The sequence below is a fragment of the Carcharodon carcharias genome, chromosome 4, assembly GCF_017639515.1.
Source record: "Carcharodon carcharias isolate sCarCar2 chromosome 4, sCarCar2.pri, whole genome shotgun sequence".
Lineage (NCBI taxonomy): Eukaryota > Metazoa > Chordata > Chondrichthyes > Lamniformes > Lamnidae > Carcharodon > Carcharodon carcharias.
Genome location: NC_054470.1, coordinates 111,811,994 through 112,033,017, shown reverse-complemented (window position 1 = coordinate 112,033,017; position 221,024 = coordinate 111,811,994). Strand labels below are relative to the sequence as shown.

The window sequence follows — 221,024 nt, the reverse complement described above, 5'->3', positions numbered from 1 at the left end:
TAGTGAAGTTGTTCTGGAAAGAGCAGGTACAAAGAATAACTGAAAGGGTGCGACAGGGTAGGCGTAGGAGGATGTTTCTCCCTGGCTGGGAGGTCTAAGCCATGTGGTTCATGGTGTCAGGATAAAGAGTCGAGCATTTAGGGCTGAGAAGAGGAGAAATTTCTTCCCTCAGAGGGTTGTGAATCTCCGGAATTCTCTACCCCGCAGGGAGGACAGATGGATTGGGGGCAGAGAGACATACAGAGTGGATCGGGAGAAACTATTCCCACTGGTGAATGGATTGAGAACAGAGGGGCACAGATTTAAAGTACTTAGTAAAAGAAGCAATAGTGATATGAGGAGGAAATTTTTCACACAGCGAGTGGCTAGGGTCTAGAATGCACTGCCTGAGAATGTGGCAGGGGCAGGTTCAAAAGCATTCAAAAGGGAATTTGACTGTTATCTGAAAAGGAAGAATATGCAGGGTTACAGGGAGAAGAATGGGACTAGGTGAGTTGCTCATTCGGAGACCCTGCACAGACATGACAGGCCGAATGGCCTTCTTCTGCGCTGTAAGAAATTGTGATTCTGTGCTATCTTGTTGAACGATAGAACACATTCAAAGGGCCAAATGGCCTACTCCTGTTCACATCTTTTATGATAACTGCACAGTCACTTTTCTATTTCATTAAAGCTGTTGGCATTTGCAACCATAGGTTTTCCAACACCCACCAAAAGCTTGGTCAAACAGGTAGGTTTTTTGGAATGTCTTAAAGGAGGAGAGAGAGGTTCAGGGAGAGAATTTCAGAGCTTAGCTCCCAAGCAACGGAAAGCAGGGCCATCAATGGCAAGGCAAAGGAAACCAAGGGTACTCAAGCAGTTACAATTGGAGGAATGCAGAGATCGCGGAGGATTATAGGGTTGACAGAAGCTATAGATAGGGAGGGGAGAGCACTAGGCATAAAGGGGTTTGAAAGTAAGGATGAGAATTTTTACATTGAAGAGTTGCCAGACAAATGTTGTTGCCACTGTCAGTCCCTCGAAATGAGGATGATGCCTTTTAGGCACATGTGATTCATGTGTCCTCAGATGATGCAGCAAGCTGACCCTGGAGCCACAAAATTGCAGCCCATACAGTATTCCAGTTATAATTATGACCAGTCGAGCACAGTATTCCCAGTTATGATTATGGCCAGTACAGTAGAGTTAGTATATCCAGTTATTATTATATCTATTACAATACAGTATTCCTAGTTATAATTAAGACCAGCACAATATTCCCAGTTATAATTGCAGCCAGTACAGTACAATATAGTATTTCCAGTTATAATTTCACCCAGTACAGTACAGTTTTCCCAGTTATAATTACAGCTATTACAATGCAGTATTCCCCATTATAATTACGGACAGTGCAATACAATATTCCCAGTTATAGTTGCAGCCCATGCCATAGAGTATTCCCAGGTATAAATGGCATACTGTACAGTATTCCCAATTATAATTACAGCCAGTACATGACAGCACACTATTCCCAGTTATAATTACAGCCAGTACAGTATTCCCAATTACAGTTGCAGAAAGTGCAGTATAGTACTCCCAGTTATAATAGGGATGGGCAATAAATGCTGGCCCAGCCAGCGAAGCCCACATCCCGTGAATTAATTTAAAAGATTGCAGCCAGTATTGTACAGTGTTTCCTGTTATAATTGCAGCCAGTACAGTATTCCCAGTTATAATTCCAGCCAGTATTGTACAGTATTCCCAGTTATAATTGCAGTGTGTTGTACAGTATTCCCAGTTATTATTGCAGCCAGTATTGTACAGTATTCCCAGTTATAATTGCAGCCAGTACAGCATTCCCAGTGCTGCTATGTTTTGGTTGGGAGCGCTGCAGTGAGTCCTCCCCAGCTCCAGGAGGCGGCTATTGGGGGAGGAGCGGGGTTGATGTTGTTGGTGGTGGGGTCAGAGGTCAGCCGGGCTTGGCATGGCCGCTGAAGTAGGGAAACGAGAGGAACGTTTGCTGCAGGACTGAAAGAGGGAAAATTGCCGGGATTTCAGCGTATTGAGACCGAAGAGAAAGCGGTGGGGGGAGAGTCTCCATCAGTTGCTCGGTGTGTTTGTGGCTCAAAGTGGCGGCCGGTGCGTGTGTGTGAGGGAGAGACTGGGTTCCCCTCCCCCAGCCAGAGCATGGGGAGGTGCTGCTGCCTCTCATTCTGTGGTATTTCGATTAATTTAGTGTTTAGTTTCTGCGTATGTTGTGCGGTGAGACTGGTGCACCAGAACTGGTATCGGCGCCATCACTTGTGACAGTCCTGTATCTCTGAATGAGTTACTGACTCCTGGCCAAACTCTGTGCCAGCAAGTGAGCAGATAAGTCCAGGCAGAGTCTGTGCCATTGGGTGGGGGGGAGAAACCCTCCTCCACTGCTGGATAAAAATATAGAATATGCCTCCTTCTTCTCAGGTAGTCCCTCAGGATCCACTCCGGTTCGATGGGCTTTGAGATGGTCGATAAGGCCAATGCATGATCTGCGGACTCTGCCACATACGGGGCAGGTGGTGCTAGAAGGGTTGGGTAGAGGGGATGTGTTTGGGGGTTTGTGCCCTTTCTTAGAAGCCTCTGTGCATTTCTGATGGAGTCTCTTGATGTGAAAACAGAAAATGCTGGAAAAACTCAGCAGGTCTGACAGCATCTGTGGAGAGAGAAACCGAGTTCAGGTTTCGGGTCTGTATGATCCTTCCTCAGATGTGTTTGGTGGCTTCCCAAAACATCATCTCCACTTCGGTTGGTCACAAGCTACAGTCTCCCATGAGTCAGTGGGGATATTTGATCTCTTCAGGGATGCTTTGAGGATAAAGTGTTTCCACTGCCCTCTTGGGAGTCTCCTGCAATGACCAAGTTCCATATAGAACAGTTGCTTCAGGAGTCCAGTGTCAGGTGTAAAAATAACATGCCCTGCCCAGTGGAGCTGTGTTTGAGTAATTAGCACTGTCTTGGGAGAGGACGCTGCTGTTGGACCGCCAATATTGAGACCAGATTTGGAGGATGTTTAAAAGGCACCATTGGTGGTACTTCTCCAGTGCTTTGAGATGCCTGTTGTTGGTTGTCTGAGTCTCCGAAGCACATAGGTACACAGGGATCACTGCTGCCTGGAAAACCATGACCCTATTCACAGCTTTGAGATCCTGGCCCTCAAATACTCTTTTCCACAGTCGGCCAAAGGCTGAGCTGGCATATTGGGGGTGGTGGTGTGGGAACATGTACAGCAAGGATAGCGTCATACCACCGTGTACAGCCTTCAGCTCTTGAATACAGTTACTTGCTTCCAGCTTTCATTTCCCTCTTCCCCCACCACAATTTTCTCTCTTTTCTACACCCCCCCCCTGCCAAGCTGATTCACATGGCTATTTACTTATGAGATTTGATCTGATAGTTGGAAAGTTGCCAATCATGGCAATACTGATCCCCACACATAGAACAGGAAGGGAGGCAATTTTGCTGAATACCAGTATGTACGAGCCCAGATTTTTTAATATCACCTATCTACTCCAGTGGCACTGAGGCCAATTGCAGCAATCTAAATTATCTTAAGTAGAGATAATGGACTGCGCATCAAACTTGGGGGCTGCACCCTGCCAGGAAGAAGAAGCACTTTTGCATTTATGCAGCACCTTGCATGACCTGTATTCAATGGAGCTTATAAGAATGAGAGGGGACCTCATTGAAACGTATAAAATTCTGACAGGGCTGGACAGACTGGATGCAGGGATGACGTTTCCTCTGGCTGGGAACAAGGGACTGGGTGTAGAACAAAGGGTCACAGTCTCAGGATACGGGGTAGGCCAGTTAGGACTGAAATGAGGAGAAACTTCTCCACCACAGAAGGCTGTGGAGGCCAAATCACTGAATATATTTAAGAAGGAAATAGATTTCTAGACTCTAAAGGTGTCAAGAGGTATGGGGAGAGAGCGTGAGTATGGCATTGAGGTAGAGGATCAGCCATGATCATATCGAATGGCAGAGCAGGCTCGAGGGGCCACATGTCCTAATCCTCCTATTTTCTATATTTCAACTACCTCAGGACATCCCAGTTCACTTCATAGACAATGAAGTACTATTTTGAAGTACAATCGCTGTTGTAGGAGATGTGGCAGTCAATTTGCATGCAGCAAGCTCCCACAAACCCAGCAATGGTATGACTGGATTAAACTGTTATATGAGGTTGTTTAAGAGGTGAATGTTGGTCCAGGGCACTGAAGTTCTACGTCCTGAGTACTTTTATGCATTCGGCCATCGGAATTTTTGTTTTCCGTTTAGTATTTTAACAATCATGGGAACTTCTAGCATGGAAGAGGTCCATTCAGGCCATAATGCCAAAGCTGGCTCTTTGATACAGCAGATGTGCCTAGTTCCACACCCCTGCCTTTTGTCAGTATTATGTTAGTTCTGTGATTCTATGAATTGTTTGTTGGGTATGCATTCTACTGTGTTTGAATCATATCACTGATTTGTTGTGTGAGTTCACATTTCTCTCTGCTTGTTTTGAAAAGCCTTCACAGCACCAGCCATGCGGAATCTGAAGTTGCTGCACAGCCTGCACTGCAGCGGGTGGCAGGGTCTGGGGAAACCTCAGTGTTTGACTGTACGTACAGAAACAGGGACAGTGCTTGTGGGATCAGACCTAGGAATCACAGAACTCGACCCTCACACTGAGCAGGTATGGACTTGTTTTAATACTCTTAGATTTTTGTGTGAGATTCGCAACCTTTTAATATTGATTCTTATGAGATCAAGACACTTGGGACAGAATTTTACAGCCCCCTCACGGCTGGGGTGGGGCTGTAAAATGCAGTGAGCCTTTCAAATGTCCATTGACTTCGGCAGGACTGTAAAATCTCCCCAGCGTAAAGTTCCGCCCTTGGGACAGTGTATGTTGCAAAGGGTGATTACCGTCTGTCAGCTGTAGACCTCTCACCCATGGATACATGTTAATGAATTGATGGTAACCCTTTTCCAAGTTTAAAATGAGCCCGAAGGTTAAAGATTGGCATTGATGCCAATAATTGAGCAGTTCAGTTGTATGAATGTTGGGAGATTTAAGGTGGCTTATTCTGTTTTAAGGCACATCACCTGGACAGTGGAATAAGGGCCAGTATGATACACATCATTTATATTAAAGAAAAGAAAGACTCCTATTTATAGTGTCTTTCACAACCTCAGGACATCTCCAAGAGCTTTATAGCCAGTGAAGAACTTTTGAAGTGTTGTCTTATTATAATGTAGGAAACGTGACAGCCAATTTGTGTACAGCGCAGAATGAGCTTGTTTGGCCCATCGTGCCTGTGCCAGCTCTTTGAAAGGGCTATCCAATTAGTCCCACTCCCTGTAAGGGGGTGCCCCCTTTCATCCTCAGAGACCCTCCCCACACTCAGGGTCATGATACGAGGTTCACAAGTGTGTGGCTTGAACAGAATGATCAGCAAAACAAATTTCTTCTGATAATTAACAATAGCTTTATTGAATTACCCACAGCCCTCAGAGGAGGGCTGCATTCAGCAATCACAAAATACAATTACCCAGAACCCTGTCCCATCAGAGGCTAAACTCCCACCTTGTTCTTAACTTAATACTTAAATCTATATCCTGACTTAATACTTACAATCACCCCTCAGTTGGTTTTCCAATGGTGTTGTTGTACCCTTGATGGAGTTGACCAAACTTTACCAACTGCCAACAGAAAACAGTGTCCTACAGTTTCTGTCCCCAATTATACCATTTCTACTGCTGACCTGACCAATTCATTTCAATGTCCAGTAGTTAGCACTCTTAGTTTATTCTGCGCATAGCCTAGACCAATTTGATCAGCTTATGCTATTTGAAACAATAGTCTTTCCACGGAACATATATCCCAGACGAATATGATCAGCTTTCACATTGGTTAAACAATTCTCGTGGTGTTTTGAGGCAATACAGCACCTGGCTCCAAGGCCAATGAAAGTTTAAGTATTAATGGGCTGTTCCTTATGCCATTGTATCAGGTAATCAGTCTCTTAATTGCGTTAGTCAATGGAAGGTAATGGCATTTCGCTGGTACCATTGTTCCATTATAACAATCAATGTCCAAACCTCTTTGATGAGGTACTGTCTTTTACCAAATGTCAGAATTAACCCCTTGCTACACAGCCCTGTGCTGTTGGCTGTAGCTTGGTTTCTGTATTATGATTTAAAAAAGCGAGGTCAAAACATGTCCATGGGTTTGGGTTTTACACTCCATAAATTTCCCAGTTGGAGGGGATTCTGATCCTACATTCCACCCTGCTCTTTCCTTGCAGCCCCTGCAGTTTTAGATCCCCTTTCAAGTCTGTATCTATTTCCATTTTAAAAATGACTATTGAAGAGAAATATTTTCACTCAAGAGGGTTGTGACCTTTTGGAATGCTGCACCCCAGAGAGCTGAGGATGCTCAGTTGTTGAGTGTATTCAAAGCCGTGGTCCATAGAATTTCTGGGTACTGAGGGAATTAAGGGACATGGGGGTAGTGCAGGAAGGGGAAATTGAGATGGAAGATCAGCCATGATCTTGTTGAATAGCGGAGCAGGGTTGAAGGGCCAAATGGCCTGCTCCTATTTCTCCTGTTCTTACATTGTCAGCATATGTTGTACAATGCAAGGCGAGGGCTTGTGAAAGAAATAGCTTTTGTGACATTGGGAGCTCTTTACCTAGTACATGGAGCAGCAGGAAAAGGGCCCTATCTCCAGGATCGAATGTTTGCATGGTTTGGTCCCAGAGGTAACCTGGTTTCTGTGCCGTAATGGTTATTTAGTAAAGAACTTCTCATCCTGCCAATTTTTTTTTTACAGTATCCACAATGACCTGCAAAAAAAGGGCAACTAATGTCCATGCATAAGGGCTCTGTATTTTATAGGCTTCACTGTACTGGCCTTTGGCTCTGAATAAGTGAATCATCTTAATGCAATATAATATTCAATTGACAAGTTTATTCAAGAAGACCTTGATTCAGACTCTTTCCTCTCTCTCCTCACAGGTGCTCCGAAAGGTGTCCCTGGTTGAAGAAGCATTTCTCCCTGAAGATGGCACCGGCTGTATAGTTGGTATTGAGGACCTGCCAGATCAGGAATCTGTGTGTGTCGCTATTGCAGCTGGGGATGTTCTACTTTATAATCTAAACTCAAATCAGGTATGTGGTGGTCTTATTTTATGAATATTACCTGAAGAATTTGAAGGACAAGGGCAGCAGACACAGAACACCACCACCTGCAAGTTCCTGCCCCAAGCCACTCACCATCCTGACTCGGAATGATATCGCCGTTCCTTCAATGTCGCTGGGTCAAAATCCTGCAGCTCCCTCCCTAACAGCACTGTGGGTGTACCTACTCCACAGGGACTACAGCGGTTCAAGAAGACAGCTCACCACCACCTTCTCAAGGGCAATTAGGGATGTGCAATAAATGCTGGCCTGACCTGGTCAACAACATCCACATCCCATGAAAGAATAAAAAAAAATACATTTTATTGACTAAACATGCTTTTCAGATGTACCATGATACCGGTCAGATGGTGGCTTGCTTTTTTTAAAAAAGAAAGCCTAGGTGCTTCCAGTAGCAAGCAAGCATGAAGGATTAACAACAGCTTGCATTTATGTAGCACCTTTAACATAGTAAATTGTCCCAAGACATTCCACAGGAGTGTTAGCAAACAAAATTTGACACTGAACCTGTGATGAGGTGACGGACAAGAGATCAATAGAATGGACAAAAAGGCTGGTTTTAAGGATCAATTCAAAGGAGGAGGGAGGGTGGTGGAGGGGGTGGAGCGAAGAGGCTTAGGCCGGAAATACCAGAGCTAGGGGCCTGGATGCTGAAGACATGGTTGCCATTGGTGGAGCGATTAAAATTAGGGATGCGCAAGGGGTCAGAATTGGCGGAGCACAGAGATCTCAGAGGGTTGTAGGACTGGAGAGAGTTCCAGAGATAGGGAGGGGTGAGGCCTTGGAGGGATTTGAAAGGAGGATAACAATTTTTAAAACTAGGCATTGCCAGACTGAGTATTAGCGTGTGCCATTGTGCACATGGGTGTTGGGCGAACAGGACCTGATGCAAGTTAGGATGAAGGAACAGAGTTTTGTACAAACTCATCAAGGAGCAGGTAGCTCACCATGCTCAGGGCTTTGAGTTGATTGGTAGCAGGGATCGTAAAGAGAGCAGGAAATGCTCATAATGATGTAGTTAACAATGTATTAACAAAAGTGCTTCTGTTAATTGTAAGTTTCTGTAATTTCAGCTGGAATGTGTTGGCAGTGTTGACAGTGGACTGACTGGAATGAGCTGGAGCCCAGACCAGGAACTACTTGTGCTCACCACAGGTATGTGTAAATCTGAAAGGGAATGGGGCTAAGCAAATAGCTTCTTCGGACATGGTGCAGATGCATAGGCTGAATGACCCCATGCTTATACTGTAAAAACCTATGAAAGCTACCTCTCTTTTCTCTCTCTGTAGGGATAGTTTAGTAAATTTTCAGCCTGTGTGTGGAGCCTCCCCTCCACCCGAGAACCAGTTTCATGGCTAGTGTCTTGCACCAAATTGTCTATGAATAATCAATTTTGTTATTCTTTCTTTGGATATGGGCATAGTTGGCAAGGCCAGCATTTGTTGCCCATCCTTAATTAGCTTTGAACTGAGTGGCTTGCGAGGCCATTTCACAGGGCAGTTAAGAGTCAACCACATTGCTGTGGGCCTGGAGTCACATGTAGGCCAGACCAGGTAAGGGAGGCAGATTTCCTCCTCTAAAGGACATTAGTGAATCAGATGGGTTCTTATAACAACCAATGGCAGTTTCCTGGTCACCATCACTGTGACTAGCTTTCAATTCCAGAATTGTTAATTGAGTTTAAATTCTGCCAGCTACCATGGTGAGATTTGAATCCATGTCCCTCGAACATTAACCTGGGCCTCTGGATGTCCAATGACATTATCACTATGCCACCATTTGCCTAAATTTAATTCCTTTATCTAAATTTTAATGGATCAAGCCATGGTTTTTGCAATGAATGCGCTGCATTCATTTTTCCTTTAAAATTTCAAAGAGCAAACGTTTGCACTTGCTCTCTCATGAGGGCCACTTTTATCTATCTCTGCCCATCTACAGCTTGACCCAGTTTCCTAAGCAACACAATAACAACTTGTATTTGCAAAACGTCCCAAGGCACTTCGCAGGAGCGATCATCAAACAAATTTAACACCAAATCACATAAGGAGATATTAGGACAAGTGACCAAAATGTTCGTCAAAGATGTAGGTTTTATGCAGTGTCTAAAAGGAGGAGAGAGAGGTGGAGAGGTTTAGGGAGGGAATTCCAGAACATGGGGCCCAAGCAGCTGAGGTGGAATAATTAAAATGGAGGATGTGCTCAAGGCCAGAATTGGAGAAATGCAGATATGCAGAGGGTTGTAGTACTAAACGGGTTGACTTGAGATAGAGAGGAGATGAGGCATGAAGGGACCAACACAAAAGGCTTGAGCCCACACCCATTACTCTTACTCAGAGCAGGTGTTGGCTGCATTACATTAACTGATTTTTAACACCTATCTGCACTATGAAAAGTTTTGTAACTGTAAGAATATAGAGTTCCTCCAGCATTGCTTGCTTGTCCACACTAACCGTTGTCTTATTACTTAGCTATGTGACTGGCATGGATTTCAGAAAAAACAGAAATCACTCAACTTTATCCCAAAGTCAATCCCACAAGCTAAAATTACCACATTTGCTAGTTCTGGATGCAGCATCCCTTGCAGCTGTGACCGTCTGGTCTCACCACTTCCTCACTCTTGCAAGCTTAACCCCCGTTTCTGCTTTGTGGCCAGCAGAGCATTCCCAGCCGCTTGACTCCACAGCAACTCACTGCCGGAGTTTGAGAGCGGAGGCTATGAGCACCTTTAACTGGCTCCCACAGTATATCAAGAGCATTGGAGACTGACCCTTAACCTCCTCAACCACTCCCAATGTCAAGAAGATGTACCAGTTGTTTCCAAAAAAAATTCTTGTACTCTAATTAACTTCACCCTCTCTCAGGCTAAGGAAAGGTTCAACCAGGTTTCCGACCCTGCGGCCCTTCTGGAAATTGTGTGCGTGTGCGAGGAATGTCGGGCAAGGATAAAATTGGTCTTGGTTACAATGCCTTTCATAGTTGAACAGTCTCTCAGGGTTAGCATCACTCACTTTGTGTTTTAGAAGGATTAGGCTCTAAAGGGATGCTGGAGAATTATGGAGTCCTATTCCTGAGTGAGGAAAGAAGGGGGAGAAAATTGCTGAGGGGGAAATTTTGAGAGTAAGTTTTAGTTGGGCGCTTTGTTTTAAACATAAATTTAATGGCAGATGCATCCTGTTTGAAACAAAGATGGCACCCTTTAGCAAGCACTCATTTTTAATACACTTAAAAATGTTTTGCAATTGAAAACTCTGGCATGTGCTGTGTGAAATAGTGATCCTAGAGTGAAATACTTTCAATGGTAGCAAGAGCACAAACACATCAAAGCAGCTTTTTCAAACCTAGCTCAGCCAGTTCTGTAGAAACTAAAACTGTCTTCAGAAGGCACCACTGTGTTGCATATTTCCGCTACGATGCAGCTTGTGAAGCGAGAACATTACTTTAATCGTCCAGCGTCTTACTTTGGCAAAAGACCCATGTCACAAGTTAATTATATTGCTTTGTAGGGCAGGAGACTATCATAATGATGACCAAGGACTTTGATCCAGTTACTGAAGTTGGAATCCACCAGGATGACTTTGGTGAAGGTGAGTGTGCTGTCTTGTTTCATAAATAGATTTTAAGACCTGTCTTTCTATTCTGTAAAACTCCAGCATAAGTTCCCAGTCGTTTGTAAGTCCCTCTGCTAGGATTTAGTGAACAATTCAACACATTTCTGTCAGAAATCACTTTTAAACTGTTTTGTTAAAAGAATGTTTGCAACAACTTGTCCAGATTATACTCTACATCCTGTCAAAAACCTACTGTAATTTGTAAAATAACATTCCTACATTAGTGTTTTCCAGTTACGTTTATACACAGTAGTGGTTTTGGTGCAGTATCGTTCTCTGTAGGATGGGGAAAGGTCACCAGGCCAATATGAACCTGCCCTGCTTCTTACTGAACTTATCCCTAATACACCCACCCTTAGGAGAGGCAAGAAGGAGACCCATAACCAATTCAGGGAATGTGTCAATAATTATCTTCTGATCCCTTAAAAGCCATCAGGCAAGCTCCCAATCCATTGGCTATTTCCCAGTATCCTGGCTTCTGTCATGGTCCCACTTTTCTCAAATGCTTCAAACCCCTTCTTGAAGAGATTACCGGGAGTCAGTCTTCGCCACCGCCTCCGGGATGCCATCCCACAGGCCGTTCAGAGAAAATGCCCGCACATCCAGCTTCCAGATCAGTTTTAAATAGATGGCCCCTGATTTTCCTTAGTTCTATTATGCAAGAACATTTTCTCCATTTGCCTGTATTCAATGTCCTTAATAATATTAAAGACCTGAAACAGATTCTCTATAATTGTATGCCTCTCCAACAAACCAAATCCAAGAAAGAATAAGCATCTCCATAGTTTTTTCTGGCAGAACCTTTATGACTCAAATGTTCTCCTCCTGTGCTGTTCAGTGGCACTAATGCCGAGAGTCATCCTCGTTGCACATTTTTGTATATTCTGTACAGCCAAAGTCTGGAGGAGTGGGGAATCATCCTAGATTACTGTGCTGTGCTTCCATGAGGCTCTTGTGAGAGTAGCAGAGGCTCAATAGCCCACTCTGTGCCTTGGCCTTCTGAAAAAAAGATGGTGCCTGGCACAAGGATGCGAGAAGAAAGTAATGGAAGAGACAATCAATACCACACCTTGATTTTCTTTTTGAAAAACCTTTACGGAAAAAATAAAAATGTAATGTCTTATTTGCAACAAGCAGTCTTATCTGTGATGTGCCTGTAAATTGTGTCTTTCCCTTCAGGAAAATTCATCACTGTCGGTTGGGGTAAGAAGGAGACACAGTTCCATGGAACAGAGGGTAAAGAAGCAGCTCGTCGTAAGCCAGCAGTGAGTGTTCGATTGAACTCTTATATCCAGTTTTTGTCCCTGGTATGGTTCGTGGTCAATTACTGTGAACTAATTCTTTTATGTAGCTGGTGGTTCAACAATTTTTGCTGCCTTATGGTATGAAATTCCTTATGAAATGTAACCTCACAGCTAAGCAAAACAAATGTCAGGGCTACGTGGTGCAGTACATTAACACAGAATATAAAATGGTTAGAGCACAGAAGGAGGCCATTTGACCCATCGAGCCCATGCCAGCTCTCTTTAGCTAGTCCCACTCTCCCACCCTTTCCCCGTCACCTTGCAAACTTTTTTCCCTTAAGGTACTTAGCCAATTCCCTTTTGAAAGTCACGATTGAATCTGCCACCATGACCCTTCCAGGTAGTGCGTTCCTAACCACTTGCTGTGTAAAAATATTTTTCCTCACTTTGCCTTTATCTGGGGGGGTGACGGCGGGCGGCAGGCAGGAAAGTGGAGCTAAGGCCACAGTCAGATCAGCCATGATGGCCACTCCTGCCCATTTCTTACGATCTTATGTTCTTTTGCTATTCACCTTAACTCTGTGCCTTCTGGTTCTTGACCCTTCTGCTAACAGGAACTGTTGCTATTTATTCTGTCCAGTATCCTCATGGTTTTGAACACCTATCTATGCAACCTCCTCCAGCCCTACAACTTCTCCAAGATCTCTGCACTGCTCTAATTCTGGCATCTTGCTTATCCCTGATTTTAATTGCTCCACTATTAGCTGCAGTGCCTTCAGTTGCCTAGGCCCTAAACTCAGGAATTCCCTTTGTAACTATCTCTCTCTCTACGTCCTTTTCCTCCTTTAAGGTGCCCCTTGTTAATACCGACCCTTGGGCAAGGTTCCCCAATATTATTATGCTCCCAGGTGAGGAGGAATGAACTGGCCTCCCTTCTTTATTCAACCCCCTTGGTTGGTCGCAGCAAGGTTTATTTAAAAAGGATTCCTTCCCTCGTGGATGCCTTTTCCCAGTCCAAATGTATTTATATTTTAAAAGGAGCCATCTTAATCAGACCTTTTTGAGTCAGAAAAAGGGTGAGTTTATTTGTTACTAGAACACGAGCAAAAAATTAATAAAAATGCATTATACATATACATAGATTAGAAATGAGAAGTGAGTCCAGAAACAAAAGTTTAAATGATATATGAATCAGTCTTTGGCTCTCTATGAGGAGTAGATAGTGAAACGCTGCAGCCATTAAGTTGGATGGCTCCGCTGGAGCTGACTTTGGCAGTTGAGCAGCTGGTTTGGAGATTCTTGGTTCTGCAGGTTAGCTGAAAGAGTTGTCCTGTTTCCTTTTCGACTGTAACCTTGCGGACTTTTGACCTGCTTCCAACAATCAGAGAGAGAGACTTTTTTACCTGCAAGCACAGAGGTGTCTAGTTGATGTACTTCAGCTATGATCTTCACAGCACACACTAACGCAGCACACACAGACCAGGGTTACAGTGGCTTTTATCCCCTTGTGTGTTCCTGGGAAGGAAAAACAAACCTGTCTTTCACCCAGAAACTGCTTTCTTTCAACTCAGTTCATGTCCACAGTCTGGGATATAACTCAACAGGAGATGGTTTCTGCTAAGATGGTACTCAACCTTCATTACCTCTGCAGCGACAGGAGATTACAGTTCAGCTTTTGCATTGCATCTTTTCCTTTGAGATGTCTCTGTCTGAAGTAGGCCTTGACACCTTTTAGGTGTGATGTTCTGTTCTCTCTGGACTAGTTGGTCAAGTGTAATCCACATAGGAATTTTCCAGCATGTGGTTGCTTTACAGTCTTAGCCAGCTTTTGTATGTATGTCCTTTCTTAAAAAACGCATGTCTTACTTAAAAGTTCAACATATCCATAAGTAATTCGGGGCTGTGATCCGTGGTCATGACAGCCTTAGGACCTATCTTTTTGACCAAGCTACCTTATGTAGCTCGATGTCCAATTTTGCTTTATAATGCTCCTTTGGATGTTTTGTTACAGGCACTACCTAAATAAAAGTTGTTGGCCGATCATATGACTGCAAAGGTTTCATGGTTGGGTTTGATTCTGTTCTTCCCCCATTGTCCACACCTGCCATTCTGAACAGGATTGTCTTTTTCTTCTTCCTCCTTATCCTGGGGGGCACAGTGGTGCCCCCTGCAATGCTGCCCTCACCTTTCCCCACCCTGAGCTCAACTCAAGACTGACTAGAAATAAACCCTTGGATCTTTACTGCTCTGTACGTCTCAACTACTCACTCTCTTAAACAACTAACTTGTGGGACTCTATCCAAGTTCAATCCCTGTGGAGTTCTGACATAGTATTTACTTTATTGCCTTCCCAAATATATTAAAGTTCCAACCATGAAATTTCTTATTTCCTTGATAGGAAATTCAGCCAGCATTTCCTTGGGATGATCGGAGGTCACGAGTGACCTGGCGAGAGGATGGGCAACTGTTTGCAATCAGTGCCATTTGCCCTGTGACAGGTATGTATCTGACTTTGACTTGATATTTTGGACATTTTCTTAAAGGGGAAGTGTATCACACACACTTTTTCTGGACTAAACCAACAATTCGATATACGTTATTAGGCTGCACTAATATTGAATTCCATGATGTTACTTGGTTCTTCCAACCCATTTGTGAGATTCAGGACCAAACTCTGAGATGGATTTGTGTACAAAAAGGAGAAATGATTGCAGATGGAGTGGGTTTTGATTTACACCAACCTATCAGTTTCTTGGAGGGAAAGTGGCCTGGCAACAGCTACTGATATTTTGCACCTCCTACTTTTTCATTACACACAGAAGCATCAAGCATTTTCATAATTTATACTTACCTGAGGTCAGCTCAAAAGTGCTCAAGAGGATGGATTATCTGATTGGTGCTGGTTGAGCTTAGAACATGACATTGGACTTGGATGGTTAGAACATCAAGCTGGCCGATACAACATAAACTTCCCATGTAGGCCCTCCACCATTCTGAAGGTATCCTATTGCTGATAATGAAACTCTGAAGCCCAGGACAGCTGCTGGACAATGTTACCTAAAAGTCAGGGATGGGAAAGGGGCCTGATACAACCTAGGGATTGGTGTCTGCCATGATTGCAGAGAAGCTCACTGTTGTTGCTTTTCTGTATCTCTTATTGAGTGGAATCATCATTCAGTGCGATGTGAAATGTGTCCGTGCTGTGATACTGCATGCACCTTTTACTGTTACTGTTACGTATTATATCTGCTGTTCACCTAACGCAGGCTCAAACCCTCACTGATCGCCTGAAGGGAAACTATTGCCTGACCTACTGGGATGGGGTGGTAGGCAGAGCCTCTGGGTTGTGTTGTATCCAAGGTTACACACCCAACGATGGAAATTCAGGACCAAGTCACCCCAGCTTAACAGATTGGGTGATCCAATTCTGCGACAAAGAGATTGGCAGTGCTTTGAGCCTCTGTTGATAATTGACTAACCAGCCTGGTTCACTAATGGAAGCTGGAGGCTGTCTCTGGGGGCAGAATGCCTGTGAACTAATATCGGTTTCTTCCCATTACTTGTCATAAAGTCATGACGGCACAGAAGGAAACCATTTGGCCCACCAAGTCTTGTGCAAGGTATGGGCGTCTTCCAGCCCTTTGTGAGATTTAAAGACCAAGTTGTGAGATTGATCATGAAAGATGGAATCCTTTCCCATGCAACCCCAGGTAACCCTTCACTGTGATGCTGCGATAGGTATAGTAATCCTAGCTGGACAAAAAATGGGAAACCGATTGGTGGTTTTTCTGGCATGGTGGGAGCTGAATAAGCTGCACCTGTACCTCTACGCACACCTGCATCTTGCATCAGTACTCTCTGGTATTGGGTAAGTGGGATTTGTGCCAACAAGGAAAGAACATGCCACCCTGTCGGGCAAATAGAATTGGCAACTCTTCAAGATAATATGCGAGAAACAACCAGCTGGTCAAACAAAAACATTTTATACTTGAAAATTGTTTCCAGAGTCACGCTGGGAGCTGAAGATTTGCAGCATTGGGAATCTGTGTGCTGTGTGTGGCATATTGCTGCTTCAGTGCCCCTGGAGACAAATTTCAGAACTTAGGATTGTGGTGCAATATTTGAGTTAGTACACTTGTCCTTTTAAATAATTAGCTCATTGTGAATTTCAGCAAGCCTTTGCAAAAGTGCAGTATTTAAGCAGATTTTGCCTCTCTTGTTTGGGTAGAAGGAAAAATGACTTTAACGTAAACCTGTCTAAGTTTTTGCTGCGCCTCACTCAATAGAAGGTGATGCTAATCAGCTTTGACCAATCTTCTGAAAGCAAATCCTTTTTGCCTTTAATGTTTTTCAACTTCTCGTTTTTCATAAATTAAATGTGTACACATTTTTTATTTTCATAACTTATACATGTCTGATGTCAGTCCAAATTAAATTTCCTCATGTAGGATCCAGAAAGCTGAGAATATGGAATAAAGAATGCGTGCTTCAATCAACCAGTGAGTCTGTTAATGGACTTGAACAGGCCCTGTGCTGGAAGTGAGTAACTTAAATTTCACCCTGATGTTCCTCTGGAAGTTTATAGGTATTAATTTTTGTGGGTATACTTGCCACCACTTGACTAATGCAATTTGGGCTGAAACTTGCTGTAAAATTAACTGGGTGCTAACAATGCACTGTCATTACTACCCAAATCATCCAGCAAGTCCAGGTAAGGAAGAGATATGCTCTGAGTTGTGAATCTCCAAAATTTGTTGGTTGATTATTGCAGCGCCTCCACTTGCTTCACACAAATGGCATTTCTGTTGTGTATAGCAGCTCGCTGGATTTGCACATTTCAGTTGCCCATAACTTCCCTACCATTGTTAAGAACTTTGCGCATTTAGCACACCCCAGAAAGTTAACTCTAGTATTTAACAGTGCAAGTATTTGTTTTTAACAATGTGATAACTTGCAATGATTGCCAATCAGCCTTGCCCGGAAAGTGAGCATCTTAAATCGTAGTGTTTCATTCCTTAAGGTAGCAAGTTCTTGTTGGAGATTTTAAAGATGCTGAATTTTTAAAAAAATCTTATCTTGCTCTTAATCCAATTTTTCTTTCCCTCAGTTTATTTCTCTTTCCGTATCTGAATGGACTGTAATTCAATCCATTTCCTCCTTCATCATTGCTCTGTTTATTTCTTCATAAATCTCATTTAGTTAAGGGGATGGAATGTTGGTCCCATTATTCTTTCAAATCCTGGATTCCCCATTGTCCTTACCACGCCTTTATCAGTTTGCATTTCTAGCAAATTACTGGACAAAATCATTTTTTGAATTGAAGATGCAGGAGAAGTCTAAGGAGGCTCGCCATGAGAGCCAGCAAATTCAGGCTCATTAAATTTACCAAGTTGCTATCTTATAGGAGATAGCCCTCTTCTGCAGGGTTCCTTGGTAGAACATTGATATTTTGATGAAGGGGTTGCACATGGGAAATTCACACAGTGATGTCCTGTAGCTGCCAGGATATTGTGCCTGTATTCTCCAAAAGGTATCTGTCCCATATTTTTACCCCTGGCATTTACTGTCTTTAAATCATTGGCCTGCCGAAACGATTGTTCACCAACTTTCTCCCAGGTTTGTGTCAATATTTCTCTGTAGTGGGCTGACAGAAGATGCACCAGAGATGCTGAGATGGCTTCTCCACTCTCTTCTTCTCTTTGTCCAACCCCACTCCCAAGCTCAGTATGGGTACGTGGCTTCCCCTGATACTAGAGTGTCAGCCGTGGCTTAATTGGTAGCATCCTCACTGCTGAGTCAGAAATTGTGGACTCAAGTCCCGGTCCAGAGACTCAAGCACATATCCAGGTTGACATTCATGGTGCAGTGCTGAGGAAGTGTCGCACATTTAGCTGAGATGTTAAGCTAAGGCCCACCAGCCTTCTCAGATGGATGTAAAATATTGCATAGCACAACTTCAAAGAAGACCATTGTCCTGGCAAATATTTATCTATCATCCAACATTTCTTTTATTTGGCTGTTATCACACTGCTGTTCTTGGGAGCTTGCCATACATAACTTGGCTGCTGCATTTCCTACATTACAACAGTGACCATATTTCCAAAGAAGCGCTTCATTGGCTGTAAAGTGCTTTGGGCCATCCTGAGGTTGTGAAAGGTGCCAGATAAAGATAGTTCTTTTTACTGAGGTCAGAAACTAGACTTGTGTGAAGATAGTTAGGTGAATAACCCTGTAATCTACCTTCAGGATACAATGACTTGTCTCTCCTGAGCATTATACCACCATGTATTTTTCAAATCTTTTGCTTTTAACCCTTCTGAACTTTGAAGTGAACTATGATTGCTGCAATTGAGTAACTTAAAAACAATTTTTTTTTTTTGCATTCCCATCAGCAGGTGTCAGATATAGTTCAGTGAGTCAAAAGTTTATGGATTGAAGCCTCAAATATTGGTGCATTATTGGACTGGCATTGGTAGAAGGCTGAGAGCAATCTTATATATTTGAGAAGAAAATAGATAGATAGATTTCTGGACTCTAAAGGCATCAAGGGGCATGGGGAGAGCATAGGACTATAATGTTGAGGTAGAGAATCAGCCATGATCATATCGAATGGAGCAGGCTCAAAGGGGCTGGATGATCTACTCCAGCTCCTGTTTTCTTTGTTTCCATGTATTCTTGGTGAGCAGTAACCTCCACATTCTGAATTATGTATGAGTCTGACATGTCTAGCCTAGTACACTCAACATCCATTCTTTACAGACATCCCAGCTGTTGATCAGAGTCACACAATTTCCACACTTAGAGTTGCACACTGCTATCACACTGTGATTGGATTGAAAGGATGCTTTGTTTAGGATGTATACTCTACTTTTGATGGAAATAAGAAGTTATTTGTCCACAAACAGGAACCTAAATTTTCCCTGGTCATGATACTTATGCTGAATGGAAATGTGGAACGTATGAGAATCCATTGTAACCTGCCTATCTTTTTTGCCACATTGCTAGACCGTCAGGGAACTTGATTGCATCCATACAGCGAAAGCTTAACAAGCACAATGTTGTGTTCTTCGAACGGAATGGTTTGCTACATGGAGAGTTTTCGCTTCCTTTTGACAAAGACCAAGTTAAGGCAAGTACTTAAGGTTCCTTTCTCCCCTTTGAACCCCTTTCCATGGATACTTTGCCCAGATGGCCATTCTTTAGATTTGACCTTGGGCATCATGGCCACGGTTGGCTCTATCCTTATCTGAAACTTCTGTCTTCCCTCCTCCACCCATGCAGTGAGGGTAACCCAACTATCAATACTGTGAACCCTAACCAGTGTTTCCTACCCTAACCAAAAGATAAGAACAGTAATTGCATTTTCCCCAACACTACCAAAATTGGTAAACTAAGCACACAGTGTCTATTGGTGTCATTATGTTAGCCTGTGAATTGGAAGTAGGTTTGATTCACAGCAAGACTCACAGAAAATGATCAATTGTGTGACAAATATTCAGCATACAGCCTATTTAAACAGTGCACTACAGCAAACAGTCTACAAAGCTTATTTAAAAAAGGATTGTTACAAACTACAGCAACATCTCCTGATGAGAGCAAGGTGAGTTCTCCAATAAAGTGCAATGAGTGGAGGATAATAACACAAATTATGTGTATAAAGTCAATCCCAGTCCCCTACAGCAATGTGGTCTCCAGGGATGATTAATGGGGAATTACCCAATTATTTCCATTCTGGACAAGAACAATGATATCAATGTATGCAGCCAACGGAGCACACAACAAATTATCATGTCTCGGTAGTACAGCATGTGGTGAACTAGCCCACTGAGCCATGTTTGTGTTCTAAAGCCATGTAATACGGTATTTCAAATATTCTATAAGATTTTATGTAATTAGATTTTTAACTTTTTCAGGTATCTGAAATAGAATATCTTTGGTGTCTGGTTAATTTGCGGGTGCTAAAATGTAAAGAGTAGATTTGGAATTGCATTTTTAATGTGAAGATTTAAGAACCTTAAGATGTTTGAGAAATTAGCTTAGGAATGAAAATACCCATTTACCCTGATTAATCTTTAATTATGGGACATTTTTGATTGCTTCTTTTCATTTAACAAACTGCAATTGGGTTGTTAACTCAATGGCTACATCTATTTAGATTTGTTCACTGGTGTTCTTCATTTGTATTACTGATTTCTTACGTTTGTTTTGTGAAATTCTTCACATGATCGTTGACCCTTTTGCCTTTTTTCTGTTTATTGGAATACCAAAGCTTCACCCCCTAGTTACCCCTCGTTAATATTTTTGGATGTGCTTATGAAACAATATATGTTACAACATTTTGGTTTATACTGGATAGAGGTTACAATAAGATACAACTTGTACATCATCTCAGATCAGATGATATATTGAAATTCAAGTTTATGCTGAATGCCACTCTTAAAGCACAATGAGGTAAGTAAAATGGTGTAGATTGGATTATATTATGTTGTTGGATTATATTATGTTTCATCATATGACAAAGCACTAACAAGGAATACATTATTCTTTGTAAGCATATAGTTAAAATTGAGGAAGACTGCAGTAAAATACAAGACGGCATTAACAAACTTGTCAAATGGATGTGTAAATGCAAAGGAATTTCTTTATAAAAATACATTTTTGTAGGAAGAGTAAGGAGGTTACCTCCTGTTGGAAAATAAGAGTCTAAATGAAAATAAAGAGTCTAAAGGGGTAGAAGCACAGATGATCTAAATCACTAAAAGTAGCAACACAGGCTAACTAATCCAGAAAAAGTGCAAACAAAGCACTTGAGTTCATTTATAGAGGACTCGAACTCAAAACCATAAGTTTTTTTAAACTTTTTAGACCACTGTATGAGTACTGTGTAGAATTCTGGTCTGTACATTACAGAAAACTGTAGAAACACTGGAGAAAATACAAAAACATTTATAATGATGAACTGGAACTGCGCGGGTACAACAACCTGGAAAGATTGACTATGTTTTGGGGGGTGGGTGTAAGTCGTCTTTCTCCAGAGAGGTGACCAAATAGAGATCTCTAAAGTTATGAAAGGGTTCTATAGAGTAGACATGGAGATGATGTTTCCACTTGTTGGGGTATGTAAAACTTGGGGCTAATGCAACATGGCCACTAATAAATCCAATAGGCAGTTCAGGAGAAATGTCTTTACCCAGAGAGTGGTGAAAATGTGGAACTCGGTACCGTAGGGAGTAGTAACGGGATATAGCAGAGATGCATTTAAGGAGAAGCTAAATAAGTGCAGGACGGAGAAAGGAATAGTAGGATCTGCCCGCAGCCTCGTGTGGAGCATAATGGTTCTGTTTCTGTGCTGTACGTTCCATATAATATTTACAAAAACCATTGAAACTTTATAATTGACATATTTGAGATTTCTTCGTTGACTTTTTGAAAAATTGCTTTGTGTAGCAGGCTTTTCATCAGTGGTTGACACATTATCTAATCTGCCCTCAAGTTTCTAACTGGATCGGGCAGTGTACGTAGTCAGATTGGAAGTGAGTGGATTGAAAGTGTAGTTATATTCCCAACCTATAGATTTTCTGCACTTTGTTGGAAATAATCTACCTGCAGTGCTCTGTATTTTACTGACTGGCTTGGTTTTTACTGTTAATTAGGTAAATGAGATACTCTGGAACAGTGACTCCACTGTACTGGCAGTTTGGCTCAAGGATTTGCGATCAGCAGATGAAAGGATCAAAGATGTCCAACAAAGTACATATGGTAATAAGTTATCTTCCAGATGGTCTGGAGTTTGCTCTTCTTTTGCCACCTATCTAACATCCTGCATCTAAACAAAATGTTAACTTGATTTTAATAAATACTTTTGTTCTTGGTGTGCTTTGCAATGTATCTGAAGATTGACTGCCTGAATATCACTTAAACTGCCAAGCCAGACCAAAATTCTGACATCGAAATAAATATGGCTTAGAATCATACAACACAGGAAGAGGCCATTGGGCCTGTCGTGTTATGCTAGCTCTTTGAAAGAGCTATCCAATTAGCTTTTCACACGGCCCTGCAAATTCTTTCCTTTTCAAGTATGAATCCAATTCTGTTTGGAAAGTTACTGTTAAATCTACCTCCATCCCATTCTTTGAGGCAGCGCATTCCAAATCATCATAACTGCTGTATAAGAAAGAAAATATCTCTTCACCTCCCCTCCAGTTCTGCCCGTTGTCTTAAATTTGGGTCCTCCAGTTACCAAGCAGGGAAACAGTGCCTCTACATGTATCAAAATCCCTCATAATTTTGAATGCTTCAAGTTTGTGAGAGGTTGTGTTATCAGTGGATCAACCCCTGGTTGAATGCTGCTGGCTTTCATCAAACAAAAAAAAAGAAGTAATGGTTTTGGATCCGTAGATATGATCCCATTTGCGGTGTTAACCCGTCTGAGAATTATTGATCATGTTGCTGGGATCATGTTGTGGAGTGACCGTTGAGGCTGTCACAAGTCTGTAATCTGGTCAACCCTGTCTCCTCAGTCAAGTGGAGTGATAGTGAGCCTACTTAGTGCATCACCCTGTCTCTAGATGCCCGCTTCCAAGTGCCCATGTGGAACAGTTGTCACTGTTTTAAGAATAAGGAATGGCATGCTTTCTGATTGGGCATAATTTGCAGCTTTAAACTGGGCCTCAGCAATTATTCAATACTTGGCTGTTTTAATTCTTATTGTCTTGCAGTTCAGTTGTGGACAGTGGAAAACTACCACTGGTACCTGAAGCAGACCCTGCATTTTGGTTGTGATCAGACAGGACAGATTGTATCCCTAAAGTGGGATCCTGAGAGTCCCTTTCGACTGCACGTGCTCTGCAGTGGGTGGCTTTACCTGTCCTTCAACTGGCATTGGACCACCGATCGAAGTACAGGAGAAGACAGCAGTGACTTGGCTAACGTAGCTGTGATCGATGGAGGTAAAAATTTTCTTTGAGCCTGAAAATTATTGCTTGTATAAATCCATGGCCAGTAAATTTTAGCATTGAAGTTTGTAAACATCTGTAATGCCCTTACAGCTTTTAATTGTGGAGCCATTTGAACTGATAACGCCTACCCCCACAACCCCAACACTCCGCCCTCCACGCTGTCATAAGAGAATCAGTTCCACTTAAAAGCATACTGCTAACTGCATGTTGTTACCTAGTGCTTCAAATTGGAATGAATTAAGTTATTCCCTTGAAAACTATTTATTTGTTTTTGTTTTGAAGTGAGGAAAGTAAGGCTGAGCAGCCAAGTGGATAATACAGCTCAGAGGGGGGTCACTTGGCCCATTGTGCCTGTGCCAGCTCTTTGAAAAGAGCTCTCCAATTGGATCACCACCCCATAGTCTTTCAACTTGTTCCTTTTTAAGTATTTATCCAGTTCTCTTTTTGAAAATTACTGTTGAATCTGCTTCCACTGCCTTTTCAGGCAGCGCATTGCAAATCACAACTCGTTGTATAAAAATGTTTCTCCTTCTCTGTGTCCTCCCAGCTCCAGCTCCCTTCCCAGAATGATTCTTTCAATCAAAATGTTGGAGGTTCACTCTGAAAATTAGCTGAATTAGTGCTTATATGGCAGCAGTTGCTTCAGCAACTCCAGAACAAAGAAGGATAAAATCTCTATTTCTGATTGCTAACCCACCATCCTGTTCTAGAAAATGCTGTGCGTCGACATAAGGCACAAACAGCATTCAAGCATAACTGTGATGCCGTATATAGCTAAATAACCAATTAATGATCACTGCATTTACTTACACATGAGGAATAATCATTTGGGTAAGGTCTCAGATGCTAAGGCCTGTGGAACCATGTCCCAGTCCGAAACATTGGCACCTTCAGGAAAAGAGAGGAGAAAACAGGATTGAGGAAGTTTAATGACTAGGGAATCCATGATCATCTCCTGAGATGCTATCTCCTGTCTTAATATCTCATTGCTGTTTGTGGGAGCTTGCAGTGTGTAAATTGTTTGCTGTGTTTCCTACATTACACAACTAGACTTCAAAAGTACTTGGACTCCTGAGGTCTTGAACAGCACTGTATAAATGCAAGTCTTTTTCCATTTTACTTTGTTTTATGTGTTGTGTTTCAGAAGGTACTGCAGAGTGATTTATAGGTTCCTCCATGTTCCCCAACATATATTTTAGAAGCAATTTAAACCAATGAATTACTTCTAGCATTAACCAGTAAAGCAAGATTTGATGAATCGAGAGATATTTATTTTCTTGACGAACTAAACCCCTTGACAGGATTCGGGTTAAAATTTGAAAGTACTTGCACTTTTACGTTAGTGAGCAACAATGTTAGCGTTTCAAGTCAATAACCACTTGTCTGATGCTGCCTAACCTGCTGAGCATTTCCAGCATTTTCTGTTTCCATTTCAGATTTCCAACATCTGCAGCACTTTGACTTTGCACTTGCCTAATTGCATGGCAAAACATTATTTTAAGCAGTGGATTGCTGATGAACTGTAGTAACTGTTGTCATGGGTGCAAGTATATTTAACCAAAGAATATTTAGCAATTTTTGTTTTCTGACACATCAGCTGAGATTCCTTAGAATTAATTTTCCTGTTTGAAACGTGCAAAATATCAGGGCTCATCAGTGACATAACATCTAGAACTTTTTAATTTTACTTGTTTCATTTAAATAATACTTGTTTTCTTTTTCTTGGCACTGGCAGATAAAGTACTAGTGACACCTTTTCGCCAGACAGTGGTACCTCCGCCAATGTGTGCATATCAGCTGCAGTTGCCTTGTGCTGTGAATCAGGTTATATTCTCTTCAGATCCACAGAGGAGCAATGACATTGCAGTCTTGACAGCAGATAGCCAGATTTCAGTCTACCAGGCTGGTGAGTGCATAGTTAATGACCAACTGCTTCATTACAACAGTTTTTAAACAAGTGGAAAAAAGGTCACGATTTTGTGGTTAAAAGCAAACTGACAATGCATAAAAGGCCACTCAATCTATCGCCCCATTGCTTACACACGTTATGTGCAGTCCACTCTGCCTCGGAAAATAACATAATTCATTTAATCTTTTGAGGAAAGGCTGTCCAAGATTCTGTCCTCTCCAACTAAATTGAGCACAAATTCAGAATGCTACATATAATCTACAGCACAGAAACACAACATTCACTGTTTATGCTCCACACAAGCTTCTTCCCACTTTATTTCATCTCACTCTATAAACATATCCTTCTATTAATTTTCCCTCAAGCAGTTTTCTAGCTTCCCCTTAAAGGCACCTATGCCAGGGGTGACCAAACCACAGCTTACGAGCCACACACGGCACTTTGAAACGCAAAGTGCAGCTCATTTCTTGTGCTGTGAAACTGGTTAAATCGCGCATTGGAGGGAGGTAAATAGTCAGGTGCAGCCTCAGCTTTGAAGAAGAAGAGAACTGAAGAGCAGGCAGCAACACTGGGAGGATAGAGAGCGGAGGTTTAAGATCAACGATTTGTTCTAGCACTGTTGTGAGATTTCTTTTGTTGTTTCCCACTGGTCTTATGTGGGACTGCTTGACTCTCAGTACCTTCTTCTCTGGCTCCCTAGCCCACCCTCTCACTGCTGACCCAACACCTTGTGGCTTCTGTGGAAAATAAGAGAGGATAAGGCTGTGTCAAGGAAGCCTGGAAGGTTAGAGAGGAAAAAGCTGAAACCGAAGGTTTCCTCACAGAAGTGTATGCAATAGCAGTAGGAATGTGTCTGTAAAGGTTGTCTGTGTCTTGTAGCTCTCTAATATCTGAAGATTATTGTATGCAGCTCGAAGATTCATTATGTTTGGCCACCCCTGATCTATGCAATTCGCCTCAACCACACCCTGCAATTGTGAGTTCCATGTTCCCACTGCACTCCGGGTAAAGAAGAATATGCTGAATTCCTCAATTGATTTATTAATGGAAGTTTTATATTCTACATATCCTAATTGTAAGATATAGTTTTTAAAGTTACGGTAAATGGTTAAGGTGCATTCTGTTCCTAAGGTTTAAAAAGAATACCAATTGGTGATAAGGTTAATAAAATAGATAAAAGGAAAATAAATAAGTGAATAATATAATTAAGTAGTTAGTTAAAACGCATTAAGGTTGACAAGCCAGATGATGTGTCAAGGCTGCAGCATATGGGAACTCCTAAATGCCAATGTGACCCAGGGCAAACACATCTGCAGTAATTGTTTGCTGCTGGAGGGGCTTCAGCTCAGAGTCGTTGAGCTGGAGGCTGAGCTGCAGACACCGTGACACATCAGGGATGTTTTGTACCAGGAGGCAGCCACACAGGCTAGGGTCTTCTGATTTGGTCAGGGACAGGAGGGTGTGGCTGCAAGTGAGGCAGGTAAGGGGACCCAGAGGGCAGGAGTGCAGGAGCCTCAGCCTTTACCATTGTCCAATTGATTTGAAGCCCTCTCAGCTTTTTTGGGTGAGAGCATGGGCTGCAAGATAGATGAGAAAACTGACCATGGCACCGTGGTACAGGAAGCCGTTCAGGTCGAGGGAGGAAAAAGGAATGTAGTGGTAGTAGGGGATAGTATAGTGAGGGGGATTGACACTGTGCTCTGCAGCAAAGGGTAAGAGTCCAGAAGGCTGTGTCATCTGCCTTCTGCCAGGGTTCAGGACATCTGCTCAAGGCTAGAGAGGAACTTGGAGGGAGAGGATCCAGTTGTCATGGTCCACGTAGGTACCATCAAAAAGGTAGAACTAGAAAAGAGATTCTGCAGAGTGTGAGGAGCTAGGCACTAAATTGAAAGTGGAACCTCAAAGGTAATAATCTCTGGGTTATTACCTGAGCCACGTGCAAATGGGCATAGGGCAAATAAGATTAGAGACATGAATGCATGGCTCAAAGGCTGGTGTGGAAGAAGTGGGTTCCAGTTTGTTGGGCACTGGCCTCAGTATTGGGGAAAGTTAGGGTGGTACTATTGGGACAGTCTACACCTGAACCATTTTGGGACTGGTGTTCTAGCAAGCCACAAAACTAGGGAAGTAGAGAGGGGTTTAAACTAATCAGTAGGCACAAGGGACCAATTTTGGGAAGATGTGGTAAAAAAGTAGTGAAAAGGCAGCAGAGAAAAGCATTCATAATTCAGAACTTGAACAAGGCAACCAGGCAGAGTCAACATGGCTTTGTAAAAGGAAAATCATTTTAATCAATTTATTGGAGTTCTTTGAAGGTGTACTGTACTGATCTTTTACATCCACCTGAGAGGGTGAATGCAGCTTAATATCTCATTCAAAAGGCAGAACCTCCAACAGTGCAGCACCCTCTCAGCATGGCACTGAAATGTCAGCCTCAATTATGTGCTCAAGAAGTCTTGAGTAGGGCTTGAACTCAAAATCTTTTGACTCAAAGGTGACAGTACTACCCACCTAGCCACAGCTAATACATATCAACTATAGTCAGTTTTGATTAAGTTATGGATAGAAATAATTATAAAATGTTTTAGACCATAAGACATAGGAGCAGAAATTAGGCCATTCGGCCCATCGAGTCTGCTCCGCCATTCAATCATGGCTGATAAGTTTCTCAACCCCATTCTCCCACCTTCTCTCTGTAACCTTTGATCACCTTACCAATCAAGAACCTGTCTATCTCGGTGTTAAATACACTCAATGACCTGGCCTCCACAGCCTTCTGTGGCAATGAATTCCATAGATTCACCACTCTCTGGCTAAAGAAGTTTCTCCTCATCTCTGTTCTAAAAGGTCTTCCCTTTACTCTGAGGCTGTGCCCTCAGGTCCGGGTCTCTTCTATTAATGAAAATATCTTCCCCACGTCCGCTCTATCCAGGCTTTCAGTATTCTGTAAGTTTCAATCAGATCCCCCTCTCATCTTTCTAAACTCCATCGAGTATAGACCCAGAATCCTCAAACGTTCCTCATATGTTAAGCCTTTCATTCTTCGGATCATTCTCGTGAACCTCCTCTGGACCCTCTCCAGGGCCAGAACATCCTTCCTGAGATATGGGGCCCAAAATTGCTCACAATATTCTAAATGTGGCCTGACCAGAGTCTTATAAAGCCTTAGCAGCACATCCCTGCTTTTATATTCTGGTCCTTTAGAAATAAATGCCAACATTGCATTTGCCTTCCTAACTACCGCCTCAACCTGCAAGTTAACCTTAAGAGAATCCTGGACTAGGACTCCCAAGTCCCTTTGCACTCCAGATTTCTGAATTTTCTCCCCATTTAGAAATTAGTCCATGCCTCTATTCTCCCTATCAAAGTGCATGACCTCACACTTCCCCACATTGTATTCCATCTGCCACTTCTTTGCCCATTCTCTTAACCTGTCCAAGTCCTTCTGCAGCCTCCCCGCCTCCTCAATACTACCTGTCCCTCCACCCATCTTTATATCATCTGCAAACTTAGCCAGAATGCCCTCAGTTCCTTCATCTAGATCATTAATGTATAAAGTGAAAAGTTGCGGTCCCAACACTGACCCCTGCAGAACTCCACTAGTCACCGGCCACCATCCTGAGAAAGACCCCCTTATCCCCACTCTCTGCCTCCTGCCAGACAGCCAATCTTCTATCCATGCTAATACCGTGCCTCTAACACCATGGGCTCTTATCTTACTGAGCAGCCTCCTCTGCGGCACCTTGTCAAAGGCCTTCTGGAAGTCCAAATAAGTAACATCCATTGGCTCTCCTTTGTCTAACCTGCTCGTTACCTCCTCAAAGAATTCTAACAGATTTGTCAGGCATGACCTTCCCTTGATGAAACCATGCTGACTTTGCCCTATTTTACCATGCACTTCCAAGTATTCTGAAATCTCATCCTTAATAATGGACTTTAAAATCTTATCAACGACCGAGGTCAAGCTAATCGGCCTGTAATTTCCCTTCTTTGCCTCATTCCCTTCTTAAACATGGGGGTTGCATTAGCGATTTTCCAGTCCTCTGGGACCCTCCCTGACTCCAGTGATTCCTGAAAGATCACCACTAATGCCTCCACTATCTCTTCAGCTATCTCATTCAGAACTCTGGGGTGTAATCCATCTGGTCCAGGTGATTTATCCACCTTCAGACCTTTCAGTTTTCCTAGCACCTTCTCCTTGGTAATGGCCACCATACTCGCCTCTGCCCCCTGACTCTCTTGAACTTTGGGGATGTTACTCATGTCTTCCACCATGAAGACTGACGCAAAGTACCTATTCAGTTCCTCCGCCATTTCTTTGTTCCCCACTACTACTTCTCCAGCGTCATTTTCCAGTGGCCCAAAGGCCACTTTTGCCTCTCTTTATATATCTAAAAAAACTCTTGCAATCTTCTTTTATATTACTGGTTAGTTTACCCTCATATTTAACCTTCTCCCTCCTTATTTCATTTTTAGGTGTCCTCTGTTGGTCTTTGTGGGCTTCCCAATCCCCTGGTTTCCCACTGCTCTTTGCCGCTTGAATGCTTTCTCTTTAGCTTTTATGCTATCCCTGACTTCCCTTGTCAGCCATGGTTGCCTCGTCCTCCCTTTAGTAGGCTTCTTCCTAGGGATGAATTTTTGCTGTGTCTCCCAAATTACTCCCAGAAACTCCTGCCATTGCTGTTCCACTGTCTTTCCTGCTAGGCTCATCTCCCAGTCAATTCTGGCCAGCTCCTCCCTCATGCCTCTGTAGTTGCCTTTATTCAACTGTAATACCATTACATCTGATTCCAGCTTTTTCCTCTCAAATTGCAGGGTAAATTCTATCATATTATGGTCACTTCCTCCTAAGGGTTCCTTTACCTTAAGCTCCCTTATCAAATCTGCCTCATTACACATCACTAAATCTAGAATTGCCTGTTCACTAGTGGGCTCCACCACAAGCTGCTCCAAAAAGCCATCTCGTAGATATTCCACAAATTTCTTTTCTTGGGATCCACTACCAACTAGATTTTCCCAGTCTACTTGCATATTGAAATCCCTCATGATCACTGTAACCTTGCCTTTCTTACACGCCTTTTTTATCTCCTGGTGTATCGTGTGCCCCACAGCCTGACTACTGTTCGGAGGCCTGTACATAATCCCATTATAATTTCTTTACCTTTGCGGTTTCTCAGCTCTACCCACACAGATTCTACATCATCTGACCTTACGTCGTTTCTTAATATCGATTTAATTTCATTTCTTACTAACAAAGCAACCCCACCCCCTCTACCAACCTGCCTATCTTTTCAATAGGATGTATATCCTTGGATATTTAGCTCCCAGTCCTGATCCCCTTGCAGCCATGTCTCCATGATGCCCACCACATCATACCTGCCAATTTCAATCTGCGCCACAAGCTCATTTACCTTATTTCGTATACTGAGTGCATTCAGATACAACACCTTCAGTCCTTTATTTCCTGTCCCCTTTCACTTTGTGGTTAATGAGCTCCTGCAGCTAACAAGAAGAAACTATAAGTAACGTAGAGTTGAAGGAATAGTAGATATAGAAGTACTGAAGAAAGCACAAAAAAGATTTACAAGGAAGATACTGTAAAAGATCGCATGGCACTATTCAAACAAGGATGCCAGAATTGTTCTAGTGATCTTTATCCCTCATCCAACAACACTGAAACAGACTGCCTGATCATTAACATATTGCTGTTTATGGGAGCTTGCTGAGTATAAATTGGCTGCTGTATTTCTCTACATTATAACAGTGACAACAATTCAGAAGTATCTTATTGACTGAAGTGATTTGTGAAGTTGCGGAACATGTTTTGGAATTGTACGTTATTTTTGATTGAAAAAATAAATTATTTTGTATTATCAAAATAACTTTCAATTAGATTTGTATTTTCGCTTTTCTTGAGCAGGTGATGGTGGGAATCAAGAGTCTGCAGCTAAAATTGGTGCCATTGGTGGAAGTGGATCGAAGATACGCATCACAACTCCCAAACTGGTGAAAACATACAGGTTGGTTTATTTTGGTAGCATTCCTCTTCCCTGCTCTTTCATGAACTTATGCTGTACACAACCCATGGCTAGATGGTTTGATACCATCTAGACTTTGCAAACGTGACTGAAAATCACCATTAGTAGATCACAAAGGCGGCTTGCCTTCAGCGCATGTCGAATATCAAGGACATTGATTTTAAATTCCCCCTGTTTGTTCTTCAGATGCCCATTGACAATGCAGATTCCTGATTTTAATCACTCCACCGTTGGCAGCTGTGCTTTCAGCTTCCTAAGCTCTGGAATTCCCTCCCTAAACCCCTCTGCCTCTCTGGCTTGCAGATGCTCCTTAACCTAGTTTAATATCCCCTTGTGTGACTCAGTTTCAAGATTTTTTTGATAATGTTCTTTTGAAAAGCCTTTTGATTTTTTACTATATTAAAGGTGCTATATAAATGTTATTGTTATCTATAAGCTAGGCAAGTGCCTTCTAAACTGCAATTCCTTCAGAAACCCTTCCTGCCAGAATGATACTGGTGTTAAAATGGTTAAATTATGAGGGTGGGTTGCATAGAAGAGGCTTCTATTCCCTTGACTATAGAAGATTAAGGATGATCTAACTGAGGTCTATAAGATAGGATTTGTTAGGGTAGCAGGGTAGCTAGAGAGAAACAGTTTCCTCTGGTGGGGAGCCCAAAACAAGGGGGCTTCACTTTAAAACTCGAGCTAGGTCATTCAGAGGTGAAGCACATTTTTGCACAGAGTGAAGCTCCCTCAACCAAAAAGCTGTTGAGGCTGGGGGGTCAATTGAAAATCTTAGAACTAGGATTGGTAGATTTTTGTTAAGCAAGGGAACGTAGGAACAGGAGTATGCAATTTGGCTCATCAAGCCTGCCCCACCATTTGTTTAGATCACGGCTGATCATCTACCTTAATGCCACTTTCCTGCACTATCTCAAGGAATACCCTTGATTTCTATCTTGAACATGCTCAGTGATTGTGCTTTCACAGCCCTCTGGGGTAGAGAATTCCAAAGATTCACCATCTCTGAGTGAAGAAATTCCTCCTCATCTCAGTCCTAAATGGCTTACCCCTTATCCTGCGATTGTGCCTCCTGGTTTTAGACTCACCAGGCAGGGAAAACATCTTATCTATGTTCAACCTGTCACGCCGTATAAGAATTTTGTAAGTTTCAATGAGGTCATCCCTCATTCTTCAAAGCTCTAGGGAATATAGACCCAGTCTCCTGAATCACTCCTCATATGACAATTCCACCATCCCAGGGATTCATTTGGTACACCTGCATTGCATGGAGGTTATTAAGGGTATTAAGGGTCGTGGAACCAAGACGGGTGAATGGATAGGAAACAGACCTGCCGTGATTTAATTGAATGGCGGAACACGCTGGTGGGGCCAAATGGTTTACTCCTGTTCTTATGTTCCTGAACTTGCTGGCACAGACACAATGGGCTGAATGGCCTTCAGTGCTGTATCATTCTATGATTGTAACATCTGTTGCCTAAATAGTGGCAATAGGACTAAATAACTTGATTCTCTACCTGCTGCAACGAATACCAAACTTCTAACAGCTGTTAGCACATTATAGGACCATTTGGGAGCCCACCACTCCCAAATATAGGAATTCAGAAACCAGACCCCACCAAGTAATGATTCTTGCAGGCAAATGCAGAAGTGACCTTAAGGCTTCCAATGCATTCCAGCACTATTCCACAAGACAAACACACTGCAATTTCACTATTTTGGAGTATGTATGTTACAAATTACGCACTATACTTTGCATTAAGAATATCACCAAACAATCACATGGTAGTGCAGAACTTGCATATTGCTGAAAAGAGACATGCTGCCAAAGCTTTTTGTCTTGCACTCATCAAGACAAACTCAAGAATGCCAAATTTCAAATGACGATAACAGTGTATACTATGGGAGAAAAGGGTGCTGGTTGGTTGGCAAGTTGATTCTGATGAGCTGAAATGTTGCAATGAAGAACACAACAGGAAACTAAAGATAAAACTAAAACCTTACTGAACCAGCCCACACTTGCAAAACCCAAAACAAAACATCTACTGTTAGATGTGATTCCGTGATTGGGCAGCACTTGCTAAAAAGAGTCATACGGACTCGAAACGTTAACTCTGTTTCTCTCTCCACAGATGCTGCCAGACATGCTGAGTTTTTCCAGCATTTTCTGTTTTTATTTTAGATTTCCAGCATCTGCAGTGTTTTGTTTTACCTGAGTGCACTAATAGCTACACTAACAACCAATTCAAGATAATCAGTCAAGCTCGTAACATGTCTCATTTACGCTTGCTAGAAGTGACATACATTCATAAACAGGGTCCCATTCTCAGTAAACAAAAGGAATATGTTCAAACCTTGTGCCTCTTTTGAATTACCCAAGAGCTTGGGGAGCCTGTATTTCTCCATGGCAATGTCTTGCCCAATCAGAGTCAACTTGCCAACCAATCAGCACCCTTTCCTCCTGTAGTATACATTGTTGTGATCATTTGAAATTTGGCATTCTTGTGTTTGTCCTGATGTGTGCAAGACAGAAAGCTTCGGCGACATGTTCTCTTTCCATCAACACTCGATGTGAACATGACAATGTATTATAACCCAGCAAGTAATAGAAATAGGAAGTATAGATTAAAGTATTAACATCGCTGAAGTTTTCCCAACTAACTATTCACAAAAGTTAAATTTTGCAAACATCGTTTGTACCCAAGGGATTAATTTTGAATGAATTCTTTTAAAAAAGGATGATTGAACTCTGATCAATTTTTGTTCTAACTTTTTGTTTTTGTGGAAATTACAGGATTAAGTTTGAAGAAGGAGTTACTGAATCCCTGAACCCGTTGAAGTTGCGAATGATTACCTGGGTAAAGGAAAATACATTTCTAGCTCTGTGTCAAGGTCCCAGGACTTCACAGTCTGTTGTCTGTCAGCTGGTAACTTCATCAGAAGAGTTTCAGGAGGAAGAGATTCGGATCAGGTATGGAACCTGACCCATTTTGGAAGGATCATCCTTTTATAGAGTCAGAGATCTCGAACAACTTATCAAGGCTCCTTCGATAGCACCTTCCAAGCCCACGACCTCTACACCTAGAAGGACAAGGGCAGCAGGTGCCCCACCTGAAAGTTTCACTCCAAGTCACACCCTACCCTGACTTGCAACTATGTTGCCGTTCCATCACTGTCAAAATCCTGGAACTCCCTCCCTATCAGAAATGTGGGTGTTCCTGCAGCACATGGGCTGCAGCAGTTCAAGCAGGCAGCACACCACCACCTAAAGGGTAATTACAGTTGGGCAATAAATGCTGGCCTAGCCAGTGACGCCTACATCCATGAACTAATAAAAAAAACAAACAATCCTAATCATACTTGCATTTTCAAAATGCAGAATTTGTGGTTTTGCAGCATTCCAGGAATACAGTATTTGCAGCTCGTGGAAATGCTACGGTAATGATATTTAAAAGGCTTTAATCTCAGGGTGCTAGGATAGCTGGGATAGGGCAACTTACTTTTTAAGTATTGTGAGTGAAGTGATTATTGGTTGGGGCTGAAGTAATGGAATTCGGGGAATATCAAAATGCATGCCATTTTAAGTTAGTCTCCATTGTTTCTCTCCTGATTTCCCACCCGCACTGTGACCTGAAATGCCACCATGCTATGCATCAGAATTAAATCTCTGCTGTCAAGTTAAATCCACTTAATTAGAATATATCTTTGACTCTTTTAACTCAATAAATGCTCCTTTCCTACATGCACAGCAAAATGTCTTAAAACCCTGTATAAACAGATAAATTAATGTACAAATATAAACTGAAAATGCTGGAAATGCACAGCAAGTCAGACAGCATCTCGTTGCCTGACCTGCTGAGTATTTCCAGCATATTCTGTCTATATTTCAGAGTTCCGGCATGCGCAGTGTTTTGCCTTTTGTATTGCTGTATCAAATGCTGTCCTTAGATTCTAACCCTGTTCCCTGCTTGTTTGTTGCTTTCTGCTATATTTTTGCAATAATGTTGTTGTTAATTTTTCCAGGTCTCCTGTAACTGTGGATGGTCACGTGATCAACCTGTGTCACAGCCAGAAGACGCATACTGTTGCCTTAGAGCTTTCCAGTGGGCAGATTCTAAGATACCACTGGGGTTTGTGTATTTCTAATCAAACACGTAAATAGAATTTGACCAATGTTTTATCATCATTCTCCAGCTATTGATTTTAGTGAGCTGAAAATTCATAAGGGGAAAATACTTCCTGTGGGCAAGACACTCCATCACAAACAGAGTGATTTCTTTGCATCAGCCAGGGATGTGCAGGCTGGACCCCTTTTCTTTTGAAAAGTGGCCTAATAGAGGTCTTTAAAACTGTGAAAGCTTTTGATAGAACAGACACGGAATGAGAGTGTCCACTTGTGGGAAAGAGCAAAACTAAAGGTCATCAATATAAGATTGCAAAATCTAATAGTGACTTCAGGATAAACTTATTTACCCAGAGAGTGGTGAGAATGTGGATGTCACTACCACAGGGAGTAGTTGAGGCAAATAGTATAGATGCATTCGAGGGGAAACTCGATAATCATATTAGGGAGAAAGAAATAAAGCATTAATGCTAACGGAGTTAAATGTGAAAGAATGGGAGGAAGCTCTGTGATGTATATTCTTTGTAATTGTTACCTTTACAGACATATGAAAACAATTTTAAAAGTCTTTGTTTACTGCCTCTCCCACTCCTGCCAAGCTTCCATCTTTAGTTCATTTTGTGACCAGGACACTTCATTATGCCCCTGTGTCTACACATCAAGCTTAATTGGGTAATGCTTTGAGATGCAGTTTTGTCTGACCAAACAAAACAGGTTTCATCACCTTATCATTGGCCAGTTATCACTGTCAATTCCAAGGTTACTGTGTTGAGGAGATGACTAAACCTACTTTTTAAAACAATATATAGATGAGCTTGTTTTGTAGTACTGTTCTTGGCACCAATTGCATCCAAATAATAATGGTCAGTAAGGCTCTTAATAGGATGCTAACTTTTTGTTTTGTCATTAAGTCAGTGATGTAATGAGTAACTTCCCGCTACTTGCCTTTTTCTCTAGCTTAGAGAATTACAAATTTGCAGATGTGGGGACAGAGGGAATGGTGCTAAACACCTAAGAGTGTTTATTTTGTAAACAATAGGTTTACTCCACCGTTGGCAGCATGCCTTCAGTTACCTGGGCCTTAAGGTCTAGAAATCTGACCCTAAACCCCTTTGACCAAGCGTTTGCCCACCTGCAAAATGTGGCCTGGTGTCAAATTTTGATAACACTCCTATGAAGCATCTTGGGACAAGGTTGAAGATGCTGTGCAAATGTAAGTTGTTGTTGTATATAATAAGATTTCAATGTCTCTTTCAGCCACAGGTTCCTCTGAGCCATGTGTGAAACAGTGGAAGTCGACTACCGGATGTTTAATACAATTTCCTCAGCCTTGTATAGAGACAGCTCTATGTACTGTTGATGGAGAGGTAAGCTGGTTTATCTTCCTCTGGCAGTTTTTTTTCATCTTCCGTCTGAAAGCATCGGCTGCTTGCTACAGCGCTGTCCCACAGGCACCAGATGCAATCTGGATCATTTTGCTGAAAGCCATTCTTAATAGGCATGCCTAAACACTGAGTGTCAGCAGGCTCTTTGGCATGGCCGGGAGGGATACCTGATCCTATCTCCATCCGACATCCACCCTGTGCTTCCAACTATAGGTGCTGAACAGCATTGGCAAGAGCAAACCTTGGGCAATCTATCCCTCCTTAATTGAAAGTTAATTGAAAATAGCACCCTTTTGCCAAATGTCGGAGATTAGCTAACTGACCAAATCTCAGACCTTCCTGATTTTCATGGTCTAGCCACTTATTCCCGTTACTCTTCACCTGGACAGTCCCTCGGGATTGAGGGTGACTTGCTTTCACTCCAGTTTGTCGGGTTCTAAGATGGCTGATGAGGCCAATGCGCGATCTGCAGACTCTGCCACATGCGGGGCAGGTGGCATTTGAAGGATTGGATAGGTGGGTTGTTTGGAGATTGTGCATGTTCCCGACAAAGTCTCATGATATACTCAGCGCCTTCCTGAATGAGCCTTCTCCATTGTGGTCAGTCATAAACCAAGGACTCCCATGACTCTTGTATGTTTGACCTCTTTGGGGTGCTTTGAGGCATTTCCACTCAGTTCATTAACAAATGTGTGCGATGAATGGGTTATTTTATTGCTTCAAGCATCTGCACCTAAAATTAAGGTTAAAATTTTCTACATGTTCTCGCCCCTAGGAAATGGTCTTGGGTCTGACAGAAAGATCTCGATTTTTCATTAATGACTTAGAGGTAAGTTGCGTTTTCTTACAAATCATTTTTTTTTTCTTTGCAAACTTAAAGCAGTGAGTGCCGTTGTAAAAATTATTTTGGGGGTGTTTATGTCCTGAACAGATAGCCTCCAACACCACTTCATTTGTAGTATGTGATGAGTTCCTGCTATTCACAACCCATTCACACATCTGTCGCTGTCTCAATCTTAGGACTACTTCATTAAAAGGTGAGTGTGTAAAGTATACGCAGTAAACTGGATTAAGTTGTTCAAAGGTCAGCATTGTTAGACTTCTTGGAGTGTTGTTTGTTATAAGAAGGAAATTTCTCTTGCCACTCACCGTCCTGTGTAGAATAACTTTCTTGCCACCTATCCTGATGCAAGTTTAAGTATCTGCTTGATTTGAGCAATCTTGATATCTGGTACAAAATCACTAAACGGACCCTCCTTCTTAACCAGGACATTGTAGGTCTTTGCTGCTTTTGCCTGCATTTGTTGGCAACTTGCTGTAACTTTTTAATTAAAACTTTGACTGTCTAAGATTGATTGAATTTGCTGTCTCCACACACAGCTTTGTCGCACCTTACAAGTAGCGATTACCAGCCAAATGATGAAACAGTTCGTAGAGTGGAGAGAGGATCTCGCATCGTGACTGTTGTACCCCAGGACACTAAACTCCTCCTTCAGGTTAGTAATGGTATTACTGAGATGAATTGCTGTCCATTCTCTCATCTACAGTGCAGTAGCTAGGAGAAGGGGTATAATAATTGGGAACAAAACCGAAACACCAATCGTTTTTTTTTAAGAAACAACTTCCCTTTGAAGTTGTGATTCAGCTTTAATGCCAAATAACTGGTGATTTTTAGATTTGTTAGTAATCGACTTAATGCTACACAAGTGGGCACAATCCACACCTGCGAACATCACAGCAAATTTAACTTTTAGTTTCTAGATTTACATACAAAGGGCAGTGGAAATCTGGAACTCTCTTCCTCACAAAGCTCTTGAGGCTGGTGGGGGGGTGGAGGGTATCAATTGAAACATTTCAAAACTGTGATTGTTAGATTTTTGTTAGGTGAGGATATTAAGAGTTACAGAACCAAGGCCGGCCGATGGAGTTAAGATACAAATCAGCCATGATTTAATTGAACGGCAGAACAGATTCAAGGGGTTGAATGATCTACTTTTATCTATATTTGTAAACTTGCTGGCACAGCCATAATGAGCTGTATCATTCTATGATTCCAAATTGTGATGCCTATCTAGTGGTACTATGTCTAATGCTTGATTCTGAGTGAACAAAATACCAATCATCTGCCAACTATTAACCAGTATATCAGTAAGACTTGGTAGATAATTGAATGGCATAACAAGTTCGAGGGACTGAATGGCCTACTCCTGTTTCTATGATCACTTCAGGGCTGTTGGTGCCCGCAGGGTTTTGCCTCAACGTGTCACAACATTCAAGAGTAAGGATGGAAAGCTTCAAAGAATCATAGAATCTTACAGCATAGAAAGGGTGTGTGGCCCATCACAGCTTTCTGAAACAACTAATTCGTTATCTTTCCCTGCTCTTCCCTCATAACCATGCAAATGCATCCCTTCAAGTACTTATCCAAGGAAAGATGTAAAAAGCTTTTTAAAGCTGGGGGTGAGAAATCTACCAGTGCTGCAGCTACAAATTGCTTAGATCAGGGTCTTTAGCCAGAGCTGCAGCGAATAGCTAGAAACCATTCTTCACTTCGTCAACTTCAAATAAACCAGGCAATCGGGATTGCCTTAAAGTAAAAGAATTGAGAGTGCAATATAAGAAGCTGACCTTAATCTTCATGATCCTGTGCTACTTTTCACTGACCACATGTACAGCGATGCAGTGGAAACCCATGTGTTTTAGTGTGGTATTGTCTTCAGGGTGCCTGGATGGCCAGAATCAATGACCGAGACCATAGGAGAGCCCATGAACATGCAATTTAGGAGCAGGAGTAGGCTGTCGGGCCTCTCGAGCCTTCTCCGCCATTCAGTAAGATCATGGCTGATCGGATTGTAACCTAAACTCCACATTCTGCCTACCCCCAATAACCTTGGCCTCCCTTGTTAGTCAAGACTCTATCTTAGAAAAATATTCAGTGACCCTGCCTCCAAGGAAGAGAGTTTCAAAGATTCACGACCCTAGTACCACTAGATAGGCATCACAATTTGGAATCACAGAATGATGATTCTTTTGAGAGAAAAAATACCTTCTCGTCTCCCATCTTAAATGGGAGAGCCCTTATTTTTCAATTGAGCAGTGACATGGAGGTGGGCTGAGGAGAGTGCTCAGCTCTCATACTGCCTCTAGTCCTGATTCTCATTTGAGGAGTACTGAATTTAATTTTGTGAAGCATGTTTGTAATCACCACAGCCAATGTTAATTGCTGTGCAAACCAAATCCCAGAGGGAAACTTGGCTTACGGGCCATAGCCTTTTTTTAATACTCTGTAAGCGAGAAGCCGACATACCGATCTCAGAAGTAAGAGGTCCAGTATCACTTCTGGGGTTTAAAAAAATTATAAGAAAAGGTTTTATTAGCAAGAATAAAAGAAAACTTAAGTGCACAAGATTACAGCTGCACAATTAAGGTTAGTCCAACAAAACATTCCCCAAAAGGACTCTCTTTTTGGTTAGACCACCAAATAAACATCTCCAGGCAACACTCCCTTATAGATGTTAACTATAAAAAAATCCATTGATATTGCACAAGGCAAACTGCTGTACTTCAATAAAGGCATACCGCATGACCCCTTCCCTCTTCCACTCTGTGGTGGAATCCACCACAAAATAAAACTGCTTGTTTCAAGCTAGAAAAGGTTTGGGCTACATGGATGGCTGGTTTAAATGGCATCCTCTCCCAGCCCAGAGCTCCAGCTATAGCTCAAACAGCTCCAGCTATCTCTATCCTAACCTCTCCACAGTAACTCTAAAATACCTTTTTTCCCCCTTTGTTCTCACACCTCTTTAAAAACTCAAATTCTTCCAATTATAAAATCTTTTATGTCTCTACCTTAACTTTGCTTTTGGGTCAATAAAATATAATATCCCCACTACTGTTTACCTAGGGAACTCCCACAAGATGCAAGCATGTTTCTTGTACCCTCTGACTCCCCTTTGATATTCAACTTATCTAAAAATGTAAATGTTAAATCTAACCTATTTACTTGTACCTCAACCTAACACCTCTACCCTTTTCATGTTTTAACCCCCCCCCCCCACCAGACAACCTGACTCCTATTAATCTCTGCCCATCTTAATTAAATCTCTCACACACAAACAGCCTTCTTTATAGAATAGCACAATATTCCCCGTAAAATTTTAAAAATAACATCCATTCTCTCATCTCCCTGCTTAGCAAAAAATGAACCATCATAATTCCAGAAAGATGGTTTCATTTTTCAACCAATTTCCTACTCCTTACTACATTTAACTATACAAACAAAATGATTATGCTGTAATGTACATGTATTAACCATGGAAACATATACACAAGTCGTTTGTAAAAATAGAGTTCATTCCAGTCCATTCTCCACTTGCCAATATCCAAGTTCTTTTGAATTTTAAACTCTTGACAATGCACCTGCAATCAAATTTTCTCATCCAGCCACATGTATCATTTGTAAATTGAATGGTTGCAATAATAAACTCCACCGAAACAGTCTTGAGTTTCTGTTCTGAAACTTTTCCAGAAACTTCAAAGGATTGTGGTCAGTATGTATAACTGTCTCTGAAGAAGTGTTTGGAACAAACACTTCAAAATGCTGCAAAGTTAACACCAAATTTAATTTCTTTTTCTTTATAGTTGAATATTTCTTCTGGTGTACATTCAACTTCCATGACAAATATCCCACCAGCTTCTCAATTCCTAGTTCATCTCCTTGCAGCAAAACTGCACCAACACCAACATCACTGGCATCAATAGCCAACTTAAGCTGCTTTGTATAATCAGGTGCTGATAGAACAGATGTGGCTGTTAGTACAGCTTTCAGTCTCTTCTTGGCCTCCACCTATCACTAGCCCCCTATCGAGCCCTACCTGTTCCCCCACAACCCACCAGCTTATATTTCATCTCATTTCTATATTTCTTAGTTCTGATGAAGGATCATACGAACTCGAAACGTCAACTATATTCCTCTCTGCAGATGCTGTCAGACCTGCTGAGTTTTTCCAGGTATTTTTGTTTTTGTTCTAGATTTCCAACATCCGCAGCGTTTTGCTTTTATCATGTCTAGCTAAATCTGTTTTCCCCAGTTTATTTCCACAAATTGCTTTGTGTGACTGCTATAGCTCTTTTAAATCACTGTCACTTTTCTGAAAGGTAATCTAACATTGCACCTAGATTCTTAATCACTTCCTCATTGTCCAGTTTATTCAGAGGAAGATCAATTTCAAAATCCTTAATTTCTACCCCCATTTCCTTACTTATAACTACCAGTACCACCCCCTGTTTATCCTCTCTGTTGAAGCATTTTTTGAGCATATTTACATGGCATACTCGCTGACTCTTCCTTCTATATGAGGTATTTACTACGTAGTTTACATCACTCAGTTTGTTTTCAGTCTGGTAAGGTCCACTAAACCCTGACGTCAATGGTTCGCCTGACACTGGCAACAATGCTAACACTTTTTCCCCGGCCACAAAACCACGAGCCTTTGCCCTTTTGTCTGCCATTGCTTTCATCATTTGTTGAGATATCTTTAAATGTTTTCTAGCTAGCTCACATGTCTTACTCAATCTCTCTCTGAATTTCATCACATAATCCTGGAGAGTTGTTTCAGCACTTTGATTCGCTAATTTCTCCTGAATCAGTTTGAGTGGTCCCCTTACTTAATGACCATAAATTAACTTGAAAGGACTGAATCCTGTTGACTCATTAGGGGCGTCCCCAATAGCAAGCAACAAGAATGGAATCCCTCGATCCCAATCAAGTGGATAATATTGACTATATGCTTTAATATCTTTAAAGTCTGATGCCACCTTTCTAAGGCACCTTGGTATTCAGGGTGATGGCTGATGACCTAAATTGCTTCATCCCTAGGCTGTTCATTATTTCTTTAAACAGCTATGACATGAAACTTGATCCCTGATCCAATTGTATTTCTTTTGGTGATCCATTTCTTGTAAAGAATTTGGTTAACTCCTCTACAATCACCTTTGCTGTAATTTTCCTTAAAGGTATTGTTTCTGGAAATCTTGTGGATACATCCATGATTGTCATTAAGTACTGATTTCCACTTTTAGTCTCAGCGAGGGGTCCTACACAATTAATTAGAACCCTGTTATAAGGTTCCTCAAATATTGGAATTAAAGGTGCAGGCTTACCCACTGCTTGAAGTTTTCCTATCACCTGACATGTTTGACAGAATTTGACACATTTTTATGTAGTCCAGGCCAGTAGAAATGTTTTTGTATCTTAGTTTGAGTTTTCCTAATTCCCAAATGTCCAGCCATTGGAATTTCATGAGCCACTCTCAAAAATTTCATTCCGGCACCCAGATGGTATCACTACTTGGTGCACTGTCACCCACTTTTCATCTGCCGGAATATGAGACGGTCTCCATTCCCTCATTAACATATTGTTCTTAATGTAATAACATCCTGGAATGTATTCTGCTTCTGTTTCAGAATAAGCTTCAAACCTGAATCAATTCAGCAGCAATTCCACTAACTTTACTAACTAAACACTTCAACCTCATCCTCTTTAATTTTCTGCTCCTGAGTAATATTTTCAAAGATTGATCCAGCCAACTGAATTTTAGCATCCTCCCCCTCTCTTTTAGATTCTTCCTCTTCTTGTTTAAACTTGTGTGTTTGTGACCTCATCACTACACCATCTGGAAGCATTCCGGGATGCTCTTTCTGTAAAACCTCTGTTGATTGTGTCTCAACAGGCTGCTCTACTGCAGCAGGCATAGTCAATATCTCTGATCCAGCTATATCATTCCCTAGAATAAACTGAACCCCTGTAATGGGAAATTTCTCTACTACCCCAACAATCACCTCTTCTGTTTTCAACTCATTTTTTAAGTTTACCTTACACAATGAAATGGGGTTGACTTCACTATGGATTCCCATAATTAATATTTTATCCTGCAGTAACCCTTTTGGACAACAGATGGCACTATAACATTAAGGACTGGCTAGCCCCAGTATCCCTTAAAATGTTGACATCCTTTCCTGCTCTTCCCTGTACACATTGATATATTTTCCCTTCTTAAGGAGCCCTAGCACAACTGGAGTCAATGATAATTAGGAGGAAAACTCTCTGCTGGTTGGAGTCATATGTAGCACAAAGGAGAATGGTTGTGGTTGTTGGAGGTCAGTCATCTCAGCTCCAGGACATCACTGCAGAAGTTCCTCAGGGTAGTGTCCTCAACCCAACCATCTTCAGCTGCTTCATCAATGACCTTCCTTCCATCATAAGGTTCCATTGTTTGCACACCTCTTTGAAACTCAAATCCTTCCAATTATAAAATCTTTTATGTCTCTACCTTGTCTTTGCTTTTGGGTTAATAGAACATAATGCCCCCACTACTATTTACCTGTGGATCTCCTGCAAGATACAAACATGTTTCTCCATCTAACCTATTTACTTGTACCTCAACCCAACACCTCTATCCTTTACATGTTTTAAAGCCCCCCCCCGCCCCAGACAACCTGATTCCTATTAATCTCTGCCCAGCTTAATTCAATCATTCACACACATGCCCAACCTTCTTTACATAATAACAATAATCCCCAAAAAATATATTTTTTAAAATAACATCCATTCTCTCATGTTCATCACATATAAGCTCCAGGTGTTCATGAAAAATACGTGAGCTGGCTCAAATGTTCAAATTTTGTTATCCTCATTTGCAACAGTTTTAAGTGTGGAGTGGAAGAAAAATTAAGAGTATTATGCTGAAGAAACCTGTAATGAAGAATGTCATTTCCCCTCTGTCACTGCTTCATGGGCTGTTTTATATATTTTTTTCTACAACAACATGCATTTATGTAACACCTTTAATGTAGGAAAATGTTCAAAGATGTTTCCCTGGAGTGTTATCAAACAAAATTTGTCACTGAGCCATGTATTAGAACTGGTGACCAAAAGCTTGGTCAAAGAGATAAGCTTGAAGGCATGTCTTAAAGGAGAAAAGAGAAGTAGAGAGGCAGAGAAGTTTATGAAGGGAATTCCAGAGCTAAGGGTCTCAGCAGCTGAAGGCATGCCCGCCACTGGTAGAGCGATGAAAATTTGGGGTGTGCATGAGCCCAAAACTGGAGGAGCATAGAGACCTTGTAAGGGCTGGAGGACCATCTTTAGGTGAATTGTCAGATTTCTGTTCTCTGTGCAGATGCCGCGTGGAAATCTGGAAGTCGTTCATCACCGTGCATTGGTACTGGCCCAGGTGCGAAAATATCTGGACAGGTCTGTAGATCATTAACCCCAACTAAAATCAGAATTGAAATTGTGAACAATTTTCAAATACTACAATAGTTGACTCTGCTGCAGTTTATTAATCCTTCTGGAAAGCTATATTTGGGTTCTTTTTAGAACAGAGATGTAACAGAGGTGCTCTAAACTATGAAGGGTTTTGATAGAGTAAACATGGAGAAACTGTATTCACTGGCAGAGGGATCAGCAACCAAAGACCACAAAATTAAGATGAGTGACAGAGGAACTGAGGGGACATGAGAATTTCATTTACTCAGCCTGTTGTTATGATCTGGGCTGCCAGTGTGCTGCCCTAAAGGTTAGAAGAAGAAGATTGAACAGTAACTTACAAAAGGGAATTGGATAAATACTTGGAAAAGAAATATTTGCAGGGCTGTAGGGAAACTAGGGAGTGGGCGACGAGTTCAACAGCTCTTCCAGATAGCCAGCCGGGGCTTGATGGGCCAAATGGCCTTCTGTGTTGTTAAGATTCTATTTTTGGAGCAACAGATGAGTAAGAAAAGTGTCAGTGCTGAGTGCATTATATTAAAGGCCTAATCCGCTTGAGAACGTTTGTGAGAAAATTAGAGAAGCTGTAGAATGGTAAAGATCTTATCACGCTACTGTAAGAAGGCACTAAGAAGGGGAGAGGGTCACCGAGCTCTGCTCACACCAGTTGATGTCAGTTGAGAAATGGTCTGGGAATAACCTCCCAGGAATAGTGTCTGGCACAGAGACCTGGAGAAGGAGAAACCAGTACATTACGGACACTCCAGGGACTGACATCAACTGTTCTTTTTGTTCTGCAGGTGTCTTTAGCTCAAAATGGTCATTATGTGCATTGTAAAAATTTTCAGTAGAATGGAGAGATTTTTTTTAATCCAATATCCACAGAAGCCAAGAAACTGCTCTGACCCAGGGACAGAACTGTTCAAGCACCCATTCCCAGAGATAGAGGACTTTCTTCGCTGCTCTGCATGTTGAGTAATGAGCTTGCCATTCCTCAAGAACTGTTTCTTTCAGAAAACCCACTGCCTCCTTGTGCTCACCTGTCAGCACTGACATCATGAGAATTAGGGAGCAGAAAGGGAGCAAGCTGCAAGATAAAGTGCCAATGATCCCAACACACTGAAAGTTCTAGATATCGCAGCTTTGCCACAGGCTAAGACCCATTTTAAGTTGTAAAAGGGCTTGGTGCATCGAAGATTGTCTGTAGTTTTTAATTTGCGAGTATCCATGAATTTAGAGTGCCTGTTCTGTACCTCACTACATAAATTATTTCAGGGTCTCAGTAGTGGCTATTTTCTTGCAAATATCCTTTTATATAGGTTTCAATAAGTGGCCACTTTTTTCAAATGTCCTTTTATGTAGATTTCACTGTCTTTATTAAAATAAAAAGGAAAACATTGTAAGTTCTCGTAAAGCAATTATTGCTGTATGAAACAGTGGCTATGGATTCAACTTGTTCATTACCTTTTCCTTAGGCTTAAGTACAAGGAAGCCTTTGAATGTATGAGAAAGTTGAGAATAAATCTCAATCTCATCCATGATCACAACCCGAAGGTGAGTATTTTTATCAAATTTTGCAAAACATCTTTTACCATGTTTACCCTGATGCCATGTCTTCTGCTGAGGGGAGGAGATTGATCCCCAGGCTATTGCACAGTACTTTCCGCATAGTAACTGACAAATAGAAGATGTGTTTTGGCAGTTCGGCTCCTTTGGTCCTTCACTTTATCATAGAAAGCACCAATACCTGTGCATTTGTAAGCTAAGTAAAAGCCCCTCTAGCACAGTGAAGCAGGGCCTCTTTGTAGTTGAAGTGTTGGTCTTTAGTGATGTGATCCTCAGAGTTATAAACACACTATATAGCTCCTTTCATGATCTCGGGACAAACCAAAGCGCTTTACAGCCAATGAATTATTTTTGAAGTATAGTCACTGTTGAAATGTGGAAGTCATTGTGCACAGCAAGGTTACTCAGAAAAAAACATGATAGAATCTACAGCATGGAAACAGACAATGTAGGCTTACTGGTCTATGCTAGTCTCTTATGCTCCACACGAGCTTCCTTCCACCCTTCTTCATTTCACCTTATCAGCATATCCTTCTATTCTTTTCTCCCTCATCCAGTTTCCCCTTCAAGCATCCATGCTGTTCACCTCAACCACTCCTTATGGTTGCATCTTTCACATTCTGGGTAAAGAATTTTGTCCTGAATTCCCTATTGGATTTGTTAGTGACTGATATTTTTGAGTCCTAGTTTTGGACTCCCCAAACAAGTGGAAACATCTCTATGCCTACTGTATCAAACCCTTCCATCATCTTTAAGACCTATTAATTCATCCCTTAAGCATCTCTAGAGAATAGAGCCCCAACCTGTTTAGCCTTTCCTGTAAGGTATAACCTCTCAGTTCTGGTATCATCCCTGTTAATTTTTTTTCATCTTCACCACAGCCTCTTTTATCCTTATAATATGGTATCTGGAACTGTGCACAGTAGTCTTAAGTGTGGTCTAACCTAGTTTCAAGACAAGTTTACAGACTTCCATAATGACTAAGTAATCTATTTTAGTGATGTTGGTCGAAGGGTGAATATTGGCCAGGACACTGGAGAGAACTCCCCTGCTCTTCACAATATTGCCATGAGATCTTTTACACCCAGCAGAGAGAGCCGGCAAGACCTTGGTTTAACGTATCGTCCGAAAGACAGCCACCACAACAGTGCAGTACTCCCTCAGTATTGCACTGGTAGTAGGAATAGATTCTGCAGATTCCAAGTGTCAGATCAGGCTAAACCACTGAATGTTCAGACACCTTCACCCACTATCAAATCATCGTATCACCTTATTTAAGGAACTGGAAGCAGTTCAGAGAAGGTTTACTAGATTAATATCTGAAATGGGCGGGTTGCCTTATGAGGAAAGGTTGGACAGGCTAGGCTTGTATCCGCTGGAATTTAGAAGAGTAAGAGGTGACTTGATTGAAATATGTAAGATCCTGAGGGATCTTGACAAGGTGGATGTGGAAAAGATGTTTCCTCTTGTAGGAGAATCTAGAACTAAGGGTCAACGTTTAAAAGTAAATCAGAGATGAGGAAAAATTTTTTCTCTGAGAGTCTTTGGACTCTTTTCCTCAAAAGGGGGTGGGAACAGAGTCTTTAAATATTTTTAAGGCAGAGCTAGATAGATTCTTGAAAAGCAAGGGAGTGAAAGGTTATCAGGGTAGGCAGGAACGTGGAGCTGAGGTTGCAATCAGATAAGCCATGATCTTATTAAATGGAGGTGCAGGCTTGAGGGGCTGAATGACCTACTCCTCTTAATTCATATTTTCGTATCTGGAAACTTAATAATGACTGGCTGAAGACTCAGTTTGCAGTTTTAACCAGAATAACCCATTTTCAGAATGTAAAAAGAGAACCTTATTCATTATGCACTAAGTTACAGCAGAGAAAAATGTTGAATTGATCCAGAACATGATTAAATGCACTGCATTGCTCCAAGGATAAAAATGGAATCATCCAAGTGACATACATTGATTGCAAGTTTGTCCAGAGTTGCATTTATTTGTCGTGTTAATGTATATTTGCCAATACATCTGTTTGTCCTCAGGTATTTTTGGAAAATTTGGAGAATTTCGTGAAGCAGGTCGATTCTATAAATTACATCAATTTGTTCCTTACTGAATTGAAGTAAGTGTTCTTAAAAAAATCTTTAATTTATGTAGCGCCATTGATTACAAAAGAACAGTCTAAAGAGCTTTACAGTAATTTTGAAGTGTAGTCACTGTTATAATGTAGGGATTGCAGCAGTCAATTTGCACACAGCAAGCTCCCATGAACAGCAATGTGATAATGATCAGAATTGTTTTTAGTGATGATGTTCTAGGGATAAATATTGGCCAGGATGCTGAGGTGAACTCTCTTGCTCTTCTTCAAAATAGTGGCATGGGACCTTTTGTGTCCATCTGAGAGGCCAGATGAGGAGTGAATCAAAAGGCGGCACCTCTGACAGTGCTAAATTTCTTCAGCACTGCATTGGGAATTTTTTGTGCTTAAGTCTCTGATTTTCTGATTCAGAAGCAAGACTGTTACCCAGTGAGCCATGGCTGACGAGGAACGTTTGTCATTGTCTCAAAGGTTTTTTTTTAAGTCATGCCTTCGACGGTACAGTACTCCATTGTGTCTTTATCAGGTTTGTGGTGGAACCGAATCAAGAGTGCTCCAAGCGCCATGTTGAAAATGCAGGTCAATGTTAGCCACTGATCTCCCTCCCCCAGGAGTCAGCGTTGCTTCTTTCATGGGACATGGGTGTTGCTGGCTAGGCCAGCATTTTTATTGCCTATCCCTAATTGACTTTGAGAAGGTGATGGCGAACTGCCTTCTTGAACAGCTGTAATCTGTGGTGTAGGAACACCCACAGTGCTGTTTGGGAGGGAGTTCCAAGATTTTGACCCAGTGACAGTAAAGTAACGGCCGATATATTTCCAAGTCAGGATGGTGTATGGCTTGGAGGGGAACTTGCAGGTGATGGTCTTCCCATGCATCTGCTGCCCTTCTCCTTCTAAGTGGTAGAAGTTGCAGGTTTGAAAGGTGTTGTTGAAGGAACCTTGATGAGTTGCCACAATGCATCTCCTAGATGGTACACACTGCTGCTACTGTGCGTCAGTGGGGGAAGGGAGTGTATATTTAAGGTGGCGGATGGGGTGCTAATCAAGTGGGCTGCTTTGCATTTCCTCCTCTTTGTCGCAGACACACTGCATCCTGGGGTGTCAGAAGAACTTCCAGGTCTGCCCTGATGACATGTGAGGATCAGGTTTGCTTAGTCCTCAAATGCATCATTTAGGCGTTTGTTCCCATCAGAGGGTTATTTGGGGAAAACCAATTTCTTACGGAATATTTTTTTAAAAATCTGAATTAAAGACAGAGCATCCTTAAAACCAATGACACCATTTTGTTCCACATACATCTCTCTTCTTTTCCAGAGAGGAAGATGTCACAAAAACAATGTACCCACATCTCCCCAGCTCATCAACTTCAGCACCTGAGATTGGGACTAAAGTGAACACAGTCTGTGATGCACTGCGAACTACTATGGAGAGAATCAACCCTCACAAGTAAGAAAGATTTGCATTATGTAGCACCTTAGATGATCCATGATGGCCAAAGCTCTTTGCAACCAATGAACTGTTGTAACGTAGGAAATCCGGCAGCCAATTTGTGCACAGCAAGCTCCCACAATTAACAATGTAACAATGACCATTTAATCAGTTATTTATTATTGTTGGTTGAGGGGTAAATTTTAGCCTAGGACATGAGGGAGGAGTCTCCTGCTCTTCTTTGAAACACTGGATGGGACCTTTTACTTTCACCTGAGAGAGCAGAGAGGAGCTTGGTTTAACATTTTATCCAAGAGGTAGCAATGCCAACAGTGTGGCACTCCCTCAGTTATGCACTGGGGCTGTCAGCCTGGATTTTGTCCTCAAGTCTGGAGTGATACTTGAATCCACAACTTACTGACTCCTCAGCAAGAGTGCTTTGCACTGAGCCACTGCTGACACTAACAGTAATGGTTGTATTTGCTGAAAATGGGATGAATTCTGTGACTCTGCCAACCCAACAAAGTATCTAAAAGGAACAGGGGGCCAAAGAATCAGCAGTATGTTGTTTTATCCCTATTGCCCTTTGCCCTTAGGCCCTCAGTGAGATTGCAAGACCATTCAATACTTGAAATCAGTAACTTGTGAACAATAGCAAACCAACATTCAAATCCTTGTGGAACACACCAAGATTCTTGTCTTCCTTTTGAATCTTCAAAAATTATTATACTTTAGAATGACCGTTTCATCGTAACCATTTTTGATTTTAAAAGAAATATATATATATATATATATATTTAGCTAAACTCAAAACTGTAAATTATTCCTTGCAAAATGTCCTTCACTTACTTGTTATTTTCCACAGATACAGTTTGTCAATCCTGACCTGCCACGTGCGGAAACGTAATCCAGAACTTGAAACTGCTCTTCAAAAAGTCCATGAGCTGAGAGGTAACATTTAAGTGTTCAGGCAAAAATTCGGTTGTATCCCACTGCTTTCCTGATGCAACTCTGAGAGTTGGTAATATCATTATGCCCAAAGGGGCCAGTCCATTGAAATCAATAACAGAAGGGTTTCAGATGCAGATCCCATTGACTGGCCACCTCCTGTTGCTATGCTCCTAAATGTCTGTCGTCTTCATATCTATGGACTTTATTACAAACGCAGAATTCAACAGACCTTTCATTTATATCCTGTAAATAAAGGGAGATCTGCATTTTACATATTTGCATACTGAAATGTTCATAATTGTGCAATCCTTTTATTATTTTATAATTTATTTTTATATTACTAGTCTATAGCTATGTTATGAATTATAATTACTTTTATTTGTATCGTCATTACTATTTGGCACCTGCCACCACGATCTTTCAATAAACTAATTATTTATCTATTTCTGTAGCATGGCTGTTATCTTCCAGAAATAACTAGAATTTTGCTCTTCTTGCCTATTCCAGAAGTGTGATGCTGTAAACTGTGAACCGTTACTGTATCATTTCTTCCCAAATACCTAAGCAACCTTTGAGTGTTTCAGTAGAACATATACAATATCTCGCTGAGTTTTTAATGGATTAACGTCAACACTAGCTATTCTTACTTCCTTCACAGAATGATATAGAATTTACAGCACAGAAACAGCTATTCAGCCCAACTGGTCATGCTGGTGTTTATTCTCCTCACAAGCACCCTACTTCATCTAAGTCTATAAATATATCCTTCTATACCTTTCTCCCTCATGTACCTGTCCAGCTTCCACTTAAAGACATCCATACTATTCACCAGAACTACATGTGATAGAGGAATTCCATTTTTTGGGTGAAGCAATTTCTCCTGAATTCCCTATTGGATTCTTCAGTTATTATTGTATATTGATGGCACTGATATTTCTAAAGTAGGGTAGCTAGAACTCTTCTTTTTAAATTGGGCTGATAAAATGGCCCCTCTCTGCCTCTTTTAACAAATACAGCTAGCACAAGCATGATGGGTCGAATGGTCTCCTGTGCTATAAAATTCTCTGATTGTATGCAACCATACCATCTCTTAACTAATCATGAGAAAAGCCACAGGGGATTCGCATGTAACTTAAAATGAGTGCTGCTCTCTCCCTCATTTCTTACTATCACTTGTTATTACATATTGCAGCGGATCCTCCATCTGATCCTGAGGCAGTCGGTGCCGAGGAAGCATTGAAATACCTCCTCTTCCTGGTGGATGTTAATGAACTATACGACTATGCAGTGGGCACGTATGACTTTGATCTAGTGATGATGGTGGCAGAGAAATCGCAAAAGGTTGGCATGCTTTGTTGCTTTTTTTCAAAACTTAATTTTGTTTTAGGACAGGTTTTGCTAGGCTCTATAGGGCAACAGTGAACAAGATGGGCAAGACAGCAAAATCAATCAAAATGTTAAATTAGAAAGGCTGAAGACTGTTCGAAGAAGGTCCACACTAAAGGTTCAAAGGGCTAAATGGTCTACCCTTGTTCCTATGTTCCCACTGATATCAAATAAAATGAGGCTCTGAAGCTGATCTTGAGCATGCTTTGGTTGATGGGCACTTGAATGTTATTCTCTTGTTTCAGGACCCTAAGGAATATCTACCGTTTTTGAACAGCTTGAAGAAAATGGAGACCAATTACCAGCGATACTCCATAGATAAATATTTGAAACGATACAAAAAAGCTCTCAGCCACCTCAGTAAATGTGGTAGGTGCAACTTCAGAACGGCAAATACATTGGGATTTCGCATTTAGGCAACTCGATTGAGCAATTAAAGTTTTCAAAGGCTGAGTGTGCTGATTTATTTACAGGGAATTTATCACTCAGTATAACATCCTGTGTATACGTTTGTACATGTGTAGAGGTGAAGGGTAATATTGACTTGGAAAACTTTTTTTTGACATGTGACCATGTGATGTTGCAAGGAAATTCTTTTGAACCTTGTCCTATAGATTGGATTTTTTTTAAATGAGAATCTACGTGGGCTTGACTTACACGAGATCAGTCTTGATAATTGAAACCTGATTTCATTAAACTTATATAATTAGTTTAATGAATTCCACATGAACTAATTCTGCTGCAAGTTACCAATACTATGAATCATTATCAGGCTAGTTAACATAGTTTGTATTGTTTGGAATAATGGGAACCTGTAACGTAACAACAACAAGTTGTATTTAAATAGTCATTTGGTAGCGCAGAACTTGAGTAATGGTGAGAAAAAGAGACACGTTGTATAAGCTTTTTGTCCTGCACTCATCAGGACAGATTGCAAGATTGCCAACAGTAAAGGGAACAACAATTATACTGCATGAGAAAAGAGTGCTGATTGGTTGGCAAGTTGACTCTGATTGGTAGGGGCATTGCCATGGCAAGTGCAGCAAGGGACAGTTAACTGCTGAGCTTTTGTTCAAATTCAAATAGGCAGGTTGAGTCTGATTGGGCAAGGCATTGCAATAGGAAATGAACAAGGGAATGGCTGTCCCCCAAGCTTTTGTTTAGTTGAAAAAGTTGCAATGTGTGGATATGCTCCATCTATCTGCAAAGGACAGGCTGCTTCACACACAGGGCCCTCTCCTTTGCAGATAATATGCTTTTATTCTTCCTGCCAAAATGGACAATTTCACATTTTTCCACATTATACTTCAATTGCCAGATCTTTGCTCACTCACTGAACCTATCAATATCCTTTTGTCGCCTTCTTATGTCCTCTTCACAACTTACTTTCCTACCTATCTTTGTGTCATCAGCAAATTTAGCAACCACACCATCGGTCCCTTCATCCAAGTTGTTTATATAAATTGTAAGAAATTGAGGTCCCAGCAATGGCACACCACTCATCACATCCGGCCAACCAGGAAATGACCCTGCTCTGAATAAGTCATATGGACCCAAAATGTTAACTCTGTTTCTCTCCCCAAAGATGCTGCCAGACCTGTTGAGTTTGTCCAGCATTTTGTTTTTATTTCAGATTTCCAGCATTTGCTTTCATCAGAAAATGACCCATTTGTGCCAACTCTGTTTCCTGTTTTCTAGCCAATCTTCAATCCATGCCAATATGTTGCTCCCTACATCATGAGCTCTTATTTTCCACAATAATCTTTGATGAGGCGCCTTATCAAATGCCTTCTGAAAACCTGAATACAGTACGATTCCCCTTTATCCACAGCACCTGTTACTTCTTCAAAAAAACGCCAATAAATTGGTTAAACATGATTTCCCTTTCACAAAACCATGTTGACTCTGCCTGATTGCCTTGAATTTATCTAAGTGCCCTATTATAATGCCTTTAATAATACTTAGTAATAGCTCCTAATATTTTCCCTATGACGAATGTTAAAGCTAACTGACCTGTAGTTTCCTGCTTGCTGTCTGTCTCCCTTTTTGAATAAAGGAGTTACATTCACTGTTTTCCAATCCAATGGAAACTTCCCCAAATCTAGTGAGTCCTGGAAAATTAAGTTAGAAGTGAAAGGGAGGTTGGAGATAGGGTTGTAGTTTGCAAGGATAGAGTGTTCAAGGCTGGATTTTTTGACAACAGTTTTGAAGGGCTGGGGCAGTATCTGAGCAGGCAGAGTGTTTCAGTTGTGAGTAAAACAAAAGCAGTTCATAATTGTCTATGGACTGCTGAAATCAGTTCATAGTCTCATCTGTATGTTAATGTTTTTAACGCACAGCACTTCTTATTTCATGTGGGGTCCTTTATACCATCTGTGTGTCAGATACTGTGAGTGCACTCTATCAGTGGCATCTGCAAAACAGGAATAGCCATTTTAATGTCTGCAATGAGCACTTATTGCAAAGTTCTGTATCCAGTATGTGCTTTGATGATTACTGAATGGGATTGAGATAGCTGAAACAAAAACGGAATTACCTGGAAAAACTCAGCAGGTCTGGCAGCATCGGCGGAGAAGAGTTGACGTTTCGAGTCCTCATGACCCTTCGACAGAACTTTCTGTCGAAGGGTCATGAGGACTCGAAACGTCAACTCTTCTCCGCCGATGCTGCCAGACCTGCTGAGTTTTTCCAGGTAATTCTGTTTTTGTTTTGGATTTCCAGCATCCGCAGTTTTTTGTTTTTATCTTTGAGATAGCTGAGTCTCGCATGCTGCATGCGATGGTGTTGTGGGGGGGCTACCCTTGAGTACCATGTAAAAATTAAAAGTAGTGCTGGTTTTCTTTTCCTTCCATCCCCATAGAAACACAATTAGCACCTTTATTTGATGTCTTATGAGTCAGAAATTGCATTGAGGACATAACCCACATTTTATTCCTCCTCTGAGTCCTTTTGTATGGTCTGATATGCAAATGTTGCACAGTATTGCCTCCACTAGGCTGATGTTGCTTTCTTTCAGGTCCTCAGCATTTCACTGAGCTTCTTAACTTCATAAAAGACCAACAGATGTACAGTGAAGCTTTGAAGTTATTCCCAGTAAACAGCCAGGAATACAAGGTATGATGAAAATTTTGTGTCTGAACAGCAATCACTGAGGGTTATTGAAGTTCAGGGAATTGTCAAAGAAACAAAACCTGAGCCAAACTAATCCAAGTTTACTGAGGAGTCATTAGCTTCAGCCCTTGGGATCAATTGCATCCTTTTTCTCAGCCTGACTGAATGCAACTATTCATAACTTGGGTAACCTGATCGACCCTAAGCTGAGCTTTCACATCTCTCTACCACAAAAACCACCAACTTCCACTTCCATGACGTCATCTTAGCCTATCAGCCTGCTGCCTATATCTTCTCCGACTTATCCATTATTTCCTGTCATTGCTGACCTACATTGGCTCCCAGTCCCTTCATGGTTCTCCCTCTTGCTCTGTAACCTCTTCTAGTTCTACAACCCTGCCCCTAACCCTTTATGTTTGTCAGATTCTGGTTTCTTGTGCGTTGTACTTTTTTAACACCATGCCATTTGCAGCCATGCTTTCAGCCACCTTGGCCCCAGTTATTGTCCTTATCACCGCCACCGCCTCCCTGTCCATCTCTAGGAATCTCTTTTAAAGCCTACCTGTTTGACCAGACTTGTGTAGTGTACAATCTGTTGCTTAATATCCTGCAATGGATTAATTAGAAGGCAGAGGTCAGAGCCTGACAGTGAAGCAAGGGCAAGAATGTTACAGAAGTTGGAGCCAATTGTAAGAGGAATATGATTTTTTCCAAATTTAGATTAACCTTATATAAAGGTTTTCTGAGTAAATGTATAGCAGTATACAGCAGTGAGAGTGTGATTCTGAGATGCAAAAGTAATTAATTATGGATGGAGAATAGGCGATTAATTTTTCGCATTGATGTGTTTACAATGAGGACCATGTGATATTCTGGATCTTTCTGTGAAAACTCACTAAGGAATCATTAACGTGATACAAGACATGAGCGATTACAGCTATGAAGAAAGATTGACCAGGCTGAGGCATTTTCTTTAGAAAAGAGAACATTTGGAGGAGGCCTGATGGTCTTTAAAATTTGTATTGGTTGGACAGGCAAGATGTGGGAGAGAATGCTTCCACATCTCTAGGAGAATCCAAAGCTAGGAACCATAAGTAGAAGATGGCTGCTAATAAACCAAATAGGGAAATAAGGCCATATTACTTTACTCAGAGAGCAATTAGAATGTGGAACTCGCAACCATAGCGAGTGGGTGAGGTGAGTAGCTTGGATGCTATCGGCAGAAAACTAGAGTCCATGAAAGGAAAGTGGGTAGAATGGTATTCTGAAAGGCTGAGATTAAGATGATGGAATGGGAGATTTATGCAGAGCATAAACAACAGTGCAGACCAGTTGAGGTGAACAGGCAATTTCTGTGCTGTATACTCTTTGTGATGCTGTGTAACACTTGATTAATGAAAATGGAGAGAGTGCCTCAAATTTTGGTTGCCTTCTCATTGCAGGATATCAGTGTCGCATATGGCGAGTATCTCAGCGAAAAGCAGTACTATGAGCAGGCGGGGCTAATCTTTGCACGAAGCGGGGAATGCGAAAAGGCATTGGGAGCTTTCTTGCTATGCAACAGCTGGCAGCAGGCTTTCTGTATGGTTGCTCAGCTCCATTACACCAAGGACAAAGTGGTTAGCATGGCACGGTCTGTCGCAGGTAAGGACTGTCACGGTTAAGGACTGCTATAACTCTGAAGCTTGTCTTAAAGATTGCAGTGAGTCTGAATTTTGTCTCTGGAACCTGGATTGGACTGATGGGATGGAACTCTCTGCACCTTATGTGAAGTGAGTTTAGAGTGCTTTAGAGGAACAGAAGGAGGCAATTCCAGCTTCCAAACATGTTTAGTCATTGAATTAGACCAGGGCTGATCTGTGCCTTAATTCCATTTACCCACCTCCGTTCCATAACCCTTAGGTTCCTGTTAGGCAAAGGTATTATCAATCTCAATTTTTCAACTGACCTCCCCAGCCCTCTCTCCACCACCAGTCTCAACAGCTTTGTGTGGACAGTGTTCCTGATTTCAACTACCCTTTAAGTGAAATTTTTAAGTGTCAGCCACTTCCCTATAATGTCAGTGCAGGTGAAGGCCCAGGAAATCCTGCTCACCTGTTACAGGTGGGCGCAATGCAAAATGCGAATGTCACACTGGTGCAGCTCTGAGACTGCATTAAGGGACTTATACTCTGAGACTAGCTTAACCAAGATTTCAGAAATGATTATAAAAACATGGGACAATGGTCTATCAAACAGCATTGACGACTTTCACCTTGATGAGCTCAAATGTAATTTTTTTTTAATTAAAATATCACTAGCCATGTGAGGTAAGATGTCTGTCTATTGTTTTCCAGGGAGATTGATGGAGCAGCGGAGATATTCTGAAGCAGCCTTAGTACTGGAACAGTATGCTAAGGTAAACTTGCTTTGGGCTTCTTTGGCAAAAAGGTGGCCTTGATTTCAGAAGTTGCTAGCAAAGTAATGTTGCTGTAGAGTTACTGTGGAATTGCTGAACCTTAACTGTTAAATTGCCTATCAAGTGGTCCTGACATGTAGTATTGTTCTACAGCTACCATTTTGACTAGATAATGTTTCCCAAGGAAATATAGAAAGCCAAGGGTTTGGCATGATGTACAGGAGCTTTATAATTTATTAGGTATAATGCATTTTATTTAAACTTTTGAAAAATGGAGTCAGAACTGTGGAGGTGTGTGTGTGGGTCACTGTGTCTCCTGCCAACGCAAGATTGATGTACAAGATGGCTGCCGATACCCGCTTGCACATGCGCAGAAATGACGTCGCAGTGCTAGCAAAACCCGTCTTTCAAAAAGCTTCTGTGGAGATGGCCAGAGCAGGAGTTATCTTCCAACTCAACAGCCCTGGCAAAATGTAGTCAAGGTAAATAGGGTAAATAGCTGTCTCTCCTGTCATGACTGTAACAAATTGATGCATTTTCAAATTCATGAAACTGGACACATTGGAGCAGGGAAGGTCCTGAAGATCAGTTTAATTGCCAGGGCTGACAATGCTTGGGGCGTGGGGTAAATGTTGGGCACAATGAGAGTTTTTTTTTTTACTGACTTGGAGTCCGGGTCTTGTCTGGTGTTTTTTTTACAGCTTATGTATTTGCTTAAAATATCTTTCAGAATTCATAAGAAAATGGCTTTACTAACTGTTTCATAATCATCTCTGTTCCTGGTTGCTGCCTGTTCCTTCACTGGCAAAAACATCACGGAGTACAACTGTGAATGCATCCTGTTGGCAACAAACCCTGTGTGTGCGCGTGTGCAATTTGTATGTATTAGAGATATCCCTTTCAACTGGCATAATAGTATGCTTTGTGCCTTACAGTATCCAGAAATGGCAGACTCTTTTTATAGACATTTACTGAACCAGTTGCTGTTTGAGTCAAAGTCTAACTCTTAATTACATTTTTCTCTATTATCTATCTAAACAGTGCTGCAGACTTGCACTAGTTTTGAGAAATGTTCTTTCTCTCAAATTTCCACTCGCTGAATACAAAATCTGCCTTGAACCAGTGCAATTGGGCAGTGTTTTAGAATATAATTTTTAAAAAGAATTGCTTTGAATAATATTGCTTGATAAATTTAAGAACGGTCTGCTCTGAAGAAGAGTAACACAGACTTGAAAAATTAACTCTGTGTCTCTCTTCACAGATGTTGCCAGACCTACTGAGTTTTTCCAGCGTTTTCTGTTTTCATTTAAGAGTGGTAACTTGGTGAAGTTTGATTAATGGGTTTATCACAAAAAGCTTTTTAAATTAGTGTCAAGAAAGGTATCCAATTTTAAGAAAGAGGAAATGACTTTAGGAAAAGTCAGTGTCAGCGCAGTAATCAGTTTCTCAATTTTTTTAACATTATAAAAGCTTTGAAAATGTGCCTATTAACTTGGTTCTGTCCAAAAGAAATAGCTTCATTAATAGAGCCACCTCAAAAGGCCACAATTAATGGAAACTTGTTGTGGGACTATGGCCAGTTTTGTGGTTGGGGCCTGCTTCCAGCGCAATGTTTTTTTAAGCTAGCGCAAAAGATTACAGAAAATCAATTTATTATGTTTGTAACTTGCACTGGTTTTCTGTGATTTATTTTTGCACTTGTTTGGTGAACTTATGGCTTATTAAGTGGAAGGGGAAAAACAGGGCAAACAAGCAGAAATTCCAAATCAAAGTAGGTTTTTCAGTGTAGCATGTGTCACTCAATTGAGCCAGCTTGACGTTTATGAAATTAGGACATGTTCTTCTGAAAGTGCATAAGGATGAAGCTCAGTCATTTCCGTATTTTTACATTAAATTATAGGATAGTGTGCGATACTGACACACAACTGACTGGGTTAGCAGATTGCTGTGCATGTTGATATAATGTTGGGAAGGGAAACAAAGAGCAGTCTAGATGTAGATTGCCAGTGAATCTGTTTTCAGAATATTGATTAGATTTTGAGAGGATTTTCCTCCCTGCTTTTTTGGTGGTGCAGAACATGTTATAGCGCAGGGTGGTGGGACTTTGGTTTGCACCTGGACCTCTTTACATGCTGAATTATCCATCACGACCATGCTGCCGTGAACAGATCATAGTGTCCCTGTAGGGGAAGGACAATCTAGAGGGTGACTACCTGAACTGCTGTTATCACAATTTGCAGCACTCTGGGGTCTCCCCTGTGGTGTGTGATACCAAGTCAACAGAAAGGGGGTTGGGATAGTTATTCTATTGGTCGGACCAGCACACCTAAACAGCATCCAAAATAAACAGAGCTTTATGACACTTACGTCATTGAGCAACCTCCGCAATTAAGGAAGTTGTGCTAAACATGTTATACAACAATACAAGTGGAGACGGTGGCATGGTGATAATGTCACTGAATCCAGAGACATGGGTTCATATCCAATTTGAATTAAGTTAACAGCAAATTTGGAATTAAAAGCTAGTCTCAGTAATGGTGACCATGAAACTATCAAACATTGTTGTAAAAACCCATTGAGTTCACTAATGTCCTTCAGGGAAGGAAATCTGCCGTCTTTACCTGGTCTGGCTTACATGTCACGCCAGCCCCACAGCAATGTGGTTGACTCTTAACTGTTCCCTGAAATGGTCTAGTAGGTTACTTAGTTCAAGGGCAATTAGGGATGGGCAACAAATAAAGGCTTTTTTTTTTGCAAAAATATACTTTATTCATAAATCTTCAACCAACATTTCGAACCATTTCAAAATCACCATCACAAAAATACAGTCAGGTTCAACTTTTACAACATGAATCACAAGGTGTATCAGTACAGACAATGAATATTACAATCATTGGCAGACATTCATTTTGAGCTGTACATCCGAGGGGCTCTTTACAGTTCCCAGCCCCTTGGTGCACTATGGCAGAAAGGTCTTAGGCAGTGACCCTTCCCCATTGCACCTTTGCGGCGGCTGCCCCAAGCTTTACTGTGTCCCTTAGCACGTAGTCCTGGACCTTGGACTGTGCCAATCTGCAACACTCGGTCGGGGACAACTCTTTGCACTGGAAGACCAACAAATTTCGGGCAGACCAAAGAGCGTCTTTTACCGAGTTGATGATCCTCCAGCTGCAGTTGATGTTTGTCTCGGTGTGTGTCCCTGGGAACAGTCCGTAGAGCACAGAATCCTGTGTCACAGAACTGCTCAGGACGAACATAGACAGAAACCACTGCATCTCTCTCCAGACTTTCTTTGCAAAGGCACAATCTACAAGGAGGTGAACAACGGTCTCTTCCCCACCACAGCCACCTCGAGGGCAACGTGCAGAGGGGTTGAGACTCCTGGCATGTAGGAAGGATCTGACGGGGAGGGCCTTTCTCACCACCAGCCAAGCTACGTCTTGGTGCTTGTTGGAAAGTTCTGGTGATGAGGCATTAAGGCGACGCTCACATACCATCAAACAATTAAAAAAAAAACATCTGTTAGGCCCCAGTTAGAATATTGTGGTCAGTTCTGGGCTCCACACTTTTAGGTATTGAGGCCTTAAAGAGGGTGCAGAGGAAATTTACCAGAATGGTACGAGAGATGAAAAACTTCAGTCATGTGGTGAGAGTAGAGAAACTGGGGTCTTTCTTCTTAAAGCAGAGAAGGTTAAAGGGGGATTTGACAGAGGTGTTCAAAATTATGAAGTGTTTCGAGAGAATAATTGAGGACAAACTGTTTCCAGCGGCAGATGGTTTGGTAACCAAATTATGTAGATTTACGATAATTAGCAAAAGATGAGATGGAAGATGAGGGGGAAAAATGTTTATGCAGCGAGTTTTGTGATCTGAAATGCACTGTTTGAATGGGTGGTGGAAGCTGATACAATAGTAACTTTCAAAAGGGTATCAGATAAATACTTGAAGGGAAAAAACTCGCAGGCATTTGGAGAAAGTGTGAGGGAAATGGGATTAATTGGATAGCTACAAAAGAGCCAGCAAAGACACGATGGGCCGAATGGCAGCCTCCTATGCAGTTCAATTCTATATACTTTCTCCTGGCTCTATCCTCAAGCCTTCAGTAATTTTAAACTTATTTTCATACATTGGTTGGGCCGGATCTGGATCCTGAGGGAATGCCCTTGGTTAGTTTCCCCAGGGCATAGTCTAGACCTGGCTCAACTCCGGTACTGTGTGGAGAATGCCTTCTCTAAGAATGAGGAAGGCCAGACAGTGAAGGTAACCGTGTCTTTTTAAACTCATGTGACTGTTTTAGAAAAGTATGCTTTCATTCTGAATAAATAAGTAATTTTCATTTGAATGTGTTATGCATTTGGGAAATAATCCTTTTCCAGAATTTAGCTAACTGCAAACCAGTCTTGCCTAAAGGACAGTAAGGTATTCACCGATGTGCATGCTTATTGCAATGGATTCTTTTAAAAATTTAGTTCTTATTAATATGAGAATTTGACATCTTTCTCAACAGGATTATGAGGAAGCCATTACATCACTTTTAGAAGGTGCAGCCTGGGAAGAATCATTAAGACTGGTAATGATTTTAAATAACATTTTGTTTACGGTGATTTATACATGGGGTTCATGCGATTTTAATTACCATATTTTTCGTTTTTTCAGTTTAACTTTATCATGGTGAAAAATATGATTTGCATAATTTCAAATTGTTAAACTAATTTATACAATAAGTCTGAACATTTTTTAATAAATAAACCTCTGCTCTAATTTTGTGTCTCCATCGTGCTGAGACACGCCCCATCCTCCAGGAACTTGTCCAAAATCTTGTGATTTGACATCCTGATGGCTCAGTTAATTAGTATTACATGTATTTTATAATTGGAATTGCATCAGGGACAGCAAGTTTAACCAAGACAATTGTGACTCTCAAATGCAGTGAGGTAGATATACCATTATGAGCGCATTAAAATCGCTGCCTGCAGAACACACAACTGCACATATTACTATCCGTGTGTCAACACATTCATCGATTCACTCAAAAAATGTTTAATTGAAATCCTTAATTACAGTGTTTGCATTTGTTACATTAGTCTGTCATCAAAAAGTTTGCATGATACTCTAATCTCTATTGCATTTCACAGTAGCCTGATTAAAAGATGGTTTATCTTGATTCTAACCTGCTGTTGTGACCTTTAACTGTCCATTAATTTAAAAACACATCTGTGAAGCAATTAGTGTAAAGGCCACAGGATACAGATCAAGGCTGTGATTTCATTTGCACTGCAACACGATAAAGAAGTCCATCCAGGCTGTCATACAGGACATCTCTAGAGCTGATGCTCTGTTTTTGGGATAACCGTGCATTGATTTCCTCCCAGTGTCTAATTCCCTTTATGACTCCCTGGGATCAACATTGATTTCAATAATTTCCGATTATAACCACTGCTCCTATTTTCTCGGACAGTTGCTGCTGCTGTTGCAATTTACAGCTCCTCTAGGTCAACCCTGGAACCCCCCGTAACAGCACTGTGGGTGTACCTACGCCACATGGACTGCAGCGCTTCAAGAAGGTGGCTCATCACCACTTTCTCATGGGCAATTAGGGATGGGCAATAAATGCTGGCCTAGCCAGCGATGCCCACATCCTGTGAAAGAATAATAATAAAAAACTTTTATTACTTGTCCCATTACTGCCTCCATTTTTCTTGCACCATCATCCCTTTTCTTATTTAACTCCTCCTGCCTTCCACTCCATCACAGACACTGCTTTTTGTTCTTTCCTCCCCTCTCCACCTTTCCCTGCCTCTGAACCAGCTTAAGACATTTTCGTCTCGAACCTCTGCCAGATCTGACGACAGATCATTAACCTGAAACAATATCTCTGTTTCGCTCGCCACAGATGCCACTTGATCTGCTGAGTACTTCCAGAATTTCCTGTTTTTATTTCTAATTCTCTTCCAGCTCACTCTCTCCCACCTTAACCCAGCCCAACCCCAGCTTCCCGCACTCAAGCATGTAATTGAACTTCCTAATCAATCTCAGCCTGCTGGCCTCCGATCAGGTGTATCTCGCTGAGGCTCCATGCCATTAAAAAATTTTTTTTAAACTACAACCAGTGCAAATTCAGCAAATCACTGGAAGAATATGAGTAAATTGGAAACAAACAAATGGGGGAAAAGTGTAGAAAAGGAAATAAGTGGTACAGAGAAAGCAATGAGAGAATATGAAAGTCAGAAAGAAAGAGCAGCAAACTAAAAGGTAAAGAAATAATTGGAGAGTGAAACAGACACTTACAAGAATTTAAAAAAAAATTCTTGGTGGTCACTGCCAGGAGATCATCACATATCATAGACTTGTACAGTAGTAAATGCTTGCATTTGCTAAATTGAATGTAAGAACAAACTTACATTTATAAAGCACCTTTCACAACCTCAGGATATCCCAAAGCACTTTGCAGCCAGTGAAATAGTTTTAAAGTTTAGTCAGTTGTGATAAGAGAAGCATGCCTCAGCAAGCTCCCACAAAAGGCAATGTGATAATGGCCAGATAATCCGCCCTGAAGAAGAGTCATACAGACTCAAAACATGAACTCTTTTCTCCCTCCACAGATGCTGCCAGACCTGCTGAACTTTTCCAGCATTCTCTGTTTTAATATCAGCTTAGCAATGTTGATTAAGAGATAAATATTGTCTCAAAAAAAAATTGATGGAACAAATTTCTCTTATCTTCCTAGATTTACAAGTACAACAGAGCCGATATCTTGGAAACTAACCTGAAACCTTCCATATTGGAAGGTAGGTGATGTGTTCTCTACTTTTGCGAAGCGCTGTACGGACAAACTTGCAGCACAATCATGAATGCAGTGCAGTAATTGGTGCTTTCCATATCAGATTCATGGAAACTTTCCTGAATAACATTGCTCAATGGTAGTTGATTGGTGTGCAGAATCCAAAATGGATGTGGTACCACCTCTGTCAGGAGTTGACCCTGAAGTGCTTGTATACCAATATTTTACAAGTAATTGATAAATCAAGGTGATATTGTAAAACTGCATCTACTGAAAAAGGGAAAATTATAATTACAAATATTAAGCTTTTTTGTATCAAACTTTTTTTTTCCCTTCAGCTCATAGCAACCACATGTCATTCCTAGACACTCAGAAAACCTTATTTATACGTCATAAATCTCGGCTGGCCGTTGTTCGTGAAATTAAAGAGAAAGAACTGGAAGGATTTTTAGGTAAGCGGAAAAAGTCCCTCACTTAATCATGCTACTTTCAAATGCGCTCCAGTGACTTTGATTTAAAAAGAGCTAGAAATGTGTGACTCCTGTGTCTTAATTGTTCTCATTTAGATGAAGAGGTGGCTGATGGACCAGACTCAGATCTCTACTCAGAAGCTAGCAGTTTGCGGTCAGCCAGCGGAATGGGCTCAAAATACTCACACAGTAACTCCAGGATCTCGGCGTAAGTTTAAAATTAATAGACCTGACAAAATTTCCATTTTTTCATTGTCAGACCCGCCCGCACAAAGTTAAGCATCGGACTAGTGATGTGACATACTTCATGGTGCAGTTAGAGTAACACAGTAAAAGAAGAAAGACAGGATTTTAGCAAAATACTGGTTAAAAATTAAAGGCCTGCATTTGTCAAGTGCCTTTTACAACTTCAGGGCATCTCAAAGTGTTTACAGCCAATGAAGTGTATTTAAAGTGTAGTCATTGTTGTAATGTAGGAAATACAGCAGCCATTGTGTGCACGGCAAGTTCCCCCAAATGACAATGGGTTAATGTCCAGATAATCTGTTTTTAGTAGTGTCGGTTGAGGAATAAATATTTGCCAAAACACCGGTAGAACTCCCATGCTCTTCTTTGAACTTATGTTAATGTGATCTTTTACACCCCTCTGAGAGAGCCGGGGCCTCAGTTTAACGTCTCATTCAAAAGCTGGTATCTCAGACAGTGCAGCATTTCTTCGGTACTGCTCCGGGATGTCAGCCTAGATGTTGTGCGCCAGTCTCTGAAGTGGGACTTGAGCTTACCATCTTCTGATTCAGAGATGAGAGTGCTATTAATTGAGCCAAGGCTGTCATCTTTGGAGAAAAAATTACTCCAAAGATTAAAGGGAAAACTGCAAGTGGCTTCAGTACAAAGTGCTTTATTTTTAAAAATTAAACTAGAGAATATATTTTTTCTTATTCGTTCATGGTATGTAGGCTAGGCCAACATTTATTGCACATCCCTAATTGCCCTTGAGAAGGTGGTGGTATGTTGCCCCCTTGAACTGCTGCAGTCCATGTGCTGTAGGAACACCCACAGTGCTATTAGGAAAGGAGTCCCAGGATTTTGACCCAGCGACCCCAGCCCCACCAAATCAGGATGGTGATATATTTCCAAGTCAGGTTGGTGAGTCCCTTGGAGGAAACTTGTTGGTGTTCCCATGCATCTGCTGTCTTTGTCCTTCTAGATGTTCATGGGGTTGGAAGGTGCTGTCGAAAGAGCCTTGGGGAATCTCTGTAGTGCATCTTTTAGATGGTACACACTGCTGCTACTGTGAGTCAGTGGTGAAGGGAATGAATGTTTATGTGGTGGAAGGGGTGCCAATCAAGCAGGCTGCTTTGTCCTGGATGGTGTTGAGTTTCCTGAGTGTTGTTGAAACTGCACTCTTCCAGGCAAGTGGGAAGTATTCCATCACACTCCTCACTTGCACCTTGTAGATGGTGGACAGGCTTTGGGAAGTCACTGTCTGCAGAACTCCCAGCTTCTGACCTGCTCTTGTAGCCACATCGTTTATATGGCTGGTCCAGTTCAGCTTCCTACATTTATAATAGATTATCTTTCCTTCTCTCAGTTATTTCTGTCTCTCATCAAAGGTTGTTATTTCAAATCTCTGTTTGCATTTGGAACATTGTGATGGTGTGTATTAGAAATGGTATATATTGGAAACGGTATGTGAAATGCTGTATATTGGAAGTTAGTACCCCAGGTTGGGCCCTGTTGACCTGTGAAATGATGATAGTGGATTAGCAATGCTTCTGCATTGATTTCCAATACAAATAAAACCAGATTCCTACTTAAGATAAGTTGCAGTAGCATATTGGTGAAGGCTTATATGGGCTTTGCATATTATTGTATATTATTTATAGATTGCCACAATGAAGTTTTTAAAGGCCAGTAAAAATACAAACCTTCAGATTTTTGGTTATGATTATTATTTAGTTTATGCAGATTCCTAGAATTGAAGCCAATTCTAGGGCATTGTCGTCAGCAGCATGCAGACTAACCAGATAGTTAAATCAGTGGGCATGATGCAAAAAGGACAGACTTGTATAGCACCTTTCACAACCTCAGTATGTCCCAAAGTGATTTACAGCCGAGTAATTACTTTTGAAGGGCAGTCATAGTTATAATATCTTCATGTATTGTAGGAAAGTAGTGCAACCAATTTGCATACAACAAGGGGTCTCAAGCAGTAATGGCCAGATAATTTACTTTTTTAGGATATTGGTTGAAGGATAAATATTGGCCAGCCCAGTGGGAATAATTCCCTTGCTCTTTTTCTAAATAGTGCCAGGAGATCTTCTATATCCACCTATGAGGGCACCTTGGTTTAGCATCTCATCTGCAAGACAGCACCTCTGACTGGTCAGCACTCCCTTAGGATTGCCAGCCTAGATTTTTGTGCTTGGGTCTCTGCACTGGGACTTGAACACGCAGCACAGCCTTGTGTCTCTGAGGCAAGGGCACTACTTTTTGAGCAGTGGCTGAAGAGAATGTTTGCCATTGGTACGAAGGCTTTTTTTAGTTCATGCCTCTGAAAGCCTGTATTAATGCAGGAGCAATAGTGAGAGTCTATGAACCAGGGTATGACGAGTTTGTGCGTGTGAATTTCACAGGCGAAGTTCAAAGAACCGTCGAAAGGCGGAGCGGAAGAGACACAGCTTGAAGGAGGGAAGTCTGTTGGAGGACGTGGCACTGTTGGAAGCGTTAAGAGAAATTATATGGACCGTGGACAAATTGACCGGTATTCCTAATCCCACTTTTATCATTTTTTCATGTAAACATAACACTGGATTTCTCTTGCTGAGATTAAGTGTGTGGTCATGGGATTTTATTTCCTCAGCTCCTTGATGCTCCAGGGGCTAATCCTTGTCATCAAAATGATAAGCGATCAAAAAAGTAAGTTTTCTGTGAGCTTAAAACACTTATAATTTGTGAGATGATCTCAGCACAGCAGGAGTCTACTGTTATCAGTATCATCATAAGATGAAAGCAAAATACTGCAGATGCTGGAAATCTGAAACAAAAACAGAAAATGCTGGAAAAACTCAGCAGGTATGACAGCATCTGTGGAGAGAGAAAAACAAAGTTTACGTTTTGCATCTGTATGACCCTTCTTCAGAGATGCAAATGAATTCATCATAAGATGGATTCCTTTGCATCTCCTAAACTAATTCTAAGGAAGAAATTTGATCAGTATATTACAGGTCAAATATTCTTTATCCATAAATCCAAAAACTGAACACATCCAAAAACCAAACTTTTTTTGAATGGCTATGCAGTTAATTTGTTAGTAAAGCAATGCATTATTATATTGCAGGTGTAATAAGCATTAACAGGTAAGAAGTAGTGTGTGAGAGAGTTGGCATATGGAGAAACAGCCAAGTATTTGTTGACTGCAACTAGCCTGGGCTTAGCCTACTGTAATGTATGTAGGCCTACGTCTCCCATATGTACGGTAGATCTGAAAACTAAAAATATTCAAATATTGAAACGCAATTAGCCCCAAGGATTTCAGATGAAGGATATTTGACCTGTATATTTATATACTGCAGACCAATCCTGTTAAGAGATGGCACTCATTTCCTCTGGAATAATGTTTTTAGTGGGAGATTGGTAGTGAACAGTTGGAATTTAATCAGCACATTCTCATCTTGCCTTTGATCGTGATGGATGTTTGAAATGCATTTGGGTTGAGTTACTTTGAATCCTTCTAAAGGGGAGATGTGTAGCTCTGGTTATTGGCATTGCTTTGAATTCTCTTTTTTTCTTTAAAAAGGTAAAATAATTGGTTCCTCCTTTCAGTTTGTTGTTGAAGTTTACTTATGACCTTGGCCTTTTTAGTTGGTAAAGTAAAATCTTTATTATCCAGCATGCTCGGCGAATGGCTGGTGCTGATTAATCAAAGATACCAATTAACAGGGAGTTATATTACTCTTGATAGAAGACAAGGTGCAATATATCTTTGTTCAGGCACAGTATCAAAACTGACCCAATGATTTAATAATTTCAATGAAAAACCTAAGAACAACTTGTGCAGATTTGCATTCTACTGTTGTTATTATTATTAGTATTTTTTTAAAGAATGTATTATCTGAACACTGAAAGTGACCAACTTTTGAAAAAAATCGAGCTCTCAAAGTGCGGTCACTAGAGAATTCTGGTTAGTAGAGTGCAGGATACACGAGCTTTACTGTATGTATAAAATCTTGGGGGGGGGGGTTGCATTTATATAGCACCATTCACAACATCAGGATGTCCCAAAGCACACAACATCCAATGATATACTTTTATATTGTAATTAATGTTGTAATTTAGGCAGCCAATTTACACACACCAAGCAATGCAATCATTTACCAAATCATTTGTGCTTTTTTTTTAGTGATGATGGCTGAGGGATAAATATTGGTAAAAATGCTTAAGAGAACTCTACTGGTCTACTTATACATCCAGCTGAGAGAGCAGGCAGGGGCTCAGTTCAATGTTTCATCCAATAACTGATACCTCCAACAGTGCAGTACTCCCTCAGCACTGCACTGGGAATGTCAGCTTGAATTCTGTGTTCAAGTGTCTGCAGTGGGGCTTGAACCCAGAACCTCCTGATTCAAGAGGCGGGTGTGCTACCCACTGAACTACAGCCGACACCTGTTGTTCATTATCTGCTTTTTTTTTCTCTCTGCATTTTGTTCTGTACCTATTTTAAACATACATTTGTATTTAATATTAGTTTTAGTAATGTTAGCATTTTTGATGCATAACTGATTTGCTTTGCGTCCCATTTTCATGCTTTCTGTCTTCTTGCTTTCTTGTAAATGATAGCTTCATTGGATATATAATTCCTGAAAATAACTAATTTTTTGAAATCACTGTATTTACGGTTCTCTCCATCTCCAGATGAAGTGCACAGATTGCTGAAAGTTTTGGTCCTTTTTGGATATGATATTCTGGCTTCGGAGCTGCAGCATTCACTGGAGGACGCCCTGCGGGTAGTGGAGAAATCCATCCCTGATATCTGGCAGACTGATCTTAAGAAAGCAGCTGCCTGTCCAGTAAGTGAAATAGTAATGTTATTAGTAAATAACATAGCTAATGTTTTTTCCCCCCAATTTGGGTAATCTTGTCCAACTTGAAATGTCCTCTGCTAATTACATTCAATTTACAATCCAGTCTCCTCATTTACCAGAAATCTCACAGCAGTGTTTTGCAGTGGTAGTGATGGGAAAATGGAATTCTGTGCTACACCTGGGATCTCCTGCCTGTTTCTGTTGGGCCAGTAAATATTTTCAGTAGGCATTTTTATATAAATACACTTAATTACAACTATTTTGCATTTTTTTAAATTCAAGGCCAGCATTTATTGCCCATCCCTAATTGGCCTTGAGACAACTGGCTTGCTAGGCAATTTCAGAGGACAGTTAAGGGTCAACCACATTGCTGTGGGTCTGCAGTCACATGTAGGCCAGACTGGATAAAGGTGGCAGATTTCCTTTCCTAAAAGACATGGGTTTCTATGACAACCTGTTAGTGTCAGTTTCACCATTGTTGATGCTAGTTTTTTAATTACACATTTATTTATTTAAGTTAATTTGTTTCCCAGCTGCCGTGATGGGATTTGAACTCATGTCTTTGAAATATTAGTCTGGGCTCTAGGATTACTAGTAGCATAACCACTATTTATCCTACCCCATATTCACTTGCATATTTGAGTTTGCACATTGAGAAACTGAATCTGTTATGAACAGCAGCAGACAGGAAAAGAACCTCTGGTCCATTCAACTTGTTCTGTTGTGACTCCTCATGTATCACAATACATATAGACTGGGAAATTCATCTGACCCCCTTAGGCAACTGAAATTGGGCCAGGAGATCACTGGACTTCTAACCGCCTCCCTCACCCTTTGCTCATCAGTGGTGCTGAACATTTAAGGTGTAGGGATGAAATATCATGTACCAGCCTCCAATACACGGCAATGGTGGCAGTCCTAATCGAGAAGATGAATAGCTTGTGGTGAATTTTAATTTTAAATAAAAGACATGCAAAGGTTTTACTGCAAATGAATTTAACTGATTCCTTTCTGAGCACCGTTATTTTAAGGCAGATTTGTCTCCTGACAGACATTGCAAGAAGACCATCTGATTTGAGATGTTTGATTCAAGGGGCAGGTAGCAGTCTAGTGATGTGGCATCATTAGATTTCCTCACTATACAGAGGGAGATGGTTAATCTAAGCAGTTTGCACTGAATTGGTAACAGTGCCAATCCCAGCATCAAAACCCACAAGCAGAGGGGTATATTTTTTGTACAGGGAAAATTGAAGTGCAGAATCTTAACCACATTTATCTGATCCATGTGTAGGAACATAGGAACAGGAGGAGGATTCAGCCCCATGAGCCTGTTACACCATTCAGTTAGACCATGGTTGATCTGTATCTTAATTCCATCCATTCACCTTGGCTTCCTAATCTTTAATTTGCTTATGAACAAATCCATCAATCTCAGTTTTGACATTTTTAATTGACCCACCCACCCACACATCTTTTTGGGGAAAGAGAGTTCCAGATTTCCACTCCCTTTGTGTGAAGAAGTGCTTCCTGACATCAGCCCTGAACATCCTGGCTTTAATTTTAAGTTTATGTCCCCTTCTGTACTCCCCCCACCAGAAGAAATAGTTTCTCTCTATCTACCCTATCAAATCCTTCAATTATCTTAAACACCACAATCAATCAACTCATAATCCCCTATACTCAAGGGAAAATAGTTGCACTTGCAGTTTTTGATTTTCTCTTTGCATTTGTAATCATTAGAACCCCAACCTTTTTATCTCACATTTGTCTTTAAAAATCCTAACGAAATCATTTGGTTGCATCTGGCTTGTCATGCCAGGAGGAGGAAGAGAAGTTAAACACAGATATTAAGGCCAGCATTTATTGCCCATTCAGGGGGCACTTAAGAGTCAACCACATTGCTATGTGGCAGGGGTCACAGGCCAGGTAAGGATGGCAGATTTCCTTCCCTAAAGGGCATTAGTGATTGGTCATCAACAGATTTTTTAAATTCTAAATTTTTTATTGAATTCAAATTTCAACCGTCTGCCGGTGGGATTCGAACCCGGGACCCCAGAGCATTACCCTGGGTCTCTGGAATACTAGTCGAGTGACAATACCACTATGCCACCGCCTACCCCTTGCACAAATCCCACCAGCTGGTGTGCGAGGGGCAGAGACCAGGATAGAGATCAGCCATCGTTTAATTAAATAGCAGAATAGGCTTAGGTCGAGGGGCTGAATGGCTTCCATCTGTTGGAATGAAACGTGTCAACTCTTGTCTAAAATGAATGAAACAGAAATGATGCATGCAAGAATTTTTTTAAATCCTTTTATTGTATCGGGTAAGCTGTTTAGTATTTTCAGTATATTTAAAGGCTGACAAATTGGGGGTGGGGGGGAGGTGGAAAATAGGGATTGTCATATCAAAATATCATTTTTTGTTCTGCTTGTTGTAGGTTCTTGGTCCTGACTCGACTGCAAATAGCATCACTGCTTCCTTCCAACAACCAAAAAATGGGGGAATACCTCAGCAAGGTCCGTGTTTGGAATACCATTCAGTGGGCTTATAACAAAACCTTGGATCAAAGCTCCGTACACAGTTTATATAAAAGCAAAATACTGCAGATGCTGGAAATCAGAAAATGCTGGAAAAACTCAGCAAGTCTGACAGAATCTGTGGAGAGAAAGACAGAGTTAACATTTCGAATCTGTATAACTCAAAATGTCTACCACCGTCCAGTTCTCTCTCTCTCTCTCTCTCTGCCCCCCCCCCCACCGCACTAGGGCCATTTGTTACTTGTTCATGTTGTTCTTTCCAGAGTGTTTACCCTTGTCCTGCTATTATCACATTCTGCTTTCTGATCTTAATGACACCATCAGCACCTCCTTTAGCCAATACCACAATCATTAACACCCTTTTGTCCATTATATCTCTGACAATCTCTCCTTTGCCCCCACCTATTGCTGGCCTTCTATCCAGCTCCACCTGCTCCACCCCCCTTAAACAGTATAAATTTAATCACATTTTTACTTCTCTTTAGCTCTGAAGAAGTCATACTGACTCGAAACGTTAACTCTGTCTTTCTCTCCACAGATGCAGTTAGACCTGCTGAGTTTTTCCTGCATTTTCTGTTTTTGCTCCATACACAGTTGTTCACATACATGTACTGTAACCTCTTTTAGAAGGTGGTGACTTTATTTAAAACTAGGCCTTCTCTTGCAGTGCAACTATTTTACTCTGGAGCGCAATTCAAAGAAAGACTTGGATTTATGCCACGCTTTTCACAATCTTAAAACTTTATATCCAGTAAAATGCTTTTGAAGTGTAGTCACTGTTGCAATGCAGGAAGTGCTGCAGCATGTTTGCGCACAGCAAGCTCCCACAAACAGCAATGTGATAATGACTGTATCATCTGTGTCCGGTGTTGGTTGAGAAATAAACATTAGCACTCTAATCTGGAAACCTGAAATAAAAACAGAAAGTTCTGGAGCTACTCAACGGTCTGGCAGCAATGGTGGAGAGAGAAATAGAGTTAACATTTTGAGTCAAACATGGCTTCTTCAAAATTGAACTGAACAGAACATCAATTCTGAAGAAGTCATATTTGAATCAAAATATTAACTGTTTTTCTCTCTCCACAGATGCTGCTAGACCGTTGAGTATTTCAGAACTTTCTGTTTTTATCACACCAGGGAGAACTCCCTTGCTCTTCTTCAAGACAATGCTGTGGAATCCATAAGGATTGTCTTAGAGTACAGGCGGGGCCTCGATTTAGTGTCTTATACAAAAGATAGCACCTGTGACAGTGAAACACTTCCCCAGTGCTGCATTGGGAGCATCAGCCTAGATTATGCGCTCAACAGAAAACTCAGTAGCATTTAGAATATAAAAGATGTAGTTACCTGGATAAAGCATTACAATTAGAAATTAATAGATAAGAGTGATTTGTTATGGGTATCAGTCTGAACAGAGCATTTTGGAAGAATTATGGCTTTATTTGAAAATCCATATTATTCTGTATTTCTTGAAGTGTTGGGTTTTTTTTTAAGCCGTAAATGCTGACACTAGTGAAGGAGCTGGTTAGAGAAGCGAGTGAAACTGCCCTCATAAGATTAAATTAATGTGCAGTGTTGAAATGATATAATCTGAGCTTCTCACAGTTAGCAGCAATGTCTTTACCCCTATGAAGTTTAGCTGTTTTCTCTGAGGTGTCAACCTTCACAATAGTGAACTGATTGTAAAAAAAATGAATAGAAATAAAGTTACACTTGTTTACTCCAGCTGGCTAAAATAAAATTTTTTAAAAACTAAATATTGACTCTAAATATCGACTTGGAGGATTTTAATCTAGAGTAACCTGGCAAGAAAGATTCTGTTGGTGACATACTTATCACAGATCCATTACTAATGTCTAATTTCTTTTTTTTCCCCAGATGAAATTTTTGTCCCTCCTAAACTCAATAAGAATGTGCAGTGGAAGCTAAATATTCTGTGAAGAGACTCCATTGTGCAGCATTGCTATCTCTGGATTGTCCATTACTGCGCAGCACAGGTTACTCAGTGTCGAGCGATCCAAAGACAAGGCAGGCTTGTGAAAAGGGAAAGTCACAGGCGAATGCCCATCGGAGAATATGGTTAACCTTCCACCAGCTGCAGAATTAGGACTGAGCACATGACTGTGTCATTGCGACAATCAGAACTGACAGACCTGTAGTCAGAACTGACAGATCTGTATCCAGAGGGCAAGAGGTGCTCTGCTGTTATTTTATAGTTTGGTTACAAAATGAAGGCAGTGCAAAATGATTTGAACAATTTAATTGTGTCATATAAAGAACCTATTGAAAATCTTGGCTATTAAGTAGGTATTGCTTTCTTGTCATATTTCACATGACTTTTACAATGCAGGGTGTTTATAAAGTCCTTATGCAACATGTGATAGAAGCAAACTGTACAGTGGCAAATGAAAACATAATTTATTAAGTTTTAACACAATATAGTCAAATTTCAAGGATTCAGCACAGCCACCATCTTTTGTGGTACATTGTCCAATCCACTTTTTCAACTCGTTGAAAACATTTTCTCTGAAATAACATGAAGAAGCATTAACAGTGTTAAACTTCATGAGTTAAGCTTTCACATGGCATTTAGTGTTTGCTTGCGTCATGTCTACGGCCAATGTTATTAACATTTAAGTAAAAGCAAATAACTGCAGATGCTGGAAATCCAAAACAAAAACAAAAATACCTGGAAAAACTCAGCAGATCTGGCAGCATCTGCGAAGAGGAACACTGTTAACATTTCGAGTCTGAATGACCCTTCGACAGAACTTAATTATTAACATTTAACATTGTACAAGGGCTTTACAAACACCCTTTAGCTCTGTCACAATGTAGTTGTTGTGCTTTTGAAAGCAAAACTGAGCATTAGGTGATGGAAATTAGTCGTCAGCAGCTGGCAACTCAGAAGCACAGCAATTAACAGAATGTAGTCACCCATATTTAAATGTGGTGTACCGACATTAAATATTGATTTCAACAGAAAAAACATTCATGGCTGAAGCAGATAATATGGAGGTTTCGGCTGTGAATTTAGATCAAGACCGCTCACAGATGGAAAATGCAAGTTCATTTAGAGTAGTTTGTGTTTTAAGAATGTAACAGGAATTCAGACATTGTCTGTCATATTGTCTATAAAGTAAATATCTGTTAAATTTTAACCTACATCTGCTGCTACTCCACTAATACCTCAGAAACAACACTGATTTTAGTGGAGCAAAGAATTGTATATTGCAATGCCTGGCCTCAGACTTTATATAAAGCTAGTAACTGGGATTGAAAGGCTAGCTACTAGTAGCAAACACTGTTAAATGTCTTGTTTTTTTAAAAAAAGAATTTGGGGGGGGAAAAAAAGCTAATGTGGGACTTTCAAATACTTCCAGAGAGATTTTGTTCTACTCTTTGGTTGCGCCTGGAAGTCTTCATCGATGTTTTTGAAGTTTGATCCCATTAATGCATTTTGTATTTACACAAATAATAAATAACCAGTGCCAATTTTTAATTTGTAAAGGAGAATTAAATGCTTTGCGTGCCCAACATGTGTAGAACATGTGAGTTCCAAAGAAGAGCCATATTTGACTCAATGTTAACTCTGTTTCTCTCTCCACAGATGCTGTCAGATCTGCTGAGTTTTTCCAGCATTTTCTGTTTTTACACCAGGGTTAGCTCCCTTGCTCTTCAAAATATTGTTATAGACTCTTTTGCATCCACCTGAGAGGGCAGATGGAGTTTCAATTTAGCATCTCATCTGAAAAATGATACCTCCACGAATGCAACACTCCCTTAGTACTGCATTGGACTCTCAACCTGGATTTTTCTGCTCAAGTCCTGGAGTGTTGAGCCCACAGCCTTCCGAATCAGAGATGAGAGTGCCACCCATCGAACCATGGCTGACATTGATAATGACATTATAGCACAACCCAAGAGAAAAAGAGCTAATTAATTCACCTTCCAGGTTCCTTCAACAGTGGGAAACCACAGGGAAGTCAGAGAGAAAAAGCCATTTAGCGACTCAGCCTAATCCCTAATGTCCAACCCAGCACCTGTTACTGAACATTTTCCATTTCACTATCACATGATAATGAGGACAGGGAAAGCCATTCCATGTCTTCTTCCAGATTTGCCCTCCAATCTACCACTCCAATTGTTTTTTCAAATGATCCCAAGGTGTTCACGTGCACTCCTGTACGTGGCAGCCTTATGTGGGAAGGATTTCCTGACATCAGACATAAATTTGCCTTTCTCTGATTTGAACACATCGTCCTTATGTAATTTTCCAAAATTAACTTTTCTGCTACTTTGCCTACCTGGTCACTGTTTGAGGATGGGCCTTGATGAGAAGTCATCACATCTAAACTCCAATCTGTCCCTTCAAAGCTTTACATGGGCACTTTCTTGTAATAATTATGAATCAACGGAACCGGAAATCAGGCGGTCTTTATTTACAAGCATCTGATCATCTGGACACAATTTATCATTGTATGCCCCAACCATGTGATATTTAGACCCAAATGCTAAAGAGAATAACCTCCAATTCTTTTCAATCTCTGATTTGCAGAGAACGTACAGCACAGACACAGGCCCTTCAGCCAAACTGGTCCATGCCAATGTATATGCTCCACAAGAGCCTCCGCCCAGTGTTTTGACAATGAATTTAGACGCTTTAACTGCTTAATAACTTCAGTACTAAACGTCACATCCTTTCATCATTTAGAAATGGCTAACTGATCCCTGTGCAATTCCACTAGCCATTGTCCTGCAGGGTCCTGCTCATACATCAATCATTAGCCCCCTCCTCTTCATTTACATGTTCCCCCTTGTTGAATTCATTCAAAGCCATGGAGTGAGCTTCCATATGTATGCTGATGATGTAGCTCTACCTCTCCGCAATCCTTCTAAACCACTGTCTCTGTGGTCAGACTACTTGATCGACATACACTCTTGGGCGAACAACAGTTTCCTCATGTTAAACATTGGTAGGATCAAAGCCTGTGGCCCGCCTGCTGTGAACTCCAAAGCGCTGCCACCGATTCCATCCCTTTCCCCTGGCTACTGTTTCAGGTTGAACCAGACCGTGCAACTTCAGTGTCATATTCTACCCCAAGCTGAGCTTCTAACTCAATGTGGTCTTCGCAATAGCCAGCTACTTCAATTTTTATAACCTCAGCCCACATCTCAATCCATCTGAAACACTCATCAAATGCTTTGGCATCTCCAAACTCAACTCCAACGCCACCCTTAGTAGCCTCCCATGCTCCATGTTCTGTACACTTCAAGTCATCCAAAACTATGAACTATATCCTCTTCCACGCTGGGTCTTGGTCACCCTTCATTCCTGCCCTTGCTGATTGCAGTAATTCCCAGTCCACCATTGTCTCTGGTATAAAACTTTCAGCTTTGTGGTTTAAGCCCATTATGACCTCACCCCCTCACCTCCTCCTGCACTACAGCCAGCCCAGAAGTGTTGTCACTGTTGTGGGAAATAGTGCAGCCAATTTGCAAGCTCCTTTAAACTGCAATATGATAATAACCAGATAATTGCAGTAAGATGACCTTACTCCTTAGACCCCCCACTAACACTCTTACAGAAGATGCTACATACCATCTACCTTCTTCAATGCTTTCTGTGCCTGCATGTTAGTTTCCTGGGATTCACAAAGAAGTACAGTCAAATCCCTCTGCCAGACTGGCGTGAATCAAGGTAGGCTCTATATGTTCGCAACAAACTACTGCTGCTGAAATCCCCTAAATCGACATTTGTTGCCCAAGTTAATGAGAGATGCTAATTACATCACAACTAAATTCATGACTACTAGTGGTATTTTCACAATTTGATAAGGAAATCATTGGACATTAAAACAGGAAAACTGCCAAATATTTGATAAACTACCAACCTTTTAAGAACAATTGTACACTGCTTTACATGTTGACATACATTTTTAAAGCAGTGTTTACGTTACACAGAGGAAATATTTGTATTTCGTTTTACAGTATGTGTCTGGATAAAGGGTTCGATTTTCTGTTTGACACTCACCCATATTTAATTGGTTAAAAGGTTATTTTGTACTACAAAGTTGTGTGATATCATTGACAAGAGGGCTGTTAGATAATGCAACTTTTAGTTAGAACTAAAGATCTCAGGGTAGCTAGGAAATGGTCTGGCTTTGAAAAGTCGACCAATCTGGGGTCAGTTTGAATCTTCAGGACTATGTTCATTAATGCTAGAATTATCAGGGGGCCATGTATGTCTAAAAAAAATGAGCCCATTAATTCCAGATTTCTGTTAATCTGGTTAAAAGCCACCGATCTTACAGAGACACTGATTCCACAGCTGCGTAGACGGAGTAACTTTATGCCAGCTCTCTACTGTTTGGTTGCATTCTACTGAATGCACAGCTAGGATCCATAAAGAGTAAACTGCTTACATGCAAGAACTGCCCTAGGCAGGCAGCAGATTTGAGATTTCATAGAAAGTGGGGGAGGGTGGGGTGTGGGAGAAACAGACTCACCAGTTAGTTTGCAAATGCTTTATTACAGTTATGACAGTAAGTGTTGCGGCTTGGTAGCACAATCATGATAAATTAGATGTACCTATAAAGTCGGAAACGAACCAAGAATTAAAATATGCAACGGAAAAAAATGAGGCCACGATTCTGAGAAGCAGTTTCAGAAGCATTTGCGGTAAATGACAAATGGTCCTCGTTCATCATAATCTCTCTTGCGGACCCAGAGCTGCTGGAAGGATTTGAGAGAAGCCATAATGGAGCCTCCCAGCCACACTGAATATTTTCTCTCGGGTATAGCATGGACGGTGGGGTTCATGCCTTGTTCCATCTTGTTCATTTCTTTCTGCAGACGGTCCGAGAAGCCGTCGAACAGAGTGGAGCCCCCACACAGGAGGATGTTGTTGTACATCTCATACTTGAGGTTGCTGTCGCACATGTCCAGACTGTGCAAGGCCAGGGAGTGAATGCCAGGCTCCTTGGACCCGATCAGAGACGGATTGAAAAGGGCTTCGGGGCACCTGAATCTCTCCTGCCCAATGGCAATGACGTGGCCATCGGGCAGTTCATATTCCACCAGATACTCATTGATATCCAGGCTCATGTCGTGGTCGAAGTTAACGGCAGTGTAGCAGCACTTTTTCTTGATGTCCTCCACAATGTGGAGGCCCTTCTCAGTGAACCTGTTGCCAGCCTCGTTGAGCAGTTTGAGCAGATAGTCGTTGAGATCTGAGCCTCCATAGTCAGCCCTGCCTGTTACATGGGGCATGTTGTAGCCCTCGTGCACTGGGACTACGTGGGTGACCCCGTGGCCACACTCCACCACCAGGCCAGTGGTGCGGCCATAAGAATATAGGGAGAGGATGGACTGGTAGGCAATGTGCATGGCCGGGATGCTGAAGGTCTCAAAGAGGAGTTCGGCCATCTTCTCCCTGTTGGTGCTGGGGCTGAGGGGAGGGTCAGCCAGCATCACTGCATGCTCCTCCGGCAGGATCCTCATGCCCTTGTGAAAGATGTGCGCCCAGATGGCCTCCACCGCTTCCCAGTCCACCACGATGCCATGCCTCAGAGGGTTGATCAGCTTGAGTTTGTGCTCGGACCTGCCCAGCTCGTCGCCCACGTAGTTCTCCTGGCGGTTGTCCCCAGTCTTGGCAGTCATCTGGACCGGCCGGCCCACCACCGAGGAGAGGACCACTGAAGGTCTGGGCTGGCCGGCGTAGCCAGCCTTGCAGTAGCCGGTGCCCAGGTCAATCATCACCGATCTGATCTCCTTCAGCACCTTCGCCGGTTTCGCGTCCATCGACCTGACGCTCTGAGACAACCTGGAGGTGGATTTCTGGGGTTTTGTGGAAGGCGGGGGCGTCCCTGCCTTCCTGGGCATGTGGCTCACCGGCTTGGTGACCATCGTCCTCCCTCTTCCCTCCTTCCCGCTCGCCTCACACACAACACGCGTGGGTTCCAGCCTCCAAACAAGCGACGGCTGGCAAGACACGAAAATGCGCTTTGCTTGTCAGGCGCCTAACCTTTTTGTAAGCTTTTTGCTGTCTGTCTCCAGGGTGACCAGACACAAGCCATTGCCAGGTCATCCCCTCCCTCACACCAGCTCCTTCAGTGACGAGTTTCAGTGACGGTGACGCCCAGCTTTAAAGACAAATTTCCCCGCTTTGCCCGTCCGCTCATATCCAAATATGTGCAAGTTTGAACCGTGGATAAGGACATGTGAATCAACTGGGGTTGGATTTCCCTCTCCTTTGCAACGCCAGTCTTTAGATTCGCCCCTTGGAATTTTCCTCAGTTTCAAATTGAAATAATTACAATCGTTTGGAGTGATAATTTTCAATTATTATATTTAAATAGATATAATTATATAATTCAATCATTTTTCACAATTCCTTGACTGAAAAAAAACATGCATTGTTATTCCAATGATGCACCATAATGTCGCAATGGAGGGATTTAGCGATAAACTCAGTTATGTAATTATGAATTAAAAGTGGAAGACAAGTGCATCCAATATGTTTGACACCAAGTATTGGTTTTTTTTGAGAGAAATGGAGGATAGCATCAGTGTACTGCTGATTACCACCATTCTCATCGGAAAAGTAGAGCTCTGTGCACGTAGGCACAAGGCCATTCGGCCCCATTGAGTCCATGCTGGCTCTCTGTAGAGCAATCCAGTCAGCCCCATTCCCGTGCTTTATCCCCGTATGCCTGCAAGTTTATTTCCCTCAAGTGGCCCATCCAATTTCCTTTTGAAATCATTGATCATAAGCAGTGAGGCCATTACCACTTGCAGTGTAAAAAAAAATTCTTCCTCATTTTTCCCACTGTCTCCTACCCAAAACCTTAAACCTGTGATGAAACCAACCCTCTGCTCTAAATTCTAGTTTAGAATACACCTCACAGAATAATAAACTATTCTCTAATAATGTATTGGAAAGGCTAGTTCTACACCTTTGCAAGTATACTGCTGATGGTGCAAAGTTGACACTATCTGAGATTATTACCTGGATAAAGGGTAAAATGCTAACTGTAGTCATTCTATGCAACTGCACAATATTGCAACTCCCCAATGGATTAATTGGTGTTAAATGTGAGGTGTTTTGTGGTACAGAACTGTCTAGGCTAATAATTTTTTATTGTGTTTAATAATTCCATTGTTTGACATCCAGTATTGGATGAGTAGAAACTTTCTCCCATTAGGTATCTATTGGGATGACCATTTCTTTAGTTATATAATTCGTAAAGTGCTAGGAACTAATTGTTATGTGAATATATATCCTGGGGTGCCACATTTTCCTGCTGCACTGCAGTTATATGATGAGTGACAATCTATCAGTCTACCAGCTTCACGGGGAAAAATTTCCCACGGATGGGATGAGGTTTCATGAAGTGTTTTAAAATTCAATAAAAATTATTTTAAAAATTCATTGACATGTCCCAGCTCACATGAGGGGACATGTTTTAAAAGTTTTTCATTCTTTTATTTAGATGTTTAAAACTTAAACAAATCTCCCTGAGGCACAAAGGTGCCTTAGGGAGATTTCTGCGCTCTTTCGAGTGCATGCGTGAAAGAGCGCAGGCCCTGGCTCAGGGAGTCCCCCTTCTCCCTGCCTGCACAGGGAGGGCTCAGCACTTCCGGGCGAGCATCACGCTGGGCAGGCCTTAATTGTCTCACCCATGTGAAATAGTGGCGCAGACCCGAGGCACAACCCCTCCCAACGAGGGGAAAATTCAGCCTAAGGAGAGAAAAATGCAAACAATAAAGCTCCAACATTTTGAGTCTAAAAATTTGATTTGTTTGAATTCTGGGAACCAGAAGACGGGGTTGTTTGCCTGTGAGTAAAAACCCAAACATTTTAAACAAATTTAATGCTGAATTAGATTGAAAAATCAACCCGAATTAGTGCCAGAGAGAGAAAAACCAAGTGAAGTGTGCAAAAATTAAATGACGGCCCGGTAGCAATAAATATATACAGCTCCAGCCCGTGATGAATTGGGAAGCTAGTGATGTCATAGAGACATTTGAAAAGTTTAAACAAAAATGTGGACTGGCATTCAGTAGCTTTCCAGAAGACACTAGTGAAGTACAAAAATATTTAATTGGAAAGGACAAACTCACGATGTCACAGGCTGTAAACACTGCCAGAGCATCATCCAACTGGGTAATGAGTCTTTTTGCTTTCCAATTGGCGTTGGAAGGCAGTACGTCACGAGGATGGATGTGTTGGCCGACTAATGGCTGGTGCATAGGGGCAAATCATGTGATGAAACCTCCAGGAATACATTTTATCACAGTTGGCAACCCTATGCACAGCCCACAGTCCTGTTACCCGAAGTCAACAGATTCCAATGAGAATCCATGTGACAAAATGGTATCTACCTTATTTTTAATCACATCTCAACCTCCATGATCATCCATTTCAATAATCACATGAATTATAAGGCTTTATTATGTTTCCATAGTTTTAAACCAGTTTTTCTCCAATTAATTTAAGTTACATTCAACAATGGAAATCAGCATTGCATTTTTTTTAAAAGTCACAAATGTTTAAAACTTCAGCTTCAGAAACATTTCCTATAGATAGCCAATGGTCCACGCTCATCATAATCCTTTTTGCTAACCCAAAGTTGTTGGAAGGATTTGAGGCAGGATAGGATTGACCCTCCATACCAGACTGAGTATCTCCTCTCAGGAATTGCTTGCACTTGTGGGTTCATATCCTGCGCCAGTTTCCTTAATTCCTTCTGGAAACGAACACGGAATCCAGAGAACATGGTCGAGCCTCCACAGAGTAGGATGTTTTTGTACATTTCCTCTAGCAGGCTACAGTCACATTTATTGATGATGTTCAGAGCCACTGTGTGCAGGCCAGCCTCCCTGGAACCCATGAGTGATGGATTGAAGAGGGCCTCGGGGCATTTGATCCTTTCCTTGCCGACTGTGATAATCTTACCATCAGGCAGCTCATAGTGTGCCGTGTACTCTTTGGTCTCACTCCGCATCTCACTGTCAAAGTCAATGGCTGTGTAACAATACTCCTGTTTGATTTGCTCCAACAGGTGGTACTCACTGGCACAAATCATGTGCCCACTCTGGTTGATGAGTTTTAGCAAGTACTTGGTGAGGTCGCTTCCTGCATAGTCGACGCTGGCAGTGATGTGGGGCATAATGTAGCCTTCGTGGATGGGGACCACACAAGATGAGCCATGGCCGCTCTCTACCACCAACCCACTGGTGCACCCATAGGCATAGATGGACAGCAGTGACTGCCTGGTGATGTGAATGGCCGGGATGCTGAAGGTCTCAAAGAGGAGCTCGGCCATCCTCTCGCGGTTGGTGACGGGGCTGAGGGGCGGGTCGGCCACCATCACGGCGTGGTCCTCCGGCCGCACCTTCAGCTCTTTCTCGAAGACGTAGGACAGGATAGCCTCTGCGCCATTCCAGTCCACCACGATGCCATGCCGGAGGGGGTTAATGAGCCGCAGCTCCATGGGGGTTCTCAGCTCACTGCCCACGTAGTTCTCCTGCCGGTTGTCCCCGGTCTTGGCACTTCGTTGCATGGGCCTACCCACCATAGAAGAGATGACAACTGAAGGCCTGGCATGGCCACCATACCCTGCTTTGAAATAGCCCGTGCCCATGTCAATCACCAGTGCCCTGACCTCCTTGACCACCCTGGCAGGGTGGATGCTCAGACTGTCTATTGAGGACAAGGATGGCATCCTGGGCTCTGATCTCACCGACTGGCTGGTATTCGAGGGGAATTTCCTGCACAGAACCCCCACCGGTAAGGAACATTTCCGAAGCTGTGAATTTGATGATTTCATGGCTGTTTCTGTTTCAATTATTTCCTTACATTTGCAAAACCAGCCCCTTCTGCGGCTGCCTTTCGTTATTAAGATGGGATAACAATGCTGTTTCTCTCCCGATTATTACCTTTTTATAACCTTTGTTTTTGCTGTTACTATGGGCGTCAGACAGTGGGGCCATTATCAAGTCATATTACACGTTGATCTGAGATTCCTTCTGTCCAAGTTGGGTTTTGCTGATGAATGAAGTGGCTGACGTCCCATCCTGAACTGGAAGTTTACCAGTTACACTGTCTCATAATGTTCGGAAGCCCACCCCACACGAGTCCACACGATATATATTTTTTATATATCTAAATGTAATGGTGGGGGGGGGGGGGGGGTGGTGGTGCGGGGGAAGGGGTACATTAAAATTGCTGAAGATGACTTCGTTCAAACGGGTTACTGCAGATGTGCGGGTGCATCATGAACCTTCTTCTCTCCAACTGAGGAGGTGGTGGGGGGGCGGGGTGGGGGGGGTGGTCTTTGAAACTATTTTGAGAACTCGGGTGGCATTTGGAGGATATCAGCACTTGAACCCAGGGGGAAAGGGAGTCCTGCTAACCTAATGGAGACAGCAGACAAGCGAACCGCAGTTACCACATCCGAGACTTTTCAGGAAGTATTTATATATATATACATATATATATATTGGCACTGATCGCGACGATAATTAATGGTTAAGGTAGGAAAGGCTTGCATTTTTATAGCGCCTTTCACAACATTAGGCGGTCTCAAGGCGCTTCACAGCCAGTGAAGTACTGTTCAGCCCAATCACTATCGTAAGGTGAGAAGTTCGCCAGCTCATTTGCGCACAGCAAGCTCCCACAAACAGCAATGACCAAATCATCTGCTTTAGTGATGGTTGTGGGTATAGATTGGCCAGGACACTAGAGAACTCCCTTGGTCGTCTTTGAAGTACATGAAATACATGTCAGTTAGGGAGTAGCAAATAAGTCTGGGTGCATTGTGTTTTTAAAAACAGGGCCACAGGGATGGTACAAATTAATTAATTCGTTCATGGGATGTGGGTGTCACTGGCTAGGCCAACATTTATTGCCCATCCCTAAATGCCCTTGTTCACAGCACATTTAAGAGTGCAACTTTCAGTCTGGAGAGTAGTTACAAATGAGATTAATGGGTCTTGGGGCACTTGATATTTTGAATAATTATTTTGGAGGTTTACCTGCATGTAATGTCTTGGAGTTTGCAGATGATACCAAGAACAAGATGCAGAACCAATACAGTAATATGGAGCCACACAACCAGATTCAGAAAGGTTAGATTAATTTTGTTGACGCTCATACATTTCCAAGATAGGAAATACCTGTTTGGAACATGGGACCTAGGAGGCTTAGGCCATTCAGCCCTTCGAGCCTGCTCCACCATTCAATAAGATCATGGCTGATCTGGTTGTGGTCACAACTCCACTTTCCTGTCCCAGGAATGAGTCGACGAAACCTTCTGTTTGACTGCATCGGCAGGCAGCCCCCTCTAATACCAAACACCATCACCCCTGATCTCCAACTCAAACTTCCTTCAGACACCTTAGTTTTGAACCCCTAACTCCCTCTAGTTTTCTCCTATCTTCTCCCGCACCCATTTTGAGCTAACTTTGTCCACGACCCATTCCTTTCTCCCCTCACTCCCAAGCTCAGAACCTGGTCCACACAACCCCCTGCCCCCAAGCCCCACCACCCCTTCAAAACAGCCATTGTTGTCCATTTCTCAGAATATCTGCACCACATGGACTGCAGCAGTTCAAGCCGTTGGCTCACCCCCATCGTCTCAAGAGCAATTACTTTGCCAGCAACACCAACATCCTATGAAAGAATTTTAAAAAAACACCCTTGGCCACCCTGTTTTTCAAACTATTGGACCCACCTCCAAACTAGTTTTTCTCTCCATAATTACTGAACATGGCCTCTTAGATTTGTGGCCCCCTCTTCTGCAAACCCATTTGATATTCTGCAATCGGGCCTTCGGCAGCTGTGAAGTGTTCCAAACCAAAATTATTTGTCTCTTTATTCTTTCATGGGATGTGGACTTAGCTGGCGAGGCCAGCGTTTGTTGCCTATCCCTAATTGGCCTTGAACAGAGTGGCTTGCTGGGCTATTTCAGATGGCAGTTAAGAATCAGCCACATCGCTGAGAGTCTGGAGTCACATGTAGGCCAGACCAGGGAAGGATGGCAGATTTCCTTCCCTAAAGGCATATTAGTGAACCAGATTGGTTTTACAACAGTTGATGATAGTTTCATGGTCACCATTACTGAGATTAGATTTATTAATTGAATTGAAATTTCACCAGCTGCTGTGGTGCAATTTGAACCCAAGTCCCCACAGCATTAACCTGAGCCTAGGAATTACTACTCTAGTGATGTTACCACTATGCCACCATCTCCCCCAATTAATTACATTGTGGGACATAGTGATAAATTATCTCTCTGTCTCTCCTCATCTCTGTAACCTCTTCAGTTACTTCTCTCTCTTAATTAACTCATTGGAACTATTTTCATTTGGTTGTACTCTTGTCCAGCTCTAGTCTTGGCCACCTCAACCAATGGCTTCTCTTCCCATTTTTGAGGCACTGGCCTGCCACTAAAATCTTCACTTCTGCCTTTGTTTCTAAACCTATTCCAAAGCTCTCCAGACAGGCCTACCATCCTCCAGAAACATTGGCTCACCTAAAACTCTTGTTACCAATATCCTATCTTGCATCAAATCCTGCTCAGCCATCACACCATCCTCAAACCACTCCACCATAATTTAACATTCTCTTTTTAAACACCTCTTTCGCTTCCCCATTTCCAAGCGATCCTATAATCACCACCCCAGCCAAAACTCTCAATTTCTTTGCCTCTAGTCTCCTATGCAACTTCTTCCTTCACCCAGCTACTGGTAGCCAGGTAGATACAAAGCTCTGGAATTCCCTCCCTAAACCCATCCACCTTCCTTAAAAATGTGACCACATTTTTGGTAGCCCATTCTTACTAACTCCTTCTTTGCTTCCATTCTTTATCATATGCCCCTTTCAGAGAAACACCGTGGGTCATTTTTCTAGGCTAAAGATACTTTATAAGTACGAATGGAAAATGGAAAGATAACTGGGTGCCAGAATAACGAAGCATTGGTTATGACAGCAAAAAAATGACAAATCTTAAATTAAATTCCAGTACAGAACTTGATGATTACGTAAGAGGTCTATGGGTTATCACAGAATGATACAGTATAGGAAGCCATTCAGCCCATCATGCCTATCCTAACTCTATGAAAGAGCTAGCCAATTAGTCCCATTCCCCCCCATAGCCCTGTAATCATTTCTCCTTCAAATATTTTTCCAATTCCTTTTTGAAACCAATAGTGAGTCTGCTTCCATCACCCTTCTAGGCAGTGCCTGCCAGATCTGAACTGGCAAAACTGCAAGTCTAAAGACAAAATGTCAGGAGGTGTTTTTGCTGTGAGGGGCATTGTACAAGCCTGTCTTCACTGGATGTCCATACATGCTCAAATAGCCTGACCCAGAGTCACTTGCAGTGCTTCAACTGCTGCTCCAGCTGCCATGAGCTACATCAGGAAACACAAACCAGAAATTCAATTGGATCTTTCTGCTCTGTGTGGTGTAGTGCCACAACACCAGTTCCTTTAGCCATTAGATTACCAGGGGAATTTAGAAATTCAATATCTCAATCAGCAAATACAAATAACAACTTGTATTTATATAGCACATTTAATATAAAACATATAGTTGTTTGGTAGTACAGAACTTGAGTGTTGCTGAAAAAAAGACATGCTGTCAAAGCTTTTTGTCTTGAACTCATCAGGACAATTTGCAAGAATACCAAATTGTACAAGGAACAACAATTTATACTGCAAGAGAGTGTCAATTGGTTGGCAAGTGGACTCTGATTAGTAGGGGTGTTGCCATGGAGTTAACTGATAACTGACAGTGAACTGTCAAGCTGTGTTTAAATTGAAACCAGGCAAGTTGACTCTGGTTGGTCAAGGCATTGCCATGGGCAACAAACCCGAGAATGGCTGCTGCCTACTTTGTTTGGTTGTTTAGTCAAATATAATAAAGGTTGCAAATAGTCTGGTTTAGCCTCAGAGAGATGCCAGGAAGAGAGAGAGAGAGAGACTCAGTGCCTGGGGAATAGAGCTTGTAGTGGGGAACCAAAGACAATGGTTTCAGTCTTCCCAATATTTAATTGGAGGAAATTTCTGCTCATCCAGTAATGGGTGTTTGACGAGCAGTTTGATAACTTGGAAACAATGAAGGGACAAGAAAGGTGGTGGTGAGGTACAGCTGTGTATCATCAGCATACATGTGAAAACTGATGCTATGTTTTCAAATATTTCCATGGGGCAGGATGTAGGTGCAATATAGGTGGGCAAGAATCGATCCTTTGGAGGCACCAGAAGTAACAATGTGGGAGGGTGGTGATTCTCTGGCTACGATTAGATAAGAATGAAACCAGTCTAACCCAGCTGGACAACAGTGGAGAGGCGTTCTAGGTGGACGGTATGTCAAAGGCTGCAGACAGTTCAAGAAGGGTGAGGAAAAACAGTTTACCTTTGTAATTGTCACACAGGGTGTCATTTGTGAATTTGAAAAGAGCAATTTCAGTACAGTGGCAGGGGCACATCTGATTGGAGGGATTTGCACAAGGGGTTCCAGGAAAGATGAGCACAGATTTAGGATGCATCAACATGCTGAAGGACTTTGGAGAGGAAAGGGAAGTTGGTAGCTTTCAAGGTTGGGTGGGGGGTGGTCAAGAGTTTTCTTTTGAGGAGAGGAGTGATGACAGCAAATTTGAAGAAGAACATCAGTACCTGAAGAGAAAAAACCATTAACACCATCATCTAACAATGGAGCTAGGAGGGAAAGTTGGGTGATCATGAAGCTGGAATAGGGTTGAGGAAACATGAGGTGGGTGTTGTGGACACAATGAACTCAGAGAAGGTATGATGGGAGATAGGACAGAAACTAGAGAATGACGCAAGCTCAGGGTCAGGACAGTGGGAACTTTAGAGAAAGTTTGGCTTCATGGGCTAGGGGAAGATAGCCACAATCTTAGTGGCAAAAGAAATCCACAAGCTCCTCACACTTCTTGTAAGAGGTGAGGGTGGAGGAGAGGGATTTATGATGGTTTGCAATAAAGAAGCCAGAATTACCTTTGCATTCCAACATTATCCTGGGACAGTGAGCAGCTTTAGCAGACAGGAGCAGGGCTTCGATAGTGCTGCTGGTGGTCCCACAAGATATGATCGTAAACGGCTAAGCAAGTTGTCTTGCCATATCCATTCAAGCCTGCGTCCCTTGGATATAAGGGAGCGGAGATGAGAACTAAATCAGGGAGAATAGCCAGGATGAAAGAGAGCAATGGTTTCAGCAGCTTCAAAGGTGGAGGTGAAGGTGCTGTTGAGCAAATCAGTCACGATAAAATGTTGTGGAAAGTCAAAGGTTAGACAGCTGGGATTTTGAAAATGCAGTTGTAAGTGAATTGGGACTTCTTTTCTCCCCAGGGTTGGTGATAGGGTTTTTTTTCTTGGGGGGGGGGAGGAGGTGAGGAGAGAGAACATGATGAGTTGAGATGGAGTTTGAAATCAGCAAGGCTGAGAAGTCGCTCAATGCAGAAGCTGAGGGAGGAAAGCAATGAAGATATCCCAGTGAGAAGGCTTTTTTTTAAAATTGTACTTGGGTGGGCGTTAAAGAACAAGGATTTTGAATGAGAGATAAGAGGAAGAGGTGGAATAAGGTGAGATGCAGAAAGGAGAAAGCGCCAGAGCAATAAGAGTTCAGGCCAAGGTGAGATTTGGTGATAAGAGCCACACCACCACGATAGTCCGGAAGGTATAGCCAGGAAGGGCAGCTTCAGTTAGGGGGAAGGTGTCATCACCCCTCAGCCAGGTTTCCATAAAGTCCATGATGTTGATGCAATCATCCACAATAGACTCATGGATGAAAAAGGGCCTTGCTCACAAGAACGGACATTCTAGTGGGAGTTGTGGAGAGGGGCACTGAGATCTAATCTGCTGACAGTGTCCACGGGGTCATTAGTTGGGGGGTAGGGTGGGAAGTGAGAGGTTGGCAATGAGTTGATAGGGGGTTGGGGGGGAGGGGTAAGAACTGGGTCAACGAGAGCTTAAGAAGAGGTAGTTGAGTGTCACTGCTCATTATTAGTCATCGCCAAGTACCTCAATCAGCCATTCGGAGGATGCCAAGAGCAACACAGGGCAGCTGTAGGTTTATTTTGGAGGGAGTCAAGCCTGAGACAGCAGCCAGAGAGTAGTTTAGGTCAAAGACTGCTGAAGAGTTATAGCAGGGACTTGGATGGGCAAAAATACCTGTACATCAATTACACATCGATAATGAATGATGCTCTTTTAATAAAATAACCATATCCTCAAATGTTCAGAAAATTAGAATTTTTGAATTTATCTTTTGTAACCAAATTAACACAAATTAGATTAAATTAAATTAAATCACAGCCTTTCCCTTCCACTAGGATATATTGTACTGTTCCAGTTTCAGGTGCAATTTTTTTCTATAAATCAACTGTGATGGATTAACCTGTTCAACTTTATTCAAATTAAATTTATTAATCTAACAACTGTTTTCAACACATTGTGTCAGCAAGCATAATTGACACGTGGATGCATTTCCTGGAATCATAAGTTTAGAACTCTCTCTCTTCATCCCTCCCTGACAATACAGGAATTGTTACTTCTCCCATTCTGGGAGATGGGGCTGATTTAGATAACTTGTGTTTACCAGTGTTGTAATGGTCTAAATAAGGTATGTAACTTTGGCTACAGCACTGGAATAATTTCTGTTTGACTTATCCATCACATTCTAAAGGTAGCTGAAGGTTAAAAACAACAATGTAAAACAGTCTTCCGTTGAATACCAACAGTCCCCCAGTGAAACAGCAGAATGTTGTCAGCAGATAACAGAGTTTTGACATTTAGCAAGGTTACAAGGCAAGTACACAACAGTTGGGGGGGTGGGATTTCATCAGAATGCTTCAACATTCTTCATTGGTCATTTCCGCCACTAACGAATGGCTCTCGTTAACCTGCACAGCTGAATACTGAACAGAAATCCATTGAGTCAAGGTCGTTGGGGATACTCGCAGATGCATTGGGGACAGCCGAACGTTTCAAGCAAAATGCTTTTTCAAGTGGTCTTTCAACTGTGGCATGGTGGATTGTTGCTGCTGGCAGACATGGCACATGAGTGGCATTTTTAACAGCTCAGCCATTCCATCCTTGACTGCCACCTTTCCATCTCGTTCTACCATCTTCATCACATCTAGTTTAGTTTTTTAAAAAAGCATTAGTATTGCATTAGTATGATCAAACTTCAGGAAATGTTCTTACCTTCCTGTTTGTCCACATTTTAAAAAATAAACAAGTTGGCGACAGTTAAGGTCTGAAGAAGTTGGCTGGATGGAGCAAAAACCCTCACTCAATAGCAGGGGAACAATTTGGAATTTTGTCAGAGCCAAAGGAGGGGAGTCCCCTCTTCTTGCTCAGAGTGTCTTGATAAAATAAGCTTGGACTATCCTCAACCCTTCTTGGCCCAACACGAGTAAAAGGGAATAATCCCCACCGGCTGGAGCTATACTGAATACAAAGGAGGATGGCAGTGCTTGTTGGAGGCCGATCATCTCAGCCCTATGACATTGCTACAGGAGTTCCTCAGGGTAGTGTTCCAGCTACAACCATCTTACAGGACAGAATCATGGAATGGTTACAGCACAGAAGGAGGCCATTCAGCCTGTTGTGTTTGTGTCAGCCCTCTAAAGGAGCAATTCACTTAGTGCCTCTCCTCTGCCTTTATTTTTCTTTAGCTGCTTCATCAATGACCTCTCCTCCCATCATCGGGTCAGATGTGAGGGTGTTCACTGATGAGTAGTGGTTAGTACCATTTGTGACTCCTCCGAAAATGAACCAGTCTGGGCCCACATGCAGCAAAACATGAACAGCATTGAGATTTAGAGAAAGTAACATTCATACCACACAAGTGCCAGGCAATGACTACCTTGAACAAGAAAGACTCTAACCATCTCCCCATAGGAACATATAAACATATGAATTAGGAGTAGGCCATTCGGCCCCTTGAGCCTGCACCACCATTCAATAAGATCATGGCTGATCTGATTGTAACCTCCTGCCTACCCCCAATAACCTTTCACCCCTCTGCTTATCAAATAGTCAAAGACTCTCTTCCTCAAAAGGCAGTGGAAGCAGAGTTCCAAAGGTGCTCAATCCTCAGAAAAATAATTCTCCTCATCCCAACAGTGACCCGTAGTTCTAGATTTGCCCAGAAGAGGAAACATCCTTTCCACATCCACCCTGTCCAGCCCCTTCAGGATCTTAAAGGTTTCGATCGAGTTGCCTCTTACTCTTCCAAACTCCAGTGGTACAAGCATAGACTGCCCAACCTTTTCTCATAAGACAACTCATCCATTCCAGGTATTAGACTAGTGAACTTTCTCTGAACTGCTTCTAACGTATTAACATCTTTCCTTAAATAAGCAGACCAATGTTGTACATGGTATTCCAGATGTGGACTCACCAGTGCCCTGTACAACTGAAGTATAACCTCCCTCCTGTTTGCATTCAATTGCCCTCACAATAAACAATAACATTCTCTTAACTTTCCTGATTACTTGCTGTATCTGCATAATAGCCTTTTGTGATTCATGCTCTCGGTCACCCAGATCCCTATGAATCTGCACTTGGCAATCTCTCATTATTTAGATAACATGTTTCCTTTTTATTCTTCCTCCCAAACTATACAATTTCACATTTGCCCACATTATATTCCATTTGCCAGATCTTTGCCCACTCACTTAAGACATAAGACAGGAGCAGAAATTAGGCCATTCGACCCATCGAGTCTGCTCCACCATTCAATCATGGCTGATAAGTTTCTCAACCCCATTCTCCCGCCTTCTCTCTGTAACCTTTGATCCCCCTACCAATTAAGAACCTATCTATCTCGGTCTTAAATACACTCAATGACCTGGCCTCCACAGCTTTCTGTGGCAATGAATTCCATAGATTCACCAGTCTCTGGCTAAACTTAACGTAACCTATTTATTTCTTTTTGTAGCCTCATGTCCTCTTTACAACTTACTTTCCTACCTATCTTTGTGTCATCAGCAACCATACCTTTGTCCCTTCATCTAAGTCATTTGTATAAACTGTAAAAAGCTAAGGCCTCAGCATTGATCCCTGTGGCACACCACTCATTACATTCTGCCACCCAAAAAGCGACCCATTTATGCCTACTCTGTTTCTTGGTAGCTAGCCAATCTTCTATCCATGCCAATATGTTACCACCTACACCATGAGCTTTTATTTTCTGCAATAACCTTTGATTTGGCACCTTAACAAATGCCTCCTGGAAATCTGAGTACAGTACAACCACCATGTGACTCCTAAAATAACTCTAATAAATTAAACATGATAAAAGCAAAATACTGCAGAAGCTGGAAATCTGAAATAAAAGCAGAAAATGCTGGAAAAACTCAGCAAGTCTGGCAGCATCTATGAACAGAGAAACCATGTTGACTCTGCCTGATTGCCTTGAATTTTTCCATGTGCCCTGCCATAACATCTTTAATGATAGCTTTCCAACATTTTCCCTATGGCAGATGTTAAGCTAACTGGCTTAAAGTTTCCTGATTCGTGTCTCCCTCCCTTTTTGAAAAGGAGTTACATTTGCTATTTTCCAATCTAATTAAACTTTCCCCAAATTTAGGGAATTTTGGAAAATTAAAACCAATGCATTAATTATCTCGATAACCACTTCATTTAAGACCCTAGGATGAAGTCCATCAGGACCCAGGGATTTGTCAGCCCGTAACTCCAAAAATTTGCTAAGTCCCACTTTCCTGGTGACTGCAATTTTCCCGAGTTCTCCCTCCCTTCTATCTCCTGATTTACAGCTATTTCTGGGATGTTGTTTGTATCCCCTATAGTGAAGATCAGTGCAAAATACTTGTTCAATTCATTTGCCATCTCCTTATTTTCCAGATTCACTTTCTATAGGACCAATGCTAACTTTGTTAAGTCCTTTCTTATTTAAATATCTATAGAAACTCTTACTATCTGTTTTTATATTTCTAGCTAGCTTTAACTTGTACTCTAATTTTTCCCTCCTTATTAATCTTTTTGTCATTCTTTGCTGTTCTTTATATTCTGTCCAACCTTCTGACCTGCCACCCGTCTTTGTGCAAATATATGCTTTTTCTTTAAATGATTCTTTTTGGCAGGAAAGATATGTTGAGACAGTATAAAGGGAGAGCCTCTAAAGGAGGTGCAGGAACAGAGGGACCTCAGTGTATATGTACATAGGTCATTAAAGGTGGCAGGGCATGTTGAGAGAGCAGTTAACAACGCATTTAGTATCTTAGACTTTATTAACAGGGGCATTGAGTACAAGAGTAAGGATGTCATGTTGAACTTGTATAAAACACTAGTTAGGCCTCATCTGGAGTACTGCGTTCATAATTGTGGAAGGATGTGAAGGCATTGGAAAGAGTACAGAGGAGATTCACAAGATTGATTCCTGGGATGAAGAACTGCAGCTATGAGGATAGATTGGAGAGGTTGAGACCGTCTTCCTTGGAGAAAAGAAGGCCGAGAGGAATCTTAATAGAGTTATTCGAGATCCTGAGGGGATGGACAGGGTAAATAGTGAGAAACTGTTCCCAGTCAAGAGAGCATCAAGAACTAGAGAGTACAGATTCAAAATAATTGGCAAAAGGAGTAAATGTGGTTAGAGTCTGGAATGAACTTCCAGAAAGAGTGGTGGAGGCGGCTTCGATCAAGGTATTCAAAAGGGAATTGGATTGCTACCTGAAAAGTGAGAATGTACAAGGTTATGGGGATAAAGCAGGGGAATGAACTAGGTGGAATGCTCTTTCAGAGAGCCAGTGCAGACTCAATGGGCCAAATGGCCTCCTTCTACACTGTAAAGATACTGCAATATGCTGATACGAACTTTAACTTTCTTAGTTAACCACAGATGGTGGGTCCTCCCCTTGGAATTTTTCTTTCTCATTGGAATGTATCTATTCTGTATATTCTGAAATATCCCTTTAAAAGTCTGCCACTAAACTTATGTTGACCTACCCCTTAACCTCATTTGCCAGTTCACTTTAGCTAGCTCTGCTTTCATGCCCTCATAATTGCCCTTATTTAAGTTTAAAATACTAGTCTTGGACCCACTCCTCTTTCCCTCAAACTGAATGTAAAAATCAATCATATTATGATCGCTGCTCCTAGTCGTGCCTTCACTATGAGTTTATCAATTGATCCTATCTTGTCGCACAATACCAGGCCTAGTATAGCCTGCTCTCTAGTTGGCTCCCGAACATGCTGTTCTAAGAACTATCTTGAAAATATTCTGTTAACTCCTCGATAAAAGCAAAAAACTGTGGATGCTGGAAATCCAAAACAAAAATAAAAATACCTGGAAAAGCTCAGGTCTGACAGCATCTGCGGAGAGGAACACAGTTAACGTTTCAAGTCCGTATGACTCTTCAACAGAGCTAAGGCAAAATAGAAAATAGGTGAAATATAAGCTGGTTTAAGCTGGGGTGGGGCAGTAGAGCTGGATAGAGGGCCAGTGATAGGTGGAGATCGTCAAAAGATGTCATGGACAAAAGGACAAAAAGGTGTTGACCCTTAATGTCACTTATTAGCACATTCCTTAGATAATATCACCACCTTCAAAACCTCTTTGTCCTTTTCTCTATGTCATCCCTGCTGAGTTTTTCCAGGTATTTTTATTTCTGTTAACTCCTCATCTATGCTACCTCTGCCCATCTGATTTTTCCAGTCTGTAAGTAAATTAAAACTCCCCCAAGATTATTGCCGTACCTTTCTGAAAGGCTCCAATTATTACTTCCTTTTAACTCTGTCATGGCATTCAACAGCATTACCATTGCTGAATTCTCCCACAATCAACATCCTTGGGGTCATCATTGACCATAAACTTAAGTAGGCCAGCCATATAAATACTGTGGCTACAAGGGCAGGTCAGAGACTGGGAATTCAGTGGTGATTAACTGACCTCCTGAGTCCCCAAAGACTGTGCACCCTCTACAACTCAAGTCAGGAATGTGATGGGATACTCCCCACTTGACTGGATGAGTGCAGCTGATGATACCAGAACTGAGAAGTTATAACTATCAAGGAAAACTGAGCAGGTGGATGCCTTGAGAGAGGTCTTTGAAATTATGAAGGGATTGATAGGATAGACATTGAGAAGATGTTTCCAATTGTGGGGGAGACCAAAAAGGAGGCCATAAATATAAGATAGTTACTAATAAATCCAATAAGGAATTCAGGAGAAACTTCTTTACCCAGACAGTGGTGAGAATGTGGAACTTGTTATCACAGGGAGTAGTTGAATAGTATAGATGAATTTAAGGGGAAACGAGATAAACACGAGAGAGGGGAATAGAAGGACATGCTGACAGAGTGAGAGGAGGCTCAAGTGGAACATAAACACCAGCACAGCCCAACTGAATCAAATAGGTAGTTTCTGTGCTGTACATTATCTGTAATACTAAAGTGTGTTCTGCTTACTTAAATTTATTATTATTGTCATTTGAGTATAAATGGCAAAGCTAAATGAGTGGAATGGTAAATACTGAAATAACCATAAACATTACATTCAACAGCAAAAAGGTTATTAACCAACAACAGAACTATTAAGCAGCCTATGGAAAAATAAGGTTTAACAATTTCCTAATTTTTCTATCAATAATTTCTTTCACACAAATTATAAACTTCCAAACAGAGTTTCAAGGTATGTCTGTTCTCAGGTATTTATGTTTGCTGAATTAATCAGCATGTTTCTATTGCTGTAGATAAATGGTAGTGTGGTCAGCTGGCACAGTCTTTCAGAAATAAAAACAGAAAATGCTGGAAAAACTCAGGAAGTCTGGCAGCATCTGTGGAGAGAGAAACAGAGTAAACGTTTCGAGTCCGTACGACTCATCTTCAGAACTCTGTAGAAGAGTCATACGATTTGAAAAGTTAACTCTATTTCTCTCTCTCCATAGATGCCAGACCTGTTGAGTTTTTCCAGCACTTTCTGTTTTTATTTCGGATTTCCAGCATCTAAAGTATTTTGCTTATATTTTACAGTCTTTCAGCAGCTTGAACATGTGTCCTAGGAAAAGTAGTAAAGAAACCTAGCAATATAGAGCCTTTCACAGCAACCAGACATCTCAAAGCGCTTAACAAATGAAATATTTTTGAACTGTAGACACCGCTGTAATGTAGGAAACGTGGCACCAAATTGTGCACGGCAAGCTCCCACAAACAGCAATGCAATAATGACCAAAGAATCGGTTTTTAGTGAGATGTTTAAGGGATAAATATCGGTCAGGACACCGGGAAGAAATCCCCTGATCTTCTTAGAACAGTGCTGCAGGATCTGAGGAGGCAAATGTAGCCTCAGTTTAACATCTCATTCAAAAGGCAACACCTCTGACAGTGAAGCACACCTCCAGTACCGCACTGGGATTCTCAGCCTTATCAGGGATTATCGGTGCTCATGTTCTGGAGTGAAACTTGAGCACAGAATCTTCTGATTCAGAGGTGAAAATGCTACCCACTGAGCCACAGCAGACACACTGGGAGTGCACCCAATGCAGAAACTTTTGAAAGTCATGGGTTGAAGTGGATGTTCTGCTTACCTTCTGATTCCAGGAAATAATCTGTATTAAATGAATTCCAATGCTTTTTATTCTTCAAGCATGGGGAATCAAAGTCTTGGCTGATCACATGAAGGTGAATGTGGCTGGTGAAAGGGCACAGGAGGAAAGAGAGGAGAAAAAAATGATTAAATGTTCGACATTTTGCTGCTTTCTACAAAGTCAATGAAGAACTATAATACTGCAATATTTTACAACAGATAGTCTGACCAAATTAAGGTTAGTTGCAATTTTGGTGATCTCAATGAAAGTATAAAATGCTTAAGGAGCTTGACAGCTTCAGTACTAAGAAGTTGTTTCCCTTGGCTGGAAAGTCTAGGCCTCGGGGGTCACAGTCTCAGAATAAGAGGTTGGCAACTTAGGACCGAGATGAGGGGGAGATGGTGGTGTAGTAGTGATGTCACTGGAGTAGTAATCCAGAGGCCCAAGCTAATGCCCTAGGGAGACAGGTTCAAATCCCCCACGGCAGCTGGTGAAATTTAAATTAATAAAGATCTGGAATTGAAAGCTAGTCTCTGTATGCTGTATTGGTGCCATTGATTGTCGTAAAAACTCATCTGGTTCACTAATGCCCTCAAGGGAAGGAAATTTGCCAACATGCCTCCAGACCCACAGCAATGTGGTTGACTCTTAACTGCCCTCTGAAATGGCATGGCAAGTCACACAGCTGTACCAAACCATTACAGAAACCACTATAAAACCGAACACCTAGCAACTGTCAGTGTACCTACACCACATGGACTACAGTAGGTGAAGAAGGTGGCTCACCACCACCTTCTCAAGGGCAATTAGGGATGGGCAGCAAATGCTGGCTTTGCCTGTGACGTCCACATTCCATGAAGGAATTTGAAAAAAAGAAATTTCTTCACTCAGGGGGTTGTGAATCCTTAGAATTCTCTACCCCAGGGAGCTGTTGATGCTCAGCCATTGAGTATATTCATGTCAGAGATTGATGTTTTCCACTAAGAGGTGGGGATAGAGCTGGAAAGTGGAGTTGAATGGAAGATCAGCCTTGATCTCACTTAAATAACGGAGCCAGCTCAAGGAGACATATAAACATCACCTCCAATTCCTTATGTTCTTAATAGCAGCAATAAAAACTGTATACTAATAAGTTCACAATCAGTATTAACCTCAAAGATTTACGACAAAATAACCCAAGTATACCTTATTATGTTTAAACTTGCCTTGTTTTAGATGGATGCAGTTTTAAAAGCAAACACCAGACCACTTTTTTGCTATTTATGCACAGAAATATCTGCTTTGAATTATGCTTAAACACCTATAAACACCAATTTGGATGCCCTGTTGTACAATTGGCAGCAATCTCACTTGAGTCATAAAGTTATGGATTCAAATCTACTCCAGGCTTTGAGCCTAAAGAACAGCTGTGTAGTAGAGGAAGTACTCTTTTCCATTAAACTGAGCCCCCATCGACCTGCTCCTGTGGTTCAGGTAGACGTTAAAGATCCCAACGGCTGCACTCTGAAGAACCAGGGACTTCCAGTGTTTTTGACTAACATTATCCCAAGAGTCAAAGCAAATGGACTGGTAGCACAAACAATTCTTGTTTGGAGGTCCTTGTGCTTGAGAAAATTGGCACCGGTGCTTACATAACAACAGGCATTCTACTCAAAGTAATTCACTATACATAAAGCAAAGTTCCTGAGAGGCACCATTATAAATAGATGCCTATCTGAATACAGTTTGCAGGCCAATTTAAACCTGTGTGTTCCAATACAACTACAGGTAAGACAGGAATGTTCTTCCAAATGCTCCATGTATTCACTCTACTGACTAGTCACTCTGAAACCCTGAAGCGTGCTCTAGTGTTAGATACTTACAGCAAAGGACTGTCTACAGACATCAATGTGAAAATAAACTCCTCTCACCTCATGCTAGGAATAGCATGGTAACCCAATCGAAATTTCAATGTGTCAGAATCCAGACATTCTCGCACCAGCTTCTGGCCAACTTGGTGCATGTGTTGGAGAAGAGTTAAGTGATCCCTCCTCACTGCCTTCAGATTGGAGATGGAGTCCCACGGCAAAACCAGCCAATGAAAACGGGCCTTTGGATATTTGTCCTTAATTACAACAACTGTATCATCTTTATACACCTGTTGGGGAATAAAAATAATAAGCTACATTGATCAATATAAACAATGCAAAAATTGAAATGTTATTTGGGCCAAATGTGGTACAAAGAAACCGTGATCATAATTAGGTGGGATTTTTGGGAAAGAAAAATATTTAGTACCTGCATTTCTGGATCCTGCATGGAGACTTTTAATCCCTGACTCCACATTCCCTGAAAATCCTGAAGGCACAAAGTAGAAATACACTTATTCAACCTACAGATGTTCGGACCATAAATATCTCACTGTCTAGATAATCATAATGAAAAGCATTTCATTTTATTTTATTCATTCTGCGGATGTGAGCAAAATCCCTAATTTCCTTTGGGATGGTGTTATTGAGCTGCCTTCTTGAATACAACTGAGTGGTTTGCTAGGCCACTTCAGAGTCAGTCACATTGCTGTGTTTCTGGAGTCACTTCTAAACCAGACTAGCAGATTTCCTTCCCTGAAGGACCTTTTACGACAATCCAGTAGTTCCAAGGTCACCACTATTTGTATTCTATATCTATTTCATTAACTGAATTTAATTGAATTACCCAGCTGTTGAGGTAGGATTTGAACTCGACTCTCTGAATCTTTAGTCCAGGCCTCTGGATTACTAGCAACATAACCACTATGCTACCATACACCTAATTTTATATATTTGTGAGCAGACTTTTTGTGACTGTAGGTATAACTATAGGGGGAGAGTGATAGTGTTACTGGACTAGTAATCCAGAGGCCCAGGCTCCTGCTCTGGGGACATGGGTTCATATCCCATCAAGGCAGCTGGTGGAATTTAAATTCAATTAATAAAATCTGGAATTGAAAGCTAGCCTCAGCAATAGTGATCATGAAAACTATCATTGAATGTCCTAAAAACCCATCTGATTCACTTATGTTCTTTAGGGAAGGAAATCTGCCATCCTTACCAGGTCTGGCCTACATGTGACTCTGGACCCACAGTAATGTGGCTGACTCTTAACTGCCCTATGAAATGAACTGGCAAGCCACTCAATTCACGGCCAATTAGGGATGGGCAACAAACGCTGGCCTTGCCAGCTACACCCACATCCCATGAAAGAATAAAAACCTTCAAATATCTGCATTCTGTAAAAGGGGTGGGATACACATGTAAAGTTACAAGGGTGCTGTCTTGGGAGTAAGTAGGCACATAGAACACCCCACTCTTCCTGCTCAAGGTAAGGCATATTTCACCAGTCTCAAAAAAACTTAAAAATATATGCATAGATAAGCGAATGAAATGAAGAACGTTGCATTCCCTTTCTGAATGCAGTGTTCATGTAGCAAAGATTCTCTCTTCATCATTTGAAAATCATCAGTTGATTTTTATTAGCGGGATTGAATCCTGCCTACCATTCACTGCACCCCTGCCTCTAACTTGCGGACTTTAAAGAGAAATTATAACTAAGGGACATTTAGCTGCTGAAAGAGGGGGGCCGGGCAATGAGGTATAAATGAAGGTGGTGCTATTTCAAACATATTACCACGTGAGATGGGTCAAGTTAAATCCAATCCATCAATTACTTTTCTCCTAGAGGCCTCAGCAGAGCTCACCCGAGTCACCAAGTTGCTTCTATCTTCTGTTGTGTGCCCGTCCTTGTTCTTCTCTTGCTTCTTTTCGGGCTTTGTGTTAAATGTGTGGTGCTCCCTTGGATTGGAGCCCTTGGTCTTAAGATATTTATTTGACGTGTTGGAACTGCTGTTTGGAGAAATCTCTTTGTAGGGTCTCTTTGGTGGCAGCGCCTCCTTTTCTGAGCTCTCTTCTTCAAAGTGGATGGTGTATGGATAGAGCCGATTGACAATATGAAGGATCTGTCCTGGCATTAACTTCACCTCCTGATCTCTTCCCAAGTCTTCAGAATTGACATTGCTTGGGTTTATGCCCAACTTTGGAGTCGGGGGAGAAGTGGTGGGAGGAGGGGGGGAGGGAACAAAATAGAATTATTTTACCAAACCGACTGAGAATTTCCAGCATTTTCTGTTTAAATTTCATACTATGCCTTAGAATTATTTATCTAATTTTCTTTTGGGAGTAGATGTATGTAGATATTTAAACCTCATAAATGGTCTAAGAGAGAATTTTTACTGAAAATGCAAGATCAGGCACAACGGGGCCATAATGCCTCAGTAAAGATGCAAGCATCTAATCCTACTTGCCTTGAGTACACCATTTAATCCATTCAGTTAAGCCAGTAAGTTATTTTAATCAATCAACTTGTAGGAAATTAACTAACGTTCTGAATTGAGTAATTGTTCCTCATGAAATGTGCATCTTAAGCAACAAGGAAGCTTATTGATTCCACAACACATTTCAGCAACTTCCTCATTTAGCATTTTACGCTAAAGATTGATTTATTCATTGTAATATAATCTAGGGCCATACGTATAGAAACCCATGGCGCAGAAGGAAGCCATTCGGTCCACTGTTTTGGTGTCAGCACATTTCAAAACATAAACCGCTGCTTAAAACAAAATCACTTCATTTCCCCCTCTGGGTTCTTTTACCAAGTCTGTGGTAATTATTTTAGATCTGTATTCTCTGATTACCAACTTTCCTGCCTGTGGGAACAGTTTCCCCATATTGAAGCCCCTCATAAATTTGAACACATCCATTAAATACATAAAAGCACCACTAAAAGAAACAAAGCAGAGGTTTAACTTGTTTAACAAGAACATATCTGTTTAACAACATACCTGTTTAACAAGAACATATCCCTTATTGTAATCTGCTTTCAGCTGTACTGGAAAACAACAGATAAGCAGCTATAAGTTAATTTTCCCCATCCGCTGAAATTACTTCTAAATTTCTCATTTTACCATTCCTCTCAGTATAAATCGAGGCAAGAAAACCATTGGCAACATTTCTGACACTTTACAAAATCACAGACTCAAGTCTTACGTTCAGGATCGGAACCCTTATTTCCAACCCTGATCAGACAATAAAATACCACTTACCTTCCACCAATTTTGCTGGGCACCCTTCCAAAAGAGGATCCTCCCAAAGTGACTCAGTGCAGGAAACCTCAAAGCGAGCAGCGAAGGGAATTTTTGCAGAAGCCACATCCCCATTAATAGCTGTCATATTCCAGTAAGTAAAGAGTTTAAATGTCCCAAAGCTTCTTTGAAAGGCTACAGGGAAAAGGTAAAGGAGTAAGGGGGCAGGGCGGATGAGGTAAGGGGGCAGGGAGGATGAGGTGAGGGGGCAGAGAGGATGAGGTGAGGGGGCAGAGAGGATGAGGTGAGGGGGCAGGGAGGATGAGGTGAAGGGGCAGGGAGGATGAGGTGAGGGGGCAGGGAGGATGAGGTGAGGGGGCAGGGAGGATGAGGTGAGGGGGCAGGGAGGATGAGGTGAGGGGGCAGGGAGGATGAGGTGAGGGGGCAGGGAGGATGAGGTGAGGGGGCAGGGAGGATGAGGTGAGGGGGCAGGGAGGATGAGGTGAGGGGGCAGGGAGGATGAGGTGAGGGGGCAGGGAGGATGAGGTGAGGGGGCAGGGAGGATGAGGTGAGGGGGCAGGGAGGATGAGGTGAGGGGGCAGAGAGGATGAGGTGAGGGGGCAGAGAGGATGAGGTGAGGGGGCAGGGAGGATGAGGTGAGGGGGCAGGGAGGATGAGGTGAGGGGGCAGGGTAGGTAAGGGCATAGGAGGATAGTGTGGATAAAGGGGTACAGTAGGTAAGATAAATGGGTGGGGTGGGCAAGTAAGGGATAAGGTGGGCAAGGTAAGGCAGGAGGATCGGCAAGGTAAGAGGGTAGGATGGACAAGGGTACAGTCAAGTAAATAGGTAAGGGAGTAGGGTGGCAGTCGGGTGGGTCTTGAGGTCAGGTTGGAGCAGTGGAGTAAAGTCCTGCCTTTCGTGACTTCCTTGTTCGCATTTTCACTTACCAGCGCTTTGTAATTTGCTGACGCGATGGGCAAAGCGGTGTACGATGTTTGCTTACCCACGTTTGAAATGTCTGAATCTCTGCACTGATTCTTTGACAAGCACACCCTTTGAGCACAGCTTGAGTGTGGGATCGGTTAATTTACTCTAAGGTATCAGTTTCAACAATAATTAATTTTGCAAAAGGATTTTGAAAGCCAAGGCAGATATACTCTGGCAAATTTAACACTGTTAGACATGACCCGCCGGGTTAGTGAAACATCAGGAAGGAACCCTGATGGATTGGAATGCTGTGTTAAAATGGAGGATACAGCAGGTCATTGTTGGGGTCAGTTATTCATGGAGTACACTTACTGATATCTTTATGGAGTTTATTTAATTGGCCCGAGAAATCAGCTTTCCTGCTCCACACCATTATCCAATAACCCTGGTAGAAGTGCATGCGAGTAGATGGTCAGAACAATTTGCTGCAGAGTACCTGCCAAACCAATGCTGCCCTCGCATGGCTGGAAACCTATCTAACTGAGTCCCATTCAAAAGCATGTTCCTTGTTCGCCATTTGTGAAGTATAGTGGGAACATAACTCCTGCGAATGGCAGGACTTTACTGTAGTCACTTGGTGAGGTCAGAGGGGTCAGTGGGCGGGGGTGAGGGGAGGAAAGAGTTGGGTGATGAGGTCAGGCCATGGGGGGGAGGGGGGATTAGGGTGGTGAGGTCCGGGGAGGAGTAGGGTGGTGAGGTCGGATCAGGGGTGACAGGGAGGGGGAGTAAGGTGGTGAGGTCATGTTGAGTGGATGGAAGAGGGAGTACAGGGGTGAGGTCAGGTCGGTGGGGGGGGCTGTCGGGAGGGGGAGTAGGGTGGCGAGGTTGGGTCGGAGAGGGGCGAGGAGTCAGAAGATGAGGTCAGGTCACGTCAAGGAGGTGAACGTAGGGGGTGGGTCAGGGTACAGTCAGTTGTATATTACACAGGAGTTATAGGACTTTTCTGTCAAACATTTCCTAACTATCCAAGTAAAGTCAGAACCGTATGAAGTCTCCGACTCTAACTCAAGAGTTGGGAGGATCCCAGGTAGTAGGGAAATCACCCATCAGAAACTCAAATTTTCCCAGCAATTCCCACAGAGTCAGTGCATCAGAAGATCAAATTTTCCCAGCAATTCCCACAGAGTCAGTGCATCAGGACTTCCAAACTGTCCCATAGCGTATCTTGTGGGGTTCATCTAATCTCCAACTATCCAGCGACTGGAATATCTGGGGCATAAAATGAATCAGCAGAGGGAAGCCATTTGGCCCATTGTGCCTGTGCCAGCTTTTTATCATTAATTTATGAGACTCAGTGGATTTTGTTTTAATGCTCGTACTTTATGCTGGAAAGTCTACACATATTGAAAGCTACATTAAAACTTAAGTACAAGCATTAATAAAACTTCTGCAAGTCCCAGGGCTCATCAGTAAGTCACAAAGTTGGTAACACTAAGCATTAGTGACATACACATCTGACCCCACAACCCCTCCCACCCAATACCTGCCATGGCTCAGCAAATTTCTTCATTGAGGTACTGAGTCTAACTGTAGAGCAAGCTTCCAGATTCAATCCACAGTCTGCAATCAGCTGGAACAGTGGTATGGAGATTACCTTTGGTCTCAGCACCATTAGAAATTAAAGTCTTGCTGTTAAGAACATACAAAATAGGAGTAGGCCATTCAGCCCATCGAGAATTTTAAGCATACGTCTTAGCTTCCACATTTCAACAGTCTCTATTTTCTTCCACAGATCTTTATTTATTGTCCAGATTTCTGAGGCATTCAGGAAAGTGGATAAAACGTAGCATTTTAGGAGTTATTTTCTTGCTACAAGCTTGAGATTTCCTGTTGTTAACATATCCTTCACAAAATTACTGCTGGCTGTCTCTATCCTTCCTCTGACTTCAGCATCACATCAACCATCTTCTGTTGTCCTAAGTAGACAAACTTATCTGCTTGTTCCAGTGTAACACCATTCAACTCAATCTTCACTGTAGCTTCTTCTAACGTATTTCTCCTGACTACCATTGCTTTAATCTTTTTGATGTTCATGCACAATCCATTTGTGTGTGTTCTCCCCAAAGACAGCTCCTTGGCTCATTGTCTGCTGATGCTACATCCTGAGCTGTTTTCTTGGCAGTTTTTATAGGTTTGCCATTGCCTTCCACTCTCAGGGACAGGGCAAGGAGGTAGGTTCAAGTCTATCTCAGCCAGAACAGGAAGTGAACCTTGGTTGTTGGTGTTATTCTGAACTACACACTACCCATCCAGCTAACTGGTCCCCCCATTCAATTCACATTCTAAGCAAATTAAGTTAATAAAGGATTAAAATAGCTCATGAAAAGCATTTGGAGGACAGGATCATATGGAGGGTGTTTGATTTTGGGTCGCGTATGGTGCAGTGTCATCTAGTGGTATTCGCTGCTCATGATGTGGTCTCCTCTTCATTGATGAAACAGAACACAGACTGGGCAACCACTTTGCAGGACCCTCCATTCAGTTTGCAAGCATGGCCCCGAGCTTGCAGCCACGTGTTACTTTAATTCCCTGACCTCGGACTCTCACTCTGTTCCAATGAAGCTCAACGCAAGCTCAAGAAACAGCACCTTACCTTTCAATGAAGCACTTCACATTGAGTTCAACACTTTCTGGTGTAATCTCTGCTTCCATTTTATCAAACTGCAACTACTGGTCAGGATTCTGTATCCCCATTTTAACTCCCTCTCATTAACACGCAGAAAGCCTAGTAAAAACAGCATTTTTGATTTACTCATTATCGCACAAGAACCTGTGAAAACTGCCAGCGTGGTTACCACTCACCTTGATGCCGTGAGCATTTTTTATCTGTAATTCGAGTTTCGGGGCTTCTTCCGATCAATACACAAACTGAGTGCGCAAGTTGTATCGGTTGGTGCCTCCCATCTTTACTCACCAACCAACAAACTCGCATCGTGCTGGAAGATAGAAGATTATTTATGTTCTGAGGTATTCCTCCATAGCTCTAATCTCCTCTAGCCTTACAACCATCCACGATCTCTGCGCTCCTCCAATTCTGGCCTCTCATTCCATCATTGGCATCTATATCTTCAGCTGCCTAGGCCCTAAGCTGTGGAATTCCCTCCTTAAACCTCTCTGCCTCTCTCTCCTCCTTTAAAATGCTCCTTAAAATCTACCTCTTTGACCATGCTGCTGGCTAACTGTCCCATTACCTCCTTATGTGGGTCAGTGTTAAATTCTGCTTTATAATCATTCCTGTGAAGCATCTTAGACTTAACTATGTTAAAAGCAATAAACAATGTAAATTGCTGTAATGCGTTCAATTATTAAAGTCAAAAATAATTTGCTCTAATTAATGTTTCACATACTCTGTAGATACACACAGCTCTAGAATCTAATCGTTAAACACAATTTAACAGCTTCCCTTAAAAATGTACATAGCTACAACTAACCAACCAGTTGTGTTTCTGAATCCAAGCCATTAATCTAAATAAAGTGCAAACATAAGGTTAAACAGTAACACTGGGGAGGAAGCAAATGTTACTTGTGACTGTAATCAGTCAAACTGAAAGAAATAAAGACTTGCATTTATATTACACCTTTGATAATCCCATAGCACTTTACATTGAATAGACTATGTTTGCTGTGCAGCCACAGTGACAGCCAATTTGTGCACAGCAAGGTTCCACAATCTATGTTAGTGACCAGATTACTCTCCTCATTGGGCAACCAGGGCTTCAGATTAACATCCAATCTGAAAGACAACACCTCCAATAACATGAAAATCCCTCTGTACTGGAGCTGGGGATTGTCAGCCTAAGTTGCATGCACAAGTCTTCTGGAGCAGGGACTCAAACGCAAGAGTGAAACCAACCAAACCACGGCTGACAACTATGATGCTTGAAGTGCCACAGAAAAGGTGTTTAATTTAAAGTGATCGGGCATACATCACAATATTTAGCAGAGCAGATTAGAATGATGATAGGAGACCATTCTGCCCATCATTCCTGTGCCAGCTCTCTGAAAGAGCTATCCCATTGAGCCCACTGCCCTACTCCTTCCTGCATACAAGTTCATTGAGTGTATTTAAGACCGAGATAGATAGGTCCTTGATTGGTAAGGGGATCAAAGGTTACGGGGAGAATGGGGTTGAGAAACTTATCAGCTATGATTGAATGGTGGGCAGACTCGATGGGCCGAATGGCCTAATTTCTGCTCTTATGTCTTATGGTCTTTATTAAAGTCATAAAGAAAAAGGCCCATTAAGTCTACACCGGTCAAACAAGTACCTAATTATTCTAATTCCATTTTCTAGCACTAGGCTCATAGCCTTGTATACCATAGCATCATCGCAAGTGCACATCCAAATGTTTCTTAAATGTTGAGGGTTTCTGCCTCTTTCAGGCAGTGAGTTCCAGACTCCCACCACCCTCTGGGTGAAAAAAATTCTTCCTCACATCCCCTCTAAACCTCCTGCCCCTTACCTTAAATATAAGCCCCCCTGGTTATTGATCCCTCCACTAAGGGGAAAAGTTCCTTCCTGTCTACCCTATCTGTGCCCCTCATAATTTTATACATCTCAATCATGTCCTCCGTCAATCTCCTCTGCTCCAGGGAAAATAACCCCAGTCTATGCAATCTCTCCTCATAACTAAAACTCTCCAGCCCAGGCAACATTATTTTTGTCCTTTTCAAGTGATTATCCAGTTGCCCTTTGAGAGTTATGACTGAATCTGCCCCGGCCCTTGTTACTGAAGCCAGTCAGTCCCACCTGCCTGATGGAGCCTGGAGTCAGCAGGCCTGGGTTTAGGGAATCTGTAGCCAAGCACGCTGCCATACCAGGACCTAGGAAACACTTTTTAAAAGAGGAAATGTATCGCTTAAATTTCGCGTCTCGATGCTCTGCTTTTAAAGCGGGGTGGGGGGGGAATGGAAAAAAACAACTTAAAGTTATTCTCTCCGACAACAGCCGCCTCACTCCTACCCGACAGCCACTGCGACGAGCTTCCACTGCCCCACTCCCCGGCATGCACTGCGGCGCCCCCACGGGGCAAGGTGGAGCTATCCGCCTGCGCACGCGCAAAGAAACAGGGGCCATGTCACGCGTGCCTACCAGGCGGCTGAGGAATGCGCGCGCGCATTTTCGCGCAGCTGCTGCTGCTGCTATTGCTGCGTCGCACATGCGTACACAGGAGAGGTGAGGCCGCCAGGCGGCCATCTTTGTAAAGCTGGACCTTGCTGGTAGTTGCCCAGAGCTCGGCCATCCCCTGCCAGCGAAAAGGCCACCGGCGCAAAAATAATGACAGATGACTTTAGTTGAAGTTCTGTACGAGACCTTCCCATCTCCTTTCCCCCACTGTTCACAGCTACTGCTTCAGTTCACAAGACAGGCGCAAATGAAATTGCCTTATCTAATTTTATCCAGAAAAATATTTTAAGGGGGGTTTTGCCATCTTTGAACGATCAGGAACAGAGAGTGTTGCACGGAGCAGTCCCCCTGCCTGTTAAGTTTTTAAGTCAATTCATGGACTCCTAGGCTGCCTGTAATCCTTTCATAGCCTTGCACCTCCCTATCTCTGATCTCCTCCGGCCCCATTACCCTGGAAGATACCTGCATTCTTCTAAATCTGGCTTCTTATGCAACCACAATTTTAATTGCTCCACCATTGGTGGCTGTGCCTTCAGTTGCCAAAGGCTCCATCTCTGGAATTCCCTCCCTAGACCAGTCCACCTTTACCTCATTTTCTCCTTTAAGGCACTCCTTAAAACCTAATTTTTTGACCAAGCTTTTGTCATCTGACCTAATATCTCCACATGTGGCTTGGTGTCATACTTGTTTTATAATGTGCCTGCAAAGCACCTTGGGATCTTGGATTACATTAAAGATGCTATACAAATTAAAGTTGTATTTCATTACTTTATATGTGATATATAAATACAAGTTGTTACTGTGTTAAGAGCACTTTATAAATGCAAGTTCTACTTTTGGACTGTTGTTTCTCTGTCTCTATTGCATCTATTCTGATGTTTCAAACTTCCTTGCCAGCGCTCTTGATGTTTCATCAACCAAGTGTAAGGGACTAAGACCTCACACTGTATATTTTTATTATAAAATATATAGAGGTATGCTCATTGCTGTCTCCAAAGGAATTTGAAACTGGACAAAGACCTAAAATGGCTGGATCTATGTCACCCTCGAATAGAAGAAGCTACCTCGCAGTATCAGGGAAAAATCGCACATCATTACCTCTGAAGAGCCACTGACACATTGTGGGCTGCACTGACCAAATTCAAAGAGAACGAGACAAAGGCCATCTGCATTTCATAACCCAAGCTGGCCAACAGGAGTCTGCTTGTCTGCTAAGACAAAGGACCTTGCAACATTCCTTAATGGTTGAGACATTCGAAAATCTTGGGGACCTAGAGTGGAGAGGTGGGAGTCATGTGACATAGACCTCTAGCTTGTGAAACCAGTAATTTTACCTTGTGGAACTGCAAAGTCTCAGTTTGCCATTTTAACATCTAGCTAGCAGCTTAATAGACAAGGAGCTCTGGCCCAGGTTGGACACCAGGCCCCATCTACACTGCTACTGGAAATTCTGTACCATCAACTACAAGACTGATTCATCTCTACGCACCTATCTCACCATGTGAAGTCAACACCACCATAAAAATGAATTAAACAGCATCAGTTTTCAGCTCACCAACCTCTGAAGGAATACCTCATTGGACTTTGATTCTAGACTCTGGAACCCACGTGAAACACTATTTCTTTTATCAGTGGTCTCTGCACTGTATATCTTTCTTTTCTCTAACTCTCTTTTGCTGTATGAATGCAAAGGATGCAAGGTTGTGACCCTTCTTTCACGATTTGAGTGTGTGCAAATAAACTAACCTTTAGGATAAACTCAATCTCAAATTTGCTGTGGGTTTTTAATAGAAATTGGACCACACCAAAACCGAAGGGTTGGGAAATATGCCACCACTTGTAAAGGGAGAAGCAAATCAAACACCTTTCTGTTTACAGACGGGTGATAAGAGGAGAAATTAGTGCTGTTTAAATTACCCCCCACCCCCCCAGTCCATAACAGAAATTGGGAGTTCGAATCCGGGATCATCCATTTGAATTTGACCAGACTCTGAGTTAAGACACAAGCCAAATCTGATATAAAAGAGTCAATTGGAAGCTAAGAGGAAAAACCATGTGCTGGACAAATTTAAAAACAATAACTAATCACAGCAAATTCCTTTTTCCTATCACTAAGAAGATGGTAATGTTTGATGCCCAAATGTGGGTCAAGCAAGGAAATTTGAATGGTGAAGCTTTAGTGTCCCTTAGCACAGAGCAACTGAAAGCTGTGGCTAGGCCAGTAAAGCGATGAGAAGCAAACTGATCCAATTGTTGGTAGAACATTTGGATCTCACGTTAGCGATAGAGCAATTAGATGTAGAGCTCAACCATGACTCTAAATCCTCTCCCCTAGCCAAATTCGAGTTGGAAAAGTTCAGAATATAGCTAGAATTCAAGGAGAGGGAAAGAGAATTCCAGCTCTGAAAATTGGAAATGGAGCTAGCAGCTCAAAGGAGAGAGACCAGACAATTGGAAGCTGCGAGGGAAAAATCTCCCTCCACCCAATAGCACCCCTTATCTTTCTAACCCAGAATCACTCTTTGAGGCCCTCAAGTATGCTAGAGTCATTCCCAAATTTGAAGAGAGTGATGTGGAGTCATTTTTTGCCACTTTTGAGAAAGTAGCAGGACAGTTAAAATGGCCACCTGAAAACTGGCCATTTTTAATTAAAGGGCAACAGGCAGGGAGAACGCAAGAGGTCTGCTCCAAGCTGCCTCCTGATGTGTCCATGAATTATGAGTAGACCAAGACTGCCATCCTAAGTGCCTACGAGTTAGTCCTGGAGGCAAATCACGTTCGACCGATGGGGAAGGTCCCTAAGAATCCCATGTGCCTATGAGGAGTTGCGTGAGTTGGTATTGTTGGAGGAATTCAAAAATTGCTTACCCTCCAACCTGCGGATGCATTTGGAGGAGTAGAGAATCCTCACAGCACGGGATACAGCAGTCAGAGCAGACAGCTACAATCTCAGCCATAGGCCTGATCACTCAAGCCGGACCCTTTCCAAACCTTCACATGAACATTGGAAAGATAAGCAGGGTGATCTAGATAGAAAAAGCCCCTCGCCCAGAGAAGAAGACACAAAGGAAAGTGCAAGAAACGCTCCTGCAACCCAAAAGGAGAACCCTCAGAATCCGGTCTTTCTCCATTGCAATAAAATAGGCCATTCAGGCCTGAGTGCTGGTGATTGAAAGGGAAGCCTGTAGGTCTAATAGGGTTTCATTTGAGTAGACCGTGAAAAACGCCCCAATAGGTAGTGCAGCGGAGCAGGCAGAGATTCTCGGTACAGAAACCTACCCTTTAGAGGGCACGGCACTATGTGTGTCCAAGCCGGACAAACTCCCAGAGAGCTTCCGGAGTTTCGTCCTTTTAGGAACAGCGTCCCCTTATCTGTCCCAGAATGTAAGTAAGTCCATTTTACTGCTCCAGGACACAGGGGCTTTAATGGTGGAAGGAAACCTAAATCTACCCTCCCCTCACCCCAGAGTACTCCCTGAAGGCCAAAGCACTGATCAGCGGAGTGGGAGGAGGATCTGTGTTTGCAGCCCTCCATAAGGTCTACCTAGACTGTGACCTTGTTTCAGGCCCTGTCGCAGTAGGAGTTGTCTGTGAACTACTAGTAGCAGGAATCGATTTCCTCCTTGGAAATGATTGGCTGGCGGCAAGGCGTTAGCCAGCGAAAGAAAAGAGGCCAACATCAACCAGCAGAAATCTGCAGGTGTGCAGAAAGCTGGGAAGTTCCAGAGGTCCAAATGGATGAAATAGTACCTATAAACATTAGGCGAGGGCTGCTGGAATGTTGCACGGCTGAAGCCAGGCCAATAAAGTTAAAAGAGGAAACAGTCTCTCAGAAATCCCTGAATTAAACAGGAACCGGAGAAGCCCTAGAGTAGGGAAAAGAGAGTGAGTGAGTTGGTCAGCATAGTCAAAGAGCCTGAAGGAAGGCAAGCTATTAAACCAGGAAAGACAAAGGTTAAGGAATTGCCGGAAGTATTGCTGGAAGAAACCTTCTTTCTGATATTAAATAGGGACAAGGGGAGTTCCCAAATTAATGAGCAGGTAGGGAGTGAGCCTCCCCACTGTCGAAAAGCATTAAGGGAGTGTAACTGGAGCTGCATCTCCACTTGAGGGCAGTTGTGTTCCAGGCGTCATGAGCAAGTTTCATGGGGACAGCGCTTCCTCCCAATCCAAAGACCCCAGCTAAGAAGCCATTGATTGGTCTGGCTGGTAGCTGTTTGGCGAATTTAAATGGGGACCAGGAAAATTCGCAAATTCGCCCAGAAAGGGTGCCTCACTTAGTTGAAAAGCCATTAGGTGGTACATCCACCTGAGGGCAGCAGTGTTCCAAAAGACACTGAGCCTACTACCCAGCTGACTAGCAGAGGGATCCCAACCAGATTGGATCCCATACTCACCCCTGCTTAATGCAGAATTGCAAGGAAACCTGACAGGGTTGCCCACTGCACTTAAAATGATCCTTAACAACCCCCCAGGCTACAGCACTGTTGCCCTCCTGAAGGCATTCTACCTAACATCCGGGCCCAGAAAGGCTGGCCCAAGTTCAGGAGCAGACTGCCCACCTGTTGCCATGCCATCCTAAAGCACCTAGCAACAGAAACTGGAACACCTTGGCTGTGCTAGCGCCCGAGCTGAACACTGAACCGGAATCCCCTAAAGAGACCAAAATCCCATTAAAACAGCCCAATCTCCTGACAATCAGCCTAATCACCATCCCTGGGTTTGAACAGCTGAACCCACAGGTTACCAAAGTGGACAGGGAGGAGCTAAGCTGGACAGGAGCAGCTCAGCCCTAGGATCAAAGGACCTGGCACTCACAGAGTGAGATGCCCAGCATTCCCCTGTGGATAGCCCAGAGCAGCTTAACCATCACTCATCCCCTGAATGCTAAACACCCTATAAAACCCCCAGACCCTTTAGAAGTCACTTAATCAGGAGTTGGACAGGCAGAGTTCTGAAATCAATGGCTTTGCTTATTCCTGATCCTGCCCCAGAATGAATTTGGAACTCTAGACCTGTATAGACTTTCCCAAAAGACAGATCTCGAATCTTCCCAGGTCACTTAAACATTCCACATCCCAGGACAGGACAATGTCCTTGTTGATGCACTAACCCAGATTTAAACCCCAAAAAAGAAAACGCAGCAGGGAATTGTCATTGCCCCTGTTAGCTGCGTGTCTGATGTACCATGTGAATGAGAGAATAAGTGCATACTTCTTTACTTCCTATTCTTCCTTCTTAAGACCATATATATAAAGAAAATTAAAAAGATATGCTCATCGCTATCTCTAAAAAAAAATTAAAACTGGACAAAGACCTATAATGGCTAAATCTATGTTGGTCTGTGACCCTCGAACAAATAAAGCTACCTGGCAGTATCAGGGAAACTGGCACAGCATTATCTCTGAAAAGCCACAGACGACACATTGTGGGCTGCACAGCCCAAATTCAAAGAGATCTATACAAAGGCCATCTGCATTTCATAACCCAGGCCGGTCAACAGGAGTATGCTCTTCTGCTAAGACAAAGGATCCTGTAACCTTGCTTTCAATTCTTAATGGTTGAGACATTCAACAATCTTGGGGACCCATAGAACCATAGACATGTTATGGTGGAGAAAAAGGAGGGATACGCCTTGTCAAAGCCAGAGTGAAGACATGGGAGTCATGTGACATAGTCCTCTAGCTTGTGGAACCAGTAACATTGCCTTGTGGAACTGCAAAGTCTCAGTCTCCTATTTTACCATCTAACTCGCAGCATCACAGTCAAGGAGCTCTGGCCCAGGTTGGACGCCAGGCCCCATCTACACTGCTTCTACTGGAAATTCTGTACCATGGCCAACAAGACTGAATCATCTCTGCGTGCCCATCTCATTGTGTGAAGTTAACACCAGAGGAAAAGTCAATTAAACAGCATTGATTTCCAGCTTATCAACCCCTGTGAAGGGATACCTCATTGGACCTTGTTTCTAGACTCTGGAACCCACACGAAACACTATTTCATTTCCCTGTAGTCTCTTCACTGTAAATCTTTCTTTTCTCTATCGCTCTTTTACTGTATGAATGCAATGGAGGCAACGTTGTGATCCTTCTCCTGCGTTTTAGGGTATGCAAATAAACGAACCCTTTGAGTTCATCTTATTTCAAGTTTGCTTTGGAGTTATTAATAGAAATTGGATCAGACCAAAACCGAGCGATTGGGAAATATGCCACCACTTATAAAGGGGGAAGAAAAAACATCTTTCTGTTTATGGACGGGTGGTGAAAGGAGAAATTAGTGCTGTTGAAATTAACCCCCATCCTTTCCATAATACAAGGATTCCCCCCATCTAGTGTTGTTGACAGGGTCTTGTACTGTCCCATTTCTCGCACTTCTTTCTTCTCCCCTACCCACCCAGAACATGATAGGGTTCCCCTTGTCCTCAACTTCCACCCCACCAGCTTCTGCATTCAATGGATCATCCTCTGCCATTTACATCACCTCCAACATGATGGTCCCACCAAACACATCTCCCCTTCCTTTTACAGCAGTCTGAAGGGACCATCACCTATGTGACACTCTGTTCTATACCTCAGTCACCCCAATACCCCGTCCCCCCGCCTTCATATGGCACCTTTCCATGCAAGCACAGGCAATGTTACACCTGCCTTTTACCTCCTCTCTGCTCACCATCCAAGGCCTTAAACACTTCTTCCACATGAAAATTTACTTGTACTTCTTTCAATTTAGTATACTGGTATTGTATAGACTCTTGCTTGCCTACTGTCCAGTGACCCAAATATGGTCATGGCTACTGTATTCCACTTGATTGCATTAGAGTTGGGAATTCCTCTCTCAACCAAGGTCCTTTGTCTGAAGTGATTATGTCTAATGCTGGTTTGTCTCCACCATTTGAGACCCAAGTGATTGTCTGAATGCTTTCCTAATAGTAGGAGAGGCCCCTATTCATACTCCTTCAAGGCAATTGTTCCTGGTGAGGTTATGCATACATGTTGGCTCCACTTAATGGCCTTGAAATGTAGATGGCCCAGTGATGCAAATGTGCAGTCATCTTTGATAGTGATTACAAGTCATTGAAATGTGGTTTAAATCTTCCTAAAAATTCAAATATTGGTTTCCAGGCTGCAAATTCATAAAGTAATTTTTTTCTATGAAGCATGGTTTCACAAAACTAACACAAATGAAGATGGTTGTGGTTGTGGGAGACCAATTCTCAGCCCCAGGATATTGTTGCAGGAGATCTCAGGGTAGTGTCCTGGGCCCTACCATTTTCAGCTGCTTCATCAATGACCTTTCCTCCATCATAAGGTGAGGAGTAGGGATGTTCGCTGATGATTGCACAGTGTTCAATAGTCACTCGTGACTCCTCAGCTAATGAAACAGGTGTGGACAATATTCAAACTTGGGTTAATAAGTGGCAAGTAATTTTCAGCTGCACAAGTGCTAGGCAATGACTACCTGCAACAAGAAAGAGTCTACCCACCTCCCCTTGACATTCAATGCCATTATCATTGCTGAATCTCCACTACCAACATTCTGGGGGTCATCATTGTCTGGAAACCTGGGTATATCATAAACATAAATATTGTGGCTGCAAGAGCAGGTCAGCATCTGGGTATCCTGTAGCGAATAAGTCACTTCCTGACTCCCCAATGCTTTTCCGTCATCTACAAGGCACAAGTTAGGAATGTGAAATTCTTCACTTGCTTAGATGACCGGAATAACACTGATACCATGCAGGACAAAGCAGTCCAGTGAACGGCAGCCTATCCATGACCTTGAACATTTACTCCCTCCGATGCACAGTGGCTGCAGAATAAGATGCACTGCAACAACTCACCAAGTCTTCTTTGACAGCACCTCCCAACCTCTAGCACTCACAAGGGCAGCTGGTGTATGGAACACCACCACCTGAAAGTTTCCCTCCAAAATGACCTGGAAACATATCGCCATTCCTTCATTGTCACTCGATTGGAACTCCTTAATGGAACTGTGGGTGTACCTACACCAAATGTTCTGCAGTGGTTCAAGAAGGTGGCTCATCACCATCTTCTCATGGGCAATTAGGGATGAGATATAAATGCTGGCCTTGGCAGTGATGGCCACATCCTGTGATTGAATAAAAAAATGTAGCTTATCTCTCCTACGTCAGTCCGTTTTGTTCTGGTAATGTTATAATTTAATTACATTGATACAGACACTGTACAAAGGCAGAAATAGTCTATCTTCTCCTCATGTTTTGTTTACAAAACACAATGTGCTCTCAGAGCTTTCTGGGCTACTGTTTTGTTTCACAAAATCAAAACAGCGCAAATACTGGAAATTGAAACCAAAAACAGAAAATGCTGGAACACTCGGCATGCCAGGTACAGCATTTACGGAGAACAGCAAGTGGAATTACCATTTCAGCTACATGACCTTTCATTGAAAAGGCGAAAATGTTTGCTTTGTGGAAAGGCAATGTACCTGAAATGTTAGCCCTGCTGTTCTCCATGGATGTTGTATGGCTTGTACTGAGTTGTTCCAGCATTTTTGAAACATTAACTCTGTTCCTCTCTCCACAGATGCTACCAGACCTGCTGAATTTTTCAAGAATTTTCTTTTTTTATTACAGATTTCCAGCATCCACAGTATTTTGCTTTTATACTAGCATTTTCCGTTTTTGTTTCATGCGTTTTTTTTAATCTAGTTCTTATCAATACAATCTGGGACTGCTTCAATCAGTAATAAAAACAGGAAGTGCTGGAAACTCTTAGCAGGTCTAGCAATATCTGTAGCCAAACAGCTAAAGTTTCTAACTGGTGACCTTTAATGAGAGCTTTTGAGGCAGTTAGCTTCTTGAAGAAAACGATGTGGCTGTAGAAGAGTTTCAGAGGCACATGGTCAAACGTGAAAAGGGGAAAGAGACAAAAATCTCATTGGAAAAGAAATATCTTGTATCTATATAGCCCTTGCACAATCCCAGGATGATCCAAAACATTTTACAGCCAATGCAGTACTTTTGAAGCATTGACCTGTAGAAACATGGCAGCTGATTTGCACGCAGTGAACTCCCTAGAACAGAAAGGTGATCATGGCCTGATAATTTGAGTGGCTTTCGGTGGAGGGATAAGTATTGGTCGGGACACAGCGAGAACGCCTATTTTCTTCAAAATAGTGAAACAGGATCTTTGTGTCTACCGGATAAGGTGGGTTGGCTATCGGTTTAACGTCTCAATTGAAATCTCTGGAGTTGGGTGTGGCGTGGGTAGTGTGGGGCTTGAACCTGCCAATCTTTCTGACTCAGAAACACACATAGAGTGCTATTATGAGGCACGGTGGCTGCCCTGAACTGAACAGCTGAATGGGCGTCATGCCAACTGTGACTAAATATATGCCTGGAGGTTTCATCACATGACTTGACCCCACTCTTTTGCCATTAATTGACCAACACATCCATCTTTGTAACGTACTGCCCAGTACCTTCCTACGCCAATTGGAAAGCAAAAGAATTACCCAATTGGATGATGCTTGATTGGTAGCCAAACAGCTTTTCTCCTCCTCCATTTTCAGTATGTTTACAAATGGTAAGGAGAAATGTTCAAAGAAAATGACAAAAAAACTATCCTTTTTTTAATGTCCCTTTGATATATCTCCAGGATGGCACATAGCAGAGTCCTGGAGATTGATCTTCAATTCCTGGACACTCCAGGCCAATCCGTGGGGGAGGCGGGGTGGTGGTGTGGGGGTGCAGTGAAGGAAACCACCGCCTTGGTTGGGGGTGGGGTGGTACACTGCATTTTCCAGAAGGTTCTGCCTTTCTCAGTTTATGGAGTTGCGCTGGTGCTGCAATCAAGTGTAGCGGATGGGGGACTTACCATTGCTCGAGTGCCTGCGCTCCGCGCATGCTCAGGAAGGGGGCGGTGGCGGCGGCGGCGGCTGCTGCTCAACACTTCCGGGCAGGTGACGTCAGCACGCGGCCGCGTCCCGGGGACCCGGATGAGCCGGCAAGCGCAGAAATTTCTAGAAGTGTCCCGGCGTTTCCAGTGCTTTTCCAGGAGCAGCTTCGAGGTAAGCCCAGAGCTCCTGGGGTGCCGCTGACAAGAGATTCTCACGAAAGAGTTTTTACCCTTTGGATCTGGAGAATGATTTATATTTTATTAACTGGGGTTTTTGATGGGATGATCAGGGGAAGCTTCTTGTTTTAAAAAAATATTTCCGTCGAGGCTATTCCAGCTTTTCCGTGTGTGTGGGGGAGGTGTTCTTTAACATAAAGGTATTTTTTATATGAATTGATCGGAGTTACTCATTATTTCCTTCAGTTTTCTTTGATTCGCCGGGGGAACAATAGCCGCGTTGCGGTTTTTTTTTGCCGGTTACGCGTCGCCGGCTCTTTTATCTAAATAAATAAGATCCGCTGGGTTCTAACCTCTGTTCGTTTCTCTTTCGAATGTTAGATTCGAGACGCCCTCGGCGTCTTTTCAGGGGTTGTTATTAATTTAAATTTTAATTATATATAATGTCCCGGTTTTAATTGATTGAAACACGAGGGCGGCAAGTCCGTGTCTTCACTGTCGCCGCCCTCCCCCCCGGGCGCCGGTGTGGCCGACGTCACTTCCGGCAGCTGGCCACGCTAATCTTGCCTGTCACGTGACAGCGTCCAGTTCCCACGTGACTCCAGGTAAAGCTAAAATACTGCGGATGCTGGAAATCTGAAACAAAAAGTGCTGGAAAAACTCAGCAGGTCTGACAGCAACTGTGGAGACAAAGACAGAGTTAACATTTCGAGTCTGTATGACCCTTCTTCAGAAGATTGACTCTGCCTGGTTGTGTTATCATCACCACACTCATTTACAATACAAAACCCTCTGCCTGTCTCTCTATGTAAAAAAAACAATACAGCTGGAGATCTGAAATAGAAACAAAAGTGCTGGAAATATGTGGCTCGCCTGGTACATCCGTGGAGAGAGAAAAATAAAGTTAATATTTGAAGTCAAAAATGACTCCTTTGGAACTGGTTTCGAAGAAACATCCTGTTGGACATGATGTAAACTCTGTTTCTATCACAACAGATGCTGCCAGACAGGCTGAGCTTTATTCCAGTGCTTTGTGTTTTTATTCTTGCCTATCTCTTCTCAGTCTAGGTGTGGGGTGTTTGTGGTTTGTTGGCAGTCACAGCCGTTTTATTTGCATTCCCCACCTTGATGGGTTTCAAGAGAATTTGCCAGATTTATAGCGCACCTGCATATCTATCTGAATATAGATATTATTTATAAAAACAAAAGAACAAGCTGGAAATACTGTGGATCAGGCAGCACCTGTGAAGAGACGGAGTTAACTTTTTAGGTTGAGGTGACTTTTCATCAGAACCGAAGAAAGATAGAAACTTGAGAGCTTTTAAGCCAGCAGAAGGAGTGGGGCAGGATGAACAAAAAAGGTCTGTGATAGTTGGGGGGGCAGGGGAGATGCAATAATGAAAGATTTCATGATGCAAGTCAATGAGGCTAAAGGATATAATAAAAAACAAAGGTGTCTAAATGAGGTGTGAGCAGCTACATGGCAACAATCTGAATGCAACATATGGGGATAAAGAAACAAGACAAAACCAACACAACTTATTTGCTTTGTGTGCAATGAAGCTTCACTACATTGATTCCTTGGGATGAAAAGGTTGGCCAAGATGAGAGTTTGAGTGGAATGGGCCTATATTCTTAGGAGTACAGAAGACTTGAAGGTGATTTTGTTGAAAAATAAGACTCTGAGATGATGTTTCCCCCGCTGGGGAATCTAGAACAATGGGGTCGTAGTTTCAAAGCAAGTTGTCCATCTAGAACTGAGGTGAGAAATGTCTTCACTCAGATGGTTGTGAATCTTGGAATTCTCTACCCAGAGAGATGTGGCTGCTCAGTTGGTATATTCAAGACTGAGGGTTGGATACTAAGGGATATGGGGTAGTGCAAGCACATGGAGTTGAGGAAGTAAGTTCAGCCATGACCTTATCAAATGGTGGAGCAGGCTCCTGGAGCCATTTGTCCCATTTCAACTTCTATTTCTTAATATTCTTTTCAAGAGCTGGCCCAAGCATGATGGGCCAGATGACCACTCCTGTTGCATCAAAGTCGAGTCATTCAACAAAATTAAGGACCTACTTTGAATACCAAGTACCTCAATGCCTTGATCGTGTTCATTTTGTTTGCTTTAGAACAATAGTTCTCTATAGCCTGACTAGTTTCCAGCACAATCAGTCTGGTCTTTCTATGAAAATCACTTCTTTTTAAATTTGCTATTTCAAAACTACAGACTGAAATACAAAACTCAATATTTGCCATCATGTCGTCATCATCTTTGGCCAGACATCTTAGAACTGGTCCAGTCTCTAGAGGAAAACTCTAAGGGAGGATGTGGGTGGCGCAAATTCTTGAGCAATTATAATTCAGAATGATGCATTCAATCAAGTGGGTAAAGAGAAGAAACTTAGAGGAATATAAGACCTGAAAGGGCAGTGTAAGCAAATGCAATTGCAACTTTCAAAAGGGAATTGGATGTATAATTGAAAAGGAGAAATTTGTAGGGGAGGACTAATTGGATAGCTCTTTCAAAGAACTTGCTGAATGTCATAGGAAGATGGGAACAGGACGCACCCATTCAGGCCTCTGAACCTGTTACACCATTCAGTTAGGTCTTTCTTAAAATTCCCTCTACTTGCTTGATTTCATAATTTTTTAACCTTCTCTGCTGTGTGATTGAGAAAAAATTAATACACAAGTAAGATGCAAAGACATTGGGTTTGTTCAATGAGATTTCTTCCCCCTCTTTGTGCATAAGAAGAATTGGAACTTTGAAGAAGATGCATTGGGAGAGACATGGGTTTTAAGCTTGGTAGTAGCACTCCTGTCTCTTGAGTGAGAATGCTGTGTGTTCCGTGTCTAACTCCAGAAATTTAAGTACAGAAGTTCAGTACCAACGTTCCTGTCTTTCAGAAGACATTAAACTGACTCTGCCTGCCTCGCTTAGGTGGATGTAGAGGGACCCAGGGCAATACTTGAAGAACAGGATAGCTTTCCCAATTTCTGATCAATAATATGTGAAGGGGGAGAAATCAGGATCTTGGTGGGTGAGAATGAGGGCAGGGCAGGCGGTTAAAACAAATTTTCTAATGCTAGCATAAAGATGCAAGAAACCGAAGAATTTACAGCACAGGAGCAGACTGTTCTGTGATGTATTTAATATGGGTTGACAGAGGAAATTATGCACCCACTCACTGTGCAGAAGGGGGGGTGGGGGAAGGGGGGTTATATTATGTCAAAAGCTACAACTCGAGTTTAAGGGCTGTGTTTTGTATAACTTTTATGATGCCTTATTGAACTTTCAAATCTGCTGTCACCACCCTTGTCCTCAAAAACAAACTCTTGACATCCTACATCTTGCAAAGTTTGCAATCTCCTCTTTCTGTTCTGCTGTCCCCTTCCAAATCTGTGCCATCTTTCTTGCTACTTGATATTTGAATCCCTCCAATCAGGTTTCTGTCTCTGCCAATGTACCAAAATGGCTCTTATAAATGTCACAAATGACAATGGTAAACTTATCCCCCCCTTGTTTTTTGAGCCCAGTCTGCAGCCTTCATGATTGACTATAGCTTTCTCCTCATGCCTGTCCATCATTCAGCAAAGTGGGACTGAATCCATTCTTGTCTAATTGTCATCATTGTCACATGCAATGGCTTCACTTGCTGTTCCTGCACTGTTACCTCTGGTGTCCCCCAAAAATCTATCCTTCATCCCCTCCTGTTGCGCATGTACATGCTGCCCTAAGCGAAATCATCCTAAAACATGCTGGTTTTCACATGTATACTGACCCCAGCCAGCTCTACCTTGTGTTTGACTGCTTGCCACTAGTACTAACTGAGCAGAAATTACCCCCAACTTGTATTGGGAAGTTGCAAAGCCATTGTCTTGAGCCTCCATCACAAAATCCATCCTTCCTGTTGGTAACTGTCTGAAGCTGAACTACACTATTTGCAAACTTGGTATCATATGTGATCCCAATATGAGTTTCTAACCATGTATCTGTGCTATCAATAAACCATCTGTTTCAAACTTGAGCATCGCCTTACTCTGCCTCTGATCTGCTGAACTCCTCATGCATGCCTTTCTTATATCTAGATTTGACTATTCAGTGCTTTTCTGACTGGCTTCCCACATTCTACCTTCCATAAACTTGAGGTTATCTAAAACTCTTACAATTCTCATCCTAGTTAACAAGCCCTCCATGGTCTTGCACCTCCCTATCTCTGTAATTTCCTCTCAACCCTCTGAGAACTCTTGCTGCCTCCCATTCTGGCCTCCTTGAGCAGCCCCAGTTTTAATTGCGCTACCATTGTTGGCTGTGTTCAGCTGCCTAGGCCTTAGGCTCTGAATTTCCTTTCTTAAACCGCTCTGCTTTTCTACTTCCCTCAGGTTTTAAGGATCATCTTTTAAAAAAAATTTGTTTGACCAGGTTTTTGGTCACCTGCCTTAAAATCTTTTTGTGGTTTGGTATCATATTTTGCTTTATAAAGTTCTTATGAAGCATCTTAGGGATGTTTTATTAAACTGAAGAAGGTGCTATATAAATACAAATTGTGGTATTTGTGGGTTGGTGATTTCAGTTTCCACTGGAGGATCTTTTGTATTTCATACTTCTTTGTAAGTTTGCTCTGTGGGTAGTCTTGCCATGGTGTTAAGGGAGGGCTTGTTCAGCTATATACAGAAGGGTGACATAACTCATTTCATCCTTGTTTTGCCTGTAGTGCATTTGGAATTGGCTACTAATTGTGGTGATAATTACTATTTAATACATTTCATCATATTATGAAGTTATCTTCTAAATCAACGTCATTTTTTCAGACTACTACAGTGAAAGATGGTGAAGGAAACTGTATTCTATGATGTTTTGGGGGTTAAGCCCAATGCAAGTGCTGAGGAACTCAAAAAGGCCTATAGGAAACTAGCTCTGAAATATCATCCTGACAAGAATCCAAATGAAGGTGAAAAGGTAGGTGTGTATATGCAAAATTGTTTAAACTTAAAACAATTGATAACAGCTACCAAGTGCTGGGGATTATTGCTACATTCCTGTGACTAAAACCTAATTTAAATTGTGACCTTGTAAGTTGAATCCGTAGCAACAATGACTTGAGACTAGTAATCATTGAGATCACTGCCCTCTCTTGCCCCCTTCTGAGGAATGTACCTCCTGGTGCATTAAACAGATATTAACCTGCAGTGTATGTAGGCAGCAGTGTGATCTACTTATGACTACTTGCACAATGAGTATTAAAATTGTCCAATTGTTGATGGTGGATTTTTTTCTAATTGTAAGGTTGTACTGTTTTAAGAGTAATACGGATGGTGTGTTTGATCAAGCCACATTGCTGAGCCATTAGATCTGTCAGTCTGAAACTACAGTGAGAAGATGACTGTTCTCTGGGGGACTGAATGTTCTAGCCCCCCACTGGGTGTAGATATCTTTTTTGTTTAGGGTTACTGCTGATTATTTTTGGGTTTTGTTTAATTTGAAATGTTTCTTGCTGCTTGGTAAATGTTGACCAATGAGGGGGGTTGAATTGGCAAGTGAAACTTGCTGCACTTATGGAGAGAACAATTCATTTGTGACCTACAAGGAGAGAAATTGCTTCTGTATAAATCCAAACATTCTTTCAAGATACCAGATAACTTAAACAAATTATCTTAATAGACCTTTCTAACCAGATATTTGGCTGCAATACCTGTCACCATTGTAGATTTCACAATTTTTGGAGGACACCAGAGGTAACAGCCCAGGAACAGCAAGTGGAACCATTGCATGTGACGTGTACATTTGAAAATGAGATATTTGTTACCTAATGTTTAAATCTTATTAACTCCTCTTTTATATATCAGGCTACTTAGTTTAAGCTATCTTTAGTTACAATAATTTGGCCTTGTTTCTTCTACCCCACAGTTCAAACAGATTTCTCAAGCTTATGAAGTACTATCCGATCCCAAGAAACGAGAACTCTACGACCGAGGTGGTGAGCAAGCTATTAAAGAAGGTGGTGGTGGTGGTGGAGGATTTGGGTCGCCTATGGATATCTTCGATATGTTCTTTGGTGGAGGAGGCAGAATGCACAGAGAGAGGCGAGGTAAAGATTGTCCTTTTATGATTTTTCTTTCTGAATACTTACCTTGACATAAAATTTTTAAAATCTCTCAGCATGTGGGAGCAAAATGAATATTCCAGTTTCTCCACATCCTTGCATCTACAGCCCCCACAACTTATAGTGGGCACATAGGTGTTCACATGATTCCTTCATTGTATGTGAAGGAGGGTAAGACATAACAGGTAAGTAACCAACATTATTTCTAAATATAGGAAGTCTCACTTGACAACGGTTTCTCCTAATTTATCAGATTTGAGTGCAACTTCTCATTCAGGCAGTCATGCTGATGAGGTGTGAATAACCAGCTGAAACTACTTGAAGACCTAACTTTACTGAGATCATTAGAGCCTTTAAATAATTGGTTCTGCTTAATAGGCTATAATTGGCATCTTTGCAACTGATTCTTATAGTAATAGGGGTGGAAGACAGTAGTGTGAAGAACTAGGCCAATAGTGCTGAACATAAGTTGAAAACAGTAAAGACAAGGTAAATCCAAATTATACCTATCCCATAAATATTTAAAATAGTATCAATACCATTATTTGTTATATATTAAAAACAGAATGTTTCACTCCAATTAAATACTGTAACTTTGCACAGGGAAGGAAACCCAACGATTGTCTAGTATTTGTTCCTGACTCTCCACTTGTAATGTGTAGTTTCAATTGGCAGTGCAGATGGGGGGAAAAAATCTAATGTCATTATTTGGTAGTAGAATTTTTATATGAACTGTTTTAGTGGTTGTGGAGTATAAAATCAACTTTGAGTGCCTTAAACGAGCACTTAATAAATTTGCCATTTCACTGTCAGGGACTGGGTTTTTGCCAACATTTGCAACCTAGTCAATTGAAAATACAATATTGGACTGAACCAGCAAAATTTCAACTGACTTTAATGCAACAATAATAAACTTTTTATTCTCTGTATCCTGTAATTGAGGGAAGGCCCATTGGTCTTTTGCCCACATTGTTCTCGTCTGGCTTGATGGCAAGTGCTTTGAAAAGCCTAGCCTTCATTTGGCTAACATGGAGAACCAGTAGTTTTTCAGTAAATATGTCTTATTAAGCTGAAGAAAGATCATGTGGTAAACTCGTGGGCAATTTTGATCTAGATATTACTTTATGGGACTTGGTAACTTGTATAATTAAGGGAGCTAGCTATATTTTCCTAGCATTTTCAGTAGAAATTATATCATGTGAATGTGGCCTTGGTAATTAAAATAATTAATGGAAAGTGATTTTTTCTTTAACTGTCTCCAGGGAAAAATGTGGTCCATCAGCTTTCTGTTTCATTGGAGGACATGTACAATGGTGCCACCAGGAAACTAGCACTGCAGAAGAATGTAATATGTGAGAAATGTGAAGGTATGTAATTTGTTGAAATGGTGACTATAGTAGGAACTTGTAATTTTAGAAACGGATTGCAGTAAACACATTCAGAAATTTTAATTTCTGCAGAGATCCTTTTCAAATTACCACTTTTTTCTCTTCTCCATACACTGCGCACGTGCACTCCAGATAGTTTGAAAAAACTATTCAGCTGATTCTCCGCACTCTGTTAAAGCAGTGTCAGGGAATAGAGGAGTTGAGATTGTAGACTTGGGCAAAAGTAAGGACTTGGGGCAAGCTGATAAGGTTGAAAGAAAAATCTACATGGTGCCATTGCATAGCTGGGAGGATACCGGGAGTAGCTTCCACTAAGAAGCCCACTAACTCCCTGAGCTCTGACTTTGCTACCTTTAACATATCCATCCATTTTTAGCTTCCACCACATCATGCAACCATTCCATTTCCTACACTTCTGCTCTCGAACCCTTTCCCCCCTTCCAGAGCCACTACACAGTTTGCCTTGTCCTCACCTCCCACTCCGCTAGCCTCCATATTCAACGGATCATCTTCCATTATCTCCAACTTGATGCCACATCACCAAACACATCTGATCTTTCCCTTTCAGCGTTCCAAAGGTAAGGTTTCCTCCCCAACACCTTAGTCTGTTTCTCGGGGTGGGGAGGAGTAGGCAGGTGCTGTTAGCGATCCTGCTATTTCCCATTTTCACCCCTTCTGGATTTACCTTTTTTTGTTTCTTTGCTTGTTCATTATCACCTGCTTTTGCCTCACACCATTATCCCATTTGCCATTTAATCTTTCACCTGCGTTCCACCCGACCACAGACCTACTGCACTTTTTTTTGTTCTCCCCTTTCCCTGTTTCTCTACTTGCTTAAAATCTATTACATCTCTAACTTTATCCAGTTCTGAGGAAGGGTCCTGAAAAGTAAACTTTGTTTATCTTACAGATATCATCTGACGTGCTGAGTAACTCTAGCATGTTCCGTTTTTGTTCCAGATTTCAAGTATCCATAGTATTTTGCTTTTGAGATGATTTGGTTGTCACTGTTTTCAAAGCTCGCTTGTGCAATCACATCCCAAAGATACTGAACCATCACCTGGCCCCCTACCATAGTGCTGCATTCCCCACTACCCTTTGTCTTTCCATATCTCAGGAAATTATCCTGGTCAACTGCAGGTGGGAGGAGGGGGTTGAAGTGTTCCCCATACAGTATTTGATGAGTGACAGCACATCTCCCACCACTTCAGTGTAGGACTCCCTTTCCTATATTTGCTGATTTTTCTCTTCCTCTTCCACATGCTATTTATTTGCATACGCCAGTATCCCACTTCAGAGAACTTTTGAGTGCAAAATATTTAAAGGAACATATGATCAAGGTATTCTAACTTTTCCATGCAACCTTACAAAATTTATGCCCAAAAATATTAACAGTAGCAGTGTAATTAAAATGCAGCTTCACTTTAATCAGTTGTCTTAAGTCATTCATTAGGTGGCATTATTAACACATTGTACCCTCCAGTTCATTAAGTAACACAGGTGGACATCTTCCTTGTAAAATATCTATATCACCTTGACTTTTTGGCAATGTTGTAAGAAAAGCCATGCATGGTTTTTCAAGTGTTATACTTCTGTGTATTTTCTGGTGTTTTATAATTGTCACATTTCCTGTTGACTTCATATTTGTCTCAGTTAAGTCCATCTAGCTCTATCCAAGGCATTTTTCAAAACAACAACCACCTGAAGCTTGTTGCAAAGTTGAATCTAATGATCCTCCTCAGAACTGCCTGCCATCACTAGCAATTTTGAGGTGGTCTGTTGCCTTTCCCTGCCACTGATCCCACCGAAGATTTTGGAATTTCTTTATTCCTAGCCATGACCACAGCTGATTTTGTTTTTATAATACCACAGGCTACACTTTTCCCCCGCCTTTCTAACAATTGCTTGCATACCCCTGGAGCAATCATATCATCACTCCTCAGCATTTCAAAACAGCTACTTGTGCACAGTATCAATCATCTTGCTATTGTCAGTCATAACAATTAACTATAATCCACATATTTGTAATTTCACACTGCTAAATCATAACAGCTGGCTCTGCATACCACAGAATATGGAATCTAATTTAGCAGGAGTAACATGACAGGAATTTACATTAGATTATTTTTAACTCTATCTTCAAACAGTGAAAACTCTGTGTACTGTACTATTTTGATTTGCCTGCTGTAACTATTTTCCCCTCTGTTTTTCTCTCCTCTTTTATAGGTCGTGGTGGTAAGAAAGGGTCAGTAGAATGCTGCCCTGTCTGTCGTGGATCGGGTATGCAAGTACGCATCCACCAAATTGGACCAGGCATGGTTCAGCAAATTCAGTCTGTGTGCCAAGAGTGTCATGGCCAAGGAGAGCGCATCAGTCCGAAGGATAGATGTAAAAACTGTAGTGGAAGAAAAATTGTTATGGAAAAGAAGATCCTCGAAGTTCACATTGATAAAGGTATAATGAAGTTATGGTAAATGGTAGATTTGAAACCATGGAAGGGACTCTGCCTTTCTATCCACCTACCCAGAGAAAGACTTGGTGCAGTTGCCCTGTCTGACACAAGCTTTTCCTACCCAGAAATTGAACTTTGGTGTAGCAATGGACCTATACAGAGCCTGTTAGGAAAGTAGCTTCTTGTAATTCTGGGAAGAGTTTATTTTGCACCCGTTTTATGCTTGGAGCAATTCTTTCAAGATCTCGAGTTTAAACTCTGCAACATGTCAAAGATTTAAGCTCCCAACAGTAAGTAGAATTTTGACCCATTCCCTTTCAACACCCTTGAAGATACAAGGGTATGATTTGTTCAAAGCGTTGCAATTATTAGATTTGGCATACATTAGTTAAATGGGCTAAATTACTAATTTTACTGGTGGGAATCAGGAGTCTTCTAGGACTGTCTGCTCCTGATTGATCCAGACATGTAGGGGATGGGTCAGTTGTACTAGTTCTTTGGCAGTTACAGACTTTAGCATATGAATATTTGAGCAACAGTGCATTGTTCATTTCACGTGGTTCACTGCCACGATCTGATGCCTCAGTGTGGGATTTAAACCCTGTTAACTGTCTACTTGAGACTCCTGGCTTAATTTGTCTCTTGCCCCCTCCACATGAAAGTTAAGCATACTCTTTTTACTAAACTGAGGTTGTAACATTTATGATGTGTGTTCCTATGAAACTCTATTTTGTGTCCTTTGCAGCTTTCACACAAAAAGGAATAGGTTTTGAAAGCTGGGTCAGGAAGAGAGGGTATATGTTTTGTAGAGCTTCCAGTCTAACTACTTTTCTTGCTTCTTGTGGGACAAAGGGATGAAGGATGGCCAGAAACTAACATTCCATGGTGAAGGTGACCAGGAACCTGGCTTAGAACCTGGAGATATCATCATTGTGCTCGATCAAAAAGACCACAGTGTCTTCACAAGGTAATGTATTTTCAAAAGTGAAATAGCTGATGTCGGTGTGAGGATGGTACTTTAAACTGACGTATTAGCGATGTCTTTCCACATTTTTATAGTCCTTCACTTTTTTTTATTTTAGGCAAGGGGAGGACCTTGTTATGCATATGGAACTGGAGCTGGTGGAGGCTCTCTGTGGCTTCCATCGCCCAATCACAACTTTGGATAAAAGAACTATAATCATTACATCACATCCTGGTAAGTAGAGTGTATGTTGGTGAGGAATGACTGTTTCACTGGGTTAGTTTGCTTACCAGCTGTGTCTGGTTATGTGGCTTTTGTGCATAATTACCCATAAATCTCAGTGCAAAATTATTCTGAAGTAGAAAATGGCAAACTTAATTGCAGCAAGTTTGAGGCAGAGTAAAAGAACTTATGCTTTCAATAGCTGAAATGGACAATGTTCCATTACTCAGCAATAGTATGTTGCCCTGAGAAGAAAATTCATCCAAAGGGTATTTTGAATCTAGGATTCCTAAATGTTTGTTAAATGTTACTTCTTGCAGGCCACATTGTTAAACATGGAGATATCAAGTGTGTGCTGAATGAGGGTATGCCTATTTATCGCAGGCCATATGAAAAGGGTCGTCTAATCATTCAGTTCAAGGTATGCAATTTTTAAAAATTATGCATTGGCCAATAACTTTCTAATACTTTGTCTTGGATTTTAACTTTATGTTAAATTGCAAAATGTAAATTTAATAAATATTGAACTTAATTTCATGACCTGTTCAATGCATTGTACTGAATTAGATGAAGCATGGACAAAATTTTGGTCAGCATAACTTTTTTAAGAATGAGATTAGATGGTATGCAGTTTTTCAGGTCTGGGCTTAAAGCCATATTTCTGGCTAATTTGGCCAGTCTTCACCCCTTCGGGATGAGTTGCAAAACCTGTGACCTTGGGGATGGATGATTTGCCGTAACTACATTATTACGAATCATCCCAAAATGTAACCCAGAATTTGTAGCCCAAACCAGAACTGACCCCACAGGTCCACATACCTGGCTAAATTCCAGAAGAATTGAAAGCAGTTTAAACAAGGCTACAATGAAAAACAAAAATAAAAATACCTGGGAAAACTCAGCAGGTCTGACAGCATCTGTGGACAGTAATACAGTTAACATTTCGAGTCTGTATGACTCTTCAACAGAACTAAGGAAAAATAGAAGAGAGGTGAAATATAAGATGGCTACAATGGAGTCTGTTATGTCCATCTACTTTGAGCAGTAACAGAGTTTCCTATTAAGCATATGATTCCTGTTCTTGGTGCTGATAAGAGCAAAGGTGCAGCTCCAATTCTGAAATTGAGATTAAGCAAGTACTACTAGGCATCTGATATCTTCTTGAAAATGCCCTAAGGGTATATTGTTTTGACTAACCATTGGACTAGAACGTGGGGCTATATTGCCTGTAGCAGTCGATGTTGAAGGCAAATCCTGAGCCACGAGAATCTGATTTTGTTTTGAGTCATTGCAATACAAAATGTTGTCCTATTAAATGCTTTAAAACTACACCAAGCCTCTGTACAGTTAATGTTCAAGATTCTCAGGTACTGGGATCTTGGCCAAAATTTCTCTCTCCATTAACACACCCATAATAGATTCTAATTTTGTTGGTTGAAGGAACCCTAATTTGTTTAAATTGACTACCACATTTACCTAAAATATAAGTGACCATACTACAGAAGGTACTTCAAGTGCCATGAGGTGTTTGTGTATTGTGATGTGAAAGGTGCTGTGTAAATTTAAATTCTTTATTGCAAACACTGCCTGTGGGGGAGCTTAGACATTTGACCATACATAAATGTACTGTTAAAGTTGGAGTCATTGATCCCCTGATCAGTTTCCTTAAAGAGTGGCTGGAACAAATTTTGTCATTTCTTTAGTGTTTGTATAGAAATTCTAAGCTACCACTGAAGCATGGATCACTTGTGCTCAAAATATTCATCGAATATTTTTAATATTAATGAATTTAAATTCCAGTTTTTAAAACTTGAATAGCTATGCTTGAACAGCTATTGTAAGTTGCTTTTAATTTGTAATTTTAATGAAAGACACATATTGGTAGCCCATTCCTATCCATTGTACAGCTGCTTTCAATTATTTTTCTTTTGGCTTTAGGTGAATTTTCCTCCAAACGGCTCTATCCAGACAGATAAACTAGCTCTTTTAGAAAAATTGCTCCCTGCACGACATGAGGTTGACATCACTGATGATATGGAACAAGTAGATTTGGTAGATTTTGATCCACAGCAGTCAAGGCAACGCTACAATGGTGAGGCATATCATGATGACGAGGATGATCACCCCAGAACTGGGGTTCAGTGTCAGACATCGTAAAAACAGGCCTTCTCTATGACTTCAAATTGTGTTTGTTTGTGGAAGACATGAGTATGAAGACTGCAACCTCAATAATCATTGTACATGTTTAACATCCATGGTTGTCATTGGAGGATAATGCTTTTGTGTACTCTTGAATGTTTATTGGTGTATTCTACAAACTTGTATTTAAATAAAGATACTGTCTTTGGGGGCTAATTTCACTAAGGCTTTTTGTTGATATGGTTGTGAGCTGCAACGTGTCTTTTTTAAGAGTTGATTTTCAGCTGTTAGGCCGTATTCAAGGATTTTTAATACTGAAGAGGAGAGCTATTTTTCAATATATAGTGAGCACATTTGACTGCAAACTGCATTGCAATACTTACTAGATTTAACCACTACCCCTCAAGTTTTAAGAATACCCTCAAAATTTACCTTGTTTGTCATTAGAGATCACTCATCTTGAGCCAGGAAGGGAATTATAGGCCAGTTAGCCTGACATCAATCACTGGAAAATGCTGGAATCTATTAATTATTTATGAACAGGGAGATTTGACAAACGTTTTTTGAAGATATCACTACATTTTAAAGGGGAACCTGTAGATATGGTATTCCCATACATTTCAGCGAGGTCCCCTCATTCTTCTAAATTCCAGTAAATACAGGCCTAGTTGGCCCAATCTCTCATGACAATTCTGCCATCTCAGGAATCAGTCTGGTGAATTTTCATTGTCCTCCATGGCAGTATATCCTTTCTTAGGTAAGGAGACCAAAACTGCACACACTACTCCAGATGTGGTTTTACCAAGGCCCTGTACAGGTGCAGCAAGACACCCTTGCTCCTGTACTCAAGTCGTTGGAATGAAGGCCAACGTACCGTTTGGTGTACCTGCATGCTTGCTTTGTGACTGGTATATAAGGACACCCATCAGTATTTAAATAATACTCTGCCATTTTCTTTTTCTGACCAAAGTAGATAACTTCACACTTATCCACATACTACATCTGCCATGTATTTGCCCACTTAAGTGCCTTGGAGCCTCTTAACATCCTCCTCACCACTCATTCCCACCTAGTTTGGTTGTGTCACCAAACTCCAAAATATATTTGATTCCCTCATCTAAATCATTGATATATATTGCGAATAGCTGGAGCCCAAGCACTGACTCCTGTGATAAAAGAAAAATACCCATTTATTCCTACTCTTGTTTCCTGTCTGTCAATCAATTCTTAATCCATGCCAATATATTACCCCAATCCCATGTGCTTTAATTTTGCACACTAATCTCTTATGTGAGACTTTATCAAAAGCTTTGAAAATCCAAACACATCCACTGGTTCTCCCATATCCTAGTTAAGTCCTCAAAAAAAATTCCAGTAGGTTTGTTAAACATAATTTCCCTTCCATTAATCCATGTTGACTTTGTATAATCCCATTAATATTTTCTAAGTGTATTGTTATCACACCCTTTATAATAGGCTCTAGCATTTTCCCTACCAGTGATGTTAGGCTGACTGGTCTGTAATTCACTGTTCTTCCCTCCTTTTTTGGAGGATGACAACTAACACATCCAGTACTTCCGTGGCCACCTCTTTTAGTACCCTAGGATGTAGATTTATCAGGCCCTGGGGATTTATCAGCTTTCAGTCCCATTACTGTAGCACCCTTGTTACACACATCTCTAATTTCCTGTTTAATACCATTTTCTACCCTACCACTATTGTTTGGAGGCCTATGGACAACTTCCACTAATGTTTTCTGCCCTTTGTTGCTTCTTAGCTTCACCCAGACTGATTCTACATCTAGATTTTCTAAGCCAATATCCTCTCGCTATTGCACTGATTTCATCCTTAACTAACAATGCCTTAACTAACAACCACCTCCTTTTCCTTTTTGCCTGTCCTTAAATATCAAATACCATTGGATATTCAGTTCCCAGCCTTAGTCACTCTGTAGCCATGTCTATAATCGCAATCATATCACACCTGTTTACATCTATTTGCGCTGTTAATTCATCTACCTTGTTGGGAATATTCCGTATATTCAGATACAGTGCCTTTAGACTTGTCTGTTTAACATTTTTACACATTTTCTTTTGTACTATGGCCCTATTTGCTGCTAGCCCTGAATTCCTCTGCCTTCCACTTTTGTCTCTTTCATTTCTATTTTTGTGTGTCTCCCCGCTCAGGTTCCTATTCCCTGCCACTCTAGTTTAAATCCTCCCCCTCAGTATTAACAAATTTGTGTGTGAGATATTGGTGCCGGTCCTGCTGGGGTGCAACCCGTCCAGCTTGTACAGGCCCCATCTTTCCCAGAATCGGTCCTAATGCTTCAGAAATCTAAATCCCTCCCCCCTATACTATCTCTCCAGCCACACTTCCATCCAGTCTATTCTCCTAGTCCTGATCTCGCAAGCTTGTGGCACTAGGAGTAATCCTGAGATTACTACCTTGGAGGTCCTGCTTTTTACTTTATTTCTTAGCTCTCTATATTCTGCTTGCAGGACCTCATTTTTCTTTTTAGCTGTTGATGGTACCAATATAGACTACAACTTCTGGCTATTCACCCACCCCCTTCAGAATGTCCTGCAGCTGCTCTAACATCCTTGTCCCTGATACCAGGGAGGCTACTTACCATCCATGTCACATCTGCAGCTGCAGAAACATCTCTCTTCCCCTTACGATAGAATCCCCTATCACTATTGCTCTCCCACTTTTTTTCCCTCCCCCACCCCATGCAGCTGAGCCAATTGTGGTGCCATGGACTTGGCTCTCGCTGCATTCCCCTGAGAAACCATCTTGCCCAGCAATATCCAAAATGGAAAATCTGTTAGAGGGGAAGATGGACACAGGACTCCTGCACCAACTGCCTAGTGCCTTTACTGTGTTTGGTCACCAATTCCTTTTCTACCTGTGCACTATTTACCTGCGGTGTGACACCTCACTGTACATGCTATCCACGAAGATCTCAGCCCTGTAGATGCTCCACAGTGACGCCAGCTGCTGCTCCAGATCCAAAACATGGATTTCAAGTAGCTGCAACTGGAGACGTGTCTTGCACATGTGGTCACTGTGGACACTAGGAGTGTCCCTGACTTCCCACATTGCACAGAAGAATTCCACGTGACCAAGCTGCCCTACCATGACTTAACTTCAAATTACTCCCTTTACTTTTATTACCTCTAGTTTAAAGAATATTAAGGTTAGTAGAAATACTCACCAAATCCTACTTACCACGGCTGCTGGTTTTCTTTGAGGAAAGGTAGAAAATGAAAGGATCATCTTCCCTCTTCACCAATCTCCCTCACTCGCCAAACTCCAAATGAAACACTCAAACGCAGCCCAAGACAGCATTCACTGGTTAATGGACGTGAGACAGCAGGGGTGAATTGGGGCATTTAAGTTGCAAGCTATACCCAGTGGAGTTCTGCAATATATAATGACTTGGATACATTACTATTCTCTTCATCCAAGTTTCCTGATGGTATAAAGCTAAGTGGGAATGTAAGCTGAGAATACAGAGGGGCCGCAAAGAGATATAGACAGATTAAGTGAGTGGGCAACAAGATGGCTGAAAGAAGTATAATGTGGGGAAGTGTGAAGTTATACACTTTGCTCATGAGCGCAAAATATTTTTTTTAAAAGTGTGAAACTTCTCTGAATGTTGAGGTTTAAAGAGACAGGTATACTTGTGTAGGGAATACAGTTAACATGCAGTTAGGAAGGCAAATGGGGGTTGGAATACAACGATAAAATAGTCTTGTCACAACTGTATAGGGCTTTGACACCACACTTGGAGTGCTGTGCAGTCTTCACAGGACATACGTGCATTGAAGGTAGTACATTTGAAGGTTCATTAGATTGGTTCATGGGATGAGGCTGTCTAAATTGATGTGATTTCTGTCAAACATGCAAGATTCTGAAGGGGCTTGACAAGGTAGAGAGATATTTTGGCTTCTGTGAAATCTATAACATCAGGGTACAATCACAGGATAGCAGGTCAATCATTTACAACAGCTGAGAAATTTAGTTGTGATACTGCAGAGGGTTGTGGAGGCAGAGATAGATTTTTGAACTTTCAGGGAATTGAAGGATATGGGGAGCAGGTAGGAATGTGGAGTTGAGGCAGAAGATCAGGCACGTTTGTACTGAATGGTGGAGCAGGCTCAAGCTGTATGATCTGACCCTACCAATGTTAACAACAAAGGCCTTTTGACTGCAGTAACAAGTGATCTATTCCGTGGAAGACTTTTGCTTGCTTTACTTCAGCAGTTACTGCCCACTTAAACTTAAATTCAGGTTTAGTGTATAAGAATCTCTACAATTATCAACATTTTCAAGTTATTATGGAATCAAAAAATCATTAAATGAGTTTGGTCATTCAGAAAATGTTGCATTTTATTTTAAAACTACACTTTGAACTCTACAATGATCTTGATTCTGCAACAAAAACAATCTAAACACAGTCAACAGCACTGCAAAACCAGTTACTATGTGCATTATTTTCTTATGTCTAAACTGGGGTTCAGCACATTGTTCTATAGTCAGATATTTCAATTACAATGGGGGAATGTGAGAGCTTTTTGAAACTAAAATGGTGGCTTGAAATTGTAATGAAATAGGACATTTATTCAAGAGAAAGCCTCCATTATTATAGCTGTAAGTGTACAATAAGCAAAGGTTTAAAAATACAAAACAACCATAAGTATCCTTCAAGGGTTAGTCCTTAAGTCCTTCAAGGTTTCCAGAGTTTAAGGAGACCATCTTCACTGTAGGTTCCGATCAGGTTCTGATGTGGATGATGAGCAATTCCAATAACATCTTTTTCATGAACCTGCAGAATTATACCATAAACAGATGATTAAAAGTACCATCTCAATAATCAATACCAAAATAAAGGGCCTCAACTGACTTAGAAACAGGGCGCAAAATTTATACTATAGTTTCCCTCACTGAAATGCTTGTTTTACTTTGAATAGTCAACTTGTATATTGACTTACAGGATAGCAACAATAGGCAAGATGTTATTTCATAGCACTTGGATGTATAAGAATGTATACTGGTATCCCTCTTACCGTTAATGTTCTTTCCAGCTTGCCAGTCACTGTACTGAAACAGTATAGCACAAAATCTTCACCAACACAGTAGATCCATTCACCACGTGGAGACAGACAGCAGCACACAAAGTCACCTCCCTCTCTTTTACCAGAGCTAAAGCTCCTCACAATCTGTAACACAGAATGGGTTTATAGTTGTGGACCTAGTAAGAAGTTGTTTGAAATCCCAATGCCATTTCATAGAACCATACAATATTACAACAAGGAGCCCACTGAGTGTGCTAGCTCTTTCAAAGATCGATCCAGCCAGACCTAGTTCTACTTCCTTGCTCTTAACCCATATTCCTACATTTTTTCACCTTCAAGCATTTATCCAATTCCTTTTTGAAAGCTACTATTGAACCCGTTACCACCACCTCATCAGGCAGTGCACGTTCCAGATCCCAACCACATAGTGACAAAAAAAATCAAAGGTGATTTTTACACAGTCACCTTAACCCTGTGCCCTCTGGTTACTGACACTGCAGCTTGGAAAGTTGGAAAGTTTTTCTTTATTTACTCTATTTTGTTCATGATTTTAAAGATCTCCAACAAATCTCCTCTTAGCTTTCTCTATTTTACGGAGAATTTCTCCAGTCTCTCCATGTGAACATAATGCCTCATTCTCGGAAGCCCTTTTGCCAGAAGAACAATTTCCTTAAAGCGAATAAAAAGATATTGCCTTTAAAACAATTATTGACTTCACCATTAATATCTCAATTATTATACAAATTTCAAAACAATTTCAGCTCATTTCTATTTAGATAATTTCATATAATTTACAGCACAGGGAATAGGCATTCAGCCCAACTGGTTTATGCTGCACACAAGCCTCCCACCCACCTTCCAACCATCAATATATTTTCCTATTCCTTTCTCCCTCATGGTTATCTAGGACTCCTCAAATGCAGCTATGCTATTTGCCTCAATTAGTGGTGATGAGTCCGATATTCTAACACCTTGAGTAAAGTAGTTTCTCCTGAATTTTCTATGGATTTGTGATTTATAATTGTAGCCCCAAGTTGCTTTCAAGCAATTTGTTAAGTAGCTGGTGTATTTTTTTCTAAAACACCATATTAACCACACTAATTTTGCTATCTGATTCTTTTTTCCCAACCCAACATCTCTCTTAAAGTCTTGAGAGAGAACTTCATAGGTCCTGGTTCACATACAAAACCAGAACCCTTGCGTAACCAGGTTTTGGAAATAGCCTTTCTCAATCAATGAATCAATCTATGGGAGAGAAACAAATCCAACGAAAGAGTCAGCAGAAAAGAGAAAAAAAAAGAGATTTAAGTGAAAATTTATTTGAGTTTCTTTTTACACATTTGTGAATTATCCAGCAAATGTTACATCAAGTATTTTCCGAATAAGCCATAATTGACTTTTTCCAAGAAGTGATGACTTTGTGTCTAATATTGAATGTTTGCTGGATTTGTGTAAGAGCAATGAGCTGCCACGTGATATATATGACAGGGTTTACCCTTAGAGTTTGCTGTGTCCACGCAGGTATGGGCTACCCAAGACATACAAAGGTAATGTCCCTTTACCTATCTTACCTATGACTGGTTCTGCACATCATGATAAAAACAAAAAACTGTGGATGCTGGAAATCCAAAACAAAAACAGAATTACCTGGAAAAACTCAGCAGGTCTGGCAGCATCGGCAAAGAAGAAAAAAAAAGTTGACGTTTCGAGTCCTCATGACCCTTCAACAGAACTGAGTGAAATTAGGAGGGGTGAAATATTGAGGGGGGGGGATGTGGTTGTAGGGACAAGCAAGCCGTGATAGGAGCAGATAATCAAAAGATGTCACAGACAAAAGAACAAAGAGGTGTTGAAGGTGGTGATATTATCTAAACGAATGTGCTAATTAAGAATGGCAGGTCACACAAGGTACAGCTCTAGTGGGGGTGGGTTGGAATAAGACTAACCGGGCATAAAAGGTATAGATTTAAAAATAATGGAAATAGGTGGGAAAAGAAAAATCTATATAAATTATTGGAAAAAACAAAAGGGAGGGGGAAGAAACGGAATGGGGGTGGGGATGGAGGAGGGAGTTCAAGATCTAAAGTTGTTGAACTCAATATTCAGTCCAGAAGGCTGTAAAGTGCCTAGTCGGAAAATGAGGTGCTGTTCCTCCAGTTTGCGTTGAGTTTCACTGGAACAATGCAGCAAGCCAAGGACAGACATGTGGGCAAGAGAGCAGGGTGGAGTGTTAAAATGGCAAGCAACAGGGAGGTTTGGGTCTTTCTTGCAGACAGACCGCAGGTGTTCTGCAGAGCGGTCGCCCAGTCTGCGTTTGGTCTCTCCAATGTAGAGGAGACCGCATTGGGAGCAACAAATGCAGTAGACTAAGTTGGGGGAAATGCAAGTGAAAGGCTGCTTCACTTGAAAGGAGTGTTTGGGCCCTTGGACGGTGAGGAGGGAGGAAGTGAAGGGGCAGGTATTGCATCTTTTGCGTTTGCATGGGGAGGTGCCGTAGGTGGGGCTTGAGAGTAGGAGGTGATGGAGGAGTGGACCAGGGTGTCCCGGAGGGAATGATCCCTACGGAATACCGCCGGGGGGGGCAGTGAAGGGAAGATGTGTTTGGTGGTGGCATCATGCTGGAGTTGGTGGAAATGGCGGAGGCTGGTGGGGTGATAAGTGAGGACAAGGGGGACCCTATCATGTTTCTGGGAGGGAGGAGAAGGCGTGAGGGCGGATGCGCGGGAGATGGGCCAGACACAGTTGAGGGCCCTGTCAACAACCGTGGTTGGAAAACCTCGGTTAAGGAAGATGGAGGACATGTCAGAGGAACTGTTTTTGAAGGTAGCATCATCGGAACAGATGCAACGGAGGTGAAGGAACTGAGAGAATTGAATGGAGTCCTTACAGGAAGTGGGGTGTGAGGAGCTATAGTCGAGGTAGCTGTGGGAGTTGGTAGGCTTGTAATGGATATTGGTGGACAGTCTATCACCAGAGATTGAGACAGAGAGGTCAAGGAAGGGAAGGGAAGTGTCAGAGATGGACCATGTGAAAATGATGGAGGGGTGGAGATTGGAAGCAAAATTAATAAATTTTTCCGGGTCCCAACGAGAGCATGAGGTAATCATCGATGTACCGGAGCAAGAGTTGTGGAAGGGGGCCGGAGTAGGACTGGAACAAGGAATGTTCCACATACTCCATAAAGAGACAGGCATAGCTGGGGCCCATGCGGGTACCCATAGCCACGCCTTTTATTTGGAGGAAGTGAGAGGATTTAAAGGAGAAATTGTTCAGTGTGAGAACAAGTTCAGCCACACAGAGGAGAGTATTGGTGGATGGGGATTGTTCGGGCCTCTGTTCGAGGAAGCAGCTAAGGGCCCTCAGACCATCCTGGTGGGGGATGGAAACGTCTTTGTTCTTTTGTCTGTGACATCTTTTGATTATCTGCTTGCTTGTCCCAACAACCACTCCCCCACCCCCACCGTAAACCTGCTTATATTTCACTCCTCTTCTAATTGCACTCAGTTCTGTTGAAGGGTCATGAGGACTCGAAACATCAACTTTTTTCTTCTCTGCCAATGCTGCCAGACCTGCTGAGTTTTTCCAGGTAATTCTTTTTTGTCTGCACAACATGAATTGGCCAAACGGTTGGGAAAATTGTTACAACCAGTTTTGACCAAGTTTTCCACATACATGGTGAACGATTCCTTCATATTTGCAAAGACCATATAGGACTTGCATATCAATAGCAATGTGCTCATTTCCATGTGCTCATTTGACATTGCTAGCCTATTCACCAATGTTCCAGTTAAGGAAGCCATAGATATTTGTGCTGCAGCACTATATCATGGTGACCTAGACCCGCCACCATTGCATGAATCAGTATTCATTAAATTTATGAACTCGGCAACTCACGCTGTTGAGTTCAGTTTTAACAACACCATGTATGCCCAAATAGATGGTGTTGCTATGCGTCCCCTCTGGGCCCAGCTCCCACTAACATCTTTGTTGGGGTCCTTGGGAAACATGTCTTCGATGGAATGACACCTAACCTCCTACCCCTTTCATATTTCTGATATGTAACAAAGAAACATAGAAAATAGAAGTAGGCCATTCGGCCCTTGAAGCCTGCTCCACCATTTATTATGATCATGGCTGATCATCCAACTCAATAGCCCACTCCCGCTTTCTCTTCATATCCTTTGATACCTTTTGCTCCAAGAGTTATATCTAACTCCTTTTTGAAAACATACAATGTTTTGGTCTCAACTACTTTCCGTGGTAGCAAATTCCACAGGCTCACAAGTCTCTGGGTGAATAAATTTCTCCTTATCTCAGTCCTCAATGGTCTACCTCGTATCCTCAGACTGGTTCTGGACTCCCCCATCATCAGGAACATCCTTCCTGCATTTACCCTGTCTAGTCCTGTTAGAATTTTATAGGTCTATGAGATTCCCCCCGATTCTTCTGAAATCCAGTGAATATAATCCTAACCGACTCAATCTCTCCTCATGTGTCAGTCCCGCCATGCCAAGTATCAGTCTGGTAAACCTTCGCTGCACTCCCTCTATAGCAAGAACATCCTTTCTCAGTTAAGGAGACCAAAACTGCACACAAAATTCCAGGTGTAATCTCACCAAGGCCCTGTATAATTGCAGCAAGACATACCTGCTCCTGTACTCGAATCCTCTCACTATGAAGGCCAACATACCATTTGCCTTCTTTACTGCCTATTGCACCTGCATGCTTACCTTCAGCGACTGGTGTACGAGGACACCCATGTCTCACTGCACATTCCCCTCTCAATATATAACCATTCAGATAATCTGCCTTCCTGTTTTTGCTACCAAAGTGGATAACCTCACATTTATCCACATTATTCTGCATTTGCCCACTCACTCAGCTTGTCTAAATCACACTGAAGCATCTCTGCATCCTCCTCACAGCTCACCCTCCCACCCAGCTTTGTGTCATCTGAAAATTTGGAGATATTACATTTAGTTCCCTCATCTAAATCATTAATATATATTGTGAATAGCTGGGGTCCCAGCACCGATCCCTGTGGTACCCCACTAGTCATGTAGATGATGTTTGCTATATTTAAATCCACAGCTGCATGTAATAATTTCCTTACATGTCTTATGGGCTCCATTTTGCACTCAAATTCACATTTGAGCAGTCAAATGAACTGCCCTTCCTTGACGTACTAGTTGAGAAATCTGCCAGGTGGTTCTCTACCACAGTCTACCGCAAGCCTATAGTCACTGGTCAATATACACTCTGGGATTCTTACTGTTCCGCGCGCTATGAGACTGGCCTTATCAGCAACTTCGTAAATAGGCCTGAGCCATTTGCTCACCATGCAAGCCTGATGCTGAAATAGGGCGCATCAAAGGCATCCTACAGGATAATGGTTACCTTGATCAGATCATTTTGCACTGTATATCGCGCAAACTCATGAACTGACCTAAGGCAGTCATTTTCAACCCTGAAAAGTGCCCAGTCTATCCCAGATTACCCTGGAAGACAAGGTGTCTCAAAAATTTGACCAACAGATGAAGCTAGCTATTTCATGCTGCTACTATGCAGTAGCAACATGAGTTATATTCACCACTAACAGGACACTGCTGCCAAGCCAAAAAGAAGTTCTGCTTATCACACAAATGAGTAATGTGGTATATAAATTTCAGTGCCAGTGTGATGCTAGGCAATATGACCCAAAGATTGGCAGATTGTAGCAAACAGCATGTCCCTTCCGTTATTCACAACAGGCAAGGTACAGACCGTACCTAACCAACCTGTGCTTGCAAAACTCAAAACAAAGTGTCCAACATCAGATATGATTCTGCAATTGGACAACATTTGCTAAATAATCCCCAGTGTGCTAAGAATTACGCTGATAACCAATTTAAGATAGTCAGTCAGGCCTGCAGTGTGGCGCATGTGTGTGTACTGGAAGCGACAAGTATTAATACATAGGGCCCTGTTCTTTGCAGAAGAAAGAACATGGACACACATTACGCCTGGTTCAGCTAAACAAAATAAGAGAGCCATTCACTGGTTCATTCCTCAGGACAATGCTTTGACCAGTCAAGCTGTCTGGTTTAAATTTCAAACAATACTTGGCAGTTAGTCGCTAGCCACCATCAACTTGTGCATTCTCAATGGCAACGCTTCTACCAGAGTCCATCTGCCAATCAATCAGCACTCTCTTCTCATACAGTATAAATTTGCTGTTTTCCCTTACATTATATTCTTGTGAATTGTCCTGATGACTGCAAGACAAAAAGCTTTGACAAAACATTTATTTTTTCAGCAATACAAGTTCTATACTACCAAACGACTATTAATATTGAAATAACATTATATTAAAAAGTACCCCAACATTGCATTAAAAATCTTACGTGTCTCATACTTTGAATGACAGCAACACAACTATTAGGGTTAGACCTGCTTGCTTCACATGAATGAAGCAAGCGAAATACTATTCATACGCAACATCGAGTTTATTCAGTAATTTAGAAAAAAAAACTCATCCACTTCCTGAACTGAAAACAAACCACTATAGGAAAGCGGTGTGCAGCCATACCTGTCCCTGCATGTTCATGATGACGACTGTATTTGACCGGTTACACACAACAAAATGTTCAGGATTTTTTGGCAGCAGGTGTACACTGTTCACTGTGATATCAGTACCAGCAGAGCTGCCCAATGACTTGAAGGTATTTGCACACTCTGTTGTCTTCACGTTCCAGATCTGAAAGTGAGGTGATAAAAATACTTCACTCCACTCAAAATGCTTTTGTCAACTCAAAAAGCCTTTTACGTGAAAATGTGATATTGAAAATTGATGCTGCTCATCTTTGTGAAAGTCACATAGAACATATAAGCACACATACACACACCCTGAAACCAAACAAAAATTGTTTTCATTTGTCAGTCCTCGCTAAGGCCCATTTTTACTTAATTCTAAAGGCTATTTAAAAGAACAATGGGACGGGAAATTATGCACTGAATTTTATGTCTAAAAATTCCAATGATTTGAATACAAAAAAAACTTTTCTTCAATAATTTACCATCAATTTGAAGACTCAAACTGCATTTCCTTGATTCACTAACACCAGAAACATGTAATGCCCCTGTCCTACTGGCACATTTATTAACCCGACATGAAAAACTTTTCACATTCACAGATTACTCAGCAGCATACATCATCCTCCACTCTAATATTAAGTACCTTTACACTGCCATCCGAGGATGCGCTCAAAATGTAATGCCCATCTTGTGTAAATGTCACTTCATTAACAAATGAGGTATGGCCTCTGAATTCCTTCAGCGTTTTTCCAGACTTCAGACCATGAATCCTACCAAAAAATGGTCAAAATATATAATTAATGACATCACCTTTTGACATAGGAACATAGTAGCAGGAGTAAGTAGGCCATTCAGCCCATCTAGCCTGCTCCGCCATTCAATACGATCATGGATGATTATATTGTCTTTTGTCCACACTATTCCCACATCCCTTTATGCCATTAGTATTTAAAATCTGTCAATCTCTACTTTAAACATACTCAATGACTGAGCTTCTGCAGCTCACTGGGGTAGAGAATTCCAAAGATTCACAGTAAAAGCAATTCTCCTCATCTAGGTGCTAAGTGGCTTCCCCTTTATTTTGAAGTTGTGTCCCCTGGTTCTAGACTCACCAACCAGGGCAAACATCTTACCTGCATCTACCCTGTCTATCCCTTTAAGTGCTTTGTAGGTTTCAATGAGATCACCTCTCATTCTTCGAAACTCTAGAGAATACAGGCCCAGTATATTTACACATTCTAATCTCACCATTTAAGAAATACTCTGCACATCTGTTCCTCTTACCAAAGTGGATAACTTCACATTTTTCCACATTATATTCCACCTGTCATGTTCTTGCCCACACACCAAGTCTGTCCAAATCATCTTGAAGCCACTTTGATCTTCCTCACAACACACATTCCCACCTAGCTTTGTGTCATCTGCAAACTTGGAATTATTACATTTGGTCCCCACATTCAAATCACTGATTCAAATCAGTATGAACAGCAGAGGCCCAAGTACTGATCCTTGCGGTGCTCCACTAGTCACAGTCTGCCAGTATGAGAATGACCTGTTTATTCCTGTTTTCTGCCTGTTAGTCAATCCTTAATCCATGCCAGAATATTGCCTTGTATCCCATGTGCTTTAATTTTGTTAACCAACCTCCTGTGGGGGATTTTATCAAAAGCCTTCTGAAAATCCAAGTACACTACGTCCACCGACTCCCCTTCATCAGTTCTGTTAGCAACATCCTTAAAAAAAGCTTTGTCAAACATGATTTCCCATTCATAAATCCATGTTGACTATGGCCAGTCAGATCATTATTATCCAAGTATCCCTTTATCACATCCTTTATCTTAGATTTTCCTTACTGCTGATGTAAGGTTTGTAGTTCCTTTTCCTCTCTCTCTCCCTTCTTAAGGTAGTGGGATCACATTTGCTACCTTCCAATCTGCAGGAACCGTTCCAGAATCCATAGAATTTTGGAAGATGATCACCAATGAAGATCACACCAACATAGTTACCCTCCCTCATACCATTCCTCAACCAAGCAAATAGCAGGTGTCAAAGATCAAATGTAAATCTTTCTCTTGATTCCTCCTTTAACCTTGTGGAGCTGGGAAGGAAAGGGGAAAAAAACACAAAGCACCTCATCGCTGTTGACTCACCTCTGCATGCACTCTCCATCTAACAGATCAAGAACTTGAACATGGCACTACGACCATCAAAGCATACGCTATTATTCCATATTGCATGACAACACCAACACTTTTAATCAATCTTTTAACATCTCCTTATCAAAAAAGAGAATGTTTAAAAACTCAGTTTTCCTATTTGAGATAAGCTAAAGCTAAAGTATTTGAATATCTATTTCACCATTATGCCATCTATAGATTCCCAGAATTAGAATGTGCCACCATTCTGAAACATTTTTCTAAATGCCATTAAGGACTGACAAAATATACCACGTACTTTATTTAGATTTGCTCAGAATAACAAGATGGTCCAGAATGAATAATGATTGATCCCATTTTGTAAGACCCATGTACACTCTAAAACAGCCAAACACATTGCCTGGGTCACAATATCATTTGAAAGGTGTAAGATTTTATACTGCAGCTTCATTCTATGTTGAATTTTCAGCTCCTGAGATTATATTGCATTCAGAAGCCTGACACAAAGCTCAAAAAAGTGTATTCCAAGCCAGCGCATGATTTCTTCCCAGGCCATGGCTAGAATATTTCATTAGGCTGCTAAAGCATTTTTGTGATGTGGTGTAGGGAACAAAAAATACTGAATGAAATGAGAAGACATCTCACCTGATTGTTTGATCAAAGGATGCACTGAGAATCTGACTACTGTCTTTGGAGAAACTGAGGCAGGTTACTCCCTTACTGTGAGCACGTTCAAATCGGCGTAGACACTGACCACTCTGAATCTTCCATACCTGTGGGGCAACCAACATTTTGTTCAGGATTTAGTATACAGTTTTCATAAGCAATTTGGCATTTGCAGTACAAAGTTCCTTTAGATGAAAATTTCAAAATTCACAAATCATATTGCAAAACAATCTTTTAGTCTTTATTTAAAAAGAAATGAGTGCTGACCTACAATCTGCTGCCTGTGTGATCAGAGGAAACTAGGGTTATGGTGTTGAGATCAGCACAATCTACATGCAAAGGTCATGGCAAGAGTTTGGTCTCCACTGAAAATAAACTCAAAATAAGTAAATTGTAGTGTACTTTTAATCTTTTGACTAACTTACTTTCTTTACAGGAAAGGAATGGAAAATAAGTCGCCAATTTATATAACAAATAAATATTTCACTAAGAAAAATTACAAAAAGAAAACAACATGGGGAACTGAAAGAAACATCAAAAGTCTTGAGAGGAATTACCAAAGAATACAAAATGAATCAATATTCTCTAAATGAAAAGTCAGCACATGGAAATTTTCACTCTTGCAATAGTCTGTGGAAATCAGCAAGTTGTACAGGGTTAATTGCGCTGATCTCAGCATTTAACCCTAGCACCTCCAAATCACACCTCCAAATCCATTATCCACCATGATTATTTAACCTGAAATCAATCAGAAATAGAACCGGAATGATAATAAGGCCATATGATATCGGAGCAGTAAGTCATTCAGCCCATCGAGTCTGCTCTGCCTTTAAATGAGATCATGGCTGATCTGATAATTCTCAACTCCACTTTCCTGCTCTTTCCCTATAGCCCTTGATTCCCTTACTGATTAAAAATCTGTCCATCTCAACCTTGAATATACTTAACGACCCAGCCTCTACAGCCCTCTGCGGTCAAGAATTCCACAGATTCAACACCCTCAGAGAAGAATTTCCTCCTCACCTCTGTCTTACTCTGAGCTTGTGTCCTTTGATCCTAGACTCTCCCAGGAGGGGAAACAGCCTCTCAGCATCCACCCTGTCAAGCCCCCTAAGGATCTTATAAGTTTCAATAAGGTTGCCTCTCATTCTTCTAAACTCCAATGAGTACAGGCTCAACCTTTCCTCATCCCTCCATACCCACGATCAACCTGGTGAACCTTCTCTGGACTGCCTCCAATGCCAGTATCTGTTTCCTTAGATAAGGGGACCAAAACTATTCACAGTATTCTAGATGTGGTCTAACTAGTGCCTTGAATAGTTTTAGCAAGACTTCCTTATTTTTATACTTCACTCCGTTTGAAATAAAGGCCAACATTCTATTTGCCTTCTCGATTACCTGCTGAACTTGTATGCTAGTTTTTTGAGATTCATGCACGAGGACCCCTTAAGGGTAAGGGTGCCGTGGGACACAATTCATACAATCTACTGATAATTTTGATTTTTAACCCTGAAAATGTATTCACCAAGTTGAATGAAACATTTTAACTAAAAAAAAGTGGTAATTTAGTGCTCCCTAAAATTTGAATAGAGACTTTGAATGAAGATGTACAGGCTATATGATCCATGTTATAACAGCATTAACAAAACCACCATAAGTAGGAGGTGTCATATATCAACATCTCCTCATTGTATAACCTTAATGAAGATGCACTTTGGATATTGTATTTACATAAAATTACTTAGCATAGGTACAGGCCATTCAGCCCAACTGCTCCGCACCAGTGTTTATGCCCCACGATTCTCCTCCCACCCCTTTTCATCTCACCTTCTATTCCTTTAACCCTCGTGTGTTTATCTAGCTTCCCCTTAAATGCATCTATTGTTACTTGTCTCAACTACGCCATGACTCCTGAGGTCCACATTCTGGCCACTCCCTTATTTGCTTAAATATTAACGTAAATAATACTAATGGGAGGCTTGCTTGTTGTATTTTATTTTGCCTTAGATCCAACTATTTTTCCTACTTTAATACCTCTATGAAATACCAAATTACTTCACAAAAATGACATCCACTGTGAAGAAATATCAATCTTGTAAGTGAATTTATACAGGCAATTTAAAAGTTAAAAACACCTTTCCAAGCTTCACATTTATGTAAAACTTCTCAATTTAGCTACCCACCTTAATCTTTCCATCCTGTGCTCCTGTAGCCAACATTTCAGTATCACGGCTGAAACACATGCAAAGAACTGCATCGTCCATCATCATGAAGTTATCTTGTGCTTGGTACTTTAGATCCTAGCAAGTGACAGCGGGGGAGTTGAGCAAAGGGTTAAGTATCCATCACTGATACAACCGCAGCACAACCATCCGCTAAACAACCTAATTGTTGCCAAATTTTACTAATGAGATAAAACAAGCTAGAGAGGCCTCTAACAAGTTATGGCCACCATGTATATCAACAACAGCTGATGAGAAACAATTAATAAGCAAGCAATTCAAAATAGATTAAAATAGTGCCATTAAAATTGTACATTTAACTTCCAGTGATACAGTAGTCACTGAGGAACCTTTTTTGGAAAAATTGAAGGATATTGAATTTTGGACATTCCCCCTCCAGAGTATTTTTGTAAGAAGTCTGCAAGATTAATTCAGAGCTGTGACTAAGCTATTTTTCAAGGAAATATGGGTTGAGATAGATGTCCTTTGGGAACACCTGGAGAGGCAAGAGAACTGCTGTTGCCAGGCTAAAGACTCTTGCTGATTGATTAAAAACACCTGGCCTGAGAGAAGTATTCTTTGGATATCTTAGTCTTTAAAACTCTCAGTGAGTGAGTGAGTGTAGGTGTGCCTTAGAAGCAGGCTGCAAGAAAAGACTCTCTCTTTCTCACCTTTGTGTTAAATGTGGTCTAAAGTGAGTTAAACTTTCCTCAGAAAGGTCTCATTGAATAAATCACCTGTTTTCTTTGAAAGTCTGCGAAGTTGTGAAAATTAAGAGCAGTTTCACCAACAAATCTGTCTGAGAGAACTTCCAGATCTATTGTGACCAGAATTTTGTTAGATCAACAGGGTCGAGATCTCTTCAAATTTTATCCTTTTAAAAGGAACTTTCCCATACTCCAGCCCCTGCAGGGGACTGTTTTTGTTTTGTCCTGTTTTGTATTGTGAGTGTATGGGGGTTTGAATATCTGTTTTTTAAAAAAGGTGGAAATTGTTACACTTCTAAACGACAACTTGTATGTTAACCAGTTCATTAACTTCTTTTTAAAAAGCAGTTTGTTTCATAATAAATCAGTTTTTGTGTTTACTGAAAGAAGCCTGGTTAGAGACTTTTTATGCTGGTATTAACAGTATCAAAGGTAAACCAATTGGCCAGTTTTGTGGGTGAATTAAACATTTAAACTATTGTTGCGACCTGTGGAGGAGTGGGGCTAGGATTAACTGTACACTCCTCCTATCATGGTCCGTAACATCACCCTATTATAAAATGTGATGCAGCATCCTTTATTGATATCCACAAACTATATTTTTAGCAATGAAAAAAAGCATTGAGTTAATAAATACAGGTGAAATTTGGGACAGACTGTGAGCTGCTTCACAAGACCAACAAGAAAATACACCTAAACAAAATGAAAAGCTATCATTAATAGGTTCTGTATAACCAACCACAGCATGCAATTCAATTAGGAGCAAGGTTGCTCGAAAATCTGAACTTATCTATTTTATGTAATTTTGCTCAGCAGATACCAAATTGATTGATTTACCATCAGTGGAACATGCAGATTTGTTTTTTTAAAAGAAAAAGTTATTCCTGATCACCTTCTGCACGCTTGTATTAAATGTGCTTTCTAAACCAAATTTGATGCAGATAGAATTTAAAAATTTGCTCAAATATTCAAACATATTTTATATTTCATATTTGAATGTTAATTTCACAACAATGCAAAGATCTTGCCATCAGCCCCTTTTTAAAAATATTCAAAAAGAAATTTGTTTAAATTAGTCATTCCTGTATGTGAGTGTTTTTAAATATTTTACCACTAAATGTTCTAGCTGGGAAAATCCACTGAACTCAACAGCTCAAAGGATGTGCAAAATGGACTTTACAATTGCTAAAGCATCTGAAAAAAATTACAAGATCACGATACAGTAATAGGTTGGATTAGTTAGATTAAGAGAAGTATGAATGGAGAAACTGGGTCTTTAAACTGCCACATAAGACAGCCCCCACCAACCCCACCCCCCTGTACTTACCTTTCTAATTTTGCCAGTGGTGAAGTTCCACACTTCAATAAAGCCATCCACAGAGCCGGTAACAAGATACTGGCCATCTGGAGAGAACCGAGCACATTCTACGTGGGACTTCTGACCAAACTGTTAAAAAAAAAGTACAATATCGCTCATATCACAAAAAATACAAACTATATCATTCCAATGAATTGTGTTACCCTTAGGGCATACAGTTTTTCTCTGAGTTAAAGGTACTTAAACCCCCACCTTCCTTCCAAATCTGAAAGTTACACTTAAACAAAGGCTTGAAACTACTTGAAAAATTCTCACTTCACCATCATGATTACCCACACAGCTAAACTATGAATAGTATAAGATGCTAGAATAAAACACGAAGGGATCGTTACTACGCTTAGTCATTAAATGGGTATTTGCATGAATGGTTTCACTAATTCCATAGGGCTTGGAGTTCAGCATGATCCTGTTTTGGAATGGGTATGAGTACTATGTGTTTCACTAAATCTAATTATAACATTTACCTTGATGTGCCTGCTGAGTTGAGTAGGGAATTTCTCCTCTTCTACATCTTTCACGGCTGCTTTACCTCTAAACAAGTCAATGGTCATTCCTGGAGGAAGCAGCCCCTGGTGTTGCTGCCATTTTAATGCCTGGAGCAACCAACAAAATAGTTTAGCAAAAGAAGTGACATTTTTATCATGTATAAGATGGCTTTAAAAATATACTATAAAAGAAGAGCTGGTCATGAATGTCTTTCAATCTTGATTATTGTTGCGTAGGTTTTCCAATCCTAACACCAACTGAAACCCATTCATTTTAAATGTGTTACCACTGACACCCAAGTTAACGCCTTACATGCCTTTAACTTACCAACGTGCGATATGTAAATGACCTTTTGCAGCCTAATACTTCTCTCTGCTCTTGCTCAGAACTTTCATTACTTCCGAAGTAACTGCTAAATGATTACCCATATCACAATGCAAACAGCTTATTCTTTATGCAGGAACAGGTGGAGGCCATTCAAATCCTCAAGCCTGTTCAGACATGTAATTAGATGAATGGTTAGTCCGTTTCTTAACTCCCATCTACCCACCTTGATTCCGTAACCATCAATACCCCTGCCTAAGAAAAATCTGTTAAACTCACTTAAAACTTCCCTTGTCAAAATATCTCAACTGCTCATTCTACAATGAGGGACCCTGATCAGATTAGAGAAGCAAACATTTCAGAACATGGAAGTCTCAATTTTATTTTTCTTGCAACTGTTCCATTTCTGATCGCAAACCCAGAGCAGATTTGGGACAATTGTTGCAGTTGGCTTCAGGTTGAATGCAGTTTCATCTGTCATCCAAACTGTGCCATGTTGGCTATAATTTTACCACAGTTTGCAGCATTTAACTGATTAAAAATCAATTTTGCAACAATTAAAATCAAGTTGCTCTCCTTCCCTTCCCTTAGAATAATTAAGAATATTGAACAATTGATAGCCTGTTATAGTTCTCTCTCATCTAAGTAGACAGTGGAATGGAGTTCTGTTAAATCTTAATGGAAAAACTAGAATGCATTTTCACAAGCCATCCATTATACTTCTGTAGCTTATTTTAAATTTGTACACTGGAGTGACAATTTTATTGTTCTCAAGAAAGGGCAATTCATCAGACGATATGCTTCTTAGAGCTTTCGATATTTATCATTTAACACCCGTGGATGCAGACACATCAAGAAGTGTCTTCCAAACAATAGTCAGTGCTATGTTTATGCTCCAAACGACATATTAGGTATCTCCCACGCATGGACATTAAACGGAATGCAATAGGTATAGCAAAACACAGTACATTTACCTGACCCAACAAAGCCATGAGACGTGAAGGGGGCACCACACTGACTTCTCCCGCTAGTGCTTGAGCAATGGCTGCCCTTCGCTTCTCTTTACTGCTGCCATCTGGGTAAGCCTAAGTAGAAACATACAACAATGCACTGGATTATCAAGTAGTAAAATTTCACAGATTCCAATTTACTGGGCTTGTTTAAAGTATGTTCCATTCACCTGCCTCACAATTACAGATGGCAAGGTGCTTCTGAGGGGTTTTTAAGTGCAGTAAATATACTCAAGCAAGCTGCAGCTACAAGACACTGGACTTTACATTAACTCAAGCAAAAAGGCAAGGAGATTTTTAACACAGTGAGTTGCTGTGATCAGAAATGCATCCTGCCTGAAAGGGTGGGGAAAACAGGCTCAATAGTTACTTTCAAAAGGGAAATGGATAAATAATTGAAGGATAAAAAATTAGCAGGGCTATGGGAAAAGAGCAGGGGAGAGTTGGACTAATTGGATAAGTCTTTCAAAGAGCTGACACTGGCATGATGAGTCAAGTAGCCTCTGTTGGTGCTCTATCATTCTATGATACTTTCATTACAAATAAATGCACAGTATTGAAATGAATACCCACAAGTCCGTGCATCCCAGTCCATCCCCAGCTCCTGCACAACAATAAACTGTACCATTGAAAGGGAAGCAGAAATTAATCAGGCAGGCAGCCCGAAGCCACAGAAACATAGCTTTTTGATGTCATTAGGTCTCTGGATTGAAACATGTATGTGCCATTGCAGGTGAGAGAACTGAGCATCTTATCTCGACTGCACAACTTTAATATAAAACCACCCATTGCAGCAAATACAGTAGTGATCAAACAAAATAGCCCCAGGCCTATAACATGAACAGACACACGTTTCATGTGGCTGTATCATGATCCCATACATTCTCATTTGGTTTTTGAAATATTTAACCCCTCACTGTGATTGTCAAAACCTCCAAGAGTACGAATAGCCATCCAATGGCAAAATAATACCCTTTCACTTTACAAAATATTCAAAAGACACCAGTTATTTATGACACTAAGTCAAATTGCTCATTCAGAGCTAGTGCATACACGATGGGCCAAATGGCCTCCATCTGCACTGTAACAATTCTGAGATTCTGTAATTCATTAAAATCATTGCCAATTAAAAAACCCCAGTTTCTCAGAGTCTTTATTTGGGTTGTACTTTTAGCACCAAAGAAAATCGGTGGGGGTGGGGGAACCAGGGAAATTCTGGTGGGAGTAGGCTTTACTGAAAGGAATTTGAGAATTCACGAGTTAAAAAAGCAGAAGGTTACTTAATGATCTATTCTATAGGTAGCGTACATTCAACAGAAATCGGCTTTCTGTTCTCTCCACGTGCTTTCCCTTCCTCCTTCTAAAAGTTTACCAAATGAGAGATGTTAATGCACCTCACGTGGATCAAAGTAGGACCTCGCTAGCAGGTTCTCTAGATGAATATATCTCTCTGGTTGGGTCTGTTTTAGCATAATCATCGGATCAGTCTGTCGTAGCAAAGATCTAGCCGCACCCAACTCACGAAGTTCAATCAGCTCTAAGACCACCTGAAGAATGAACATAAGACAGAAAAAAAATTCAAAACTTTCAGTAACATGCCAAGCTTAGTTTATGGATACACTGAGCACACTGCTGTTTTTTTTCCCCCAAAAGTGATTTACCAAGAACAAGGTATACCAGGCTTGGTAAAATCACTTGCCCTACATAAATCCAATTGTTAAAAGGCATTCCACTGTGAGGTAAAATATTTTAAGTCTGCAGAAGTAGTGCCATGAATTCCTTTGCATCCACCTGAGAGCAGACAGAGCCTTGATTTAAGGTATCATCTGAAAGATGGCACCTTAGACAGTGCAGCCATCCCCTCAGTACTGCACGAAAGTGTCAACCGAGCGGTTGTGCTCAAGCCTTTAGTACAAGCGAATTTTGCTGCTATCAAACTAAGACAACAATGGGAAAACGCCACTGCTGAAGACATATTTGTTTTCACAGCTTTGAACACCAACAACTTGGACTTATTGTTTCCAGCTCATTGTCAAATAATTTTGGCACCATTTATAAAATGCTTTGTCTTTGCTTCGATTTTGTCTTGGGCCATATTTGGGTTTGGTGCATTACTGTTGAAACTTTGTGCTAGCTGATGACACAGAATTTGTACTTTTTTCTGTGAATAATTCGGTCTTAAACCAATAAGAAATTGGTCACTGAAGTTAATCTGAGTTGCATGGTGATGGTTGTAAGATGTTTTTAGCTGGTAATGAGCTCTTGATTACTTTAGAAGTTAATGTTCACTGCTATAAGCATCGGTGCCTGGGAATCTTAGGTATCAGATTTGACAACCTTTACAGAACTGGTAACTCAAGTGGGAGGAGCTGCAAATGGGGGAAGAATGAGATCCACAATGCATAGTTTCCCCTTCAGCTAAGAACTACCCACCACTGTACAGAAACATACACAGCCATGACAAAACGATCCCCTCTCCCTGCCTTCAGATTAATCACATTTGATTAATTATCTTACCTGTTCGTACAAATCGATAAGGGTTTTATCAGGCAGCTTTAGTGATTGTATGGCCTGTAAAACAGTGTCCCAGTGGCCACTGTTTATATCTGCTACAAAACTCTCAATACTATCCACAGTGTTTAGAGACACTGTGGTCTCTTCTTGTAGAGTTGCCAGGGTCCGGTGCAAATTATTCTCCTTCAGGTACTGCATGATCAGACGGACAACACTATGAATAAAGAAAATTCAACTCCATTAATATATTAAACAAAGCACCAGGTTTATATTACAAACCAAGCCAATACAAAGCAAAAATACATGGCATGCTAAATCTATTTATATTACAAATCTTATATCTGCACACACCTCCTATCTAATTTTCCTATCATAAATGCCTACATCCACAATTTGGAACTCGCATTGTATCTTTCGCGACTTCAGGTCATTGCATAGTTCTTTGCTGCCCAAATGAATACTTTTGAAATACAGTCACTGTTGTAATGTAGGAAACACAGCAGCCAATATACACACAAACTCCCACAAACAGCAATGTGATAATGACCAGAGAGAGAGAATAAACTAGGGCTACATTTCCTGGAATTTAGAAGGTCCCTTCCAAACAGCAACACAGTGAGTACCTGCAAGGTGGACTGGTAGCAGCTCACCACCATCTTTGAGGGCAATAAGGGATGGGCAACACCAGCAATGTCCACATTCCATGAAAAAATAAAAAATGCCAAGGGTGATTTAAGTTTTAAAGACATGAAGGGGAACAGATAAGGTAGATTGAGTGTTTAACTATTTCCACTGATTGGGGAGTCTAGGACTAGGGGCATAGTGTAAAAATTAGAGGCAAGCCTTTCAGGAGGGAAATCAGGAAACACTTCTACACACAAAGGGTGGTAGATGCAATGGCCTCCTCCTGGTCTTATGTTTCCATTTCCATTTCAGGTGTGTTAACTGGAAGATAAATGTTGGTCAAGAGCTCTCACACTCAAAATTGTGCCAGGGGCCTATATTTAACATCTAATCTGAAAATCGGGGAAGTGGTAGCAGTGGTGTGGTCACTGACTAGTATTCCAGAGCCCCAGGGTAATGCTCTGGGGACCCTGGTTGAAATCCCACCACGTCAGATAATAAAAATCTGGAATTAAAAGTCTGGCGATGACCATGAAACCATTGCTGATTGTTGTAAAAACCCATCTGGTTCACTAATGCCCTTTAGGGAAGGAAATCTGCTGGCCTCACCTGGTCTGGCCTACGTGACCCACAGCAATATGATTGACTCTTCAATGCCCTTTGATGGGCATTAAATGCTGGCCCACATCCCATGAACAAATAAAAAAAAGTGCTGCAATCTTAAACCCACTGACTCAGGGTGCAGGCTGACAATGTAAAGTTATCGGTTCAGGGGCTGTTGCACCACCCCTTACAGGAAGATGCAATGACACTGACATATTTACATAGGTGGTTTATAATGGATTTATAATGGAAATATAAAAATAAGACTGCCTCCACCCACTAACCTTACCTTATCCAACAACTTGCATTTATATAGAATATTTAATGCAGTGAAGCGTTCAAAGAGCATTAAAACCAAAATTTGATACCAAGCCACGTGAGGAGTTATTTGGTCAAAACAAAAGTGAGGAATTAGGGAGTGTCTTAAATAAGGAAGAGGTGGGGACATTTAGGGAGCAGTTTCCAGAGATAAGGGCCTATGCAGCTGAAGGCATGGGCACCACAGCAAAGCAATTAAAATTGGGGATGCACGAAAGGCCAGAATTAGAGGACTGCAGATATATTGGAGGGTTGTGAAACAAGAGAAATTACAGAGTTAAAGAGGATTGAGCCCATGGAGAGAGATTACAGATAGGGAGGGCTACAGCTGCCTGCCCTCAGCTAGGTGTAAAAGATCCCATGGCACTATTTCACCTCCTTAAGTGGTTCAGTATCAAATTTTGCATTATAATGCAAAGTGAAGTGCCTTGGGACATGTTACTATGGTAAAGGAGCTATATATAGATTGGTAAAGGAACTCAAGGTGACATGAGGAAACCTTAACTTTTAAGCACAGTGAATGTTAACCTGGAATGCACTGCACTGAAAGGTTTTAAAAAGGGCATTAGACATAATTTATAAGGGAATATATTGCAGGGCTCTGTGCAAGGACCAGAGGAGTGGGATTAATTGTATAGTTCTGCCAAAGAGCCAGGACAGGCATGTTGTCTCGAATGGACTCCTTCAGTGCTGAATCATTATATAAGAAAACAATGTTGCTACCACAGCCTAGTTCTCAGACCCTGCTGTGTGATAGCACATATGATTTAGCCCTTAACATTAGAGGCTATGGCTTGAGGTTGCAGATTAATTTTCGAGCTATGGGTTGGTGCAGGGGCTAGAAATAGTCATCGGGGCGGTGTGCTGTCAATAGCAGAGATCAGTGCTGACAATGCCAGTCATTACACAAGCCCATTTGACAAAAGTCATGCCCAAACAAATGGGAAACATTGAATAACATTGAGTTTTACAGCATTCAAACAGGCCTTTCAGACAACCATTCTTTGCCCACGATTGTGCCCCACATGCTTCCTTGCATTCTCTTCAACTAGCTCCATTAACAAAAACAGAATTACCTGGAAAAACTCAGCAGGTCTGGCAGCATCGGCGGAGAAGATGCTGCCAGACCTGCTGAGTTTTTCCAGGTAATTCTGTTTTTGTTTTGGATTTCCAGCATCCGCAGTTTTTTTGTTTTTAGCTCCATTAACATACCCTTCTATTCCTTTCTCTCATGCATAGAACTTTCTCTTGAATTCCCCATTGGATTTATTGGTGACTATCTTATATTTATGATTTTGGATTCCCCACAAGCAGAAACACCTTCTCTATGTCTACCCTACTGAACCCTTCATAATTTCAAAGACCTAAATCAGGTCACCCACTAGTCTTCTCTTGATAATGAGCCTTTCCTGATAGTTACAACCTCCCAGTTCTGTTATTCAACCGCTGGTCCTCACAAACATGCAACTTCCAGGAAAAAGTGTGATCCATACACTGGGTCCACAGCACAAAAACAGATCATTTGGTCCATGCTTCTGTGTATGCTCCACACAAGCCTAGTCCCACCCCCATCTCACCCTAACATTACCTTTCCCCCTCATATGTTTATCCAGCATTATCTTAGATGCATCTACACTATTCACATCAAACATTTCCCGTGGCAGCAAGTTCCACATTCTCGCCACTGTCTAGCAAAACAAGTTTGTCCTGAATTGCCCAAAGAATCAGTACAGCACAGGTGGAGGCCATTCAGCCCAATGTGCCTGTACTAACTCTCCAAATGAGCAATTCACCTAGTACCACTCCTCCACCTTCTCCCAATAAGCCAGCATATTCTTCCTTTTTAGATAACTAATTCCCCTTTGAGTGTCTCAGTTGAAACTGCCTCCATCACTCTCTCAGGCTGTGCATTACAAGCCCCAAACACTCGCTGGATGAAAAATCTTTTCCTCAAGTTGCCATTGCGTTTTTGACCAATTATCTTCAATCTGCGCCCTCTCATTCTTGATCCTTTCACCAGTGTGAACTGTTTCGCCCCATCTACTCTGTCTGGACCCCGTGATTTTGATACCTATATCAAATCTCTTCTCAACCTTCTCTTCTCCAAAGAAAACAATCCCAACTTCTCCAATCTTTATCTGTAATTGCAACTCCTCACTCCTGGAACCATTCTCACGAATCTTTTCTGCACTTTCTGTAATTAGGGCTGCCAACTGTGATTAAATGTATATCCTGGAGATTTCATCACGACTTGCCCCCACACTCCAGCCATTAGTCAGCCAACGCATCCTTCGTTGTGACGTACTGCCTTCCTACACCAACTGAAAAGCATAAAACCTCAAAACCCAATTGAATGGTGCTTGACTATTAATCGAACAGCCTTTCTTCCCCATTTTCAATACTTTTATATCTGGTTATGAGAAAAGCTCAAAGAAAATGACTAAAAATCCTTTTTTAATGTCCCAATGATTTTCCTCCAGGGATGCACACAGCAATGTCTGAAGATTGATCTTCAATTCCTGGAGGTTCCAGGCCAATCCGGGGGGGGGGGGGGAAGACACCAAACCTGCGTCTTTACTAAGGTCCCACACCCTGAACCGGAGGCAGCACCAACATAGGAATGAGGCGCAGGGAGTCAGCCACTCAAGCCTACTCCACCTTTCAATTAGACCATGGATGATCTGTTTGTGGCCTCAACTTCACTTCCCTTTCAACCCCCCCTCCCCTCCTCTTGATAGGTTCTTGTCTGAGGTTATCTACCTCTGCCTTAAAGAATATCAAGTGACCCTGCCTCCACCGCTTTCCGGGGTAGCAAATTCCACAGCCTCACCCACCCTCAAGGCAAGAAATGTCTTCTCATCTCCCTCTTAAATGGGGAACCCTTTATTTTTAAATAGTGTCCCCTAGTTGTGGTCTCTTCCACGAGAGGAAACGCTCATTCGGCATCCAACATTGAAGCTGAAGCAGAATCAGCGTTCTACACTTTCGGATTTATTACTGACCACGTTATATTGACGAGCCGCTAGTTTTGGCCTCAACCACCAGTGGGAACCCCAAACCCCAGGCTGTCCATCATATGGAAAGACCTCTATCAGCCTTCTCTCCTTTGCAGAGCCGCAGGGCTCCTGTCAATGCAACCTCGTGGCTAGTGTATTACCAAGCCCAGCCAATGCCGCAAGTAATGCAAAGTGTTAATTCACTTATTGAACTCTCTACATTGGGATATATATTCAATTAAGGAGCTGAGTTTTTTTTTCGCGGAGCCGGAGCCGCCGCCGCCGCGCGCTCCAGGGGCTCGAGCCTGTCTACCGCCCCGCGTTCCATTAACGGTCAAGCCCGGATTTGAACTCTAACGGCTCCGCTTACTCTGCCGATTCGATTTCGATCGACATGTCGGTCGGCCACCCGCTCCCTTCACCGACCAACAAAAATATTTAAAAAAATAATAAATCGGCCCAAGCCGCGAATTCTCCAGGCCCCACGGTTCTCGTACCGCCTACATCCGGTTCCCCCAAACCATCTACTTCCGGGGTAAGTGAGGGAGCGGAAGTGAACACTCCAACCAATCAGTGAAGAGAATTATATGTCTACAGTAAATCAACCCGTATAAAGGGAGAAGAAGATAGGGCTTTTATGTTATTTGCACTTAACAAAATCCCCTTATTTATGAAAGCGCACAAAATAATGAAACCAAAGCATAAAACAGAGGAAACTTAAATAATAATCCATGTCAACTTCAACCACCTATGCCCAATGTAGCCTTTTCTAAATAAGCCATAAGGAAGACACTGCGTCTGCAAAACAAAAAAAAACAAAAGTGCTCCCCACCTTTCTTTTTAGAGGGGAATAACTATTAAATAGACCATAAATCTAAGGAAATTGTTTAGTTTTGGTCACCACAGCTCAGGAAAGGTAGCTGTTCAGTTGAATTGAGTATTCAGGTCTAAAGAAGAGACATATTGTACTTGTAACGTTAAGTGTCTTTCTTTCTCCAGAGATGCTGCCAGACCTGCTGAGTTTTTTCAGCACTTTCTATTTTCATTTAAGGTAGATATTGACCTTGGAAGAGTGCAATGCTGGTTCACCAGAAAGATATCTTGACTTAAAGGATTAAATTATGAGGACCGGTTGCATACTCTCGGCTTGTATTTCCTTGAGAAAAGAGGATTGACGGCTGAAAATATTAAAGTTTTTTAATGGTGACATGATACAATGGGGTAGATACAGTGCAACTATTTCCTCTGATGGAGGAATCCAACAGGAGCACAATCTTAAAATTAATTCTAGGTTAGTTAGGAGAGGCACAATCTTAAAGTTAGACCAATTAGGAGTGAAATCAGGAATCACTTATTCACATAGTGATTGGTGGAAATTTATAATTCTTGTTCCCCAGGAAGATGTGGATGCTGACGGTCAACTGAAATTTTCTTATTTATTTTATTCCTTATTTATTTTAAAATCAGTAAGGTTATCAAGCAAAGACAGATAAATGGAGTTGAGATACAAATCAACCATGATCTAATTGAATGGTGAAACGAGGGGCTGAATGGCCTATTTTTGTTCATGTATTCCATGAACTAAATAAAAGTAATATTGAAGTCATTGTTATTGAAACTTGCACAAACTACACCACAACCTTGCCACCAATTCCATCCCTCTCCCTGGCCACTGTCTCAGGCTCACCCAGACTGTTTTGTCACACAGGTCCAAAGTTTAACATCTCATCGGAAAGATGAAAGCCACCACAGGAGTTGAATCATGCAAATAAAAGCATGATAACCCAGCAGCAGTCTGAATGCTTTCAATTTGCAAAAGACCACTGGGTCAAGTTTTAATTTAAGGAGCAGGCAAACATCTTTTGTGGGGTATTGCTGTACGGCTCTGAAAAGGTATTGGTTTGCCAGCATCTCCTATATCCTTCAGAATTTTGCAATAGAGAAAGCAGAAATTCTACAGCCAGAGAACTGTGAGCATCAGCGGGAGCTTTGGCAGGCAAGGAGGAAGGTGAATTGGATGCAGCAAATGTGAGCCAGGAAGACTGGAGTGTCAATCATTGACAGGACTTTCATTTAAAAACTCTACATGTGACTCTGCGATAGACTCTTTGTACAATATTTTTGTCTCATTCACAACCTCATCTTCCCAATGACTAACGTCTCTACCTTCAACCATTGTTGCCTATTTCACCATCTCAATTACATAGAATTATCTACATCTACCTAATCAAAGCCATTGATAATTTGAAAGACCTCCATCAGTTCACCCACCACCAATCCCTGCCAACACTTTTATTTTAAGAGAAAAGAGCACAAGCCTGTTCTATCTTCAGAAGTATAACCTCTCAGTTCTGGTAATAATATATCTAATAAATCTGCACAGCATGCTCCAAAGAAGGCGCAACCAGTTTATTTCTCTGCACAACTCTTTTGCCTTGCCCTCAAATGGTTAATTTCCCCACTGTTTGGTCTTGATGAGAGTGGAAGTTCTTGTCACCCAGCATCTCATCTTGTGCTCATTCTAAGGTACTACCTTTGGTGGGAGGAACCAGTGTGGTGACCAGCTGCTGTTCCTCAATGGGTGACTGTGGTGCTGCTATGGTGCTTCACCTCTTGTTGCTTTATCCTGAGTTGGCCACTGCCAGCAACTTGGGTCCTCCATAGTATGGTTGCTCCTGTCTGCTAAGAATCAGAGGCATGGCTAGTTCACTGATTCATGTTGGATCCAGAGTTGGAGTGTGTAGGCATTTCCAGCTGTGGAGGAACATAGATCCATTGAATTATAAACCACAGAAGGAGACCATTCAGCCCATCATGCTTAGTCGAGTTATCCAATTGGTTCCACTCCCTGCTTTTTCTCCATAGCCCTGTATATTTTACCTTCCAAGTATTTATCCAATTCCTTTTCGAAAGTTATCATTGAATATGCTTCCACCTCCTTTTCAGGCAACGCATACAACAACTTGCCTCATACCAAAATGTTTCTTCATGTCGCCTCGAGTTCTTCTGCTAATCATATTAAATCTGTGTCCTCGGGTTACTGATCCTCCTGCCACAGTTTCTCCTTATTTATTCTGTCAAAGCCATTCAAAATTTTGAACACCACTATTAATTCCCCTCTAATCTTCTCTGTGCTAAGGAAAACAATCCCAGGTTCTCCAGCCTCTCCACATGAAGGCCCTCAGTTCTGATGAAAGGTCAAGGACCTGAAATGTCAACTCTAATTCTCTGCCCACAATTGCTACCTGACCTGCTGAATATTTGCAGCATTTTCCATTTTTATTTGAAGTCCCTCATCCCTGGTATGTGTGCAGTGAAAGGGACTTGTCTGTCTGATAGATAGGTTGGGGATATAGAGCTTCTTGACTCTCTCTTTACTGCTTTAGGATTTAGGATTCTAAATAATTGCCTTTACGGACATTACAGCAGAACAGTTTTTCTGAGGCAGATGCTTACAACCTTAGTCAATCATGCAACTCAATACTCAGAATGGTCAAATTCTTTTGCTTTAAGGTTAATCCTCTGTTGACCTCCTCCCTGGTCTCTGCTCCTTAAGCTTACTGAAATTACCTTTTTGCATATTATTCTCACCAATGCAATAACAGCTTCTGATGTTTATGACATTTTCTCACAGTCTTCCTTGGTCTAGTCAGGCAGAGTGATTATCTTTAACCTTGTCCTTTATTCTGTGAAAGAACATCAAGCCTCAGTTAGTCATCAACAATCCAAAGCAATAATATGAAAGCTTTTGTACTTAATCAAATTTTCAACATCAGTTTGACTTTGGTTAAGTTTAACAGCTTTGTATTCTATCTCTTAGGGCAGGAATTTTATTCGGCAGGCACATGCTATTGGCAGGCCCAGGAGCAGCTGGAGAAAAAACACCCGACCACATTCGGCTCCCAACCACGATTTCACACTAGCAGGCCAATTAAAGGGCAGCCAGCATGAAAGGTGCACAGAAAGGTTCAGTGCTGCTGGAGGCAGGAGGAGGGCAAGTGCTGAAGTTAACATGGGCGTGGGGGAGCGTGGAATGAAAGCTCCCTGAAGGCAGAGAAAATGCACGCATATCAGAATCAGTCACCAGAACATATGGATGATGAAAATTCTCATCTTGGTGTCAAATATAATACCAAGGTTATAAACCTCAGCCTCAGAATGGGGGAAGAGGTGGAGTCAGTGTTCCAGATCTCTGCTCATCAGTATTGGATGTCAGACAAGCAGTCTGATAATTTAGACACAGAGGAGGAGTCAATTGAGGCAGTGAAGAAATAAGCTATGTATCATCAGTGTACATGCTGAAACTGACACCCTGATTTTAGATGATTGGTGATTAATGATTTTGGACAGCAGAAAAACTCCCCTGTTCTTCTTCACAACAGGACCATGGGATCCTCTGCATCCACCCAAGAGGATCTCAGTTTAATGTCCCATCCAAAAGATGGCACCTCCGACAGTGCAGCATGCCCTCAGCACAACACTAGGAGTGTCAGCCTAGATTATGCACTCGAGCTTCTAGAGTGGGACTTGAGGCAAGACTGCTACCAGCAGAAGTCTCCACATGGAAAATCGACCACAATGGCTTTAAATTGGGGCCATGACTTCCATATACCCTGGTCTGATTATCCTCTATCTCTGCCTCACTTGAAAAGAGCCACTTGATCTCAAGTCCTAATAGTCAATGCAAATGGAGATAAGAAAGACCTGGAAATTCCTTCAGAGTCCTTCCCACTCCACTTCTGTAACTTCCTTGGAAGTGTGACACATAAAATTCCCACTTTACATTCCAGTGATGTTATAGCAGTGACAGAGAGCAGCTCCAAGGTAATTCCTGGCCAGATTGGGTGAACCATTAAACATTTCAATTTTGACACTAAAATGGCCAACATTGTTAAATCAGGGTCATTCAAAGGGTAGGAAATGAGGACTATCATAAAATTTCATTAAATCATGCATTATATCCATAGTTAGAGGTCACCAGAGGAAATTTTGAATCAGCCAACTTAAGGCAAATGGAAAGGATTGAGCTGTACTTTCACACAGTACAAGGGCATCGGTTGTGAAATTACAGCACAGCGTGAAAACAAATTACATACAATTACATAGAATCTACAGCATGGAAGCAGGTCATTCAGCCCAACTGCTCCATACCGGTGCTTATGCTCCACAAGAGCCTCCTCCCATCCTCCTTCATCTCATCCTAATTGTTAAATCTGACTTTTTTTCAATGGCTGCTTAATTAGATTATTTTTGGCTAATAAGCTTTACAATTGAATACAAGATTTAAGTATTTCAATATTTATCCTGTCACTCATCAAGATTTGCCATTTTTTCTCATATAGCAATAATAATGATATTTAAATGAGCAGAGCACGTTCAAAATAATGCAGAACTTACAGCACAGAAATAGGCCATTCGGCCCTGCAGGTCCAGTATTTCAGCTCCACACAAGCGTCCCCTGCCTCTATCTCAACCTACCAATATGTCCTATTCCTTCCTCTTGTGTTTATCCAGTTTTCCCTAAGGCATCTATGCAATTGACCTCAACCACACCCTGTTGAGCCATGAGTTCCACATTCTCATCACCCTCTGGGTAAAGAAGTTTCTTTTGAACTCTTTATTGGATTTATTAGTAACTATCTTATATTGACAGACCCAGTTTTGGTCTCTCCCCCCAAGTGGAAATGTCCTCCCTAAGTCTACCCTATCACCTACTTCATAATTGTAAAGACCTGTATTAGGTTAGTTTAATGTTGATCCGTTATTAAACTTGCACAATTTTGTATGACTCCTTAGTATCTGGCAGTCTCAGTGACATTAAATTACTGATAAGTATATATAAAAGGGAAATACTGCAGATGCTGGAAACTTGAAATAAAGACAAGAAAATGCTGGAAGTATTCAACAAGTCAGGTGACATCTTTGGAAAGAGAAAAATTTAAGGTCGGTGACCTTTCATCTGGACTGGAAGAAATTAGAGATGTAACAGGTTTTAAGCAAGTACGGAGGCAAGGAATGGTGGTGGAGGGAAAGTGTTGGTGAAAAAAGAATGTGCCATAGGGAGGGAGGGCTGCATTTGCTACCAACGCTGTGCATGTACAGATGTACACGCAGCCACCATCTTTATAGGGGGCAATGAGCAGCAGGGTGATCACTGGCCCTGGAATTACAAATATTACAGCACAAGCAACAGAATCTTTCAGGGGTCCCACAGTTTTCTTTATCCCATTTGATTTCCTTAACATTTTCCTTGCCTTTTTTCCCCAATTCTTTTGGGAAGGGACCTTTCTTCCAATGGACCATCTTGTCATAGCAGCATAACTCAGTTTTTTGGAAGGGATGCTGTGTCATTAAGCCTGTATTTCATCATTTGCTTGCCCTGTTGGTGCTTAAATGTGCTGTGCTGGGAGAAACAAGCCCCGAAGCTGCAAATGGAATTGTGGCCAACATTATGTTTCCTAACAGTAACTACAAATTGCTCTGGGACATCCCAAGGTCATAAGATGCTGTATAAATGCAAGACCTCATTGTTTAAGGGAAGATGACCCAAAACTATTGCTTTTTGGAGCCTCTAACTTACAAGTACTTGCCTTCTCAAGTTCAAATAAGTGTTCTCAAGTTGGGAACTCTGCTGCACAGAAACACCACCAATTTAAAAAAATCAGAAGCCTCCACTGCATTGACAGGAGATACAGTGATGGTGAAAGGCTTGAACAAGCAAAGAAACAAAAGATGGGTCCAGAGGAGGTGTAAATGGTCAAAGCAGAGCCATTACCACCATCTGCTGCCTGAAAAAATGGGAGAATTGGTTATGATGTAAAATTGTTGAATTCAGTGTTGAGGCTGGAAGACTGTTAAGTGGCCAATTGAAAGGTGAAGTGCTGTTCCCTGAGCTTGTGATGAGCTCTACTGGAACAGTGTAGGAGACCAGCAAGGTCAGAGTGAATGACAGGTGGAGGATTAAAGTGGCTTCTCTTCAGTAAAAAAGTAATTGTTAACTCTTTTGCACACCATGCATAAGGGTACAGGTTGTAGAGATGGAGGTAGGCTAGTGACAATTGTAAATATGAATGGGAAAGTGGCAGAACTGTATCAGAAGTATCTTCCACTATCTGATTTATATTACTTTGTGGTAAAGGTCAAGGACCACATTCCTCATAGATATATAAAAGTTCATATACTTGCTTGAAATATGCAGTAACTAGTAAATATAAGCACATAGAATTACAAAGACTTTTATCGCACAGGTCATTGGCTCAACTTGTCTATACCAGTGATTGTACTCCACATGAACCTTCTCCCGGCCTTCTTCATTTCACCCTATCAGCATATCCTATTCCTTTCTCCCTCATGGGCAGAATTTTGCCTTTGGCATGCGGGGTCAGCTGGAGGGTGGTCGGGAAGCTGACTGCTGCCCGCGATCAACAGCGCACCTCAATTTCACGCTGATGGGCCAATTAAGGTCCGCCCAGCGTGAAAAGCAAGTGGCAGCGTTGAGCTCTGCCTGTGCAGGCTGGGGGAGGAGGGCGAGCAGGCCTAGCACGAACTTTGCGCATGCACATGACGGAACATCAAATAATCTCCCTGAGGCACAGAGCTGCCTCAGGAAGATGAAGAATATATTGAAAAAAATTAATTAAACAACAGATAAATTTAATAAAACATGTCCCCTTATATGACTCTGTCACGCGAGCAGGGACATGTTTTTAATTAAAAATTAAAGATTTTATTTTGTTTGTGTTTGCTTTTGGAAACCTCATCCCTCCCATGGATGAGGTTTCCAAAAAAATGCAAAGGCCGCTTGGCCTTTTCGCCTGCCCATCAACCGTTAGGTTGAATGGGCAGTGCAAAATTAAGGACAAATGATAACTTAATAGCTTTAATAGGCCTTTTCATTGTTGGTGGGCGTGCTGCCGGCTCCTGTGCATGCCCACCAACTGAACTACTGTATGACTGCATGTTGACGTCGGCACGCTCGGCCGACGTCAACACCTGTCATTTCATGCTCGGTCGGATCAGGCACGCGCCCGCCCACCGAGCTAAAACTTCTGCCCCGTGAGTTGTCCCAGCTTCCTCTTAAATGCATTGATGTATTGGCCACAGCTCCTCCGCATTGTAATGAGTTCTCTCTCCTGAATCCCTTACCGGATGTATTAGTGACTATCTTATATTAATGACCCTCGTTTGGACTCCCTCAACACGTGGAAACATCTCTGTGTCTACCCAATCAAACACCTTCATAATTTTAAAGACCACTAATAGGTCACTTATCAGATTTGTCTTTTCTAGAGAAAACAGGCCCAGCCTGTTAAATTTTTCACAATATATTGGAGTACAAAGGTTGAAACGTGGAGTGCTGGATGTCCACCACAGTTGTCACTATTCTGTGAGTTGATTCCCAGTCACACAATTTGCTAGATAATTTCCCGTCTGCCAGTCTTATGACACTTGATTGAGTATGGAGTATAAGGATCACGTGGTGTTTTCTGCTGAAGAGCAGTGTGACAGATTGCAGGAGCACATGATACTAGTTCTTTTTTCACTGATATGCAGAGTGTCGCTTCATCCAGGAAAAATTCAGCAGCTGCAGAAAAAGGTACTACTTAGTTTTGCTTTTTTTTGTTAATGGTAATGCCTTAATTATCATTTGGTTTTCCATTTCGTAAGACAATGGTTTACACCATGGTGGTCAACTTTATGTCATGCACCGCCTGGTGTGGCTCAGAAACCCCAATCTGGCATGGCAGTCGCTGCCACATTTGCTGCAGAGGAAGACAGTAGGCTGAGAAGGTGCACAATTCACTGCCGCTTGTTTTCTCTGGGTCCTCTTCGATTCTGCTTGCACCTTCCAATGCCCTTCATTGGAATTATCATTTATCTATCAACCTACAGATTATATAGCTTGTTAGTAATTTTTTAGAATGGTTTGATGATCTGCCTCATTTGTTGCGATGGTACAAGAACTCCTTTAAATATTTAGGTGATAATTTATTTTCAAATGTGGGACCAGATTAAAGGGTTGATAGAAATTAATTGTGTGACAGGTGCCTCTAGCCCAGCATTTTTAATGATGCAGATACGAAGAATGTCTTTTGCTCATCAAAACCTACAAGAAGTGCCTTTCATCAAAATACTCCGGCATGCAGACAGTCTTGAAGAACTTGACCTCAGCCACAACTGTCTTGATGAGTATCCTTTAAATATTTCTGTCTAATATTTTGACTGCTAACCATACTAACTGTCAAGATTACTAAGGCAATAAATGCAAAACTTTGTGAAAGTGGATTTTTCTCCCTGACTTATTAATTTATGTAATACTTCTTAGGGCATGCCTTGTATTTGTATGTTTTGATGATACATTTAAGGGGAAGCAAGGTAAATACATAAGGGAGAAAAGAATAGAAGGATACTCTGATAGAGTATAATGAAGTAGGTGGGAGGAGACTGATGTGGAGCATAAACACCAGCACCAACCATTTGGGCTGAATGGCATGTTTCTTTGTTATAAAATTCTAAGCTTGAAGCTGCAGCAGGTCATTGCATTATGGAGTGTTTGAATAGGGGATCCTGATCCCATTCAGGATATCAGCAGATAGTACCAAGTTTTTTCTAGAGAGATAGTGAGAATTTTATGGTAGAAATTATTTGCACATTTTTTTCGCTGCTAATTTTGAAGCAGCATTTGGAACACAGGAATAGGAATGCATCATTCAGTCCCAACCTTGGAGTGGTGACCTCACAATCACTCACTTGGGATTGCTGTGTGTCCCTAAGAAGGTGGGTGGGAAAGGGGGAAGGAGAAACAATGTAAAGGAAAGACAAAATCAGCATTAAAATGGGGGAAAAAGAAGCTAATAAAACAAATACACCTCCATTCATTGATACTTGCAGCTTACTCCCCCTGTCAATAAAGTTTGATGATAAATTAGATTTGAGTAAATACAATTCTGTCCTGTCAGCCCTGGTTACCTCCACTTCCTGGGATTGCCATGGCAACCATATCACAGTTCCAGCCCTTTACTTAACTTCTTGTGTAGACCATCAGTCTGTGCCAAAGACGCCGACCTTCGAATCTTTAATACACTTCTTAGTTTTTTGAGGGCTTGCTGGGAGGATGCTCCCTCTGGCTGGAGAGTCTAGATCTAGGGCTGGGATTTTCCAGTCTTGACCACGACAGGAATTGTTGTGGGTGGGACAAAAAATTTGACTGACCAGCCAAAGGTCCATTGGGACCGGAAAATCCTGGCCTATTGGTCATAGTCTCAGGAGAAGGGGTCATTTAGGACTGAGATGAGGAGAAATTTCTTCATACAGAGGATTATGAATCTTTGGGATTCTCTTCCACAGAGACCTGTAGCTACTCAGTCATTGAGTAAGTTCAAAACTGAGGCTGAGAACTTATTGGGCACTAAAGAAATCAAGGGATGTACAATTAGGGCAGGGAAGTGGAGTTGAGGTAGAAGTCTTGCCATTATTTTATTGAATGGTGGAGAAGGCTTAAGAGATCGTTTGGCCTAGACCTGCTCTTATTTCTTACGTTTTAATGTTCTGCCCTTTTATTTTGCCCCTGTGCTGGGGCAGTGGGGGCCTCATTAATATTTGGCAGCCCAATGACAGTGGTAGAAATTCCACCAGTGGTTTGCCATGCAGACAGGGTAAATTTCTGACCCATTGGAACAATGCACTTGATGACCTAAAAGAGGAAACATGCATTAAAGACAGGGTGGTAATTGGGCAGAATGAATGGATTAAGGGTGGGTCTTTTGAGGACAGCCATGATGATGATGGTTTTGAAATTAGTAGTTGGTAGTAAATCAAAGGATGAGAGCCATTAATATCAGCTAGCATGGGGGCCAGCAATGGAAATTGACTGGTCAGGTGTTGAGTGTGGAGGATATTAAGTAAGCAAGAGTGGGTTTCATGTAAAATGAAATGGGAGGAGAAAGTACAGAGTGACAAGGAATCAGGGTTAGAGTGGGGAGAGGGAAGGAGCATTATACTGGGTGAGACTCACATATCACTTCTATAACCTGGGTTGAAATCCAGTGCAAGGTGATGGAAGGAATATCTTGTCACTCTGTTAGATATATGGTTCCAATGCAAAATGACTCTTGTTGAACATATTCCTGAAGGTGTCATCACATGATCTATTTCCTCCAACTAACCCAACCCCACCATGATTTTGCTGTAGGTTACCAAACACCTTCATTCTCATTATGCTTTGTCTTCTCACACTAGCCGGATAGTGAATAGACTCTTCATTGAGCAATTAGATGATTCTTGACTATTAGTCAAATAGCTTTTTCTCCAATATTCAATATTTTTTAAATAGCAAATAAAAGTGTTGAAAGAACTGTTGTTTTAAAAACACCATTTTTTCAATGCCCCTATGATTTTTTTCCCCACTTTTTTTTTGCTCACAGCAGTGTCCTGGAAATTAATCTTTAATTCCTGGAAATTCTAGGACAATCCTGCAGTATTGGCAACTCTATTTGACAGTATTTGCCAGTTTTAAGTGGCTTTGGCCCATAGTGCAAAGATCCCTTTTTTTGGGACCGAGGCAGATTTTCTGCTTTGATGCTCCTGAAGCATGCAAGATATACATTGAGGGAAAATTGTGCAACTCCAGTCCATTATTTTCTACCCACATATAGAAATTTGTGGCCTGAGGAGCTTAATTTCCAAATAGAAGTTCCCAACTTGCATACACAGCTCCAATGTGCAAAATCTTCTCTCAACATATCAATCTCGCTTGGAAAGACTAAGGGCTGTTTGTTTGAGATATTCTCAGTAAGGGGAGAGGACAGAGGGTAGGATTCAAGTAGATTACTAGGATGGGTAGTAAGAGTGTTATGTTGTAGTTGGCTGTGTTGTCCTTGACCTGAGAGTGCATAACGTTGATACTGTCCAAGAATCAGAAAGTTTTCTGTTCCCCAACATCAACCTTCCTTACCTGGATGAAGACAAAAGAAAAGAGTAACACCTTACCATATCTTGATCATATTTAGACATATCACATGGGTCATTTTTGTGAAACTACTATAGAATCATAGAAACATACAGCACAGAATAAGGCCACTCGGCCCATTGCACCTGTACCAGCTGTTTGAAAGAGCTGTCCATTTAAACTCAAACCACCCTCCCCATGCTCTGCTCCATGCATAGTCCTGCACTTTTTTTCCTTTCAAATGTTTATCTAATTCTCTTTTGAAAGTTATTCAGGCAGTGCATTCCAAATCATAACAACTCGCTGCCTGAAATTTCTTCTTATCTGTTCCTTATTTCTTTTGCTAGTTAACTTACTTCTATCTCCTCTGGTTACTGATCCTCCTGCCAGAGGCAACAGTTTCTCCCTATTTACTCTATTAGAACACCTCGTAAGTTTGTACACGTGTATTAAATCACCCCTTAATCTTCTTTGTTCCAAGGAGAACAATCCCAGTTTCTCCAGTCTGTCCAAATAGCTGATGTTCCTCAAGCCTGGTATCATTATAGTAAATGCCCTTTGAGCTCTCTTCAAGGCCTTGACTAATGTGTGGTGCCTAGAATTGGGTACAATATTCCAGCTGAGCACAATTTCCTTAATTAATACGCATACCAAATCCATTTAAATCACGTGCAACTTCCAAAAGAAAAAAAAGACTTACATTTGTATAGCTTCTTTCATGATCACAGGATGTCCCACAGCCAATTAAGTACTTTTGAAGTGAAGCCACTGTTGTATTGTAGGACATGAGGCAGCCATTTTGCACACAACAAGCTCCCAGAAACAGCATTGTGACAATGACCAGATAAATCTATATTTGTGCTGTTGACTGGTGGAGAAATGTTAGCCAGAACACTGAGGAGAACTCCATTACATTTTTTTCAAAATAGGCAGATTTCTCCAGCAATTTAGGTTTACGACTTAATATATTCTTTGTCTAATAGCCTAGTGTTTGACATTTATATATATAAACTCCAATAATTAGAAGGGGAGGGTCATTTTATTATGATGAATGTTCCTCTTGAATTGGTAAATGAAGAGCATCTTCTGATGCTTTAATTGGCTCTCAGTTCCCCTGGGTTTACTTAAAACCTGCCAGAATATCAATGATACTATATGACTAGTTCAGGACAGCAGAATTTCTTTGTGTATACCAGCATCTAGCAGAATCAATCCATCAGCTCATGTTATTCAGCCTATCCACTGTTGACAATTGTGTTCCTCAGCTATGGCATTGCAGAAATCTTTCACAGCTTGGGGAGCTGAAAAAATTAACTACGTTGATTTTGGATGGCAACAATTTCACTTCTCATGTTAAGTTTGCTTACATGCCGAGGCTCAGCACCTTGTGGATAAATAAAAACAAAATTACTAACTTGGCTATTTTCATTGCAGAGCTAGCTAAAAACTTTCCGCAAATCAGGTGAGGTGTACTTATGTTTAAAGAATATTTTTTGTTTCTGATGTCTCCACTGGGACTACTGAATTTTAGTCACATTTCAGAGGGTAAAGCATCTACTGATTGATCAGCATTAAATTCAAGAACAAGAACCAAAAGCTGTTGGAGGGTTATGATTCACGTGGGGGAACCGTAAACCAAAGTTGCCAAACAACCCCCAAATGAAGATATTTACAGCACAATTCCACTTTTTGTAAATTTTATTTTAACACAAATTAGAACCAAAGCAAATCACACATGAATTAACAGGGGAATGATACTTCAAATTATAAGGTAAATTTCATTTTAAATAGTTAATACAGCAATGACACATCTTGTACAACCACAAACATCCACATCACTCCTCACACAAATGTGGCACTGCATAGCTACAAAGTTCCACAATATGCTATTCTTTATTCATACAGTGTGGGTCAGGTGTCCAATCCAACAACAGCTTTCACCTTCGATTTCCATGGTACAATTATCATCAGCAAGGCATACTCCTACAAACCTTTCTCTCTCAGGTCACAACAGCCCTGATGGTGTACCTTTCCAGAGTTCCTTTTCAACCAACCAACCAGTAACACCTTAGTTCATGGTTTGTCACATCTGAGAAAACACCCAGCTCTTTAGCGTAATTTAACTATTCACACAGCTTTCTAGGTTTTAAACCTTTTTAGCCAGTTTGCACAGTACCTCCAAAAGCTCCTGTCTCCTTTTCTGCCAAAAAAAAACTGACCTCTTCCTGAAAGTGATTTGCTTCTCTTGTTCACAAGAATTCTCTGTGTTCCTGTTTCTGTTTCTGTCTCTGTCTGCTTTCTCTTTGTGGCTGCATCTGTGTGCTGATCATCTTCACCTTTCAGCTCCTCTGCTTGTAACTCTCCTTTGTGCCTGCAGTTCTCCTTTATGTCTGCCAACCGCATAGCTTCTTTCTTACCTTCCTTCCTTTTGGCACTGTTTCCAGATTAAAGGTCACCAAGTCATATGGACCAGTATTTCTTATTATTCAAGAAAAACACAAGTGCCCTTTACAATTGATGCAAACTCTTATAAGTTCTTTTCAAACATTCTTAAAAACAGTTACAAATTCCACAGACTTTTCAAAGAAATTATACATTTTTCTTACCGTACTGCTTCCAGGTTAAATGTCATCACAGAGATCAATCGGGGATTTCAAAACTGAGAATTGTAAATAAAAGATTTTATATGTATAAATTTTTTTCAAAGCGCGATCGCATATGATGCCCATATGAATTCTGGGGCCTGACTCCGTGCCATTTTGAACAGCTAATGCACTAATTGGGCAGGAGGTGAACCCGGTGTGCAATTAGTGTTGTTGAGAATTAATAGGATGCAGGAGCTGCCTGCAAAGCGTGGGCCATGTCAGAGGCTGCCAGTGTCATGCAGAATAGAGCAGATAGCTTCTTGGAGGGCTAGCAGCATTGAAACAAAGAAAAGTGGCCATGCAGCCAAAATAAAGGTAATGCTCTCGACCCAGCGCAAGAAGCTGGATGAACATTTTGCATCCATTAAAAACAAACTCTCAATCCTCTTTGCAATGAATCCTACAGCTGGGCAAACGGTTCCGATTCATCGAATTAACCTTTGAAAATTCACCGTCCCAGCCCAAAAACAAGCTCCTCAAGGAGCTTTACGCACCATTAATTGGAGGCACTCAGGTTCTCTGTTCCCTCCGCCCCTCCCCCCCCACCCCCCGGCCCTCCATTTGAAAACCGAGGTGCGCCTCAGGGGTGTCAGGATCCAGAGATGACCTCCGGGAATTTCTAAATTGCAGCCACACTTGATCTCGACCCCGCTAGCAATTGAAAATCTGACCCATAGCGTCTTTCATGACCTCAGGACATCCCAAAACACTTTACAGCCAATTAAGCGTTTCTTAAAGTGCAGTCATTGTTGTTACATAGCAAAAACAACAGCCAATTTCTGCACAGCAAGATCTCACAAACAGTAACAAAATAATGATGAGATAATCTGTTTTTCAGTGATGTTGGTTGAGGGATAAATATTGGTCAGGACACCACAAAAAACTCTCCTGCTTTTTGTCAAAATAGAGCAATGGGACCTTTTTACATACACTTGAGGGGCTAGGTGGAGCCTTGATTTAACATCTCATCTGTAAGATAGTAGCTCCACCAGTGCAGCACTCCTTTAGTAGTGCAATGGTATGTCAGCTGAGATTTTTGTGTTCAAGTCTCCACAGGGGGACTTGAACCCACAGCTTTTTGACACAGAGGCAACAATGGTACCCATTGAGTCACAGCCAACATGGGCTTCATTTTTGTTAGATACAAGGGGTAAAATATCACTAGGGGGGAGACGGAAGCAAAGTCAGCGTGGAGCCAACTCGCTCTGTGCCAGCTGCCCCACAGCCATAACGCACTGCGGGAAGGTTAAATTGGGCAGTGTGGGACTCCTGCCCCTCACTAGGGAGGTAATCCCACCCTCAGGAGCTGCTGTCCAATCCAATTGGCTGGCAGCTCCATAAGTCCCAGCAGCGCCAAGAATGCATTAGTGGGTGCTGCCAGGACTGCAACCAGGGATCAAGAAGAAGGCCCATGGATCCCAGAGCCAGGTAAGTCCAGGGTCTTGGGCAGGGAGAATTTGGACAGTTTAGGGAGGGGAGACTAGGGTTGGTGTATGTAATGGAGAGGGCAGGTAGGAATAAAGGAGCGGGTACTATCTTAGGGTACTCCCCGAACCGCAAAGATAGTACCTTCCTTCCTTCCTGCCCTTTGAAAAAGTTTCTTAAAAAAAGCATCCTGCCCACTCCCACCCCACGTGCCCATGCCAACCATTTTCTGGTGTGGGCAGTGTATTATTGGGCTCAATCGGTTTGTTAACAAGCCCAATTGCCATTGATTATTTATTTAAATATGGCAGGGGGCAGGTTGCCGATTTCGGTGCCCGTCCATCCCCTATATTATGGGGGTGAGCTTGGGGGTTAGCTCAGGGGTGGGTGATGAGGTGGTGGGCTGGGTACCTGCCCCATTTTACATGTGCCTCCGCTGAAAACACGCCCAGCGAGGGCATGTGAAAGGCAGCCCAAGGTATTAATGGCTGCAGATCCAAGGTAGGTTGATGGAGTTAAGAAACAGATCAACCATGATCTAAATTATCAGTAGAATAGCTCCAGGGCTGAATGACCTACTCCTGTTCCTATGCTCCTAGCACCATGAAAGTGCCTAGTGATAATCACACTTTAACAAGGTGTGAACAGTTGAGGCAAAAAAATTCTGTTTGAATCGCCCCAAATAGCTGATGCACTTAACAGGTTTAAAATGTAGCTTTCTAACTGACGCCTTTGGTGAACGCAAATAATGCACATCATTCACCTGATCTAGGCTGCTGTCCAGGATAAGCAATGTCAAAGCCGAGGACTGCGGCATTTAAAGTAGGATAAGTTCCTGCAGATGAGGGTCAGTGATGTAAATGATCAGTTTTAATTCCCATTGATAGTTCGTGGAATTGTAGAATGATACAGCACAAAAAGAGGCCATTCAGCCCATTTGTGCTGACTCTTTGAAAGAGCTCTGGAATTGATCCAACTCCCAATAACCCTTCAATTTTTTTCCCCTTCAGGTATTTATCTAATTCTCTTTTGAAAATTATTATTAAATCTGCTTCTACCACCCTTTCAGACAGCACCTTCCAGATCGTGACAACCCACTTTGTGAAAAAAAGCCCTTATATCCTCTGTGGCGTTTTGCTAAAAATCTGTCTCCCCTGGTTACTGATCCTCCTGCCAATGGAAACCATTTCTCCTTATTTATTCTATCAAAACGCTTCATGATTTTGAACATCCCGATTAAATTTCCCCTGAATTTCTGTGCTCTAAAGGGAACATTCATAGCTTCTCTAGGCTCTCCATGCGACTCAAGCCACTCATTCTGTGACTGCGACAGAACTATATATACAGTGGAATCGGATAATTTACATCTCTGTTTCTACTTTGCGGCTAAAGCTGAAGAACTCTGCAGCAATGATTTATCGTGTTCTTTGGGTGGAATCATCCCAGATTTACATGAAGTCCGGTAGCAGGCGTGTAAAAACACGTTTTACCCACAATGACGGGTTTTCACACCGTACCATCCCCTTCCCGCCTCATAAGTTATGCAGACACGGGAAACACACCGGATCACTGGCAGCCGGCCTCCAATTGGCTAGCCACGCCTTTACCTCGCCACTTCCTCACACCGAGCACCATATTTAAAATGCAGCCGCGTGCGCACTTCTCAATGCTCAAAGCGTAGAACTCCTCCAGTGAAGACATGGACCCAAAAGCCAATAAGAGTGCAGCCCCCTGATTCAGTGGCGCATCCCTGGGATGGCTTCTGGATGTCATGGAGGCCCACGCGATGTCCCCTACCTCCATTCTGGCCGCAGGAGGCTCATCAGTCTCAGCACTCCGGATTGGGATGCAGTGGCAGAGGGGGCCAGTGCCAATGCTGCACACAGGAGATCAGCCATCCAGTGCAGAAAACAGATGAATGATCTCATCCATGCCGCCAGGGTAAGTCAATAATTTCATCAATCTCAACTCACTCACACGCAAGCCCATCACATATTCACTGGCATCTCACTCACTGCCAGCTCAAGGGGCATCACCAATAACCCTCTCACACAAACCCTCACATCTCCATCAGCCTCATCCGCTCTGGAGACTGCCTCCAAATCCTGTCCATGGCTCCACTCAGCACACAAACACACCTGGCATACTTCTCATCTGGCCTGGCATGCGCCTTGCTTACACTCTGTCCATCTGTCATTTGTCCACAAGATCATGCACAATCAGCGGGAGAGGACCAGGGGTGGAGTGCCAGACATCAAGGCCCTCACTCCTTTCGAGAGTCGCGCACTGGAGCTGGCCGGAGAGGATGTTGACCATTCCTGTAGTGATGGTGACGCCAGCGGCGAACACCCACGTAAGAATCCTGCACCACATGATCCTGTTCTCAACGAGCCTCTGCATCCATCATTCTGTGTTCAACACAGCTACCAAGCACTAATAATCTCCACTTCCTGTCCTAGGCACATCTGACACGTCACCCTCAGGCAACCTTGACCGTGACCCCAATGCTGAGAACACCCGGATCCTGAGGATCCTGAGGGCAGCACCATTGGAGATCCATCACAGCACTCACCCACACTCTCCACTAGCGCAGCGACATACGTCTCAGTGGGACCCAGATGTAGAGCAGCCTCGGGATCACAATCTGGTGAGCACTGCACATAATCTGTTCCACAGCAGGCAAAGGGACAGTCTTGGTCACCGGCACTCTGAGGGCTGCTGGAGGCAAAGGATGTGCTAAGTCCGAGTCAGATGATGAGCCTTTGGACTCGGTCCTCAATTAGTTGGTGGTGTTGCAAAGACAATCACAGGAACATCAGGAAGGGGTGCCTGGTGCACACCTCAGACTACAAGGGACAATGGAGGAATCTGTCTGCCTTCAGTCCGAGGTGATAGCGCGGACATGCTGATGTACCAAGGTCAACACTGGCAGGTTGGTGGCCACCATGGAGACCTTGGTCCAAGACATAGGTCGTGCCCTCCTGCACGGCTGAACTCCATCGCTGATGCCATCCAACCGCATCAATATGAGAGGGGTGCAGAGCAGCTCGATCTCAATCTAGTTTCCCCAATTTTCCTCAAGGAGCCAGCCAGGTGCTGTTGGGCACCCATAGGGAGGAGGACCAGCAGCTCGCACTGTGGGGCCATTGATCCAGGTGACTCCAGGAATGTCCGGCCAATCCAAATCCCCTCTTCCTTGACCCCCGCAGCTCCAGCTCCACAGGCCAAGGAGGGTGCAGCTGCCCCACAGCAGGGCACCCAAAGCAGGCCAGGGCCCTTCAGGTCTCATCACTCCACTGAAGTCATCACATACAGGGCGTAGCAGCAGCATTAGGAAGGTTAAGAAGATTTGGTTACACAGCATGGGAATGGGTGTTAATCACTTGTACATAATGTTCACTATTGTAAATAAACTTCCAAGAATGTCTCCTTGCCTACGGCAGCGTTCCTGTCACTCAGATGTGAAACCTTGGTTCCTGCACAAGATGAAAGGCCTCTTCCCTGTGCAGTGTGTAACGTTCAGAGCAAAGTGATGGTCCAGCTTCTCACTCCCTGGACACGTTAGTGATGCCTACACCTCAAAGGTGCTTGTCATTGCTGCCAGAATGTTGTGGGCAGGCATCACAGAGTTCGGTCATTCTCTCTGTGTGCTCTCAGCGCCTTTAAGGTGGGGCTGGCCCCCATCTCATCAGCATCTGTGACCGGTGACACTGTGTTCCTGAAGGGGTCAGGTGGTGAAGGCTGACAAAGGATCAGGTGCATATAAAGTTTCCAAAGCTGTTTCTCATGAAATGACCCTGATCACAGAGCACAAGCGAGCTTTCCTCAGCCAGACAAGAGTCAGACATTCACAGAGGCAATGTGAAGATCTATGGAGTGTTCTTACTGCATGTCATCATCATCCTCCTGGAATCTAGTGACTCTTAGGGCCTCTGCTGTGTCTCCATGACATGAGCCTGTGCACTGAGGGCATGTGCGCTGCTGCTGTTCACAGATGCAAGGTGAGGATGTCAGGACTGTCCTCACTGCATCTCGGCATCATCCTCCACGAATCTGCAGCTATGAGGACCATCCAAGCATTCCTGCTTCGTCTGACCAGTGCGATGGCCTCATCACCAGCATCCTCACCTTTGAGGACCACATTACCATCATCCGCTTCAACGTCCTCCCTATTGGAGGAGTCGGGTAGCTCTTCCATCTCCTCCTCAGCCAGGACCTGCCCCGTTGCAGCGCCAGGTTGTGTAGCACTCAGCAAGCTACAATGATGTGTGAATGTATTACAGTGTTCCACTGGACCTGTTGAGGCACCGGAGCCTCATTTTCAAGATGCCTATCATTTGTCCCACTAAAGTCCGGGTCGCAGCATGAGCTTCGTTATATCTTCATTCTGCTGCTGTCTGAGCCTGCCACATGGGCATCATCAGCCACGTCCACTGTGGGTAGCCCTTGCCCCCAAGGAGAAAACCCTGCAACTTCTCTGGACCCTGGGAGATGTCAGGAATCTGAGACCTGCCAAGGATGTAGGAGTCGTGGCCCTCCCTGGGAATTTTGCGCAGACCTGTAGGATGTGTTTGTGGTGGTCGCAGATCAGCTGAACATTCAGTGAGGGCAAGCCCTTGTGGTTGACGTAACTGACTGCTTGTTGCCACGAAGATTTAAGTTCCATGTGAGTGCAGTCGATGACACCCTGCACCTGTGGAAAACCCGAGATCTGCACAAATCCCAGCGGTCCTGCTTCTTGGCTTTCCTGATCCTGGGTGAAGTGCACAAAGTTCTCTACCTTCGCGAAGATGGTTTTCGTAACCTCCTGGATACACTTCTATGTGGAGGCCTGTGAGATCCCGCACAGGTCACCTGAGGAGCTCTGGAAGGAGCCACTGACGTAAAAATTGAGCACTGCGGCCACTTTCACAGCCACTGGCAGTGGATGCCCTCCATGTCCCCATGGCACCAAATCCTGCAGTAGGTGGCATATGTGACCGACCAGTTCCCTAGACGTGCGCAGTCTTCAGTGACACTGGTTCTCAGTCATCTGCGTGCAGAGCAGGCCCTGCCGCACCCTCATCTTGAGGGAGGTGCTCCTCCCTTTGCCAAGTCAGGCACCTCCGCCGCTCTCTTCTTCTTCTTCACTGCTCCCTGTAAGCCATGAGGCAAACTGCTAAATCACCAGGCTCCGTGATCCTGATGTTCTCCTGCTGCAGGATCAAAAAGAGAGACATGTGGGTTAGCATATGGATCCTGAGTCCCTCTCTTGGTTAAGTCTGAAGGCCCCTCCATGCGTGCAGGAGAGTGCTGACCACTACTTAGATGGCCAGTGTGTTGTGCGCTTCACGGCTGTCTGAAACCCCGCCCACCTCCGCCCCACTCCACTTGACCGATTGGCAACAGCTTCAGCCACTGGACTGCACGCTGTGCTCTCAGCTCAGGCACAGGTATTCTCTTAACCCGCACTGCAAGTCTGCACTATTAGCTTGAACCATGAGATATACCAGCCCAAACCTTAATAAAGACATTGCAAGGGGCTGTGAGCACCTCCACCAGTGACTGCGCCATGGCCACCTTTCACAAGGGGATTCTACAACTTACCCAGTCGGCCAATTGTTCTGCTGTGTCCTAAAACGCACATTAATTTGCAGTCTGCACTCAAGGAGTGAAAGGTTCTGGAGCATTTATTGGCACATTCATGCTTTTGCGTTGCTCAGTGGACAAAAAAGCTTCAAAGGCCTGACTCCAAGCGAGTCAATGGAGATGCTGCTGATTGGTCCTACCTGTGGAAGAATGCTCACTTTTAACAAACCTGTCCAGGTATGTGGCCACTTCTCTCACCCCCACCCTTCCTGGCATGTGCTTGTATACCTCCTTCAGTCTGTGCCATCCCCCCACTCCCTGGCCTCACCTGCACTGGAACCCTTGCCCCGGCATCACACTGAAATCCAGCCAGGAAGATGCGACTTGCTCCCCGCCCCCAACGCTGATTGCACAGCACCCATTTCTTTATGTCCTAAGGGCGATGCTTATGAGCGCTGCACAAGGTTGTGTGCGCTCAACTCCAATTTCCCTCAGCGTTCAGCTTTCCAGTGCGCGCCTTTCAAAGGCAGGCGTGAACCAATCTGTTCTGAAGTCACACCGGCGTGGGTGGTAAATTTGCCGTGCAGGGGTGATTCCAGCGAGCAGGTCTTATAGTGAAGATGCTGAAGTATTGAAATTAGGTACCAGATGTGCAGCGGCGGGAAACGTGGCCCGCCATGATGGGTGGAGCGGATGATCGGAAACTGGTTTCATGGCTGCATTGAACTGATTTTTGGCCTTCTCGCCATTTCGTCTGTTCACGCCCGCCATGATGTCCACTGCCAACTGGACCGGACGATTGTTTAATAAATTCTGACTGAGGTGAAAAACTGAAACAAACCACCAGGTGTCACCAGATTCAAGATTTTGAGGGGGACAGCCCTCTGATCACTGATCACCAACACTTTACACTGGAGTAGGACCATCTGTTTGATATGGTGAGATGAAGTAGATTGGAAGAAGGCTTGTGTGGCTAAAGGACAGCATAGATCAGTAGGGGACATATGGCCTGCTTCTGCGCTGTAGAAGTTTATTTAATTATTACACCCTTGATAAAATTTCAGTGTTGCTACTGTGTTTTAGAGGGTTTATGCAACACACAATATATTACACTTAATTTTTAACTTGTGAGATCTCTTTAAGATCACAAGGACATTTGCTTCAAGTGAGGGTTCTACAGTCAATCAGCGATTTAACTTCTTTATCTTTTTTGTTTTTTCTTTAAAAAGACTGAGTTGCATGGCGTTTGCCGTTGCTATTCTCCCTCCTTTTGTGTAGTGTGTTAGTGCTTGCTGTTCTGTGAATGTATTCTATCTATGTAATTCCCCATTGGGAGGCTAAAGTATGATGAGCTGACTGCTGGATGTCAGCTCATGTCTCTTGGAATGGAAATGTGCCGGTATCATTTTCTGTTGGACCACCAGGTGGCCCTACATCTATTGCTGCAGTGGTTGACTGGTCTTTCACACTATCTGGAAAATGGTAAGCTATTTGGGCAAGGGGACAACTGAGTTGGATGGGTTTGGCCTCATCCCTTGAGCATTGTGTCAATTTCTGCTAGTCTCCTGCTGCTGTCAACTACCCTCACTCAGTGTGTCCAGTGATTTATGTGGGAGACAACCATTAACCAGAAATCAGGTCATAGAGGCATTATATTAGGGCTCTGTCAATCCAATCTCTCATCACGTTGAAACCAGACAAGAGATGTTGTATTTTGCAGTGCAGGGGGTATAGTTTTAAACTATATGGAAACTCATGGGATTGATTGGACCTCAATTTTACACCCAGCCCAATAATACACTCTGTTGACTTTAATGGGAAGTAATATTGAATGAGGTGTTGCATTCAGTACTGTCAGTTTCTGGATGAGTGGGGTGGGTTAAAATTGCTCCCCAGGTGTCTATGGGTCTAAATTCTATAGAATTTAGAAGGTCTCATTGAAACTTATAAAATTCTTAGAGGGCAAGACAGAATAAAGAACCAAAGGCAACATGTGAAAAAACGTTTTTAGGGGAAATGGAAGGAAGCAAGGACTGAGGGAGGAAGGGAGAAAGAAATTTCTATGGCATTGTTCATAACCGCAGAACATCCCAAAGCACTTGGCAGCCAATGATGTGATGTTGAAGAGTAGTCACCATTGTCATGTAGGGGAGAGTGCTTCACTGCATCTCCTGGGGTAAGAAGCTCCAGAGCATCTTGCTCCAGAACGGCAATCCTTTAAATATCTTCAGTGTGCAGCTCTGCATTGACCACTAGCAGCAGTGTATAAAGAGCTGATGTTGACTGGCCAGGTATCTGAAGCCACAAGCAGTAAGTTTTTTGACATTATTAAAATTATCTGAATTGTTGATTATATAATTCAGGAGGTACAAAAACATTCTGAGAATTAAGGTGCAGTTGCTGCAAGTACCTAAATATTTAAGATACAATGCAGGGGAAATACAAAACAAACAAATAGATAGGAGTATTTCGATTTGCTACCAGTTTCAAAACTGCCAAATTGCAGGACAAATATTATAGTTGTCTTTTTATGAACGCTTTGTTGAATATTTGTTTAACTGTCTGCTTGCTGCAGTATTTTTGAGGATGGGTACGACCAGTTTAATGTATCTCATTATTTTGCATGTGGAACTTTAGGATTCTGAGCATGATGAACAATGAGGCTGCACCAAGCTATTTTAATGGAGGAAGCTTAGAGGACTACATAGATTATAGGTAAGTAGTAACACTTCAGTAAGGGTTCCGCAAGCAGACAGGACAACCGACAAAACAAGACAAGTGCAACGACAAGAAGTGTGGTGAAGCAGAATTTTCATATTTATCATCGCAAATTTTAGGTTCTTGGATAAATCTGATTGCAATATATTTCAAGAATCATCGGAGTTCCATACATTCTGCTTCACATCCCAATGTGGAAAATCTTGTTGCTTCCAGGAACTCAAGGTGCTGATGAAGAAGAGGAGACTGGAAGGACTTCCCTGGAGTGGGCTGAGCAATTGCTCAGAAGCTCCATTGGAACAAATGGAAGTGATCCAGCCCCTCACTGTTCCACTGCTGTTAAATCATGGCTGATCCATATCTTATCTTAGTTTAATAATTCTTAATATACCTTGCCTAACAAAAATCTATCACTCTCAGTTTTGAAATTTTCACCCATAGCCTCAACAGTTTTTTGGGGGAAGAGAATTCCAGATTCCCACCACCTTTTGTGTGAAGAAGTGCTTACTGACATCACCCCTGAACAGCCTGGCTCTAAGCTTATGCCCCATTGTCCTGAGCTCCCTGCACCAGAAGAAATAGTTTCTCTCCAGCTACCCTATCAACTCCTTCAATCATCTTAAACAAACCAATTAACAATTAACAAACCCCTTAATCTTCTATATACAAGGGAATACAAACATAGTCTATACAACCTGTCCTTGTAATTTAACCCTTTTATGTCCAGTATCATCATGACTCCCCCATACTTTCAGCTCCGGCATTACAACAGTGAACAAGAGTACTCTATTAGCTGTAAAGTGCTTTGGAATGTCCTTTGGGCCACTATATAAATGCAAGCTATTAAATTATTTGATGCTTATCCAACAGCCAGTGCCGGATGAGCAGAAATGTCCTCCAATTAAATATTGGAAAGACTGAAGCTCTTGTTTTAGGTCCTCACTCTAAGCTCAGCTCCCTCACTACTGATTCCATCCCTCTCCCTGGCAACAATTTGAGATTAAGCCAGTCTGTTCATAACATTTAATCCTGTGATGAGCTTCCGTCCTTATATCCCTGCCATCAGGAAGATTGTCCACCTCTGTATCATTGCCCAACTTTGCTTCTGTCTCAGCTCATCTGCTGCTGAAATCCTCATCCATGCATTTGTTACCTTTAGACTCAACTATTCCAGTGGATTCCTGTCTGGTCTTCCACATCCTACCCTCCATAAACTTGAGATCATCGAAAACTCTGCTGCCCCTATCTTAACTTGCAGCAAGTCCCACTCCCTTATCACCCTGTGCTTGCTGGCTTACACTGGCTCCCATTAAAGCATCATCTTTACTTTAACATTCTGATCCTTTTTCAAATTTCTCTATGGCCTTGCCTGTCCCTATTTCTGTAATCTCCTCCAGCCCCACAACCCTCCAAGATATCTGTGCTGCTCTAAGTTTGGGCTCTTGAGCACTCCCAATTATAATTGCGCCACCACTGGTGATTATGCCTTCAGTTGCCTAGGTCCTAAGCTCTGGATTTCCCTCCCTAAACATCTCCTCCACTCTACCTTGCTTTCCTCCTTTAAGGCACTCCTTAAATCCCACCTTTTTGATCAAGCTTTTAGTCATCTGACCTAATATCTCCTTATGTGGCTCGGTGTCATACTTATTTTTTCATGCTTCTGTAAAATGCCTTGGACATTGTATTCAAGGTTCTATATAATAGAAGTTGAAGTGTTTCTTTTTTTCCATAGTGCTGAAATTCCCCAGAGTTTCCTTTTTGTGGCTTCATCCTTTGGGTTTTCATCTCTGTCCTGGCCAGCAGAGCTTGGAGAGGGCCTTCCCTGTGATGAGTTCTCTCTCCCCTGGGCTGTGCCTGCCACCACCTGCTGCTCACTCATGCTGGGTGTTTCACAACATGAAGACCCTTTCTCCCATGCAGAGTGCCAGCGGTTCCACTGTTGCATAGGAGAGGGTGACAGTGCATCCTCTGGAGGATTGTCCTCTTCTGAGGTACCTTGTGCAGCAGCCTCTAGTGTCAAGAAGGACATAGAAGAAAGAGAAAAGGACCAAGAGTCAGGACAGCACTGAGAAGGCTGGATGCTAGTTCATGACAGTCTTATGAATTAAGCTTGAGGCTGTGAGATTGCTGAATATTTGCTGAGGTGAATAAAGGGCTACAGGTAAAGGACTACTTTGTTAAACTCCAGCCTCACTTCCCTCAATGCTCCTGGCTATCCTTGAACCATTAATCAGGGATCCCTGCCTCTACTATGAGGGCTAAAATGTTAGCTACCCCTCCCTGGTCTTGATTCTCTCCTTTCCTATGCACTTGCAGAAAGGGAGCGTGACAGTGGCTGTTCAGAAGACTCAGTAAAGATATATAAGGTTTGTTCATGTAGTGCATGTATTGGAGGTGCAGTAGAAAGAAGATGAATGAAGGTGGAGAAGATATATCCCCACTTCACAGGCTTTGAGCTCGAGGGGATTAGCTAACCAAGCCTCGTCTAATTCTGAAGTATTCTAACACTCCTGTTTTTATACCAAGAATTCACCATAACGCATGTTTCAGAAGCATTACCTCATCCAATTATCTGGATTTCAGTTTTACCAAGAATCACTCCCCATAACTTGACTCAGACTTCCCTAATTTTTCAAAACCATGGGCAGGTGCCTTTTCAAGGCTAAATCTTAACACTGTTTGCTGCTGAATTTCTTATCAGCAAAGATAGTCCCCACTTGTTCTGTGTGAGTGCAGTGATTTGTTATCAAGCTGAGGCTCTCTGGCTGCAATTCTTTTTAACTTACACTCTCCTTTGGAGAGAAGGTAAGAAACACTGTTTCATGCAAAGGGTAGTAGAAGTGTGGAACTCTCTCCTACAAAAAGCAGTAGATGCTAGCACCAATTAATCATTTTAAATCTGTAAGATTGATAGATTTTTGTTATAAAGGGATACAGAGCCAAGGCAGATGGATAGAGCTAGGCCACAGATTGGCTGTGATCTCATCAATTGGTGGAACAGGCTTGAGGGTCTGAGTAGCCTCCTTCTGTCCCTGTGTTCCTTCTAATGGAATTCTACATAACAGTCAGAAGCTACAAGTTAAAAATGAAGCATTTCCTTACAAGGTGCACCCCCACTTCAAACAAGCCTGCGGATGCCCACTGGAAATTGTGCGCCTTGTGTATGCTTGAATCCTGGGCTTGATCAGGTGAGTAGGTTTATATAATAGCACATAAAGGAAAATCCACGCTGATGGTTAGACCATGGGCCTTCCCTCACAACCCTAGATGTGAGAAATTGTAGCACTGGTTGTGCAACTTGACATTGTGTTAACTTCACATTTATATTAGAGATTCTGATGAAAGACCTGGAAAGTTAACCCTGTTTCTTTCTCCACAGAGGCTACCTGACCTGCTGAGTATTTCCAACATTTTTTGTTCATATTGCATTTACAGTGACTGAGTCGACTCAAATGTTGCTCTTGTTTTGAAATTGAGGTTGTACCTTCTGAAAGATATGTAAAAAGTTTGAAACAGCAATTAGTTCAACTGATAATAACAAAGTTCTCAGATATTGCATATTGCAAGGAAAGAGCACATAAATGCACAATCAGTTATCATTGCGCTCTCTGCTTAATTCAGGCATTATGTTGTTAGCCAAGTACCTACACTGAAAGTGCTGGATGACAAAGAAATAATGCTTGAGGAACGAATGGAAGCAGAACGAATCTATCGACCCAAATGTTCGAAGGGCACATCAAGAAGTAAAGGAGCTAAGGAAAACACTTCCAATGTATACAGTGCATAGCATATGCATTCTCTAAACTCAGCATGAAATGTTTCAAAAACTTACAACTATAAAAGCAGGAATGTTTGAATATCCAGGCACCAGTAAGAAAATTGGTTCTTATAAGCTAATGCTGTGCTACTCTGGCTTTAAACAGGTTGCTATTTCAACTAATGCAAAACTCTCTTCAAGAGACTAGTTACTTGAATGTGTTGCAATGTGTTTACAGCACAGAAACAGGCTTTTTGACCAAATAGGTCTGTGTTGGTGCTTATGCTCTACAAGAGCCTTCTTCCAACCTAATTCATCTAATTTCAACAACATATCCTTGTAACCCTTTCTCCCTCATCTGCCTATCTTGCTTCCCATTAAATGTATCTATATAATTCACCTCAACCATTCCTTGTGGTAGTGAGTTCCACATTCTGACCATTCCCTGGATAAAGAAATATCTTTTGAGTTCCCGATTGAATTTATTATGGGCTATGTTATATTTATGTCCTCTAGTTCTAGTCTCACCTGCAATATTTTCTGCATCTACCCTATCAAACCACTTCATAACCTTAAAGACCTTCAAGTTACTCCTCAATTTTCACTTTTCTGGAGAAAAGAGCTGAAGGCTGTTTGATCTTTACTGATGGATATAACCTGCTACCATTCTAGTAAATCATTTTTGAACCTTCCCCAGTGTCTCTATTTTCTTATTATAATATGGTGACCAGAACTGTTCACAGTACTCCAAGTATGGTCTAATCAAGATTTTCTACAACTTTGACTTAGCTAGTGTGATCTAACAAAGATTCTACACAAGTTTAACATAACTAGTGTGGCCTAACCAAGGCTCTACACAAGTTTAACGTAGCTAGCGTGGTCTAACATAACCATGGATGCTCCACAATATCGTTACAGTTAGGTAATTGGGATGTCTTGTAAAAATCACCTCAACACATTAACATAGGATCAGTACATCTCCAAATCAAGATCAAAAATTTGGATCAAGTTTGACAGGAATATGCTATGAATTAAGAATTATAATGTGGTTCCACATCACATCCTTCAAATAGTCATCTGTATAAATATGTGGCATTTCGCAGATGGCATTCAAAAGCAAGATGCCTATTACTCTGAAAGTAGTACATTATTTAAAAATGAGAGTTAAGCACAGTTTATTGGATATTCGATTTTCTAATGTGAAGACGAAGGCAGCTAATAGAGAAAAACAAGATCTGCCCATGTTAATAACCCCCAAGAAAAATTCTATCACTGATGCCTTTACAAAAAGCTACCTGGAATTAGTGCCTGACTGGTTTCTGTTATGATACACTAACCAAATAAATTGCTATGGTGACCACACTTAACCAGAGACACATTTTTACCAGCCACACAGTGCAAACTATTTAACATTTCCATTCTAGTCAAATGTTAAGTTGCCACTTGCAACATGTTGAAATATGCACGTATTTTGGGAAGAAATAGTAGTTGTATCTCATTGTGGTCCAATTTTGTTGTGTAGGTAATCATCTCTAAGTGTTGTGAGGTTAGACCTTGCAGTAACTGAGCATTAACTGCAGTAGCAAACTGGTGACTATTGACACCACTCTGTCAGTTGATGAGTTGGAGGTGGAGGCAGGACTTATGATAAATGGTATATTTTAAAGAAAACAGTAAAGCAAACCAAGTCTGTTTACCCAAAGTATATTTAAGAAACGTCTCTACAAACTACAGCAAGCAGAGTTTGTGACTGAAACTGCAGCAACATCTCCCAATTAAAGCAGGGTGATTTCTCCAGCAAAATGCAGCGAGTAGAGGATAGTTACATTATAGTAATTATGAGTGTAAAATCAATCCCAGTCACTCATGGCAACAGTGCAGTCTACAGGTGTGATTGAGAGGAACAGTTACCCAATAATTTCCATTCTGACTGGGAATAGTGGCATCGCTATATGCAGCCATCAGAATTTCAGTCCAAACAGTAAAAGGAATTACAATGATACAGATGTGGAAGTTAAGGAAGCCAACGCTCCACTGGTTTCAGAATGCATGAGGAAGGAATGCACCTATTAGTGGCAGCCTATCACCTAGACAACTCATTACTTCCATAGCTATTATAGCGCTTAACAGTTTTTTTAATTTATGTATTTAATTTTTTGAGAAGCTGTGATTTCAATTAGGTTGGTTACACTGCATACCATGTTCTTTAATTTATTCATTAGAGATTTTCTACAGTCTTGATCAATGATAATCGTTCTATTCCTCTAAAAGGAAAACCTTAATTTGTATATCACCTTTCATGATCTTGTCATGTCCCATAATGTTTCTTAGTCAATTAAGTACTTTTGAAGTGTAGTCACTGTTGTAATGTAGGGAACACGGAAGCCAATTTAAACATAACAAACTTCCACAAACAGCAATGTGATAATAACCAAATAATCTATTTTTTTAGTTTAAAAAAAAAAATATACATTCTCAGGATATGGGTGCTGCTCTATGACCAGCGTTTATTGCTCATCCCTAGTAGCCCTCGAAAAGGTGGTATCAATATAGCTGAAGGCTTGTTGGGGCTGCTGCCCACAATACAACAGTGACTACACTTCAAAAGTACTTAATTGGCTATAAAGGGCTTGGGACACCCTGAGATCATGAAAGGCGCTATAGAAATGCAAATCACGCTTTCTTTCTCCCAGAGGGTAATTGAAGGCAACCCTGTTTTTGTGGGACTGGAGTCATGTATATGTCAGACAGAGCAATCTAGCCCCCCCTTGAATGTACACAAGCAAAATACTGCAGATCCAGGAAGTCTGAAATAAAAACAGAAAAATGCTAGAAATACTCAACAGGCCAGGCAGCATCTGCGGAGAGAAACAGCTTTAGTATTCCAGATCTCCATGGATGCTGCCTGACCTACTGATTGTGTCCAGCGGTTTTCTTTGCTTAACTTGTGTCTATGCTATCCCCCTCAGATGTTCCGTGTGGTAGTGAGTTCCACATTCTCAACACTCTCTGAGTAAAATGGTTTTGCCTCAATCCCCTATTGGATTTATGAGTGACTGTCCTATTTTGATGGCTCCTGGTTTTGGACACTCACAACGACAAGTGGACCCACATCTTCCTTATATCTACCCACTCAAAAGGCCTCTGTCACCCCTTATCCTTCCTTCAGAGGAGATGTTAAAATGAGGTCATGGGCAGAATCATCTGCTGCCTTTGGCGGCAGGCGTCATGGCGGCCGTGGGTGGACAATATGACGAGAAGGCCAAAAATCAGGTTCGTGCCACCGTGAAACCACGTCCACTCCACCTGTCAATGGCAGGCCGCGTTTCCTGCCGTCCAATGTCAGGACTTTAATTTTAATCCACTTGCACCTCATTATTGTGCCGTCATGCCAGAATCATCACCCCACGTCAAATTTACTGCCCACGCCGGTGTGACTTCAGAACGACTGACAGCCTTTAAAAGGCGTGCATCTGGGGAGCTGAACTTTGAGGGGAACTCGGAGGTGAGTGCACACAACCTTGCGCAGTGCTCGCAAGCATCGCCCATGGGGTATCAGGGAAGAGACACTGCGCATTCGCGGGGGACACAGATAAGTCGCTTTTTCCCGGCTGGCTTTCAGTGCGGTGCCAGGGCAAGGGCTCCAGTGCCGGTGATGCCTGGGGAACGGTGCGGGTTTGGGGGGTAAGGCAATACAGACAGAAGGAAGTACACAAGCATGTGTCGGGTGGGGGGATGGGTGGGATGAGGGAAGCAGCCGCGCACTTGGTAAAGCTTGTTAAAAGTGATCATTCTTCCACAGCTGAGACCGTTCAGCTGCAGCTCCATTGATTCGCTTGGAGTCAGGCCTCTGAAGCTTTTCTGCCCACTCAAGCAATGCAAAAGCATGAATGCATCACCAAATGCTCCAAAACCTTTCACCCCTTGGGTGCCGACTGTAAATTCATGTGTGAACAATTGGCCGACTGGACAAGTTGTACAATCCCCTTGCGAAGGTGGCCATGGTGCAGTCACTGGTGGAGGTCCTCACAGCCCCTTGCAATGTCTTCATTACGGTTTGGGCCAGTATCCCTCATGGTTGAAGCTAACAGTGCAGCCTTACAGTATGGGTTAGGAGAATGCCTGTGCCTGAGCTGAGAGCACAGCATGCAACCCAGTGGGCGAAGCTGCCGCCAATCGGTCAAATGGAGTGGGTCGGAGGTGGGTGGGGTTTCAGACAGCCATGAAGCGCACTACACATGAGCCATCCAAGTGGCAGCTAGCACTCTCCAGCATACATGAAGAGGCCTTTAGACTTAACCAAGTGAGGTTCTAAGTACACTCATGTTAACCCACATGTCTCTCTCTTTGATCCTGCAAGAGAAAAACATCAGGATTATGGAGCCTGGTGATTTAACGGTTTGCCTCATGGCTTACAGGGGGCAGTGAAGAAGAAAAAGAGTGCGGGGGATGTGCCTGACTCGGAAAAGGGAGGAGCATCTCCCTCAAGATGTGGGTGCGGCAGGGCCAGTTGCATACGCAGTTCAAGCTCCACAGAGCCATCACTCATAGGCGCCTTGCTAGACCCAGGGTCTATAGATGGTGCATGTCATTTCTGCAGATGACTGAGAACCAGTGTCGCCGAAGACTGCGCATGTCTAGGGAAGTGGTTGGACACATACACCGCCTGCTGTAGGATTTGGTGCCATGAGCTCATCGAGGGCATCCACTGCCAATGGTCATAAAAGCGATCATGGTGCTCAATTTTTATGCCAGTGGCACCTTCCAGGGCTCCACAGGTGACCTGTGCGGGGTCTCGCAAGCCTCCATGCACAAGGAGGTCCAGGAGGTCATGGACGGCATCTTCGCGAAGGCACAGAACCTTGTCCATTTCGACTGGGATCAGGAAAGCCAAGAAACAGGAGCGTGGGATTTGCACAGATCTCTGGTTTTCCTCAAGTACAGGTTGTCATCAACTGCACTCAATTGACGCTTAAATCTCTGTGGCAACAAGCAGTCAACTACGTAAACCACAATCTGCAACCTTTTGCCGAGTCAGGTGCCTCCGCCACTCTCTTCTTCTTCACTGCTCCCTGTAAACCATGAGGCAAACCGTTAAATCACTGGGATCCATGAACCTGAAGTTCTCCTGCTGCAGGATCAAAGAGAGAGACATGTGGGTTAGCATGGGTTTACTAAGAACCTCACTTGGTTAAGTCTGAAGGCCCCTTCACGTATGCTGGAGAGTGCTGGCTGCCACTTGGATGGCTCGTGTGTAGGGCACTTTTTGGCTGTCTGAAACCCCACCCACCTGCGCAAGGGCTACCCACAGAGGACATGGCTGATGACACCTGTTGCAGTGGCCTCAGACTGCAGCAGAGAGATGGTATAATGTGGCTCATGCCTCTGACCTCGACTTTGGTGGAGCAAATAATAGACATTTTAAAAATGAGGTTCTGGTGCCTGGATACGTCCAGTGGTGCACTGCAATATAGTCCCCAGAGGGTGTCACGCATCATTGTAGCTTGCTGTGCATTACACAACCTGGCGCTACAACGGTGGGAGGACCTGGCTGAGGAGGAGTTGGAGGGACAGCACATCTCCTCCAATGAGGAGGAGGTCAAAGGGGATGACAGTGATGAGGTCCTCAAAGGTGAGGATGACGGCAATGAGGCCATCGCACTGGCCAGACAAGGCAGTTGCACTCAGGAGGGCTTCATAGCTGCAAGATTTGTGGAGGACGATGACGAGATGCAGTGAGGACAGGCCTGACATCCTCCACCTTGCATCTGTGAATGTTTGACTCCTGTGTGGCTGATGGCAGCTGTTATGATTCCAGCTGAATGTTAATACTGGACAACAGGTCCCAGGGTGGATCCCAGCTTGATAGATCCTAACTTTTATTTTTTGTTTAGATACATGGAGAGTGGCTACTGAACATGAGTCAGCTTTTAACAAAAGAATAAAACCTTTATTAAGCAACCAAAAGAGGAAGTATATTACAATACTCCACCCACAACTGTACCTTTAGAGATATATACAGACTTGTAAAGATAACAAAAGTTACAAAAGCTATTTTGTACTCTAATGTTCACATTAAGTACACAGTCCATGTAAATCAATAGGTGACTTGTGGTCAGCTGCACCACAAGTGACAGATTCCACCCCAAACAGGATGCTATGGATCTCCCAGAAGAAAAAAAAACAGTAAAAACTGGTCCAAACTGGACTTACATTCCTTAAAATGGAACACTGGTAAAAACTGGGAAATAAGAGTACTGGTCAGAACTGTTTTTTCCATCTGGGCTCTTAACAACACCTCCCTCCCCCCCCACCCCCCTCCCAACAGATGCTTGTCATCCTGTGAGCCAAGTAGTCTCACTAAACTCTGTCTCTCACATGGGCTTTCCAGTCTCTACTCTTGAAGAACTCACTTTGGAATCTTCTCCCAAATGACACTTTCTCTCGGACACTTTTCACAAGGGTCCGACTCTGGGGTTTCGAACTCTCCTTCAGATGTTTCTCTTCCTTAGATAATCACGTGCATTCAAGTTTTGCCCTCCATGCTCTATCCCTCTCTCTTAGATACTCAGCCATGCCAACAGAATATCACTGCTTCTCATGCCCATGGTAAAGAGTTGCAGACCTTCAGCTGTCTCCTTGGATCCTCTGGCTTTTTGCAAGCCTTTTTGCTTTAACTCTGCATCCTGCAGCTTTCCCTCCTTTAACTCGGAGCCTTTCTCTACTCCTCAGATCCAACAGAGGGCAGCAGTGAGAAGTGACTGAGAAGCATTCTGGGAGAAGTCAGCGCAGTCACCGCAACTCAGAAAGGGATCGAGGAGAAGGATCCCTGCCCTCAACAGGAGGAGGAGCACCCAACAGAGGATGGTTGTGAGAAGTGACTGAGAAGCATTCTGGGAGAAGTCAGTGCAGTCACCACAACTCAGAAGGGGATCGAGGAGGACCCGCTGTCAAAGAACTGAATAGCCCTAAACATTACATTACCTTAGTGTTTCCATCCATCCCTCCTCCTCAAACCAAAAAAAAAGAGAGAGAGAGAGGCAGTACTTTCAGGAGTGCACCAGACATGCGAGGGACAGTCTTCTGAAAGTGGATTTTTAAAAAAGCAGCTGATTGGTGAGTAAATCCTGGTGAGTTTCTTTTTCAATCTTTTAAAGTAATTCATTACTTAATACTGAGATAGGAGCTAAAAATTTTTTTAAGAAGTAAAGAGTAGTACTATACAAGTATAATTAGTCAAGAAACAAGGTTCCTAGCTAACATAAATAAGGCCCCGAGCCAGCATATTTTTTTTAAGGGAGCAAATAGCTTAATCAAGAGGGACATCATGGCAGGAGAACTCAGACCCATGATATGCTCCTCCTGCAGAATGTGGGAAATGAGGGATGCTTCCAGCGTCCCTGGTGACCATGTATGCTGAAGTTGTGTCCAAATGCAGCTTCTAGCTAACCAGATTTCAGAGTTAGAGCTGCGGGTGGACTCATTGTGGAGCATCCGCGATGCTGAGCAAGTCATGGATAGCATGTTTAGTGAGGTGGTCACATCACAGGTGAAGATTACACAGGCAGAAAGGGAATGGGTGACCATCAGGAACAGTAAAAGACTCAGGAATGTAGTGCAGGAGTCCCCTGTGGTCATCTCCCTCTTTAACAGATACAACCACTTTGGATACTGTTGGGTGATGGCCGCTCGGGGAAAGCAGCAACAGCCAAGTTCACAGCACTGTGGTGGCTCTGCCACTCAGAGGGGCAGGAGGAAAACAAGTGGCAGGGCTATAGTGATAGGGTATTCAATAGTTAGGAGCACAGACAGACACATCTGTGGCCGCAAATGTGAGTCAAGGATGGTATGTTGCCACCCTGGTGCCAGGGTCCAGGATGTCACGGAGCAGCTGGAGGACATTCTGGGGTGGGAAGGTAAACAGCCAGTGGTCGTGGTACACATTGGTACCAACAACATAGGTAAAACTAAGGGATGAGGACCTGCAAGCTCAGAAGAGGAAGTTAGGAGATAAATTAAAATGCAGGACCTCAAATGTAGTAATCTTGGGATTACTCCCAGTTCCACGTGCTAGTGAGAGCAGGAATAAGAGGATAGACCAAATGAACATGTGGCTGGAGAGATGGTGTAGCCGGGAGGGATTCAGATTCTTGAGGCACTGGGACCAGTTCTGGGGATGGTGGTATCCTTGCGGGTGCTTTTGCTAGTTCTGTTGGGGAGTATTTAAATTAGTGTGGCGGGGGGATGGGATTCCAGGAGTAGGATCAGATAGTTCAGATTCAGTCAGAAAAATGGAGGTAGAACATTAGCTAGGGACATTGTGATAGTCATGGAATTACAGGAGAAACAAAGTTTACAAGGTGTCCAGCAAGGGAAATTGATGGGGTTAAACTGTTTATACTTCAATGCAAGGAGTATTACAAACAAGGTAGATGAGTTAAGGGCACAGGTAGACACATGGCAGCAGGATGTCATTGTTATAATGGAGACCTGGCTAAAGGAGGGACAAAACTGGCAGCTTAATATCCCTGGTTATAGAGTCTTCAGACATGATAGAGTAGGAGATAAAAAAGGAGGTGGGGGGTGGTAGCACTAATGGTTAAAGAATCAATTCCAGCTGTGAGAAGGGACGATATACTAAATGGGCCAACAAACGAGGCTTTATGGATTGAGTTTAGAAATTAAAAAGGGACAGTCACACTACAGGGAGTATACTACAGACCCCCAAATAGTGAAAGGGAGATAGAAGAACAAATATGTAGGCAAATTTCTGCTTGTAAGAACAAGAGGGCAATAATAGTAGGAGACTTCAACTATCCTAATATCAACTGGGATTCAAACAATATAAAGAGCACTGAGGGAGAAAAAATCATGCAGTGTGTCCAGGAAATTTTTTTCAACCAATTAGTGACAAACCCAATGAGAGGAAATGCAATTCTAGACCTAGTCTTGGGGAAGGAAGAAGGGCAAGTGGGTGAAGTGACAGTTGGCAACCATATCGGGGACAGTGATCACAATTCAGTTAGATTTAGCATTACCATGGAAAAGGACAGAGATAAGGCAGGAGCAAAAGTCTTGAACTGGGGGAAGGCAAATTTTGCAGAAATGAGAAGGGACTTGGCTGAGGTGGACTGGACAGCACTGCTGGAGGATAAAACAGTGGAAGACCAGTGAGAAGCACTAAAAAGCAAGATCCTAATTGTACAAAGTAGACATGTCCTCTACAAAAATAAGAGTGGCACTGCCAAGTCTAGACACCCCTGGTTGTCTAGAGGAATACAGGGGAAGATCAAACAGAAAAAGAAAGTGTACAATAGGCACAAAGAACTAAGCCCTGCAGATAGCCTAGACGAATATAGGAAGTGCAGGGATGAAGTAAAAAAGGAAATAAGGAAATCAAAGAGAGGGCATGAAAAAAGATTAGCAAGTAAAGTTAAAGATAACCCAAAGATGTTTTACCAATATATTAATGCTAAAAGGTTAGTTAAGGAAAAAATGGGACCTATCAGAGATGAAGATGGAAATTTGTGTGTAGATGCAGGGGCTGTGGGAAGGGTTTTGAATGAATATTTTGACTCAGTGTTCAGAAAGAAAAGGGAGGATGTAGATATAGTAGTCTAGTAGGAACACTGCGAGATATTGGACGGGATAGTCATAAAGAGAGAGGAAGTACTCGAAGGGTTGAAATCCTTGAAAGTTGATAAGTCACCAGGGCCAGATGGATTGTTTCCGAGGCTGCTGAAGGAAGTCAGGGAGGAGATAGCAGATGCTCTAAGGATGATTTTCCAATATTCACTAGATACAGGGGAGGTACCGGAGGACTGGAGAAATGCAAATGTAGTTCCATTGTTTAAAACGGGATCGAAGGAAATGCCAAACAATTATAGGCCAGTTAGTCTTACATCAGTGGTGAGCAAATTAGTAGAATCAATCATGATTAACTGTCATGTGGAAAGGCATGGACTGGTCAGGGATGGTCAGCGTGGATTTGTTAAAGGAAGGTCTTGCCTCACAAATTTGATTGAATTCTTTGAGGAAGTGACAAGAAGAGTTGATGAAGGTAGTGCAGTGTCTTGTGTACATGGATTTTAGCAAGGCATTTGTCAAGGTCCCACATTGCAGATTGGTCAGGAAAGTAAAAGCCCATGGGATTCAGGGCAAACTGGATAAAAGGCTGGCTTTGTAACAGGAAACAAAGGGTAATGGTCAATGGATGCTCCTGCGAATGGAAAGTTGTCTCAAGTGGTGTTCCACAGGACTCGGTGTTGGGACCCTTGATGTTTGTGTTATATATTAACAATTTGGATGTGAACGTGGGGGGCATGATTGGGAAATTTGCAGATGACACAAAGATTAGCTGAGTAGTGGATAGTGTAGAGGATAGCCATAATCTCCAAAACGATATAGATGGGTTGGTGGAGTGGCCGTTAAAGTGGCAGATGGATTTTAACATAGAGAAGTGTGAGGTCATACATTTAGCGAGTTCAAACAGTTACAGGGATTACACAATGAATGGGAATATACCAAGATGGGTAGATAAAGTGAGAGATCTTGGCGTACAAGTATACAGGTCCCTGAAGGCAGCAGTTCAAGTAGACAAGGTTGTAAAGAAGGCATATGGAATACTCTCCTTCATTGGCAGAGGTATAGAATATAAAAGTAAGGATATAATGTTGGAATTGTATAAAACACTGGTGAGGCCACAACTGGAGTATTGTGTGTAGTTCTGGTCACCACATTACAGGAAGGACATAATAGCTCTGGAGAGAGTGCAGAGGAGGTTTACAAGAATGTTGCCAGGGTTAGAAAAGTGTAGGAATGAGGAAAGATTGGATAATTTGGGGTTATTTTCCTTAGAAGAAAGAAAGCTGAGAGGTGACTTGATTGAGGTGTACAAAATTATGAGGGGAATAGATAGAGTGGACAGGATAAAATTGTTTCCCTTAGGTGAAGAATTCTAGAACCGGGGACATAGATTCAAGATAAGTAGCAGAAGGTGTAGGGGGGACATGAGGAAGAACTTTTTTACACAGAGGGTAGTGGGTGTCTGGAATTCATTGCCCAAGTTGGTGGTAGAGGCAGAAACTCTAAACTCTTTTTAAAAGTACCTGGATCTGCACCTTAAGTGCTGTAAGCTGCAGGGCTATGGGCTGGGTGCAGGAAGGTGGGATTAGAAAGGGCACCTGGGTGTCCTTGGGCTGGCATGGACAAGATGGGCCAAATGGCATCTTCTGTGCGATAACCTTTCTATGGTTCTATGGTTCCTCACTCTTAATTTCACTTAACAGGGCCTTTTCCAGATTCATGATGCTACCCTTTGTCTAGAAGCTCTTCTCAGGAACCCCCCTTCTTCTGTTCTTTAGGGAAACCTGCTTCCTGCAGTTCCCTCCTGTCTCCTAGCAGCTGATTTCAACTTTAGTTTGGGACCTGCTATCTGTCCCTCTCCTGTGCTGTTTCTGCTGGCAACTCCTTTCAACTTTAGAGCACACTGACCAATTGAACTCAAACTGCTTTCGGTTTCTTTGTGTGTGTGTGTGGCCTCCCCCTCTGGACCCCTGTTGGTAGGTAACAACATAGTTTTTTTCTACCTTGTTTCTTTTAACTCCCCTTGAAGAGTTATAAAATCGCATTAAAATGCAGGCATCTTTTAAAGTGAAACTAAAAGTCAGGTTTCATCCTTTTAAACCAAAAATACAGAAATACAAAATTAAACTTAAACTTAAAGAGGTGCCTTAATCCTAACACATATATCTTATTTAAACTATGTCTATTTCCTAACACAGCGCACATATCCTTGCTCAGGGTCATGTCATGGAGGTGCAGCGGAGACCCTAATAGTTTCTAGATTCCAGGAGGATGATGACGACATGCAGCGAGGACACTTCATAGATCTTCACATTGTCTCTGTGATTGTTTGACTCCTGTCTGGCTGAGGGAAGCTCACTTGTGCTCTGTGATCAGGGTCACATCATGGAGACGCAGCCATGAAACTTTAAATGCATCTGATCCTTTGTAAGTATTCAGCACCTGACCCCTTCAGGAGCACAGCATCACCATTCACAGACCCTGAAGAGATGAGAGGAGCCAGTTCCACCTCAAAGGTGCTGAGAGCACACAGAGAGAATGATGGAACTCTGTGATGCCTGCCCACAACATTCTGGCAGCAAAGACAAGCACCTTTGAGGTGTAGGCATCACTAATGTAACCAGAGTAGCGTTGACAGAGGGATGATCTGACACAGGATCCTCATGTGGATGCTTGTCACTGACCTCACTGTCACCACCAGGAACAGTCCACGTCCTCTCTGGCTAGCTCCAATGCGCAATTCTTGAATGGAGTGAGGACCTTGATGTCCAGCACTCCACTCCCAGTCTGGGACCTCTCCCAGCGTTATCTCGTCCTGTACAAATACGGATGGAGAGAGTGTGATCAAGGCACGTGCCAGGCCGAATGAGAAGGATTTCAGGCATGTGTGTGTGCTGAGTGGAGCCATGAACAGGATGAGGAGGCTATCTCCAGAGGATGTGAAGCCAGATGACGATGTGAGGGTGTGTTTGAGAGAGTAAGCGGTGATGTCCCTTGAGCTGACAATGAATGAGATGCCAATAAGTTGAGATTGATGAGATGGTTGACTTACCATGGCAGCACGGATGAGATCATTCATCACTTTCTGCACCGGATGGCCGACCACTTGTGTGCAGCATTGGTACTGACCACCTCTGCCACTGCCTCCCAAGGTGGAGTGATGAGACTGATGGGCCTCCTGTGGCCAGAGCAGGGGTAGAGGACATTGCGGTGGGCCTCCATGATATCCAGAAGGCATCCCAGGGATGCATCACTAAATTGGGGGGCTGCACTCTTCTTGGCTTTCGGGGCCATGTCTTCACCAGAGCAGTCCTGGGCTGCAAGCACTGAGAAGTGTGCGCATTGCTTCATTTTATATGTGGCGCCTGGCATGAGGAAGCGATAAGGCAGTGGTGTGGTGGGCCAATTGGCTGCCAGCGATTCAGTGTATTTCCTGTGATGGAATAATTTATGAAGTGGGAAGGGGACAATATGGCGCCAATACCGATACGACAACTTTGTCATTGTGGATGACGGGTAAAACGTCTTTTTACACGCCCACTACCGCACTTAGTGCAAATCTGGGACAATTCTGCCCTATGTCTGTTCTCTCAGGTGGACCTAAAAGATCCACAGTGCTGTTTTGAAGAACAGCTCTGGAATTCTCCCTGGTGTCCTGCCCAAAATCTATCCCTCAACTAACATTACTAAGAACAGATGATCTGCTCATTATCACATTGCTGTCTGTGGGAGCTTGCTGTGTGCAAATTGGCTGCCAGTTTCCTACATTACGGCAGCTACACTTCAGAAGTATTTTGTTGACTGTGAAATGCTTTGGGAGGTCCTGAGGTCATGAAAGGTACTACATAATTGCAAGCTTTTTTTTTCTCCTTTAGAGAAAAGTGTTCTAATCTGTTCAATCATTCTTAATGTGTATAATTTCTTAGTGAGAATAAACTAAAATGTTAGCTTATTTTTCAGCTTTGACAAAGGGTTACATTTTTAACTATCTGCTCCTTTTAACAAATGCTACTGGAAGCATTGTTAATGAACAGAAATGCATTATGGCAAATAGTAACACAAGCAGTCTATCCAAACCAGAAAGGTCTTAATGTTGTTGCAAACAGAGGAATCCAGGTCAAAAAGGTTTGGGAACATAGAGTGATTCTCTAAATATCCTGCACTTTGCTTCTCTAAATAATGCACAAAGGCCTTTGACCTTCAATCAGAAATAACTCTGCCAATGACATAAATAAAATAGCAACAAACCCAGCAGTAAAAGCTCAACAATTTACAGCCCTATAACATTCCTGACAGTTGAAAGTGCATTAGAGGGAGGGAATTCTGCACTGTTAGAGGACCCCTCCTTCAGATGAGACATTAAACTGAGGCCCCATCTGCCCTGACAGGTGGACGTAAAAGATCCCACAGCAATATTTCCCTTTGGTGTCCAGACCAATACTTATCCCCCAACTAACACCACCAATCACTAATCATCACATCATTATTAACAAAAACAGAATTACCTGGAAAAATGCAGTAGTTCTGGCAGCATCAGCGGAGAAGAAAAGAGTTGACGTTTCGAGTCCTCATGACCCTTCGACAGAACTGTTTGTCTTTATCTCTTTTTTACATCATTATTAAAATAGTTACATTCAGAAGAAACTGAATTTTGTTTTATTCATTTTACGGAATGTGGGTGTTGCTGGCCAGGCCAGCATTTATTGTCCATCCCTAATTGCCCTTGAGAAGGTGAAGGTGAGCTGCTTTCTTGAACCACTGTGGTGTAGGTACACCCACAGTGCTGTTAGGGAGGGAGTTCCAGGATTTTGACCCAGTGACAGTGAAGGAATGACAATATATTTCCTAGTCAGGATGGTGTGTGGCTTGGAGGGGAACTTCCAGGTGGTGGTGTTCCCAATTATCTGCTGCCCTTGTCCTTCTAGATGGTAATGGTCATGGGTTTGGAAGGTGCTGCCAATGGAGGCTTGGTGAGTTGCTGTAGTGCAAATTGTAGATGGTACACACTGCTGCCACTGTGCATTGGTGGTGGAGGGAGTGAATATTGTGGATGGGGTGCCAACCAAGCGGGCTGCTTTGTCCTGGATGGTGTTGAGCTTCTTGAGTGTTGTTGGAGCTGCACTCATCCAGGCAAGTGGAGAGTATTCCATCACACTCCTGACTTGTGTTTTGTTATGGTAGACAGCTTTGGGGAGTCAAGAGGTGAGTTACTCGCTGCAGGATTCATTGTCTCTGAACTGTTCTTGTAGCCACAATATTTATATGGCTAGTTCAGTTCAGTTTCTAATTAATGGTAACCCCCAGGTTGTTGATAGTGGGGGATTCAGTGATTGAATGACAAGGGGCGATGGTCAGACTCTCTCTTGTTGGAGATGGTCATTGCCTGGCACTTGTGTGGCATGAATGTTACTTGCCACTTGTCAGCCCAAGCCTGGATATTGTCCAGGTCTTGCTGGATTTGGCCATGAACTGCTTCAATACCTGAGTAGTCGCGAATAGTGCTTAGCATTGTGCAATCATCAGTGAACATCCCTACTTCTGACCTTATGATGGCAGGAAGGTCATTGATGAAGCAGCTGAAGATGGTTGAACCTAGGACCTGAGGAACACGGGTAGTAATATTCAGGAACTGAGATGTTTGGCCTCCAACAACAACAACGATTTTCCTTTGTGCTAGATATGACTCCAACCAGCAGAGTTTATCCCCTGATTCCTATTGACTCCAGTTTTGCTAGGACTCCTTGATGTCACACTTGTCAAACACTGCCTTGATGTCAAAAGCAGTCGCTCTCGCCTCATAGAATCTCAGAAAGTTAACCTGTGGGTATAGAAAGCAATTAGGAAAGCAAATGGTAAGTTAATTATTGGTACAAAGAGATTGAAGTCTAAATGTTTAAAGAAGTTTTACTACAATGATGGAGGGTATTGGTGAGCCACACCTGGAGCACAGTTTTGGACTCCTTCCCTAAGGAAGGATGTACTTGTCCCAGAAGGAGTGCAATGAAGACTCACTAGACACCTACCTGTGATGAGGGGATTGTCCTATGAGGAGAGATTGAGAAAATTAGATTTATTTTCCCTGGAGTTTCAAAGAATGAGAGATGATCTAATTGAAACTGGAGTGCTGTGTATAGTTTTGGTGGCCTTATTTGAAAAAAGGATATAACTGTGTTAGAAGCAGTTCATAGAGGAGTCACTCAATTCATTCCTGAGATGAAGTGCTTATGAAGGTATGTTGAACTGGTTGGGCCTATACCCAATGGAGTTTAGAAGAATGAGGGATGATCTTATTGAAATGTATAAGATCCTAGGAGACCTGATAGGGTGGATACCGGGAGGATGTTTCCACTTGTGGGAGAGACTAGAACTAGGGGACATAGTTTAAAAATAAGAGGTCCCCCTTAAGTTGGAGATGAGGAGAATTTTTTTTCTCTCTGAGGATATTGTGTATGTGGAATTCTCTTCCCCAGAAAGCAGTGGAGGTAGGTTCACTGAATACACTCAAGGCTGAGTTAGACAGATTTTTAATAGAAGAGGGAGTCAACGGTTACGGGAAGGCAGAAAGGAAAGTGCAGTTGAGACCTCAATCAGGTCAGCCATGATATTGTAAAATGGCGGACCAGGCTCAAATGGCTGAATGGCTTACTCCCGCTCCCAAGTCCTACGTTCCTATGAAACATATAAACTTCTTAAGGTGTTTGATAGGGGGAGGTGATGGCATAGTGGTATTGTCACTGGAATAATAATCCAGAGACCTGGGGTAATACTCTGGAGACCTGGGGTAATGCTCTGGGGACACCATCTGCCATGGCAGGACTCGAATGCAATAAAAAAAATCTGGAATTAAAAGTCTATTGATGACCATAAAACCATTGTTGATTGTTGTAAAAACCCATCCAGTTCACTAATGCCCTTTAGGGAAGGAAATCTGCCACCCTTGTCTGGCCTACATGTGAATCCAGACCCAAGGCAATGTGGTTGGCTCTTAAATGCCCTCTGTATAAGGGCAATTAGGGATAGGCAATAAATGCTGGTCTAGCCACCAATGCCCACATCCACATTCCATGAATGAATTAAAAAAAGGAGGCTGAGAAAATGTTCCCCCTGGCAGGGGAAATCCAGAACATAGGGTCATAGTCTCAGAATAAAGTGTTGGCCATTTAGGACTGAGATGTGGCAGCAGTGTGTACCATCTACAAGTTGCATTGCAGCAACTCACCAAGGCTCCTTAGACAACACCTTCCAAACCTGCAACCTTAACCACCAAGGAAGACAAGGGCAACAGACGAATGGGGAACAAGTTTCCCACAAACCATCCTGACTTGGAACTATGTCACCGTTCCTTCAGTGTCACTGGGTGAAGATTCTGGAACTCCTTCGCGAACAGCACTGTGGGTGTACCTACACCACATGGACTGCAGTGGTTCAAGAAGGTGGCTCACCACCACCTTTTCAAGGGCAATTAGGGATGGGCAATAGATGCTGGCCTAGCTATGCCCACAGTCCATGAACAAATAAATAAAAAAGCAAGAAATTTATTCACTCACAGGGTTGTGAATCTTTGAAATTTTCTACACCAGAGAACTGTGGATGCTCAGTCATTAAGTATATCCAAGACAGAGGTCAATAGATTTTGGGTACTAAGGAAACTGAGAGATACAGGATAGAGCAGGAAGGTGGAGCTGAGGTAGAGGATCAGCCAGGAACTTATTGAATGGGGAAGCAGGCTCAAAGGGCCAAATGGCCTACTCCAGCTCCTGGTTGTTATGCTATTATCTTATATCACATTGTTGTTTGTGGGAGTTGCTGTGTGCAAATCAGCTGCCCCATTTCCTACTTTACAACAGTGACTACTTCAAAACACTTCAAAAGTACTGTATTAGCTGTCAAGGTCCTGAGGTTGTGAATGGTGCTGTGGAAATGTGAGTCAGTAAGTCAGTCCCTCTGTCCTTTTGTCTTTCCAACCTTCCTTCCTTTCCTTGTTGTCGGTGAGGAACTACAAATTCACATAACTTGTGCTTGACACATGCTTTCTCAAGTAAATAGAAAAGCTTTTAACCCAAATGTATAAACGAAAACGAAGTCCCTTTGAGAAGGATTTATTTGGCTGCCCCTACATGCATAGCTCCCTTTAAGTGTGGAGAAAAACTAGAACACAAGAATCCTTCAACCTCCTGAGACTGGGAACATGGAAGGTATCTGCCTTATACTAGATCGTATATGAAAGCTGCAGTCATTACATTGGCTGCAGTCCAGGCAGCCTGGTCCAAAAGCACTTCAGTTCGTTCATACAGGAAGAGGCTGATGGGTTGGTCAACTCGTCTGACCATGTCCCGTTTAGCTCTCAGCCAATGTAAGCAAAGCCTTAGTGACCTGAGCTGATGACATTACTTACTGATTGGCTAAGAAAGGGTCAAGTTCCTCTGATCTGTCCTCTTAAAGTATATGTGCCACTGATACAGGACAGTGTACTCTGAAAATAGAGAGTCCCAACCTACTTTCTGAGCTGACAGATATTTAAGGTGAGTTCTTTATTGTGTTGCAAATTCAATGAATGAAATCGTATATTGCAAAGTCGACATCAGTAAATGTGTTCAGAGAATTTTTATGTTTATCTATAACATTTTAGAATCTGATAACCCCTCCTTTCAGGTGAAACAACCAGGTGTAGAAATTGGTACTGGTTTGCACTCGTTGTGTTTTCGTAAAATGGGTACAAATCGCACCAATTTAACATTGGGACCGGTGTCCAATCTAATCAAGGGTTGTGAATCTATGGAACCCTTTTCCTCAAAGGGCAGTGGAAGCAGAGTCTGAATATTTTTAAGGCAGGGCTAGATGGATTCTTGATTAACAAAGGGGTGAAAGATTATCAGGGGTAGGCAGGAATGTGGGAATGAGGCTACATTCAGGTCAGCCATGATCTTATTGAATGTTAGAGCAGGCTCGAGGAGCCAAGTGGCCTACTCCTGCTCCTAATTCGTATGTTTGTATGGTCCCACTGCTAAATTTGCGAGGTTCATTTTTTTAGGCATTGCAAGCAGATGACTAAACCAGGTGTTATGCCCCTTAAACATGTGCGAGATGGGCAGAATGCCTGATTTAGGACTTTACAATGAAATTGTTTCTAGATTCAGCCTGAAGCTGAGCACATTTTAAAAAAAAAAAATTACCTCTGAATGGAGCTGGAGGGAGTAGATGTACTATCTGTAGGTCCTGGAGTCTCCAAAAATTCAAGAGTAATCGCCAAAACACTGCTGGGATGAATACCCAGCAGAAAAATTACAGAGTCATGTGAAAAAAGAAAATTGTATTGGTTTCATTTTCTTTGAACACTCCCATTTATCAACTCGAACAATACTTTCAGCTGTAGGCTCAGTGGGCACCACTTTTACCTCTGAGCCAACAGATTGTGGGTTCAAATCTCATTTCAGAGTTTGGGTGCAAAAGTCAAAGCTGATGATCCAGTACAATACTGGATGGGTGCTGCACTGTCAGAGGCATTGTCTTTCAGATGAGATTTTAAACTGAGGCCATCATCTGCCCTTTCAACTGGATGTAAGAGATCCCATAGCACTATTTTGAAAGAGGAGTTCTCCCTAATATCCTGGTTGATTTTTATCCTTCAGTCAACATCACTGAAAAACAAAAGATTGTTTGGTTATTGCTGTGTGTGGGAGCTGGCTGTGAGCAAATAGACTCCTGCACTTGACTTCAAATAGTATTTAATTGTCTGCAAAGCGCTTTGGGATGTCCTGGGGTTATAAAAGCCACTATACAAGTTCTTTCCTTTTCACATATATCAGAATAACAGTCGACATGCATTTGGTGGGCTGAATAACCTCCTTCTATGTCGTAATGACTCTATGCAGTCTCTCATATTTCTTATTTACTAGTGGTACTGTTTCAATGCGGTGGATTAGTTAGTTTGGAAAGGACAGTTGTAATTAGCACCCTAGGGACATAGGAACAGGAAGAGGCTATTTTGCTCCTTGAGCCTGTTCTGTGATTGAATGAGTTCATGGATGACCTGTGACCTAACTACATATGCCTTTGCCCCATTTCACTTAATACCTTTAGTTAACAAATATCTAGTAATTGCGTCAAACAAGAGTGAGGGTGGGTGAGGTGGGCAGATGAGGCAGACGGATGCGCCCATGAGCTGCTGACAGCTGCCTGTGATTGGCTCCAAAATCGATTTCACACTGGCTGGCCAATTAACAGCCAGCCAGGGTGAAACGTGCACTGCAGCACTCAGCGCTGCCAGGGTGGGGAGTGGGAAGATGGTGAGCACAGAGCTGCCTCAGGGAGCTGAAGATTTAAAAACTCAAATATAAGAAAGTTACCATTGTTAAAAACATGTCCCCTCAAGTGACTCTGCCACATGAGCAGGGACATATCGTGAATGAAATTTTAAAACTTTAATTTAATTTTTAATTGCTGTTGGAAACCTCATCCCACCCGTGGATGAGGTTTCCTAAAAATTCCAAAGGCCGCTTGGCCTTCTCACCTGCTTGCCGACAGTAAGGTTGGATGGGCAGCAAAAAATTTAATTCAATTGTTGCTTTGATGTCCTTAATAGGCCTGTTAATTGGAATGTGGAATGTACAGTAATACAAATTGGGGTTGCTGCCTTTGGCTGTAATCTCAAGTTACTTTCAGTCTCTGTGCTTTAAAAAGTCTGTTTTTAAAAGCTCAATTCATGTTTCCAGCTGGTGGATTAAAATAATTTTTTTTTACACAAAGTACATCTTCATAACACTACCAAAAGGACTGGGGAAGGTAGAAAGCAAGATTCATATGGATGATACCAGAACTGTAAGGTTATATCTATCAGGAAAGACGACAGGTTGAGGCTTTTTTCTATAGAAAAGAAAAGTTTTTGAGGTGACATGATAGAGGGGGCTTTAAAATTATGGAGGTGTTTAATAAAGTGGATGTAAAGATAATGTTTCCAATTGTGGGAGAGCCTTAAAATAGTGGATATAAATGTGAGATAGGCACTAATAAATTCAATTGGGTATTCCAGAGAAACCTCCTTTACCGAGAAAATGATTAGAATGTGTAAATCGCTACAACAGGCAGTGGTAGAGGTGAATAGTATAAATGCGCTTAAGAGAAAACGAGGTAAACACATGAGAGAAAAAGGAATAGCAAAATATGTTGATGGAGTGAGTTAAAATAGGGGTGGGAAGAGCGTGTGTTGAGTATAAATACAAGTACAGAACTCCTACAAGACACCAATATAGACCTATAAAAGCACCCCAGCACAGGTCTACAACACACTACAATACACCAGTATATACCTATGACAACACACCAGCACAGACCTACAACACACTAGCACAGACCTACAAAAACACACCAGCAAAGACCTATAACAACACACAAGCACAGACCTACAACAATACACTAGCACAGACCTACAACACACCAGCACAGACCTACAACAATACACCAGCACAGACCTACAACACACCAGCACAGACCTACAACAACACACCACAAAGATCTACAACAAGACACCTGCAAAGACCTACAACAACACACCAGAACAGACCTACAACATACCAGGACAGAGATACAACAACACATCAGCAAAGATATACAACAACACACCTGCAAAGACCTACAAAAACACAAGAGCAAAGAACTACAACAATACACCTGCTAAGACCTACAACAACACACCTGCAAAGAACTACAATAACACACCTGCAAAGACCTACAACAACACACCAGCACAGACCTACAACAACACACTAGTACAGACATACAACACATCAGCACAGACCTACAATAACACACCTGCAAAGACCAACAACAACACAACAGCAAAGACCGACAATAATACACCAGCACAGACCTACAACAATACTCCAGCACAGACATACAACAACACACCAGTACAGATCTACAACAACACATCTGTACAAACCTAAAACAACACACCAGTGCAGACCTACAACAACACACCTGCAAAGATCTACAACAACACACCAGCAAAGACCTACAATAAATGACAAAGACCCAGAACAACACAAATTCAAAGACCTATAACAACACACCAGCACATACCTACAACAACACACCTGCAAAGATCTAAAACAAAACACCAGCATGGCCTACAACAAAATATCAGCACAGACCTGCAACAATACACCTGCAAAGACCTACAACAAAGCAGCAGCAAAGACCTAAAACAACACACCAGCAAAGAATTACAACAACCCACCTGCAAAGACCTACAACAACACACCAGAACAGACCTACAACACACCAGCGCAGACCAACAACAACACACCTGCAAAGAACTACAGCAACACACCAGTACAGACCTACAACAATACCATAGCACAGACCTACAACAACACATCAGAACAGACCTACAAGAACATATCAGCACAGACGTACATCAACACAACAGCACAGACCTACAACATACTAGTACAGACCTACAACAATACACCAGCACAGACATACAACAACAGACCAGTACAGACCTACAACAACACATCATTACAAATCTACAACAACACACCAGTGCAGACCTACAACAGCTCACCAGTACAGACCCACAACAAAACACCAGCAAAGACCTACAACACAGCAGTACATACCTACAACAACACAAGGGTACAGACCTATAACAACACACCAGAACAGAACTACAACACACCAGCACAGACCTACAGCACTCCAGCACACACCTACATCAACATACGAGCACAGACCTACAGCAACACACCAGCACAGACCTACAACAACAAACCAGCACAGACCTACAACAACACACCAGCAGAGAACTACATCAACATATGAGCACAGACCTACAAAAACACACCAGCACAGACCATCAACAACAAACCAGCACAGACCTACAACAACACACCAACACAGACCTACAAAAACACAAGAGCAAAGACCTAAAGCAACACAGCAGCACAGACCTCCAACAACACACCAGCACAGACCTACAACAACACACCAGCACAGACCTACAACAATACCCTAGCACAGACCTACAACAACACATCAGAACCGACCTACAACAACATACCAGCACAGACGTACATCAACACAACAGCAAAGACCGACAACAACACACATGAAAAAAACCTACAACAATACACCTGCAAAGACCTACAAAAACACACCAGCACAGAACTACAACATCACACCAGCACAGACCTACAACAACACACCAGCACAGATCTACAACAACACATCAGCACAGACCTACAACAACATACCAGCACAGACGTACATCAACACAACAGCAAAGACCTACAACAACACACCTGAAAAAAACCTACAACAACACACATGCAAAGACCTACAAAAACACAACAGCACAGAACTACAACACACCAGCACAGACCTACAACAATACACCAGCACAGATCTACAACAACACATCAGCACAGACCTACAAAAATACACTAGCACAGACGTACAACCACACATCAGCATAGACCTACAACAACACGCCAGTACAGACCTGCAACAAAATACCAGTACAGACCTACAACAACACACCAGCACAGACCTACAACATACTAGTACAGACCTACAACAACACACCAGCACAGACATACAACAACACACCGGTACAGATCTATAACAACACATCTGTACAAACCTACAACAACACACCAGTGCAGACCTACAACAACACACTTGCAAAGATCTACAACAACACACCAGCAAAGACCTACAATAACTGACAAACAAAGACCCACAACAACACAAATTCAAAGACCTATAACAACATACCAGCACATACCTACAACAACACACCTGCAAAGACCTAAAACAAAACACCAGCAAGGCCTACAACAAAATACCAGCACAGACCTGCAACAGTACACCTGCAAAGACCTACAACAAAGCAGCAGCAAAGACCTAAAACAATACACCAGCGAAGAATTACAACAAAACACCTACAAAGACCTACAGCAACACACCAGCACAGACCTACAACACACCAGCGCAGACCAACAACAACACACCTGCAAAGAACTACAGCAGCACACCAGTACAGACCTACAACAATACCATAGCACAGACCTACAACAACACATCAGAACAGACCTACAAGAACATATCAGCACAGACGTACATCAACACAACAGCACAGATGTACAACAACACACCAGCAAAAACCTACAACAACAGACCTGCAAAGACCTACAACAATACACCAGCACAGATGTACAACAACACACCAGTACATACCGACAACAATGCACCAGTAAAGACCTATAACAACATACCAGCACAGAACTACAACACACCAGTACAGACCTACAACAACACATCAATACAAACCTACAACAACACACCAGTGCAGACCTACAACACACGAGTACATACCTACAACAACGCAAGGGTACAGACCTATAACAACACACCAGAACAGAACTACAGCACTCCAGCACAGACCTACATCAACATACGAGCACAGACTTACAACAACACACCAGCACAGACCAACAACAACACACCAGCACAGACCAACAACAACACACCAGCACAGACCTACAACAACAAACCAGCACAGAGCTACAACAATACACCAACACAGACCTACAAAAACACAAGAGCAAACATCTACAGCAACACAGCAGCACAGACCTCCAAAAACACAACAACATAGACCTACAACCACACACCAGCACAGACCTACAACAATACTGCAGCACAGACCTACAACAACACACCAGCAAAGACGTACAACAACACATCAGCACAGACCTACAACACACTGGCACAGACCTACAACAACATACCTGCAAAGACTTACAACAACACACCAGCAAAGACCTACAACAACAAACCTGCAACGACCTACAACAACACACCAGTACAAAACTATAACAATACAGCAGTATAGACACACAACACAACAGCACAGACCTACATTAACATACCAGCAAAGACCTACAACAACACAACAGCAGAGACCTACAACAACACACCAGTACATACATACAGCAACACACGAGCACAGACCTGCAAAAACACACCAGCACAGACCTACAACACACCAGTGCAGACCTACATCAACACATCAGCACAGACCTACAACAACACACCAGCACAGACCTACAACAACATATCAGTACAGACCGACAACAACACAACAGTACCGACCTAAAACAACAATCCTGCACAGACCTAAAACACACCAGCACAGACATAAAACAACATTCAAGCACAGACCTGCAACAACACATCAGCACAGACCTACAAGAACATAACGCTGCAGACCTACAACAACATACCAGCACAGTGCTACAACACACCAGCATAGACCTACAACAACACACCAGTGCAGAGGTACAACAACATACCAGTACAGATTTACAATACACCTGCAAAGAACTACAACCACACACCAGCACAGACCTACAACAACATATCACTGCAGACCTACAACAACACACCAGTACAGACCTACAACAACACTTCGAGCACAGAACTACAATAACACACCAGCGCAGACATACAACAACACACCAGCAGAGACCTACAACAATACACCAGTGCAAACCTAAAACAACACACAAGCACAGACCTACAACAACACACCTGCAAAGTCCTAAAACAAAACACCAGCAAAGCTTACAACAATATACCAGAACAGACCCACAACAACACACCAGCAGAGACCTACAACAATACACTAGTGCAAACCAACAACACCACACAAGCACAGACCTACAACAACACACCTGCAAAGACCTAAACAAAACACCAGCAAAGCTTACAACAACACACCAGCACAGACCTACAACAACACACCAGTGCAGAGGTACAACAACATACCAATACAGACCTACAACACATCTGCAAAGACCTACAACCACACACCAGCACAGACCTACAACAACACACAAGCACAGAACTACAATAACACACCAGAACAGACATACAACAACGTAGCAGCACAGACCCACAACAACACACCAGCAGAGACCTACAACAATACACCAGTGCAAACCTACAACTCACAAGCACAGACCTACAACAACACACCAGCAAAGACCTATAACAAAGCAACAGCAAAGACCTACAACAACACACCAGCGCAGACCAACAACAACACACCTGCAAAGACCAACAGCAACGCACCAGCACAGACCTACAACAATACCATAGCACAGACCTACAACAACACATCAGAACAGACCTACAACAACATACCAGCACAGCCGTACATCAACACAACAGCACAGACGTACAACAACACAACAGCAAAAACCTACAACAACAGACCTGCAAAGACCTACAACAATACACCAGCACAGACGTACAATAACACACCAGCAAAGACCTACAACAACACACCAGTACAGACCTAGAAGAAAATACCAGTACAGACCTACAACAACACACCGGCACAGACCTACAACATACTAGTACAGACCTAAAACAACACACAAGTACAAACCTACAACAAAACACCAGCACAGAACTACAACACACCAGTACAGTCCTACAACAACACACCAGCAGAGACCTGCAACAACACATTAGCACAGACCTGCAACAACACATCAGTACAAATCTCCAACAACACACCAGTGCAGACCTACAACAACACACCAGCACAGACCAACAACAAAACACCAGCAAAGACCAACAACAACACACCAGTACATACCTACAACAACGCACCAGTACAGACCTATAACAACACACCAGCACAGACCTACAACATACTAGTACAAACCTACAACAAAACACCAGCACAGAACTACAACACAGCAGTAGTCCTACAACAACACACCAGCAGTGACCTGCAACAACACATTAGCACAGACCTACAACACTCCACCACAGACCCACGACAAAATACCAGCACAGAACGACAACAACACACCTTCAAAGACTTACAACAACGCACCAGTACAAACCTGTAACAGCACAGCAGTATAGATCTACCATACAACAGCACAGACCTACATTAACATACCAGCAAAGACTTACAACAACACAACAGCACAGACCTACAACAACACACCAGTACAGACATACAACACACCAGCACAGACCTGCAAAAACACACCAGCACAGACCTACAACACACCAGTGCAGACCTACATCAACACATCAGCACAGACCTACAACAACACACCAGTAAAGAGCTGCATCAACACACCTGCAAAACCTGCAACAACACACCAGCAAAGACCTACAACAACAAACCTGCAACGACCTACAACAATACACCAGTACAGACATACAACCAGATACCAGCACAGACCTACAACAACACACCAGCACAGACCTACAACAATACACGAGTGCAGACCTACAACAACACACCTGCAAAGATCTACAACAACACACCAGCACAGACCTACAACAACTGACAAACAAAGACCCACAACAACATAAATTCAAAGACCTATAACAATACACCAGCAGAGACCTACAACAACACACCTGAAAAGACCTAAAAGAAAACACCAGCAAGGCCTACAACAAAATACCAGCACAGACCTACAACAACATACCTGCAAAGACCTACAACAAAGCAGCAGCGAAGACCTAAAACAACACACCAGCAAAGAATTACAACATACCTGCAAAGACCTTCAACAACATACCAGCACAGACCTACAACACACCAGCGCAGACCAACAACACACCTGCAAAGACCTACAGCAACACACCAGTACAGACCTACAACAATACCAGGAACAGACGTACAACAACACATCAGAACAGACCTACAACAACATGCCAGCACAGACGTACATCAACACAACAGCACAGACGTACAACAACACACCAGCAAAAACCTACAACAACAGACCTGCAAAGACCTACAACAATGTACCAGCACAGATGTACAACAACACACCAGCAAAGACCTACAACAACACCCCAGTACAGACCTACAACAAAATACCAGTACAGACCTGCAACAACACACCAGTGCAGACCAACAACAACACACCTGCAAAGACCTACAGAAACACACCAGCACAGTCCTACAACAACACACCAGCACAGACCTAAAACAACACACCAGCACAGACCTACAACAATACCCTAGCACAGACCTACAACACATCAGAACAGACCTACAACAACATACCAGCACAGACGTACATCAACACAACAGCAAAGACCTACAACAACACACCTGCAAAGCCCCAGAAAAACACAACAGCACAGAACTACAACAGCACATCAGCACAGACCTACAACAACATACCAGCACAGACGTACAACAACACACCAGCAAAGACCTACAACAACAGACCTGGAAAGACCTACAAAAATACACCAGCACAGACCTACAACAACACACCAGCACAGACCTACAACATCACGCCAGTACAGACCTACAACAACACACCAGCACAGACCTGCAACATACTGGTACAGACCTACAACAACACACCAGCACAGATCTACAACAGCACATCTGTACAAACCTACAACAACACACCAGTGCAGAACTACAACAACACACCTGCAAAGACCTAAAACAAAACACCAGCAAGGCCTACAACAAAATACCAGCACAGGCCTACAACAACACCCCTGCAAAGACCTACAACAAAGCAGCAGCAAAGACCTAAAACAACACACCTGCAAAGACCTAAAACAACACACCTGCAAAGAATTAAAACAACACACCTGCAAAGATCTACAACAACACACCAGCACAGACCTACAACACACCAGCGCAGACCAACAACAACACACCTGCAAAGACCTACAGCAACACACCAGCACAGACCTACAACAATACCATAGCACAGACCTACAACAACACATCAGAACAGATCTACAACAACATACCAGCACAGACATACATCAACACAAAAGCACGGACGTACAACACACCTGCAAAGTCCTACAACAATACAGCAGCACAGATGTACAACAACACACCAGCAAAGACCTACAACAGACCAGTACAGACCAACAAGAAAATACCAGTACAGACCTACAACAACACACCAGCACAGACCTACAACATACTAGTACAGACCTACAACAACACAACAGCACAGACATAAAACAACAGACCAGTACAGACCTACAACAACACATCAGTACAAATCTCCAACAACACACCAGTGTAGACCTACAACAACACACCAGTACAGACCAACAACAAAACACCAGCAAAGCCCAACAACAACACACCAGTACATACCTACAACAACGCACCAGTACAGACCTATAACAACACACCAGCATAGAAGTACAACACACCAGTACAGACCTACAGCAACACATCATACAAACCTAAAACAACACACCAGTGCAGACCTACAACAACACACGTGTACAGACCTACAACAAAATACCAGCAAAGACCTACAACAACACAGCAGTACATACCTACAACAACGCAAGGGTACAGACCTATAACAACACACCAGAACAGAACTACAGCACTCCAGCACAGACCTACATCAACATATGAGCACAGACTTACAACAACACAACAGCACAGACCTACAACAACAAACCAGCACAGACCTACAACACACCAGCACAGACCTACAACAACACAACAGCACAGAACTACAACAACACACCAGCACAGACCTACAACAACATACCAGTACAGACTTACAACAACACACCAGTGCAGACGTATAACAACATAACAGCGCAGACCAAGAACAAAATATCGGTACAGACCTACACCAACACACCAGCACAGACCTACAACAACACACCAGTACAAACCTATAACAACACAGCAGTAAAGACCTACAACACAACAGCACAGACCTACATCAACATACCAGCAAAGACCTACAACAACACAACAGCACAGACCTACAACAACACACCAGCACAGACCTACAAAAACACACCACCACAGAACTACAGCAAAATACAAGCACAGACCTACAACAACACACCTTCAAAGATCTACAACAATACTGCAGCAAAGACCTTCAACAACACACCGGCAAAGACGTACAACAACACACCAGCACAGACCTACAAAAACACACCACCACAGAACTACAACAAAATACTAGCACTGACCTACAACAACACACCTGCAAAGACCTACAACAATACTGCAGCAAAGACCTACAACAACACACCGGCAAAGACCTACAACAACACAACAGCACAGACCTACAACAACACACCAGTAAAGAGCTGCATCAACACACATGCAAGGACCTGCAACAACACACCTGCAAAGACATAGAACAACACACCAGCAAAGACCTACAACAACAAACCTGCAACGACCTACAACAACACATCAGTACAGACATGCAACAACATACCAGCACAGACCTACAACAACTTACCAGCACAGACCAACAACAACACACCAGCACAGACCTACAACAACATATCTGTACAGACCGACAACAACACAACAGTACAGACTTAAAACAACACACCTGCACAAACCTAAAACACACCAGCACAGACATAAAACAACACTTCAGCACAGACCTACAAGAACACACCAGTGCAGACCTACAACAACATACCAGCACAGTGTTACAACAACACACCAGCACAGACCCACAACAACTCACCAGTGCAGAGGTACAACAACATACCAGTACAGACCTACAACACACCTGCAAAGACATACAACAACACACCAGCACAGACCTACAACAACATATCACTGCAGACCTTCAACAACACACCCGTACAGACCTACAACAACACACCCGTACAGACCTACAACAACACACCAGCACAGAACTACAACAACACACCAGCACAGACATACAACAACATACCAGCACAGACCAACAACAACACAACAGCAGAGACCTACAACAATATACCAGTGCAAACCTACAACACACAAGCACAGACCTACAACAACATACCAGCACAGAGCTACAACAACACACCAGCAAAGACCTACAACAACACATCAGTACAGATGTACAACAACCTACCAGCACAGACCTACAACAACATAGCAACACAGACCTACAACAACACACCTGCAAATACCGACAACAACACAACAGCAAAGACCGACAATAACACACCAGCACAGACATACAACAACACACTAGCACAGACCTACAACACACCAGCACAAATCTACAACAACACACCAGCAAAGACCTACAACAATACACTAGCACAGACCTACAACACAGCAGCACAGACCTACAACAACACACCAGCAAAGACCTACAACAACACAAGAGCAAAGACCTACAACAACACACCTGCAAAGACCTACAACAACAAACCAGCAAAGACCTACAACACTCCAGTAAAAACCTACAACAACACACCAGCACAGACCTACAAAAACACACCAGCAAAGATCTACAACAACATAGCAGTACATACCTACAACAACGCAAGGGTACAGACCTATAACAACACACCAGCACAGACCTGCAAAAACACACCAGCACAGACCTACAACAATATATCAGTACAGACCTACAAGAACACAACAGTGCAGACCTAAAACAACACACCAGCACAGACTTACAACAACACACCAGTGCAGAGGTACAACAACATACCAGTACAGACCTACAACACACCTCCAAAGTCCTACAACAACACACCAGCACAGACCTTCAACAACATATCACTGGAGACCTACAACAACACACCAGTACAGCCCTACAACAACACACCCGCACAGACCCACAGCAACACACCAGCACAGAACTACAACAACACACCAGCACAGACATACAACAACATATCAGCAGAGACCAACAACAACACACCAGCAGAGACCTACAACAATACACCAGTGCAAACCTACAACAACACACAAGCACAGATCTACAACAACATACCAGCACAGACCTACAACAACACACCCGCACAGATCTACAACACACCATGACAGATCTACAACAACACACCAGCCAAGACCTACAAGAACACACCGGCAAAGACCTACAACAACACACCAGCAAAGACCGACAACAACACACCAGCACAGACCCACAACACACCAGCACAGGCCTACAACAACAACCCAGTGCAGATCTACAACAAAAACCGCAAAGACCTACAACAACACACCAGCAAGGACCTACAACAACACACCTGCAAAGACCTACAACAACACACCTGCAAAAATCTACAACAACACACCAGCGAAGAACTACAACAACACATCAGCAAAGACCTACAACAACACACCTGCAAAGACCTACAACAACACACAAGCACAGACCTACAACTACTCACAAACAAAGACCCACAGCAACATAAATGCAAAGACCTATAACAACACAGAAGCACAGATCTACAACAACACACCGGCAAAGACCTAAAACAAAACACCAGCAAGGCCTACAACAAAATAACAGCACAGACCTACAACAACACACCTGCAAAGACCTACAACAAAGCACCAGCACAGACCTACAACAACACACCAGCACAGACCAACAACAACACACCTGCAAAGACCTACAGCATAACACCAGCACTGTGCTACAACAACACATCAGCACAGACCTACAACAATACCCTAGCACAGACCTACAACACATCAGAACAGACCTACAACAACATACCAGCACAGACGTACATCAACACAACAGCACAGACGTACAACAACACAACAGCAAAAACCTACAACAACAGACCTGCAAAGAACTACAATACACCAGCACAGATGTGCAACACACCAGCAAAGACCTACAACAACACACCAGTACAGACCTACAGGAAAATACCAGTACAGACCTACAACAACACACCAGCACAGACCTACTACATACTAGTACTGACCTACAACAACACACCAGTACAGACATACAACAACAGACCAGTACAGACCTACAACAACACATCAGTACAAACCTATCGCAACACAACAGTGCAGACCTACAACAACACACCAGTGCAGACCAACAACAAAACACCAGCAAAGACCTACAACAACACACCACTACATATCAAAAAAAACGCACCAGTACAGACCTATAACAACACACCAGCACAGAACTACAACAATACCCTAGCACAGACCTACAACACATCAGAACAGACCTACAATAACATACCAGCACAGACGTACATCAACACAACAGCAA

The 221,024-nt window shown here is 42.3% G+C and overlaps 7 protein-coding genes across 16 annotated transcripts; 3 read left to right on the top strand and 4 right to left on the bottom strand.

Moving 5' to 3' along the window:
- The first annotated feature begins 1,943 nt into the window (after positions 1–1,943).
- Positions 1,944–76,044, top strand: elp1 (elongator acetyltransferase complex subunit 1). Of its 6 annotated transcripts, none has more exons than XM_041186983.1 (37): positions 1,944–2,090; positions 4,530–4,696; positions 7,025–7,177; positions 8,281–8,362; positions 10,711–10,791; positions 11,995–12,080; positions 14,458–14,557; positions 16,508–16,598; positions 19,065–19,188; positions 21,713–21,818; positions 22,778–23,008; positions 24,753–24,923; positions 30,847–30,946; positions 33,762–33,938; positions 34,991–35,097; positions 36,354–36,457; positions 37,251–37,304; positions 37,407–37,512; positions 37,856–37,971; positions 44,653–44,726; positions 46,217–46,295; positions 48,342–48,421; positions 49,714–49,845; positions 50,693–50,778; positions 51,971–52,119; positions 52,410–52,533; positions 55,181–55,278; positions 56,718–56,919; positions 57,612–57,673; positions 62,181–62,243; positions 64,401–64,461; positions 64,793–64,906; positions 65,021–65,132; positions 67,561–67,688; positions 69,839–69,993; positions 72,447–72,525; positions 74,425–76,044. In XM_041186983.1, exons 2-37 carry the CDS (start codon positions 4,547–4,549, stop codon positions 74,484–74,486), a joined length of 3,999 nt encoding a protein of 1,332 aa, XP_041042917.1. In that variant the 5' UTR covers positions 1,944–2,090; positions 4,530–4,546; the 3' UTR covers positions 74,487–76,044. The 6 variants fall into 6 exon arrangements, with proteins under 6 accessions (XP_041042917.1, XP_041042916.1, XP_041042914.1 ...); XM_041186982.1 differs by having other exon boundaries at positions 36,348–36,457; XM_041186980.1 differs by having other exon boundaries at positions 34,991–35,121; positions 36,348–36,457.
- Positions 76,045–78,660: 2,616 nt separating this feature from the next.
- Positions 78,661–80,550, bottom strand: LOC121277464 (actin-like protein 7B). The gene has a single exon (XM_041186988.1). The coding sequence runs from the start codon at positions 80,452–80,454 to the stop codon at positions 79,213–79,215; it is 1,242 nt and encodes a 413-aa protein (XP_041042922.1). The 5' UTR covers positions 80,455–80,550; the 3' UTR covers positions 78,661–79,212.
- Positions 80,551–82,560: 2,010 nt separating this feature from the next.
- Positions 82,561–84,390, bottom strand: LOC121277463 (actin-like protein 7A). Its single transcript, XM_041186986.1, has one exon. The coding sequence runs from the start codon at positions 84,378–84,380 to the stop codon at positions 83,115–83,117; it is 1,266 nt and encodes a 421-aa protein (XP_041042920.1). The 5' UTR covers positions 84,381–84,390; the 3' UTR covers positions 82,561–83,114.
- Positions 84,391–87,454: 3,064 nt separating this feature from the next.
- Positions 87,455–117,324, bottom strand: aptx (aprataxin). Of its 4 annotated transcripts, none has more exons than XM_041186245.1 (8): positions 117,181–117,324; positions 107,015–107,148; positions 102,985–103,031; positions 101,815–102,177; positions 100,407–100,466; positions 100,040–100,266; positions 98,130–98,233; positions 87,455–91,714 (listed from the first exon to the last, which is right to left on the bottom strand). In XM_041186245.1, exons 1-8 carry the CDS (start codon positions 117,291–117,293, stop codon positions 91,563–91,565), a joined length of 1,200 nt encoding a protein of 399 aa, XP_041042179.1. In that variant the 5' UTR covers positions 117,294–117,324; the 3' UTR covers positions 87,455–91,562. The 4 variants fall into 4 exon arrangements, with proteins under 4 accessions (XP_041042179.1, XP_041042180.1, XP_041042181.1 ...); XM_041186246.1 differs by having other exon boundaries at positions 101,845–102,177; positions 117,181–117,323; XM_041186247.1 differs by lacking the exon at positions 117,181–117,324 and adding an exon at positions 109,176–109,305.
- A 1,932-nt stretch (positions 117,325–119,256) lies between these two features.
- On the top strand, positions 119,257–132,877 carry LOC121276702 (dnaJ homolog subfamily A member 1). 2 transcript variants are annotated; one of them, XM_041185249.1, is made up of 9 exons: positions 119,257–119,390; positions 124,205–124,352; positions 125,301–125,481; positions 126,759–126,863; positions 129,111–129,338; positions 130,189–130,303; positions 130,419–130,534; positions 130,843–130,943; positions 132,461–132,877. In XM_041185249.1, exons 2-9 carry the CDS (start codon positions 124,221–124,223, stop codon positions 132,677–132,679), a joined length of 1,197 nt encoding a protein of 398 aa, XP_041041183.1. In that variant the 5' UTR covers positions 119,257–119,390; positions 124,205–124,220; the 3' UTR covers positions 132,680–132,877. The 2 variants fall into 2 exon arrangements, with proteins under 2 accessions (XP_041041183.1, XP_041041182.1); XM_041185248.1 differs by lacking the exon at positions 119,257–119,390 and adding an exon at positions 119,443–119,595.
- Positions 132,878–137,038: 4,161 nt separating this feature from the next.
- Positions 137,039–160,852, bottom strand: smu1a (SMU1 DNA replication regulator and spliceosomal factor a). Its single transcript, XM_041186811.1, has 12 exons — positions 160,690–160,852; positions 155,782–155,992; positions 154,659–154,811; positions 153,229–153,339; positions 151,909–152,037; positions 151,394–151,513; positions 149,321–149,437; positions 147,117–147,244; positions 144,959–145,085; positions 144,311–144,478; positions 137,734–137,886; positions 137,039–137,492 (listed from the first exon to the last, which is right to left on the bottom strand). Exons 1-12 carry the CDS (start codon positions 160,713–160,715, stop codon positions 137,394–137,396), a joined length of 1,542 nt encoding a protein of 513 aa, XP_041042745.1. The 5' UTR covers positions 160,716–160,852; the 3' UTR covers positions 137,039–137,393.
- Positions 160,853–168,885: 8,033 nt separating this feature from the next.
- On the top strand, positions 168,886–188,409 carry LOC121276776 (leucine-rich melanocyte differentiation-associated protein). Its single transcript, XM_041185320.1, has 5 exons — positions 168,886–168,915; positions 169,364–169,508; positions 173,546–173,728; positions 184,542–184,619; positions 188,244–188,409. The coding sequence occupies exons 2-5, from the start codon at positions 169,387–169,389 to the stop codon at positions 188,407–188,409; spliced, it is 549 nt and encodes a 182-aa protein (XP_041041254.1). The 5' UTR covers positions 168,886–168,915; positions 169,364–169,386.
- The last annotated feature ends 32,615 nt before the right edge of the window (positions 188,410–221,024 follow it).

Bases quoted from the DNA above. Each gene is read 5' to 3' on its own strand.
- aptx (XM_041186245.1), bottom strand. From the start codon at position 117,293: ATGGCGATATGTTTCCAGGTCATTTTGGAGGGAAACTTTCAGGTGGTG. The intron at 107,149-117,180 runs GTGAGTTGTTGC...TCTATCTTCCAG, and splicing joins GTGCTGTCAAAGAAGACTTG to CACGATGCGAGTTTGTTGGT. The intron at 100,467-101,814 runs GTAATTGATGGA...TTGTGCCTTCAG, and splicing joins CTGAGGCCTCTAGGAGAAAA to GATTTTCAGGGAATGTGGAG.
- LOC121276702 (XM_041185249.1), top strand. From the start codon at position 124,221: ATGGTGAAGGAAACTGTATTCTATGATGTTTTGGGGGTTAAGCCCAAT. The intron at 130,304-130,418 runs GTAATGTATTTT...TTTTTATTTTAG, and splicing joins GACCACAGTGTCTTCACAAG to GCAAGGGGAGGACCTTGTTA. The intron at 130,944-132,460 runs GTATGCAATTTT...TTTTGGCTTTAG, and splicing joins GTCTAATCATTCAGTTCAAG to GTGAATTTTCCTCCAAACGG.
- smu1a (XM_041186811.1), bottom strand. From the start codon at position 160,715: ATGTCGATCGAAATCGAATCGGCAGA. The intron at 154,812-155,781 runs GTAAGATAATTA...TTCATTCTTCAG, and splicing joins TTATCGATTTGTACGAACAG to GTGGTCTTAGAGCTGATTGA. The intron at 144,479-144,958 runs GTACTTAATATT...CCTCACTTTCAG, and splicing joins CCTCGGATGGCAGTGTAAAG to ATCTGGAACGTGAAGACAAC.
- elp1 (XM_041186980.1), top strand. From the start codon at position 4,547: ATGCGGAATCTGAAGTTGCTGCACAGCCTGCACTGCAGCGGGTGGCAG. The intron at 21,819-22,777 runs GTAATAAGTTAT...ATTGTCTTGCAG, and splicing joins TGTCCAACAAAGTACATATG to TTCAGTTGTGGACAGTGGAA. The intron at 65,133-67,560 runs GTAAGTTTAAAA...TGAATTTCACAG, and splicing joins AGTAACTCCAGGATCTCGGC to GCGAAGTTCAAAGAACCGTC.
- LOC121277463 (XM_041186986.1), bottom strand. From the start codon at position 84,380: ATGAAATCATCAAATTCACAGCTTCGGAAATGTTCCTTACCGGTGGGG.
- LOC121277464 (XM_041186988.1), bottom strand. From the start codon at position 80,454: ATGGTCACCAAGCCGGTGAGCCACATGCCCAGGAAGGCAGGGACGCCC.
- LOC121276776 (XM_041185320.1), top strand. From the start codon at position 169,387: ATGATGCAGATACGAAGAATGTCTTTTGCTCATCAAAACCTACAAGAA. The intron at 173,729-184,541 runs GTGAGGTGTACT...GTGGAACTTTAG, and splicing joins AAAAACTTTCCGCAAATCAG to GATTCTGAGCATGATGAACA. The intron at 184,620-188,243 runs GTAAGTAGTAAC...TGCTTAATTCAG, and splicing joins GAGGACTACATAGATTATAG to GCATTATGTTGTTAGCCAAG.